Source organism: Clarias gariepinus, chromosome 11, assembly GCF_024256425.1.
Source record: "Clarias gariepinus isolate MV-2021 ecotype Netherlands chromosome 11, CGAR_prim_01v2, whole genome shotgun sequence".
NCBI lineage: Eukaryota > Metazoa > Chordata > Actinopteri > Siluriformes > Clariidae > Clarias > Clarias gariepinus.
The window spans coordinates 21,830,824-22,058,890 of NC_071110.1; the positions used below are offsets into that span (position 1 = coordinate 21,830,824).

Below are 228,067 nucleotides of genomic sequence, written 5' to 3' on the forward strand. Positions count from 1 at the left end.
GATGAGCTGGTGCGCTTCAATGGCCTGCGAAAAAACCTGGAACAGTTCAGTGATGGATGGAAAGAAGTATATGACAGCAAGGTGTGTTTGATTTCCCCCCGCCTATGCCACAGCGATATATAAATAAATGGAAAATGCGAATGATAAAATAAAGGAGGACATGCTGAGATAGTTCATTGTGCTCATAATTTATTTTACTGGGCCTAAAGGAACAGCACACAAGACGGCTGTGTTGGGTTGTTAAAGCATGGCAATGAAAATTATGGTTTAAGTAAGAACTATACAAACATGTCTGTTCGTTACACAGGAACCTCATCATACACCTTTCCCTGAAAAATGGGAAAAGAATCTGGTACAATTTCAAAGAATGTTGGTTGTGCGCTGCCTGAGACCAGACAAGGTAAAGCAATCATATGCAACAATATATCACCTGAGTTTCTACATAGTGCACTTTACTTTATTAGTGCTAATACATGAAACCCTTATATATGTTTCTTATTTCCCTTTTTGTTTTATTTCAGATTATTCCTATGGTGCAGGAGTTTGTGTTAAGCAGCTTGGGACAGCGGTTTATCGAGGTGCCTCCCTTTAACCTGGGGGGCGCATTTTCCGACAGTCACAGCTGCGCTCCCCTCATCTTCATCCTTTCACCAGGCTCCGACCCCATGGCAGCTCTCCTGAAGTTTGGGGAAGAACAGGTTAAACATTCATCTTCCTTTTCACTGTTTCTGAAAGAAAGTATAGCAGGTTACACCGCAGTAAAATACTCCAAGATGTTTGTACAGTATTTACAGCCTTTCCATGTCTCAGTAGTGTCTCTGCTGTGTTTTTTTCACAGGGCTTCAAGGGCAGCAAGCTGACCTCACTGTCACTGGGCCAAGGTCAGGGTCCCATCGCCATGAATATGATTGAAGTGGGAAAGAGGGACGGAACCTGGGTGGTGCTGCAAAACTGCCACCTGGCCACGTCCTGGATGACAACGCTGGAGCGAGTTTGTGAGGTACTGTTGGATAAAATGGTTTATTAAGATAGGAGAAAAAACTGAATGAGGTGAAAGTTGGAAATAGAAGGGTTAGTTTGTAGCATTTAAAATACAGCAGGACAAATTCAGGACAATGACCTGAAACACACCAGGTCCACCTCTGAATGAATGAAGGTTTTGGAGTGGCCTAGTAAAAGTCTGGATATAAATCAGCTTGAGATTATCCTAAACAGGCCATTCATGCTTGACAGCCCTCCAATGTGGCTGAATGAAGAAATTCTGCAAAATTCCTTTATTTTATTTGTGCCAAACTTGATTGCAGTTGTTGTCGCCAAGGACATCACAACCAGTTAGCAGGTATGGGCGGCAATTACTTGTTCACAAAGCACCAGGCCTGTTTGAACATTTTTTTTATTTTGGAAAAAAATTATTATTATTTAAAAACTGCATCTTGTATTTACTCAGGTTAATTTTTGTGTAATATTTGTTTAATGATCTGAATTGTTTAAGTGTGACAAATGTGCAAAAGATAAAACAAAAAAATCAGGAAGGGGCAAAAAATTTTGACAGGACTGTATATCTCAAATATCTCAAATAATACGATTCATGTGTATGTAGAGTGGTGTGATAGCTTTTGAATTATTTAATTTTAAACACTTTTACCTTTTTAGTTTAGTTATTTTCACAAGGTAATAAATCACAAGCTCTTTTGCAATACCAACTAATACATTTTTTTGTTCCTCCAGGAGCTCAACCCAGACAACACTCATCCAGACTTCCGTCTGTGGCTGACAAGTTACCCCTCACCTAACTTCCCAGTGGCCATACTTCAGAACGGTGTCAAGATGACAAACGAGGCCCCCAAGGGCTTGCGTTCCAACATTGTTGGCTCCCTTAATATGGACCCCATCTCTAATCCGGGCTTCTTTAACAGCAGCTCGAAGCCGGTAAGTCAGGTGTTTATATTGTAAACCAAGCCTCAAAAAAAGAAGCTTGGTTTACAATATAGCAAAAATCTTTATTTACCTGGATGTTTTATTATTAATAATTTTTTTATTATATATTTATTATTAATCAAAAATATTTTTTGTTGTGTGAATGTGGTTTAGATGATATTCAAGAAGCTTCTGTATGGTCTGTGTTTCTTTCATGCTCTTATCCAAGAGCGAAGGAAGTTCGGACCCCTGGGCTGGAACATTCCTTATGAGTTCAATGAAACTGACCTGCGGGTCTCAGTCCAGCAATTGCATATGTTTCTTAGCCAATATGAAGTAAGAACACACAAACACACACCTATGCTTTTTTGAATGGAATGAAACAGTAGAGCAAAGGAGGCTGTGAGACACTCCCCAATTGAAAAGCTATGTGAAACTTTACAGCGATGTGTTTAACAGCACTGTTTACCACCATCATTAAAACACCGACATAGAGAGTGTCTTTTGGAAGAATGGTGTTTTAACACACCTTTTTTGAATTTACACCTAGGAACCCGACCTTCAAGACTTTTCCTTAAATGTGTTACCTGTCTGAATGACGTGACTATCAGTCTTATTATAATTAAATTATCCCTATGTATATACAGTAGGCTATAATATAAATATCATAACTTCGTGTTGTCTACTTACAATTATTTGATTCATTTTAAATTCTTACAAACATGAATTATATTGTAGAGAAACCTGTTATTTATGCTTGTTGTCATGGTTACATGCTTTTATAAATAATTTTTTTTTTTTAGAATGTGCCGTTCGATGCTCTCTGCTACATGACAGGAGAGTGTAACTATGGAGGACGTGTGACGGATGACTGGGACCGCCGAACCCTCCGCACCATCCTCTCCATCTTCTACACACACAAGATAATTGAAGAACCGGAGTACAAGTTTGACCCAAGTGGGATTTACTACTCACCACCTGAAGGAGAGGTATGATTTCACACACACACACACACACACACACACACACACACACACACAAAGATCTCTTTTTGGTTATTGCTGCTTTGTAATGATATATATTTAGTAACATTAACAAATTCAAAGTTGAACAAAAATTAACAATTTTCCACGCCCTGTTCTTCAATTTAACTTTACACATGTCAACTGATCACCAGAACTCAATTGACTTAAGGGTCTGACTTATCTATGCATTGCAAAACCGTGGCATGCTGCATGCATCATTTTTAAGTCAATCAGGAAGTATATTGTTTCTTTTGCAGCTTAACAGCTACATAGAGTACACCAAAGCCCTCCCATTGTACCCGTCGCCTGAAATCTTTGGCATGAACGCCAACGCTGACATCTCCAAGGACCAAGTGGAAACGCAACTTCTGTTTGACAGCATCCTGCTAACTCAGGTTTGATCAAATCTCATTGCTTAAATTTTCTTCATATAAATACATTTCAAGCAGGGTAAATAATAAAACACAGCTTAGTATAATTCATATACAGCAAAGTGAAATGTGATAGCCACAGTGTTCCCTTTACCAGTCACAATTTTAAGACATTGTCGACTTTGATGTGTAGTATGTAGATGAAATATGGTATAAATAAAGGCTTGATTGGATGATTTACAGTAATTTCTTTCTCAATCACGTGAAATAATTTACATGCCATTTTTTGCATTCAAATCTACCCTTGTTTTTGTGTAACTAATGAAAAAAGGGGTTCTTTCTGCTACGTGTTGTAATGTGAGTGTGCGGATAATAATCAATGATCCAGGTTATTGTGAAACTGGTCATTGCTTGTGGAAATTTGTGTGACAGAAAGTGCAGGCTCAGGGTAAAATTTAAATCTAGTAAGGTTTTGTGAGCAGAAAGCAATGTCCTGGTGTTTAACTATGGCAATGAATTTCATAACCTTGCTAATCATCTTTTCCCTACAGTCGCGCATGACAGGCGGTGATGCTAAGTCCTCTGACGATACAGTGTTCGGTGTAGCGGCGGACATTTTGAGCAAACTACCACCTGACTTTGACACAGAAGCAGCCATGCGCAAGTATCCCACCAGTTACAAACAGAGCATGAACACGGTGCTGGTGCAGGAGATGGGTCGCTTCAACAAGCTGCTGCGGACAATCCGCGATTCATGTATCAACATTCAGAAGGCCGTCAAGGTCAGAACCATAGAGGAACCTCAGATAAGATGCCTTACGAAACATTTTATATAATTTCAAGGCTTTAAATTACTTTTAGAGGTGCTTTAAATGTGATGAGGAACCCTTAATGTTATAAAAAGTCCTAGAACAGGTGCAACCTTAGATGAGCTTTGGGTACTTTAAGGTATCTAAGAGATAAAGAGCCTGTGTACCGTTGGACAGACGCCTAGTTATTGTCATACTTCTTGCTATTGTGCCTGTCACTGAAGATTGACAGTATTTGACACATCTTTACATACTTTCCTTTCTGTGCCTTAGGGGCTGGTGGTGATGTCAGCCGAGTTAGAGGAAGTAGCAACGAGCATCCTAAGGACCCGTATTCCAGGAATGTGGATGAAAAAGTCATACCCAAGCCTCAAACCTCTCGGAGGATACGTTAATGACTTCCTGCTGAGGCTCAAATTCTTACAGGTAAGCTTGGGCTGTTCTCAGTTACATGCCAGACCTGCAGATAACACAAACCACCGACCTATAAATTTATATCACTATACTTACAACATGCTGTAGGTATGGTATTTTGTTATATCATACTGTAGTGAGTTAATAAAGATTGCTGTTTTAATCCACTAATAGATCTATACGAGATAGATGATCTAACAGATTGTTAACAGTGTGTTTTCTTTGTGTAGGACTGGTATGATATCAGTATGCCAGCTGTGTTCTGGATGTCAGGCTTCTTCTTTACACAAGCTTTTCTAACCGGAGGTCAGCAGAACTATGCTCGCAAACACACTATCCCTATCGACTTGCTCACCTTTGACTTCCAGGTCATGGATGACGTGGACTTCACTGAGCCGCCTGAGGACGGTAAGACCAAAAAAAAAGATACATAGACAGAAACAGAGGGCTGCTTGTGAATGTTTTTTATAACCCATGCCTTCTCTTTTCTTCCCTGGAAGGTGTCTACATCCGGGGTTTGTTCTTGGAAGGAGCACGCTGGGACAGAGAAAAGAAGCTTCTGGGAGAGTCTTACCCTAAGATCCTCCATGACACCATGCCAGTGGTACCTATTTATCATTTCCTTATTTATTATTCATGTCCTTTTCTTTATATGCCTCAGGGTTTGGTTACAAACTATGCATCGACACACTGTATAATAACACCTGATGCATTATGTAAGTTAATCAGCAAGGTAAAATTTTAAACATAAATCACATACAGCACTGTCAAACTGGTCTTTACACATCATCCTGTCAGACTGTACTCGAGATAGGTCAGAGCTCCTTCATGTAGGTGTTTTACACAATATGGATACGAAATTGATCACATATTTGTCAAGAACAAAAACATTTTTTTAAATTCTCACATTACCTGTTAGCAACTTTAGCCTCATCACAGAGATGCAGAGCTAAACAAGGTGCCCTTGGGTAAGATGAACATTTAGAAAACATATTTGGTCAGTCCTATTTACATACCATTTTATAGCAAAAATGTTAATTCATAAAATTAAAGACATTTTTGTGACTTGGATGTGGCTAGCTAGCATTAAGTGGTTATTTATATATTATCAGCTATAGTATTTTATGCTCCATTCATGACAAAGTGGGAAATTTCCTAAAAGGACATTTTTATTTAATGAGCTCTTTGGCATGAATTGGCAGAAATTCTCTGAATTGTGATTTGTGATTGGTTGATAGGGGCTCATGGTGGGTGCTCATAAGTTTCTGGTCTTTTAGGTTTGTGTTCATATTTGGAATGGCTGTATTTTTATGTAAAAATAAATTAAGCACTAAACAACAACAGTTTAACTAGAAGTTAAATTATAGTTTTGCAGACAGCTTACAGGAAGTGCTCATTTTATTTTCCCAAGTTACAGCATTCACACGAACTCAGATGTGTGATATATATAAAATGAGTATAAAATGAGTCCTTCCTTTAAGTATATTCAGTACTTCTTGTATGTGTGTGTTACGCTACATTCATAAAACCTCCCAGATAGGTTTTTTTTTTTCATGGGGAGTTCTCCTTAATATAATTTTTTCTCCCTCCCAGATAGTTTTATATACAGCTGAACCTTGGATTATGAGCATAATTCGTTCCGGAAGCGGGCTCGTACTTTAAAACACTTGTAAATCAAAGTAAATATTTCCATAAGAAATAATGGAAACTGAAATTATTCATTCCACAGCCCCAAAAAATAAATACATAATAATAATTAATACAAAATATAAAGTAAAAATAAAACAAATTAACCTGCACTTTACCTTTAAAAAAAGTAAAAATAAACCCAGACAGTGTTTCCTTTTATGCGCGTACGCGCTGTGTGTGTGTGTGTGTGTGTGAATCTAAAGTATGAGAAGGGGAGAAATCAGCCCCTCCCGTCTCTCCCTTCTCATCTTACACAGTAAAACTTTTTTCTGTCTTATTTGAATTTCACACACACACACACACACATTAACAAAAAGACTGTTTTGTCTGAAAAAATTAGCAAGGAACATTGCTAATGACACTCGCATGAGCGCATACTAACAGAATCGCTGTAAAGTTAAACAAACAAACAAATGAACCTGCACTTTACCTTTGAAAAGAATCGCGACAGAGCAGTGTTTCTGTGCAGAGCAAAGAGTGTGTGTGTGTCTGTGTAAAGCCGAGAGGGGGTGGGGGGTTGTAAAGGCGAGAGTGTGTGTGAAGGGGCACTGTGTCAAATTACGTGCGCACTAGTGATGGGAAGTTTGAATCATTTTAGTGACTCGGTTCTTTGAATCTCATTCATCAAATGAACAAATCTTTTTTTGAGTCATTTAGTTCATTTCATTTTTTTGATCAGAAATAAAATAAAGTTTTGCATTTTCAATAAAAAAGACCTCCAATACATCTACACGCACAAATTTTGGCTATAGTTCCAGTCATGAAAATATTATAATGCAGCTAAGGACACATAATAATAAACAGAATAAGTATCTTTCAGTCTGAGTCGTTCGTTCTTTTGAATCTATTGCACCGCATAGCGTTTATTGGAGTCACGTGACAAAAGAATAAACAACTTGGGACTTGAAGACTCGTTGAGAACCGTTCAATTCTGTTTCCTGTGTACTGCACTTCATAGCGTCTATAGGAGTCACGTGACAAAAGAACAAACGACTCAAAGTAGAAGAGTCATTGAGAGAATCGCTCAATTCTGTTTCCTGTACATAACGTACGGAGGTTTTGCAATGATTTGCGCATGCGCGCCCAGTAGAAAATAAACAAATCCCTCTCTCTTCAAGACTACTCGTTCTTCTGAGTCACGTTAAGATTCATTCAAAAAGAACTTACAAACACAAAATAAAATATGTTTTACACGCACACACACATGGTCAGAGTGTTATAGTAAACGGTACACGCTTGCACAGATGTTGATTATGCCAGTAAGAGTCGCGCACTAAGACCGAGCAGGGGAGATGATTGCCCAAAATTCCGCGGCGCAAGAGAGAGAAAAAACAAGAAGCGCATGCGTGCTACATGATACTCGGTACTCGTAAACGAAGACTTGCTTGTTTGTCAAAATTAATTAAAAGTCTTTGCTTGTCTTGCGGAACACTTGCAAACCGTGTTACTCGCAAAAACCCATGTTCCACTGTAAGTTTTATTTAAATTATATTTTTTTTCTAATTGGAAACAGATTGTCTGACTTGTATGGGTTTGAAATGTTTCTCCTTATTGACTTGTTCTGTTGTAGATCTGGCTCAAACCCATGAAGGAACAGGAGATCCCTAAGCGGCAATGCTACCTTTCCCCCGTGTATAAGACTAGTGAAAGAAGAGGAACGCTGTCCACCACAGGCCACTCCACCAATTATGTAATTTCCATGACCCTCAACACAGACATCCCACCTGAGCACTGGATTCGTCGCGGAGTTGCTCTGCTTTGCCAGCTAGACTCATAAAGAAAGAGTTCGTAATGGTGGAATATTCAGTCAACCACTTACACTGCTAATATTTACACATTTCACAATCACTTTATACAGTTATAGTGTTTACAAAAAGACTCTTTGCTCATGCTGTTAACAGAAACGATTAACTATACTCTTATAGTGTTAACAAAACTACTTACCTTTACTGAGAGACTGTTAACCAAAACTTTTATTTATTTTTTTTTACATTGATTAGCCATCACATGAAATCCACCTGCCTAGTATTTTGTAGCTACTACTTGTGCAATTATAACAAATGGTTAACAACTGTACAAAATACTGTGGTATCTGGCACAAAGATCTTAGCAGCATATTGTTTAAGATCATGTAAGTTGTGAGGTGAGGCCTCCCTAGATTGGACTTGGTCCATTGGTCCATCACATTTCAGGGATCCTTGATTGAATTGAGATCTGGGAAATTTGGAGGTCAAGTCAACACCTTAACCTCTTATCAAGCAACAGTGTTTGCAGTGTGGCAGGGTGCATCATCCTGCTAAAAGAGGCTACTGCTATAAGGGAATAATGACGTTGCCATTAAGGTGTACTTTGTCTGCAGCAATGTTTCTGTAAGTGGAATGTATCAAAATAACAGCCATATGAATGCCAAGACCCAAGATTTCTCGGCAGAACATTGCCAAAAGCATTACAAAGGCTCCAATAGAAAGCCAATAGAGTTTTTGGTGGTCATGACCGCTTGGATCGGCGGGTCAGGCCACAGTCAATGCATGATTTGTCAGCTATGAGGTGCAGAACTTTTGAGAGATTTGCAGTCTGCAGTGCTAATGATGGACACACATTCCACATTGCTTTAGCTTACCGTAGCTATTTGGATTAGATTTTGGTTAGCTTATGACGCTGCTATCTATAATGTTATTTAGCACAAACACTTTGGCTCCAGGTGGCTAAAATACTTGTTTATGTAGCTTACAGATTTTTGTGATATTCAGACTTTTAAAAAAAGTTCAGTTGTTGTATGACATTACAAAAGCTTGTGTTACCTTTATGTGTGGTCATTAGTGATGGATGATGATGATGATGATGATGATGATGATACACATTCGTTTATTTTATTGTGTTATCATGCTTATGTCAACAGTTAGGACAGATCTGTGTATTGTAAAGCAGTGTATGGTAAGGAGCAAAAAACACCATGGAAATGCCAGGTATGCCATGTTCACTTATGTCGGCAGTTGAACAGGAAGTGCTTTTCAAAAGTGGCAAAAAGATGTATGACTGTATACTGACTTACTGTGTATACAACTTAACACCCATTTTTTTTATTGTGCACTGTTCCTGTTTGCATTTTTACCCTGAATGTGAGTTTTTATACAGCCATATTAATGCCATAAATGTGCCGTCTGTATATAATTTCATCTAAGTTCATCTTAGAAAATGTAAATAAATATATTGTTCTCTGTAAATGAGTGAGCAGGATGAATGTCACATCATTTTGAAGCCACAAACAACTTGTACACAAATGTTATGAATGTGGTTTGTGGTTTTATTTCAGTGACTTTTTTTTTCAATTACATTACTTTTTCAAGTACTATGCATAACTGTCATTTTCTCCAAAATATAAACTTGTACATACATGCTGCTCACATATTACTGTAGCCCAGTTTGTGCTAAATACAGTGTAATCAGGCTTTAGCCATTTATATATTTATAACTAACTGAAAAATATACAAATGTCAGGAAATGTCAGAACTTCTTCAGGGCCTCAAACCACCTGCAGACCCCTAAGGGGGTTATTAAATTAGCTAATTTAGCTTTGCACCCAATGATGTAAGATATTTGCACACATTTTTATTTATTTAAAACAATTAATTACCATCCACTGCCCATGATAACCTTTAGCTGGGAACAGCAACAGCTGTGATTTGCAAAGTTGTTGCAGTCGTTTAAGAGTTTTTCAGATATGTATAGTCACTAGGTTTGTGCGCATCTTGTTACTGTGTTTTGAATGCTTTTGATTTCGTTTCTGCTCTAAAAGAATGTTGGATAAATGTAATGGTATTTTGTGAAAAAAGTTTGAAAAATGATATTGTAGATGGAAAACTGTATTTTATATACTGTACAATTTTTGTGTGATTGTATTTTGTGAAAGGTTTTTCAGCTAATTGAAGTGTTTTATTTAGTTTAAATGTTTGTTTATTGTAAACCTGTAAGATGTATTTTTACAGAATATTTTACTGTACCCTAAGGCAGTGTTCAAACATATTTCATATATGTTCATAATAAATTGATTGAATGTCTTATTTAACAGGAAATTACTTTTTTATAGTTTCCAATGGAACACATTAGACACCATTAAGGTACAAAAAGGGCTTTTCACTGGGTTGGTACCTTCAAGCACAAGATTTTTACCTTTGATTAAAGTACAATAATGTACCAGCAAGTTTATAAAACAAAAGTTACATTTTGGTTGCCCATGGTACATATAATGTCCTTGATTGTACAAACAGAATTGGTACAAATTTGTTTTTGCAATTCTGTGTCCTTGAAAGGTACTGCCCCAGTGACAATGGTTTGTACCTTCATTAGTGCAAACTGTACCTTTATTTCCGAGAGTTGTAGAGTCTGTTGGTAGAGCAGCTCTGTGAAAGAAGTCTGCCACTGATCATGCTTCTCTGCTTGGCAAAAGTTCCATACAGAGGGTGACTGGTGTGGGACATGATGAACAGCATTTTGTTCAAGGTCCTCTTTTCCAGCTACAGCGATTCCAGCTTAAAGCCTACCACAGATTCTGCTCTCCTGACCACCTTATTCAGTCAAGTGGCATCTCTGCATTTAAGGTTCCCTCCCCAACACACTGGAGCATAGAAAAGAATACTGGCCACCACTGATTGATAGAACATCTGCAGAAGTTTCGTGCAGATTCTAAAAGAGCCCAGTTTACTTTCCTTTTGTTTGCATCTCAAACATTTAGAGTAGATAGAGTAGCCAGTTTGCTTATACAAGCCCATTCTCCAAAAAGGGCAGTTTAGACAGCAAAGGGGTTCCTTTCATCCCTTTCATCATACTGTTTGCAGTTTTTGTTGGTTCAAAGCCCATGTATGACCCTTGCTCCTGACTCTGAAGTGATTTGACTTTTCAGTCGAAAAAAGATCAGCACTAAAAACTAAAAACACCAAAAGTCACTTCAGTAGTGTACAACACAGAAGAAGGTTCCAAGTATGGATGCAGAACTTCCAAAACAGGGCCACGATGGTCATGCCAAGACCATACACTGCCTACTATTGCTAGTCAATGACCAGATAGTAAGGAGCAACAGAAAGCACTTTTGTACAGCCATACATAACTGTGAACCTGATCCACAGCAATAACTGACTGACCAGCAATAACTGACAGGCCAGTTGGGAAAAGCTAGTGGGAAACATGGGCACTCACAACCACAGTGTCACAGAGGGTCTTCTTGTACAGGAATAGAACAAAGCCATGAATAGCTTGAGCGAGAGTCAAATAGTCTACTCTTTTTTCTAGTTAGATTTCGTTTCCAGTTCTTTTAACAAATTAAATTACACATAATAACAATGTTTGAAATGTAGCAATATCCAATAGTTTTGAGTTATGAATAGTTGTGGTTTTTTTATAAATAGATATTTCAGTCTAGTTAGTTCACTTTTTTCTGATAAACACTGATTTCAAGATTACCCATAGCCAATAAAAAAAATCATAATTAATATTAAGATACATAAAATAATAATAATTTTATATAATAAAATTATAATAAGAATTTTAGCACTAAACTCCTTAATGTCTATTTTTTTTTTTGCCTGTTACACAATTCAGTTTTTTCCCTGAGTTCATTTGACCCTGCTCACTGTTGTATGTTCATTATCACTCAAATGAGGATAGGTTCTCTGTTTACTGGTTCCTCTCAAGGTTTTTTTATCATACTGCAATCACAGGTTTTTTTTCCCTGCCATTGTCTCCCTTGACTTGCTCATCAGGGACAATTTGATCATTATGATCCACACACATTGACATTTCATACAAACTTCCATAATTTTTGACAATAACAACTATTAAATGCGCTATACAAATAAAATTGAATTGAATTAAATATAGCACAATTTTAGGTGTAGATTTATAGTCAGCATCTGATTAGATGAGCAATAAAAGAAGACAATTACTTCATCTCAGTTAGAGTCTTGGAAACAGGGTATGTTATAACTATTGAAGATGAGGAACCTCTTCAGTTCAACTTGTTGAAAAAATGTCCACAATTTAATCACACTGTGTGACTCACACTCACATGACACATGACACATACTATACGTTTTAAGGATGTAAATCAAAGTGAAAACTCCAGAGCAAACAAGACCGGGTGAGATTGTATGTTGTTCTTGCAAAACTTCCCTTTTGTTCAGAAATGGTTATGATTATTTATATTTGCTGTAAGTCCTTTTCACAATCTACACGTTACTGTCCTCAAAGCAGGGCTTTCTTTCTAGTATCTAATTCACTCAGTTTATCTCAGTTTTTCACAGCTTCTGGATTTCAATTCAGCAGGCTTACAGTATATTTTTATTCAATTATATCCTATTAATTGTATTCAATAAACATAATGTCGACATTGCTACGCAAAGTTTAATTTAAAATCTAAGACTTCAGCCAGCTTAATTATGCATCTGGTACCTGTATTACAAGAAAATATGTCATTCATGTATGACTAGACACTTTATATATTTTAAAAAACTGAATTTGTAATTCTGAAATAGCATGTCTTATATGCACTTAGCTTGAAATGTGAATATATCAAAGTGGCATGAAATACTTTAATGAAATGCTTTAAGTGAGATAAGCATTAATCTTTAGCCATATGAGATTTGAGATAGAGTGAATGTGCCTTGTGGTGGTTAGCACTAGTGAAATATATCACCACAAAGGTTATAGATTATGTAAAACTATTTCCTGAAACTGGAAAGGAACCGAAAAAAAAATGATGCAGCATATAATCTTGTCTGATGACAGAAAAATACACACACACACACACACACACACACACAATCAGAGAGAGAGAGAGAGAGAGAGAGCTCTAGGGCAAAGAATTGTTAAGATGGCCATCAAAGTATCAGTTCTACTGTCTTTGTTTATGATTATCTATCTTTCAGCTTCCCTGGTCTTTATTTCAGGTGAGAATGCATAACTTATTTTTGGCAAATCTTTTATTTTGTGTGGTATCTGTTGTTACATAAGTGACAGTAGTTTAGCAGCTGATAAAATTCTTAAATTTGACCAGATCTCTTAGGACATTATACAGTAGGTTAGGTTCATGCACAATTTAGCATGTAATGAAATAATACAAAAAGACTACTACAGTATAACCATCTGCACTCAGTATATGTCAGATGGGGTAGGAATTTGTACTTAATAAACAATGTTAATAAGTTATATACAGTTTGTATGTTATAACAGGAAGGTTACAATTTTAAATATTCCCTCTAAATTTCCTTCTGTTTGCAGATTGCCAGGAGTCCTATCCTATTTCACTACTTGTTTACAACCAGCAAACCAGACCGGTGAATTTGACTTTCAACACTGAGATTGCATTCAGGGGGATTTTACTTGGTGCTATGAGGAAGATACAAGCAGCGAATGAAAGTTTCACGTGAGTTTATATAACAATGTTTGGTTGTAACAAAACCTACTGCTATAGTAAAAAGATCAAAAAGATTGTTCACTGACTTCAATACAGACCTCTTAGATATCAGTGACAAGTCTAGCTTTTATTTTTGTTTAGAATAATAGTATATTCTGTCATGTAATATACCAACTAAAGATTTAAGGCATACTAATTTATATAATGTAAAGAATTCTTTGTGTGGGATAATAAATAAAATATAATTAAGGACACTGAAAGTAGTAGGGATGATATAACTGCTTTGGGAGTAATAATTTTAATTAATACTTACTTTAATTTACTATTGAATTTCCACACAGATTCACCATAGAAGACAATCTAAATTATGGTCCATTCCTTGTAAGTGTGAACGGATGGGCAGGGGACCCTGCTAAACATACATACTGGGAGCTTCTTGTCAAACTGAAGAATGGCACCATAATAAGGCCTGATGTTGGTCAGTACTGATTCAGTATTATATCTCACTTTTTGAGATTCAAAAACAAATTTTATATACATGTATGTGATATGTAAACAAACACTTTACTACTTTCAGGTGTTGGATGTTATATACCCAATCCCTATGACACAGTTATCCTCAAGTTCACCACCTGGTAATCCAAACAAGCTCTGAGTGGTGCCGTAACCTCGCTGTGGTCATGTGATTCCTGTCGGCCTGTCAAACATACAGCGCTGTTCATTGTGGGAAATTTTCTTTAAATGAAATCAAAATTTATATTGGGATGTCTTCTTTTATTATGTTAAATGTAATTAAAAACATGAACATATATAGTTGTCTTTATTGCACAAGGTCTTAGGATCTAAAATAAAAGAACATTCTATATACTGTATCTTTCAATGTTTTTGTAAGGAATCGCCACTAGAGGACACTGTTTTGTCTTTTGTAGTTTTTGTTTTGCAGACTCAGTTTCCCAGAAGGCACCTCGTCAGGTGATGCGGGAGCACACCTGAACCGAGGTAGGTCATTAAATCTTCAATAAAACGCAGATTAGTCTGGGAAACTGGGTCGAGAATTAAACGTGTGTATGTATGAGCTGATTCGGTCTTGTGTTGTGAGTTAGAAAATAGGCAAGTAGTTAGCTCTGTGTGCCCCTTAGCCTAGCCCCTGTGTGCCCCTTAGACTAGCCTCTAGTGTTGTAGCTATTTGGTAAGTGTAGCTAGGTTTGTGTTAGGCTAAAGACATGTTTAGTTAATTACCATGGGTAGCTAATTGCTACGTTTAGCTAATTGCCATGTCTTCAGCCCTAGTCTCGTCTCCCCATGTCACTAGTCATTAGCCCTAGTCTCGTCTCTCGTCCAGTCTCTCCGAGTCTCCCGTCTTGTCTTGTTCCTGTTTCAAATCCATGCTTAGCTTGAGTCTGTTTCCTCCTTAAGCATGTGTCTCAACATAGTGCTTATATTTTGTGTAACGGGTATCAGAGCCTGTGTTTCGTTCTTAGACATGTCTAAACATGGTGCTTATGTTGTGTGTAACGGGTATTAGAGCCTGTTTCGTCCTTAAGCCTGTGTCCCAACATAGTGCTTCTATGTTGGGTAACGGGTATTGGAGCCTGGATTTCGTCCTTAAGCGTGTCTTGTCCTAGAGCCTGGGTATTTAGTTATGGGTAGTATAATTTGAGTGTTCGTTCCTTTGTTTTGTTTCTTGGTGATTTTTGTTTTATGTCCTGATTTAAAGACTTTTTTTTTTTGGTTTCTTTAAAAACACCCCTCTGCCTGCCCTTTTTCTGCCCACAGCAATAACAGCCATTACCACCCATTCCTGACAGTTTTTTTTATGACAAGTTTGGCTCAAATACTTCACATTTAAATGTCTTTACAATTATGACACATTTTTACCAAAACCTCTTTGAATGCCTGCACTTTTAAGACAAATTTTGTGTAAATTCCTTTGTAATTTCACCTTATATTTGGGCTGTAATCACAGTCTTATAAATCAAAGGGAGTAAAAAAAAAAAATTAAATTTCCTGTTTCATTTTGGGACCAGGATAGACTTTCGGAATGACTTTTAATCAATTTTGGCCTTTAATTTTGTGATGTTCACTGGCTCAGCAGTGTCAGTTACATATTCTTTTACCAAGTGTTTTTGAAAACTTGTGTTTATGAACCAAACTGTTGTTGTGGCTCTTCAGAACACACTGACTAAAGTATGGAATGTATATCTGACAATGTAATAAAGGTGGACTGATTTCAAAAGTAGATCTATCATCAGGCATACACTAAACATCTATTTTATTAGGACATATGTTTAGCTGCACTGTGCAGTTACCAGTATATCAGCTGGCAGCTGCACAATACAATAAATCATGCAAATAAAGGTAAAAAATGTTACATGTTCTCACATTACATACTAGACTTAAGAAAATCTGTAGCCTGTGTGACTTTAATTGTGACATGTTTACTGATACCAGATTGCTTGGTTTCAGTATTTCCAAAATTATTGATTTTCGATTTCCTCACACATTCTTTAGAATCCACATGCAATTGTGTGGACAAAACATCCAATGTGCTAAGAGCTTGTAACCTGAAAAACCTAGTTGATAAAGATCAGAGAAGAATAACCAATCAGGTTGGAACTAAAAGGAAGAATGTTTTAACTCAAATAAACACTGTACGACAATGGTGAGCAGAACGGCATCTCAGAATGAATAAATCATCTAACAGTGATGTGGATGGGCTTCAACAGCAGAACAACACATCTGGTTTTATACCGGTCAGACAGGCTGCAGAGCTGTTCTACAAGATCTTGTGGGTCCTTGTGTCTTTAATGGCCTCCTCACAGCCAGAAAACCCTTAAGTCATTACTTATAGTAGTAAACACTTTTAAGGTAAATGCAGTTTTTTGCTGTCCATACAGCACTGATCTGCCCCCATCAACAAGAATAAAGCTGGAAAAAGAAAGTGATAATGGGAAATAAAATTTGATGCAGTAATTTATGCTCTTATTGTTTCCAAAAGATGAAGAAATTATGCATGCCCTTTCTCCTCTTATATTAAAAATCAACCCAAGGTATTAGAGTATCATCAATTCAATCCATGTTTCCAAATTGCCCATAGTGTGTAAATGTGAGTGTGAATGTTGACCAGAAATTGTACAAATGAAATTAAATGCAGTTTTTTGCTGTCCATACAGCACTGAAAGAAAGAAATTATGCATGCCCTTTCTCCTCTTATATTAAAAATCAACCCAAGGTATTAGAGTATCATCAATTCAATCCATATTTAAAGGTAAATACAATTTTATCCCCACGACCTTTGTTTCATTTAAAGCAGTTTTGCACATACGAAAGTCTTATGTTGTTGTAATTCTCCATTTATTATTTTCTATCCCTACCAATAAAAAAAGGTGAATATAAAAAATTATCATTTAATTCACCTTTTAAAACTAGATTTATTTTCACACACAAAGCAGCAGGAGAGATAGGAAGATTTGATCATGAAAAATGTAAGAATATAGCTAAAAGATCTTTTCATGTTAATGTTTGATGACAGAATGGCATTCACCAATTTCACCAACCATTTCTATTAATTTGTTTAATTAAAACAATCATGCTAATTATTACAGTATTTGTTAATGATACAGAGAATTGCTTTAATGAAACTTGCTAAACTATGTTGATATTAACTTCATCATAAAATACCATGCTGGAAAAAACAATCCACACTCAGGTGACCTTGCGAGAGTGCGACTAAGTATTGACATTTCCATGACATAATTTGCTAAAAATAATAAACCAGGAAATGGATAAATAAATGTGTAACCTGCGGTGGTAGAAACAACCCTTAAATTGATCAGAGAGAGATTGTAAGGATTTCTTGAATTATGACCCCTTTTGTCTACTCAGTGCTCAGCCTGTATTCTACTTATCCCGCCTGGATCTAGGGAACCCCTCAATCAAAGACACAAGTCAGTGCTCAGTGAGAGGTTCAAAGTTTATTGTGGAAGACAGAAGTATATATATGCACACACACAAAAAGCACAAAAAAGGGGGGTACAGGAGCGTTTCTCCTGTATCTGTTCTCATGCACACAGAATATCATGAAACACATTAAAAATGAAATATTCCCTACAGAGATTCTATTTGACCAGACATGTGTCTTGTACTTCTTCATGAAGATCTTCACAGTCACCTGTGCAAACTCTGAGATTTCAATACATGCTTATCTTAAGCTAAAAATACTGCCATCTACTGACGAAAAATATACATTTAAGACCAAAAGTGGACAAACCTAGACTGAAAATATTCAATATCCAAACAAATTGTTTTGACAAGTCAAACATCAGATGTATTTATTTTAAACAACTGATTATAGATAGTTTTACATTACTTTTTCATTTTTATTTACCTCAGAGGTAAAGAACATGCACCTCCACAAATTCAGTTCTTCCTTAAGAGCATTTTGCAAAAACTAAAGGTACCACAAGTATCTTTACAAAAAGTTAAATGCAATTATATAAATTACAGACATTGCATGCTCAGGAAAGATGTACAAATAAACTCCCAGTAATAAATGATCTACAGTCCAAAAGGTTTAACCAAAGACAAAAACAAAAGAACTGATGAAAGAGTTGGAAGCATCAAGTACAATGTCTAGCCAAATTGAAATTTGTAGCATTAAAATGGCTTCCTATTTTCTTATGTTTACATGTGCATTTCTGATCTCCATGATTTTTAGTCGGATGCAGCAAGAATGGGTTTGCCCCGAGTAATTAACAATATTTTTACCTTAAAAGTGTAAAGTCAACAAAGTGATGGATTTTTTATTTTTATTTTTTTGGAAGTTTTGGAATGGCTTGGAATAGGCCAGGCTTGGACTTGAAATAGTTACTCCAGGTCTGTCAGGAGAAACAAGTATTCTAAAAACTCTAAGGACTCTATGGAGGTCTGCCCCTATTGTGTGATTTAAGGTAATGCCACTAAATATTAGTGTCATTTAAATTGAGTTAAAAATGCATAAAAGCTTGCATTAAAATTAAATTGACTCTTAGGTATGATTTTTAAATTACCTGCTATAAAAATAATATACTTCTATCTGTCCGACCTCTGTAGTCCAACTAGGGACTGTGGAGGCCAATGGTGACCATTGTATTTAATTTCATTTGTACAATTTCTGGTCAACATTCACACTCACATTTACACACTATGGGCAATTTGAAAACACCAACTTGTCTAACCTGCATGTTTTTGGACTGTGGGAGAAAATCAGAGAACCTGGCACAGAAAGAACATTTAAACTCTACGCAACAGTGCTAACCACTAAGCTATTCTGCCGCCATATAGAAATAACATTAATACCCTAATTGACTAAGCATCAGTTGAAAGATACAAAAGTTGGACACAACATCTAATTTAATAGTCTTTTCTGATTTTTCTTTCTATCTTTCTCATTGCAAAAAACGATGCTGAAGTCATCCAAAATATGCACCAATCTCCACTGAACAGTTGATGTTTGGATGTGTCTATTACAGTATATTATTTGCTCTGTAAGGCCTTCATAAAGGCTATACATATTTACATTTTAATATGGTGGATTGCCATGCCTTGCCCAGTTGAACAACCTCTGAAATAAGCATACACTAAATAACTATTGGCAATTACTTGGTCTATCCTGATAATTTACTAGTCTACACTGTATTAATTATGCAAACTACATTAGTCTGACTTCCTTCGTTTATTATTAAAGACAAAAAAAATTAACTCAAATGAGCCTGAATCAATATAAATCTCGCCAACTCATTTACAAATCCAATTCACATGACTCTAGCCAAAGTTTCAGGCTCATGTGAGCAGCTTGCCTTGATTAAAAGAACAGGAGGTGATGGTTTTTCATTACAAGAAATCTTCTTAATGGAACATCTATTTTAGGTAAGGAATGAGAGCGAAAAATTCTATAAAGGGTAACAGAATGCAGTGTTTGCTTCAACTACAACTACAAATTTTAGCCAGTCATTGTTGGAAACCTCTGTTTACACATGAATAGGCATTAACTTAGTGAGGCTAACCATCATCAAGGTCTTTAAGTATTCCCATGATGCTAGAAGCTCTACATTGTTCAGGGAGCAAAGTAACTTATTAATACTTAAAATAGTGACTGTTGTACAATTGACATTTTCAGGACCACTGTACATCCACTGCTCTCACCTCCCTTACATCTTCTGCTATTAATTTTTTAAACCAATTGCAAATATCCATGTAGTTGTTACTACTGTAGGAACCTGCATTTCAGGTTTTCACACACCAGACTGGCCATTCTTGTTAACCTGCATTTCTTTAAACCAAAAACAACATCAGCCACAAAGTCCTAAATCCTCTTTCCTTACTGTTGGATTCTTCAATGCCTTTATTGCCATCTGTCTCACCCTTTTAGTTAGAGTGTCATAGCTAGACCTCTTGCACTCACTCACAATCCATACGCTTTTCAACTTCTGTACTATAGGGTAGTACCTAATCATTTCTCTTCTCTCTGTCCAGTTGTATGTGTTTTCCCACTGCATGATCTAATGACTGGGCTTGATCCTGAGATCATACTTCTGTGGCTCAACAAATAATTTCTTTCTCCTAAAATTTGCTATATATTCTTCTTTTCAAAGATTTGATCTACCAATACTACTGAACACTTTTTTTTTTGCATTTAGAAGTCATGACACAATTTACAGTAATATTTTAAATAGAAAATTAAACAAAGTGATAACATTACACAACTCAGGAGGCAAATAAATACTTCATGTGTCCACTACATCTGGTTACGGCCACTACATTTGGTTCTCCAATCAGGATTTCTGAACTCTGTTGTAACCTTGCAGCCACAGACATACATGTGGTAGGACAATGCCCAAACAGTGGTTGTGCAGCATATAACTGTACTATAATAAGGTGCTGTCAATGACTAGAGAACTGAAACTTAAACAGGTAGGGTAGGAGACTGATGATGCTGTAAACAGACTTTTTTATTGCTTCAAAGTTTCTCATGATCTTTATATTTAGCTTCTATAATAATAATAATAACAATAATAATAATAATAATAATAATAATAATAATAATAATAATAATAATTGATACTAAATACTGATACTAAAGTGCATATTTACCTTGCCACAAAGACAGTTGGAGGGTGGGTTTTATTATTATTATTATTAATAATAATAATAATAATAATAATAATAGTAATAATAATAACAATAATAATAATAATAATAATAATAATAATAATAATAATAATAATTGATACTAAATACTAATACTAAAGTGCATATTTACCTTGCCACAAAGACAGTTGCAGGGTGGGTATGTTCAGGCTGCAGCGTCTTGCAAAAGCATACAGTATTTATTCAAAGAAAATATTCTCTAACAGCTTGTAATACTTTTTGCTTCCTTAAAAAAAGGAATACCTTGGAATACCTTATTTTGTACTCACACAGTTTACACGTCATGGTCTGGTCAAATATTTTCAATGCGTGCTTAATAAAACACTGTGTTCTGAAGGAGCAAAATGTACTTTCAATTAGCTCAGTAAACTATGTTATCAAGGCTGCTTAGGGAAAAATAACATACTGCAATGAAATCAGAATCTCAAATCTTAAAAATCTCTTTATTGCCAAGAATGTTTGCATGTACAAAGAATTTGTTTGGTAATAGAAGATTCCAGAGAATACAAGACACACAATGCAAAAAAAAGGTATAGTGGGATAGTAAATATCAGTGGTATTGTGAAATATTGCACATATAAAATTTTTATTGCACAGTGGGGAGAACATTTAACTGTTCATGAGGTAGATAGTCTTGGTGTTTGGTGCTCTGTAGCGCAGGCCAGTCGACAAAAGTGTTTTTTGAATGCACTAAATGAGATAAGCATTCATTTCGAATATCATTGTTCTATTAATGAAATCAAATCATTTGAAGCAGTCTGTGTTTTTTAGTGGCTAAATCAGCACTAGTAAAATATATCAGCACCTGGTCATGGAACAAAGCTAAAAAAACATTTATTAATCTGGCTTGGTCCTGATAAGCACAAAAAGTGGGCAGAACCACGCGGTGACATAAAGGAAGTGTTGCAGCATAAAATACTGTCAGATGAGAGCGCACATACTGTACACAGGTCCAGGGCAAGTAAGAAGCAAGATGGCCTTCAAAGTCGCAGTTCTTTTATCCATGTTTATGCTTACATTTCATTTGGCTCCATTGGCCTTTGCGTCAGGTGAGAATGTACACATGTTTCATGGCAAATTGTCTTGTGTATGGTAGCTTATGTGGAACTGATCAAAAGCTAGTTTTGTATAGATGGTATGTTTTTAGGCAGATTGTAACATGTATCATGTAACAACTAAAGCAAAAGCACAAATTAGGACAAAGTATTGATGTTTTTGGTTTGTGATTAGCTTTAAAACCAGGACAATTTTTACAACTAACTGTCATGTTTCTGAATTTATGGTATGTTATTTTAGGTTTTGTTGTTGCAATTTCCGAGTGTTTTAATGCGTTTTTTACTTAAAGTTTACTGTATAACCACATTACCTACAGTATATTACCAGTCAAAAGTTTGGACACACCTTCACACTTAATTCAGTTGTATTTTCAGATTTTTTTTTCTTTATACATTGTAAAACAATACTGAAGGCATCTAAAATATGCAATAATCTTCTTTATTTAGTTACCTAATTCAATGTGTTATTCCATAGTTTTCAAATCTCTAGTATCGTTCTATAATAATGTTGAAAATAAAATATCAAACCAAAAAAACATCGACTTAGAAAGTGTCAAAAGAATTTAACTAGTATTGTACATACAAATTTGTATTTACAGAGATTTTTAAGCTGCATAAAGTCTATATAGCGTGTGTGATTATAATGTGCATTCTTTTAGACATCCAGGGGCCCTACCCTATTTCACTACTTGTATACAACTCACTCACCAACCAGAAGAATTTGACATTCACCACTGAAATTGCATACAGAGGGATCTTACTTGGTGCTATGAGAAAGATCCAAGCAGCAAGTAATGATTTTAAGTAAGTTATATATAAAACAAGGTTGGGCAGTTTATTAGTATATGGGTGTGCCTGCAGGACACATAGTCCCAATATTTATTAATTAATAACTATACTACAATTGAATTCAGACTTATATTAGATATCAGAGATAAAGATCTTTTTTTATTAAATAAATTCACTGTTGTGCATACAGTAGATATATTTTCTTATTGTTCCTGTATTACAGGAACCTCTCGAAGTAATTTGTGTTGTGCTTTTTTTTAAAAAAATCCTTGCTGTGAAAAATTAAATAATCTTCTTCTTCTTCTCCTCCTCATTATTATTGCTATTGTTATTATCTGTGAAGATTTACCATAAAGGAGGATCCAAACTATGGTCCATTCCTTGTCAGTGTAAACGGAGTGGCAGGGAATGACGCCAAACATACTTACTGGGAGCTTCTTGCCAAATTGCAGAATGGCACCATAATAAGGCCTGATGTGGGTCAGTACTAATTTAGTATTATATATCATATCATATCTTTAAGACACTCTACTGGCAAGTTTTTTTTTTTGTTTTTTTGTATTCACGTTTAACACACAACACTCTTTTCAGGTGTTGGATGTTATATACCAAACCCACATGATACAGTTATCCTCAAATTCACCACCTGGTAATCCAAAGAAACGTAGAAGTGTTGCAATCTGCCTGGGACTTCATCCCTGTCAACCACAAAGCACAATAAACTTAAATGGCATTAACAGTTGTATGATTCCTCATTAATACAAATCTCTATTAAAAATCTTCATTTATGTTTTTGTCATGTTAAAAGTAAACTTTACTGCACAAGGAAATAATCTCACTCACTACTGACATTCATAGCCTATTGTATAAGCACTTTTGATGCTTTTTGAGGAAAAAGCTGATTTGAATAAAACATTTCTTAATAAGGGTCTGTAATCTTATGCATGAACATCTTTAGTTTTTAAAGACATGTGCATTGTGAAAAAAAATTGTCCTCCCTTAAAACTTTAGTTAATGGGGAACCAATATATTTTATGTTAAAATGCGAATTATAGTTGCATAACTTATTTCCAATATTCATTATGTATGACTACTGCAAATCTTCTACTTTTCTTTACATATCAGACCAGTATAATGCCAGAGACAATCTTTAGAGCAAATGAACAATTTAAACTCAAATTAAAAGCATATAAATCTAAAAATTGTAATAAAAATGGACACATTTTTTAATGTGGATTACACAATAGGGCTTTCTGATTCAACATATTTTCCAACAGGTACAGTAAATTAGTCTACAGCATCTTATTTCAGCTGCTGGGTCTGTAATAACAATAAACAGTGTGAAGCAATTACGATTAGTAATTACAACAATTGCAATAGTAATAAGTGTTTATGATCTGTCAGACTTTAATGGTTCTGAATGTACACGCTTTACAGTTAAATCTTTGTTTTACCAGGTGCTTAGACAGTAATGGTATTGGTGTTTGCACTTCGCACTTTGTATTCTCTTTTAATTGATGCTTAGAGATATACAGTACAATAGTAATAGAATAAACAAATGCAATAATAAATAATAATGCAATAATAAAAGGTGCTCGGAAAGATCTTATTCTTGAAACAAAACTATAATGTTGTGTTGTGGACAATTTTGAAATAATTTGGGGACTTTTGTGTAAAGTCAAAGTTGTAAAGCAGTACCACATCAGGCCGTCAAAGGTTTCTGGTGATCCTGGTAGTTTTGCCTGTTTTGTGTCATATTTGCCAATCTTTTTTTTTTTTTTTTGTGATGCAGCTTTGTATCTGTCAAATCCTGCAAAATAAAAAAAAAATGGATTTTGGGAAACACACAAATTTAATTAAAAAATTATTATTTTTTAAATGACAGACAAAAATTTTAATTGGTTGTTTCCATCTGGCTTCTTTAAATAAAGCAACATGAAACAGAAAGCAGTGCAAATGCACTAAAGAATCAGTCAGGTGGAGAAGCAAGAGAAAGGGCTCGAAAAACCTTCCAAGCATAAACCCAATTTCCCCGATTTCTTTATTTATTAAGTTAAACCAGATGTGTCTGTAAAACTGCCATTATTAACATAAAATCTAAACATATTTTCATAAAAAATTGCTCTGAAAATCAGTGGCTACTTTTCAAGATTGTTGCTAAGAAATCTCTATTCATTTTAAGTTAATGCAAACTGAAAGTAGTAACATAAGATACATAGACGCTAAAATTTCACCAACTGAATATTATGAAGTATTAGTAGACATCATAGTCTGAACTGTCTGACATAAATCCAGTCTCTGAAAGTAATTAATTTATTGGAATAAGGGGGTCCTGCAAACTTATGCCACTTATGCTCTGTAAAGACTTCATAACGCCTCTAATCTAAGGTGCTGTTAATTGGTCATTTTTCAGGCTGATAACTCTAAATGAACTTCTCTTCTGCGGCAGAGGTAGGTTTTGGTCTCGCCCTCCTGGGATGGCCTTCATGAGCGCCAGTTTCATTATGGTGCTTGACGGATTTTGCAAATGCACTTGACAATACTGTTCTTGTTAGAACTATTACAGAAAGGCTGACCTCTGTGTCTTATAATTACAACTAAATGTTGTTTTTGTTGTTGTTACGTAATTACCTAATCCCATATGTGTTATCTTATCGTTTTAAAATCCCCGGTATTGTTGTAGAATGTAGAAAATAAATCACTAAACAAAAACAAAGAAATTTGCAAGTGACCTCAAACTTTTGAACAGTAGTGTATATATGAACAGGTGAAGTGGCAGGTACCAACAAGAGACTTTTCATTGGCCTCTTTCATGCAGTGGAGCCATTGGAGCGGGCGTGGTTGGAACAGAGAATGGGTGAATGGTGCCCCAGTAAGTATTAAGGATAACCCACTTAACGGCCAGGCACTCTTTCTGGTGTGCTTTGTCTTTCACTGAGAGCTCTCAATTGATGAGCTTTAGTTCAGCTCTTAGCACTCCTCACACTCCACCACCTGTGACAAAATCCCAACCAGCCCTCTGTCTAAAGTGTGGTTTCATAAGACAAAATAAAAAAAATCCTGAGTATGCAACAACAATCCCCAACACAGCCTTGCGCAGCCTCTTCCATTATATCAGATAGGATTTTTGTGAAATCGGTCATCTGGATAGTGACTTATTAAGGATAAAAAAAAACTCACACAGTGGCCAGGCAGCCCCAGGATCTGCAGCACCCCTCTTTGGTCTTGGTTCTAAGACAGTCCACAATCCCTGAGGTCTTCTTAATGTGGGGACACACCTACCCATGACCGAAGTGTGTTGTATGTGCCATTACCAATCACCAAGACCACTCCAGTCACTCAGTTACATTTTTCTTGTGTTTTTGTCATTTTTAAAGGCAGCTATATACAACCATACCTAGAAGATTACGCTCTTCCTTAGTCTGTAGCCAATCATCCAGTATTAATGGTCCCAGTGTGCTCTCAGGTCAAGACGGTCCCTCTCTAATTATCCCAAATGATGCTCCTTGAGATTTAACCATGGAACCAAGAAGTTAACAGATCTGATATTCTAAGGCAAAATAAATGGGAATATAAAGAGATTTACCTAAGAGATGGTACTGTCCACCACCTCTGTAGTTTATTCTCCTCACCTTTTGGCTACATATTACCAGAACGGAATTTAAAACCCTGATTACTGTTGGTTGCCAGCTCCACAAGTCGCAATTGTTTAGTTCTGCCAGTCAAAAAGGGATATGTGATGGTGGACAAGATAACTGGTTAAATAAGGAAATAATTCATAATCTGTTCATAATAAATGTTTTATGCAAAACTTTTGTATAAAAACAATATTACACTTAAGTTTGTGCTGTATTGCTGGATATTGCACGGCTGTCGGCTGGATATAGCTGCTGATCACCGCATCACAGCTGTGCTATATTCAGCAATACAGCACTCCTTCTAGTGTGATATTGCTTTATTGAAATGGCAATGTTGATAATAACAGTTGGTATAATGCAGGTGTTGAAAAACAATTTAGGAAGGAACATTTTAGATACTAATTTCTGAATAACTGGGATATTTCAGTCTTTATTTCTAAGTTTTTAAGTTTTTTACAAAACACCTGTTTTTATACTGACACAAATATTAATTCCCACATTTTTTTTATAACCACACTGTTCTTGGATAGTTAGGAGAAGTTGCTCTAAGAGGATGTGTTTGTACCATTTATTATTTATGGCTGTGTTCTTAGGCAAAATTGTGAGTGAGCCCCCTCCCTTAGCTGAGAAGCACATGAATGGTCTTTGCATGCTTTACTGTTGGCATGACAGGACTGGTGGTAGCACTCATCTTTTTTTTTTTGCAGACAAGCTTTTTTTCCGGATGCCCAAAACAAATCTGAGAGGAGAAAATGACAGAGAAAATGACTTTCCCCAGACCTCAGCAGGCCAATCCCTGTAACTGTTTCAAAATATCAGTCTGTCCCTGATGTTTTTCCTGGAGAGAGGTGTTTTTTTCTTGCTGCCCTTCTTGACACCAGGCAATTCACAGAAAGTCTTCACCTCACTGTGCCTGCAGCTGCACTCACACCTGGCTGCTGCCATTCCTCAGCAAGCTTCAGGGCAAGAACAATGATTTCAAGCACCACTCTCCTTTTAAAGCTTCCAGTCTGTTATTCTAACTCAATCAGCGTGACAGAGTGATCTCCAGGCTTGACCTTTTTTATCGAATTTTTAGTGGCAAAAAAGCAATTAATTGCTCATTAAAAGCAAACTTTAGTATAAAAATTGTCGCCTGTGCTCTCGTATAGTAAATGGTGAGTGTTGGAGAATTATGCCACACAAAATTTCCCCAGGAGGAGCTGTTGGACATTAGTTTGCAGTTCTTGAATATGTCTCATGAAGAGCTTGTTACAGCAATGTTCAAAATGCCCTGTATTATGCAGGTGCCTTAACAAATGTAAACAACAGGACGAGGAAAAAAAATAATAAAACACCAATTTCTTTACACGCTTATATACATAGATGTTTTCAAATATATACATAGACTCAAATATGTGTCAATTCTCTGATAAAGCAACTGTTCAAAAAACTAAAAAAAAAAAAAAACAGGCTCCCATTTAATTCACTGAAACTGAAACACATTAGAGCAGCTGGAGATTTCATTCTCAGCTGAAGCCAATGCCTTAGTTCTACCTGGCTACACATCAGAGCACTGAAAAGCAGATCTGAAACTACTGCTGTCTTATTGCAGTAATGTGAAAAGTTTCATTCAGGTTGGTACAAAAAGTATAGCAACAGCTGGTGCCTTTTTTTGATGACTAACCCCAACCTTAGAGATGACAAGAAAGTCATATAATATAAAATATATATTATATTGCTTACTTTTTTCATTTCACCACAGTTTAAAGTATTTCAAAGTAAATGTCCAATACCTTAAAAATGTCAAATTTATAAGTTTACTTCCACTAGGTATCATACGCATAAATATTGTATCCAGAGGCTGTATAAAACAAATATTTACAATATAACATCCTGTACATGATAGGTATAGTCACTATTTCATCAGCTCACCTGTAAAAGAATAAGAATTGGTTTTGACTTCGAGATAAAATTAATGAGCCATTATATCAGAATGTTAGGTTTTATTTTGTGATATTTACATTTAGGTGTATTAAATAACTTAGAATGTGGTATTTTTATTGGATAAACAGTGAAAAGTAAGTTGCGGCTGCCCAAGAGTGAGATATGGCAATGGTTGCATCAGCAAGTAGTCTCCCCTATAATTGAACCATTACACAGAGAAGAGAATGGAAAGAGAAAAATCCCTAGTTATGGGCTTATCAAGCTACCACATTCTTCACTATGGTAGCAGATAGCAGAGTTAGGGTGTCATCCACACTGGGGATCAAACCCAGGCTGCTGGCCTTCTGATGGAAGTATTGTACTGCTGAACTACATTGCACAATAGACAACCGTCAAAGGAAAATGGGGTAGACTCAATGGTGAGAGACTGTTGCGTAAGGAATTCTGACACACCCCTAGATTGCAATTATATCTTCTGGGAGCTGGCAGACGAGGTTCATTTGCTGATGCATGCACTAGGGATGTAGATGGCTTTGAAGGTGGATTACCTTAGGGGCTGGTACTGGATTGTTGAACTGCTGGATGAGATCCAAGCAGATGTAACACCTGGACAATCTACCCCTGGCATGCTATGGCCTCTTGTGGACTTTTGAATAGATACTGCTGAAAAGAATCAGTCGATGAATAAAAGTTCCTTCTCTGATGCATGACTTAGTAATGTTAAAGCAAATTATTATTTGTTATTTGTAAATTTCATATTGGTCATGACATGGTCAAGCATGGACAGCGGTTTCTATTTGTTTTTTGTTTTTCGGATTGCTCATCAGTTTCCTAGTTATTTTAATTCTGCAACTTTTGTATTATCCGTTACTGTGTTGTTTGCGGAGGCACAGTGGCTTTGTGGCTAGCACTGTGGCCTCATACCTCCAGGGTTAAGGGTTCGAGTCTTGGATCTGTGTGTGGAGTTTTTTATGTTCGTCCTGTGATTGGTGGGTTTCCCATAGAGTGTGTGTTTGTGTGTCCTGGTATGGTTTGGCACCCTGTCCATGGTGTACCCCAACTAGTGCCCCAAGTCCCTTGCGACTGTATGCAGGATATATGGTATAAATAGTGAGTGAGAGAGTTTGTTGTTTGCCCCTGGGAACTCTTTGCTCAGCTGTCATGGGTTTTTACAGTCTGGACATGCCTCATGGTCACAATGTTTTGTTAACAATGGGGACAGGTAGATACACTGGGCTTTCTGCCCTAACTGTGTCCAAACTTTTTCCGTAAACAACTCTTTGCAGTAATGCAGGTGCTTTAGAAGGTACAAAGAGCAGGTCGCAACACCTGAACTGAATTCCTGTATTAGAACTGTCATAAACTGCTGTGACCTATAATTGATTGCCTACTTTGTTGCTTTAACTAACCCAGTCTTACCACTGAAATATGTCTTAACAATATTAACACTCATAATAACAATATTAAGTATTGCATACCACAGCAAATTCCCAGCTCACTGACTGGATCCTATCTGCACTCAGCTTTAATTTTTTACTCAGCCACTGAAATGAAATGTATGACTATATGATTTGTTGCCAATAGTAACATCTCTTGTGACCCATAAAGGTCATTAGCAGGCTGAACATGACAGGGGGGTAGGTGTACCTTCCTCAATTCCTCATTAATAATGTGGGCCTTTGGCATCAATTTCCACTACAATGCATCTATTTCCAATCAAATTCAAAATATGTTTTGGGTATGGCAACATAGCATAACTCATGCAGATGTTCTGTGTTGGAGAGGACTGTATTAACTTCAATACCATCAAAACTGATTTATAGTGCCTTTGGAGATGAGGGGTATTTCTCAGGAAGCATGTCAGTCTGCATAACTCTTTGTCTCGGGCTCTTGACAAAACAGTTTTTTTTTTTTTTTTTAACTGCTTCTATTCTAGGTTTGCAGCCTGATTTACTCTTATCTCAAAACATTTGTTCAGCTGACCTTATTATTAAATAGCTTAAGAGAATAATAACCTAATTGCGCTCTCTCTCTCTCTCTCTCTCTCTCTCTCTCTTTCTCTCTCTCTTTCTCTCTCTCTCTCTCGTACACATTGTTCTGGATGGTCTGACATTGATATCCTAGTGTACACATCATGCATAAAATTATGATATCCTAAAACTGTGCACATACCTCAACAATGAACACCCATGACACAACATTACTTTCATGGTTATTCTTACTTCGATTTCTTCCTTAGTAAGGTTTTGTCATCCTGTTATCTCCTTTCGTACTGTTACCTCTGGCTTTCTCCTTCTAAATTTGGAGAGTCTTAGTCTTAATTTACATCTGAATTTCTTTGACCATAGGAAAATAAAAATATTGCTTCTATTACTGACACCTGGCATAAATATAGAAAGAATTTTCAGCAGCCCAGTCTGATATTAATATTATATTATTTAATTTCAAATGTTTTAGTATTAATGTAGGCATTTGCAATTGCACTGTATCAATCACATTGTCTACTGTAAACAGCTTTATTAAAAATCTTTCACATTTAAAGAGAGCCCAACATAATGACAAACCTAGGGCCAAACAAAAACTGCTCTGAGGTCAGTTGAGAACGAGACATTAATACTAATTGGATCGTTTTTAAATGTAAGTTCTTCCCTAGACTTGCAGGCTATGTGCCCATAACAATATGACAACTGTGTGGGATATAAAAACAATACAAAACAAAAAAACTGCAACCTTCTGAATGTACAAGGGTCTGAACCTAGGTATCATCATAGCTGGTTGCAGGCATGATTCACTCTGCTATTCAAAATGATCATGGTGCTGAACTTTTTTATAACATTATTGACTTAAACTTTCTGAGCTTTTTAGTTTTAAACAACACTGATTTGGAAGCTACAGATTTTGTACTGGATTTGGTCATATCAATTATTTACTTGATTTCTTGCTTAATTCCGTTTATATTTATGAGTTTTCAATGCATATTCTGGACCTATAGAATATGTTGAGCATAATAGTCTCTTGACTTGACATTTTGATTGTTTAAGATTAGATCATTATTGTATGCTATCCTGCCCTAACATATTCTACATCACAACCCACTCCTGGGGTTTTAATACTAAAAGGTCTCAAGACTACAGCTGATGGAGAGCTTGTGACTTTTAAATGAATGTATTTACAAATTAAACAAGGATTACAGATTCTGCATATTCTTTCCCTAATGAATTACTCCAGTCCCCAAACATACAACTTTTCGTGAATAGCATAAAATGTTTTAAAATTAATGTTTCATTTTTTAATTTGGGGTCTACACATTACATATATTGAAACCAGTTTGTTTTTTATTGTACTTTTAAGCTTGGATCTGATACTTGATACAGACGTGCTGTGCAATATTTAAAAAAGGAAAAAAAGTTGTTTACATTTTGTGATCAATGCTCTGCAAGTTTATGACACAACATTGATTGGTTAGAACATGCTTTTATTTTGGACAACAAACAACATACAAGCCATTTTATTTATTTATTAATAATGGTCATTTAACAAGTAATTTAAAAGCAAATTAAAACACACATGTACACATGATGACCATAGTCTGGGCATTTAATTTAAGTGACAGCACATGAAGAAGGTTGAAACACTTATATTATATTATGTTATGGGTTTAATTTTAACTCCTTTGTCAGCATAAAACACTAAAATTAATGACTGCTCTTTTACAGAAGGATCTCCTCAGTTGATCACACATAGAACTATTGTGGAACCTTTTTTTTTTTTTTACAAGTGTGTAGAGACTCTAATTTGCGGTCTGTCTATTCAAAACAAGTGTCGGTATTTTTGAGGAGCGCGATTCCCAGCAAGAACCGACTCTTTAATCTTCGTAACCATCTTCACCCTGAAGCTCCACAGAATCCGGAGTCGACTCGTTTCTCCTCGGTTGACTCCCAGCCGGAGCCGAAAGGCAGCTACAGAGTTTGTCCCTGTGGCCGCCATTAAAGGATACAGACCCATGTAGCTATTCAAACAGAAAAAAACAGCAAGACATTGATGAGAAAGCGGACAATGTTTCGCGTTTTAAATGATTTCGCGTTCCGGCTTTTAATTGATATTTAATGGGCATTTTCTAATGTAAACACCTTCTTGTGAAGACCGTGAAAATAGTAGGGATTTTTTTTTTTTGTAACGGAACACTTTTTTACTGGACTTGACTGCCTGGGCTGCCAATCGGTTAGCCACTAGCTAGCTAACGTTAGCTAGCTTGTTAGCTAACGCTAGGCTAGCCGTCCAGATACTCTGATGCTAAGTGAGGGGGGAGGGGGAATTACCTCGAACAAATTAATTTACGTTGTTTTTATAGAATTTTTTTTTTTTTTTTTTTTACAGATAGAAAACGGAACGGTATTTCGCAGAGCCGGGGGACTCTTTTAGCGCGGCTTAGATTTGTTTTCCATCGCGGCTAAGTAACTAAGCGAATGTTGGCGAGTTCAACAAGAGACTGGAGGATTTGAATAGTTAGCTCGCTAGCAGCTAAACTTGCTCGAGACGCGTCTTGACGGCTGATTTGTTTGCGGAGCTGCTCTGCTGGAGTTTTATTCTCAGCCAGCCCACAAACCACTCGAACACACTCCTAAAGAAAATATCTTCCTTTGCTGTGAAATAATGGCGAGATTGGCTTCACCCTGAAGATGAGTTCTTGTTTTGTACCCAACGGGGCGAGCCTGGAGGACTGCCACTCCAACCTATTTTGTCTGGTAAGAGATTTAACCGAGCTAAAGCTAAACTGCGGCTAAAGCCAATTCCAGCTAGCTGGCCAGCTACTCAAGACTAGCTTCCTCGAAGTAGCGGCCCAGGCCTGTTGAGCTACTCGGTGCTGTCTGAACAAGTCAATAATGTGATTTGGATTAAAAATAAAACACGGATATGTGTGTACAGGTTGCATTCGCATTATATCCTCGTGTTTCTTGCTTTTTTATTTAGAACTTTAAAGATAATCGTTTATATTGCGTGTAAAGTTAGCACAGCTAATCTAGCTGTTGCTAGTATCTCGGTAGTAAACAATGTCACAACTATCTGGAGTTACAAGTTGAAGGTTGTAATTGCTCCTAAATAACGATCTGATAGAGTAATAAGAATAATATATGCATGTTAGAAATTAATATTAAACCAGATGATTATCTAATATATGTTTATATGGGGATTTATACCAACTTGGCTAGTTATCTTTCCTGTTAAAATCTAAATGCACAGCTTTAAAGATATGAATGCCACTATAAAATCTGATTTTACTTCGAATATTGTTAAACATTCACCAAAAATGCATGTAATGAAAGCTTACTATTGGGTTAGAGAAAGTATTTTGATGTTAATCCTCAAATCAACGCTCGTAAGCGAGCTAGCATAACTAGCCATCAATCAAAAATAACACGACCAAGGCCTACATGTGTATTCTTTGCTCTCCTAACCTGATCAGCTGTTTAATACTTTTTTCTTCTTTTTTCACGTTTACGTTGTGATTAAGCAGCATTTGAAACTTGCATCACAGCAAGTTTCTTCTCCGTGTATTGCTCTCGTCTTACAAAGTTAGGTAGTGACCTCTGCACTGCTCAACATAACACCGATATGATCTGATTACTCTGTTGATATTTACATCCCTTCCCAAATAGAAAAGAAATGCACTCTTGCCCAGAGAGCTGAGTATTTCCTGGAGATAATTGAAAACTTTTCCAGTCAGATGTGCTTGTATAACTGGATTTAGGCCTTGGCAGGCAGTGGTATGATGCTATGGGTTTCAGGAAAGTGCAATCATTCTAATCATAGGGCTATTTTTTTTCCTCTGTGCAATCTTCTGCCTATTTTTATATTCCCAAATATTCATGTTCAACTGCCCATGCACAGCGTGCATGTTTGTGAATAGTGCAGCATAAACTGGGAACACGTACTCGTAGCGATCAGGCGCATGTGCATTAAACATGTTTCTGCATAGTACTCTTGAAGGGTTTTCACGATTTGTTATAATGATATTAATACTTGCAGCAAATCTGCTATGTTGACTAACTGTATGCTTTTGTGTCTCTGACCTCAGGCTGACCTCACAGGCATAAAATGGAAATGCTTTGTATGGCAAGGCCCCACATCTTCACCCATCGTCTTCCCCGTGACTGAGGAGGACCCCATCCTGTGCAGCTTCAGCCGGTGCCTAAAGGCAGACGTGTTGAGCGTGTGGCGGCGGCACCAGACCCCTGGACGCCGTGAGCTCTGGCTCTTTTGGTGGGGAGATGATCCCAACTTCGCCGAGCTCATCCACCACGAGCTTTCAAGTACGTTCTCAAACTTTCTTCATATCACTACTTAACTTGCAACATCTTGCATTAAGAAAAGAACATACAGCTCACTATTTGACTGTCCATTATATTCCTGTTGAAATTTAAAAAAAATTATGCCATTATGAATTTTCTTCAGTTCTTTTTTTTTCTTTGTGTGTGTGTAATGATGGCGAATATTGTTTTGATTTAAAAACTGTCAATTATGTATGTAAATATTAAAAGATATTTAAAATTAAATATTTTTTCATCTTTAAATTTAGCCGTAATGAGAACCTCATGAGAAAAATCACGTGATTTGCATTGTGTTCCACGGGAGAGGGTCAGTAATATGCACGTACATACAGTCGACGTTAAAGCAGCAACAACATGTACATGTCTGCATTTGCAATCTGTGAAGTGCTCTGCATCGAGCTTAGCTTGTGGAAATAGCTTGTGGGTGTTTGCACTCGCTTGCTAGCAGGATCATGTTTCTCATTGCAGCTGGGCCCAGTGCACAGTGACACGATGAGAAATGAAGAACCTACAGATGCTGAGAGAAGCTCTTAGTAACTGCTACAGACGCTCTTAAACACTTGTAATTCTGCGTCCACTTATTTGTGAACACATGGGGGCGTTGTACTTGGGCGGATGCATAGGTGTCTGTCTTGCACGTAAATGGAACATGTCCACTAGGGGGCAGGGGGGGAAAAACAGAATCAAGTTTCACATTTCATTACAGAGCACACTGAGAGAAGAATAAAGTGCTGTGAGAGATTGTGCTGTGGATCCCTACTACTTGTGGGTTTTAAATTACTAATGGCCATGCTACTATATATTAAATATGACCACATAGTTGGTTGGGATTTTTCCAAATAATCTTTAAAAAGAAAGATAAGCCTGGATATTATATGTTAATAGAGAATTTGTCACTTAAGCATTGATATTAATAGGAATTATTATTTTATGAAGTAATAGCCAGCTGCAGCCCTGCAGTACCCAAGCACCAGCTTGGCCAAATAAAGCAATACAGGAATGCTTAGTTATGTGTGGGCATGCTTTCTGCCTGACAAACAGAGCACCCCCCACTCTTTTTTGTGTGTGTGTGTGTGTGAGAGCATGTTCTTGGTAGCACTTTCCAGATGCTTGGTGGTCATTATAAAACTTGGTTGCCAGTTAGGTTAAACAACTGGATGAAAAAAAAAAAGTGTTTAATGTTAAGCACATTACAGCTATGCAGAACCATGAGACATGGTGTGCAGTGAGTAAAGGAGAGTTTAGAGATGTTTATGCAGTAAAATCAATCCAATACCACTAAAAAGCACTTGTTAAATTTCACGGTATTGAGATAATCAACCTGAAAAAAGTGGGATAAGTTTATCACACACAAGCTAGTTGACACAGTGTACTGTAGATACTTATAGTGAGCCGTCAGGATTTGGACATTGCACGTGTCAGCCTCTTGGTGCATGTCTTACATGGTATGCTTACTCGTAATCCTTCCCTCTCTGTTCTCACAAATGCGCTTAAATTAGGAAGAATAAACCAACATTAAATGAAGTATTAATGTTTTTAGTGTTCTTTGCATCTCTGAACTCTACTACAGCAAACTGTTTTATTAGAAATAAAATGTTGATTTTTGTTTCCAAATTAGTTAATTTTTCTTCCTGTTTGTCAAGTAAATTTACAAAACCTAAGATCCTTGGGGCTATATGGTGAATATGATGGATAGATTCTGGAACGGCAACAATATTGGCGCACCTGGTGTTTTCGTTCATTCGGATCGTGACAAGTGTACGTGATTGAATGTTTTGGAGGTTTTAAAGTAGCATTCTACTTTTCACACTCCTCGTCTTGATGAGAATTGCAAAGATGTTCACCATGTGTTCACACTAGCAGGTGTTGAAGTGACATATGGCCATACCTTTCCTGTGAGTTTGCTTCACAGCACTGCCATCCCGGGAAACACTCAATATTTAATTACCTAATGCTGTAGAAATTGGATATAATAGGAGAAAATAGTAGTCCAAATAATTATGAGGTTCTCCAGTCATCTACTCGCATAACGTTCCAGGCTAGGCTTTTATTGGAATAATCAAATTCTGCAGTATTTTATTGTCTTAAACCTTATTTTGACCTTTTTTTTTTTCTTTTTTTTTTTTACAGTTCTAAAAGGTACATTAGATAAATTATAATTTCTCAAGGTAAGGTCTTAAACATTATGGCGATTTCGACATTTAAATGCGTCGCACCGGTGTCCCCAGGAATAAAATGACTGTTAGCAGGTACATCTAAATACAAACAGGCTTTCCGTACCGGATGTCTGTTTTCCAAACATTTTTTTTATACACCTTTCCTAAAGCTGGAAAAGAACTTTTTTGAAATTATGTATTACATAATTTTTCAGGTTATTTGTACAAGTAAGATGACGTTTGCATTTTTAAGTGTGGAGATGCATGTTTTGCCTCACAACAGAATCGCTGTACATAACATGGCCCCCAGACAAAAAATTATAATATAGTTATTGCTGGGTGCAGCTGTGTTGACTTGATGTAACTCTGTAATCAGGATAGGAATTTGGACTGAATAAACGCAAACTGAATTAGTTGTGGTGGCATTTTATCTCGAAAGACGTGATCCCTTTTTAGTCTGAGAAGTTCACCAAGTTTTGCAAAAATAGCATCATCTATAGAAAATAGGTCAATGGATGTTTTTTTTAATGTATAAGTATATATTTTATCCGAAAGGGCAATTGTTTTGGACCCTTTGCCATAAATGTGCTGTTTTATTTTTTTAAACTTGCAAAAAAAATTCCCTACTTTTTTTTTCAATTCCAAAATATAAGGACTTAAACCTTTAAACAGTAACCAAGATTTTTTTATAAATTTGGTGGAAAACAAACAAACAAAAATAAAAAAAAAACAGATTTTTTTCCCAGATCCAATATACTTAGACTTATAAGTAAAAAAAAAAAAAAAAAAAAAAGGGTTATCTGTATATAACTATACAGATAAAATGTTAGTGGAACAGTACTAGTCAGTTTGCAAATGATTAGAGAAACAGACATTAACCTTGTGGACTTTTTTCTGTTAGGTAACGAAGACGGCGTGTGGGAAAGCGGTTTGACGTACGAGTGCCGCACGCTGCTCTTCAAAGCCATCCATAACCTGCTGGAGCGCTGCCTCATGAACCGCTGCTTTGTACGCATTGGCAAGTGGTTTGTTAAACCCTATGAGAAAGATGAGAAGCCAATCAACAAGAGGTAACGCATCTCATTATGGATACTTTATTTGTTTTTTTACTTCCTCCCCCCTCCGACACCAACAAACACAGTGATGTAACAGCAGCCATGCCATAGGCTGCTGTATTAAGCATTACGACCACAGAAGTCAAATTGTGTTAAGCTGCTAACACAAAAGGGTGAAGTTTCTCATCTGGAAGCCATATATTTTTCTGTATCACTGCTGTGATCACTTAGTGTGTTTATGTCTTGGGTTTCCACTGGACTTTTTAGCAGAATCATCTGTTTTTGGTATGTGAAGTGCATGGAATCTGTTAAATCCCGGTAAATTAGCTGGAAAGGCATGGTTCAGCGCTAGGTCTAAATCATTGAGAGGTATCACAGTGGCTCTGCCTGCACTGGAAAATTTGACTGATTTTACCTGTTTTGTTTAACAAGTTATTATTTATTTATCTTTTAAAATTAAGCACATAAGCTTAAAAGCTACACACATTTGTTTGTAATATTGGTGCATTTATTTACCCTGGAGTAAGAAGTCGGATGTTTTTAGAATGATCTCCACTAGTACCTCAGGCTGATCATTTGAAGTGGTTTGGTTTTCTCGGATAGACGACAAACAGATGACATAGTGATGTCAGGCTGTGTTAAACACCACAGGGCTATGCGCAGGCTTAGAAGTGCCATCTGTTGGTGTGGAGTTGATGGTGGGTTGGTAGTGTGCCTTAATGACACTCCACTGAGTGCTCAGCAGTCGTATGGGGAATGTGCACACTTTCCCTATTCAGCATAATCTCCCTGCTCTCATTACCTGTGAGATGTGATTCATGGACTTTTTGTCTTTTCTCTGTAAACAAGGTGGCACAAATAAGCCTTTCATCTTTAAACTGTGCGTGTTTTTTTTTTTTTTTTTTTTTTGCATTCAACTTTAAATGTTACGAATCCTTCTCGTGTATAAAATAGGTTGTGACTGAGGGGTAAGAATCATGTAACTCCAGTTGTTGTGCCCCAGGCTATTTAGCCTAATAAGATCAAAGTGATTGCAATACAGTAATACGGGCTGAGGTTTTGAGTCTTCTGGCACAACTTAAATTCATTGTTTTTGTTGTTTTTTTGTCTTTTCATAACATTAAAGCTGTGATTTATCGAAACAGCAACAGAAAACAAGAAGGTCTTTGTGTTCTTGGAAGTCTCCCAGATCACCATAAACAAAATTGTGGTTTGGATAGCACATTTTCATAACGCAGGCTTCTGTGGTGTTACAAAGGTCTGTAATGCAAGATGGATTATCAGTTTGTTGTACAATTTAACCTGATCCAATTCCTCAGTTTAACTTTAGTTGCAACCGTGAAAATCAGGCAAGTCTCTGGGGATTTATGAGAACCTCTTATAAATGCTAAGAAACTATAAAGAGTTTTATTTGTATAATCAGGAGTTTGATAATAAAGACCAATTTGTTAAGGTTGTAATTTATTTTAGTCTTTCAGAGTTTAATTCTACAAGTTGTCTGCATGCATTGACTCCAGTTGTAGCATCTTATATTCTCACTGTGGCTGTAAAAATTTTGGAATTTTCTGAAGACATCGGTTCTAATTCTAATCTTTCTTTATTGTCTGTTTCCTAAAAGTGAGCATCTGTCCTGTTCCTTCACCTTCTTCTTGCATGGAGATAACAATGTGTGTACCAGCGTGGAGATCAACCAGCATCAGCCTGTCTACCTGCTGAGTGAGGAACACCTGACTCAGGCCCAGCACAGCAGCAGCCCAGTGCAAGGTGAGATTATGCATTTCAGCTCAGCAGTGCAATGCCGAACACCACATTTCTGCTCAGCAAGTCAGCTTAAGCTGGGGGCTTTTTTTTGTTTTTCATTTTATTTTTTTGGACAGACCCTTAACAGCGTTGTTAAAAAAAATTTTAGTGTCTGGGCTGTGCATGGGAATCACAGGAAGTAATAGATAAGCTATCTATACCACATTGTTTTATAACGATATACTTAAGTAAAATATAGATATTGCTGGCTTCACTGTTCTAAACTAAGTCCATCCTTGTAGCTTATTGACTTAGTAAAGTTCTATAGCGAAGTAAACTGTTAAATTTTAAACCACTATTTCTTGATTGCCTCACATGTAGGGCATTAAAACACTAGTTGCATATCAAAAATTTATTCTGGTTGGGAACCTTATTTCTGTGTTCAGTTCATACAACGATTAATCACAGCTCCGATTTCATAACAGTTTGTTGTTGGATCACAGTAATGTTTTTTTTTTTTTTTTTTAAGCATATTTTTAGGACTAAATGAATAAATTCAACTCAATTTAGGCTTTAACTGCATTCTCATTTCTAATGACGGCATTTCACTTGCATGTATTTCCCTGCATTCCGATCATGCAGTCACACTCACATAGTATAACACGAAACACTATTAATTCATCAATTAGGCCAGATATTAGCAAATAATTCAGTCATAGAACTCATTCTCTCATCTCTTGTCCTTATTTATGACATTCCACTTTTACACATCCTCAATATCACAATTCCAACTAATCGGACACTAGAAGTAGATATCAGAAAATATGGGTTGGGTAAATTCGGTGACTTTAATTGTCTCCTTTTGTCATTCTCCATGTCCTCTAATGCAAACGTGTCAAACCGTTATTTATTTATTTTTTTTCTGTGCTAACATTTAATATTACTGCTATAGTAAATATTTACCTAGTTGCAGTATCTTTGATAAACTATATTCTCCACTAAACGCATAAACAAAAGAAATACAGTTTTACTATGAAACCTTCTAAATACTAAAATGTCTGGTCTTAATCAACAAGCACTAGGCATTAGCGGTGTGTGCAGATACATTATGTAGACATACGATTATTGAACATTCCAAAAGCGCGGGAAATAATATAATTTGTCATTACTATAACAGCTTCCATTCGTTTGAGACGCTTTTGCTAGATTTTGGTCTGTGACCATCGATGTCAGGTTGCTAGAGAACAAAATATGATGGATACGAAAGTTTGTATTTATTGATGTTCAGTCGGGTTGAGTTATTCCATTCTTACCTAATGGATTGGGCCTTTCAGTTCAGAAGGTGGTAAATTGTAATGTTAAAGCATACAGAGAATTCATATGCAGTTGATTTCTCAGGCGGCAGTAAGGTGTTCACAAAGTGTGCACAGGCAATTTATTGCTGTGTATACTAAATGTAGGTGATGATGCTTCTTGGTTCTTTTTGTTGTCTCGTTAAAGGCCTGCTGCTGACAGTATGTTGGCAAGCATGTTTTTTTTTTTTTTTTTTTTTTCCTTTCTTTCTCCCTGAGCTCAAGGGCATGGTAATGACAGAGTTATAGCATCCTGCTGATTCTTCTGGGACTCTCTTGCCTTCCCTGCTGCTCGTAATTAACTCGGTATAGGCTTGCTAGCACTGATGAAGGCATCTCCAAATATACTCTTACAACTGCACCACATCACTGTTCCCTTTATCTTTTTTTGCTCATTCAACTCACCTGTGGAGTTTATGCTTCAGCTGTGTGAGCATGTTTAAATCATTTTATCAGATATCTTGCAGGGAGACAATGTATCAGAATATTTGGGTATGTTTTTCATATAAATGAGCTCTGCCTTGGTGATAGGGGTGTTTGTTCTGCAGTTCAGTAACTAATTGTACATTAACTCCCTCACAAGGTTTGTCCTTTGTAGTCACACATTTATCATTGGTCTCCCTGGGGCATTCTAGGCAGTTATACAAGCATTTTATACTTATAGGCTTAGCCAAATGCACCTCGCATCGTATCCAATCAAAACAAGGCTCAATCTCTCAGTATTAATTTTCCACCTTACTGCTGCCAAATGCTATTTTAAATGAACATTTATGAAACTGTAAAATATATCAAAATGTATTAAGGTTACCAATACACCGACGTTTTTTTGCAAAAACATCGGCCAACATATGCCTTAGTAAAATATCACCTACTTTTGTGTGTACTTCAACATTATGGAGCAGAAGAGGACGTGTCCAAATGAAGCCTTGCTTTGAGGCGTGTCGGCTCATGCACTCTTCAGTTCATTTTCAAAGATTCAGAGATGTTAATTGTGCATAAACATTTCCTTGAACAGTGCAGCTTCATGTACATATTTGTGCTGCCTGTGATGTTACGATCTAGTTGCTACATACAATTTGTCCACTAGATGGCAGTACAATGAGCCCTTGCGTGAAGCTTTATGAAAATATTATTATTATTTTTTTTTTTACTATTTGCTGTAAAACCTCGACACCTAAATGAGGCGTCATCTGGCCATCGCTACCTGTAGGATTATAGAGCAATGGTAACAATTTTGCTGCCTTAAATGCAAACATGTATCAATAAAATAATTTTTTTTTTATGAAATCATGAAAGAGTCATGATGCGTAATATAATTTATTATTAGTATTTTTTTCCATCTTAAGTGCTATTTGGGCAAAAGATGCAGCAGTATAACAAGGAAATGAATTTTAGAAGTCATCAAGAAGTCCACTTTGTTGAGGTTACCAACTCTTCACTGAGACATGGGTGCAAAGCTGTTCATGGCAATTTTAGACCAAACTGTCAAAGCAAAACTGTTTGTATTAAATGCATTTCAAAGCCATTTTTATGGTTTCTAAGTGGAACCATCCTCAGTAGGCTCACACATCTTTAAGCAGACCATATGGGGCCATGCTTAGCAACAGTTGGTGTTTTCCATTTTATGCGAACTCTAACTAGAAGTTGGGCATCAGGGTGGATTAGTCAAGTCTGGAAAGCAGAAGGGGTCAGGATCACTGATATTGTAGAAGTGTCATGTAGCAAGAAAGAGAAAGAAAAAAACTAACCACATGTAAAAGCATCTCGGTCCATGCCCCCATGTAGCAGATTTAAGCTTCTTTAGATTTTTGGGTCATGTGCCAATTATAGCTACAATCACACTTTTGTTAAGCGCTGCATTTTGAGATGCTATCAGGAATGTTTTTTTCCCCTTTGCATTGCTTCTAGACTGACTGTTGTAATGAAATTCAAGCTTAACAATTAATTTTGAAACCTGACAAGAACTGATCTGCAGGGTTCTTTCCCTTCCTGCACCATCTTTCTAATTATGTGAGGAATGGTGCACACAATTTATATATATATATATATATATATATATATATATATATATATATATATGAGAGACACATCATGTATAAAAATACTGAATACCCATTATATTTTGTAGTTCAGGATAACCTGTGGTATAAGAACTGAGTGTGTGCCATTCCTTTTTTTTTCATGTGAATTCATCAGAAATAAATGTTGAAATAAATCTGTAGCATTTACAGACGTTGCCAATAATGAAATGCAGCATATTTAGCATTTTCAGTTAAACTGAATTTTGTCATACTTTGGATATGACTATAACATTGTTTACACACATTTGTGTGAACAAATTTTTTTATTTTTTTTTATCTTTTTTTAAGTCTGACAAAGTGGACCCATTATGTTATTACCAGTTCCCTCGGTGATTGTCTGCTTGCTGTTTCTGTGGTTTTTCACATGTCTGATCATTATACTTGTTAAATGACTAGCTGGTTCCATGTAACTTGTCATTTAGCCATTGTCAAAGGCTGTTTAGGAGCGAGGGGAGGGAGCATGCATGAGGGTTTTTATTGTTTACTTGCCTAGTTTGACAACTGCATGAGGCATTTTAGTTGCCCAAATTTGGAGCTAGCTTACTTCAGGCAAGTGTTAATGTCAAGAAGTTACCACCATGAAGATGTAAATCTAATTTGACAATGTTTTCATTTTATTTCTAGTGATTCTTAGTCCATATGGTCTGAACGGTACACTCACTGGCCAGTCCTTTAAGCTTTCTGATCCGCCGACACAGAAGTTAATAGAAGAATGGAAGCAATTCTACCCAATTGGCCCCAACACAAAGGAGACCCCAGAAGACAAGTTAGATGATTTGGACTGGGAAGATGACTCTCTGGCTGCTGTGGAGGTTCTTGTTGGTACGGCACAAATATTAGTGATAATCTAGGACTCAGGACATCGCTTTTATTTTAAGTGTACTTGAAATTGTTTGTTGATTTTCCTTCGTGTTTTCTATTTTTAGCTGGAGTGAGGATGGTGTACCCAGCATGCTTGGTGCTTGTAGCACAGTCAGATATTCCGACCCCAGCTGCAGCAAGCTCCTCTGGCACTATGATTACCCCTGGAGGACATCATAGTCACACCATACAGAGAGAATCTGCCCTCTCCTCAATTACACTCACTCCTCCAACTTCACCAGAGGAAGCTCAAAAAGGTGTGTAAAAGCCTTAGAGAACGTCCTTATTTCGCTGTAATGTTTAAGAATGGCTTTCTTTGGTTTTAGACATTTTTTTTTATTTGTAGAGTAATTTTATTTTGCTTTTTTTATTCTTATTCTGTAGTTTGTCAGCCTGCTCCAAGATGGACAAAAATTTCGTCAGCAGCTGATGGCTTCAGCATGGATAGTACGAGTCATCATGGGGGTAAAGTTCCTCGTAAGCTGGCCAGTCATTTGCTGGAGGCAGTGTGGCAGGAATGCAATGTCAACCGTGCTCAGAAGTATGGCTTTAGACTGTTTATTTATTTATTAATTCATTTATGTGTTCTTATTAATACTGATTTTCAGGAATTCAGGTATATGCTTTATCATGTATGTTGTTTAAATTGTACAGGAGGAAGTTCGCAGCTATAGCCAGCGGTTTGTGTGAAGAAGAGGCTGACAAAGCTGGTGTTTGGGATTTTGTTGAACGCTATCAAAGGATGCAGTGCAATTGCCCAAGGTAAATATTGTTGTAAGTGTTTGTAAGGGAAGAAAAGTGCATATTTCATGATTTTCTTTTCACCCCCCTTCCTCCCCCACAGGCACAAAAACCAGAAGCAACGTACAAGTAACACTCCTGGACTTCCCCTCCCTTCTGGCCAAACCTCTCAACTCCCCTCCAAATATAAAGTGGCAGAAAAACCAGAGAAACCAGAGAAACAGCAGAAGAGGCCTCAAACACCATTCCATCACCGTAGCTCTGTGGGTGAGGATTTGACCCTAGAGCCAGATGAGAGAGGCAGCCATTATCGTGCACTTCACCACGGGGATGTTGATTCGAGCAAAACGCAAACCCTGCACACGACATCCAGGGACATGGTTGGCTCGCCTCAGCCTCCACCGCTCAGCCCACATCTCTGTGAGCGAGAGGAAGAGACACCAGCAGAGCTGAAACGCTCTTCCACCCCTCTTCAACAGTTCTACCCTCCCTCTTCCGATACCTGCCTTTTGCCTTCAAAAAGCCCCGATCGTGCTTCCTTTGAACCTGTAGCCTCCGACTATACTCCAGCTTACCCAGAATCTATGGAACCCACAGTGTATGTTGGCTCGGCCATTAGCCCCAATGAGGACACAAGCCACAACCCCTGGAGGTACTTTAAACTTCCTGGCAAAAGAAACATGGACCTACAGCCTCCTCAGCTTCCTGTGGACAAACTGAAGCAGGACAACCTGGATAGTGCTGTTTCTGTTACAGAGTAAGCACTAACTTATTTACAACTGAAGTTTTGATGTTTCTCTCCATGATGTTCTGGCATTCCTTGTTAAAGGCATTACTTTGCATTGCTAACAAGTGGCCAAGTTTTAAGTCATATTATTGACAAATTATGACAAAATATGTGTGCTATTACATATTAATACATTATAACACACACACATTGTCTTTAATGTTATTATAAGTAGCTGTCAACTAGGGCTGGGCGATATGGCTGAAATCACGATATCAATGTTTCATATCGGTCGATATTGATATTTTTATGACCCATTTAAAATAAGAACCAGGAGAAAAATATATTACATTTAAACGTTTCTATTTTCAACTTAACCCTCCTCTGATCATAGTCCCCTTAGTTATTAAGACAGAAATGTCAATAACCATGGAAAACTCAAATAATTAAAATGTAAACATAAAGTCACAATGAACACTTAACAATTATCTCTTAACATTTACGGTGCAAAATGAAAGAAAATGTAAGAAATGCTTAATAAAGTGTAATAAAATAAGTGCATTTTCTGCTTTTGAAGAGGAATCCAGCAAACCAGCATGAGACAACAACATGGGGCATCCAAACGTGATACTGTTACAAGATTGACGTTAGTTTATCACTCCCTACGTTGCTAGGTTACCAGAAAGCAAGTGCCTTTGTTAGTGCAACGGTCACGGGGCAACCGGAAAGTGGACCAGAAGACTAGCAGTTAGCCCTTGTAGCATAGACGGTAAATCCAAACGCGGAAATAGCGCGAACAGACAGGATAACCATGCGAGTCATTGTAAGAACTCTCTCACGCCAAGAGCAAGAGTTTACACAACTATACCCGCTGTTGAGGGAGAGAGGTTGATTTTACGGCAGTTGTTTATGGGAGTGTAGTCCGTGTAGGCAATGCTTTGTGGGTAATGCAGTCCAATGTGCGTGAACGCGGAAATGTGTGATGAGCTGGAATATAGAGCCTGAACCTGTTTTCTTATAGTAGTTTTTGGTTTGATTTAAGTACGGAATTTACCCGGAAGTTTGTTATATCGCCTGACAACGCAGAAATAAAAAAAATGGACATGCATCGACTCGTTTGTCTTTCCCATTACTGCATGGGCATGAATTAACGGGCTGTTGCGCTGCCACGAGAAACGACAAAATAAAGCGGAGACGCTAACATAGCGTTCTAGCAACACGCACTCAATCGGGAATTGGACCAAAAACGATGTGAAGCGCCATCTTGTCTACTTTTATACTTCCTGAATCGCGACCACCGTACTACGTCAGGGTCCTAGTGCCGGTCGCGGAGGGAGTGCGCATGACAGCAACCAAACTAGCTTCGCGACCTCTGTTTTCTTCCGACAAAGAATAAAAATTATCGAACGCTTTATTAAACACTTTTTATTGATATTGATCACGTGTCTATCGCGATACATATCGTTATCGTTTTATCGCCCAGCCCTATTGTCAACCTTATATGGATTTGACGGGTTCTAGAAAAATTACATTTACAGCCTAATTTTCCTGACATGCTTGCTTTGGTTTACAGGATGATGGCTTCCTCTGCAACTCTGAAGGTGGCTGAAGATAGGGTGAAGATGTACATTCAAAAGAAGAACCAGTATCTGTTAGTATCTGTGTGTGATGGAGAACAGGAGCTGGATGCAGATCCCTATGCTTTTGTGGAGGGAGACGAGGAATTCTCTTTTACGGATAAAGAGAAGAGGCCGGGAGCAGAACCTGCGAAGAGAAACAAAGTCAGTCACACAACTCTGTAGATACTAGATACTTTTTATTCAGTACCACACATCAAATATCTTTGTTTACACATACAGCCTAGTCATGATAAAAAAAAAAAAAACTGATCTGTCCTGGCATTCAGGGACTTTCTTTTAATTCTTTATTTGACTTTACATGGTTTCCTTACATGGTGCCATTACAACATGTTTGTCTTTAAATTATATTTAGAATTTGTCTCAGATCATTAATCTCAGATTTGTAGTCAAAACTGAATGTTTATATTATTTGGTGTATGTTAATTAATTAATCTTAAGCCTTTTAATCTTGCTACAGATTAAATAAAGGTTGATATTTTCAAATTCAAAGGATAGCATAGGATCAAGAATGAGTTCATCAAATGAACAACCCATGTTAGATGTTTTGGAGATAAAGTCAGAGAGGCCAGATTGAGGTGGTTTGGACATGTTCAGAGGAGAGATTGTGAATATATCGGTAGAAGGATGCTGAGGTTGGAACTGCCAGGCAGGAGGTCTAGAGGAAGACCAAAGAGGTGATTTATGGATGCAGTGAGAGAGGGCATAAAGTTAGTTGGTGTGAGAGAAGAGGATACAGAGGATAGGGTTAGATTGAGGCAGATGATTCGCTGTGGCGACCCCTGAAAGGGAACAGCCGAAAGACAAAGAAGAAGATATTTTTAAATTCATATACCCGCGGGTCTGGGGGATATTACAATTCTTATCCAAGTTACAAGAATCAAACAATGTCTATAAGCTTTTTTTTTTTTTTTTTTTACACAATGGAGAGCGATCTTACCTAAGCTTCACACCTGATTTGTCACTTGTTAACTCACAGCTAGCCCAACATCCCTCATGATCCACAGGTGTTTACAAAACAGGCCACTAAAACATTACATAAGGCAGTGCAAGAGTAGTTACTACACAGGGTTATATTTAACTTTTCCATTTAATTTAATGTACAACTTCTTTGTAAGATGGTAACTGTCTTGTAAAGTTAACTAGTTATTTGTCTCCCACCACACTGCCACACAGTTGAACGATACAGTAGTTTTTCTTTGTGGGGAGAGAGGGAGAGCAGTCGCACTTTATAGTTAAACTAAACTTAAATATGACCCCCACTGGCTTTTTACTTTTCAAAGCTCAACCACTAACCAGACAAACCTCAGTCTGAGATGTGGTAATAAGTGTCTTCATTTGGGCAGGCATGGAGGAAAGATTGCAGCACTGAATCATTTACTCTGTGCTAAAAATATTGCATGGCAATGTGTTAGCAGTGAGACCAATATGGCATGATGCACTGAGGAAGGTGACAAGTGGCAGTGTGATGTTTGAGTGCATTTAAATGTATTTAAATACATTGTAAAACAGATGCAACAGGGCCACATGTGTTGTTGATTTATGCCAACTTAACATTTGATCATTATAAAGTGATTACTGACTATATTAACATCAAGTGATGTATGAAAAAACAAACTATAACAGGTATGTTTTTTTGGACATGAACATTAATTGCACAAATCAAAGCTGTTCAACAATGTACTGTAATTGGCAAATGAGACAGGAAATATCCAGTTATAGAAATGAAGTAATGAGTAGATCACAGGTGGAGGTGACAGATGAAGGTTTTCCAATTTTACATCTTTGTCCATTTTGCATTTTTGCCCAATGCTTTTCCTGTGAGTAAAAGGAACAAACACATGGGACAAAATGCAATATGTCCTGTTCCAACTTCCCTTACATCATAAAATTAAAGAAAGCAAAATTTTGGAACAATTGGAAAATGGAACAATTGATTGACACTGCCTGACAGTGTCATACCTAATGCGTTTATTCCAATGCACAGCTTTAATCAGGCTGTAACCCAAGATTTCAAAAACACCCGAACAAATTGTTTACAGTGACTATATTGTTGATTGATTTTAATTTTACTCTTTTAGAGGGATGATGGTAGTACATCTTCGACTGATGGTGCGTATGCTTTTCTTTTTTTGTAATTAGAAATTTTAACGTTTTTTTAATTAAAATTATGATTTTATTTATTTTGAATCTTCCAATATTTGTAAGCTTTGGCTATATTTGATTGCTTTTGTTCGTCACCACAGACGCTCACGGCTCAGCCTGCAGTAAACCTCTTCCATCCACCAGCCTAATACATGAGACCGACCTGGCTGTGTCAATAAACGATCTGGATAATCTCTTCAACTCTGATGAAGATGAGCTTACGGTAAGTAGGTCCCCTCACATGTCTCTTGTGAACCAAAGCTTGCTTCACCCACTTTGGCTTGTTAAATCTGTTCTTTTATTAAACATTCGGATTGCCCTTGCTTTGATAATCGACTCTTCTTATAAGTATCTGCAATAGTGTAAGTTCTATTATGCACCACTATGTTACAAACCCTACATGGTGTCATGGCAGTGTCACACAGTTGAGCAGTTGTTTTCTTTGCTTTTGTTATTTCCAGCAGCCTGGAGCCAGGAAAACTGGTAGTGGAGCTGAGGAGAAATTTGGTGGCAAAGAGCCCAAACCAGCAGCGGCAGACACTCTGTCATGTTTAAGTAGGTCTATTAGATGATTGTTGTATTCATGGTCTGCTTTTAAAAAAAATGTTTATATGAATTTAATTTTGGCGGGGGGGGTGTTGTCTGTTTAGGTGCTGCAGATTTACACCAGATGTTTCCCACGCCTCCGTCTCTTGAGCAACACATCATGGGATACTCCCCAATGAACGTGGGTAGCAAGGAGTGTGGTTCTGTGGAAACTGGTCCAGGTTTCACTCTGGTAGATGGGCCGTTGCTCAGTGGTCCTTTTAAGGTGGAGGTTGAGGAAAGCCTCTGTAGCCCCAAGCCTTCGGAAATCAAGGTGAGGACAACTGGTAGCAAAGTGAAAACATTGTTTATTGATAACTATTATAACAAATCATTCTGATTTTTTTTTTTTTTTTTCTTCTTCAGGATTTCTCTTTTGTGTTTAAGCCAGAGCCTAGTCAGGTTTTTGTGGGCAACTCTCTGTATGCTCCTCTAAAGACACTTCCTAGTCAATGCCTAATCTCCCTCAAGCTGCCGGAAGAGTGTGTGTACCGGCCCAGCTGGACTGTAGGCAAGCTGGAAATGCTGCAGCCAGTGCCTGCCATGTCTTTCCTCGGCAAGGACAGGTAAAGTATTGTTCAGAAAACGTGAGAACAGTTCATTTATGCCTCGTCAAAGTTGTTGTTGGATTTAAAAGTGGTAAGTGGTTGCATCTTCCTTGTCTTAGAGAAGCCTCAAGTTAGCTCTTCTGTTGCGCTAGTGGGAGGAAATGACCTAGAATAAATTGGGGTAGTAATTAAAAAAATGCAACCACCCAGCAGCCTTGCCAACAGGTTTTTTTTTTTTTTTTTTAACTTGTCAATAAACATGTGGATGTGAATTGTTGGCTTGTGTCTGTTTTCACAGTAACATCCCTAGTGTGGGCAGTGCCATGGAGCTGCAGGACTACACACAAACGTACACCCCACAGACCCACACCCCCTTCCAGTCCAACAGTGCCCCTCCTAGCAACAGCGGTGCAGGTATCCTGCCATCACCTGCCACCCCTCGCTTTTCAGCACCCACACCAAGGACACCACGTACCCCCCGCACCCCACGTGGTCCTGCTAGTGCCCAGGGTTCGATGAAATACGACAACTCTGACCTGTATTCTCCTGCCTCCACCCCCTCCACCCTCAGGCCTCTCAGCTCGGTGGAACCGGCTACAGCGCCTTCGGTGCCTGAGGCCCACAGCCTCTATGTCACTCTCATCCTTTCCGACTCAACCATGAACTTGTTTAAAGACTGTAATTTTGACAGTTGCTGTGTGTGTGTTTGCAACATGAACATCAAGGGTGCTGACGCAGGTGTTTACATTAGTGATGCAGGCCTGGATTCACAATATTCCAGTACAGAAACCTGCTCCTGTGGCTTTAGTGCCGTCGTCAATCGCCGCTATGCAAACGGTGCTGGCCTCTTTCTTGAGGATGAGCTAGATGTTGTGGGCAGGGGCACAGATGCTGGCCGAGAAGCAGAAAAGCACCTGGAAGCACAACGTCGTGCTTCCTCTGTGCACCTCCAAGACGAGCTGCTCCTTCTGCTGCAGGAGCAGTGCTCCAATCCTTTTCCTGCTCTGTGCATGCCAGAACCCAGGGTTGGCTTAGTACCACGGCCGCCTCGGCGTCTGGAGGAGAGGGACTACTGTAGCGACTGCTACCTGGCTCTAGAGCATGGCCGTCAATTTATGGACAACATGTCTGGAGGGAAAGTAGATGAAACGCTTGTAAAGAACTCGTGTTTGCACCCCTGGGCCAATCGCAACGGTAAGGCAAATAATAAAACAGTTTGCAGATAAAACCGTATAGGACTTTAACTTAAAAAAAGAACAACAAAATGTCTTGGACAGTAGTAGCTTATTCCAAATACTAAAAATTTGGTTTATTATGAAGTGGTCTAAACTATTTTCTTTCCTTTCTCTTTCAGCTATGGATGTAAGCCTACTGTTCTCTCAGGATGTGCTAAGGATGTTACTGTCTCTGCAGCCTGTGCTGCAGGACGCCATCCAAAAGAAGCGATCCGTTCGCTCCTGGGGCGTCCAGGGTCCACTTACTTGGCAGCAGTTCCACAAAATGGCTGGCAGGGGATCCTATGGTATGCTTAGTGGATATCACCACTTGTGCTTTTGTGACCGAAATCTGTAAGCTTAATTGACTCATTTCTCTATCTTTCCATTCAGGTACTGACGAATCTCCTGAGCCATTACCCATTCCGACTTTCCTAGTTGGTTATGAGTATGACTTTGTGGTTCTGTCACCTTTTGTCTTGCCCTACTGGGAGAAGCTGTTGCTGGACCCCTTCGGTTCTCAGAGAGATGTTGCCTATGTGGTGGTGTGTCCTGACAACGAGACTCTGCTGTCTGGTGCTAAAACTTTCTTTAGGGACTTGACTGCCGTCTATGAGGTAAATGCAGTGTAACATGCTTGGATAACAATCAGTTGCAGTTAACATTTGTGGACCTGTTTTTAAAACATCATTATATGTTTCTTATCATGCAGGCATGTCGGCTTGGTCAGCACAAGCCCATCTGCAAGGCCCATGCTGATGGGATAGTAACAGTGAGTACTGCTGGCTTAAGGCCTCAGGCAGAGCAACCACTTAGTGACTGGTTCTTCAAAATGTGCAACAGCATCAACAGTGACTTCGTAACAAAACTTAAGCTCTACGCACAAGTGTGCCGGCATGACTTGGGTACAATTTCTTTATTTTTTTCCTCACTTTGTATAGTTTCATATAGTAGGTGAATGAGGATCAAAATTAATATTGTATCTATTGCTTTTTTCCCTTCAGCCCCATACCTGGCAGCCCAGTCTTTAGACAGCTCCTTGCTCTCTCAGCGGAATCCTTCATCCACCTTATCCTCCTCAATATCTTCACAACCTGCCAACTCCAGCAGCACCTCCACAGGCCCACAGAACACCTCCACTGCCACCAGCACCTCCACAGCCAGCAGTAACAGTAGCACCCCAGCACCCACCTCTACCACCTCCTCTAACTCTCAGGGTTTGGGAGGCTTAGGATCTAATAAGGCCAGTTCTCTTCCTCCCTTTGGAGCTCAAGGAATTCAGCATGCTGGAACCCAGAGCACGGGCACCATAGGCGACAACACATCAGCCACAAGCCAGCCACAGGCCCATCCTGAGCCCCCCGAGAGGTAGACTATTTTTAAACTTATAAACTTTGCTGCTTAGAGTACATCTATCTATAGCCCTCCAATTTATGTGAGCATTTTTTTCCTAGCACTATGGAGAGGGACAAAGTGGGTGTACCAACAGATGGAGACTCCCATGCTGTCAGCTATCCCCCTGCCATAGTGGTTTACATAGTGGACCCTTTTAGCTATGAGGAGACAAACAGAGGCTGCAACTCTAGTGTGTGGAGTCTGGGACTTCTCTACTGCTATATGGAAATGCTGCAGTTTTTGCCTCCACATATAAGGAATGCCGTGTCTGTGCAGGTAAGGTCAATTTGTTTGTCTTTGTTTGGTTTGTTTTTAAGTTTCTATGTTTTTTATTTTGTAACCACCTACCATTTAATGGCATGCTGCTTTGTTACGCAGGTGGTTCCCTGCCAGTATCTGCTGCAGCCGGTACGAAGTGAAGAGAGGCATATGTATTCCCAGCATTTGAAGTCCCTGGCTTTTTCTGTGTACACACAATGCAGGAGGCCTCTACCAAACTCCACTAATGTCAAAACACTAACAGGTTTTGGCCCTGGACTTGCCATAGACACTGCATTACAGAGCTCTAAGGTACAATGTTGTTTTAATATTGATTACATTTGTCTTGGTCCTAACAGGGTCTTTATATTCGTCTCCTGTAGTTGCTGTTATTAGGTGTGCATTATTAATCACATTTGTATCAGACTCAAGATGTCTAACTTCATCAATTATGTATTAAACATAATTAGTTAGTCTCTCTCACTGTCACTTTCTCAGCTACATGTAACTCTGTCTATTTTATTCTTTACTGTTCTGTCAATTTGTTTAACATTTATTTAGAGATTAATTGTCTTTATAATAACTATATAGCTAATCTTAGATAACGTTTTTTTTTATATATAGGATTATTAGCAGCAATGTTTTAGATAAGCTTTCAATTTACAATATCTAATAAAAAAAGTTGTGTGTCCATTTCAAATGTGTTAAATCCATTCAGGTCCTAACTGCTTTAGTGATAGGTGCGAAATGATCTTAATTAGTAAAACTGCAACTGAATTGGAGCAAGCATAAAACAAACTATTGTGTTGTTTAATCCTTTTTGCTGTCATCCAGAGGGCAGAGTTTGTGCGTCTCTACACCCCCCCATTTGTACTGGCCCCAGTGAAGGACAAGCAGACGGAGCTGGGTGAGACCTTTGGTGAAGCTGCACAAAAACACAACGTCCTCTTTGTAGCCTACTGTTTGTCTCATGATCAACGCTGGCTGCTGGCCAGCTGCACCGACCAGTACGGAGAGCTGCTGGAGACTTGCATCATCAGCATAGATGTGCCCAACAGGTCAGTTGTTGAGCAACAGAATTTTTCTAGATTGGGATTTTCTTATAGATCATTTTATTTGAGAGAACTTTTCCTTCTCCCACAGAGCTCGGAGGAAAAAAGGTTCAGCTCGTCGACTTGGCCTTCAGAAGCTCTGGGAGTGGTGTGTGAGCCTGGTGCAGGTGACCTCGCTGCCTTGGCGAGTTGTGATCGGTCGCCTTGGTAGAATGGGTCATGGGGAGTTGCAAGGTGGGCGACATTTAATATTGCATATCTTATTTCTGTTCCAAATGCCATTATTGTTCATTTTTTAATTTGTGGGGTGCTTATTTTCTAACAGATTGGAGCATCTTGCTAAGTCGGCGTAACCTGCAATCTCTGAGCCGTCGCTTGAAGGAGCTATGCAGGATGTGTGGCATCTCATCAGCAGACAGTCCCAGCATCCTTAGTGCCTGCTTAGTTGCCCTAGAGCCACAGGCAACATTTGTCATTATGCCAGGTGGGGAAATAAGTGCTTTATATCTTGTAAGCTTTCACAGTCGGACCGATTAAGACAAGCATAAATATCTCTTTGCAAATCCAGGTCAGGGACAACAACAATTTCTAATGTTTATGTAAGAAAATCCTACAAAACTTTTATTCTTCTTAGTTGTTTGTCTTTTATAATCAGCTAATTAATTATATATTACCATTAATGCTATTTCCAGGAATCTACAACCTAAGGGCCTACATGAAAGCAAAGTGAAACTTTGCTTTAAAAAAAAATTTACTTTACTACTTCTAAAAATTATCTAAATATTAATTATTCATGACATTTCACCGACTCTCCGTTATCTCGTTTGTAGACTCTGTATCTACTGGTTCCGTGTTTGGCCGCAGCACTGCTCTGAACATGCAGACATCACAGCTGAACACCCCTCAGGACACGTCTTGCACCCACATATTGGTGTTCCCCACTTCTGCTGTGGTCCAGGTCATCGACACACCCTTCAATCCAATTCATGGTCAGTCTCGTACGCCCTAATAGGCCTCAAGCCTCAACTGCCATTGTTGTTGTTCTATTATTTAATTAATTTCTCCATCTCTTCCCAGATGCATCAGATGCCATGGGCGGTATGGATGGAATCCTGGACCTGCTTGTTTCAGAGAATGACGTGGACCCTGATCTCATTAATATATTACCCAATTCTCCCACCACCTCCCCAGTGCACTCACCTGGCTCACACTACCCCCACGGAGGAGACGGCAGCAAGGTTAAATTCTTAACTTTGTTATGAACAGTGTTGTTAACTTAAGCTCTAAGTTTGTACACAATCAAAAGCTGTTATTTCATCAGTAATTAAAAATTAATACACTTCTAACAAAACAAGTCATCTTTCTTCACCAAATTAAGGAAAAAAAATTTGATTTGAAGCAGTACTGACAATGATGCATGCCTAAATTTCCATTTTTATTGAGTATTAGGGCATCACCAATTTTAAGTAAGTTGTGTGTAAATAAATTTATTATGAGGAGGTATCTAATACTCCGGCGTGTTTTGATAACCGATTAAAGAAACCGGGTCCAGAAGTGTACTCACTATAACCTTTGCAACAAAAACAAAATGAATGCGCTGTAAACACCTTTTTTGCTCATGGATTTGTGTCTCTCTCGCAGGGCCAGAGCACGGACCGCATGGAGTCTCACGATGAAACTCCCAACATCCTGCAGCAGCCAATGGCACTGGGTTATTTTGTATCTACAGCCAAAGCAGGGCCGTTGCCTGACTGGTTTTGGTCCTCCTGCCCTCAGGCCAAGAACCAATGCCCACTGTTTTTAAAGGTTTGATATTATAAATCTGTCTCCTCTAGTGTATGATTTAAGAGTAGTATAATAATGAAGTGTTAGCATAAAGATGTTTACAAACGGAAAAGAGGCTTTACATTATTCAATATCAAATGTGGTAACCCTTAGACGCCGCTTTATGGTGAGGCTTTCAAGGTGCTACCGTCTTTCTTGTTTGCTAATATGTTAAGGGACACTGGTAGATAGGTGTGTGAGACTTGTGATTTTCCCCTTTCAGGCATCCTTGCACCTGCACGTGTCCTCGGTGCAGTCCGACGAGCTGCTGCACAGTAAACACTCCCACCCTCTTGATTCCAACCACACCTCAGATGTGCTCAGGTAAATTATATTATTAATGTCATCAAATCACTTAAATGGCACTTAATTATCTGTCTTAATCTTGCTTGTTTATTTCGTACATGAAATTAAATTGGAAGTATCTCTGATAATACTAGTTTTCTATTATAACATGTTGTCTTTGTCAGAATAAAATGTCAATGTGGAAATTTAGGAATTGTTTTTGTCAATATCAGAAAATGACTTTCTTAACCATCATTATGGGTTTTTTGGTGCAAGTTGTGATTAAAGTATCCAGAGAAGGTTTCTGGTCTCATGCTCCCCTCTGCTAAGAGGATAAGGATATTGATAGATTAATTTGTAATTTTATAATGAATCTTTGTGCATCATTGATATGCTTCATATTAGGGATCTGAAGTTAATGTTTAATTGAAGTTTTTTTTTTCTTTTGAATGTATAGGTTTGTGCTGGAGCAGTATAATGCCCTCTCCTGGCTGACCTGTGACCCTGCCACGCAGGACCGCCGCTCTTGTCTCCCTGTGCACTTTGTTGTGCTTAACCAGATGTACAACTTCATCATGAACGTGCTGTAAACTCAAGAGTTTCTGTGCTGCACTGCTACTGCAGATCATAGCACATAGGACACAGTCTGGACACGTGGGACGTGCAGGGAAACATTAGCATTGCCAAGAGTCCATCTCAAAAACAACTGGAGCTAAAGGGACTAGTCTACTGAAATGTTCTTTTTAACGACCTGATATTTTGGTCTGGGTAAGGTTTTTTGCAAATGAAATGCCTGCATATATCTTATTTATTGTACGTTTTTAAATGTGTAATTTCTTAATCTTTTATATATATAATATCTGAAGGTACACATTGCCTTCCTATAAAATTAAAAATGCTCTAACATGTATGTAATTGTCTTAATTGCAAGGCAAGAACTGACAAGTGTATTTGCAGTAGGTTGCTTTTAGAGAAGTATTTTCTGAGAGTGGACAGACAATTTTTATTGCCATGATGTACAAATGAAGTATGCTGAAGCTGTTCTTAGCCTTGTGTGGTTGGAAACTGCAGGATAGGCTGTAGTTGCAGAATACCTGTACAGCGATTTAATGTGTTCAAATAAGAGAACAAGAGATACATTGTCAAATTATATATTTTATATCAGATTTAGAGAATTGTGTGTGTAAATATCTATATAAAATGTGTACATACAATCTTGTGCCGCTATGAATGGTGCAGCCAATTTTAGGAATAAAGTGCGTCAACCTGAAATGATTGTGGGCTTCATATTATAATTTTCTTCCTTATCGATCTTTTTTTTTTTTTTTTTTTTTAAATGATGTTGCAGAATGACTGTTCTTTAGCATCAGACTTTTGTTGCAACTTGTAATGTACGTGAAATTTCTCTTCTCATCCCTCCTGTAAATTGTTCTGTCATATTATTGGTAACAAGCGCTGGTTGAGGGGTAAGAGCTAGGAAAGAGATCCTTCATGTTCAGTGTTCTGCAGAAGGCGTCACAGTAGGTAATGCTTTAAGAGTGATTATGAGTAAGCGTGTTGGGAAATCTGCACTTAACTTGTTCACACCCCTGTAAAATGATATGCTGGGTGTTGAAGCTTTTATTATTAAGCAGCTGTTATCACCATCATGTGGTTCCTCGTTCTCTAATGGCAAGAGCTGCAGCAAGTCCATAACTGAAGTAATGTGACTTTGCCTGGAGCTCCATTATTGCTCTCCATTACGATGCCTGTACCAATGAATCTTTTGATGGATTTTCTTTTACTGATATACTGCATATGGCCCTTTATGGCCCTCTGTGGGTTACTACCAGCATAAACTCACCAAGCCCTGCTTTTTGTGTCTTGCTTATGTAGCAAGTATAGTAATTTGATGTTTAACTATGTAGTACTACAGACCTTTGTGTCTAGTATGAAGTCTTTATAAAGTAAAATACTGCACCTACATCCAAATTATGATGTGGGCCTCCTAGAAGAGGTGGTTATAGGGATTTTAGTGAAACATCCTGTTGAGCCTCCTATTCCAATTGTGGTCCAGATTATTTTGCTAAAATATCTACCACTCTTCGGGGAAGGTTTTTCACTAGATTTTACAATGTGGCTTTTGGAATTTTCCATCTTTGGAAACGGCAATGTGTGAACGTAATCATTTACACCAATTATGTGAATGTTGATTTATGTTAATTGGTGTGAGAGAAGAGGATGCAAAGGATAGGGTTAGATGGAGGCAGATGATTCGCTGTGGCGACCCCTGAAAGGGAACAGCCGAAAGACGAAGAACATGATGTGAATATGTTGATTTGCATGGTGTCAGTGTTTACATTTATGCCCAATTATGCTCAATTGGACATTATGCCAAGGGATTGTGCCCAAAGTTGCACTAATTTATTGAGTCCCTGGTTAAAGACTTTGAATCGGCTATTATTGGGATTATTTAATGTACACTCGCATTACACTTGATGTAATGTAGCATCCTGTGCAGTAGCCTTGATCCACCCCTCATTTCTTGATGTATTAATTTATGTAGATTTAATTAATGAAACAAATGTTTTACTGTAGCAGGCTGCAAAGTGAGACGTAGATACAATTAAAAAATCGGTTGCAGCAGCAATCTCATTTCCCCTCTCATATAATCCGCAGTCAGCAGCACCAGTATATTATTCATAAGCCTGATCATCTGTCATAAACTGCACCTGTTTCTCACAGGTTCATGCCTTAAGTTAGATGCTTGAATGATTCATAAGTCACTACATAATTTAACCAAATCTGGTCAAAGAAAAGCTGGTGAGATACAGGGATAACTGAAAATCAGTACCAAAAAGGTCCTTCAGGAAGGCTGAAGAGCTACTCAAGACTACATTCCACATACTGACTCTATATACAGTTGTGTTCAAAATAATAGTAGTGTGTTGGAAAAAAGTGAGTAAAGCTTCATATCCATATAATAACTTTTCATTTAAATCACACAAATACATTGGACACCCTGCATGTTCTATTCTGAATCACTACATGAAGAAAAATGTGCTAAATGTAATAAGAAAAACAAATAATAATAGAAAACAATAACAGTGTCATCAATCATTTGTATAAAGTGATAAATTTACAGTTAAAACAAAAATGCTTGAAGTTTAATCTTTTTGTGCATCTCTGAACTAATATTTAATTGTATAACCATGGTTTCTAAGAACTACTTCACACCTGTGCTGCATGGAGTCAACCAACTTCTGGCACCTTTGAACAGGTATTCCAGCCCAAGAAACAGCATTTTTTTTGTCTCAGAAACAGCATTTTTAATGTCAGGCCACAAGTTTTCTATTGGATTAAGGTCTGGGGATTGGGCTGGCCACTCCATAACGTTAATCTTGTTGGTCTGGAACCAAGATGCTGCTTGCTTACTGCTGTGTTTGAGATCGTTATCTTGTTGAAACACCCATTTCAAGGGCATTTCCTCTTCAGCATAAGGCAATGTGATCTCTTTCAGTATTCTGATGTACACAAATTGATCCATGATCCCTGAAATGTGATAAATAGGCCCAACACCATAGTACAAGAAGCATCCCCATATCATGATGCTTGTCCCTCCATGGACAAGCTCCCTTCAGTGTCTTCACAGTGTACTGTGGCTTGAATTCGGTGTTTGGGGGTCGCCTAACAAACTGTCTGCGGCCTCTAGATCTAAAAACAATCTTGCTTTCATCAGTCCACAGAAATATTGCGCCATTTCTCTTTAGGCCAGTCAATGTGTTCTTTGGGGAACTGTAACCTCTTCAGCATGTCTTTTTTTCAACAATGGGACTTTGCAGAGGCTTCTTGCTAATAGCTTTCTGGTTTTGGTCTCCATTTTAAAGCATTTGATATAATTTTAGCAGAGCAGCCTATCATTTTCTGCACTTCTTTGTCTGTTTTCCCATCTCTAATCAACTTTTGAATCAAAGTACGCTGTTCTTCTGAATAATGTCTAGAACAACCCATTTTATTTTTTATTTTTTTTAGAGAAATGCACAGGACCTTTTCTGCATTTATCCTTGAATTTTTTTATCCTTGAATTTGTTTGACACCTGTTTTTCACAGAATAATGTACCTCTCCAATTAAACCCCACACTGCTATTATTTTGAACACACCCCTTTTCAATTAACAATTCAATTACACACAATCGAGTGCAATGCAAGTCATGACTGTTGGGTCTGTTGGTTTTTCATTACTCCACTACACCTACATGTAAAATATTTACCATGAAGAAATATAATTTCTCCCAAAAACAATTATTGATCTATTTACTGATGTTGGACTGCTATTATTTTGAACACTACTGTACAAACACATACATCTGCATCGTAATAAATTAGAATATCATTTAAATGCTAATTTATTGCATTAATTCAATTAAAAAAGTGAAACAGATTCATTATACACAGACTGACATATCAGTCCTTTTGCATGAATTACTGCAGCTATGCAGCCTGGCATTGAGGTGTTCAGTCTGTGGTACTGCTGAAGTATTATGGAAGCCCAGGTTGCTCTGATGGCGGCTTTCAGCTGTTCTGCATTGTTGGGTCTGGTGTCTCACATCTTTCTTTTCACAATACCTCATAGATTCTTTATAATATTTAGGTCAGGAGAGTTTGCTGGCCAATCATGCAAAAGGATACCATGGTTTAAACCAGGTATTAGTACTTTTAAAATATACTGAATTTTAGGTTCTCATCAAAATGTAATAAAATAAACACATCTTTAAAAGTATATATTACTCTGTGTGTAATGAATCTATACAGTGTTTCACATTTTTTATTGAATTACTGAAATAAATTAACTTCTTAATTATATTCTAATTTATTGAGATGCACAGATACAATATACATACTTCAGGAAAATAAATACTTTCTATATAAATACTATACTTTCTTGTATAAATATTTTAATACATTATATATCGATATGATAATATGTTATTAATATATAGAACATATTAAAAGAAACAACAAATCCAGGATGATATAGATATTATCCTATACAGACATCCTACAGTTTTAGCCAAAATAATTTATACACACTTCGGGGAAAAAAAATCTTGTATAGCTAGATATAAAAAAAAATAATAATAATTATCATAGGGATTTGCAGCGATTGACAATTTGACATCATCCTGGATTTCTTGTTTTTTTGAAGCTGTTGTTGGACTATGACAAGAGGTCTGTAAGCTCTTACCTGCTCAGGAGCGGGTTTATTCAACATAGGCAAAATTTGATTGACCATTTTGGAGCATAATTGGGTTTGGGATCCAGGTGGAGGGGTTTTAATCATTTATGTACTCTACCTTAGTTTTCTAACTTTAAAACAGCCTTGGTCTGTCCAAAATCCTAACTCATGGGTTTCCATCCTTGGTCCAGGTGTGCGGCTCAGTGTTTCCTGCTTTAACAGACAATTCATCTCAGGAAGGGCTGTTTATTATGTTATTTATTGAATGAGCTCATTAGAGAACTAAAAACATTAATTAAAAATCTGTGCACTGGGTAAGGGACTATTAGAGAGTCAGCTGTGGTTGGTGACAGCAGATGGCGCTCTTGTGCCTGCTTTAAATGTCAGTATGACTTACCAGTAGTCACCTTGTTAAAAGGAAAATGTATCCGTTTTTAAGAAATAAAACACATTTTTGTTCATGAATTAATTAGTTAATTAATTAATTAATTTAACTTTTACAAAATGCCATCGAATCAATAGAATTTAACGGTGCACTTCCGTGTGTCATGTGCATGTAACGATGAATGAGGGAAATTATGCATTTGTTTGGTTATTGATTACATAATTGAATTCTTAATTCCTCTTTCTATTCATAGTGTCAGTGTGTTTTTCGATACTCGGGTGGTTTTAGTAGGTGAGAGCAGCATTTTCAGACCTCAGCCCTCTGACAGCTGAGCAGACCCGAGAGAGCGCAGTCCATCGACCGCATGTCACTCAAACCTCCGGCCTGCTGTTCGCACAGAAACTCGTTAGGCCTTTAATAGGCGGGTTCATGGCCTTGGCTCCGACCCCGGGGGAATATTACCTTTGGCTTCTCGCCGTGCCGTGGGCTTGGAGAATGGACTGATAGAGGGGAAGGAGTAATCCGACTCCTATAATTGCCTGTCTGGGCTGACATTTGTAGTTAGGGGAGAAGGGAGGGCCTCCCGGACCGCAGGGATAACAAAATCATTATCTGCGCGTAATGCTACTCTGCTACAGGGATATGTCTCGTAATTTAACGTTGAAAAAGGAGAAAAGAACATGTGACGCTAATGGATTATGTCGCACAGAAGCATCTGGCTCCCTGCAGTCCATAGCCTGTAGTCTATTCAACCTCTTTATGAGCCTGTTATGAATGTATCTGATTGAGGGACTAATTTATCTCAGCCGAACAGATTCTTTCTAAAGAAACATTTTCGCTGCCCTGCGAAATGTAACCCGCTCTCTTTTCCCGATTATCTGGAGAGGGAAGATGAGGAGGAGAAGAAGAAGAAGGGAAAAAAAAGCTTTTTCTTCACCCTTAAGCCATTGACTTAACATCTGGGTCGGTATTCATCGCGCATAAGCGACCTATGAATGGCCATGGCCTCTCTCTCTCACTCTCTCTCTCTCATGTTACAAGCCCCCGCGCGACCTGGCGTTAAGTGGCTCAGGAAATTGCTCTGACTCCCCCACATCAGTCAGCCTATAATGGCGGCATCGTGTTGCCGGCGGAAAAAAAATGAATGGCAATAAAAAGGGGAGATGATAGCTGTCGAGGGTTTTATTGAGCTTGGCTGCCTCTGGGTGGATGTGACCTGGCACGCTTCAGGCAGAAATGTGCTTTGAGCTGATAGATTAGGACAAAATGGCCGCAAAGCAGAGGCGCGGGAATTTAATGAATCGCCTACAAATTTTGTTCGCAGTGGGGGAGAAGCGGACTCGACAGTCACGGCTGTTTACGGGAGAGGATTAGACAACGTTTTTAATCACGTCTGGTTTCAGTGGCTTGTCCTGAATGTCGACAAGAATTTCCCTGAAAGAAAATAACCTACTTTCAAGACAGAATTGATTTCAGGTCGATTCTTGTTACAGACTAAAAAGCCTGAACCTTTAGACAGATCCCTTCTTAATCTTGGCTCCATGTTCGAGTTCTGTCCTTAAAAGGAAAAAAAAAAAGAAATGACTTGCATAAGTTTGATTATGAGTAAGTGATCCGATTAAATCTGATTTATCATAGTTTTTCCTTAAACACAGGTCTGTTTTTACTTGAGTTGACAGTTTCCTACAGTAAATGGCGCGTCAGTGGCATTTAGCCATTGCTTGATGTCAACACAGAGTGGCCAATGCAGCAGTGCTTAAGTCCCATCATTTTCAAATTGGAGTTCAGCCAAAGGGTTCATATTTTCTTTATTTTTTGTAGTTTGAAATCACCTCATCAAAGTGATTAGGGTATATATGTTAAATAAATTATCATCATAAATCTATTAGATTGATGACTCCAATTGAAATGGTTTAATCATACTCATAATAAGTCAAATAACTAATTAGGACAATAAATGATGTCAACTTGAATTTAATGACAAATTTACATAGAGAAGATTGTTTAATTACATATGTTTAACATTACAAATGTACTATTTCTATGTTGGATTTTTTTCTCAGAATATTACTTTTGGTTTGTTTGTTTCCTTGTTTTGTTTTTTAAAATAACAACGAAAGCTTACATTATTATTAATTAATCATATAATGATATAAGAAATTTCCACCTGTGACATCACACAACTACTAAAATTTTAGTATGAGACAAAATACAGCACCAACGAACAAATTCCATCACTACGAAAAACACAAGTATGTAAATATATACCTAAAAGAGTTTCATGGTGGAGTTTTCCTTTAATGTATAGCTTGGCATTCAAACTGCAGAGCTCTACATACTTATAGAATGCTGCAGTATTTTTTTTTGCAACATCAATCTATATGTTTCTGGAAGGCATTAGCATCCTGTTGAAGAGGTAGCAAAGTACATTCACCTCAGCCTCATAGTTCATCATGATCCATAATGTAGCTATCTGTCAGACTTAATTCAAGTAGAAATGTTGGATATTTCTTGCAATGTTGCAATGTATAATTAACTAAAAACATTTATTAATCATAGTAGGTTGAGGTAATTGGTGAAGTGGGCAATAAAAGAACTGAGATTCATTATCTGGTTTTAAAAAGGAACTGCAATAATAATGTTGACAGATCATGTTTTATAAGCTATTTCCTGGGGGAGAGGGGGAAAACACAACCTTCCGGTAAATTGGAACTATTACAGTCAGAGTAACGATTTTTATCGGGAGCAGCGTTATCTGATATTCCTTTGCATCAGCAGAACCTTTGAAAATGTCTCTCATATTCACTTGTGGTTGAGTACACAAGCCTTAATTGGGTTATCAATAGGTCAAGTTTGGATGTTTGTAATATGCCTCTGTGTCATTTGTAAGCTAGGTTGCACAGTGCCTGTACTGTGTGTGTGTGCGTGTGTACTTGTGTACCACGTGCTGGTTGTTTGGTGACCCAGGAATGGTGGGTGTGCATAGGACCCCATTAACCCAGCATGAACCGGGCTCAGTTTTGCAGATTAAGCAGGTCAGAAAGAGTGGAATTAGCTTCTCCTGGAGAACATCTGATCACAAAGCCTCATCCAATTACAGACTTATGTCCTAGCAAATAAGATCCATGAGTAAATGGATACCGAGTGCTCTCAGCCAAAAGGAGCCATTGGATAAGGGGCTGGTAATAAAATTTTCATGCCAATTAACAGGCAATAATAATGCATAGTTAATCAAAGCCGATAATGTGTCATTTTAATTCTGACAAGGCTGCTCATCATTGATGCACAATGCCAGGTATGAAAAAGCAAAATAGACAGGACTAGTAGGTCTGTATTATGGGTAAAACAAATAAGCTTTTCGGTATGATTATTGTTAATTAGTCCTAAGCTCATAATACAGATGACTATATAGGCTATAGAACCATTATGGGTTATACTCTGATGCGCTTGTTTGGTTTCAATGCCGCTCAGCTAATAAATGGATGATGTGCCATATTTTAATGAGCACCATCTGGACTTGAATTGAGCACTAGAGAAGTGTTGACCCCAGTTATGGCTCCTTATTGTCCATGGTAAACAGTTGTATTTTTTTGTATATATATATATATATATATATATATTTTTTTTTTTTTTTTTTTTTTTTCAAAAAAAGAGGTAAAATAAATGTAAAAAAAAAAGAAACTAATTGAAAAGGCAATTTCTCAGGGGTTCTTTAAACAGGTAAGGGTTCTAGTTTTCTAAATAGGTTGGACAAAACCCTCTATTTTCAGGTTATAAAAAGAACCCATAAGGATTGCCCATAAGGTGAAGTACACATCAATGTTAGCTATTTAAGTGTGTACTTATTAGTTTTAACCAATTTCAATTGTAATTTTGATGCATCTGTTAAGCTCATATGAAATTTGGCAGTTCAGTATTATTTATACAGTAAAATTGTCGTGTGCATAAGGATTGGTCAGTAACTCAAATATGTGTAATCAAATTACACGATTAAAAGAACGAATAAATTTCAATAACAGAAACAGATTATCTGAATGTAGAATTAACATGGTATGAGCTTGCATGTGAATAAACACTTCCAGATCTCACTATCTAAAAAAAAAAAAGAAGAAAAAACCTCTCCCTGTGTTATAAACAGTGATAGTGAGGGTATGGGTGCTGGCTGTGGTTACCTCAGCTGCACTTGTGTGGCATCACCAGGTTGTTTGTTCTGAAAGTTGGTTTTGTTTGGATAGTTTGCTTCTCCTCCCTGGTAATTTGATTAATTGATTATAATTTTCCACAAGAAGCCACATTTTGGCGTGTGTCACAGGCAAAGCAAAGGCATGTCCAACCCAACTCTGCCTATAAACATAAACGAATCAAACAACACTGGCAGAAAAAATAGCGTGTGCGCACCACATGACTGTACCAGTTTGTCGAGGTGGAAGTACTGTATAAGTGGGTATATATAGACTGGAAAAATAAGTAGGTATTTGCCATATACCTATCCCTATCTGCTTACAGAACACTGTATTTAAGTGTTTGATATGTTGATATAGGCCCCCCCCCCATTTTCTCCCTAATTTAGTCGTGTTTCCTCCCCAGCACTAGGGGGCCCCCACATTAAGGCTACTACTACCACTCAGTCGGAAGGGCCGAAGACTATCACATATTTTCCCGGAACTACGTGACGCCAGCCGACCGCATCTTTTCGAACTGCTCACTCGCTGGGGGCGGCGTGACACAGTAGGAGGACAGCGCTATCCACTCCTTCTGCTTGTGCGAGCTCACAGACGCCCCTGATTGGCTGTAGAGCCTTGATGAATCTGGGAGCACGAAGTACCTCTCATCCCTCCCCTGTGAGAGAGCTCAGCCAATCAGCTCTCTCTAGACCTCCGGCTGCGAGAGGTTACAGCATCACCCGGAAATCGAACTTGCAATCTCCGGATAATAGGGCGAGCACTTTACCACTGCGATATGTTGATATAGTCTTTGAAGTAATGTTTAACATTTATGGAAGGAATCTCTAGTGTCAGTGGTTCACATTGGGCACGTTAATCTTTGGCATTCTTGATTAATTTCCTATCACAGGACCCCACATGCCTTTTTTAACATATCATAAACTGGCAAATTTTTGATTTTACAGTTTAGATAAGTTCAACCAGACCCATGCATGATGCTAATTTAAAACTGGGTGTTTACTTAACACTGGAAATCATGCTGTTTAGTAGTTAGCATAGATCTAACAGAACAATATCCAGAGATTACGTTCAGTAGTCACTGTTTAAACCTGAAGTTAAAAATTTCCTTTACTGCAATCAGAAAAGTTAAACATTTCAGATTACTCATTGCAAGTTTAACTGTGTCAGATCCTCAAAGAGTCTAAGTGACATTGAGATGTTTAAAAATGTATAGTAATCAAGTCCTCATTTTGTATAAAACTGACAATCAAACTGGTCTGCTGCTTTTCTGTAATTGGACTGAATGTTTTTTAGTTGCATGTGACACAGCTTGTGTGGGCCTAATTTGTCCTCTCTCATCTCTGAACAGCTTGAGCATCAGTGTTATCTTAGACATTTCCCTCCTCCGCTTCTATCCTCCCACCACGTTCCTTCAAATTCAGCTGACAGGCTAACCAGAGCAACCTCAGTGATCTCCTTTGATGTCGACTCCTTGGAGAGATGTGAAATGGGGGAAAAAGGCGCTCGCTCCAAAGCACCCCTGATAAGGACCTAATCAGCTGCCGTGGCGCCTTCCATTTAGCGTACCATGTGAAAAAAAAAAAATCATCTGTCACTAGAGCTAGCATGCCGCTCATGTCAGACTCCATATTCTCCTGTTGAACGGCTAATTTCTCACGTGGCGTAGAATTTATCTTCCCGCCGAAGCTGTCCTGACAGGTTTGTTATCGGTTGGCCTGCTCGCCGAACCCTGGGGAGATGAGGCGTCGCTATTAGCCGACGGGAATCGGAGTGCGTAAATGTCAAGTAAGCTGTCATTGCTATGAAGGAAGCCAAGAGACTGTGTTAAAGGCTGACATATTCAGTGTGGTAAACACCATGGCGAATTTCACCTGTCACAAGCCATTTGTAATATTCCATTTTGGTTGTTGGTGAAAGCAAGAGGAGAGAGAGATAATAGCTTGTTATGGACCATTCCTCATGAAGGATGTGCACTGTTTTTATGAAATCTCACTATCGTAAGTTAAATATAAAAATTAATGATTTGCAAGTCATTTTTTTTATGGTTAAGCCTTTTATTATTATGTTACTTCAGGATCACAATGTTGCTGAGTGCATAAAGCCACAACATCTGCCTGTCTTTGAATATATTCTGCTTTTCCCATATGCTGGTACCCCTAATGTTTTAGACCTGACCTCATCACTTGCTCTCTTGGTGAGTTCATAAACCTTTTGTTTCCACATCAGTGAGTAGAAGTAGCTTGTGCCATCTGCCTCGGAGCTAATGGATGACCCTTCAGGGTTTCTTGACTTGGCCTCTGCTGGACTGCTGGTCTCTGATGGACAAACAGTGAGACCAGGGTTAATTGGTTTTTCGTGACGCAGGATCATCAGAATGATTCCAAGCAATGTCCTGTTGGAGCATCTGACCATCACAGTCAACAAGAGCATTGAGAGTGATTAGAGGCTTTAGTGAAGTGACCAACACAAATTTAGTTATCTTGCCATTCGGGAACTGATTTCGGTAATTGAGAGAGAGAGAGAGAGAGAGAGCGATACATACATGTTGTCCCAAGGGGAAAGTGCACATTTCTTTGTTCCTAATTGCTTGACAAAGCATACAATAGACATACATTGTCACTGTGGTTTAAATGAAAAAAAAAAAAAAAGACTAAGAGATTTACAATTATGTAAATGTCAGTGTTTTTATTCTCTGCAGTGTTGTGCAGAGCTGGATGTTAGAAGCATCAGGTATGGAAGGAGGTATGGAACGGAAAACTGACTAATCAAGGTCCCTGGGGAGGACACTTGAAAAGCCTGAACTCAAGTCTTTGTTTTGAGCTTTGGTTTAAGGTTTCTAAATCTTTATAATTACAACTAAACTAATATTACAAGAGGAAATTGATGAGACTGAACTTTTCATCAATAAAATATATTGGAGGTCCTCTGGGGTCCTGTCTTCCCTATCAAATATACAAACGGTTAAGTCTACACCACACATACAGCATAGCACTCATTTAAAGACAGATAATTATGGCTGTCTCAAGACGCAATTATGCCTTTCTATACGAAAGTGCAGTTGAAAAGACATAATGAAACACAAGGGGGGAAAACAACTTGTAAATAGTTTCTTTCTGAAACCACCGTATCCTTGTTTTTTTTTTTTTTTTTTGTGGGAAGGCAGCCCTCAGAGTTGCTCCATATGCAGGCCCTGAGTTTTGTGCTATACTGTTGCTGAGTGCTGCGAGTCTTCTTCAATGCAACGTGTCTGAGTGCAACTATAGAGCTGACAGATGGTAAGCATCCCAAGGACGTTGGCAACGCCAAGCCTCCCACAGAGCTATCACAGAACACAATTTGTTTCGCCGCGACTGTGTGCCAAGGTGTCCTCAGCGGTGGGCCAGCTCTGCTCTGTTCTCTCTCATAAGCATGCAGGAGCAGAGCAGAGAGAGGTGCAATCTCACCAGGCAAAGAGCCTCTTCGGCGAGAAGCTCCAGGCTAGCAATCAAGGCGTAAGCCAACACACATATTGACAGCATTTCTAATGCATTCCTGATTATGCAGCTTCTTCCTTCACAGTTTGATGGAAAAAGTATTTTGGCTGAGACAGTTTTTGGCATCTTTATAGGCTCCAACTAAAAAAGAAATGAGGCCAGTGCCAAGTTGACTATCTTTTCTATGCTACACACTGAGAGCTCTTGCCCAGATTTTCAGCGAAAATTACCACTCCACATGCTGACAAGGAGAGTTACAGTTCCACGTTACAGAAAGCTGCTCCATATTGGCATACCAAGCTGCTCTGCTTCTTTCCGGTCAGAATGGCAGAGGGCGTTGGTGGCCACGTACCGATCTGTCTCCATAATGTATGAGCTGCTGGAGAGGCTCATCATTAGGCTCCGGCGGTGTGTCTCGGCCAGGCTGGAGACGGCTCCTGGACAGAGCTGTAAATTGGATGGGCTGCCCCTGCTGAGCCGAGCGGCAGAGTCAGTGCTGTGCGAATTAGGGAGCTGTGCGAATTGGCGCTGCTGTCAATTATAGTGCTGGCACGGCACTGCCACGGCAAACGCACCCGCTCCACCGTGGCTGTCATTACCAGCACTGGCAGACTCCCAGCCCTCTGTCATATGCGCACAGTCAGGGCGCCTCCGTCTGCTCACCACGCCGGGCATTGGGGAAGGTGGGGGTAAATGGACCTTGAAATTGATATTGGGCGGGAGGACTCACAAGCTCTTTTATTCCCCCCATCCACCCACCTACCCCAAAATCCACAGGCGAAACGCAGAACTAATTTTCAAAGGAGTTTTTGTTATTTCACATATATCAGACTGTTATTACCGTAAGTGGCATGCTAAAATGGATGCCCAGGCTTTTGTACTAGCAGAATTTGTCATTGAGAAGCATTAAATATAGCATTTAGGTTTATATAATTCATTGAATAAAAAGAGATTGAATAGAGTTGAAGGTTAAGGTCATTCCTCAGAACTGGTTGAAGCTGATCATTTCTTGTGTATTAACCGCACCTAAACAGGCCAAAACTGGGAACACCTTCAAGATCAATATGAGAAACCTGCTGAGATATACAGTGATATATGGTGATGTCTGTTCCTATCTGGAAAAATACATTGTGTGTATGTGTGAGTGTCACAGGTATCGGTTCACAGAGTATGTGTGCTGCCAACTGACAGAGGGTAAGAAAGAGCTTTCCTGGTCTGTCAGTTCATGATTTCCCCCCTGTGTTTTCATCGACAGTACACCAGAGGCCATTGTCACAGATGACATATCACCATTTGCATGATTTTGTTTTTTTTCTAGGGCTATTTGAATGTACTTGGACCATAATTTGTTCTTGGCTGATAATATGACCCTTAGCGAAGCAAGATCATGGGGCGACTGAAGTGATATTTTCTGTTAATGACGGTCATAGATCATTTTTGACGGCAAGGGTTTAGAGGCTAGCACATCGCCGTGGCCTCCTCAGGGACTCAGCTGCCATAAAGCAGCAAGACATAAGGACCCTGCGGAGAGCAGAGCAATTTCACAAGCTTATCCGGAGACCTCAGTGGCTTGAGGCTGCGCCTCTCACTGTCCTGGTGATTAATACCTCCCAAGTCCCATCATCTTTCTTCATGCTCTCCCTGGGCTGGTGCACTGCATTAGCGTTGGTCTAGATGTCCTCAAGGTGGAATGCTGCAATCATTTTCAGCATATAGGGCTACTAGCAGGGGAGTGTGCTAGGATGTGAAATATGGAGAGATCAAGTCATAGCACTTTAACTCCGGTGGGTGGAGGGGAAAAAAAGGGTGGACCACCTCTATATGTGAAAGAGCAAGGGTACATAGCATCCCAGATTGAAAAGCTTAGGATGCAAAGGTGAGGGTTAACTAAAAGGCTTTATCACAGCCCGGAGCAACAGTTGCTCAATCTGCAGTTTATGGCCTTCTGCTGATTGATGATCAAGCCCAGACTAGAATTTGTGTGTGTGTGTGTGTGTATGTGTGTGTGTCAATCCAAGGGAGGGTAGCTTGCAATAGAAAGGTGAAGATGTACCTTCCAACTAAAATGACTTGCAAATATGACATAGTTGATAGACTGTCTCTTTTCTACGCTTAAAATCTCTTAATCTGTATATTTCCCTAACTACATTTTTATTGTGTTTTTTTCCCCTTGAAACCTTGCTATCTGAGGGGGAAAAATGCTGAAGAATTTCATCTCTTTGCTGTCTCTCCTCTTCTATCTGCACTCATGACTGCAATGGGAGCTGCGTGATTATGATGGAAATCTCACAAGCCATTACCATGAAGAGGCCGGGCCCGATGCAGACAGCTTAATGGGCTCATTTGTAATTGGTAGGGGGCAATGACTAAGCTACCATGCTCTTTGTCTGATGGAGTATAGAGGCATGCATGCAAATGTGACAAATGAATAGGGATGGAGCCTCTCAGGTTTTTTTTCCCTTCTTCATCTTTCCAAGCCGGCAGAATGACCTTGAGAGACTATGCAATAGGTGTTAAGAATCAGCATAAAGGGCTGTTAACACTGGGGGTAATGAATGGAAAGGAGCAATTCAGGACATCTAAAGAGCCATATTCATTAGCTGTCACATGTATTACCTCCGAGAAGGAGCGTGATGTGCAGAGCAGCCAGTAAAACATGATGGCAGTACATTAAAGTTTATACCGTATGTGCCATCACATACACCTAGTGGAAAATGTTAATTGCTAATAAGTTTAAGCATATTCAACACTTAATGTGCAATTAAAATTGTCAGCTTCCACTGATGGATATAGCAAATGAGTGAGTTCTTCACAAAAGTCAGAAATATTTCACCCGTCAAAGGTGCACTCAGCAGAATGATTGAATGTAGACCTGCATTATTTTTTATTATGTTCCAAGAACTTATGTGAGATTATTTTTTTTTTTTTTTTTTTTTTTACTTCGTAATGAATAATCTTGTTAATGTCGTTCATCAGCCTGGCAAGCAGGAAAAATACGCTCCTTTGTGAGAGGTGCTTTTTTTATGTGTGGCATTGGAAGAGAGCCTGTTCATCACAGATGTCCAGGGAAAATTACACAAGTGGCTCGTTAATGAACGGCTGAGCGGTCTCGGGAGGAGGCCACTGAGGCAGCTCTTTAATGAGCTGGGAACCTAAACACTGCCAAAGTTTACCCTGACCCTGCCTCTTAGTCCCGGGTCAGTCGGAAGAGCGATTCAATTCAGGGCCACTGAAGCAGAGGGGAATGGCATCACGCTGATTTTCCCCTTTCAGCTCCCAAGGCAGGAATAATGCACTTTTGTGCCACGCATCCTTGGGAATTATGGCTCCTAATTTGATTAGGCGAGATTTGATTAACTGGAAAATGGGGATTTCACTAAAACTTTCACATGCTTAATTTATCCCAAGCGAAGCAGACGCAACATTGTATCATCCAAACCAAAGGGCATATGGGAAGCCTTTTCAGTTGTTAGATGGGCTTTGAAATCCAAGAGGACTGGCGTTTCGCTATGGTTTTCAAAGAAGTCCAAATTCCTTTGATTTACTTAGGCTGGCGTTGATAATCATTTGGCAGTGCCATTTTCTGTAGGCCCAGAGTTGCCTCTGCAGTCATTTATAATGCATAAAAGAACCTTTGCTGACCAGGGTCTTAGCATACATTCAGTCCTCATGATGGATTGGGTCAAGAATTTTAATTTGTACGAGGTTAGAAATGCAGGTCGTTTGATTCTTGACCTGCGTTTAGCCCACGCCTTACAATACACAAAGCTGATATACTTCTTATCAAGGCTGACTGGCCATTAATAATAGTCAATAAGAGTCACAGGCCATTACAGCCGAGCGTTTATGGAGGACATGTGCTACTCCAGAGGGCCACTATGTCCATTAACAGTTATCTACTTTAATCAGCTCTCCCTCTCTTTGGGCCATCAAGCCAGACCTGTGTGCTGAAATTAATAGCCAGGCTCGAGCTGAAGGCTAAGACATCAGTTTACTCCTCCTCCAGACAGAAAATCAGTGAAAACAATCAGGCCAAGCTGCACTAATGACTTTGCCTTTGAGGCAGGTCTATAAGCTTTGCCTCATATTTTTTTCATAGAGATGAGTATGTTATGCTTTTTCGGTGAGTTTGAGGGCGTACTAAACTGTATGCGACATTGTTATGAGACCATTCTGGTTCATTATCATAAAAACATGATTTAGAAAGGATTCATGCAAATGGGCACTAGGCTCATCGAGAGACTTGTGCACTCTCTCCGCAGCTCAATTTCCGTGATTATGTGTGCCTCAGGTTTGCAGCCTTTGAGAATAATTACACATTTATTAGAAACTGACAGTTTTGAGACATGCAGTTGTTTCCTAGAGGTATTAAAACAAATGTTGAAGAAATAAAGCTATTGGAAAGTTTGGTTCTTATGCCTCTGAGTGTGATGAATAAACTTTAATTTATTTAAGGTCTAATAGCCAGTCTAAAAAAAAGAAGATGATGCTGGCTTACAACTGGCTGATTTGGGGAGCAATTAAGTGTCTTCTCTGCTTAACTGATATGATAAATTAAAAGTCACTGAGTTTATGACCTGGCCAGAGTTAGGCTGCAAGACTAATGTAAAGCACTTACTGTTTTAGTTGCTGAATACACAAACTGTATTTATTCATACAGTTCAAGGTTGCTTGGTATTTAATTAATTACTCATTTGCATGTCTTTTGTTGACAATCAACATCCAGCGCCAACAACTTATTAAAACATTTTGCTTTTAATTACTGACTAACTTTAATGTTCATTTTCAAGTGTTTTTATACAAGCACTCTCCAGCACAGAATCTGGCTGATGAACATAATGATCATCAGACAGATTCTGTGCTGGAGAGTGCTTGTATAAGAACGCTTAAAAACGAACGTTAAAGTTACTATCCCATTATTATACATTTATTATCCAAATCACACACAAAGGTCAGGATTACAGTTCAGCACATAATATAATACAACTGGATAACAGAATGTGGTGTACTGACATATTAACACTTGCATGTAAACATGGATTTGCCATGATAGATGTAAATAAGTAATCTATCAGAATATATTTGTTTAATAGATGTTTTCTTTTCCAAAGACAATATTGTAAATGACCACAACCAAGGTATTGTTGGTAACTGACAGTTTTATAATATTCAAACACCAAACAAAAACAAGGAATTGTTTGTATGTTCAGTTGATGTTTTCATTTTGTATTTCTGATTAAACTCTGATTTTAGCAGACCTGATGATGTTGGACAGACTGGTTTCAAATCCCTTGTTGTCACTCTGATCTTTTCCACTCTAAAAGCTGAACAGCAAATCAACTATACCATCAGTCAAGCCTCCAGCAAATAAAATTGGAACCATTTTCTTTGGTGATGGAAGGAAATGGCAGCCGCCTGCCGTTCTCTATCCTTTTTTCCCCTCCCTTCTTGATCAGCCTCCCGGTGTGCGCCATCAGCCGAAGGAAGTGGAGGCCATTTTTCCTCGGGCCTGCCGACTCGCCGAGGCTCTGCGTCCCGCTGAGGAGTCGCGAATAACAGCCCCCGTCTCAGCGGGAGAGACCACAGCGCCTCCAACAAGGCCTCGCTCTGTTCAGGGCCTTGGCGAGATGCAATTAGACACCCCCACAGGGCCTGAAAGAGAGAGAGGGAGGGACCTCCCTGCTGGCCTGGACAGCCTGAGGGCTTTGAAGTCCTCCGTCATCTCTCTTCTGCTCTGAGAGGGGCGCCGTTAGGGACGAGAAGCCGTGGGCAAACTGCTGTGCATGCAGCTTGCCTTTAATCTTCACCTACGGCCTTTTTTTGGTTGGGTGTTATTTGACCACAGGCTCATTTCTCTGTGGAGAAACTAGGGGGGATATTGTGTGATCATGGCCTACTTTATGTTTTTATATGCAAAGTCTAGTAGGAATATACCCAGAATTTTTGGACTGACATTGAAGACATTTTTGGCCACTCATCCGAAGAATTTCATCACTTCTGCATGAGTGGTTTTGCGTCTTCAAGGTTACACCCCAAGTCCAGTAGGAATATTAAAATATCTTTAGGATAACTATAGCCTTTATTAACATATACTACTCAAATGCCCTTTCAGTCAGTAGCCACCGTTACAAGCCGTATTGTGATGGAAAGAAAGAGCAATTACTGTGTGTGCAGACTATATAAATAAGTAGTTAGGATATATAGGCGTTCTATAGGGATTTATATAGGCTACACAGCATGCTTAAACGCCTTGCCAGTGGACATAGCATGTTAGCTTTTTTGGTGCCAGCTCAGCACACCACTATTAATTATAGTGTGACGCTGTGTCACTTGACTGAGAGGTCTCTTTTCTGTGTGAACCAGGACATCCCCATCACCATACCCAGCCTGTGCACACTCCCCTCAGGCCATCACCTACATCTAATTAAAGCGGACAGAGGGTACAGACTTGGCTGTGTACGTGTGTGGCCATGTTTTTATATATTGGCTGGAACTGAATGTTCCTACAAGCATGGGAATATTCAACAGTTTTGACCTTGTGGGGACTTCTGCCTGTCCTCACAAAGAAAACTGCGGGTTGTTACTGAGTGTGGATTCAGGTGCAGACGTTCAGTGCATGTCAGTGAAAGGTCCTTGTAAGGATAGTAAGACTAATGTGTGTGTGAGTGTGTGTTTTATGAGAGGGATAAAGGGCATGACTCGGAGCAGGTGTCTGCTGTGCTGGTCGGTATAGTGCGCTGCGTGCACCCTGCTGGGCGGAGGGACGGAGTGGAAGAGGGAGGGAGAGGAAAGAGGAAGGGAGGGAAGAACACTACTGAGGGAGACGGAAGTGCAGAACAGCACTCGTTTTTTACCAACCCGTCGTCCGTCCGCGTGTAGCCTGTCTGGCGGAGACGCGCTTCGGCGGGAAAAAAAAAGCGCTTCCTCGAGAGCCGGACGCACGCGCACGCGCGCGCTCGCGTTAGAGAAGGGCGGCCTCACGCGCTGCCTCTGCTGCTACCGCTTCTTCTTCTTGTTGTTCTTCTTCAGCGCACCCGGATTTAACCCGTTTCTCTTGTGAGCAGGCAGCGAGCGAGCCGACTCTCCTCACACACACTATTGGGATATTTTTTTTTTGTTTTTAATGGATACGAGCTTTTTTTTCCACGATGGACGTGGTGATAAATATCGTTTTCCGGTCACATTGTCCTCGTAAATCCGAGGAATAAACCAAGGGGGAAAAGTCGTTTAACGGAAACTCTTCGGCTTCTTTTGTCCTTCTCACCGCACCAACTTTCTCTCTCCACTCGTGGTTACGTGGGCTAGCTAGAGTCAATACGCCTGGAAAACACACACACACACACACTCTCTCTCGCGCACACACACATATGTACAGACATACGGGAAGACACAGCGACGGATTAAGAATAAACATATAGCCTACTTTGTTGGAATTTGTAGTGTGTTTGTGGATTATAACGCTGAGGAGGACCGACCGGAACGTCATGTTCCTCTTTGTACTGTTTTGTCTGTGTGTTGGGTAAGTAAACATCAAAATGGCTTCAGTCAAGTCTCATAAAGTCTCATGAACGGTAATTTAATATCGAAAGAATCCTAGTTCTGTTCATTTAATTTTCGAGCAGTGTTGAAACTAAATGAATATAACGAGGTTTAATAGCGAGTATCTGACCTGCAGATCTACTTCATAGTTTACTTGACAGTTCAAACCGCTGGATAACTCCTCACCAATACAGACTCCTATAGACATGTAATAACAATAATACTTATACTACTGATAATAATAATAATAATAATAATAATAATAATACAGAGTAGAACAACCTATAGACATCTGCTTTGACTCTTAACCCACGTGTATTTAATACACTTTTATTGTTTTTATCCAATAATATGCTCTTAGTACATACTATATATATTGTGTGTAAATGATGTTTTTTTGTGTGTATGGTGTGTTTTAACATCAATGAAAACCTATCTTACTTAGCACCTTACACAATGTCCTTTTGTGCGCTCAATACATACAGCAGTGTATAATCTAATGTGTTACTGATTTAACTGAGACATGCAGCTCATGACTTGAGTTTTCTTATATAAAATAAATCCATGTTAACATTTCCTTCCTATTCTAAAAAAAAAAAAAAGAGAAAAATGCTACACCACTACAAAACAACCTGTGTATTTCCCAAATACAAATACCAAAGGACATGCTTTGGATTCCCCTCTATATGACATTCATTATATTACAATACCATGAAAACTCACTGATCTGTTTATTAGAGTTTACCCTGACATTCTCAACATACAATTTAATGACATGTTAAGAAGATAAAAACCCTCACTTTGCATGTGTGAGTAAAGAAATCCACACAGGCTGTCAAATTAGCTTAAAATACCATGTAAACCAAATTACCTGGAATTGCCATGATCTTTTCGGTCAATATTTGACATAGCACACAAGAGCCCTGTTATAACCTTAACGTCCATTAACGGCAAGGTTATTTTTAGTAATTCCTCATCGTGGTAAAATTACCACAATTTATTTTGATTCTTCTTAACAAGGATAGAGCTTAACTGAAATATAACTGTAACTAAACAGTTAGACTAGTAGACTAAGCACAATCATTTACCTTATTTATATTAGGATTTTTCTTCCAGTATAATTTATGAGACCCTGAGTTCCTCACTAAAAAGCTGCTTAGGATATGAGATGTGTTTTATAGTGACATTTAATATTCCTGCAGATTGTGGATCAAGGTCTGGTGGTTTGACATTGCTGTAATAGTGTTTCCACTAGATTATTCACATGACAGCTTATTCAAGACAGTCTCTTAAAGTAAAAAGAAAACAAACAAAAAAGTGGGTTCTTTCTCTGATAGAAAAATAAAAACAAACAAACGAAAAAACTGAGACACCAGACTTTACTCTGCTATTTGACTAAAAATATCTCAGATCCTTAATGTTATTGTGTGTCTGAGTGCTGCTGAAATACAGAAATATTATATCTCCTGTTAGCTCTGAGCAGATGGCATGGTGAGAAATCCCCAAGGACCAAGGAGAAGACTGCAAAATGCAATATCTTGTTAACCAATTAGTGTCCTGATAACTTAAGGAAGTGTATGTGGTGAGCCAAATGTGTACTAGTAATCGCTAAAATAATTGGATTGGAAGACAGCGCCATTACCATGAATCATGTCAACATTATTGAAGGTTACAGAGACTGTGTTACTCATGACATTTTGATAAATGCAGTTACTAAAATGCATTTAATAGACAGTCATAAGAGGTAAAGTACGACCGCTGATGTAATACATTAACATTCGCCTTGTGTTGCCTTTGCCCTTTAAGACTGTGAAAACTGAAGCACTTAAGAACATAAAAAGATTATGGTTATACGGTCTCCAGTGTTAGTTAATGGTATTTAGGTCTTTAAATTAGAGACGGCGCTTTAGAAAAGGTGCTGCCTAGCACATATTTCAGCAGGAACCAAAGCCTGGCGTGTGACCTCAAACACCGATGGCAAGACCTGCTGGGATTCCAGGGTCAGGGGTGAGTTTCAACCTGCTGAGCCAGGGCTACAAACGAAATGCTAGTAGATGTGAATGCCTTCCTTTAGCAGATGACGCCTCTAAGGCAAAAGGCATTAAAGCCCTTCCTTGTGACTAAATGCCACTGTGCACATTCTAAAATTGGAGGCAGATCTCAGACTGACTGGAAAGCGTTTTCTTTTTCATAGATATATCCAGTTGCATCATCGGTGTCTCTCACAGCCTATGGGCTATTTGAGTTAAAGGGCACTTACTACAGCTACAGGCATTTTTTTTTCTTTTTAATTTAATAGGGCAGCTGTGACAATTAGCACATTTAAAGCATCAAGTAGTTTTAAAATATAATCTTGCATGATGTGACATTTACTGCCAAAGATGTATACCTTCACTTTGATTATCCCCCTTTTTTATGGCATCTAATATCACATGGCACAGCCACTGTAACAGCGTAGCTGAGCTGATGTTAGTCGTGTGTGACTGATAGCACTGATCTCTAAAGCATGTAAGCTTTAAAAGGTTTAAAAGTCATGCCTTGGTTGGGGATGGCCTAGTTACATTAGCCTGTTGTTGATATGGGATATGTGTCTGTGCTGTTGGTATGGTGCTACTGCTGAGGTACCATTTAAAGTAAGATAAGGTCCCAGCGGAGCCAAACTGCAGCTCATCCACTTGGCCGAATCCCAGCTGTCAAATGCTGACAGCTTCCCTCAGCGCAGAAGTCTTACCTTGTCACTGCTTGGAATAACTGGAGCGGCTATTTGCGGAACTGTTTTTGGCCCCAGTCTCGGTATTGCTCACACTGTGTGGCAGCCGGCTGCTGCCGAAGGTTTTTGCACCTTTGTAACTCCTGTGATCTATGTTTGTTAAAAGCGCATCCCAGAATGTACACATTTATGTATACACAAGAGGTTCCTACACAAGCTTATGGGGGTTATCCTGACGTGGACACCATCAACATTATCGCAGCCTGATAGTAATGCTTGTGTATTTTATTTTTATTTTATTACATTGTCAACAGAAAGTCTTTGCATTGGATTTTTAGAAAAGCCTGTTAAAAATATGCCTGAAAGCTTTTGATATAAAATCCATTTCCTGCACGTTCAAACTTCTAAATTTTCCAAGAATTATTGTGAGGCATTCCAAGAAAGTGAGACATTTGGCCTCTGCAGATTCATAGCTAGAGCTCTTAATGCGGAAAAACCAACATGCAAAGGAATGTCAAACCTCATTTAAAAGCCATGAATGGTCTACACATACTGGAATTGGTGCAAATATGTACAGCAGGAGAACTGGTATGTTTAAATATGTCACCTAAAAAAATATATTTATATATAAAATATCCACGTATCTCATGTTTTCAATGTGACATGGTGGGTACTGTAGCCATTGTTAGCACAAAACATTATGGCACGCAGAATAACATAACAAATACATATTATATATATTTTTCCCATTAAAAAAAACACATCTTTAGATTGGCATCTGTTTTTAAATCATATTTCAGGCCTTGCTCACAAAAGTGCTCTGTTGCCAGGCCAGGAAGGCAGAACTTTAAGTGTAGACTTAATTGCAACTGGCTCATGGATGATGCCTAGGAAATAACCCATCCAAGGCCACTGCATGATATATTAATTCGCAGTCCAGCACAGACATAGGTATGAATGTTAGTACAGACGGATCCTGAGAGCTTGGAGAGCCTGCACAGGGTTCACATTGTTCTCGTGGTAACCTGAGCTGAGCTAGGCATGAGTGGAGCGGAGGGAGGGATGGTGTGCAGCCAAGGTGGACTCTGTTGAGAGATCAGCAAGACAGCTGCCCATTCGGGAGCTTTCAACGCTGCTCAAATAAATACGTCGATACTACCTTACTTAGGAGCGTTAAGATCCCACACGCAGGTTAAAGCCGCAACTGCAGCAGCTCTCCGTGTTGGCCCTGTGGAGGCGGCCCAGCCCTTTCTCATTTGTAAGGTCATTCTTTAAAGCCATCCATTATAAGGAAGGAGTGGAGGGAGTCCCTGGGGTCCTCCGGGCTGCAGATTGTTATACTAGCGTGCTAGGGGGGATTGGTTTCTAGGAAGCAGGCGGCACGACACATCCCAGAGGCATTGACAGCTATTGTGTGCATGCCCGCCCTACATCACTGCCGCTAATCTCTAACTGAGAGAAACCTGACCGCTAAATAATGGAAGAGCTCAATGCCAGCGCACTCACCTATTTCCTGGCATGGACCGATTTGCTTGCCGCAATTCATGTGTTCTTTTCAGTAAGTCTTCTGTCTTACACGGTACATTGAGAAAGGGATTATCACCGATGCCAGGGCTGTCTTGCTCAAATAACACAGTATGTTTAATTGAATGCAGCCAGAGTTATCTCGGTCTACACGTAAGGTTTGAGACTATAATAACATGTTAGTCTCTTAATAACGACAGTACCAGCTTGTTGAAAATTCTGTTTGGAGTGTTCTTATTTAAAAAAACAAAAACAATTATTTAGTGTTTAAGAACTCGCTGCCTTTTATATAGTGATTGATGTTAATAATGTTGTGTGGTGCTTTCACTATCAAACAGACTTAGCGTTAGGGGTGTTTGCTCGCCAAAGAGAGATATAAGGGAAATCTTCGCTTAGACTGCGTGTTACCCTACACCACAGACGGTGAACTTTCAGACAGAAGTAGAGTATACAGAAAGCGCTCCCTGGTGCCTTATTTGAGAGCCATAGAAATTCACTGGAGGAAAATTTCATTAACTCAGCTCATTACACTCTAGCTGGACTGCAGACTTTCCGCACTTAAAGCGGCAGATCTGCAAAGATGTAAAGGTTGCATTGCACTGGATATTTGTGGAGGGCTAAAAGATGTTGATTTAACAAATTATTATTATAATAATAATTATTATACACTTTAGATTTTTTTCCTGATGATCTTTAAATATTTTGAAGTAAAGCTTAAATTTATTGTATTATTTAAAAAAAATGAAATTAAGTTATTATATTGAAGTGTCAGTTTCACTGGAATGTAGTAACGTCTTGTAACACTCAAATGCTGGACAAATGTTGCTGTATATGGAAGCACAGTTCATGGACCACATGCCTCTTTAGCTGACTGAGCCTCATTCACAGCCAAACTAAAAGCAACGTGAGAAACTATCAGCGTGCAAGAACAACTGTTTCTCTGTTTCGGTCATTTGCCAGTTGCACTCAGGCAGCGCTGTCCACAAACCCGCCATGTTGCGGGAGAATTTACAGGCTGTCCCTTGTCCGCTGTTGCCAGCGTAAACACTTTCTGACTTTCCTCTCTGTCTTTTCTCAAGCTTACTTCAAGCCATTCATTGGTCCTCCATCTTTTCTTTTGTGTACACACAGACCTCTTCCAGTGGCTCCTTCACAAGCTTTTCCTGTCACTCTGAGCAGGACAAAAATGCACAGAACAAGAGTATTTAACCTTCAGCTAATCTCACCTTTGTGTGATTGGAAGGATTAGGCCATTAGACTCAGCATGCCTGGGAGGTTTAGCTCAGTAATGGGGTTGATGAATGACAAAAACTGCTTGGACAAGAGAGGTGCCGATTGAAATAGGAAGACACATTTGCTGGTGGGCTGACAGCTTGAGAAGCTTAACCCTAATACCTAACCTGCATCAAAGGAGCATTAATGTACCATGACTCAAACTGGAAATAAGCACTTAGAGTCACAATCAGGAATTTCAGTAAGGGAAAGTGGCAGTTTTGAGTTTTTGAAATTACTAAAATGGCTGTCATAGTATTTCAGTCAAATTGCATGGTGATGGAATTAATGCATAGAACTGATTTTAAAAGGTTTAAATGGTTTGTAAATGAAGAAAAAAACTACATGATGTTAGTTCACAATTTATGTATAGTAAATGTCATGCATATTAAAAAAAATATACATATTTATAAAAACTTGATTAGGTGTAATTACACAAGCATATTTATTAAAAAAAAAGTAGAACAATTTATAATAATTTATTTTCTTGTACAGCCATATTGTTCTTTCATTAAACATGCCACAAATCAACAAACTCGACAATTACACATGCATTAAAAAATCCACAATCCCCACACCTACACAAGCGCCACAATTACACAAGCGCCCCAAATCCGCCAGCTCTGCAATCACACAAAGGTGCACTGAAAATTATTTTGTGGTCTATATCTCAAGTGCTTTGCAGCACAAAGGCATGTTCCTTGAGGCAGCAGTGCTCTTGTCTGCTGTTCTTCCTGGCGTTACCATGCTCACCCCCCTGTGGTTGCATCACCCCGCTCAATACAAACTGTTCACCAGGGGAGAAGCGACGCTCCGTAGAGGAGAAATAAGCTGTTCCTACTACTCCCTCCTCCATGGACCCCTGGTGCTTCCCAAAAGGAGCTTTACTCTAAGAGAGCCTAACCATCCATTATGGACCTCTCAAAAGACCTTTCACTCTAGATACAACAGGCTCCAGGGGGGAAAAAGGCCCGAATTGACAGCCCTACACAAAAGAGATTTACTGCTTATCTTCATGTGCATGAGTGGCATTCAAAAAGAGGTAATTGCAGGTTGTATACATCGGCAATCCTCCTGGGATTTCAGGCCTCCGCCCCATTTGCATTCACTATTGCCGCTCCCCTGGGAAGGTCCAGTAAATGTCAAAGTGACACCAACATTAGCCATTAAATGCTAGGTTTACTTTGAGTGCAGCAGAATTAAAAGAGCACGGCAGCATAATGTCATGGAAAAGGTGCTGCAATAAAAGCAAAAAGGCTCGCTTTTATTTTCCTTAACCCCTGCTTTATTAGCTCTTTCAAATGACACGGCCCTCCCTGCCATACCCTCGTCTCTGTTGCTTTTGTCCTGGCTGCATTACTGCAATGTGCTCTGCCCTGTTTAACAACATTAAACAGATAGCATTATACTAACATCCTTTCTTGGAACAACATGCTATCAAATGAAATTAGTGGATTATTAGTGGCCTCTTCCTAAATTAGGTTATTGTCCATAATACAGTCTGACTTACACTGGATGTATTTTCGTTCCAAAACTAGTTCGCGGTCATGGGCGGTAAACACTAGGCAGGGCGAGATATACTCTGATACTTCGGAAAAGTTGCATCACAAGATGTTGAGTGTTTGCACTAATTAAACTTTATGTCGTCTCTTGCAGATATCAGTGATGTTAACGATACTACAACGATACTACAAAGTCCAGACGAAATCGGGTTTGGAGATTTTACAAGAGGACGACTAAAGTTCCGTCCTGTTTCCTGGTAGCGAAAGAAGGCACGGGAACATATAAAGCATCTCTGCACATTAACTGTGCACGAGAACCTTCCAAGTAAAAGCTGTCATATAACAGTGTTTGCGCTTCTGGGATCAGCAGGATTGCACCATGTTTTCTCCAACTGCAGCCCTGGCTCCTCCTCCACTCCTAACAGGAAACGCTCTAGCTGTGCCCGGTTCTTCTCCTGTGGGGCCCTACTCAGGTACGTCACTGCATTCAAAACAAAACACTGTTTTGCTCTAGACAAAAAAAAAAATTATGCATTAGTTAAAAAATAAATAAATGTTGTAAGCTAAGCATAGATTATTGTTAAAATTACAGAGCAGGACCTGCTGCGCCAAGAGCTGAACTCGAGGTTCCTGGCCTCCCAGACTGTGGATAGAGGAACTCCGTCATATCTTCGCACCGAGTTCCATCAGCACCAGCACCAGCACACACACCAACACACACACCAGCACACCTTTACCCCTTTCCCTCATCCGGCCATCCTGCCAGGCCCTGTAGCACCCCTGGTGCGTACCACCACCAGACATGTGAGGATGAGTTAACAAGGCTGCTTTTTATTCTCGTAATGGTCACATTTATAAATGTACTTTGTGATTGTGCTGGAAGACTGCAGTGTGTGACCGCAGTTCTGTAATAGTGACACACTAGTGTTGCATATTAAGACCAAATGGATTGAATTGGATGGAATGCATTTAGATTATACGTGTCTGTGAGATAAACATTTTCTTTCTTTCTCTCCAGTTTGACAAATACCCACCAAAGGTCGACTCCTTTCACAGGCACAACGTACGTCCTTACACTTTACATTCTACACATAGTGGCTTTTTCATTCATTTGTTTTTACGTTCTCTGAATCTTTTTAAACAGTAAGAAATTTTAAAAATTGCATCACGCACCTCATGGCCTAATGATCCACTGTCCTGTCGTCATTTACAGTTACTTCAGTCGTATCCTTCAGTAATGCCAGGAATGTCTCCCATGGTGCCCCCAACAGGGATATTCAGCTCTCTGCAGGGAGCCTTCCAGCCCAAGGTACTGCTCCTCCATATACACACACCAATCAAGTGATCTTCTTTTTAAAATATTAATAGTTTTTTTTTCTTTATTGATCAAAATTAAGTTTAGGTATTATTTAACTGTGGTAGTGTTTATTAAATAGAATAAAAGAATAAAGTTTGCCTAATTAATTTAAAACCATTTTACCAGCTTGTCTATAGAATAAAAAATACTTCATACAGAATTTTAAATATTTCATAGTACTTTATTATACAGTGTGCTTTGTGTTATTTGTTACAAAAGGCTTCCAACCCACTCGATGTAGTTCCTGGACCAGGAGCAATGCCTCGCCCACTCATACAGAAGGAATCCAGAGTAAGCTTTCGAATTAATATTTTCATCATCTATTAATTTTATAGTTTAATATGCAGTTATTAAACATGGCTGTGAAACCTGACTTGTCGCCCAACTTAACACAGTGTAATACTTTACTTCCTAAGAACACATTTGAATGAATAAACATACTATTTGCATAATGCAATGTGTATGGCAAGGAAGATTTTGTTATGTTAATGTTGATTTAAGGTACACCGTGGACACTAAATAAATATTATTTATCCTCATTATTTTGCAGTTGTTGGACTCTGCGTGTCCTACACCAAAGGTAAGAGCTACACCATCCCTGCAGATAAAGCCATCATTCAGCCATCTATCTATACAAAACAGAAATACAGTAATTTCCGTGTGTTGTTTTTTGCAGAAGCCAGGAAAGTGGTGTGCGATGCATGTGCACATTGCATGGCAGGTGTACCACCATCAGCAGAAAATAAAGGTATGTTAGCAGATCAAACACTGGCACTGTAGCACGGCTCCTATTATGTTTGTTTTGGAAGCTATTGTTCCTTTCACCTTTCCCCATCTGTGTTTACCAGATCACTGATCTTGGGCTTCTGTCATTGCTACTAGAACACTAAGCTCCTTTCTTGTCTGTGTGCATTTCAGAAGCAGATGCAAAATGAGCCACACAAGCTAGACTTTGGGGTGAAGCCAGAGTTCCTGAGTCGACCTTCTGGTTCAGGCCTCTTAGGAATGATCCAGCAGCCACGTGACTTACCCCGCCCTTCCACCATCTTTTCCAGTGCTGGTAAGTCATGGGGCTTGGGTGTATACAGTGACACAAAAGCAGACAAGCAATAATGGACATTTCCTGTATAACAGTATTTAGCGTGTATATAATAAGTCTATTACATCAACTTCACATTAGCTGTGCAAGATATCTAGCTGAGCTAAATCAATCAAAATATTAGTATTAAAATATAATATTTGAAGTAAGTTTTTAGAAATAATACAATAATCGTAGAACAAATAGATTTTATCCCATATTGATGATTGTTTCTATTATCAGGTCCCACACACCCCTCAGTCTCTCCTTATGGATACTTGCCACATCCTCACACCAATCTCCACACACCCCCCTCTCATCATGGTAAGACTGGGTTCCCATGTGATTAGTGTGTAATTCTCAGGTATTACCGTAAACGCACATTAAAACATTATTATTTTGAATATGTAGACCCTCTGAGTAAACCACCAGCGTTCGGAGGTTTGGGAATACTGAGCTCCACAGCATTCGGAGGGCTTGGAAACCCCACAATAAGTACGTAATCAAACACTGCTTTTTAATCCTTATTTATAATTGGTGTTAGATTTAAAATATGAGCGTCTAATCTAAAACCAGTTTAATCTTCATTTCAAACAGCACCAAGCTCTGCACATGGCAGTAAAGACAGTAAAGCAGCTTCATCTTCAGCAGGACCTCAGGAGCCCTGGAACAGGCTGCAGCAGACACCTTCCTCTTTCCCTACACCTCCTGCTTGGCCCCAGCCCCCTGAACTCGAAAGAGTAATGGACAAGAGGGACTTTGTACTTAACAAAGAAGAGCATGAAAGGTATAAAATTATTTTCTTGCTAATTATCTGTTAAAGTTTAATAGAAAATGGACAACAAACCAAATCTGGGTCTCATGTGCTTATTGAACATCCCAGTTCATATTTAGTTCCTCTTTGCTGTTACAGTAATCTCCAATCTAACCAAAAGATTTGGAGTGACTTTGGGGATTTGCCTATTAAGACTATATGTCATATATGTCAAAGTATTGTGACTTTGAACTGAAATCTTGCACAATATTCTGCACATCTGCCCATTATCTTGCCCATAACTGGACACAGTTCTACACATTACATACATCTCAATTCTTCTATATTTCATTTTATTATTTTCTTTAAATTTTATATTTAATTATTTCTTATATCTATTTTAAATTCTATTTTTCATAGTTTTTTTTATTGTGTAAATTTAAAAAGCCATTAACATCTAGTTTATTTACATATTTCTTAAATTTCTGATTAGTAATTTCTCTTATTTTTCACACTGAAACTTTCCTTTTGAATCTTGAGGTCATCAGCAGCCGTATGAGCATTTCATTTTATATCATATTGTGTATGACTGTGTTTGTGACGAATAAAATTTTAATCTAAATATCAGGTACTGTTAGTCGGAAGACATCATCCACTGAACATCTTTGAGACGAACTGTAATGCTGACTGCATGTCAGTTTAGTTCAAAGGTGTTCAGAGGGATTGAGATCAGAGTCCTGTACAGGCCATATAATTTCTTTACCTCAAAGCCATGTCTTCATTGGCTTTGAGCACTGGCACACTGTCATGCTGGAACAGGTTTGGGCCTCTTAGTTTCACTGTAATGGCGAAGCTTACAAAGACATCCTATATATTTATGTGCTTCCCAAAATTGTTTATGACAACAATTTTGGGAAGATGTGCATATATACTGTAGGTGAAAGTCTGGTGTCCACCTCCTTATTGGTATTCATTTGTTTCCTTTTTGCACTAAATCCAATACTGAAGTATCTAATACTGAAAAAACTGGTTTATATATATGCATAGAAACTGTTTTAAGTAAAACAAACAAACTTTAACCCACACTTATTTTACTATTTGTGCAGGGACACAAAAGAGAAGTTGAATGTAAGACACCTGTCACCTGCTAACACAAGCCCACAGAGTCACAAGCAAACAGTACTGTCTTCTCGAGACACTCCCGAGCCAAAAGACAAGGACAAAGCCAGTGAACGAGTACAATCACAAGAACCTCCCACTCAAAGTGCAGAGACGGAGGATCAGCGGCATAAGGATAGTCAGCAAGAGAAGAAGGAGAAAACTGCTAAGGGGGACCAGCGTCCTATAGAGAAGGCTACTTCCGAGGACACTTTGTCTCCACAGCAACAAAGGGTTCGTGTTGAAAGGCGCAGCAGTGACGGACCGCAGTGGGAGCCAGATGCAAAGAGGAGTAGACTGGACGCTGATCACACAAAGAGTGTCCAAGTTAAAGTAAAAGAGGAAAGGAGAGAGATTCAGGACTCTCCCGAAATCAAACCACCTTCTAAAGTCTTTGAGAAACCAGTGCAGGGACGAAGAACCCCAGGCATGCAGCCTTTGCCCATGTCATCCATTCCCATGCCCTTAGGAATGCCAGGATTTCCACATGGCCTGGAAAGGACTCGGTTAATGACCCCCCTTGTTGGGATGAGCCCATTGTCTGGTGCTGAGCGATTTCAGTACTCTCCCCAGCACTGGGATCCAATTCGGAGTATGAGCCGTGGTCTGGACATATCTCAAAAAGACCCTGTTGCCAAGGAGCTGCTGCTGAGGGGCGACCCACTGCAGCGTGTTTACCCACGCGAGCCGCTCCTCCACCCGCTGGCGCTGGAACAGCAGCAGAGGTGCCAGCTGGAGGAGCGCCATCGCCTGGCACTGCTGCGTGAAGAGAGCGAGAGGAGCCGTCTGCTGGCACTGCATCACCATGCCACCCTCGAGACCCAGCTGGCACATCCCGGCCTCCTGCCCGCACCCTACGCCAGCCCGCTGTTCCCGCGCCTGGCACTGCCTCATGCCGCACCCTATGGCACTCTGGGCAAGGCTCTGCATCCTGCAGGCTACATCCATGCCCCACCGCCCCCTCTGCTACATGGAATGCCCATGCGGCCCCCTTCACCCAGACGGACTACGCCACTGGCGGACAGAAATGTCGAGGCGCCATGAGTGGGTCAAAATGAGGGCCTTGCTGAGGCCAAGCCAAGCACTTCATGTCAAATACGTGATAAATATGGAAATGTACAGGGGCAAAAGCATCTGGGCTGTTGCCTGGATCTAGATTAAGTCTAGATTTTCGTTTAATTGCAGTGTCAGTGGTGATTCAGAGGTTTTTTTTTCTCCCCCCCCCAACTTCTGCTATTCAATTCATTACCAGGAAACTGGCTCATCAATTTTTTTTTTGTGAAAAAAATTAAAAATAATTTTAAGAAAGTCTTGTTTATTTTTTGTTTGACTAATATTGACAAAAGTAAACAGACAATTGTAACATTTACAACAAAACTAAAGAAAAATAAATAATATTATCGTCAGTGAATGTGAACTGACTGCATATTCAATTTCTCTAAAACAGAAACATTGTTTTCAAGTAAAATAAACATTACGTAAAACCTGTAAAAACAACGAATTAGTTAAAACGATGACTAAAATGGTCAAATGGCTTAAAATATTTACATCTGTAGTATAAACAGGAAAATCTACAATCAGCAATAAAGCCAGGGATTTCCAAACTAAATCACATCATAAAATCAAATTTAACAAAGAGACTTGACAGAAGAATTTTTTAACCTGCTAAAAAATCTGAACTTCTTTGCACATCCAAGTTTTGCATGTTTGATCCAATTCAGATGTAGTACAACAGTAAAGGTGACTTGCAGTGTTTTATGTAAACACTTGGTCCTCACACTACATCCATCCCCAGCCCTCGAGCCACTGCCGCCAGCGCTCTCACTGCCCCAGACTCCATCCCCGAGTCTTCTGTGTCGTCTTGATCCCCGTTCATTTCGGTCACAGTGTTCAGTATACAGTACACTGGTGCTCCGTCCTTAACTGCACCATCATCGTCATTCATGAGCACTGCCATGGAAGAGGAGGCAGATGAGGATGAAGAGGTGGGGTCAGGAGATGGTGTGGGAACATCATTTATGCTCTCCGTCTGTAGTGCTGATCTTTTAGTCTGAGCGCTCGGGCCTGAGAGCTTGCGAGGCGTGCGTTTTTCTGCCATGTTCTTGATCAGCTCTTCGGTTACCTCAACAGTCTCGAAGCGAACCATGTTCAGGCGGAGGTAGCCGTCTTCATCTTCTTTATACCTGTTTACCATGAAGAGATTAGAGTCAGCTAGAGGCTAGAATGGCAACGTGATTCATAAATACATAAAGATATATATCATATCAATACACACCACAATTTTTTTCAATGAAAGACAATATGAATGTGGTTAAGTCCCCGCACCCTCATGATTGATGAATTCTGAAACCAGCCACATGCCCAATCACATTCAAACACATCAACTAGATGTCAGGTAGGTAACCAGAGATAAACTTCTGCTGTTCCAGTAAGATTTTCCAGACACTTCCCTAAACAATATCACATAAGAGGAAATGCTGTTGTGCTTAAATATCAGCATGGCTGTGATGCAGTTGTTGGTACAAGGGAATAAGTGTGATATCGTCTTTATTCAAGAGTTCCACAAATATCATTCATCCCCAACAGATTAAGAACTGTTTTTATGCAGGTACTTTGCTCCGCTACATTACCTCATGTTGCAACCCATAGTTAGTATAATTAACAACTGTTACAACACTTGTGATGTAGAGTGATGCATATACTTAAATGTTCCAATGTGGTTAGCGTTTACCATCAGTACTCACAAAATACCTCGTCTAATCAGAATACTTGGTCTGCAAAAGGCTCACAATAGATCTCACTGTTGAAAAGGTTATTAGCTAGGAGAAGGGTATAAAAGAATTTCACATGACCAAGAATATGGCATTGCTTCAAAACTGATCAAAAAGAAGGATAAAACTGGTCAGGGATGCTGCAAAAAGGACTAAAGAAACGTTAGGGTGGTGGTAGGAATTTCTGACAGGTCCTGCTGGTGTACTACATGTGACAATTTTCCATATTCTTGTATTATTTGTGCGACAGGGAGGTGTGGCTAGATGGAAGCATTTTCTTACAAAGGCAAAAACATCCATGCATGGCTAAATTTAGCAAAATCACACATCAAGTCTCCCAAACCAACATGAGACAAAGGTTTAAGTTTTTGGGCATAATTTTCAAAAAGTAGTGACAAAGCACATCACCCAGAGAACACCATACCTATGGTGAAGCATGGTGGTGGCAGCATCATTTCTTCAGTGAATTTTGGCACGACACTGACTTAAAGCATACATCCAAAACAAAACAATGGCTTCACCAGAGGAAAGTTAAAGATTTGGAATGCCTAGTCCTAGACCTGAATCCCGATCTAAAGAGGGTTGTGCACTCTGGGCAAAAATTGCCAAATCAAGATGTACCATGCTGATACTGAAAGACTGATTGCTGTAATAAAATCAATAGGTGCTTCAACAAAAGCATTATTTTAAGGGTGTGCATATTTACTCAACCAGGTTATTTCTATACAAGTGTTTTGTTTTCAAAACTTTTTCAGTTCATTTTTTAAGGTTAAATTGTACACAATTTAGGTTAAAATGTAGATAAAAGTAGAAAATGATCTGAAATTATTTATTATGGTATGTTTTTTTTATTTCATATAATCTAGACATCTGTTCACTTGCTCATTTATGCACTTATCTAATCAACTAGCAGGAGCACAATGCATGAAATCATGAAGGTCCTTGGCTTCTGTTAATGTTTACACTAAACACATCAGAATGGGGGGGGGGGGGGAGTTTGATCTCTGTGATTTGATCCAAGGAGTAATTATTGGGTGACAGAATTTGGGATTTTCAAATATAACATATATAACTCTAGAGACAAAAACATCTTGTATGTAGAGGGCCTACAGGCTAAAACAGCTTGCTGACAAGACATGAGATGAGAATGATCAGACACGTCTGAGCTGACTGGAAGTCAACAGTTTCTCAAATCTTTATAACCATGAATTTAAAAAAAAAGCATGTCAGAACACACAACACATTAAATCTTGATATAACAGCAAAAGTCTGCTTTACGTTCGACTCCTGTCTGCCAAGAACAAGAAACTAAAGCTTTCACTAATTCCTCCAGACTTTGGACACGGGATAGCACTCTCGCCTGTGCGCAGGTATTCTCCAACACAGCCTGAAGCTCTTGGCATTACTGTGCCAAAGTTCTGCTGTAAACCACTGCAACAGACCCTTAGTGACAGGTTTTTTTTTGCCATTTTTCATTTTGATGTCTAAGCTAAATCACTGAACTGATATTATACCTGGCAAGTCAACATGTGAGAATGAAGTGATGACCTTATCTCACGCTTGGTAAGGTTAGCCTCTCGCTCTTTATAAACACGCTTCACTGACAGAGCATGCTGAGCGTAAAAGAGCACTTCATTTTCAAACACCTATGGAAGTTTATCCATGTGAATAAAGGTGACTAGATGAAGATCATGGAGAGCAGCAGGTTGTTGTTATTATTATTTGTATGAAATTTTTTTGAGGTTGTGTTGGGGGTAACCACATTTAGTGAAGTTCAGCCATGACTCAAAGCTAACTTTTACAAAATGTGTTAATGTGTAAAATCTTTTTAGCATTTTACATAAATAGCAAAACCGTTATTTGGATGTGAGCGTGTTTGTGTGTATTTCCAGAATGAAAAGATAACCAATATGGGTGACGGATGGACAAACCTGCTTATGCTTTGGATCCAACTTTGACCAAACTGTGCTAAAATTAGTCAAAATGCCGGCTTTAAATACAAGCAAATTTAGGCTGCGAGATTGCACAAAGGGAATCAGTGGACCTACAGTATATAGAGTCAGTATAATGTAGTCAGTATAGATTCAGAACCAGTGGTTCAGAATCCTTGTCCTCTAGGACCCCCTGTCCTGCCACATTTTTACTGTTGTCCCTGCATGGTCACATCCAATTCTATTCAAAAAGCCTGTAAATGATCTAATTATGTAAATCAGATGTGCTGGGAACAAAAAAACAACAGGGTTGAGAACCACTGGGCAAGATAGGGAAGCATACATAATATATAGCCACCACAAAAGGCTATATAGTGAAAAATTCACTATTAAAAGATGACTAATAAACCAGGGAAGTTACTTGCCTGGACAATTGCAAGTAAATAACTTGAAGCACTTCACAGATTTTTGTTGAACACCCAGCAAACATGTTCAGCGTACCTGAAGCGTGAATGGCCCGATGGCCATTTGAGCTGATGTTTCTTTCTCAGGTGAAGAGTCAGCGTGTAACACCAAGAAAAGTTCTTGTCACAAAGATGACATTTATACCTAGACACCACGTTCCCCTGCTGCAACAGTAATAAATCACACTGATTAAAAGGACTAAACTGCTAGCAAATTGAATAGTAAAAAACTTTGGCATCTGAGCCTATGGCACCCCCTGCTGGCTGACCTCGTGTACTCTCTTGTAGTGTTGTTTCATGGTGTGAGCCATGCGGGAAGAGTAACCGCAGCCATCCACAGTGCAGTGATAAGCCGCTCCTTCGTTGTGAGTCTCCATGTGCTTCCGCAGATCATGCTGATTCTTAAAGCTGAAAAACAGAAACAGATTCTCATCCTAGTGCCATTTGTTTTATATAAAAAAAAATAATAGAAGAAATTTAAGGTGTGGGAGGTAATTTGCTAACCTGCTCTCGCAGAAGTCACAGGGGAACGGGCGCTCATCGCAGTGGCGGAATTTGATGTGGATCTTCAGGGTGGAGAGTGATGTACAGGTCATGTCACAGAGCGGGCATTTTATGTGATTGACTGAAAAATTAACACACAGGTGTATAAAACATACACCCATATAAATGTATTTACAATTGCATTGAAATGGTTTAATACAGTGGTTCTTATTTCTGGCCCTGGTCCATCCCTGCTCTGGAAAAATTAGGCATTTCCACCTAGTATTACCCAAACATAACACTTACATATGATTACACAACAACTCTGCAATACCAGGCACGCTATAATAACAGCAGGAGATAACTACTTCCCTCAGTTTTGTACATCGGAGCACTTACTAAGCCTGTACTGACTTGCCATGTTTAATCTCCAGGCTAATCTGTGTGTTTGGAAGCATTAAAGTTTATTCCTCAGCACTGCAATGCCCCGAGTGTACCAAAACCCTCATCTTGAAAACCCTTTAAGCCTGCATATAGTTACTTTAATCACTGAGAAAGAGTACAAAACTTGATTATAAAGCAAAGGTTAACATGCACTGGGAACACACCGTGCTGTCGAACGTGGTCTCTCAGCAGTCGCACATTAGCAAAGCCTTTGTCACAATGCGCACATATGAAAGAATCTGAAACAGATCAAGATGTGGAAATATCACAAATACTTGCATAACATCTTAGGAACTTTAATAAACTAGTACCATTCATAGGATACAATCTGCTCCAGCCCATATCACCTTAGACCATCATTACATTTTATAGTATTATTTCATTTTACACATGCCCTAAAACATCATTTTGCATAAAGTATCCATTACAGATACTTTATAAGTATGTTTAAGTCCACATTTTTACCCAAATTAAATATTTGTAACATTCCACACAAGTCATATGTTCAACATTCTTCAAAATTACTTATTTTTAATTTTCTTTATTTTTTTTTAAGTGATACAAGGATACTGACTGAGAAGCTCAAACTGAAAGCAAAGGATTGTTACTCACTGCTGGCACTTTTAAACCTATTACTTTTGAGAAATTAGATAGTGGTGCCCGAGACGTCATAACTTAATTAAATGCATGGTATTCTTTACCTTTGGTGAAATTTGTTATTTAAAAATGTTAAACAACTTTAAGTGGCGAAATATAACCTAATTAAGGAATCGCCTGTATATTTGTACTAACTGACCTTCCGGCTCTGCCTGTCTCTGAATGTGATCAAAGAACTTGGTGTTGCTGGAGAACATGCAGCCACAAGTCGGACAGGCCACCAGACGCTCCTGTGTGTGACTGCGCAGGTGCTCGCGCAGCCGGTATTTAATCTTAAAAAATGCATCACAGCCTGGAACGTACCAAACCTCAGTTAACTTCGAACAAAGCAAATATAATAAAACAACGTTATCCATGTTTGCCTCTCAGATATGCCTGTATTACCTTTCCAGCTGCAGAAGAGCGCCTGCTGTTGATCAGGGAGCGGCTGTAACTCTGTGCAGTGTGCATGCATGTCCACGTGCCGATAAAACCATTCCGGATTATTAAAAGAACTCTGCTGAAAAACAAAATGAGCTTGAGTATAAAACAGCTGTTTATTCCATTTCAGCAGTCTTAATGAGTAAGTGTACATGTGTTAAAGCTAGCTCATACTAACATCACAGTGTTCCCACTGACACACAAATCCTTCCGAGATGTCTGTGACCAGGTTGTTGCTGTGCAGCTCCTGAGTGCAGCTGGGAAGCTCAGGATGAGACTCGAGCAACTGAGTCCCGATAAACTTCAGTTTACTGTGGAAGTTATGGAAGTGTGCATGGGCAATGAGTTCATTAGGACTCCCCATAGCCAGGAACTCACAGCCCTGCCACAGACACTGATAATCATCTGATGGAGAGGAAAAGATTATAAAAGACCATTACAATTCATGAAAAAGGAGGAATGAAATCTGTGTTCTAGTAGACATCTTGAAACGGAAAAGCAGAACACCATGGAACTAAGGAGTATAAAATTACATAGCTTTTTATTTATGATATTAAAATAGAAGGTATAAATTACTCTAGCAACAGCAAATCCAGCACTTTAGAATAGTTAGTTTTGCACCTGCAGACATAAAGGGAATGTCATTTTATAACAAAAATTTTACAAAAAATAATGGTGACTGTCAAATTTATACAAGTACAGTAAACTCGTCGCAGGTTCACGGTGCCCAAGGCTCATCTATGATTCTGTTCATTTCAGGTCAGTTTTATTTATATAGCGCTTTTAAAGTGGTCACAAAGCATCTTTACATCATAAAATATCTAAATCTGACTAAATCATAACTATCAGACCGAAGAAACCTTGAGAGGAACCAGACTCAAAAGGGAATCCATCCATATTTGGGTGATATATACCCAGTCCAATTCCACAGAAAACATGCTGCCATACCCACCCGCTGCCAACATCCAGGTGCCACCGCACCACAGCACACCCCTAGAGGCCCTGTGAAGCCACACCATGAGGAGCCATAGCTGCCCAGGCAGCACATGTTAACCTAAAAACCTAGGTAGGTTCAATCTTAAGGGTTGAGGGTCTAAGTGCTAGATATTTGGATTTTTTTCTTTCCAGCCATCTCATATATACCAAATCATGGTAAGTAATCAGGTCTGGACAAAATATTACTGGACATAATATTAAATAATGATGGTGCCATATGTACATCTCCCATGGCGATATCTATGGGGACATACTAATTGTCTCATTTATAATTGTCCTGTCACTGCTGTCATTGTTATCTCTTTTTCCTTCTGTGTTATACGGTAAAATTGTACTTTTTTTATACTGTGGTTATTGCTGTAGTGCTGTATTAACAAAACAAAAATAATTTGTTAAAAAAATTTAAATCTACTCCTTTACTAAAGTTAAAAAAGAACAATGTACAATCAACTAATTTAAATGATTTCTGCTTATGTGCTCATGACTTCTGCCCCGAGGGCCCCCTGGTCTGTAGAGTGTGTATAAAATGACTAATAGAAACAAGCATGTCCACTTTTCCCCCCCCTTTTCTTGCCCCGCCATGACTTTCTCTAACACTACAGTTTAATAAATTTTTAATCATGTTCTACAAGATGTCTTACAGATTATTTGTACAAATAAGGAATAAATATAAACTATTGAACCTATAAAGTCCTTTTAGGGTGTCTTAAGCTGTTGAAAGTGGTGAAACCTGAGACAGAAGAGATGTTCAGCCACTTATACTCGTCTCGTAAAAATGTACTGCAGCAGACGGTGAGTTCATAAAGACATTACCCTTAATACTACACTATAGGAGCTGATTGATCTCATCTAAAATGTTAAACATCATGATATAACATTTTATTATAAGATATTTCATTATTACATCGTACAGGGATGTGTGATGAGCCATCAATTAAGTTGTCACACACACAAACACACCTAATTATGATGCTGTGGTCAGATGTTCTACACATGTTGTAGATGGCATGACGTCTGAATGATAAATTGCACTGACAAACTGATGGGATAAAATTACTGATTGTAGTCGATGACAGTGCGTCTAGAGTTGGATAAACTTTTGTACTTTTGTCACCACAATGGATTTGAAATAAAGCAATGAAGATAAGTAGACTTTAAAATTTAACTCAAGGGGTTTAACAAAAATATTGCATTATATGTTTAGAAATTACATCCATTTTTTATAAGGTCCCTCGAATGTCACAGGCTCAAAAGTAAATGAACAACTGACTGATAAGCAGGACAAATTAGGGACATGCAGTTGATTTCAAGCCTTGAATTTGCATTTGGTAGCTGTTCAAGGGAACTCTCCACATGTGGTCCAAAGAGTAGCCAAATCGTCAACTTGATACAGTTAAACCTTGGGTTGCGAATATAACTCGTTAAGCAAGTGTGTACATTTGTATATTAAAGCAAATTTTCACCATAAGAAATAATAGAACCTTTGATTGTTGAACCGAAAAATATTCATAAAAATATTTAATATAAAATGTAAATTAAAAAGTTTTTTTTAAAGCATTTTACCTTTGAAAATTATCCAGACAGAGCTGTGTTTTCATGCACACACACTGTGTCTGTGTATATGTGTGACGCTGTCAAGTGTAAGACGAAAGGATGGAGGGGGCAACTGTGTAGAACGACTCCCTCCCTCCTTTCATCTTACACTTGAAACTCGGCAGACAAAGCGCATGCTTACTACTCGTATATCAAGACCTCGCTCATTTATTAAGTTAAAATTTATCTGAACAATTTTGCTCGTCTTGCAAAACGCTTGCAGAAGAAGTTACTCCCAATCCAAGGTTCCAGTGTGCATTTTGAAAAAAAAAAAAGAAAAAAAAAGAAGAAGTTCACTGAGATGCTCAGCAAAACTGAAAGGGTCTTGAAGGCCACAAAAGTCAACTATAAAAAGTGATTGCAGAATTTGTTCAAGATCGTCACAGGAACAGAAAAGTCAGGAACACAATAGAAGAGGTAGGTGTATCATCGGCAAATGACTTGGATAATGGGATCACAAATGTAAATAGAGAGGATTTGCATCAAGAAAACCTCTGGTAGTGCTCAAGAATGAAAGGGTCAAATTATACTATGATGGAGAAAACCTACTAATGCCTACCCAGTTCTGTTACAAGATTCTTTGGACAGATGTATCCAAAATTATCTTGTGATGTGAAGCATTATCTGTTAAATATAGTAGATGCTGTGCGGTGGTATGGAAGGGCATGTATGGCTAATGGAACAAACAAAAAAAAGTTCTAAAATGATTGAGTCAACAATCTGACATCAACTAATTTGACCTCTAACAATTGAGCTGCTTTTCTCTTATTAGAGACAAAACTAAAGGCAGAAAGATTCACAAATAAGCAGCAAGTAAGCAGTTGAAAGTAAAGGCCTGGCAAAGCAGTTACAGAGGGATACCAAAGCTTCTGGTGATTTCTTCAAGCAATCATTGCCTTGCAAATGATTTGAATCCAAGTACTAAAATGTATGATTAAGTTATTTTATCCAATTACTTACAAATACAGGGTTTTTTTTTTCAAGGAAAACGCAAGATTTTGTGAAACTCCTAAAATTAAAGCTGAAACTCTACACATCAATCACATCTTGATTACCTACAATAATTTCCCATCCACTGTAGTGGTGTACAGAAACAAAATTCTACATAGTGTCACTGCTCAGAGTTATGGGCTGTATATGGTAGGTTTATCTGCTAAGATGTACTTTCTGTGTGAAGACTTACCAAGCTCCTCCATGGTGTCTCCATCGCCAAGATGTTCCTTCAAATGTAAAGACATGTGATCATTCAGTTCCTCCATACTCCGTCCCTTAAAAGTACACGAGGCCCATTCGCACGCAATCACCATGTTGGAGAGATTTCTGTTTTTCGCCATGTTCCTACAGAAGCAGGAGGTAACTTAATAATCAGGCAACAACTCCGAGATTTGCTAGGCATTGTACATTATATGGAGTTTGCATGTTCTCCCCAAGCTTGGTGGGTTAGCAGTATAGAAAATGAGTGAGAGTAAGTGGGTGTACATTATTTATGACCAAATATTTGTGGATACCTAGCAATCATAGCTCATTCGAGATGTAATATCTCTTGTTCTGTGCTCATTCAGCCACAATAATGTGAGTAACGATGCCTGGGTGAAAATGGTGGTTCAATTCACTCAAAAGTGTAGGAATCTAGAAAATGCCTCCACATGCGGTCGCGAGCCATCTGTCAAATATTGGCCTATGGTTTTATCCATTTGCTACAAATAAGGCAAATATTAAGAAATTAAAACAGACATGATTGGAATGCCAGGCTATACCATGGTACCAAGCACACATTCTCATTTAGGAATATTATTTTACGGTACTCCATCCGAGTTGGTGGTGTGTTTTACAAAGGAACCCCGAGAAACCCTAGAAAAAATTCACAAGGACATTGGAAAAATGTGCACAGAAGCCTCACAATTCAGGGATCCCAGAGCTATGAGGTGACAACACTTAAAATTTGGATGATGGATACTCTTCACCCTGGTACTGTATATCTGTTGTTTCTGTGGCAGAGGGATCAGGTCGCCAGCTCGACACCCATTTGTCATTCATACACTACTGGCAGTTTGAAAATTGCCTAATCTGCATGTCCTTGGACTGTGGAAGGAAACCAGTGTATGCGGAAGAAACCCACCAAGGTGAGAGGTGAGAACATGCAAACTACATGCACGCAGAGGGACTCGAACCCCAACCCTGGAGGTGCATCGTGACAATGCTAACCACCAAGTACTTCTTCATGAGTAGAAATTTAAGGTGCTAATTTTACTTGTAGTGGAATGAAAGATAAGCAAATACTTGTACTTTTACTTGAGTATTGAATTTGTGTACTTCTAACCCTTTCTAACTTTCACCATGAATACTTGTGCCTGATCCTAAACCACATTCTGATCTGCTTGGAGCATTCTGCACTTCTGACTGCCATTTCTGACCCACTTGGATACTAAGAAGATCTTTACTTAAAAAAAAAGGAAAGGGAAGAATGAAAGAAAGGAAAGGTTTATGCTCCAAGAGTTTATGCTCAAGAAATTGCTTTAGTGAATAATCTCAGCTGGATACAAGACCTTTAGCACTGCAGCTGTAATTTAGAATCTGATTACACTAAACATCCAGTTGCAACTGCTTGACTTGATATAGATGTGTTAGAGTAATGCTTTACACATCACACCCATCTGATGTCCTCTTACTTCTTAAAGCTTCATCTTTATGTCTGCTTGCTTAAATATAAATCTACATCCGGGTCTACATGTCCATCTGAGCTAACGCAGCCTGCTAGCAGTATTGAGCAAGCTAGAGTTTTGCTTAGTGTATTATGAGCGTTAATATGAGCTCAAACCATCTGCTCTTGACATAATAAAGCATTTTTTTTTTAAAGATAAATCCACTAACGTCACTCCAGTGTTCATCAGTTCACTACTGTTGTTGTTATTGCTTATTTTACTACCAAAAGTCAACTCAGTAAACAAGAGAGATTAAATACTTACCTTTGCCGCTATGCTCTAAGAAATAAAGAAGTAAAAATACATAAGAACAATTATTAAAAGTGTGTTCTTTGCCTCAACCCTAGTCTTGTGTACACACTGACATGTCCCTTAAAACTGAACTCGGGCGCGGAATAAGGGTTGTATTTTAATACCTCTACATGTGGATAAGTAGTGCACTATGTAGAGTGTTTATTGTCCATATAGTCTACGTCATAATAATCACTTGTACAGAAAGCTGCGAGCAATTTCGGAAACGAGTTAAGCTTCCAGTCGCAGGATGATCGTGTCATCGGGCCAGAAAACAAAATAAGAGTCCTTCCTCCACCCACCTGCCTTAGATTATGCAATATCAACAGAAAAATGTCGAGTGACAATGCATTTAACTAGTATGGTTTTGTTATTTAGTGTTTAGCTTCAATGTCGCCATCTTGTGAGGTGATGCTTGATGCTTAGCTTTGCCGTGCGACCTTTGACAAATTAGTGAACATAAACGAATATACAGTATATAAACTTTAAAATAATAATAATAATAATAATAATAATAATAAATTGTACAAAAAATAATAGAATGAATATAAAGGAAAGTCGGTCATCCAAAAAAAACTAAAACAAACATGCATGAGAAATATCACAATTCACAGTGCATGAATGAACAGTAATTCAAGCACTAATTTGTCATCTAACTTTGCAAAGCCTTTGACTGAGAAGTTGTTGCTGTATTTGTTGCAGATCCTGGTTGGGAGTTTCCTTTACATAAATTGCATGATGAAATAAAAAAAAAAAATTTAAGGTTGTATTTAGAGATTAAACTATATATTTTGTTTGCACAAACACTTTTTTTGTGGACACTGCTTTTATTTTTGTAATGGGCTTACTTTCAGTTGGGACTTTTTTCTTTTTTTTACAGTACTCTTTGGACATAGTTATTTGTTTTGTCACTTTTTTAATTCAGATTTTTTTTTTTTTACCTCCTGTACATCTCTGACTTTGTTAGCTATGTGTCTGAAATGCTATGTAGTTAAGTGCATATCTCTGAGTCATGCTAACATCTCCACAAGCAGGACACAGTTATATGCGCTTGTTATCATATGGAGTATCAGTTCTATTATCCATGGTCGTGCAGCAATTCATGTTATACTTTTTATTGTTATTGTGAGCATCATTTTTTTCACCTATATGAAAATAATGATTGCAGCCAAAGCTGCTTTTTCTAATAAAACGAAATCAACCAACAAGAGCCTTAACTGTGCTGCTTCATGGTGCTCAATTGTTTCTGTGGATAATGCAGTTCTTTAACCCATGCGTTACTATGGACTGCTATGATGCACTCACCCTGAAGTCTCCTAAAAGTAGGCCTACTTAAAAAATGACACATTTTTAATATCCCAGGATTCTCGTTTCTCTATCCTGACACATTTTTAATGCTATTTAACCTGGAGCATCCTCCATACAAATCCCGGTGTAAAAATGATATATGTTAGGATGAACACACCAATATAAACTTTTAGCTAGCAGGTTTGTTAGCAGCATTAACAAAAAAAAAAAAAACATCTTCTGTCAGATCAGAATCAAACATTGTAAACAGCACTGTACTATATAAAAAAAGAATAAATTTTAAACAACTATTAAAAATTGAAATAAAAAAAATCATTATTTGACTAGATTTTTACACCCATTATTTATTCATTTATGACAACTCAAATGCAGCACTTTAGTATCTTTTTTACTAATGTGAAATTTTCATAATTAATAATCTATATATAAAAACAAATCAATAAAAATAAATATTTTAAAATAAAGGTGCAATACTTAAAATAGCCACTAGATGACCTTGTTGCAACATCTGACGAGGGAGGGGGGTTATGGGGTGCATATTTTAACAAAATAATGTTGTATTTATTTAATATTTTTTTATTTTTGGACGTCAGAGGATTAAATAACTCAGCAAGAATTTTATGTCCTGATTAGTGAAAAATTATGCTATACTAAACCATGACAGTGGACTTGCTTGATCGATTAGCGTGATTAACTTATGTGACATCATATAATCGGGTGTGGTCAGCATCACTCTAGAAGTTGACCTGAAGAGTACTTAAGAAAACCTACAAAGCACAAGACAAACTCCATTCAGGTCTGGTCACAGTCATATTATGTATAATGTAAATTTATATTTACTGTAGAGTGCAAGCAGAGACTCCGTCAGGACTAACTATGACAGCATAACTAAAGGAAGAGCCAGAAGGAAACACAAACATGAGGGCTCCCTGAGATGTAAAGCAAACAATCACCTCACCGTCAGCAAACCTGAGTGATCAATGAGAGTGGGGAGGACAGCATCTAAACATACCGGTTCACCATAATACTCTACGTTCATGAGTCCCCCAGATCTGCTCCTTTACCTATGGCAAATCTATTTATAAAAATGTTTGATTAACTAAATAGGTTTTTAGCCTGGACTTAAACACTGAGACTGTGTCTGAGTCCCGAACACTATTTGGAAGACTATTCCATAACTTTGGGGCTTTGTAAGAAAAAGCTCTGCCACCAGCTGTAGTTTTCATAATACCCAGTACTAATAAGCAGCCTGCACCCTTTGATCGAAGTAGGTGTGGCAGTTCATAAGACACTAGCAGTTCACTTAGATACTGCGGTGCGAGACCATTTAATGCTTTATATGTCAAGAGTAGTATTTTAAAATCAATGCGAAATTTCACAGGGAGCCAATGCAGTGAAGATAAGATAGGTGTGATGTGCTCGTATCTTCTGGTTCTAATTCTAGTGAGGACTCTCGCTGCTGCATTCTGGAGTAGCAGAAGCTTGTTGCACCTAGTTGAACAACCAGACAGTAAGGCATTACAATAGTCCAACCAAGAGGTGATAAAAGCATGAACTAGTTTTTCTGCATCGTTTAGCGACAATATATTTCTTATCTTGGCCATATTTCTGAGGTGAAAGAATGCTATCCTGGTAATATTATCTACATGAGCTTCAAATTAAAGGCTGGAGTCTATAATCACACCGAGGTCTTTTACTGTTGCACTTGATGGAACAGAAAGGCCATCTAAAGTTACAGAGTGATCTAGAATCTTACTTCTAGCTGTATGCGGTCCTATGACTAGAACTTCTGTCTTATCTGGATTAAGCAAAAGGAAGTTAATTAGCATGAAATTTCTTATGTCCTGCACACATTGCTCAACTATAGTAAGCTGGTTTTTCTCATCTGGTTTTGCTGAGACATATAACTGTGTGTCGTCAGCATAACAGTGAAAACTAATACCATGCTTACGGATTATGTTGCCCAGAGGAAGCATGTAAAGGGAAAAAAGCAGTGGGTCTAAAACCTGAACCCTGTGGAACACCAAACTCCACTAGGGAACATGCAGAATAATCACCATATAAGTCTACATACTGATAACAATCGGTCAAATAGGATCTGAGCCAGGAGAGGGCTGTACCCTTAATTCCTGCTACATTTTCTAATCTGTGAAGAAGAATAACGTGATCAATGGTATCAAAAGCTGCACTGAGGTCGAGTAATACAAGCATACAGTAGTTACACAACCTTGATCAGAGGCCAGTAGTAGGTCATTTACTACTTTAACGAGTGCTGTTTCTGTACTGTGATGAGGCCTAAATCCTGACTGATACAGTTCATGTATGCCATTTCTATGTGGATATGAGCATAGCTGCTCTGCTACTATCTTTTCCAGAATCTTAGAGATAAAGGGGAGGTTTGATATTGACCTGTAATTGGACAGCTGACAGGGGTCGAGGTCAGGTTTCTTAATAATCGGTTTAATAACTGCTAATTTAAAAGAGTTTGGAACATACCCAATGCTGAGTGAAGAATTAATTATTCTCAACAGGGGTTCTGTTATTGCTGGTACTATCTGTTTAAGAAAATGTGTCGGTACAGGATCTTATATACAGGTTGATGAATTTGAAGAAGAGATGAGTGAAATTAGTTCATTCTCTTCATAGGGAGTAAAGTATTCTAGGTTCTGATCTGACATGGCTAGTTTAACATCTGCATAACTTGCATTGTTTGGTTTCAAAGCCTTAATTTTATGCCTAATATTTACAATTTTATTATTAAAAAAGTTCATAAAGTTCTCACTATTACACGATGCTGTTGTGGAGATTTCTGAAGTGGTCTTATTTCTAGTTGATTTGGCTATGGTATTTAATAAAAATCTAGGATTATTTTTGCTATTTTCTATAAGAGTGGAGAGATACGTTGATCTAGCTACACTACACTAAGAGCTTTTCTATAGTTCAGGATGCTCTCCTTCCATGCTATTTGAGATATTAACAATTTAGTTTGACACCATTTACGTTCTAATTTCCGAGCGGTCTGTTTTAAAGAGCATGTATGATCGTTATACCGTTCCCTGGTCCCCCAGTTTCTTATCTCTAATAATTTTCCTTTTAACTGGAGCTACATTATCTAAGGTATAACGGAATGTCGACTCTAAATATTCAGTTGCCTGATCGAGTTCTGTGGGGTCAGACAGTGATCTAATCAAAGTTGGTAACTCTGGGAGATTACTGATAAAACTCTGTGTGGTAGTTGATGTGAATGCCCTTTATTCTTCAAAACCTTGTGGGTCCAGTTGAAGATCGCTTCCTGAAGAAATACTAGAATACGTTAATGATGAATTGACATTAATAAGTATGCTATAAACAAGTTAAAAAAGTAAAAATAAAAAAGTATGCAGTGCTGTGCTTCATTTTTTATCTCTTTTATTTGTATATTTGTGTAGTATTATGCAGTTTTTTAATTATGATTTTATTCAGACCTTCACACTACCACCACCATGTTTCACTGTTGGTATGATGTTCTTTTTATGAACCGCTGTGTTAGTTTCATGCTTGATGTAATGGGACTTTTGTCTCTTTGATCCACAGAATATTTCCCCAAAAGTCTTGGTGATAATCCAGATATTTTTTGGTAAAGGTGAGACAAGCCTTTGAGGTATTTTTGGTCATGGTCAGTGGCTTCGCCCTTGGAACACTCCTATGGATGCCATTTTTACTCAGGCTCTTTTTTAATTGTTGAATCATGAACACTGACCTTGACAGAGGAAAGTGAAGCCTCCAGCTTAGATGTTGTTCTGGGTTCTTTTATGAGCTCCTGGATGAGTTGTTGTTGTGCTCTTGGAGTAATTTTGGTGGACCGGCCACTTCTGGGAAGGTTCACCACTGTTCCAAGTTTTCTCTATTAGTAGATAATGGCTCTCACCATGGATCACTTGAGTTCCAAAGCATTAGAAATGACATTGTAACTTGTTGTACCCAGACTGCATGTCAATACTGTTCTTGAATTACTTTAGATTGTGGCATGATGTGTTGCTTTTTGAGATCTTCTAGCATGCTTCACTTAGTCAGACAAACTGGGAGGGGGAGAGGGTAAAAAAAAGAAAAGAATAATTGAAATCAACATTTAAAAGGTGCATTGTGTGCTCAGGTTATCTTTGTGTGATATTAAAATTTGATTGATGATCTGAATCATTTAAGTGTGACAAATGTGCAAAAGAAAAATAAACATCAGGAAGGGGCAAATACTTTTTCACTGTTTACAAGTTAAATTTACATTTAAAGGCTGTATTTATTTCCTGGTAATGTTCAGTACCTGGTCAAAAAACGTCACACATTCCAATACTGACCGCCTTTATCTTTGTTTACGGCATTGAATGTTGGGGCCATTTCATGCGTGAAAATTATTCCTCATTATTCCTCATTTGGGTCCATTAGTGAAAAATGCATTGAATTATAATCTGGTACATTCTGTAGATTCAGATAGTCAGATGACTACATATTTTGCTACATAATGTTGCTGAGTCTAGATCTGACCAACTGAAGCAACCCCAGATCATAACACTGTCTCCAGAGGCTTGTACGGTGGCAACTATGCATGATGGGTCCGTCAATTTCATGAGCTTTTGACATTTTATTAGAAAGACTGCACAACATTCCATGCTTACAGTGAAGTGTATAATCAGGGGATTATTCAATGGATTATGTAATTTGAGGCTGACAGTCAAGCACTTAGTAGTTTATGTTGCTATTGTGCTAGCTATGCTACTGACCGCTACTGAATGTTGTGATTTAATACAGTGAGATCAATAAGTATTTGATCACCCATCATGCTCTGAGGGTGTTTTTCTGCACAGGGGACAGGACGACTGCACTGTATTAAGAAGAGGATGAATGGGGCCATGTATTGACATATTGGGCAAAAACCTCCTTCTCTCAGGCAGAGCATTAAAGATGGGTCGTGGCTGGGTCTTCCAACATGACAATGACCCAAAGCACACAGCCAGGAAAACCAAGGAGTGGCTCCGTAAGAAGCATATGGACTATTTAAAAGCAAAATAACAGGTCTTTGAGGGTCAGAAATCTGGCTGATAAGCAAGTGATCAAATACTTATTTGACACAGTAATTCACTGTCATACAATGTGATTTTCAGATTTTTCTTATTAGATTCTGTCTCTCACAGTGGAAATGTACCTATGCTGAAAATTGTAGACCCCTCCATGATTTCTAAATAAGAGAACTTGCAAAATCATAGGGTGATCAAATACTTACAGTAATGACCTCGCTGTATATATATTAAATAATATTAATTAACAATGACTAAAATAAAGAGTTGTACATTTTAACTCATCAGTGGTTTTTAAGCATGTAAAGGTTTAAAATCAAATAAATAAATCAACAACACTGCTTTATGTGATTTTATTCAAGGCAAGCGAACACCACAAGAACATCACACGTACAAATACATAGCGGTTGCAGTGGCATCATGTAGTGTGTTCAGGCACCATATTCTCAAATGGACAGCACAGCTTTAAGATAGCACCCAGTGAAGTATACACAGCATGTTTGAAGTACAGTCCAGCAAAAGTGATGTGCCAAGAAGCCTGCGGGTTCTCCCAACTTTGACTTACATGGCTGTATTAATTATGACAAAACAATGATTGTCAAAAAATGAAGACTTGCACCGGAGCCATGCGTCCACCTGCAAAAGTCTTTCCGACATTTTAATGACAATCTTAAAAGAAGTGTCTTCATATCATATTCCTTAAAAGACCAAACAGTAGTGAGGTTAGCAGCATTCTTCCGTAGCGCTTAACTAAGTATAGCAGGCAGCTTTAAGCCTAAAACAGTTGCTTACTTCTCATTACATACACGTAGCATAATACACAGCGGATCACACTCGCATCTCCACCCTCTGAAAAATTCATCGTGAAGGGATTAAATGTTCAACACTACGAGGACACAAATACACAGCGAGGCTGTAGTATATAACACTCATTGTTTTGTTTTCATGTGTATCCTGAAAGACTAGGGGCCTGATTTGTTAATGTTTCAGCAGCAGTTTTTGATGACTTGATGATATAGCAGTGCACTGGGCAATGAATTATGATTGTAGAAGTGCACGCACTAAACATTTTATCATATCCTAAAAGCTATAATAAATCTGACTTAGTGTTAGTGTTTGTTGATGCACTCGCTGTATGAAATATGAAGCATTTTAAGAATTATTAAGTTAGATGCTGGAAGGAAACTACTAGGAGCCAGATATATGTGCAATTCAATTAATATCTCTAATCAGTACATATTACATGTGATTTAAATCCAGCAGGGGTGTGTAATAAGTGATTGTAAAAATGTTATGTGATTAAAGCCCAATGATAATAACTACAGATTTCTAATAGTACACTTCTAATCACATATTTATGGTAAGGGCTGAGCAGTGTTTGCTCACAAATCTCATGCAATAAAGCTTAAGACTTATGTAAAAAAAAAAACAAAACAAGAAGATCATTATGGGTTATGCAGTGATAGGACATTCAAGGCAAAGCAAGCTGTCAAATTCATATCCACAATCCGTACATGAATGCCTAATAGATTGAAATTGGGCTTAAATAAAAGTGAGTCTTCTAGCAGCGGACCACAGACCCCTTTCACCCAAATCCCCACCACACGGAATTGCATCTAATCTTTTCCTTCAGCCAGTCTGTTAATCATTTCTTTACTTTTCTTGGTGACTCCTCCATCAGGCTTTAACTCCAACTTACTCACGGAGCTTTTCTTCTTGGCAGGTTGGGTTCCAGTGTTTGGCTTTGCTTTAGCTTTGCTTGCTGTTTTACTATGGCTTGTCGTCTTTTTGGGTTTGGAGTGGGACACACTGGGCTTCTCTGGCTATAGGCACAAAAATAAGATTTATTATATTTTGCACATCAGCTTTAAACATAAAGACATCTGGATCAAATGAATATCTAAATTAATAAGCTCATTCTGCATGTAATATACACTGATCAGCCACACTTTCAGTTGAATTATACGAGTAAACTGGTGACAGGATCGCCTGTGGGGATCAAAGGCCAACCCGATCCCACAAAAAAGCCAATGTGGCGCAAAGTTGCTACTGTATAATCGAAAGTTATCAGACAACCTAGCACATGACAGTCTTCTGTGTTTGGTTCTTAGCAGGCAAAGATTTCAAGGCTGTTGATCTGGCCTCTAAATTCCCCAGATCTCAGTCCAACTGAGCATCTATGAAGTATACCAGATAAACAAGTCGGATCCATGGAGGCCCCGTTCCACAACCCACAGCACCCACAAGATCTGCCGCTTATATCTCGGTTGCCAGACAACACAGCAGATTTCTTGAGGAGGAGTCATGCCCTGAGGGGCCAAAGCTGCCCTGGCAGCACAAAGGGGAACCCAACACAATCCTTAGGCTTATTTTGCATTTTAATTTTATGGCTGATCGGTATAAATATATTACATGCATTACATTACTTACAAATTAACTTTTATCCTTCTATAAATATCTTTGTTATTGTATTGATATACGTATAAGATTGTACCTCAAACATAAATATCCATCCACCCTTGGTAAAGATAAAAGAGTTATAAAATATGTCTTTACGTTAGGGGTGTGTAACCACTGTGACTGGAGTGCTGTGTGACCAAAAACAATCATTAGGGAAACCAGCTTTTACTCTCAAGCAGGCAGGTGCAGATCTATGGGAAGATATAATGCTAATGGAACCAAGAATGGTCACGATTATTAACATGACTGCAAATTTGGACAAGAGTGTCACAGTTACCTTTTCCGAAATAGAATCAACTACATTCTTCCTTTGACAGAAAATATCACAGCCAGGTACAAACAGCAATGGGTGGGATTCGGAATTGAATATCAACCCAGCACACACCTCTGCCTTGTGTTTAATTAAGTGAAATGCATTCTAATAAATAACAGAAAAATTTCTAATGTTTGTTTGACACTTTCAGAACCCACCTGAGTTCAACTGGACTAACACTATGTGGTGTTGATTTGACAATCTGAGTGTTACTTCCACACTAGGAATTTTGGTGTGTACCATCATAATCACCCATTTCAATCCCTGTGTCTTCTTATTTTTTTTTATTATGAAGTATATAGTTGCAAATATCTTAACATGGATCTTTAAGCCTCTGGAGCAAAATCAGCCCCATATCACAGATCCTCTACCATACTTAATGGTAGGAATTAGTTTATGATCTGTATAACATCCTCCTTTTCACACTAAATCTATCCAGAGTGCTTGCAAATAAACTTCATTTTTGTCTAAGCTGTAGGTCAGCTGCAGGTTTATAGGACACAGACCACTGGAATGCTTTAATTGCAGCAAGAGTACAATGAAGTGACAAAATTCAGCGATTAGGTGGGAGTCCTTGGGAGACACACAGATGGTCACCAGTACTGATGTTAATGTTAAACAAGGACAAGTGTATACTGAGGAACACTCCATTAGACATCCCTTCCCTTCAGGAGGCACTAGGCCATCTAGGCTGACTTTTTCATATTGCATGAAAAGGATGTGTCCAAGTATATGAGAGACACACCCCTCAGCCTCCCCAGATAAGTGAATCCTAGGGTTATAAAAAGATTTTAAATGAATAAAGGACGTCCTACTCAGGCTCTGGAAAAATAGAGCGATCCTTAGGACTACCAACAATGAGGGTGATTAATAACACATGCTTCCTCCAAGAAATGAAGTCAGCTAACTGCAACTTTTCCACTAGCTGCTCATCCCAGTGTAGTGTAACACACTCGGAGAAAAGGATATCTGTCCTCTTTTGCACACCTGAGCTCAAAGATACCCATGAGTCACTGTGATTGACAAATGAGAGAGAGTATACTACCCTTCTCAACCACTGAGCCTTGACTATAACCACACATAGCCGTGGCATAGACGGGACTTCCATCTTGGATCCCCAAAGACTTTTCAGTTGTGTATAACAAAATTTTACCTTTTGTCAATAGTATGTCTATATCCCTAGCCCAATGCATGGTCATAAAAATAGTCGCTGAAAGATGCAACTACAGGCAATTCCTTGGTTGCTGGGTTTACTCTCCAGGAGTGGGGTGAGGCGCTCAGAAATTCAGGACAGCCAAAGAACAGAGCTGCTCTTCCTTCAAATCAAGAAAAAAAATAGTTGAGTAGGTTCAGGCACCCTGCAAGAATCAGATATGTCCCACTGGATGAAGACAGTAAGGCAGACCAAGGATCTTACAGATGGTTTTTAAATGTCTGATGTCAAATGGCTGATCTCCAGGTGAAGCTGGAATCTGTAACTATGGCTAAAAAAGGTAGGAAAAGTGGAGGGAAATGAATAAATATACAGTATGAATGAGTCAGTGGTTTAACTTGAGTGTTGTTACCAATCTTTACCAAGGGTGTCAATAATCCTAACACTTTAAATGTCAAATAAACACAAAAATCCACACAGACACATTTTACAAATTACATTTTAACTCATTATTCATTTGTTAGTGTAGATATGGCAGTTATTTGAATCAGGATATGGTGCCCTATTTCAACATGCATTTGCAGATGACATTTTATTATTTTTTTTCATCACAAGAGAGACTGGCTGTGCTGCATGTGAAATGTAAAAACTGAAATGAAAAACGTCTCAAAATAAAACTGCAGGATAAACTCTGTTAGACTTACTATTACAGAAGATCAATACTGACAAATAGTAGTAAAACCATAAATAATATCACATTCTTAAATGTGAATTTAAGCTGCGTGAATGTGCTTATTTCATTCTTGCACTAGTCATTTGCATTAAAAGGAGAAAAATAGGGCCCATTCGTAGTGAATGTTGCTTTTGTGACGTGCAAATAAAGGAGTGGTCTTTTGACTGTAAAGCTGATCATTCATAAAGTGTGCATTCAATCCTCCCGCATGAGTGCTGATATCAATTTCTATCGAATTTAACCGCACACGTTAGAACTTGCACAGTCATATAAGTCAGCCAGCCATTATACTGCATTCAGTACCATAAAGACTACTGCTAATCCTATCCACCCATCTCTACATATCACCACTCATCCACCACACCTAGTAGTAAAATGTTCTAATCTAATCTAATCTAATCTAATCAATCTAACTACCCATCCGCCAAAAGAGAATCTGATTTATCCATCCCTTATATTAGTTTAATGTATAATCTAGTGTTTATACACTAAAAGCATAAACAGTGTATTTAGTCACTAGAACCAGTTTTGGGTTGTCACTTTTGCGGAGGGATTGAATTTGACCCACAGTGAAAGGTCTAATCATCTCAGCCATGATGTTGGTGTGCTGTGCTGAGATGGTTTACGTCCTCCATGCTTTGTGCATGAAACATTGAAAAGAAATCCCACACCTGACTAGAACAGACTTACAACAGAACGTCTGTCACTGTCCAAACCCTATGAGGATGAAAAGATGGGCTGAATAAACAGATTTTACACAGAAATACTGTATATCAGATCTACTTACTGTACAGTATGTGTATACACAATTCCACACCTAGTTAGGAGTAATCAAATAAAGTGGATATAAAAACTTATACACACCTGGTAAAATGACAGGGTTGAGTGGTGTAAAACAAATCAAGATAAATTATGCAATCATGTCAAATCCTATTTTTAGCTTCAATAAGTGGCGGCCGGTCAATAAGGGACACTGGGGCGCGCCCCCTTAAAGTTAGGCAGAGAAGAATGCTACTTTAACATGTAATTATTTATTTTAATAATCAAATAATGTCATTTAGTCACAATATTCCTCGGTATTTCTAAATATAATTTATTTACAATAAGAAAAATCTGAACTGTATTACGTTCATTTCATTCGTGTACGTGGGGCGCCGAACAAACGAGTGTCTATGTAGGCACGTAGATTTTTAAAAAGAATGTGATTTGAGGCTGAGCTCTAATTGGACTTTTTTTTAAATAATCCTTGGGGCGAAGCACTGTGCGCCCGGAACCCGTCCACTTTTGTTCTTAACGAATCAATATTGTTTTTAAATATTTGGGCTCATGTGATTGGACCATTCTCAACAAGTCTTTTTTTTTAATGGTCAGCAGATTTTTTGTTAATTTATTATTATTTATTTTTAGTTCATTTTAATTTAAGCCAGCTAAATATGAAAAAAAATTCTGTAATTTTCGTTGCTAAAATACCCCTTCGCAAGGCGATGGGACGAAGAAAGAAAAAAGTTTAAGAGCTTGGACCAGATTGACCTGATCTTCTAATTAAGCAGCAGTCAAGTGATCGCGGCCGACCTTACACTCTGTGCTTTTCCAGCACTTTTCATAGCTATTTAAAGGCGATTATTAAAAGTTTAATTTAATTTTGTAGGCGCCCACCAACCCCACAAAAAATTTGCACCAGCCGCCACTGGCTTCAATGTAATGTCACAATCAACAAAATTCCATACAAAATTAAATGCAAACATTTTAGGAAAATAAGCAAGTGTAGTGTGCACATCCTTTAATACTTTTTGAGAATATTGTGTATCAACTTGGCAAATATTTTCCTCATTCTTTAGTTATCTAACATAGATATGCAGGTTCTGTTAAAAAAATACAATGGTATTTAGGAAGAATCAGTTGAATTTGAATCAGCTGAATTAGATTTTCAGTTGAAAAGAAGCATCTTCATAGCATGATTCTATCACCACCATGCTTCACCAAGAGTATGGTTATAAGGTAGGCTTTGATGTATTTTGTGAGAATGGGTTTCCACCCTACTCCATAGCCCAGACATGAAGTGAAAAATACTAGAGACCTCTCCTGTCCTTAGTTAGCTACTCACATAGGTGGGCAACACACACATATCTTGTACTTGAGTAAAAGTAGAGATTTCCTAGGGTGAATATTTCTCAAGTAAAAGTAGAGGTCTTTCATTTACAATCAAAAAACAGAAGAACTTACCTTTAAATTTACGTAAGTATCAAAAGTACAGCACTCATATTAGCTCACAGTAGCTTTTTTCATAGTAAGAAATTCATAAGTCACACAATTATGTAAGTCACACAATTACACATAATAATCAGCAGGTAGCAAAATTCCTGCTCGAATATTACACACCACTGTTAAGTAAAATTACAGATATGTGTTGTAATTTTGAACAGAGTAATAGCAAAAATTATCCTTTAATAAAACTTGATAGATTGGAATCTCTTTTGCTTTTTCAATTTAATTCAATTTTATTTGTATAGCGCTTTTAATAATGGTCATTGTCGCAAAACAGATTTACAACATAAAAAAGAATACATATAAATTAGAAAAAAAAATTAAGAAAAGTTAATAGTGATTCCTGTGTATAATAAAATATAAACATAAAAACACACCTTGCTTATTCAGCCTAAAACAACACCAAATGATGCAACAATCAGTCAAAACAGTCACCAAGATTATCAGCAATATTAGTTCATAAAAATTTTAAATGTACCATAGGAATGTGTTATTCTACTTCAAGGGCATTGCAAGTCATACCAATAGTGAGAAGAATAGTTCAGAATTGGAACCTTTAAAGCCAGGCTCTCCTTTGATCTGATGTTATGGTTATGATTCCTAAACTCGACTGAAGATGTTACATATCTTGCATCTTTGTAAGAAGAGCCTTATACATAAGGTTATGTCTTCAAGATAGCAATGATGACCATATAAATTTATTTTACTGTGACCCTTTAATATCCTTTCACACATTGTGCATTTGTACCTTGCTTGTATAATTGATTAACTGGCTGCTGTAACATTACAGTTTCCCTTTGGGATTAATAAACTACTCTCTCTATCTTCTGTGAGCAATTGAATAGCATACAAGATAGTTCAGTAATCCAATGTGGATAACATTATGGACTGTATAAAAGTTTTTCCTGTTGCTGAAACAGAAACAAACTCGGTTTTGTTATAAGAAACCAATTAGAATGTTTAATTCTTGAACAAGATGTTCAAAATAAGATGAAGAACAATCAACAGTCTAACTTCTAAATACAACCCAAATTCTGGAAAAGTTGGGACTTTTTTTTTTAATGTAAATAAAATAAAGAACTAGACTTTTAAGTCACATGAGCCAATATATTTTTTTTACAATTCCGTGCACAAAATGAGCTCATTTCAAATTTGATGCCTGCTACAGGTCTCAAAAAAGTTGGGACTGGGGTATGTTTACCATGGTGTAGCACCTTCTCTTCTTTTCAAAACAGTTAAGAGACGTCTGGGCATTGAGGTTATGAATATTTTAGTTTTGGCGTTGGAATTTGGCGCCATTCTTGCCTGATATAGGCTTCCAGTTGCTGAAGAGTTTGTGGTCGTCTTTGACGTATTTTTTGTTTAATGATGCACCAACTGTGCTTTGCCGCAGCTCTGGACTGCAGGCAGGCTAATTCAGCACCCGGACAAAGTCATGGTATTGTAAAACCTGCAGTATGTGGTTTTACATTTTCCTGCTGAAATACACCTTCCCTAAAATAGATGTCGTCTAAAAACTATGCAAGCGCCCATACTGTATGCAGTTATGCTCCCCCAGATGGCATGGTGGCTTGTCTTTACGAACAGAGGTTTCTGGAAGTATTCCTGGGCCCATTTAGCAATGTCAGTGACATGCTGATAAAACATGCTGATGAGTCATGCATAGTCGTCTGAGGCCACGGGCATCCAACAAAGATAATGGATAATGTTATTAAAAAAAGTGTCAAATTTCTCTGCTTAAACATTTGTTATGTTCTTTATGTTCTTTAGTGAATAAAATACTGGCTCATTATTTTAAATATTACAATTTTTAAAAAAAATTCCAATTTTCAGATTGTATTTACTATATTCGCTATACAGCTATAGAATTTAAAGTTAAATTATTAAATTGCATCTTGATTTAATGCATGGAGAAAATTGGGAACGTTGGTGATTCGAGCAGAGAGGTCTGGAAACTGTCAAAGCAGCATTACTGTGAGTGGCAATAGAGCCAATAGCATACAAAATAGTATCATCAGTATAAAAAAATGTGCATTACAGTTTTGACTTGTAATAAAAGTATTATTTATGTACAAGCTAAAAATTAATGGGCCTAATTTTGATCCCTGAGTATCACTAACCAGAGACTTTATTTCAAACAACCTGCAAATCTTTCAGAGGAGTACGCTTTAAATCAGTTAACCAAAGAAACATCAAATACCATAGAAAGCAGCTTTCTCAACAAAATGGTATGATCAACTGTATTAAAAGTCAGTTGACAGATTAATAAAAAGTGCAGCACAATGCTTTTTTTTTCCTTAAGTGAATTTGCATTCAATGCTGCAACAGTTCTTGTGTTGTGTGCAGTTCTAAATTCTGACTGTTGTAGCTAAAGGACTACTAATTTCCATGAAACTATGTATTTGTGACCTAACTAGTAAGAATCTGAAACAGACAAAACATCTTAGATGTGCGATTATAGTTGTTAAGGTCACAAGTTTCACCACCTTTTCGCAGTAGAAGTACCTGAGTAATCTTTCATATTAAGGATACTTACCAGTAATAATAGATACAAAGGTGCACAAAGGGAGCACTGAGGCAAAGGATCCATAGATTACAATTTTCCTCATTGAGAGACTTTATTGCATTTAAATTTATCAACGCGTAACAAAGCATGACTCCTTAAGGACTCTAAGGGTATGTTACAAGTATGTTACATGTGGTGTCTGGTACAAGGACTTTGGCAGTAGATCCTTGGGTGCTGTGGGATGTGTGGTGGGTACTTCATGGATTGGACTTGTTTGTCTGGCGCATCCCAAGCTGCATTGACTATTTTTAGTGACTTGTACCCATGATCCAGCAAAGAGTTAGTGGAGAGTTAGCAATCAATGTTGTTCAGGTCACCTGGTGTTAATGGTATTAAAGTTAATCGACGTATGCATGCTGCTGTAAAACCAGGAAACTGTAGTTCTAAACTGATTCAGGCATTCTCTGTGACCTGTAGCCTTTCAGGATCTCCCCAAAAAGTGGAAAAGGAAATGGTGTGCTAGTACTCATGAATGTTTTTAGGACCATATCCCTACAAGTCTATGTTTGGAGAGACTGATTCTCCAAACCATAAGCTCTAAGGAGGATGCTGATTTTTCCACTGACACTTTCAACTTGGCCATAAGGTTTGTGAGTGAGAACCTTAAGTTCTGTCACCCTTAGCTTTTCCATGAGGTTGGGAAAGATCGGTCAGGTGTCTCAGTCACTGACTACATTTTCTGGTATGCTACTCTAAAATAACAGAAGACATAGTTGAAAAGGAGCTTGGCCATTTCCAAAGCTGTGGGGATAAACAGACTATTGATCCACTTTAACCATTATTATGGTATAGCCTTGGGACTAAGGGACTTTCTTGATTACGTCAAGTACAGTGGAACCTTGGATTGCGAGTAACATGGTCTGCAAGCGTTTTGCAAAATTGTAACTTCATAAACAAGCGAGGTCTTAATGTATGAGAAGTTTGCATATGCTTTGTCTGCCAAGCGTCACATGATCACAACTAAGCCAATTGTTTTTTTTCTCTCATGCGCTACGGGATTATGGGTAATTGTCACCCATGCTCAGTCTCAGTGCAAATGTGTGTGTGTCTCTGTGTGTGTATGTGTAAAAGTCATCCTATACAATAGCCCCCTCCCTCCTCCTTTCGCCTTCACACAAACACGCACACACACACACACACACACACTAACAGAAACACTGCTCTGTCAGGATTATTTTTAAAGCTAAAGTGCAGGTTAATTTGTTTTATTTTTACTTTACAGCAGTGACAAGTGTGTGTCTTAAGATGAAAAGAGGAGGGGAGGCTGTGTGTGTGCGTGCGCATGCAGACTGTGTGTGAGGCAGAGAGAGAATTTATGGATGTCTGGTTAGATGGATTAAACAAATATAGTTATCGTGCCCTGTGTAAGGGAGAGAGTCATTCTACACAGCAGTCTTACTTTAGCTTCAAACACACACACATACATACATACACATGCGTGTATGTGCACAAACACCCATTAACAGAAACACTGCTCTGTCGGGATTCTTTTCAAAGGTAAAGTGCAGGTTAATTTGTTTTATTTTTACTTTATATTTAGTATTTTTTGGGGGAAATTCGCTTTGATATACAAGTGTTTTAATATAGAAGCATGCTTCTGGAACAAATTATACTCACAATCCAAGGTTTGACTGTGCTATGTGGGACTGTGGACATTTTTAGCAAAGGCAAAAGCTTTAGCTGGTCTGAGGGAAGTGTACAGGGTACCTTACTCTGGATGTGCATGGAACATGAAAAAATGCACTTGTGAATGTCTGAATATTTAGGAGTCTAAGTGTATGCTTGAAAAGATGAAAGGTAAAGTGCAGGTTAATTTGTTTTATTTTTACTTTATATTTAGTATTTTGGGGGGGAAATTCGCTTTGATATACAAGTGTTTTAATATAGAAGCATGCTTCTGGAACAAATTATACTCACAATCCAAGGTTTAACTGTGCTATGTGGGACTGTGGACATTTTTAGCAAAGGCAAAAGCTTTAGCTGGTCTGAGGGAAGTGTACAGGGTACCTCACTCTGGATGTGCATGGAACATGAAAAAATGCACTTGTGAATGTCTGAATATTTAGGAGTCTAAGTGTATGCTTGAAAAGATGAAAGGTAAAGTGCAGGTTAATTTGTTTTATTTTTACTTTATATTTAGTATTTTGGGGGGGAAATTCGCTTTGATATACAAGTGTTTTAATATAGAAGCATGCTTCTGGAACAAATTATACTCACAATCCAAGGTTTGACTGTGCTATGTGGGACTGTGGACATTTTTAGCAAAGGCAAAAGCTTTAGCTGGTCTGAGGGAAGTGTACAGGGTACCTCACTCTGGATGTGCATGGAACATGAAAAAATGCACTTGTGAATGTCTGAATATTTAGGAGTCTGAGTGTATGCTTGAGCCCCAGTATATTACCTTTAGGAGCATTGTCTTTTGAGTGCCAGGATGTCCAGAAGCAAATGCAGTGAGAACCCAAATGATGAGCCTGTCTAAAGGCATGAAAGTGTGATTGTAAAGGCATTCTGGAAGTATTCATTGATCTTGGGAACCCAAGACTTCTTTTTTTGTGCCCCAAGTTATGCAAAATTGTTTTTGAACTAAATTCCTTAATCTTTGAAGTGAAAAGAGGAGAGTAAATCAACCTTTCCGGGCACTTCATCAGAGTTAAAACTAGGCAAAAAAAAGGTCCGCCATGTCTGTCATAGGTTTAGTCTCTTAGATGTTTACATAGGTCAGTATAGGTGGTAAATAGATTGTCTGCACAGTAGTTTTGGTCAGGATAACTTTCTTGGAAAAGAATGCCACTGGATGAAGCTTAGACCTTTCCATGAACCTTTGTGACAGGACTACACCAACTCCAGTTTCTGATGTATCTGTTTCATCACAAATGGCTTGGTTGGGCCTGAGTGTTTTAGAATAGGTGCTGAAGTGAGTGCTACTGTTTTTTAGATCCCTAATGTAACAGTGAGGTAATGGGCTGACAACTGTGCAAAATCCTCAAATTGATGACCTGTGGAATCTGGTGAATGCTAGAAAATGTTGTTAAACACTAGGGGATGTGGAATATTCTGATATGATGGTCATCCTGACTTAATCCATGGTGGCCCCTTGTGATTCAATGATGATTCCCAGAAAGGAAATCACTTAAACATGAAAATTACATTTTTCTAGCTTGACAAAAAGTTAGTTGGTCCTCCAGTAGCTTGAATAGGATCTGTTTCAAATGGCAGGCATGGGTTTCCAAGAATGGTGAACAGATAAGTGTATCATTAAAGATTACAAATTTACCTAATACATCTATTTTGGCATAAAGCTTTATCTACAGGGATCCAATAATCAGGAGATGCTTTTTCTTTCCTTAGTGTTTCTAAAGGATGTAGTCATTGAAATAGTCATTAAAATCCAGAGCAAGAATCCCAGAGGCAAAGTATGTTGAGTAATAGTTTATTACTCAGCATAACATTAATTACTTTAGATTTAGCAGGATGGTTTAGGTCTAATAAGGATGCTTTGGATATTAAATGGGACAAATTTAATATAAGGCAGATATCCTTTAGTTAGCTCTACATGAGCCAGAGTAAGGTCATCTAAGGTAAGTAGATCATTTAGTGCACAGGATGACCATACGTTTTTTAATTCGTTTAGAGTTTCACTATCTGAAAAGAGAGGGCAGTAAATATTGAAATCAGGAAATTGAGCATCACCACTGGCACGTCCAAAGCAAGATAATCAAATTTCCTGGGTACTGAGAGGGCAATAAGCAGCTGTACTGATTTCCTTTACTTGTTAATGATGACCTTTGTGGTGTTCCATGGTCGATTTAATGTTTTGAAATTTCTGTTGTATAAACTTATGCATAAATTACTCTTGATATTTAGGATTAATCAGACTCACTTCATTGTTGACAAGTGAATAGTAAGTATGTTCAATTACGTTGTACAGTTACATGCTACATTATAAAAAGGGTGTGCCTCATTAAAAAAGGGATACCCCATTCAAAAAAAAACTTTTCATTTTGTAAGTTGCTATTTTTCATCAAAAGTGGAAAAAGATCTTACGTGAACCATCTATAGGCTAGATAATTACTCAATAGCAATAATGGAAACTTTGTAACTTTTTTTTTTTTTTTTTTTGCAAAAATCCTAACAGATATTAACTTTAAAATAAACTTAAATGAGGTTTTTGACACAGAGCAGCTCTTCATTTGGACTTAAAATACTTTCAATGCAATATGCATATTATTTTACATTTTCTACAAATAGGTTAGAAGGGCTAAGACCTCCCTCGCATTCAGGGAAGAATACATTAAATGTTCAACGCATCTGTAAGCCTTATCCAAACTGTTGTAAAGTTCTAAGTACACAATGTTAAATGATGTCTTGAAATAGTTTTAGGACCGAAATTGCCAGAAACAGATTTGCACTCAAGTCTCACTAAGTGCACAGTTGTTGACCTTAACAAAATGGACTTTGCTAACCAAAATGTCTTTCCTGTCTCACTACTTGCACTTTTGACCTTATAATGCAGATAAAGAAGTGATTTATTTAGGGTCAAACTATCCAGTATCACCCAAATGAGGACAGGTTCCCTTTTGAGTATGGTTCTCCTCAAGGTTTCTACCTCATGTCAACTCATCTTGGGGAGTTGTCCTTGCCACTCTCATCTCAGGCATGCTCATTACACATAAGGTGATGAAGCTAAAAAATGTATAAGTTTTTAAAAATATATGTCCAGAATGTTTTATTTCTGTTTGCTTTGCGACAATGTCCATTGATAAAAGTCCCCTCCCCCCACACACACACATTTTGTGTCTAAAAGTTAATATTGTGACATATTAGTGCTATGTTATTAAATGTATTAAACACTCTGTTGCTGTGGCTAGCGTGACTGTTAGACTCCCTTTACTACTTGCATACCTTGCTGGGTTCTTTAATGCTGGGCTCGTTATACAGGCTGCGTATCCTGCGTCGCTCCAGCTGTTTGTTATCTGTGGCCTCTGGTTTCCCTTGCTCTCCTTTAAAAGTGGCACTGTAGCTCGTCTCCAAATTAGCCTTCTCCTCCGTCGTCAGTTTGTACTGTGACTTAGCTTTAATGGGTTTCACCGGCTTTACATCTGTGTATGCTTTGAACTCCATTCTGGAAAATAGAGTATCATAATCAACGTTTGTTTTCTAACTTGGACTTTTTTAGCATGAGAAACATGGCAGTAAGACCAAGAGCAACTGTAGCAGGCTGTTTAAGGCTGTTCATTTTAGCTTGCCAAATGCGCCTGTACAGTACAGTACATGGGACAGCTTGACACAAAAATAACATAAAATTTTATTTTGCTAGCATTTATTACCCCATGTACATTTTATATCTGACATATGCCATTTCTTTTATTAGAATGTCCTTTCTCATCACACAACAAGACCTTTTTGATATATATAAGTGACATCAGATTTTCCAACATGCAAGTACATTTATTATTATTATTATTATTTTTTTTCCTGGGACTATAGTTGCTAGGATGTCATAATATCATTAGTGATTCTGGCTCTGTGACCATAGCTAAGCTGGAATTAAGCAAACCCTGTTAGATAATAAAATAAAATAAAAAACATTTTTTGTGATATTCTGATAATTTTTGTTAAACAGTACAACAAAACCAGACCATTAATGGCATTTAAAGTACAGATGGTGGGGAACAGATTAAAAAAAGATTATTATTTTAGTCTCAGGTTTTTAGGATTCACTGACTAACAAAATGCTCGTCAAAGTACATGAGAGTAGTGAAATAATAATAATAATAATAATAATAAAAATAACAATAATAATAGTATAGTAAATGGTTCAAATAGTTTTTACAGTTTAATACATTTTTAAGTAAAAACTAAATTAATATTAAAGGCCCTCTGTTGTTCTCCCTATATGCTTCCTCTGGGTAACATAATTCGTAAGCATGGTATTAGTTTTCACTGTTATGCTGATGATACACAATTATATGTCTCAGCAAAGCCAGATGAGAGACACCAGTTTAATACAGTTGATGAATGTGTAAAAGACATTAGACACTGGATGATTTTAACCTCCTTTTCCATACTTCTGCCACATCCAGCTAGAGGTAAGCTTTCTGATGACACAGTAAAAGACCTTGGCGTGATTATTGATTCCAGTGTTTCATTTGAGGCTCATGTGGATAATACTGATAGTTATGGTATATACTGGTACATGTTCCAATTCATTTTTTCTTGATTCTTTAAATCTATAAAACTGCATTGTGACAATGACCAATGTTGAACTGAAATGCAATATTTTATGTTTTTGTATTTTAAAACAAATAGGCCAACTTGGGTCTTCTAAAATAAAAAAAAATATTTTAGTTTTGCTATCCTTACATTACTTTATACACTAGTTACCTTGCTTGTTTTTACTATATCTTTAATATAGACAGTCACAGGCTTGTGCACAGTGCAGCCATGTGTAAGGTGCAGGTCCTGAGAAGGCGTGTATTACAAACAGTCAATAAATGTATAATTTTAACCAAATGACACCAAAACATTGGTGAGGTCATGCCAAATTTGAGAGTTTGTGTCACTTTTTACCTGTATGAGCTTCCTGCGGTTCTCTCCTGCTTGATCTGCCTGTTTAGAGCATCAGCTTCGGACCTTCCTTTGGAGCTTGCTCTCTGCTCCTTCTTCTTCTCTCCAGTCTCAGCATCCTCCTCTTTCTTCACCGGTCTCTTCTTCTTCTCCTCACTGACATCTTTTTCTTTTACTCTCTCCTCGATCTCGCACTTCTCCACGCCCGTGTCCGGCTCTAAGGTCACGTGCTCCTGCTTCTGGCTCTTGATCTCGGCTTTGGGGATCCACGGGTGATCTCCGCGTTTCTGAATAGGCCACGGTTTATAATCTTTGCGGTACTGCGTCTCGTTATCGAACGGTGTTTGGCACGGGCGGTACTCGTTTTTGGGTTTGCAGCTCGGTTCCGGTTTGACTCTCCAGGGTTTGAAGTCCTGGCGCGTGACGGACGACCCGCGCGCCGCCGAGGATGCTGATGCTGCAGCCGCGTCCTGTGGCGCGGTGTGGGCGGGCTCTGTTCCTATGGCGACCGCGCTGGGATGATGCGATTGCGCTAACGGCCCCGGTTGCGGATGGAGGTGCCGCACCTCGGCCACGTCCGAGTACTTGGTAAAGACAAGCGGCACGGCGATGTCCGCTTTATCTAGCTCGCTCCAGAAGCGGTTGATGCAGCAGGCGCGGGTGATGCAGGGCCACGCCATGCCGAAGACCTGCAGCAGCGATTTCTCCTCAGGAAAAATCAGGCATTGGGTTTCTCCGTCCTCTTCTTTCCACGGATAGAGCGCGACTTGTTCTGTTCGGATGGATTTCTGTTAGAAGGCGACGTCAGTCAAATCTTGCCGTATTGTTCCAACAACCCACGAAAGGATTTTTTTATTTTTCGAATTTCCACCCAAAACAGTTGTTGTAAAGGCCTGATGAGTGTGAGCGCAGCCCCGCCTGGTTGTGGAAGATTGCTGCGTAAAATCGGCCGTCACCTGCAGACGGCTGCGGCTGGACAGCGGCACCCACAAGCCACGCCCCCAATTTAACCACTTCCTGTCCGAGACTTCGAACAATTTCACGTTTAGGCTTTTGTCTACTCATTCTAACCTTCAGTTAGGCCGCATGTCACAATCCGAAGTGATCTCTTTATTACAGGGATTGGGATGCATCAGGGTGATTAATGTAATGCTTCGTACTAAGATAATGCTGGCTAGTAATTAATCTTTATTTTTTTGATATACTGTATATTTAGATTAAACTAAATAGTTTGCTGGGAAAGGCTTGAAAATCAAACAGACATCTGTGCAAGTAAAGTGCTTTTTAATATTACCCTTCTCTTATATGATTATACACATTACGTATAACATTAAAACTAATATAACATTAAGTAATGCGGTGGAGAACTTATACACATGTTACATGTTTAGTCCTATAGGGTGAGCCAAACAAAATGTATACACACTTCAGAAAAAGAAAAACTGAAACAATGTATAATATTAATTTATGATATTTATAGACTCTGTATATCAATCACTTGTCCTGTCATGCATGTTTCAGTGTTTTCCCTGCTCTTACACACCCACTTCAACTCAATTAGTTAAATGGAGCCTGTTAGAGGAGGGAAAGTGTGCTAGTCCCCTCTCACTCCTCTGCTTAAACCATTGGCTAATATCATAAAAATAGCAGTTCTCTGTGATGCATGTTTATTTTTATGGTACTTGTTTTTGCTAGAAAAAGTGTGAAAAGGGTCAAGCTCAATTAGACACTGAAAGTTTGATTAGGCAGTATGTCAGATTGTTAAATAAAATACTGACACAACCCGCATAACCCTCAGTGCATGTCTGGGTTGTGTGCTTCCTATTTTAAACTATTTTTTCCCACTCATCCATAATTAAGGTCGTGCTTTAAAGTGAAGCAAGGTTTTACTGTTTAGGGATTTTGCAGCTCTTATACTTATTAAAACCTAGAAATCGTCAGATTAGAATAATGAGATGCAACGTTACCAATTTGTTCTGCTTTAGAACTGGAATTGTGAAACTGCATCTTTTAGAAAGATTGGGTAAGTTAAAGGAGTTGGAGGCTGATGAGTCACACCCATGTTCCTTTGTTTCAATCTTTTAAGAGAAACACTAACGATACCCTCTAGTGGCAAGATCAGAGCAAGAGACTGGAAACTGGAGGCAAAAAGATAAAAAAAATAAAATTCAGTTCAGTCTATTAAACAAAATAATACACGAGGTGGACCTTCACATTAAATAAATTATAAAATTTACTGTTGTTCTTGATTCAGTTTCTGAGTCTTTACATGTTGTTTCAGGGACTTCTTCTGGGTTGCTCATTACTATTCCAAATATGTATTTAGAATTCATATAAAGATGCTTACTGGCAATGTCTTTTGTTAAAAGTTACATACAACTGACTAAATGGATTTTAAAAAACAATATAAGAAATATGGGAGAAGTCGGAATTTTATATTAAAACCAATTCATTTATTTCATTTTGTAAATAAAGTAGAGAATTAAAAACAATGCAATATGTTTTATGATTTTTTAGACTGTTTACCCTTTTCCACTTCCACATGTTAGTCCAGTTTTACACAGGTGGAAATTATACACACCGATTTATTATGAATTTGATTAATCACATTTAGGCTGATAAAGTATATAAAACAATAGAAATACATTTTAACATTTTAATGACTACTGGACACAGAAAAATAATACAATCCTGCAAAATATAAAAATTAAATACACTATTTATAAAAATATAAATAATTTAATCCACCCTATGCTCATAAGCACAGCGTGTTTCAGAGATGATTTCCACTGTTGAGTCTCTGAAAAGGCATTTAAACACTCTCTTCTCCTGGGTAACTTTTTATATAACATTCAACCATTTCATCTAGATCTGTTTTAACATGGTAATTAATATTCAGCACAGCTAAACTCTTCGACCTGTGCCTCACTGGCGTGTCTGAAAGGTAAGCCTGTAGGCGGTTCTGTCCGGTGCCTCCCTGACCCCCTAACGTTAATACAGGTAAGGATGCCAAAATCCTCAGGAACGCGTTGACATTTGGGAAGAACTTGACATCCGAGTGCTGCAGCGTTTCATGAATGGTGCACGGCAGGTTGACTTCCTTTCCCCTGTGTTTCCATTTGATCCTCCAGCAGTGAAGCTCTGCAGGCAGTGTGTCCGGCTGAGGGAGATCGCTTCTGAATATGTCTGCATGGGCTTCTTCCGAGGTGTTAAATTTCATCTGGCCCATGACTGCTGGAACAAGAGACAGGCACTTAAGAGCCCTGATAAGGTTATCTGAGAACATGTCCTTTACTTCCTGAGTGATGTGCTCCATGACCGGAAGTGTTAGATATTCTTTGTAAAAGGACTCGGCCTGTATTTCAACTTGTTCAATTGCTCGTTGCTTTCTGAGAAACAATCTGGGCACTTTTACTGGGATCTCCATGGCTGTGGCCAGATTTACAGCTTCCTCGAACCAGAACTCATGATAAACTTCAATGTTGTCAAGAACCTCATGCAAAGAATGCAAAACAGCTGTAAGACTGCTGGCTGCAAAATACACATCAAGAGTCTCTCCTTGCAAGTTTTTACCAAAAGCTCTTGTAAACGAGAGCGCGTTCTTCATCACAACCAGGGTAACCACAAACTCGAAGTCTGCCAAAGCCTCAGAGATGGCATAAGCATCGCTGGTGAACTGGTCGTTCCATTTCCAGTCTTCGTTGTCATGTATGCTGTCCATGCAGAGCAGTAGCGGCTCTAACAAATCGACAGCCATCTCAAACACATTATGCAGCTCTGTCCAGTTGGCACGACAGTTCTCCTTGAGATCTTCTCCTTTCTCTACATTGCCCTGAGAGAGAATGGTGATTGCGCTGTCTAGTTCAACCTGCAGAAGTGGAGAAGCCTTAAAGAAGGCATCTGTCTTTTTAAGAACCGACATTACAACTTGAACACCAGTTAGTGGAATACTGTTAGCTAGGTGAACATTAAGTGCATAAGTTGCACATGGTGTGTTCATGGCCATTGGGTACTTCTCCATCAGCTGGTTGGCTACAGTTTTCATCTTACTGCCAAAGACACCAGAACCTGCATGTGCCTGACCTCTGCAGTGTTCCATGCTCAGATCCCATTCCTTTATGATGTGAGACTCCAATTTGTCCGCCATAGGTTGCTCCTCTCCTTCAAATAAGAGAAACTCTACAAACTCCTCCCTGAGAGTGTTGCTTTGGTCCACAAAACGCAGGAAAACTGGGATGTGCTGACCTTCTGGAAATTCAACCAGCTCCCCGGTCACTAGTGAAAAGAAACGGCTTTCCCTGACTTCCTGCAGAAGCTCGTCTCGGACGCATTTCTCGCAAACATCCATAAGTTGCTTTTGCTGTACTTTGGGCCAAAATTCCTCATTAACAGCTGCTCCTTCAAACCGTGCTCTGAGAACATCATCACCAGCATTAATGCGGTTTTCCAGCAAAGCCTGAAATGTGCTCCTGATAAACGGCTCTTCTTTTGATTGGTAACTCAATTGGATGTTTTGTTTTCCTATTAAAACAATCACCTCAAGTAAAGACCTTAAGAACTCTCTTAGTTCTTTTTGATGAGCAGTCAGCTGGGGTACATCATCAGCCTCTGTCTCATCCTCGCCAGCACCTTTATCCTTTTTTGAGAGCATGTGCTCTAATGAAGACTCCACTAAAAAATGTGAAGGAAAAACTAATATTTACAAAATGTTTTAATCCTGACATTCAACAGATATTTTTAATAGATCTAATGAATACTCACATCTTCGCTCTTTGATTTTTTGTACCTCTTCATCTGTCTAGAAACAAACACATAAATGAAACAAGATAAATGAGGAATCCAAAAAATTATATATATATATATATAATTATCTCTCTCTCTCTCTCTCTCTCTCTCTCTCTATATATATATATATATATATATATATATATATATATATATATATATATATATATATATATATATATATATATATATAAATATATAAAATGGTATCATTAATGCATCATAACACCACAAGAGACAAATAAAAGGCATTTTGTTGTTAAATAACGATTAACCCGTTTGGGGTTATTATTATTTATGTTCTATTAACAGCCATTACGCCGCTATATGTTGCTATACTCTTTCTTCGTTAAAAGTTTAATACAGAGTTAAAAAGAGCAGTGTACCAAAATTTTGATGCGTTTCCGATGTCTGCTGTGTGGATTACTGAGGTGGCTGGTTAAATCAAAAATGGTAGGTATAGCAGTATCTCTCAGCACCGTCCTATAAGGGCTCTGTATTAACAGAGAGAAATCAACATTCAGCTACACAAGACACTGACCAACAACAACCATCAAAACATGTTTGTCAGTGTTAGTCTTATAATCAGAAAATCTGTTTTACTGTCACGCAGTGAGACCCACAGTCCACATGCGGATTGAGTGAGACCCACAGTCCACGCGCGGAGTGAGTGAGACCCACAGTCCATGCGCGGAGTGAGTGAGACCCACAGTCCATGCGCGGAGTGAGTGAGACCCACAGTCCACGCGCGGAGAGAGTGAGACCCACAGTCCACGCGCGGAGAGAGTGAGACCCACAGTCCACGCGCGGAGTGAGTGAGACCCGCAGTCCACGCGCGGAGTGAGTGAGACCCGCAGTCCACGCGCGGAGTGAGTGAGACCCGCAGTCCACGCGCGGAGTGAGTGAGACCCGCAGTCCACGCGCGGAGTGAGTGAGACCCGCAGTCCACGCGCGGAGTGAGTGAGACCCGCAGTCCACGCGCGGAGTGAGTACTATAATCAAGGTCAGGCTCAGGCCTTGATTATCTTAGCATCACACAAAAATCTTAGCATCACACAAAGTCCTAATAATTATTTAAAACAATTTATCCTAAAGAATAAAAAAGTAAAGCGCTGAAGTCATTGACAGTAACAGAGTCGCTCCCACAGTCTGTCTTAAAGTTGTACAGAGTAATTACCTCAAGTAAGAACACTCACCGTTTTACAAATCATCGCTGGTTCGAAGTGCTTTGCACATAGTCTGTAATGTTTATTGAGCTGATCAGGAGTCTTCTCTTCAAGATCTGCACGGCGACAATTCTCCACCCAAAGCCTACATCTGTCCACAAGAACAAGACATTACAGAGGTGTTACATTTTCATTCAGTTCCAGCTACTGGCCGTTTGACTGAAAGATTTGTCTTCATACACACACAATGTAATGAGAACTCACAGGATTGGGACTACACTGCTGTGAGGCCATAAGGTAACCACTGGATAGTGAAACTGATGACAAAAATGCTTCAATTTGCTAGAGAGCATAAAGTTTAGATTTTGGTGCAATGGAAACGTGTCATGTTGTCTGATGAGTCCAGGATAAGTTATGTGCAGATCATGGTAAGAAGTGAAGCACTAAGAAGTGATGCACCCATCATGCATAATGTCCACTGTACAAGCCTCTGGAGGCAGTGTTGTGATCTGGGTTTGCTTCATTTGGTCAGGTCTAGATAATGTGGCAATAAAATGTACTAAATGACCAGGTTATCACATTTATGGAGTTTTTCTTTCCTGATGACATGGCCAAATTCCACAACTTAAATGTTAAAGAGTGGTTCTGGAAGCACAACAAATAATTTTCACACATGAACTGGCCACAGCACCTAGTGTTCTGTAAAAAGCTAAAGGTGACTGAATGAGTGTTTTTGAGTCTGGTTTCTTTGAAGGTTCCTTCCTTATGGTGTCTCGGGGAGATGGTATTTGTAATATGTTTCATATTAAAAGCATTAAACAAATAAAAATTATTTGCCAGAATCACTCAATCCTCATGAATCAACCCCTTCTATCCACCCGTATTCTAACACATCCGGGCTTCTGCACAATGATTGGCTGAAAATGTTCACAAAGCAAAACACAGACCAATGGAGAGACGGCATGAGAGCGTGATCCGGAAGTAAAGCTGTAGGAGTATAGGTGGAAAAACAAACAAGCGCACTAGCTCTTCTAACTTAGCTTTTTCTAGTTAGCTCTTACTTGTTTTTTCGTCTCTTTCAAGCTAATCTGCTAGCCCGATGGTGCGCTTGTTCATTTCCTCTTTAGCACCTTAGTGGACCTAGGTTTATTGTGTAAAACGTGGCCGTTTGCTAGCAGCACACTTACCTCTCAGGGTCTCTTGGAAACCTGAAGAAAGCCAGATCAGACTGCGTGCTTTTCCGGGTGCAGTTTGGAGCCGCGCAGAAATTGGGCATTGTTTATGATAATGGTGTAAATATAACCCCTTAAGGTTTATAATCCAAGCATTATTTAGATGTATTCAAATGAAACAGTGTTGTACGCACAGCTACTACACAGCTAGCTAAACAGCTAACAATGCACAGAGCTGCTATCCCAGAATGCATCGCGACAGACGTCCCATAATGCTTCTGTGACGAGGAACGTCTGTTAAATAGAATGAAACAAATAAAAAACAATAGATAATACAGTATGAAGGTAGTTTAAAGGGTTATTATAAATACACAACACAATACAGGATGTTAGATAATAAATGCCGCTCAGCTTTTCCCAATTTAGGTTTGTTGTTAGAGGTGAGACGGTGTTAGCAGGGCAGCTGGTGTTAAATTAGCATTTGCGCTGATAAATGGCTATAATGTGAATTTAATTTACAACAGAGTTACACAGTTTGATTCGTCCTTTTACCTTAAATTTATAAAGGAAACCTTAAAAATTATGGGCTCGTCCGGGATTTGAACCCGGGACCTCTCGCACCCGAAGCGAGAATCATACCCCTAGACCAACGAGCCGCATGCTTCACAGAGCGCTTCTATTTCTTTAAATAACTACAAGTTCCGTTGTTCGTTCTATTTTTGACGTATCATATGACCAACTGTTTGCGATCATCATGCTCATATGAACATTTCTCTTCAGATTTAGTTTTCTGCTTTTATAACATCATTCAATCTTGTGAGAAGGTTTTCCATAAGAAATTTTGCAGCAAGACTGTAGAGAGATTTGTGATAATTCAGCAGTGATGTGTAAGACGTCCTGGGACTCACTCAGCGTTCCAGTTCATCTCACATGTGTTCACTGGGTTGAGTGTTCACAAGAATTTAGTTCTTGCCAAAACACTTGTGCATGAAACATGCTTTGTGCACAGTGGCCTTGTCATGCTGGAGCAGGTTCGGGCCTCCAGTGAAGAGAAAGTGTTGTTCCAGTGAATAAAAATTGCAACGCTAAAGCATACAAAGACATCCTAAGCAACTGTTTTCAATTTCTGTGACAACAGTTTGTGGAACAACCACATTCAGCTTTGATAGTCACTTGTCCACTATTTTTGGCCATGACGTGGAGATAATGCAAGTTGAAACGACTTAATTTTCCAGTTAAATGATTTATAACATATACTCCCAGTTATCATTATCAGGAACACCTGTACACCTGCTCATAGGCAGTCGTATGACAGCAGTACAAGGCATAAAATTATACAGGTAGAGGTGTAGAACTGCTGATCTCGAGGTATTTTTTTTACAAATGATAGCCCATACAGTTTACAGTATGGTGTAAAAGCAAAAAACAGCCAGTGAGTGGTAGTTCTGTATGAAGGGAGGTCAAAACAAGAATGGCTGACAGAACTTAAATGCAGGAGTGGTGAGCAGGGAAGCACATTGGAACACATAGCACACCAAATCTACAAGATTTGTAGGGTAAAGCTAAGCTGAAGACCATATCAGTGTCCACACCTGTCAGCTAAGGAACAAAAATCAATTATGGACAACAACTGGACACTGGAGTGCTTAAAAAAAAGACCAGGTCATGTTTTTTTTCCTTCAGTCTTCCACTGAGTGGTCATTGAAGCTTAAACCAGAACTGCTGTTCACTGGATGTTCCCCCCCAAAAAAATATTTTATTTGGCTAACTGTAAAAATCCCAGAAGGTAAACAGTCTAGTCACACCACCATACTGTGGCCTAAATCACTGATCCCTCCATTACATCTCAATTTTAATAACATTTTTTTTCATTCTCATATTTGATCTGTATGTGCATGATATGAATTGCACTGCTGCGGTATACCATAATTTACTAATTAAATAAGTGCATGAATTAGCAAGTGTAAAGATATTCCTATAATAGTGGGAGTGTATAAATTTGTGCTTCTCTTCATTTGTTACACCAACTTTACACTTGAACGACCATTAACTAGAAATTGTTTCCCTTGGCTAAAGTTACACCCCATTTTAAGTGGAAAACATTTTTACCTTGTGAATGCATATGTGAAACAATACTACTGACCAAACTCTGGCAAATGGCAGTACAACATTCAGAGCCAAGTTTCCAAAAAAGCATTGTACACATGAACATCATTAAACAGTTAAGAGTAATATGCTACAGTGGGTTTGCGATCACAGCACAGCTATGTCTTCACAAAACATTAACAGAGTAAGATTATAGTTCCAAGATAATATTTATATCAATTTAGAGGCAGATCAGAGCATTATTACTTTTAGCTCAGTTAAATCTTTACAAAATGGACAACGGTGTGAGAAAAAAATTTTCCCCTATCTACACTAAAAAAAAAAATCTATAAAAACATTTTATACCTGTGACCCAAAGGAAAACTTAAATTATAGCCAAAACAGCCATAATTATATACCAGGAGAAATGTAGCGAATTCTGTATTTCCTTTATTAAAAAATATAAATATATATACATCAAGTCTATTTCAACTATTAAAAAGGGGCTGCATTTCAGGAAACGACACTAAATCAGAGCTAAAACAGGTAGACACTTAACTGTTCAGTTTTTTCCAGGTTTATTTTGGAATGTTTTGAGCTCAGCAAACTGCTGTGTTCCCCACTCAAATGGGGCCATTTATAAAAACTATTTTTTTAAAAGCCATTTAACATTTATATGAACCATTTTTCATCCCCATTACTCTTTTCAGAATATGTAAATATATCAAACATCATTTGTTTTGTAAGAGGGTAAAGATGCCGTCTGCAAAATAAACACCACTTTCAGGTACAACAGCGTCCTGTTACCTGACTTGGCAGCAGGACACTAAAGATTCATTGGTAATATGCATGGAATTGGTCTTGGTTAATACCCAGTGCAGCAAGTAAGTGTGAGCATGGGTGGAGAACACTTCACAACCTGTTCTACTAGAAATCGTGGATGAGATTGCTTATGCAATTAATTAACAATTGCCAATTGCTTCTTTAACTGCAAAGTGATTTTGAAAACATTGAATCTCTCAGAAACATGCATATGCCCATGTGCCCTCAATGCCATATTTAGACTCTGGTCAAACAAGTGTATGGGGAAACAAGCACCAAACAAAATGTTTGACAAACTCAACTTGTATTCATAGTAGCTACAGTAGACTGCCTGAATATTTTAGCTGAAGTATAGTACTTTGATAAAAATCATCATATCATCCAAAGTAAGTAGAAAAACGTAGCATCACCCACCAACAGACAATTTAAACTCCCCCCCCCATCCTTGTAATCTTTTACAGCTACTCCGTAGCCTGCAGAGCAGCAGTGTTGTGCCAAGTTATGTCCCAACTGCTTGATGTTTAGAAACCAAAATGAAAAGAAAAGAACAGGATTTTGATGTGTAACCAAACAACAATTCAACCAAGCTCTGCACAATTTCTATTTCTTTTTTTTTTCTTCTCTCTTTTTTTTTTTTTTTTTTTTACAAAAGTAGTTGATAGACTTTTGGTATGGACAAAACTGATCATTTAATAAAACACTGTGTTGGAGTGGTGAACTGCTACATTATTGGTTACAGAACCATAAAAAAACCCAATTACTTTGGTATTTAAAAAAATGTGTAAAGTTCACAGCATAATTCAAGAGGGGAGAAAGGCAGTCACAAATTTCAGTGAAGATTTCTGTACTAAAATGTGAATATGCTAATTTAAGTAAACAGTGTTCAATGGAAAGTGTACAATCAAAAGGAAAAGGAACAAATAAATAAAAATCAAGCATCTCTTATAGGGTAGACAAATTTTTGTGAAATTTTTGATAAAAAGAAAAATTATAGGAAGTCACGATTAAAACACTTGACCCTGTAATTATGAGTCCCTTAAGTCCCTTTGTTAAATAAAGGCCTCTTAATAACCTCTTGATTACTTTTTACTCTACTCAGCATTCCTCCAAATAATGATCATTTATGTTAAAATAAGAGGAAAGGTGTCTTTATCTGAACAGTATTGTCTATGTACTTTTCGATCAAATGTTCAAAAATCGTAAGGCCAACAGGGTTCTGAACAACACAACCCTTAATCTGTATCTGACCCCATTCAGTGCATCTTCTCCATAACTGGAACACATGGTGAGACATGGCTCAGCCTGAACATTACTGCAGCTCATTCTGCTTCCACAGTCTGAGCACACGCTTCTCACAGTTACACAATACAGACAACACCAAAGACCACTGAGAGTACTTCTTCCTGCACACACTACAGGTTTTTAAACACACAGCTCCTTTGAGAACTCCTTTCAAATAATGGGTAAATAAATTATCAAGAAAACAAAATGCTAAATGTTTCACTGTTGGAACTTAAAAGGATGCGTTTTTTTGCATTGCTTTACATGTAGATAGCTGTGTGGCAGTTCTTGGCTGTGAAATACTAAAAACCGATTTAAAAAAAATTAACGAACCACGAGTGGGACATGCGTACTATGTGTAGTGAGTGAACTGGCAGATGCAATTTTATGATGGTCATTTTGCAGTATTACGAATGTGTCTGTTAAGTGGAAAAGAGAGATCTGAAATACATATACTTTAAATATTCTTCAGTTGTAGCGTTTCAGTGATATCTCCCCTAAAAAGTGAGCAGCTTTTTGTTCTCTATGCACCATTTAAAAATAGGAGAAAAGGAAAATATCACCTAGAAAAAAAAATTTCATAATAACCACAAACAGAAAAAAACAAAACATTTCCAGATTAGTCACGAACTAGCCATGGAGCTCGGCTGAACGCAGACTCCAGTCATCGGAGACTCATCTCTATCAATGCCTTGTCTCATTCCCAAATGTCCCTCTGTTATGAATTGCCCGGGTCCCGTGTTGGAGGGAACCGAGTACGTTGGATGTCCAGCGATGCCAGTTTCTTGACGGGGATTTGAGAAGGCACCCAAACCCATGCTTCCGATTCGGCTGAAGTCCAGGGCCGTGGTGGGCCCCTGGCGGAACTGGTACACCTGGTGGCCATGGTTTCCTGTGGAAGAGGAAGAGGTGGAGGAAGAGGAGGCAGAGGAAGACAGAGATGTCATGGACAAATGGCCATGCCCAACCTCCATGGAGTCCTGTGTGAAGGTGCTGTTGGTGGGCGAGTTGTAGAGCCGTGACCGGGGAAATGCTGTTATGACCTGTCCGTGTTGGTGGTGGTGGTGGTGATGATGATGATGAGGATGTAATGCTTTAGGATGCTGAGGAGGCACATGAAAGGTGGTCTCCTGCACTGGATGCGTCTCTACCGTGACAACCTCTGGGCCAACACCATCAGTCCATAGTACAGGGGGATGGTAAGGCTGTCTTTTCTGTAAGACAAAGGAAAACAGGCATGACTATTTATATACACAACACAAAGTAAAAAACTTTATTTAAAAAAGAAAAGAAAAAGGTAATAGATCAAGTTACAGATAAAAAATACAAAACCCTCCTTTGCCATGTTGGAAAAACCTTTGATAGTAAATATTTTTTTTTCTTCATTAAAGCCACAGTATATAAATGTAGTGTTTTTCTTTTGCATAAATATCACCTAAAAATACATATTATTGTGGAGAGGTACTATCAAAGGCATAGTCTTGTTCTAGATTTTTTTATTGAACCTCATCCTTCTAAACAAATCATTAAGCGAACATGCTTCAGTTTTACTGCTCTCTTTCCAACAAGGAGTGTTACCGAACTTGACGGTTTTTCATCCAACGACTACTTCAACATCTTGGGCTGGATATGCATATTTTTTTTTTTATAAACAATAAAAAAAAAAACACTATTTTTTATAATAAACAGTATGCACGTATATAACTAAGCTACAGTACTGTAGATAATGACTCTCAGTAAATATCTATATGCCCAATTCAGTAACACAATCACTGGCTTCGTTTATACACAGCAAAATGCAGTAATAATTTAAAAGTGATTTCATAGTTTTTACAGTTTAATTCTTCTACCCATTAAAGTTTTTGTATTTAGCCTTTTGAAAAGCTAATTGATTAAAAATAAATAAATAAATAAATCGACTGACCTGAGGGCGGAGGTTATCACAGTCTATGCTTGGCATTGCTGTGCTAAAGTGCCCCCCACTGTGCCGATGATGGTGAGTGGGATCAGACCTCGCTCTGCCACTGGTGCTTGTTCCAGATGATCCTCCTAAAATCATGGAAAATTTGCTGTTTTTTTTAAACTGCTTTTTCACATTAATCAGCCATTTCAAATAAATTGTCAAATATAAAATTAAATAGTGTTTAACCCTGGAACCATACATTAATGATAAGTATTTAAACAGAAATGGAAAACATTTTGACAAAAACCTTATGATAGTTTATGACATGCTGCTAGAGAGGTCAATTATATGTTAAAATGTTTTAGAATGAAATGACAATTTTCCAGGCAAAATGTCTATAATTAAATGCGTAAAATTTTGTATTTAAATCTATATAACAAAAAATTATTGATAAGCTGGATTTTGAGATGGTTGCTCAATAAGGTGTATACTATTGCTTCATTGAATTTTAAGAAAAAAGGACTAGTGAGTTATGACTATTTTTGAACAGTTATGTTTCTTTGCCACTTTTTCATACAGTTAATGGGACATGGGGTTGAGCTGACGAGATGAACAACTGCATATTCGTTCGCAGGTCAAGTGGACTAAATTACAGATGATATGCCTTCGCTTTAACTATTAAAGCAATTTAGCATTGTGCTGTTGTAAATATTACATAATGTACCATTAAAAAAGAAAAAAAAAAACAAAAAAAAACTCAACATAGAAAAATGTAATTTGGCTAAAATCAATCTAGATCCTGACCTAAACACGCACACTTGATAAAGTGAGCCTTAGTGCAACTTATTTTAATGCACAAATACCCTCCTTTTCTATGAAAAAAAGCTGAAAGAAGATGAATTCTGATTTTCTCATTCACAGATTGAGGTGAAACCTCTTAATAGCACTCATTGAGTCACTTGTTTGCTATCAGTAGGGATTACTGAGTTGTCAAAATGGATGGCTATTTGCAGAGCACCTGAGCTTGAGGATGTACTAGAAGTGGTCCCTGAGGACTGCGAATGCTCAAGTGCAGGACTTGTTGAAACACTGCTGCTTGTGTTCGTTCCCTCATCAGCAGTCTTCTTAAAGAAGCTGTGCTGAAGCGCATAGTAGGGCTGGATTCGAGTCTTGGGGTCGTAGTCCAGCATTCTCAGCACAAGGTCCTTGAACTTCAAGTAGTCAGCCACTGCGTGGCCAGATTCGCCAGACCTTCGACCTCCGGGACCACCAGCTTCCACCCCCAAAATGGTGTGCAGTTTCCGAGAAGCTGGGGGTTTGTACTGTTGGCACAGAAACAAACATCTTAGTATTAAACATGTGGTTTAAGCTCTGTAAACTGCAGAGTAATATATTCCATATTTCCATAGAAATATATTTGGTAATATAAAGACACACCCTTTTCCCATCTTTGGTCTTCTTGATGCTCCACGTCCCATCTGACAACTTTTCAAAAAACTTTCTGGCTTTTGGTGCTAGGTCCATAATGTGACTGGGTGGGATGCCAAGAACTTCAACTATTTTGTTCATTTGGTCCACCTGTATTTAAAAGAAAAAACAATGTATTCATACACATATGTTATGTTGACAGTTATATAAATAGAAACGACAACACTAAACTGAATATCCTGTACACCTCTTTTAAAAGACTGGCTATTTAGAAAGAACTCCTCAGTGTGCCATGGGCATTTACTTAAGAATACCCCAGACCAAACAAAACAAGTAGTGCATTGTAGCCATACTTATTGTAGTTAAAAAAATAAATAAAAAGATCTATTATAAATTCTTACCTCATTGGCACCACTGAACAGAGGCTCTCCTGTATGCATCTCTACCAGTATGCACCCCAAAGACCACATGTCTATTGCCAGATCATATGGCATTCCTAATAGAACTTCAGGGGAGCGGTAGAACCGACTCTGGATATACTGATATATCTGAAAAGCATACGCAATTATACATAAATAATAAGGAAAACACCACCACACAAGATTTATTCACCAAGTATGTTGACACATTCCGGCTGTTTGGGAGACATAAACAAGATGAGAAAAATATTCTAACTGTACCCTTTGTCCTAGCTGGCAAGAGCTTCCAAAGTCCACTATTTTAATAGCGCTTCTCTTGGGGTTACATAGGAGGATGTTTTCTGGCTTGAGGTCACAGTGGATGATGCCGAGTTCAGGAGTGGCAAGAAACAGCAGTGCTGTGCAAAGCTGCTGAGCAAATTTCCGTGTCAGGTTTAAAGAAACTCCTCTAAAGTTTGTGTTTCGCAACAAATCATACAGATTGTATGACAACATTTCAAACACTAAGCAAAGGTGATTCCGGAACATGAAGTGCCTCTTCAGATGAACTAAAAAAAAGAGAGAAAAAATAGCAAATTAATAAAATACTGAAAATTCCTTATTTTGCTGGAAACAAAGTAAAAAATACATGAACAGAAACATAGACAGAAGTAAAAATTTATGCTTGTTAAGTAATACATTATGAAGCATGTACACCAAGATGTAAGATGCTGTCTGAATTTTTGAATACCTATGTAATATTTCATTTCTGTATCATGTTTGTTCATGAGCTCCAGCAGCCGCACTTCAATCTGAGCTTGGTTCAGAAACGCCTTCTTGTTCTTGATAATCTTGATTGCTACCCATTCCTGCTCGGCACGGTCATAAGCTTTAACAACCTGCAAGAATACAATTAACACACATCATTTAAGTTTCAGAAATGACACTGCAAAGAAGTCGTTTAAACATTAAAATAAAATATTATTTGGTGTCAGGCCCTACACTACACAAACACACGTCCCATTGAAACTATACGTGGGCCTTCCCCAAACTCTTGCCATGAAGGCTGATGCACAGTTAGAAAGTCACTGTATGCTGTAGCTTTAAGAAACCATAAGCCAAAACCTGACAATGGCCCTGTGCAGCCCGCAAAGAACCCTGACCTGAACATCTTTGGGGATAAACTGGAACATCTCATCACCTGACATCAGCACCATAGTTTACTAAAGCCTCAATGCCATGCTCCGAAAAAGCCGTTTCAAAAGACTGGAGGATATTATAGTATTAATTATGAAATGTGCATTCAGACAATAGAACAGGGGCATCAGACATTTAGTTTGCAAAGAAATGTGTGCTGATAAGATGTCTGTTGCCCCTGTTCTAGTTGCCTAATTCAGTAACACAATCACTGGCTTTGTTTATACACAGCGAGATGCAGAAATAATTTAAAAGTGATTTCATAGTTTTTACAATTTAATTCTTGTACTTATTAAAGTTTTTGTATTTAGCCTTTTAAAGAGCTAATTGATAAAAAAAAAAATATATATATATATATATATATTTCTCTCATTATAGTGTGATTTTCTTACACAGTAAATCTCGCATTGATCTTGTTTATTAGATAGATCAATGCGAGATTTACTGTGTAAGAAAATCACACTTAGCTAGCAAAGACTGAGGCATCTTTAGCCAGATCTGTTAAACTGGCTCCTAATCTGTTGAGATCTTTATGAGATTAACAACAAACAGAAACAAACTGAAATGCTAAATCCCAAATCCATGGTTAAGGTTTTAGGGGAATTTACATGTAAATATCAGCAATTAAAAGGTGGTACAGTGGTACCTTTACCCGAACTGAACCGAACTTTCGAAAGAAATTCGGCTTACCATGCAAAGCATTTTTGGCATGCGGGCTACAGAACCGAGCCAAACCAAACAAGTTTGTATGTCCGGCAGCTACTTAAAAGCCAAGCTATTTTACATTTTGCATTTTGTGCAAGATTTAGTGAAGACATAACATTTTTGGGACCCATGGTCCTATGATGTTATCAAGCACTTTCGTTTTTATTAAAGCAGCTGGTGCCAAGAGGAATCATAAATTAAGGTTACATCAGGTTTAATGTTTATTTATTTCCTATTTTACTTCATTTACATGTTTCTACATGTTTTGACTGTTTTTATATGAAATATAATATAATCATAGTGCTGGAAATTGGTGATATTGGTAATACCATTGGATGGCTGGAACGGATTATCTGCATTTACATTATTTGTTATGGAAAAATGCATTTTGCAATATTAAATTTCATCTAGAGAACTCGCCTCCAAACTGGATTAAATTCCTATGCCGAGGTAGCGCTGTATTAGTATACGGTTTATATAGTACATTGTCCAGTTGGACGTGGCTAGTCTTGTTTGCGCAGTAAGGAAGTCAATAAAAACAGTGGATTTGACATGGCTATCTGCATATACATATAACATGACTGTGTGATAGACCGTACCTGCCCAAATGAACCCTTTCCTATTAAAGAGTCGATTTCATAACGATCCATCCACTTCTCTCCATTCTTGACAATGTAGTCAAAATTGTCATCATCATAGCCATCATTGAAGACTTTCTTCTCTTTCTTATGGCTGGAGTCTTCACAATGACCCTGTTGATGCCGTCGCTTCTTTTTTGCATAATACACCTACACAGAATGAAAGATAAAAAAAAAAGCTTTCATGTTTGTGTAAAAAAAAAAAAAAAAAATTTCTATACACACATATATATATATATATATATATACACTCACACACATCCTTTTAAAAGAATTAGCATATTGTGATAAAGTTCATTATTTTCTGTAATGTACTGATAAACATTAGACTTTCATATATTTCAGAATCATTACACACAACTGAAGTAGTTCAAGACTTTTATTGTTTTAATATTGATGATTTTGGCATACAGCTCATGAAAACCCAAAATTCCTATCTAAAAAAATTTGCATATTTCATTCGGCCAATAAAAGAAATGTGTTTTTGATACAAAAAAAGTCAACCTTCAAATAATTATGTTCAGTTATGCACTCAATACTTGGTCGGGAATCCTTTTGCAGAAATGACTGCTTCAATGCGGCGTGGCATGGAGGCAATCAGCTTGTGGCACTGCTGAGGTGTTATGGAGGCCCAGGATGCTTCGATAGCGGCTTTAAGCTCATCCAGAGTGTTGGGTCTTGCGTCTCTCAACTTTCTCTTCACAATATCCCACAGATTCTCTATGGGGTTCAGGTCAGGAGAGTTGGCAGGCCAATTGAACACAGTAATACCATGGTCAGTAAACCATTTACCAGTGGTTTTGGCACTGTGAGCAGGTGCCAGGTCGTGCTGAAAAATGAAATCTTCATCTCCATAAAGCTTTTCAGCAGATGGAAGCATGAAGTGCTCCAAAATCTCCTGATAGCTAGCTGCATTGACCCTGCTCTTGATAAAACACAGTGGACCAACACCAGCAGCTGACATGGCACCCCAGACCATCACTGACTGTGGGTACTTGACACTGGACTTCAGGCATTTTGGCATTTCCCTCTCCCCAGTCTTCCTCCAGACTCTGGCACCTTGATTTCTGAATGACATGCAAAATTTGCTTTTATCCGAAAGCTTCTTCTCTGTAGCCCAGGTCAGGCGCTTCTGCCTCTGTTTCAGGTTCAAAAGTGGCTTGACCTGGGGAATGCGGCACCTGTAGCCCATTTCCTGCACACGCCTGTACACGGTGTCTCTGGATGTTTCTACACCAGACTTAGTCCACTGCTTCCGCAGGTCCCTCAAGGTCTGGAATCGGTCCTTCTCCACAATCTTCCTCAGGGTCCCGTCACCTCTTCTCGTTCTGCAGCGTTTTCTGCCACACTTTTTCCTTCCCACAGACTTCCCCGCTGAGGTGCCTTGATACAGCACTCTTGGAACAGCCTATTCGTTCAGAAATTTCTTTCTGTGTCTTACCCTCTTGCTTGAGGGTGTCAATGATGGCCTTCTGAACAGCAGTCAGGTCGGCAGTCTTACCCATGATTGCGGTTTTGAGTAATGAACCAGGCTATGAGATTTTAAAAGCCTCAGGAATCTTTTGCAGGTGTTAACAGTTAATTAGTTGATTCAGATGATTAGGTTAATAGCTCGTTTAGAGAACCTTTTCATGATATGCTAATTTTTTGAGATAGGAATTTTGGGTTTTCATGAGCTGTATGCCAAAATATAAAAAAAAAAAAAATAGCTTGAACCACTTCAGTTGTGTGTAATGAATCTAAAATATATGAAAGTCTAATGTTTATCAATAAATTACAGAAAATAATGAACTTTATCACAATATACTAATTTTGTAAGGACCTGTATATATAAAATGATAAAATACAGGGTGACTTTTTAAACCCAGCCCAAGCGATTAGACCCTAGGCATTTTCTCAACTGCTGAATCATGTTTTTTTTGTGGATTGCGATTAACATATTTCAAGATATCAAGATATTCTCACTGGTTCCAGACTTTTCAGACACCCTATATAATTTATTGTGCACCGTACTCATCTGTGACAATCAGAAGTTCCAACATTATCACACAACACCTTTATTACTATTATTATTTCTAAGTATGAGATCTTGGATTAATATACACCTGCAATTATGGCTAGAGGCTGTCAGAGCTGCTGTTACAGTAAATTAATCAACACCATCCCATCAAACCAACTGTTCACTTATGCACACATTGATCTAAACCTGCACTTCACTCATACTGTACTGGCTACAACAAGTAATTTTTAAACTTAAAAAGTAATTTTCAGTCTATTGGCTCGTTACCGGTTGCTGCAACTTTACTAATTACACTGCTTTTTGTAAGATTATAATAGTCAAAATAAAGCTTATTTTATTATTAGTATAACGGACTCCTTGGTTAAAGTTAAATCTATAAATAATTATATTAAGAGTATGACAAATGCTTTTTAGTGTTTACGGCCCTTAAGTGTTGTTAAACATTACTGAGTTTTGACAGCGGATCTTACCTCATTAATGTGTTTGTAAGTTTTGATTAAGTCAACAGAGAGCTTCCTCAAGGGAGCTGAAGCTGGCTCACGAAAACACTGGGGCATGTGCCTCTGTAAGGAAACACAGACATACAGGCCGTTAGGTTGAGGCATACAGCAGTTTACTCTACAAGAAAAAAACTTGTAGTCTGGAGGCAAGGTCCATATGTGATTATAGGGTTAATACAGTGTCATGATTAGGCATGGAGAACAATATGCGTCACTGTGAGTACAGAAGGGTGCAATACTATCAGCTGTGAGGTTTGGAGACTTTGACGATAGATAGATGGATAGACATATTGATCCCATAAGGGAAATTATCGCGTTACAGCAGCAGCAGGTTACACAAACAGTAGTATGGTAGAGGGGGAAAAAACATGTATATTAATAAAGTATTGAAGGTGCTATGTAGAGGGGAAAACAAAAAAAAAAAACTGAAAAAAAAAGGTACGAAACTGGCAATTCAAAAAAGAAAAACAGGTGAAATGTGCAAATTGTCAGTAAATAATCGGATATACTGTATACAAGTGGCTATTGTCTTCTGTTACATAGAGGTGAGTCGTTGTACAGTGTGATGGCGAACGGTAGGAATGTTTTCCTGAACAGTTCTGTGTGACAGCGAAGCTGAATCAGTTTGTTAGAGAATGAACTCCGCTTCCTCAGAATAGGATAATGCAGAGGGTGGGATGGAGTTTCCATGATTGACAGGAGTTTAGTGGTCTGTTGTCCCTCACTGTCTCCAACCTGTCAAGTTTGTGTCCAATAATAATAAGTGCTCAGATGGATTTTTAGGCGATTTTGATTTCATTCATTCATTTATTTATTTATTTTTTTACCTTTTCAAAACAAACATTTGTAGTTGTTTTTAAAATTGTTAAATTTGACCACCACAACCATATGCGCCTATTCACGAACTACGAGCATTAGCATTAGTCTGATGTTTGGTTTATTTTCCACATTCTAGAATTTTTCAACTATAAAAATAACACATATGGCATTAAGTAATTAAGTAACAACAATACCAGTAAGTTGTTATTTTACGACACAAAGGTCAGCTCTTATTAGATTCTAGTAAGAACAGTATTGTAAATTGCATTTGGAAAACTCATCAGGCACAATGATGAAACTGGCTCTCATGAAGACCGTCCTTGCAAAAAAAAAAACAACAAAAAAAAAACAACCAAGTGTACCCCTACTGCAGAGGATTAATTTAAAAGTTACTAGCCTCAAAAATGACCAATTAACAGTATCTTCGATTAGGGCCGTTATGAACGCTTTACAGGGCACAAGTAGCAGACGCATCACAAAATAAAAGAAAATTAAAATCAGACAAGATCATGGAATTAGAAGGGGTGTTCAAACTTTTGACTGGCAGTATATTTCACTTTAATGACAACACATTCTCCACTAACTGAGATCTAGGGGGCACCAAGTCAAGTGCATGTGAGATGGGGAAAGAGATCATGGCTTTTAGGAAATGTCAGACAATACTGGAGTTCAAAACACTAATTATTCTAATTAATATGTACATATTTTATTAATTTATTACATTTACTTTTGTCCTATCACTGCCAAAACCTCTGTAGATTGACTTTGAGCACAGGGCACAGTAAGGGCACTTGGCCTTGTTCGCCATAACAATAGTTGGACTCTCTCTGTGATTTCTGATACTATTGTTAGTCTACAACATGTATTATAGTGTATTTTTATTTGCTCAGTACTGCAATTGCTCTGAAAAATACTGACCATCAAAGAAATTTTATAGCATTCATAAAATTAATTAGAAAGAACTATATATATATATATATATATATATATATATATATATATATATATATATATATATATTATATTAGTTATGAAGAGATTTCTTTTCAAAATGTACCACTGATATGTGGGCTCTTTCAATGCTAGATAAGGCTATTGCCAAACTGTGGCCCAGTTTAAAATCTGAAAATCTTCTGCCCACTCACTGTCCCTTAATCATAACTCTGATAAACAAACCAGACAAGGTAAATGAAGTGTATCACGTTGTTTAAAACCTCATAGCTTTGTTTTATTAGTCCTATTAGTTCTTTTATAATATTAATACTTAATCAGCAGAATATAAGCCAACCACAAAACTGAAAATTAAAAACGTCCAGTGTGTGCCCCACCTCGTGCCCTGGGTCTCCAAGTGCCCTGCGACCCGGTTTACAGGATACTGTAAAGTGGTATAGGCGATGTGTGAGTAAAAGTAATTTATTTGTTATAAATGACCTCTTGTGGTTCACCTACAATACACCTAGCGCCCACTAGGGGGCTGTGGGGAAACACTTTGGAAAACACTGGTATAATTAGTTTAGACTAAGCTGTAAGGCTCCCAGCACATTAAAATATGTTTCGTACGTGTGCGCATGATTAGTACCTGATTGGCAGTGAGCGCTTGCGTCTGGTCACTGTATGGTAGTACAGTGCCAGACTGCTCTGTACTCTGCTGGTGACAGTCACTGTGCTGCGGGTGTGAATGAGGCATCGGAGCAGCCATGTGAAACCCAGCAGCATTGAAAGAAAAAGAGCGTGCAAGCCGGCCAGACCAGGGTTGGCATGCTGAGGTCTCTCCCCCTGGAAGAAAAGTTCAAACATATATACACATTAGAGCTTATCGCACAGCGATGATTTTTTAAATAAGGAAAGCATCACAAATATCCATACTGCTTTTATTTTAGAAAAATAACTTATTACATGCCTGACAACTTTTCATATATTTTTCTGTACAGAGACGCCCATATGAAGAAAAGGGGGACAAAAAAACAAAAAACAACAACAACAAAAAAACAAAAACAGGAGAACAAAATATGTTAAATATAGACGTAAATGTCAGTGTGCACTAAACTGAAGACTAAATAAAAGAGCACTTAACATTTCATGTTTGTGCAACGCAAAGGTGATTGTCGAACAGAAACATAATAAATACACCACTACTGATTTCCACCCCCCCTGACAAATTCACCCTCCTTTAAGAGTAAATTCTGATAATTATTAGGAGAATGCTGGTTTATGAGCATCCCTCAGCAGGCAGCACAATGCACCACAGCCACACTGAACCACACCACTATTCAGAATCCCAGCAACAGCACCCAATTAGCATAGCCTATCACCACCAAGATACAGTGTGATTTGGCAAGCCCATCAATGTTCAACCCAATCACGGCAGAGTATGCAAATAGACTACTTTTGTTGCCAGGGCAGAGCTTCTGCCACTTGCCAATAAGAAAACAAGAAATAAACAAGAAATTAAATTGAACTTTGGTACACTTTGAGGTAACATCCAGCACATGGGAGGCTGAGACCAAAAAACTACAAATCTCAGGGAGGGAGAGAGCGGTTTATCTGAACGAATTGGGTAAAGAATTCCCTCTACCAGAAACAGAAGGTGCAATCCCTGCGTTATCGCACCATCGTTTCGAATCATGCCTAGAACTCGGAGGAATATGACCAAAAAAGGGAAAGCAAGCTTCCTTTTTATTTATTTATTTAGTTTTCGCCGACTGATTTACAGAGCAGGCTTGTGCTAAGAAAAAAAAATAAATAAATAAAAAAAATTGCTAAAAGCTACGTAACGGTTTGATCCATCACACCACTCACAAAAGATTCTTCACTAATAACATGGGCACTTTTTTATTACTTGTAGAACAAAACAAACGCAGTTCTTTTCTTTAAGAATTAAATAGATACAAGACAACAACTAGGTCTACTAATTATTTAAAAACACAAATACACACCCTTGAGCCGTATTCAGTTTGTATTAGTTTAACAGGGAAACACCTGTAATATTTATGTATTATTGCACTGAACCCAGAAAACCGTAATCAGAAGAACTGACTGTTTAGTAGATTATCTTTAAACCTGTATGATTACATCACATGGTCACATGATCCTGCTCTATTTACAACACCTTTTGCAAATAGTTTAAGAGGTATTTAAGTAGGAAAGAAAAATCTAGTAGGACAAACTAAAGCTACAGCAACAATTTGAAAATGCAAGTTAAACCATAAAGTACATGAGTGGCATCTGTTGTTGTTTGTTTTTTATCGGAATTCCGTTCAGTATCTGAGAGATGGTCGCTGAGCGGTGTACTACAAAACTAAATACAGGAAATAGCAGCAGTCACAGATCTTTTCCCCAATACAAGGTGGCATGAACGGTAAACAAACTGGCCTGTGATTCTTTTAATTCTGAAAAGGGTGAGAAAATATAAAATAAAAAAAAAGCATAAACATGACTGAAAGTTACAGAGCAGTTACAGAAAGTTACAGAGCAGCACTGTAAATAAAAAATAATTACCAAAAGACCTAAAAGTACACTAAGGCTACATTTACACTGCAGGTCTCGGTGCCCAATTCGATTTGTTGCCTATATCTGATTTTTTTTTGACTGTCTGCTTACACGTTCTTTCAACTATGACTCATATCCAATTCACGTGTTTACACTTGCCATGCCATCTGAAACGTTGCGCATACTTAAAGGGAGGTTCTTGCGCTACACACTAGCCAAGATAGACGAAGGTGAAGTGTGCTTAATGCTCTGCGATATATGCAAAGTTCGCTAAACGTCACCATGGTTTTAAAACGGACGAGGAGAAAAAAAACGGCATAATTGCAGCCTGCGCATATGCTTCATTTACCAAATACTGATTTCATATGCGACACGTATTCATATCGGATACGTGTCACATATGAGCAAAAAATCGGAAATTGGGTCACATTTACCTGACAGTGTAAACGTAGCCCTAGTCCTGTCTTGATAGGATTTTAGACCCTTTCTAATATTTGCATAAGTATATGATAAGAAAATCAGCTCTGCTTATATTCTGTACGTCTGTTCATTACTACAGATTCAAACCATTCTACATTGCAAAATTAAAAACTTAAATCTAAAATGTATTCCAAGGTTTGTGTGGGAAAAAAAAATTATTTAGAGCTGGGTTACATGGACACCCAAGCTGAGTTTCTTAATGCACTTTTCAGATTATGTAAATATTAGAAATCAAAGTAAATTCGGAATTTGCCAAATTTCTGTTGAACAAGCATCTGAGATGGGGTTTAACAGCAGCAACTAGAACACAACCTTCAACACAAGCACCTGCTTTTAAAGTTGGAAGTTTTTTAAGTTGGTCATATAATAATATTGATCTGCCCATATGTATGCAAGAAGTTGCTGTAACTTTTCCTACTCTGCACACAGGACCCAAATTTTTTCACACAGAATGTGACTAAACTGGCAAAAAAATAAAAAATAAAATAATAATAATACATGGCCCCTTATTCTGTGCACTACAAAGTTTGTTTAAAGCTCAAAAAGAGTGTGAACTACCCCATTCAGTCAGTTTCTAAACCAAGTTGTTGTCTATTTAGGACAAATTTCCCACTTTTTGATTCGAAAGAAAAGGTTATTTACTGATTGCAGTGGAGAGGGATGCGTTATAGTAGTCGTGTGTGGGTTTGTGCTCAGTGGGAATTTTAATACGAGTTTGTACCTTGCAAATTAATGGAATTTAAGCTATTAAAATACACAACTTTGAATAAATTGTGTTTGTTCACCTATAACTAAATTTGAAAGTTGACCGAGCACCCATCTGCCTGGCCTACAACTTTATTTTAGTAATTAAATCGTAACTAACCTAAAGTTTAAAAACTACAAACAAATAAACAATTGATCAGCCACAACAATAACATTACTGTTGGATGAATTGAATAACAATGATTATCAATTATATACCTATAATAAAAATATAATCTAATGACTTACCGGTGCCCAAGACTCAACACCCGTTGGCAACTCAATACTTTTGGCCGCAACTGTACATTCAATTTTAAATGAATTTTATTAGTATAGGGCTTTTAATACTGGAAGCTGTCACAAAGAAGCATTATGGAAATGTTAAAATAAACAAATGAATCAATACAAAAAAAAAGAAAAAAAGATAAATATATAAATGTTTTCCATTGCATATTGTACAGTCGTGGCCAAAAGTTTTAAGAATGACACAAATATTAGTTTTCACAAAGTTTGCTGCTAAACTGCTTTTAAATCTTTGTTTCAGTTGTTTCTGTAATGTACTGAAATATAATTACAAGCACTTCATGGTTTCAAAGGCTTTTATCGACAATTACATGACATTTATTCAAATTTATGAGTCAGTATTTGCAGCGTTGGCCCTTCTTTTTCAGGACCTCTGCAATTCGACTGGGCATGCTCTCAATCAACTTCTGGGCCAAATCCTGACTGATAGCAACCCATTCTTTCATAATAACTTCTTGGGGTTTGTTAGAATTAGTGGATTTTTGTTTGTCCACCCGCCTCTTGAGGATTGACCAAAAGTTCTCAATGGGATTAAGATCTGGGGAGTTTCCAGGCCATGGACCCAAAATTTCAACGTTTTGGTCCCCGAGCCACTTAGTTATCACTTTTGCCTTATGGCACGGTGCTCCATCGTGCTGTAAAATGCATTGTTCTTCACCAAACTGTTGTTGGATTGTTGGAAGAAGTTGCTGTTGGAGGGTGTTTTGGTACCATTCTTTATTCATGGCTGTGTTTTTGGGCAAAATTGTGAGTAAGCCCACTCCCTTGGATGAGAAGCAACCCCACACATGAATGGTCTCAGGATGCTTTACTGTTGGCATGACACAGGACTGATGGTAGTGCTCACCTTTTCTTCTCCAGACAAGCCTTTTTCCAGATGCCCCAAACAATCGGAAAGAGGCTTTATCAGAGAATATGACTTTGCCCAGTCCTCAGCAGTCCATTCACCATACTTTCTGCAGAAGATCTATCTGTCCCTGATGTTTTTTTTAAAAGAAAATTGGCTTCTTTGCTGCCCTTCTTGACACCAGGCCATCTTCCAAAAGTCTTCGCCTCACTGTGCGTGCAGATGCGCTCACACCTGCCTGCTGCCATTCCTGAGCAAGTTCTGCACTGGTGGCACTCCGATCCCGCAGCTGAATCCTCTTTAGGAGACGATCCTGGCGCTTGCTGGACTTTCTTGGACGCCCTGACACCTTTTTAACAAGAATTGAACCTCTCTCCTTGAAGTTCTTGATGATCCTATAAATTGTTGATTTAGATGCAATCTTAGTAGCCATAATATCCTTGCCTGTGAAGCCATTTTTATGCAACGCAATGATGGCTGCACAAGTTTCTTTGCAGGTCACCATGGTTAACAATGGAAGAACAATGATTTCAAGCATTACCCTCCTTTTAACATGTCAAATCTGCCATTCTAACTCAATCAGCTTAGTTAGCTTAGCAGAGTTAACAAGACGATTACTGAAATGATCTCATCAGGTTCTTAATGACAGCAATGAAATGCAGTGAAAAGGTTTTTTGGGATTAAGTTAATTTTCATGGCAAAGAAGGACTACGCAATTTATCTGATCACTCTTCATAACATTCTCGAATATATGAAAATTGCTATTATAAAAACTTAAGCCGCAACTTTTTTAATTTCCAATATTTATGTAATTCTCAAAACGTTTGGCCATGACTGTGCACTGCAGAGGGTGCAGTCATCTTTACAGACATTTTCACATTGGGGCCTGGGATCATTTCCAAGAACATTTGATCCCAAAGTCTGGTTCATTTTGATCAGTAAGAACTAGAGATGCTCCGATCAGCATTTTTGGGGCCGATCACTGATCACCAAGATCATGATCTGCCGATTGCCGATCACAAAATGGCAGGGGAATGGAAAACTTTTATCTATAATCTAGCAGAGTTTGCACTATTTATAGAAATGAAACTAACTCTAAATTAACTATATTAAAAAAGAATTTAGAAATAGGCTACAGTCAAGATCTTGAAGAACCACCAAGTGTTTATTTTAGAAAATGAGAACTTAAGGATACTGTAGGCCATCTTTCCCAAATAAGGCAGAGTAACTTAAAATTAGTTTAGTTTTATACTCTTTTAATTTTATACTAAAATTAGTTTCATACTCGGCATATTCAGTTGTATAGCGTGTTCTAAGAGGCCTAATCACAAGATGGCGCCGGTGAGGTCAGCTGCCGTCACGACTGCTTCGACCACCTTTTCTTTGTTTTTGTTCTTTAAGTTAGTTTTTAGCATTTGACTTAAAACCAGTCAAATTACTACCATGGAGTACATTAGTTATGATGGAGACACTCTTGTTTCTATTGGTATACAATGTACTCACAATTCGACGTTTTTAACCCCGGATCCGAGCTGGCTGAGTGAGATCCTGAGGGAGAACAAAGGACGCAACGCGAAGCGGCGGCCCCGAGGGAAACGAGCCGGCGTCAGGAACAGGCTGAGAGCCCGTACACACCACACACCTCTGCCTAGCATCCTGCTCGCCAACGTCCAGTCACTGGAAAACAAACTCGATGACCTTAGGGCCAGGATAAAGTTCCAGAGAGACATTCGGGACCGGAAACTCTTCTGCTTCTCCGAGACATGGCTGAACTCAGCGGTCCATCATGTGTCGTCCTTTTTATCTACCTCGGGAGTTTACATCGGTCATAATCAGCGCCGTTTATATTCCACCACAAGCGGACACGGACACTGCCTTATGCGAGCTGCATGAGGCACTCACACAGCACCAGACACAGCACCGGGACGCTGCGCTTATTGTGGCGGGGGACTTTAACAGTGCCAACCTCAAACGCGCAGTGCCGAACTTTTATCAGCATATCACTTGCCCCACCAGGGGCGAAGGGCACTGGACCACTGCTATACAACTGTCAAGGACGGCTACAAGGCACAATCTCGTCCACCGTTTGGTAAATCCAACCACGCCGCCATCTTCCTCATGCCAAAATACAAACAAAGGCTGCGCAGACCAGCTCACTGAGATATTCAACATCTCTTTATCTCAGTCGGTGATCCCCACATGCTTCAAAGAGTCCATTATTGTTCCTGTCCCAAAGAAACCACATCCTGCTTCTCTTAATGACTATCGCCCTGTAGCTCTTACCTCAGTAGTGATGAAGTGCTTTAAACGCCTGGTCATAGACTTCATCATTTCTTCACTACCAGACACACTGGACCCACTACAGTTTGCATACCGTCCAAACCGTTCCACGGACGATGCAATCTCACATCTCCTCCACACATCCCTCACTCACCTGGACACATTAGGAGGGGGAATTATGTGAAAATGGTCTTCATCGACTACAGCTCTGCATTTAATACCATAATTCCCTCCACACTCACCACCAAGCTGGAGCACCTGGGACTCAGCTCAGCCATGTGTCAGTGGATCTCCAATTTTCTGACTGGCAGACCACAGGCAGTAAGGATGGGCGGACATGTCTCAGCCTCCATCACTCTCAGTACTGGAGCCCCCCAGGGTTGTGTACTTTCTGGACACCTATGACTGCGTGGCCACTACCAACTCCACCACCGTCATCAAGTTTGCTGACGACACTGTCGTGGTGGGCCTGATCCCCAACAACGATGAGATGGCCTACCTGGAGGAGGTTGGAAATCTGGAGAACTGGTGCCAGAGAAACAATCTCCTCCTGAACGTCAGCAAGACAAAGGAGCTGATAGTGGACTTCAGTACAAAGCAGGTGAGGAACTACCAGACCCCCATCATCAACAGGAGCCCAGTGGAGAGAGTGGACAGCTTCAGATACCTTGGTGTTGACATCACGCAGGACCTGGCATGGTCCTGTCACATCAACACCGTGGTAAAAAAGGCCCGGCAGCGTCTGTACCACCTCAGACGCTTGAGAGACTTTAGACTGCCCTCCAAGGTGCTCAGGAATTTCTACTCCTGCACCATAGAGAGCATCCTGACGGGAAACATCACGACATGGTTCGGGAACAGCACCATGCAGGACAGACGAGCTCTACAGAGGGTGGTGCGATCAGCTGAGCGCATCATCCGCACCGAGCTCCCTGACCTGCACTCAATCTACACCAAGCAGTGCTGGACCAAGGCCAGGAAGGTCGTAAAGGACCTCAGCCACCCCAACAATGGACTGTTCAGTCTGTTGCGGTCTGGGAAGCGATTCCGATTTCACTACATTTCGTACTGTGTGTGACTGTGTATGTGACAAATGAAATTTGAATTTGAATTATGTTAGTGGTGTTAAAATGCCGTTGCTTGCTTCCACCTTGAGGGATGCCATCACGATATAAATTGCAAACGGCTAACTTTACATCTTTATCGGACACTTTGAAAATCTTCCAGACGGGAGAACTCATGTTGCCACTTTTAAGCTCCACTCTGCTGTTGTTTACCTGTGCGCCGTGCATGCACGTGTGAAAAAGTCACGCAAGCAATTTCCATCAAGGATCAGCTTTTTTAATCTGCGCTTTTGGGGTTCGCCGATCAAGCTATTTTTAGCCAATATCGGCCGATCATGATCGGTGGCCGATCAATCGGAGCATCACTAGTAAGAACACAATCATTCCATACCACTCAGGAACCGTCCCACTGAAGAAGTGGTCTTGAGATTGAAATTGTGTACTCGGTCGCACCGCGAACCAGATTTGGAAGGAATTGTACCGGAGAACGGTAGTAGATCGCCGTTTAAATATGATGTCACCAGTGCCGTCTATCTACCCGGAAATTTCTGTGTGCACAACCGTTTCTGGGCACGGTATAAATCAATCACGCCGAATATATAAATGGACCTTTATTATACAAAATTATGTCTTAGGGTCTGAATTTCTACAGATAGCAACATTAAGAGGCAAAGCAGATGGGTGTGGCAGTATTTTGACTTTCCAATAAAATGTGGAAAAAGTAACAAAAGATGCAACAACAAGACAAAGCTCTTTAAAAGCTGTCAAAAACATTAACACCTGCATGAGTTTATACAGCGTGGGTGAAAAGTAACTAGGTATTAAAAATTGATAATTAAGTCTATATTTCTAATACAATTTGTTCATCCTGCAACATGCTGGTCTAACCACATATGCACAATAAGAGCAAAATGGGGTGGTGCACTAGCCTGCATGTTATTATTGCCTTGTTAATGTTCACCCACTCTGTATGTATATACTGTAATATACAGTTAGGCCCAAAAATATTTGGACAGTGACAAGTTTAGTTATTATTAGTTATGATTTAGTTATTTTAGCTGTTTACGAAAACATATTCAGGATACAATTATATAATCAATATGGGCTTAAAGTGCAGACTTTCAGCTGTAATTTGAGAGTATTCACATCTAAATTGGAGCAAGGGTGTAGGAATTACAGCTCTTTATACCGTAGCTGCCTCTTTTTCAAGCGACCAAAAGTAATTGGACAATTGACTCAGAAGGCTAAAAAAAAAAAAAAAGGCTGAATGAGCTCTTCTCTCATCAACCGGTCATCAATTAAGCAGTTAAAAGACTTGGAGTTAATTCCAGGTGGGGCATTTGGAAGCGGTTGCTGTGAACACACAACATGCGGTCAAAGGACCTCTCAAAAGAGGTGAAACAGACTATCCTGAGGCTAAAAAAAAGAAAAAAAATCAATCAGAGAGATAGCAGAAATGTGGCAAATTTCTGGAGTGGCCAAATCAACAGTTTGGTACATTCTGAGAAAAATAGAATGCACTGGTGAGCTTGGGAACTCAAAAAGGCCTGGACATCCACGGAAGACAAACAGTGGTGGATGATCGCAGAATCCTTTCCACGGTGAAGAAAGACCCCATCATAACATCCACTCAAGTGAAGAACACTCTCCACGAAGTTGGTGTATCACTATTTAAGTCTACCATAAAGAGAAGACTTCATGAGAGTAAATACAAAGGATTCACCACAAGGTGCAAACCTTTAATCAGCCTCAAAAACAAAAAAGCCAGAATTGACTTTGCCAAGAGACACCTGAAGAAGCCAGCCCAGTTCTGCAACAGCATTCTTTGGACAGATGAGACTAAGATCAACCTGTATCAGAATGATGGGAAGAAAAAAAGTTTGGAGAAGACTTGGAATAGCTCATGATCCAAAGCACACCACATCTTCTGTAAAACATGGTGGAGGAAGAGTAATGGCATGGGCATGCATGGCTTCCAATGGCACTGAGTCACTTGTGTTTATTGATGATGTGACAAAAGACAGAAGCAGCCAGATGAATTCTGAAGTGTATAGGGATATACTTTCTGCTCAGATTCAGGCAAATGCAGCAAAGTTGATTGGACATAGTTTCACAGTACAGATGGACATTGATCCAAAACATACTGCAAAAGCAACCCAGGAATTTTTTAAAGCAAAGAAGTGGAATATTCCGCAATTGCCGAGTCAATCACCAGATCTCAACCCAATCAAGCATGCATTTCACTTGCTCAAGACAGGACTTAAGGCAGAAAGACCCACAAACAAGCAACAACTGAAGACAGTTGCAGTAAAGGCCTGGCAAAGCATCACAAAGGAGGAAACCCAGCGTTTGGTGATCTCCATGGGTTCCAGATTTCAGGCAGTCATTGCCTGCAAAGGATTCTCAACCAAATATTGAAAAGTAACATTTTATGTTTGTCCAATTACTTTTGAGCCCCTGAAATGAGGAGTTTGTATAAAAAAAGCTACAATTCCTACACGTTTAATTGTATATTTTTTGTTAAACCCCTTGACTTAAACCTTAAAGTCTGCACTTCAATTCTGTTGTAGTTGTTTCATTTCAAATCCAATGTGGTGGCATGCAGAGCGCAAATCATGTCCATTGTGTCACTTTCCAATTATTTTTGGGCCTAACTGTATGTGTATATAAACACACACACGCACATACATACATACATACATACATACATACATACACATACACAGTATTACCTAGCAGCTATTTTAGACTATTTTTTGTTTTTATACTTTTACCTTTTACGCAAATTTTGTTTTATCACACATCCTACTTTGAGGACATAGTTTCTTCTAATCTAAGCAGCACCATATAGGGAAAAAAGGGAATTAATACAAAAATATTCTGCAGTCATACACTGCCATCACTGAACTATTAATTGAATCATTAAGTAATTTAATTGTAAGCACATCATGCATTAGATCGTATCATGAGAAACCAACAAACAACAAAAAAATCTTACATCATTCCTTCCCTACAATTTTACCATCCGAGTAGCCAAGCATCACTTAACTGCTACTTTTTCAAATAAGCGGACAATAATAAAGACAAAATAAAATACATATAATACAAAATATACAAATAACAGTTGTAATAGGGCTGCAACAACTAATCGATAAAATCGATAATTATCGATAATGAAATTTGTTGTCAACGAATGCCGTTATCGATTAGTTGGGCTGCTCACATCACTGAGGCGCGCGACCACAAGATGCACAAATACACACAGATACACAGCCGCTCGCGCAATAAAGGTTACAGAAGCGTCTGCTGGAGTCCTCCAAGGTATGGGAGTTATTTACATTAAACGCCTCTAAGAAGACGGTACCTGCACGCTATGCAAGACCGAGCTTTCATGGCATGTCATGCACGAATACTTAAAAAAAAAAAAAACATGTTGGTGTTACGGATGGCGAAACGTCAGCAGGGTCAGTAAAAACTGTATCCCTTCATCGTGTAAAAGTTGAAGTGCTTTTATTTAAACTGTTTGCTAACTTCGGGACAGTCGCGCTAGATCTGTTCACGTGCTACTCACTAGCATCACATTACACGGTGTGAATAACAGTAGAATATTACATTTAGTGATTGTTGTGATTTTCAGCGAATGCAAATAACAGTACATTTGTGACTATTAGCTTTTTGCATTTCTACAGTTTTTTTTTTTATAGTCCACTACAAAGTTAACTTGTAATTAACTGTGGTTTTACTTATGCATACATCATTTTATTATACAAAATTACATTATTTTAGCTGTTTATATCTTATCAACTGAATATATCAGTGTATTTTTTTAACTTTAAATTAAATTTAAAATTAAAGATTATTAAACTCTATGTGGCTTTTGCATTTTTTAAAGTTTGTTTTTATACATAAATAATACCCAGATTTTTATTTATTTATATATATATAAGCGAAATATCAAATTAAAGAAGTGGTAAGTTTTTATCCGATTAATCGAAAACATAATCGCCCAACTAATCGATTAACAAAATAATCGTTAGTTGCAGCCCTATGGATTAGATCCTGTTATTTCTTGGCTGAAAGCAGAACTGACTAAATTACCACTGCTAACGAGTCAAATGTAATTTTTAGCCAATTTTTAATGGAGTTCAAACTCTCCACAACACTGTGCAACCAATTCAACCTCTTATCTCTTAAGCATTCTTGATAGTATGGGCTAAAACACTGCAGAACATAATACAAGAAGCCAGCACAGTACTGCATGGTTAATTCATGATCATTCAAATCCACTACATTTTATTTTATCGCATAGTGCGTTTAAGAGAAAGTGTCAAAAACAGCTTTTTTAAAGCTCTATTTTAAAGCTGTGGAGGAACCTTGTGCAGAATTAGACTTGTACTATCCTGGGTAACACTGGAGAGCAGAGTAGCAATCGTTACAGTATCCAGCTCTGTGGAAATTGACAAGTAATTCTGTGTGATGATCAGTGTGATCACATGATAAAAATTAGCTCTGGTATGAATACAAGACAGTCTTTATGATGACAGCAGGAATTCAAACATGTCTACTGTATCCATGTGAGGTTATTTATTAGTAAAGAAAACGAAGAGATAAACTGTATCTGGGAAATGCTAAACTTTAGGACACTTCAGGAAGTATCAATAGATCTGAGCCAAAAGTCTAAAAACAGAACTAATGCATTAGAACAAATACATATAGCTACAGTACCTGAAGTCGTCTTCTTTTGGAGCTTATGTAATATAAAATTTACTATTAATTATTTTTTATTTGCCAAAATATTATAGTATTTTTTAGGGAATAAGCATTATGTAGCCTTAGCCTTCCTGGGTTACATTACTTTATATTGTATCTTTGTATTATATAACTTTTAATTCCTTTAACCTCAGCACTTTGAGTGTTAAATGTTTTTGCTAATTGAGCCAAAGTTGCTCTATTGAAAAAAAATGAAACGTCAAGCAATATTTTCTACAGTCTCTACAGTGTATGGGCTCATCTGTCTTTTTTTTTATTAAAGAAAATAGAAGCTTGCTCTTTGGCATATTTTTCCTTTATGTTGTTAAAATGTGTTAAGAAAACGTTGGCAGGTCTGAAATGGTCAGTTAAATATAAAACTTTCTTTCACCAGCACCCTGTGACACCCGCAAACCTTACTGTCAGTTCACAAATGGTGCTGGAAATCCCACCACTGCAAAATAGCCAATTCAAGCAACTTAAGTTTGTAGTACAAGGGATGTTAATGATTTCTCAAGTTAATTAGTTGCCCGTAAGAATTTAAACAATTAAAAAAATATTAACAGTAATTACTGTTTTGGGTAATAATTTTCTCTATTAAGTATTACATTTGCACACAAGGGGGTGAGTTGAATTCAAGCAATGTACAATTTACTGTGTATTACTATATATTGTGACTTATTTCAGATATAAAAAAAAAAAAAACTTTTTTTTCCATGTGCTGGTATTGTATTTCAGTCGGTAAAACAACAGTCAGTCTTTTATCTACACCATTTTATCTATACTCATGTCATCTCAACTCATGACATGTTAACAAACTAACCAAAAAGAGGAATGGAAGTAGCTGATTGTGACTGGCTGCTTTGGATACGAGCATGAACCTCGGCATGCGCATCAGCAATAACATTAAAATGTGACATTCATGTTTTTGAGAAATATATTATTTGCACTTTGCTACATACAATATATGGTTGTTGTTACATGTTTAATCAAAGCAATGCCAGAAAAGGGAAAAAGAGCAACAAATTTAACTATTCTGCACATTGTTGTCACAGAAATTTTAATTCCATCATATTGTGACTATCATGTTGTATTTGTGACACTACATGTGCACATTGATACAGTACAGGTATTTGTCCCAGACCATTCGATGAAGGACGTTCAGTTTGGCGTGCGTTGTGATTCGAGCAAATATGGTCTAGCTTTAACCACGCAACAATGTGCCTTCACTTATTTTATTTTAATTCAAAATCCAACTTTCTGACTGTTTACACAAAAGAGTTGTAACTTAGCAACAGAATTAGCACATTTTCAGTGATGAAGCCTAATACGCATAGGTGTAGTGCTCCTACAGTCCACTAAAAGAACTTTTTTCTTCAGGTGAAGAAAAGAAACATCCGTAGAATTCACTTTAAATTTATAAACATTTTTGTAAGTGCTTGAAATATCCTTTCACTTTTTGGGAACAGCTAAATAAGGAAAAGTTTATGCAGGAAATGAAAGCCTGCTCATCGCTTAGCCGGTTAGCTGAGCAACACCGCTGCTTGCACTGCAACGTACAGCTCCGCACATGTAAGAAAATAAATCATTCATAACACAAATTACTCGTGTTTATCCTTCACCTATATTTGTTTATTGTCAGGTCATGTCTTCTGTTTGTGTGTGAAAGCTGACTGGTAAAAGTATTGAGAAGCAGCGGACATGCCAAGCAATTCATTTGTCAATTTTAAATTTAACAGTAGTTAAATAAAACAAATAAAATAAATAAAAAATATATTTTCACTTTACTGTACCAAAAATACACAAATACAGTATAAAGTTTAGAAGTGTGATTGTGTGTGAAATCTATCCTACACACATACAAAAAAAATAAAAGATGCTTTATGCGGACACATGTGGTCAGTGTTATAGTAAACAGTAGACACGCACACGAATGTTGATATATATAAGTATATAAGTAAGGCACGCGCACCGAGACCGAGCATGGGAGATGATTACCCACAATTCCACAGCGCGAGAGAAAGAAGAACCATTGGCTCAGATGTAATCACGTGACGCTTGGCTAATGCAGCCACATGATACTCTGTACTCGTATATCAAGACTCGCTTGTTTATCATAACTAATATAATTTATATATAATATAATAATATAATAACTATTTATAATGTAATAAAATTTATTAAAAGTTTTGTTCATCCGTCTGAACGCTCGCAAACTGGGTTACTCGTGAAATATATATAATCTTTTTTTTTATTTTTTATTAGGGAAACTTGTTTAACTTCGCCTAAAGCTTTATTCCAATTCCTCAAGAAAGCGCATATCGGCTAACACAGGCACAGCGTTTAGATTGATGAGCTGAGCGCAAAATGCACTTGGACTACATGGATGGCGTATTTTCCCGCCCACTATGCAATACTGAAATACAGAAAGCTGAAATCAACCTCATCTACATACTTCTTACAGATTATTACTATTTTTAGTTTAATAATAGTTTGGTTACACAGAAATAGCTATAACTCCTAAAATTATTTTGTAGGGCTGTGCAATGATTGAATCTTTACATTCCATTCTATGTTTGGCTTCTAATAAGATAAATCTGGCATGTTTGTCCCTCGCTAAAAGCTAGCGATGACAGACTGTAGTTGATCTGTGATCAGTACAGATCTCTCTTCATGATCAGCATGCACATGAATTAAGTTATTTTAGGCATCATAGTGCAATGTAAAGATGTAGGGCTCACTCCTGATATGTTTACTGTTTAAACCCCCAAAATTGTCATTTAATAAATGCATGACGTTTCCAAAGTCAAAGTATCTGTGCTAATCAATAAAATCAATATTGACCAAAATCATTACTATTATTTTTGCCAAAATGAATTACAAACTACTTCCATCTTGCTCAAATACCCGCATTTTGCGAGAGCATTGCTTCTTCATGTGTTGAGTTTACGTGCAGGTGGACCCATGACACCACCTCCAGGACTGGCGTGTGGAAGAGGAAGCAAGCTTGGCAGGATCACTATGTATGAGTTTAAATAAAATAAGAAACATAAGTTTTTTAATTATTCAAAAGTTGAAAGAAATATAGCAGCTTGAGACAAATTAGACAAACATTAGATATGAACATTAAATGTCAACGCCCAAACAACAAATCGAATTGAATCAACTGTTTATTTATGACCCTCAGCTCTAATAGTTATCATATAATTTTAAATCATACTCTTGTGTTTTGTTGCACTAATTTGTGTTTATGTACGAAACTGATATAACGTCTAAACAGAACTCATACCATCATTTTTATGAAATCATAAAGGGACATTGGGAAGGTCTTAAGCTGCTTAATCACACTGTATGAGATGATCTCAATATTAATTCTAAACAAATTTCCCTACTTGTGTGCAAACATCGCAAATATTGCTTTGGTAGCTATCCCGCGGGTTTTGTTTGCTCCCATGCCTTCCTTCAATTTGTGGATTTTAAATAAGTGCTTTCTCAGAGGTTATTTTCTGATACTGCCAGAACGTGCTTGTAGGTTATCATTGTCGCAGAGGGTCCAAATTGGTTATACGTCACCCTATGAGTCCTAAGACCGCAGGTCTTAACTCCTCTATGATGCAAGATCATTTCTCTAACAACGCCATATCCTAACCACGATTACATTTACATGGGGTCGCTGGGTAATTTCCTATTTTACAGGTGCTCTTTTGTGACTTACTTCCTGTCCAGACTGATCATACTGTTTTTTTTTTTTTTTTTTTGGGGTACACATTTTTTTCTGTCTGGATGAAATTCTTTTTTTAACACTTGTATTACATGTGACTTGATAAACTAATCCAGTTTGAATAGGCCTGATGGTGCAGAATTAACCATTTCCACAATGATTTATTTGGGAGGAACACTCATGACTATTCTCCAAGTTGTCCCATACGATGATTTAAACTTGAATAGTCAAAACAGTACTTGGCTGCTCCTGATCTCTACAGATTCTGTGCTGAAGAGCTTAGTGCAGCTCCAACTGATCAGCCTGTAAAACATATTTAATAACTGAAGATTAAAGATAAACAGTGCCTCATTTTATTTCTTTGCAGAGTAGATGAAGGTGAGCCAAATGTTATTCGCTCCACCTCCTCAGCAGGTGTGAACGTGTTGCATCAGTTTATTTGCAACTGAGGTACGAGCAAAAACGGTTGCCCACTTGTGATTTGCATGGAAGAAGAGCAGCATGCAGTTATTTTTTTATTTATTTTATTTTTGTGTGCGTGGTGTGTGATCTGGGGGTGTACTTGGTACCGTAATTTATCGAAGACTTTGTGTATTATTAGGGCTGCAACTAATGATTATTTTAATAATCGATTATTCTGTCGAATTCATCCCCGATTCATCGATTTAAAAAAAAAAACAAGAAAAAGCATTCATTTCCAACCCTTTATTTAAAAACAGAACTAAAATGTTTAGAAAGTGCACAAACATGTTGCTCCTTGAGCTGGTAATAATAATAAAATAAAAATGGACTAACACAAAAAACAGACATGTATGCTTTACATCTGCCAAATATATAAAGTGGAACCTTAGATTACAAGCATAATTCATTCCGAAGCAGGGTCGTATTCCAAAACATTCGTAAACAAAATTGAATAAAAAAAACCCAAAAACAAACAAACAAAAAAAACCCTAACTGAATCACTGCTGTAAAGTAAAAATAAAACAAATTTACTTGCACTTTACCTTTGAAAAGAATCATGACAGAGCAGCATTTCTTTGTAAAGCAGAGAGTAAAGGTGTGTGTGTGAGGGTTAAAGTAGGAGGGGTTTGTGTGTGTGTGGCACCCAGACACACAGCAGGCAAAGAGCAGGCTAAGCCTTAAGCAGAGAGAGAAAATGGATTTTTAATGTCTCTAGTGAGACTTGCTTTTGTTTTACATGCGCACTGTACACACACGCATAGAAACACAAAATAAAATATGGTTTACGCGCACACATGTGGTCATAGTGTCATGTTAAACAGTACACACGTGCATGCAGTTGATTATACCAGTAAGAGACGCGCACTAAGACCCAGCAGGGGATACGATTACCCGATTACGGATTTCCCAGCCTCTGTCATGTATCTTTCCTCTACCTCCGCTCGTTTATTTATTTTTTTCCTCCGCCCTGTCTATGCTAACTTTGCTGCCATCAGTGCACAACACCGAGTGTGTTCACTTTGCTTTCGATTTAATCAATTCGTTGTTGCAGCCCTCTGTATTATTAAATGTTTTTAGTCACAAAGAAATGTGTACGAATGGAGAAAGAAGTTCCAAGAAGGAATTCAATGTTTTGGATTAAAAAAAAATCAATCATTTCAGTGTTCTGGATAAAGAAATTCAATGTTCTGCCCATGAAACAGTCCACGACAGCCTTCTGCCCACACTGTCGACACTCACAAGATCATCTTTTTGACATTCTAAAGCTTGATCTTGATTATGTAGTCCTGATCTTGCATCATTGGACTTTAGCAAGTTTGGTCCTCTGAAAGCAGCCCTACAAGGATAAAGATTCACTTCTGGCTTGCAGTTCGGCCTAAAACATTTTTTTTTTTTAAAGGGAATACGAAAGCTCATTGAGAGATAGACAATAAAATATTATGTCAAAAAAATATATGTACTTGTCTTTTCAAAAAGTTAATTAAAATAAATTATACAGCCAGAGTGTGGATGATTTTTGACTCACCCACAATGAGGTAGGTTTCATAAATGCTTTGAAATGATTTTATTCTCATCCTTGAAAACAGATTTACTACGACAAAAACTTTGTGAGAAGTGTGTTGTGAGAAAGACAGGAAGTGAGACTTGCCGTCAGAGCTGTCACTGATTCCTGTCCTCTGTTCATTCACATGGTTCTGCTGACTAATCACGATGCTAATCACGATGAAGGTGGGCAGGCAGTCTGGACTGCACTCTAGTTTGTTCAAAAATCCTTTCTGACACTCTGACGTCATGGGGTGCTTATTTGGGTGCATGGATAAGTGGGTTTTCTCCCAATTACAGGAAAAAAAGCTGTCCTAAAGCAAGAGTCCTGCTTTATATTTTCCCTATGGTCTGAATTGTCTTGTGATTCAATTATTATTATTATTTTATAAAAAGTTGGGAGAAAAATCAATGAATTCGTTAAAAAACAAGGAAAAGAAAGAAAGTGCACACTGAGTGTGTTTATGTCAAATATCACATGGATAGCAACTTTTTATATCACTCTATTCTGGTTAATACTAGGTGTTTCTATCTTTAGTTTTTGCAATGGTTTCACTCTTTTCACACAGAAATCATGCTATAAAGGCGATAATGAGACCCCTCAATACTGTTTTCACACACGTTTTGGATCTCACACAGACCCACAAGTCAAACTATTGCTTTCAAAAATACACGTGTGGGTGAATCGAGTGTTGGGTTTCAAGCGACGCACAGTGTGATCACTAACCAAACACAGCGCTCTGCTTGGACCTCACTGTCTTGCATTTTCTTACCCAGTAGTTGCTGAGTCCTGGATTGGCTCTGGCGACCTAACTGATGGTAGACAAAGCTGAATTATGAAGTTCAGATTTGTTGGGAAAAGGTTGTTGCAAATATTTTTAATCGCTCCAAAATAAAACCTTGGCAGTTCAGACCTCAATTTTAGCTGATCCTGCACAAGTTCTTTACGCTCTATTGCGTTAGCACTTATAAACTAAACTGTTTACTGTTGTTTAAACTTCCCAACAGTGTGTCGCACATCATACATCTGGGTTCCATGACAGGAATCTCCCTTTTAACACAGATCTCCTCCCAATCATGTCACCACCTCTGCTCCCGGATTAAATGTGCATCTACAGCCACCTGGGATACATAAAGAACGGCAAGTCACAATGATGAAACAATATTTCCACGGTGAACTGCCTCTGTGAGCTCAAGTCACACTGACTGGCTGAATAAATACGTACACAAAGAAACAGATAAGCAATGTTTCATAGTTAAGGGTAAAAATATAAACATCTCTCATTGCTACTGTAGTTGCCAACTAAACTGCAGGAAGAAGCTGATCTTGACTCAAATTCACTTATTTCGGACGGTTTTCATTGCTAAAAATCACTAGCCTAAGCCACTTTGAAGGGCTATTGTAAAGGAGCAAGCATGTTGTATTAGGACTGCTCGATTATGGAAAAAATCATAATGACGATTATTTTGGTCATGATTGAAATCACGATTACTTATTGACTTTGGAAATATGTTGCATTTATTTAACAGAACAGTGAATTCTTCTTAAAACAGATTAAGACATAAAACAGATAAAGGCCAACAAGATCAACAATGTAGTACACTTCCACAATCTTTTGAAAACAAGTAATAAATAGAATATAAATATTAAATGAAATAATTAATAAATTATAAATAATAAATTATTATTAATAGTGTCGAGATGGCAAAGCATAACGCTTGTCCAGAGTATTTATCATTTTCCTGCATCCTTCAGTCTCAACTGTGCTAATAGGCCACATGTCTTTGGCTAAAAAGTTTGCAACGGCATCTGTTTTTTATCCCTATCTGAACTGGATGGATACGGAGTTGCACTGAAGAGCGTGTCTTTAATGGATGACTGTGATGCGGAGGATGTTGTGGGGGTTGTTCGTCGTTCTTTCTGTTTCTTAATTAGTTGGTCATACAGTATGTCGGTCTGTGTTTTTTTTTTAATGGTTAAAAAGATTTGTGATGTTACCAACCGGTGCCAACACAACCGCGTAGCAAATCTTGCACCTAATGTTTTTGATCCACTACCGCTTCTTCAAATCCAAACTGTTTCCAAACAACAGAATTGCTTCTACCTCTTTTGTTGACCAAAGACTTCTGTGGCTGCTCTTTTTCTGCCATCTTCACTCGCGCTGATTTTTAAATGCGACCAGATACCACATACGCAACTTCTTCGCTGACAGTATAGAGTGAGAGAGTTCGGGCTTCTGGAAGGGCGAAAGTGCGGATGCACACGCGCGTCAGAACGCAGGTCAAAATTTTATTTATTTATTTTTTTAAGGTGAATAATCGTTTTTTTTTCGATTACACCATTTTTGTGATCGTTGAGACCCGAAATCGATATTGAAATCGAAATTCGATTAATTGCAAAGCCCTATGTTGTATATTATGTATTCAGATTTCTTAAATTTAATTTAAGTGTGGTTAAATGCTAAAATATGATTGGTCAGAAAGTTTTGGACAGTAATGTAACATTAATAAAAGGTTAATATTTAATATGTTATCAATCATTGTAATCTGTTTTTGAATGTAATAGAAGAAAAAAAGATGATTCTTTTTACTCTCTGCAAAAAAAAAAAAAAAAAACTTAATTCTTAGCTTGTCCATGACTTACAAGATGGACACATATTAAGTCACAAGAACAATAATTGCATTTCTAATGTTATTTCTAATTGAGCAGAAATTTCAGAAACATGTGTGATGATTTCACTTAGTTGCATTAGCAAGCCCACAAAACACACCGGGTGAAGACACTAGATTAAACTAGAGGGTTAAAGTGATTTTCCAGCATCTTTGAACTTAATGCTCGTAATGAGTAAACTATGGTCTGTATTCCAAACTATGTTCATTAATTTTATAAATTTAAACATAAGCAATTTTACTTTAGATTTTTTTTACAGTACTTAGAAAAAAGTATTTTACATCATGCTCTAGGGATGGGTATCACCAGGGACCACCCGGTATCACAATACCTTGGTGCTGATTCGATTTGTATTGAGAGTTTGTACGTAGCATGACTTTATACATTTTCTGATTGAATAATATTTTTTTCCAGATTTTGTTACAATTCTAAACAAACAAGATGCTGTGCTGTCTGACAATGTGTGAACAGTTAAGACCACCTGTAGGATTAAAGAGGAACTGCAACATTTCCCCAACTCTAAAGCAATCACATATTAATGCAAAAATATATTTAAAACAAAATTGATTTCGGTGGCAGCTAGGTGTGGCGATACATGAATGGCCACATGAAAAAAAATTGCAATATCTCACTGTACCGATTTTTCCCCCTCACCTTTAATATGCACACATTTCCTCCACTGATGAAACAAATCTACATACCTACTTGTTAGCATATTTACCATGTGCCTATAAAATTTAACTTCCTTTTAAAATGTCAAAAAGAGCTGATTAAATAAAGCCAGATATGTTACGAAAGGTTATCCGAGGTCATCTCTACACTCCTTCCTCTCACTCCTCAGTGAAGGGAGATGATCACATTATACAGCAAGAGCTTTTGAAATGATGAGTCTTAAGAAAAGTAAATAATGTAGGAGCACAAAGAACTAATATCTTAAGAATAACCACTAGCATTTCCAGTTCTTACTGGATAACAAGTAGTAACCGGAAGTCTCGCTCATGCCAGTAAGCAGGAATGCACAGGAGAGGAGATTGAAAACGTTTTATGTCTGGCTCTGGCTCTTAAATGACGGATCTCTCGCTCTCCCTTTACTGAATGAATGACTTCCGGGTGCTCCGACATGCACTGGGATTATACCCTAATCCAAGTGCATTAGGTTTGACAAAACCATTCAGGCTTCATTGACATGCACATGTCCTAAGCATTCAGAAAAATGACATCATTCAATTCTCATCTCTAATAATCTCCCCTGCATCATGCAGAAACATCGCTCATGTTAGGGCCTTAAACTAGTGTCTAATACACTAAACTCATCAGCTTCAGTAGCCAGTCAGTGCTGTAGATGTTCTGTCTGATCGAAACCATTCATGAGCCCTTGACTGGCTGACTGAGTGTCAGATAACAGTTGATCATCTCATGTGTTTGCCTGGCAGGTCCAGTCAGACAGACTGCATGAGCTCATACTGGATACTCAGATTAATGCAATTAACCGTGTCTCGTGGTCTATCGCTCTGCTTTTTCCCCCAAAACAACGACAGCTTGGATTAGAAAATCGTAAAAACGATTAATGCTCGTAATGAGTAAACTAATTTAAGATAAAGCATCTTGTCGATTTGACCCTGTGCACGACTATCCAGGATGACTCAATAATGATGGATAACCGACAGCTTGGAATAATAGGGCTGAGTAAAATCCTGATTTGTGTTAGTTAGCGCCTTATGATGAACACTATGATGTGTTAGATAATGTGATTAGAATTCAGCCGCCTAAGAGCTAATCTCCCGCCCACAACAACACTGGGCGAGCAGCTAGCTGTCTGTGCAGCCTAGTAATGACATAGCCTAGCTTAGTGATCCAGTTAGCATAATAGACTGAGCTAGCTGACTAGTTTTACCGAATAGTCACTTTCAGAGTGTAGAATGAGGACACGACGTAAACCCAGACGATAAGAACTTTTATATCTATAAAGCTAGGCAGTGGTGTTAGCCAGTAGGCCAGTGCTGTACAGGAGTTAGAGACAGAGCAGCTAATCGGCTGCCTAACTAACTAGCTGGCTACACTTTACATTAATATATAAATATACACACATACGCGTTAACCATGTCCACTTACCTTTAATGATTTGATCTTCATTTAAAGGCCCAGATCCGAAAAGGTAAAGCCAATGATCCAGCTTCTGTAACGTTTGTTACGACGCGTTCACTGACTGAGGCACCCCGATACACACACACACACACAGAGCGAGGCTAACAAGCTAACTGACAGGCGGCAGACTGCAAACTCAAACGAATGTCCTCAAACGCTGCTTGTTAAAAAAAAAAAAAAAAAACAGGCCTGACAGACGAATGCTGTATACAGTATATAGTACACTAATTAATGCTATCCAGGTATCGTTACCTAGCAATGACTAGCTAACCCGCTAAAGGCTAGTTGCTCCTGCTTCCGCTCAAAAGTGAGAAATGTTTCCCTGGCTTATGATGGAGCACAGGTTATAACACTTTTTTTTTTAAGAAAAAAAAACATGACTTATATAAACGACATAAATACTACGCGTGTACATACATCATGTATCATCGACACGTCTTTATATATTAAAAAAAAGACTTTTCCACCAAGATTATATGTCAATTTTCACAAAATGGCGCGCGCTCCAAACCTGCGCAGCGGACCGGCCCGGTAGACCCCCAGACACGGGTACTAACGTTAGCCAGCAGAGCTCCGTGCTGCATAATCTACCCCGAACATGTCCAAACGTTTGTACTGAAAATGACTCCCTACGGAACAGTCAAAAAATCCCTTCACACCGAGCTGTCACTCTAAATTATACACCTGCATTATTCCGGCGGGAAGCGAAAACATTTGAAAGGTTCAAAAAAAAAAAAAAAACCTGCCGACAAAATGGCGACTGCCTGTGACGTTCCTATGGAAACTGTCAATCAAGGTGCAAGGTCCCGGATGTAGCAATGACGACCAGACAACGCAAGCCTTTGTCATAATCTGTCAATCAGCAACATGGGGTCTAAACCTGTCAGTCCTCTATTCATTGATCTATCATATTATATATATATATATATATATATATATATATATATAACATTTATATATATTTAACATCTATAACATGATAGATCAATGACCTATATAGATCAATATACACTCACCTAAAGGATTATTAGGAACCCCATACTAATACGATGTTTGACCCCCTTTCGCCTTCAGAACTGCCTTAATTCTATGTGGCATTGATTTAACAAGGTGCTGAAAGCATTTTTTTTTTTTTTTTTTAGAAATGTTGGCCCATATTGATAGGATATCATCTTGCAGTTGATGGAGATTTGTGGGATGCACATCCAGGGCACGAAGCTCCCATTCCACCACATCCCAAAGATGCTCTATTGGGTTGAGATCTGGTGACTGTGGGGGCCATTTTAGTACAGTGAACTCATTGTCATGTTCAAGAAACCAATTTGAAATTATTCGAGCCTTGTGACATGGTGCATTATCCTGCTGGAAGTAGCCATCAGAGGATGGGTACATGATGGTCATAAAGGGATGGACATGGTCAGAAACAATGCTCAGGTAGCCAATGGCATTTAAACGATGCCAAATTGGCACTAAGGGGCCCAAAGTGTGCCAAGAAAACATCCCCCACACCATTACACCACCACCAGCAGCCTGCACAGTGGTAACAAGGCATGATGGATCCAAGTTCTCATTCTATTTATGCCAAATTCTGACTCTACCATTTGAATGTCTAATGTATGTAATTTTTTTTAAATCTGTTAAATTATTAGTTGCAATATGACTTATTATGACAGCAAAGTGTTGTAGTGGTTAGCACTGTCACCTTGCACCTTCAGGGTCCGTGTTTGATTCCCAGTATGTGTTCATGGAGTTTGCATGTTCTCCCCATGCTTGGTGGGTTTCCTCTAGGTACAGTCCAAAGAAATGCATTATAGGCTGATTTGGTGTTCTCCAATTGGTCATAGTGTGTAATGCAATGGGTTGGCACAGTATGGAGGGTGTCTCCTGCCTAGGACCCTAATGTCACTTTGAAAAGCTCCAGGCCCCAATAACACTAAACAGGATAAGTGGAATAGAAAATTAAAAATTTTTGAAAATGCTTTTTAAAAAAAGATAAAAGATTTCATTTTATTGGAACTGAAGGGCCTACCTATGTTCCAGCATGACAACGAGCTCCAAGGAAAGATATTGTTTGCCAAGGTTATTGTGGAAATAGTCAAGTGAATTGCACAATGCCATGACCCCACCTGCATGAAACACCCTAGAGTGACTGATTCTCAGGCATTTTCTACCAATCACAGTAATGCTCCATGGCTTAATTTTAAATGTCCACAGCCACATTCCAAACTCTATTGGAAAGCCTTTTTTAAGAAATGCAGGGGAATACTGCAGTAAAGAAGGGGAAGAACTTTTAAATTGAAAGTTCAGTAAGCACCCATAAGAATATGACAGTCAGGTGGCCATATACTTTGGTCATGTGTATGAAACTGCAAATGTAAGAAGTTTTTATGTAATACTAAAATTAATAAAGACAAAGCCATTTAATCATTAACAATAAACATGTACACCTTAATCTCAAATTATGAAAGTGTAAAGTTGACATAAAAGGTCAATTCTATATATAATTAAAATCAAATGTAGAAATTATTTAGAACTGTACTCTTCAAAAAGATTTATGGATTTATACATTTACAAATATTTGTTTTAATATTACAATTTTTGAGCTCATTATATTTTTATTCTTCTTAAAATACATTTGATCAGTGTTATGGTGTGTAAAAGTAAAACTTGTACTATGGACAGCAACATCCAGCTGTACAGAGGGAGCAAAATTGTGGCTGTCTGAATTAGCATTATATTTTATAGATTTTATAGATTATATTTAATTAAGCAATGGTAATTACTGCCGTATTTTTCATTGGATCAATGTTTTATTTTCCTGTTATATTGTACATCTGTAGGCAAGAGGTCATCATTTATGTCACCATAAAATGTATTTGAGTTCTGAACGTTTTTCTCAAAATTGTGACTGTTATGGCAGAATACAAACTTTAAACTTCAATTTTACTGAAAACTTCTGAAAAATCAGAACTCAAATATATTTTTATGGTGGCCCTAATCGTCCTCTGTACAAGTTAACTCTTCAATAGAACCTTGTAAACCAGGGTTTGTAACTCACAGGTTCAGAAAGGTGAATATTCTCCACAAGGGGGAGTCATTAACACGCAAGATATTTTTCCCCTTTGGCTCATCACAAGGGGCAAAACTCCATCTCCAACCAATGACTCTGTGGCCAGTTTTATTTTATGCTATGCTAGGAACCATCTACTGCTAGCTTCTCAGTCAGATCAGGAAACTCTCTGAGTCCAACATTACGATCGAGTAAAAAAAACAGAAGGAATCAAGCTTTTTTGTTTGTTTCTTTCTTTCCAAAATTCACATAAAACCAGATTAGGATCTCCAGAATTCTGTCACAATGCATTTGCTTGTCTTCTCCCCAAAGTGGTGTAATGTTTTCCCTGTTTAAGCACTATACATGTCTCTGCAGATAGCTTGGCATGTAGCCAGTGAAGTCTTGGTAGATATTAGAGGTCTGCAATATGGCCAGATTAATTTGCACTACCAGCAAAAAACACATTTAGAGAAAGTAAGCAAAAAAATCATGAAGTGATTGAAAAAGTATGAAGAAAACATTGACCTTCGGGTAGATGTTCACAACATAAGAAGACCACATTGGATTTCACTTTTTCAAGTCAAGAACAGGAATCTGATGCTCTCTTGGGCACATACTCACCTAAACTGGACAGCTGAAGACTTATTAATAATGAGATTATTTATAAGTATGAAACAAATTTAAAATGTTTTAAGTTTTTTCACTAAGAACATATACAACACTAATACATAGGATCTTTTTTTGTGAATATCAAATGTCTGTTTATGTTTTATCTCATTTTTTGTAGGGGCAATAAGTGCATAGTATAAACCATTCGTAATCTCGTCACACCCTTGATCTAATACTAACCTTGGGATTAAACCTCATTTTCACAGTCTAGATATTTATCAGATCATTATTTAAATCCCTTAGATCATTATCTCATCTCATTTAAGATGTCTCTTAGTAATATCATATGCATCCTGCTATGCTGCCAAGTTATACATTTATGTCATCTAATGCACAGAATTATTAAGTGACCCAAATTTATTAAGTGTGATTGTGTCACTGTCTGCCCCAAAGAGCTTGATCCGGCGACAACATTCTCAATTTTAAACATACTGAGGAGTAAAAAAAAAAACTACCACTAGCCTTGTCTAACAATCACATAAGCATTTTAGAACAGACTTTGTAAGTAAACATTTAAATACTGTCAAACTACAGGGAGGCTGAAAAGTTAGTAGACATTAAACATCGGTAATAAGTTCATATTTCTAATACAAATTAATTGAAATTTATTGAATTTGTACATATACTTTATTACATAGTGGGTATGTACTCCCCTTCAAGAGATCTCTCAAAAAAGTAATTTCATTACTTTCTTAATCAAAAACCATCAAATTTTGTACTACATGTTGTATTCACATCTTAAAAAATAGTATTGCCAGAAATACTCAACTTTTCCCTCACCACTGGCTATGTACCTAAGTCTTAAACTAGCAGTTATTAAACCCCGATTAAGAAACCTGACCCTATAAGTCAATATCAAATCCCCTCTTTATCGCCAAGATCGTAGAAAAGGTTGTAGCACAGCAGTTATGCTTATACCTATACATAAGTGTAAGCAGTCAGAACTTGGACCCAAAAACAACCACAACAAGCCATTAAAAGATAAGGGTTTTATTTTCAGCCTAGTAGGGTTTTATTAATAAATGTCTCTAGGATAATTCACGTTGATTGTACATTTTTAACCACAGTCTCTTCTCTGCAAAAATCATTAAATCACCAGACTTCACAGTCTTCCAGGAGCATGGGCAAGACGACAATCTGGCAAGAAGTGGGGGTGTGGTCAGGAAAAAGAGAGGGAAAATCGAACAAAGGGAAAGGGTGGAGACAGATCGCAGGCGGGGTGGTGATTTCAAAATAAACAAAGAAAGCAAGGTAAGAGCATTGAATTCACGAATAACAGAAAAGTAAGGTTAAGAAAATAGAGAATCATGACAGGCATACAATTCATGAAACAAATCAGTCAGGATTTAGTGATAATTATGACAGAGAAAGGGCCCTAGTTAAAGTGGTAAATGACTTACTACTGGCCTCTGGTCAGGGTTGTGTTTTCTTGATTATATTGTTTGACCTTAATGCAACTTTTGACAGCACTGATCATACTATTACTTTGTTATCAGTCTGTAGATGTCAATTGTGATTTCTATACACATACTGAAATAAATGTTGGTGTTGCACAAGGTTCCATTTTAAGCCCACTGTTTTTTTCCTTTCATTTATTAGTTCTTGTCCTTATTTAATGTAAAGCTTTTGAGTGGTCTTGATCTTTAGGATGTTATGCACTGTTTTTGATTGGCTAATTTTGAACAGGTATAAAGATGTTTACATGATTTAATTGATTGTGTGTGTGACTATATATATGCAAGAAATGTGTTTAATAAAAAATTATGAATGGACATCATTTAGACACTTGGTGACATTTCTGAGTAAAAAAATTACAGTAAAAACATTTGCAATGTTTAATAGCAAAAGGCTTTAGTTTGGGAACATGGACTTTAGTTTAGACTGGACAGTAGAAAAAGGTCATGTGGTCTGATGAGTTCAGACTGCCCAGTTCATGTGTTAAAATAATTTCTCTTGCTTCCAAAAACACTTTTACTTTTTTTTAATTTGAAGGATGAAACATGCACATTGCATTAAGGAAGAAAAACCCTGTTGATGTAATAACCTGGTCATTCAATACATTCAGGTCATCAGCTGACTCAATTTTATTGCCACATGTTTCTGAGATTATAAAGTTGCCAGTATCAGTGCCTCGCTTTATGGGCTTCCCTTTTTACCCTAATGTGTGCAATGCTCTAGAATTGGATTAATCTGGACTTATTAGACCACATGACCTTTTTTCCATTGTTCATAAGTACACTCTTCATGATCCCTAGCAAAATCAAGCCTTTTTTCTGATTAGTCTCACTAAAAAGTGGTTTTCTTATGCCCACACTGTTGTTTGGTCCCATTTCACTATCAAACTTCACTGTTTGTTTTTTTTATTACAATGCAACTTAACCAAGTGTTTAAATGATTTCTGTTCATGTTTTTTTTCCCCGACAACAGTTCTTTCATAAAGTTGACAGTTTAGTATTTCATTATTCCAAGTTAAAGGGGTTTCAACCCAGTTCCAGTATTTTCCAATATCCTTAATGTTTTCTTTGCTTGATGAAGCCCAATAATTTGATTCATGTAAAAAGATTATTTTTTCCAGACAGTGTATAAAATAAATAGAGGAGCTGGGATGTGGAGTGAGACATATATTTAAACTTCCCAGTAGTATTACCATGCACTACATATTTATATTTTCATTTATACTTTCATTTCTGAACCATTGCACAAGACACTTTAACAATTCGCTTTTTATGCATATTTGCACAATTTGTCACTTTCAAATTTTATATATATACTTTTTTTCTTCTATATTTTGTAATATTTTTTATTATGCCCTATTTGTACAGTTTATTTAGTTATTTTCTTTTTTAGTATTTCTTTTTATTAATATTTATTTCTTACATATAAGTTATTTTTTTCTAAGGTCACTGGCGGTCATATAAGCATTTTACTGCATAACGTACAGTATATGACGGTGTATGTGACAAATAAAATTTGATTATGATTTTATAACCTCTCATGGAAGGCCTCTTGTCTAATCACATTGCTCAGCCAAAATTTACTGTTGTGTAATTAAGCAACTACCAGCCACTCATTTCAGTTTAAGAAATGCAATGTTTTCCTAAAATGTACATTTTATTTCAGCAAATGCCAAAAATTGACAAAGTATTTACAATACTTAAACAGTACCCTCTTTGGTTTTAACCATGACTTAAATGAAAAACAAGGGGGAGAAAAAGTTGCAGAATCAGGGATACAAAGCATATACAATATACACAGCCGAAAAATAGCAAAATGAAGTGGCAACAGATTTTACCACTTGACATCTGCTAAACATTTTAAACATATTGTAAAAAAACACACTGAAAACAAAGTATAAGGCCGTAATTCACCCCTTAGTACTATGATAAGGTGTCAGAGTTTTGCAAACCTGATGTATATCCATTAACCAACTAAACATGTCAAGTAATTAACATTTTGTGCTCATACATCAAATTATATGTATGAATGATCAAAGCTGCAAACTAAAGCCCAAGTAAATTACGTGTAGTTTACAAGGTATTTGGCATCGGGTGTTTTTAGGGACCTCTAGTTTCATATTCAAACACTAGCAGAGTTGTGATATCAAGCAATTAGGATTATATTTCAAGGTAAAACACACAGCTGTACACTGATTGGTTAAATCCTGTCACACAAATGAATAACATGTTAATGTAAATTAGTATGTGTAACTAACAAAAATAGGTGCTGAATTCAAATAAAACTATTAGGTGTACATCAATGTTTTTTTTTTTTTATTACAAGCAACATATCAGTACTGTAGATATGGTTAATCTAGTATTTGCAGTCAGGGACTCTTATAAAACAATTCAAAAATCTAAACATGAAGCATTTAGCACCGTGTCATTTATGAGCTTTTTAATTATTTAATTATTATTTTGCCAAACAATTGAAATTTGAAAAGATTTTAAATGTAATGTTTAATATTTAAATAGAGATTATGATTCTTATGCCAAAAAAAAAAAAAAAAAAAAGGACACTGAAAATGTACATGCATGCGTATTTTAACTTCTGAACTGGTTTATTTCTGAATTATCATTGCATCTTGATAAAAAAATAACCAAGTGCTTAATGAATTTAAAAAACAAACAAACAAACTGAAGTTCCAGATCAGGTACTATACATGGCCGCAGAGATGTAAAAAATAATAATAATAATAAAAAAAAAAATCGAATAATAATAATAAAAAACTTAAAATCAAACAGCACGATGCATCTCTTATTCCAAAACACAAACAGAGTCACAGTTTACAGGCTTGTGTTGAGGTAAATTGACCTGAACAAATGAAATCTATGTTTAATAAACAATAAACAACAACAACAAAAAGGCAACAATTTTTTCAATGCAGCAAATATTAAACAGCAAAGTAAAATTAAGTTTTACAGTTATGTTTTCAACATGTTCATTCCACGGTTAATCCTCAGTGAAGGAGATTCACAATTATACAACACAAACCTTTTATTAAATCGCTCACTTGTAAGGATGGTGATATACATTATACACACTGGATCAGATAATGGTTCATCAACCAAATAACAGGGTCTCCCATCAGCTTCCCAAACCTTTCTGTAGTTTGCAATACAGTCTGCTACAATACTGCCTCCTCTCCTGAAAAACAAAGAAGCTATTTAAACACTGACTACTCACAGGCATTCACTGGAATACACTGAAACAAAATCAGCAAAATCAAATAACAAAGAAGTTTATACACTTAAATCAGGTACCTAAAAGCTCCCCTAGTGCATCAGGAAACACTCACCTTCTTACTTACAATGTATCCTTTGGTTTTACGCATCTGCTTTTTGACTCTGAGTTTCCTCCAGTTTTTTGCTTTCCTCCAGTGTGCCGTTCTCTTTTTCTCCTGTTTTCCAGGAGCCCTCCCTAAGTAACGCAAACAAATCCATATTTTAAAACGTAACACTGATCAACATGGGATGTGTCTGCTGGACAAAATTATGTTATTCTCATGGAATTACAAAAAACATTTAAAGTTCTAATAAAATAATTTTTGATACTTATAGAGTACAATGCTGGCAACAGTATATTCATTTATTTAGTTTTAGTGTCCACTATGGACTGTGCTTGTGGATCATCGTTTTTCGCTCAGTGGGACCTGCTTCCCGTTATTCCGCTTCCCCCTTACGGGCATAGGGTTAAGGGCCATGCCTATGGGCTTTACCCAAGGGACCAACACCGAAAACATGGCAGCGACAGGGCTTAAATCCCTGACCATCCGATCAGCAGCCCACAGTCTCAACCGCCTGACCCATCACTGCCCCCTGGAGGGTCAATGCCCTGCATATTGTACTGTTTTTTATCTCACACACTTCAATTAAGAAAAGGCAGTTCTTTAGTTGGACAGTTATAAGGGAAGGCGCTGGACACATATCTAGACAAGTAGACAGTAATCTGGACAGGACAAGTTAGAAGAGAAGCCTAGTATAATATCTTTCAGCCTTTTTTTATTTTATTTTATAAAATATGTTTTAGTAGAGAGTTTAAAAGTATAATACTAAGCATAATTTGGGTCAAACCCAGCTTCTGGTCCTCATAACATCTCAAAATACGTAAAGATTATTCGCCTCACTCCATTTGTCTTATTCGCCTCACTCCAATGGTTAGCAATACAAACAATATGAATTTAAATTTTCACGCAGAAACTTTACATGCTTGAGTATTTTCTTCAATCACAATACACTACATAGTAACATGTTGTTATTAAAGATGTGGTAAAAATCCTCCAATAAGTATTGTTAATCTTTCATATGGCGGTTTTGTTTAGAATTGTAACGAAATCTGAAATACACTAATACAGAATTAGGATATTTAGAAAATCACAACACCTACAAAATCTCAATACAAATCAAATTGGCACCTACAGTAGGTATAGTGATGTCATATCGGGTATTCCCTGGTGATTACCATCCCTAGTGGTTATAATAACCCATGTATCTTACTATGATTATACCCAAAATTATTTCTATAAATTTTCCACTGGGTTATTTGATAGCTATGGTGTTACCTGGTTCTCTTCATGTAGATCCAGTAGGCAAGAGCGACAGCAACAGCAGCCACAATCAGGCCTAAGACAACCCCTACTACTACTTGTGTCTGATTGTTTGAGTCTTCTTCCTCTTCTGCTGAGCAAAAAAGGTACAAATCACATTAAACCATTTTAAGTGATTTAGTAATCACTTATAAATTTAGTAATCCTGTACAAATATTAAGGTGATTTTGCAAGCTTATATTAAAGCTTTGATTGACTAACATAATGATGGTTTTGTGGTTTTGCTAATTACTAAAATTCTGGCTAAAGGTCAGTTTGCACACAAAACATCCAATTTCCTGACGGGCGAGTATTTATAAAACTTTTTGAACTCACCCCTTTTGTCTGTTATCTCTGTTGTATCATCAGGCACTGTAAATAAAAAAAAATGATTTGGGTGGAGTTTTAAAATGTTTGAGGACAGTAAATTGTATGTGTAAGGATAATATTCATATTAGCAAATAGCCTTCTATAAATATAAATATAGTCTAGGAGAAAATGTGTTTCTCATATGTTTGAACTGTTAACAGCTGAGCAATGTGAAAACCTAATATTAATACACCATAAACTACATTTATAGACAAAGAATTTCAGATGTGACTATTTATAGAACAAATTTAGATCGGACACAGCACACTGAATATAAATGTGTCAAACTGGGAACTGTGGCGGCTTCAATGCTACCCACTACATCACCTGCTGTTGAATTTGTCTTTGTATACAGTATTGTGCTAAAGTCTTAGGCAGATGCAAGTAAAACTTTCTGCAGAGTCTTTTGCATGGAGCAAGGATGATAAAAAAAAGTACCAAATAAATAACTAACTATAAATCCCAGTAAAAAGTAATTAATAAAACAAAGTAAATATTTGTCATGACGCCGCTTTGGGAACACTATTACAATTTGTGCAGTTTTATAAGGAAATTAGCTTTTAATGTTTTTACTGTGCATCCTGCAGAACCACCCAAGGTTTGTTTGAGGGCTGTTGTAGCTGTTTTGCATGCAAAATATTTATCTGGAATTTTTCATTTTGTGGTAAAATACTGATGTTTGATAATCTGATTTTTTTTTAACTGACCCAATGATAAAGCCATAAAATAATAAAAATAATAATAATAATATTTTCTGAGGGTTATAATAATAAAAACTATAATAAAGTTTGTATTAAAAACAGAAGGCGCCTAAGATTTTTGCACAGTACTATATGTTACAAAACATTATTATTGGACTAGTTTTTACACAAGGAATCAAGGATGTATCACTGTTTATCCATTACTATAATACTTTCCCATATGTATCCAATCTGACAGTTGTTTTAGAAGTAAATAGGGATTTGAAAAAAGTAAAACATCCATAATGCAACAGAACAAGACCATACTTACATGTGGATATGTCGATGCTCTTTGTTGCGTATCCCAGCTCACTGTAAACTGTGCAGCTGACTGTGACATTGCCTGTTGGAGCCACCGTGAGATTGTATGTGATGGTTCCATCCGCTGAGATACCCTCAGAAGCCTAAATTTACAAACACAGAGACACACAAACCCATCATTTAGCACTAGGATTAAACTAGATTAGGCTAGTCATATATAATACAGCGCACTGTTCGGTTGTGGCACAATGGAAAGTGATATGGCTTCAGTTTGTTAATGCCCAGCTGTGATTTCACTTAACACCACTTAAGGGCAGTATAGTACAATGTCCTACTCTACTGCCACTCAGTCCATCAATACCTTCTGCTCTCTAAAGCACAGTGCATGTTCTAGGGCTAAGCTCAGTGACCATGAGTTTTTACACTAAATCTGATTAACTGCATAACACAAAGACATTTTTTCATATTTTACTTTTAAAGAGCCAGACCTTCTTTTTATTTTTATTCATCTTGAGAAATAGTTCTTTAAGCTTCTTTAAGGACTCTTTTGGCAAGTTTTTGGCTCAGATTTTTAGTCCAGGCCTTGTCCCTGACCAGATTCAGAGAAATGTTTTTTGTTTGTTAAATCACACAATAAATCATTCAAACATAAAACATCAAACTTATAAGAAACAGATGCATATGATGACAGATTTGTGTTTTGGGAACAGACGAGAGGGGAAATAAGGTTCCTGCTGAGGTCGTTACACAAACAACCAATTTTAAGATTGTATCCATGGGCACTTTGCAGTCAGTCGCAGTACAATGCATTCCAATTTCTTTAGTTTAATCTACATGATTTAATTTTATTTAATATAAAGAAGTGAAGTGTGTCTCAATACTTTTTTACAGTACTGTACACGATGTCCTTAATTTGTTTGGTCATACATCATTTCTGCTACAGTCTTACTGAATCTAAGATCCGAATCACATACTGGATGGGGCAGCAGATGGCTGGGAGTTTCCTGGTTTCATACTCACTTTAGTGCCGTTGATGCTCCACTGCACAGTGGGTTTGGGTGAACCTTCAGCCTTGCAGCTCAGAAGCTTGCCTTCGTTTATGGGCCACTTACTCAGCTTAGTGATAACTGGAGCACCTACAAGAAAACAGAGATTATCAGAGGTTTCAGCTTTATTAGTTAAGCTCAGTAACACACCGGACACAGTGTAAACAGTAAATACAGGGGCTTTCAAAAGTATCCAGCCCCCTTGAAAGGCATAACTGTTTTTTGTAATAAAAATATTTTATTCTTTTCCCCTAAAACAATATTAATACTGAGACGCCAGTATCTTTACAGTACAAAGTCAAAATAGTATATTTGTCTATTAACATTAAACAAAATTTAATAAAGGCTTTGAAAGCTCCATGTTTAGGGGAATAATGGCGGGTCCAACGAATGAAAACCAGATTTAGGTAACAATATATAGGGATTAAATGTTTAAGTTAAGTTTAGCCTTTATTTATCACATATACATTACTGCTTTTTTTTTATTAAAGGGCTGGTGTCAGAGTGCAGGGTCTTTCCCCAGCAACCTGGAGCAGATAGGGTTAAAAGCCTCGCTCAAGGGCCCAACAGCTGCAACCTGATGGAGCTGGGGCTCAAACCGCTGACCTTCTCATCAGTAAGTCAGAGCCTTAACACACAGAGCCAACACCACCTCAGGAAAATTTAATGTATTATTTTTTTTAAAGCAGTTATACTTCTTTCATTAGTTAAATATCTGTTAAATTAAAAAACTTCTGAATGGAAAATGTGTACTAATCTTTTATAATTTAGATAATAATGGCAAGTTTCTTTTTCCTTATACTTTTTACTTAAAACCTATGCTTTTTTTCTGACATTATTTATAACTTATTTTACTATTTTTCTAAATTCCGTTAAGTTGCTTTATGACAATAACCATTATTAAACATTTTATATAAATAAAACTGATTTGAATTAACTGAATTCCTAAAAAGGTTCAATATATCTGCAAGCTGTTATAAGAAATCAATAATTAATACTTGATAAACCTGAGAATTATTAAGCTACTGCCAAACTTAATGAAGATCCTAAATTTATGCACATCTGACATTTTGTAGATGACTGAAGCAACAGCTTACTAAATTCTAAAAAAACAAACAAGAATGCCTTTAATTTTTTTCTGACATAATTTTGACCATGTAAATTAAAATTATTTATCGTTGAATGTTGCACAGAGAAAGTCTACCAAGAGTGGCAGAAGTCCACGGGCCTGAATATTCTGTAGAACTTGACCGTATTAATTGAACAGCTTTGCCCCGTCCTGTAAGAGTTGCAATTACTGTAAATGATGCCACAGAGTATCAGGCTGAAATAAGTAAAGGTGAAAGGGAAGTTCCTGCATGGTGAGCGACTGAGAATACAACTAGGCTAATGGTAACCTTTGCAAAGCCACAGTGAAGCTCTGTGAGGAAGGTGAGGCGTCAGGGGCAGCTCAGGACCAACAACACTAAAAAAACACCCAACTCTAAACACAACACAACAATGCAAATGTTAACATTTACACATGAGTCAATGACCATGCTATCATTACAGGTCTCAAGTCAGTCCATTACCTTTTGGTTGACTCAGGTGCATCAGAATCTCTGATAAAAGGTATTTAAATCCAACCCTAAAGCTGAGTGGCTGATTTGTGTACACTGTGCGAGCTACAGGTACAAGAAGTTTTTAGATTTCTTTTTACTTTTCTTCCTGCTGCCCAGTAAATTAGCTGGGATAAGAGCTGATCTGTAGCCTTGGCATAGTTCTGACACATGGCAAAGCAGGGGTACCAATTAATAGGCAGGAAAATCTGATGGCCACTGTATATATATATATATATATATATATATATATATATATATATATAAATGGCAACTCGAACAGATCCATACTTTACTTCAAAACCTTCCTTGGATCTAGCACGCATACATTAAGCTAACAACCTATATGTATATATATATATATATATATATATATATATATATATATATATATATATATATATATATATATTTTTTTTTTTTTTTTTTTTTTTTCTTTACAGCCCTCTGGTGAAAGGTGGCAGTCAATTAAGACTAAAACCATGTGGCAAAAAAAAGTTTCTTCCAAAAATCAATTTCTCTAATGAACAACGCCCAAGACCAGCGCTGACAAGCCTACTTATGGGGACCAAATTCCTAACAATATGCTCACCAGAGTGTACCCAAGAAACTAAGGGACATTTATCTTGAGCTAAGGTACAAGGGATGAGGATATAATAAACACAAAAGAAAGCATCCCAAAGTCTGATTACTCCCCTTTTAGAGAATAATATTCACTTAAACCTAAAACTAAGGCAAGTGTTTAAATTATTAATAAAATTAGTAAGTTAATACTCGTCCTTTGGTTTTTAACAACAATGTGCATGCCACCTAGTCCACTGTAAGGCAATTATGTAAAAAAGTGGTGCCATTATTTGAGAAACCATTAGGCACAGAGACTGGGCCCCAGAGAAACCTCTTATGTTATTGTGTTAATCTTTTATGTTATTGTGTTAATCTTTTCATTTTTCTTAACGATAACCACAAGCGGGCAAGACTCCCACAAAATGCCCCAACTCTAAAATAAAAAAAGCCAACCAATGTTACTGACATAGTAGTATTCCAAGCCAACTTAAAGCACAAGATCTTTGGGATCATCTAAACTGGTTACGTTTCTTTAAAATTTTAACAAATCAGTAAAAAAAAAAAAAAAAAAAGTACTAATTCAGCATATCATGATATTTGCAAAATCGTAATACAAAATAAATCGGCAACTAGGAAACGTGATAATATATCAGATTGTCCCTGGTAAGTCCCATCCCTAGTACCAGGGCACCGAGGAACATTCTACAGCACAATCCAAGAAAAGTCCAGAGTAAACAGAGACAATCTAGCATCACCGGAGACACTTGTGGGTGTGATTTCTGGGGAAGTCTCCTAAAAAATGGATAGATAAATAATATCTGTCCGCGCACTTGAATCAGGCTGAGGCCAAGACGTAGTGCTCTTGGTCTGACTGACACACACAAGAGCAGCATCTCTCTGAGATGCCCCACTCTGAGATGAGACTGTTGTTTGTCACACATTCTCATTAACTTTCTTAAATATGTTCCTTTACAGCTGTGCAATTACTATATAATGCTCCTATGGAGTTAAGGAGAGCTTACAAGAAGTTAATTATTTATGTTAGATTTACTTCAGGAAATGGTCTTGTACTGTACGTACCGAGGTCATATGTTATAATGATGCAATTTTACTTAATCTACTTAATGCGTGTCACATAAAATGCAGCTGCTTTTAAACTTGCTAAACAGTCAATGTGCAACAGAGGCTGATTTTGATAGAAACTTACTGCATGAAGCTATATTATGATCAGCTAATTTTATCTGCTGTTAGCATTTTTATATGCGCTCACACCTGACTAGCATTTTAGTTTTAACCAAACCAGACCCATTGTAAGAGTTAACTACCCAGAGGGGAAATTTTAGTTTTTTTTTGTCCACCAGTTGGATAGGTTATGAAACTCAGACTGGTGAGACTATGACTTCCTTTGGTTAAGCTATTTATCTTTCACCCAGAGGAAACCTAGGGCTTTGTGTCAAACATACTGTTTAGTCTTCTTCTTTGTCTTTCGGCTGTTCCCTTTCAGGGGTCGCCACAGCGAATCATCTGCCTCCATCTAACCCTATGCTCTGCATCCTCTTCTCTCACACCAACTAACTTCATGTCCTCTCTCACTGCATCCATAAATCTCCTCTTTGGTCAAACATACTGTTTAGTATTGAGCAAATAACTCAAAATACAAAGACTCAAAATACTTCTTTCCGTTTGATTTTTAACAGATTTTACTTTGATTACAGCATGGTGGCCAATTCATGTGTGAAAATTATTTTTTTATTTAAGTTCCCACTAGGAAAATAACTTTGTTGCCTTTGCCTTTTTTTTGCCTCTAATTAGTCTCACTAACAGGTGGTTTTCTTATGGCTAAAATTGGTCAAAAGCAATGAGGTTCATAAAAACTTTATGCACTCTCTGTACCTTTTGTATCAATATCACAAATGCACTTGCAATATCCTGAATATTGAATAATCCAGATGCTGCACACCTGCAGAGATTTTTTGCAAACTTTCGGGCCTCCCTGTATCTTGGTTAACAGTAATAAGCACACTTACCTTGGACACTCAGCTCAAATGATGCTTTTTTGACAAGTCCAGCCAATGAAACCACACACTCGTACATTCCAGAGTCTGAGTACCTCAGCCTGTCGAACTTGGGCTTGCTAATCAGTTTGACGTTGTTCTGCAACAGCGTCAGATATTTGAAAATTAAAAATCTGATTTAAATTTATTAAATGCAAATCTGTTTTTATTATTCTTATTATTTTTACCTTTGTCCATGATATGTTGACAATTCCGGAGGCGTTCACCACCAATGCTGCCTCAAAGCTCTCGGTTAGGTTTTTAACAATCTTTCCCTTGGTGCTATTGGTGATATCGAGGTCTACAAAACAAAACGGAGAAAAAATATCAACCCTTCTGCATTTCATTATCCATGTCGATATGTATGCAGCAATCCTGTATTCACATTACAACAACATATCTGAATCCTTATTTAAATTTTTTGGTGTAACTTTCAATATTCATGTTTGCCAAGGACTCAAAGTCCGAAGCAGTCCATCCCTTTAATTAAGCAATATTAAATGAGTGGGGGTTGTGCTCAAATATCAGCCCGGTTGTAGGCACGAGACTGCAGATTGTGTGCCAAAGGTATCACAACTGTGCTGATATTCAGTACAATAGCAATTATAATTGGTTTGTTTATTTAACTAGTTGTTTTGCTCCGCCAATTTAGGGTAGGGTTAAGGTTTCCAGTTCTGCAGACCACACTGACCTATTTTTATCCATGCTGAAAATTGTTAGAACATGGTGTGATGCATACAGTTAAATGCCTTTCATCCAATCAGATTACTCAGTCAGATAAAAAAAAAATCTATTTGTCACTGAAGTGACTGCATGGCTGTGTATTATACTAAAATCTAGATCTAAGATACACATGACTTACACATTACGGTAAAACTGGCAGAGCCTGTCTTTGCTTCGTTGTCCACCAGGGAGCACTTATAATCCCCGCTGTCGGCCCGACTGACGCCGATGAGTGTGTAAGTGTCCGAATTCTCAGTGGTCACCTTCTTTTCCTGCACATTTGAATTGAAGCACATTTAGTGAGTTTCAGAACAGAGCTCAGCTTCCCTATGCTTTTCACAATGTGGGGTTCTGTCTCATATTTCTTGGGAAAAAGAAAAACTAGTTCTTGTTATAAATATGTTAATTATATGTGACTGAATATATATAGGTTTTACGTTCAAAAATGAAAAGTATCTGCTTTAACCTTACTGAATCTTTTATTTGAATATAATACAAATTGCATTCAGTCTTTTTCCCCTTAAGTACTTATGCTTTTACTTAGAAATAAAGACTTAAAACTTATTTCTGCTAATAAGTAAATCATCATTCTTAAAAACAGCACAGATTCCCATCCACGATGCGTCTCTGCCTTGTGACCCAACCTGGAAAATCCAGCTATTGTAGATAAATAAATAAATAAAAGTGGACATATGGGCAACCACTTCTCTCTTTTTCCAGTGCTAACGGAAGCAGCATGCTTGATAAAGGGTAATACTGTAGTGTATATATATAAATTATGCAAGATCCCACACCACCCTTAAAAGCAGCTTGACATTAAGAGTGCTCAGAATGAAAAGAGCCAGACGTGCTTTGCTTACCTTGATATGAAAATTGTAGCTGGTCGGAGGGGGGTTCCCATCAGCCGCACATTTCAGGGTCACGTTGTCTCCCTCCTTTATTGGGAGTGCAGACAAGACCTGGAGGCTGACCTTTTCACTGGGGTCTGTGCAGGGGAGAGGTGTGAAACTGACGGATTAGCTCATATGGAAGGCTACAGAAGGGGCAAACAGATAAAGCCACTAAGCAGATGGTCATAATGAGCCATTGAGAGCTTCTCGGTCTCAAGAGCAGAGGTTTTTCCCGAGTGAGGAGAGCTTTTGAGAGTAGCAGCAGGGCTAGGCTGGCTGTAATCATGCCCTGAGGCACCCAACAAAGCCCTATTCAAGCTTCAATGTTCCAGCTCCGTGTATTTTTAAAAGCAATTAGTGCTATCAGTAAACTCTATTATTCCAATTTGTCCCAAATATTAAAACAATCCGAGTAATATGTTTATTAACATTGAAAGTGATTTAAAAGACGAGGATAGAGACTTACAGTGGACGACAAAAGTCATAGGAGAAGACACAAGGTCTGAGGCAAGGTTCTTATGATGGACGGCACAAGTGAACTTGGCATTCATATCTGCTTTTGTTGCTGCGTACTCGAGCTTGGAGGTTGCAGTCGAGAGGCCGGTGTTTTTGTCTGTCTCCAGGATTGGTGTGATTTTCACCACTGAAATGATATGGGACAATATGATTAGATACATTTTTAAGCCTTATCTGTCAAGTAAAAAACTCGGACTTGAGGTGCTTCGTACCGTTCTCAGCAGGTACGAGTGTAACATTGTCCTTCAGCCAGGTGATGGTAGCTGGGGGATTGGCATCTTTAGCAGAACAAGCTGCCAGCTGGAAAAAAAAAATCCAAAAATAGACATTATTTTGCAAAATTCAGGTTCGTCTCAAAAGCAGCTAATGCACTGTCCTTACTTTTAAAGACTATCCAATCTATCTGTATTATCTATCTACGATTATAGGACGCTACCCTCTGTCACACACGAAGAATTGCTCTGGTTTCAGAAAGATGCCAAATATCAATTGAAAAAACAGAAGCTATTCGAATTCTGCTCTAGGCTTCTGGATGGATGCTTCTGGTTTTTAGTTTGTTCGAGTATATCTGTGTGAACTCTGAAAACAACTCATAATCAATACAGTTTAACATGACTTCGTTGACTGACCGTCGTTAGTTTGCCGAGCTCTATGACTTTGGATTGATTTGTGATTGTAGGTGGAGAAGGGACCTCTGCAGGAGAAAAGCAGATCATAGCATTTAATGAACATATGATTACTTCAGCATGTTGTGTAATCTTTAGTGTTATTTGAGAATATACTTACTCTCAATTATCACTTCAACTGGATACTCGAATACGTCTCCGTCTGTCACCACCATACAGGTGAATGTCTTCTGATCAGCCATTTTTGCCTTGAAAATTTGCAGGGCGAGGGTGTTTGTGAGATTGATTCTGCCATTGTACTCCTCGATTTGCAAGAACGTGATGTTTTGATGAGATTTTCTCAGAAGATCGACGACAGTGCCGTCCACTTTGGTCTGGGGAATAGAATTGGACATTTCTTAGAAGGGCTTCAACCGTGCATGTGCTTATGATCTAGTCCCACAGAGGACACAAGCTCACGTGCATGTCTTGATTTTAGCACCTAGGTGCAGATTGTACTATTACGATCTGATATTAGTGCTACTAATGACACTCTTTCAGGTTCCTGCCACATTGATTTTCTGTTGTGAGCCTAAAAACAGTAGTTGATATTACATAATCTTTTTTCAATCAGTTACAAAGACCAAAGTTTAAGCTTTTCTTTATTTTTTATTTTATGGATTGACAGTATTAATTGTATAAATTTAATGTTATATGCCCATTGTTTAATTGATTAGCATGACAATGCTAATCATGATAGAAAGGCCTAAGACTGCTGAACCAACCTACAATCTTCTTAGATCCACTCTAATGGAGCGTGTGTAGGATGCACTGGAAATATCACCATATATATAACCATATCACACCCGCTGAGGCCAGAGCTGCTCAGTCGGCTGCCCAGGAGGAGAACCACAACCCAGGTGGTTTTAACATGAATGGTTTTAATGTTATGGCGGATCTTTGTATATCTGTGGTCTTATTACCTATTTCTTGGTTTGTATTTAATAACTAATTTCTCACTTCAGTACACTTGAATATGTCCCCCACATACAAACCTGTACAATTTTCCAAATTAAAAATCTTACACTTCTGGTTTCTGTTTCACTCTAATGTTTTCAAAGAAATTTACATCTAGGATAGACTTACAATTCAAATTACACGTAATTAAATAACTGGAGCATGACCCTATTTTCTGACTCACCAAAGGCCATAAAGATTGGACAAGACTAAATAAGCAGGGGATGTACTTACATATTTCCATTTAGTTATTCTGATGTCCTCTAGTTTGATGTCTCCTTTTTTGTTGCAAGGCACCTCAACAGTTTCGCCATATTTGCCCACTAGGTTTGCGTACACACTCACTGGAAGAGAAAAAAAGAAGAATATCATGCAAGATGGTTCCAGACATTGGTCGGCAAGTTTATTTCAGCTAACAGAAAACATACGACTTTTATTAATAAGTGTATAAGTGATGTTTAATGTAATCGGTATTGGATATTTAAAGAGCAGCAATCATGGAGGAATAATTTCTCCTATCAAATTTGAATCCTGCTGGATCAGACTGAATGTCCTCATCTGCTTGTCAGGCAAAGCAGTCAGAGAGTTTGAATATTCAAATAAAGCCAAATGCCACCATGGCTTTAAAATAAATGCATCACTCATTTTCTCCACCTAAATCACGCCCGGTTCTCATTGGATTTATCAAAGCAAGAAGGGTTCAGTGTATATATGGATGCTGTATATACTCAGCTATACAGCATACTTAGGTTGGATACTATACACACTTGCAGGAGATACTGGTTTTAATCAGAATCTGCAAAAAGCCTGTTAATTTGTTATTTATTAATATTGGAAAACAAAAAAAAAATCCATTTGAGCTGTTTGTAAAATGAAATTAAACGTCATGGATAAAACTGCAGCCAACCTCTTTCAGCAAAACACTAAAAACATCTTTGTTCTATATTATTATGAATAAATGAATCATCACAAATAATCATAAATTATCATCAATATATAATAAAAAAAGGAGTTTTTAAATGCTTCTTCCCAAGGAAAATAAATCAAATCCAAAATTGTTTTTTCCTTTCTTCTATTCTATCTCGACATTTCAGGGGAATACGTTCCCATGTGTGTTTATGATAGTACTGTCCCCTTAAAACATACTACAGCATGTCCTGTCAGTGACATGGAAGGAACATGGAGGAAACCTCTTTTTTAATAGTTGAACATATTTACAGTACAAATTGTGTCAGAGGACTGTGAGGGGAAAAAGTGATTGTTTATTAGGCATAATCGAGAAAGATTTTCAAATAATCGAGATCCTGATTTGAGACCATCTCGTCTAGCACTAGGCATTCCACTTCATGCTTATGTAATGGTTACACTGGATCCCTCTGGATGGTGCCTGATCATGACTCTAGGCACATTTGAATAAAGACAAAACATCACTGCATGCTTCACTTTTCAATGGACAAAAATTTTTCCCCTCTCTACGCTGTTGTCGAAACATTAACTCTTATGGATATTAGACTCCTGTAATTATCCAGTAGGCTTATCCTTATAACTGTCTGGTGGAAAGCCGATTAAGCTCATGTAAGTGTAAACACCTACTTAAAGCATGGATTAAAATGTACATATGATGTGATTATGGATAAACCATGCTTTGGTATGTCACTGCCTACACTTCAACTATCCATGACAATCACCTGATGCCACATCGACCGATTCCATTTACATTCCTTTACAAACTTTAACTGCTTTACTAATTTTAAGTCAGCATGCCTTTGTCTAAATTCATCAAGGACCCTCTGTCCTGTAAACACAGATGCAACCATCTGTCACTCCTGTCAACAATGGCCTCTGCTGTAGATTTATGACCTGAACAGACTTGCCGCAAAGCAGATCTTTGTCTCTACATGTGCATTTTTTGAAGAATGCAAACAAAAAAATGGGAGTTATAAAATATTTTGCTCGTCTTAAATATTTTTATTAGTTAAATCTGCTGGCAAGTCATCGCTTCAAAAGGGTCAGAAATGGTTTTTAAATTTAAAGCCATGGGGATGTTACAGGCTTTTTTGTCCAGCCATGGGGATGTTACAGGGGTTTTTGTCCAGATTGGATCTTGATGGTTCATATTCATAACAGTAAGTGACTCATATTTTTCTTTAATGTGAACACGTATGAAACGGCCGGCAAGCACATATCATTGTATGGTTCACACAAATGCCAGACAACAAAAAGTGAAAACACTGAATAAATCTGCTAGTATCACATCACAGTTTGTTCTGGAGTCATTAAACAACTCATCAGTTCTATATGATCAGGGTGTGGGGATGAAAAAATGGCCAGCTGAATAGCTTTTGCTATTTGTGAAAAAATTCAGCCTAGTCCCACACTAATTAAAGGGGACCTCACTCTCGCTCATTCTCTGTACTGCTTATCCTGTATAGGGTCGAGAGGGGCCTGGAGCCTTTCCCAGGGGACTCGGGCACAAGGTGGATGAGCTGTCAAAACATCACGGGGTACAAGCACTCACACTCTCACACTCACATTACAGGCAATTTGGAAACGCCAATCACCCTGGAGGAAACCCTGCAATCATAGGGAGAACATGCAAACTATAGGGGGCACCTGTTATGAAAAAAAATATTGGATGAGTCTTAAACAAGCCACTTCGATTTTCCTCATAATGTGACCTCATATAGAAAGATACCCCTCCCCTAACTTGTTTCTGAGCGCCGCTGTTCTATGGCAGGGCGTGGATCGGTAGTAGCTCGGACAAGATGTGAAAAAAAAGTGAGTTTGACTTATGTGAAAAGTGCAGACACACTTCTGGAAGTGTTACCTTGTAAATCAACTAGTAAAATATGGGACCTTTAAGTTATCCCTTTAACCTGGCAATCTAAATGTGGCCTAGGATTTGGAAACTACATTAGTGAGAACAGAAACATCTACATGAAAGATGTATCTTCATTGAGATCAATGAAAATTTTCAATAAGAAATACTATGTTCTTTTTAAACTGATCTTTAAAGCACCGCTCTGTTTTCCTTTCTTTTCCCCACCATGGCTTGAATGATTCAGCATTGCATAAAAAGGCGAAATGGCTAAAACACAATTCTCCTGACCTCAATTGCCACTCAACAGCTGTCTGTTTTACACAATTATTTATAATAGCCTTTGTGTTCTTTGGATGCCACATGCAGTCATGCCCTAAAAAAAAAAAAAAAGCACTCCTCTGCATCTAATCTTACTAAACAAACAGAAGACGCAATAACACCTACATTAGAGGACTGAACACCAGATGAGCACACAAAGAGAGAGCAGCAAGTGTGTTGTGCTGATTGCGCTGCGGGACAGGTGAAGTAAACAAATCCACCCCATCCCCCACGTTTCCAATCATCTTTAGCGAGCACGTCCTTTCTTTAAACATTTCCCTCACTGATAAGTCATCTGTTGCCAAAGTATCACTCAATGCTTAATTACCTCTGCCAACTGCACAAACAACACAAAACCCTGCTAAATATTAATACACTTAACCCATAGTTGTGTTTCACACACTGAATTATTTAGGAAAGTTTACGGTTGTAACATAATAACAAAGTATAACTGTTTGTCTTTGCACTCCAGGCTTTCTTACCACACAAAGGTACTTTTAATGAATTGTTAAAGAGATAGAATTTGTCATGAAGAAGTGAGTGAGAACACCACTTTATCCACTATAAAGGGTTAATCTCAGAAGATTAATTGCATGTGGCAGGGTACACCTGGCCAATCCATTGCAGGGCGCACACACACACACACACACACACACTATGGACAATTTGGAAACGGTTAACATTAAAATAACCTGCATGTCTTTGGACTCGGGGAGGAAAACCTGGAGGAAACCCAACAAGACTCGAGCCAGGAATCAAACCCGGAACCTGAAGGTGCAAGGCGACAGTGCTAACCATTAAGCCACTGTGCCGCCTGCCCAATACTATAATTCTATCTAATACATTATAGTAAAATAATCAGCTAACAGCTGGCATAAATATAAATTCCTGTCATTAAATTACGCTTTTGTCATGTTATAAATGAATGGCTTAACATGAATTAATTATTTATAAGAAAAATACACAAGGGCATGAAGAAGCAAGGCTAGGGCTGGCAGCCAAGTAATACAGTCCATCAGTGACAGTCTCAGGTGTTTGCTTTAAGCTGGTATTTTGTATTCATGAGAATGCACCAATATAATATAATGGCTGTTAATTAACTGTTTATTATCATTTTCTTCCAAATTGCATGTGGAAAAAAATGGACAGACTGTACAAATGTACGGTCAAAGTATAAATGAAATAAAGTTACAGATGGCAGAACCTAAAGTTACATTTTTAAAAAATCTGCTTACTAGAAAACAGCATAAAGTCAGAAATTGTGAACATAGCTGGTAATTTATCCTGTAATGTGTGTTCATTTATGATATTTTATTACTTTGCTATAATGTACAGCTCATCCGTAAATTTTTCATGGCTCAGCTATTTATAGTCCTCTCATCTCGTGTGATGAACAACCACTACTGTATATTAACCCACAATTCAATAACGTTTTCTTCTAGGCTTCTGCTAAAAGGAAAAAACAGCTTTTAAGAAGAGACTTTAGCAGGCACTAACCATTGAGACTATTAACCTTCAGGATAAGGAAGCTCAGTAAGGCTGTGTCGCTTTTTTAAAAAAGCCAACAGGCTGAAATTGATTTCCAGCACATATTACTTTCCCAAACGTTGGCTCGTCAATCTCGCGAGCAAGTGCCATTAAAGCATCTTGAAACTGCCGTAAATTAAGTCAGGGGTCGTCTGTGTTAGACTGATGCTTCATAAAAAACAAAAGTCATTTTTGCAGGATAAGATGTAAGTGCACTCCGGAATCACATCCATTAAGTGCTAAATTATGAATTTGATGGGAGACGCCCCCCGAGGGGCTGGAATGCATTAAAAATCCAGCGATGTCTCCCATTAACGAGCAGTCATTAAAAAAAACAAGTGACAGAACATACTCTCTTTCTGGTGAAGCAAGATGTTGAGTTTTCAACACTGTGCCTTTATCCGCAGTACAAATTCATTCAGACAAGAGCGCATTTGAATCTCCAAGGCCGGCAGAGCAGCACGTGTTCGTACTATCACTATTTGCATGTGGGACACAGGGAGATCTGAACTGATGCCAAAACATGAAGGTCAGCTAACTTGTTTTAAAAGGCACTTTCTCTAGATTTGCAAACACCTCTGAAGAAAGTGAAAGCCGGTAAAAAGTTAAAGCTGTGTAAATGCGACGACACACATAGATTTCCCGCGCAGAACGGAAAGGAAATAAGAATAATAATACTGTCCACAGAACCTGGTTCATGGTATTCCATCATGTCTTTTGTTCTTACTTTGATTGTTCCACGTGCTTCAATTGTTACGCGTAACAAATCCTTCTTCATGACTCACGTGTGTCAACTGAGCATGCCTTGCTTTGCATGCTCCAGCTTCATTTCACATTCCTACATGTTTAGGGGCCTGTCCGGAACAGGAAGTTACAGGGTCATGCAGGTCCTAACCTGCCTACTACACCTTGATCTGCCCTGCCTCGAGGATTCACCCTGCAGCATAAAAACCTAGCTGGAATATTATATGAACCAGCCTATTCTTAGCCCTTCACTTAAAATCTGGTCTAAAAAGGTGCATTATGCATTTTATTTCTTAGTGATTCGGTGAAAAAGTTTCATTATCCGGACATGATTCGACATGAGCTAACCTAGATTACAATGCTGTAAATAAATACCTTTTTCCTTTTTTATAGCTGACTCTTCACCCCATATAAGGGAAACAGTCAGGAAATACACTGCTTAAACAGTGCTCTTAGGCCTTATACAAAAGATATCAGACAATTGAAATGCTGGAAAAGGAGACTTTCAATCACCCTAAGTTAATGCACAATACACCTGGAACAGGTGTGTCTGCTCCGGATTGCACAGGCAATCTGTGGTGGCTTGTATACTCAAAGCAAAGCGACATCAAAGTTTGCTCCACTGAAAGATCGCCCCACCTGCATCCTATTCTCTTCTTTCATGGCCAACCACAAACAACCCGTGGCCCATATTTAGGCTCTTGCCAACAGTTCAGTGTTGATCCTCTATAGAAACATGCAATATAACAATTTACAGTACCATTTACAGCATGTGTGAGATGCTCTAACATGTGCACTGGGAATATGGCTGCAATACCAAGAGACCTAAAGAATTATCAATATTGATATTGTGAACTGAGCCGTTTTGATGAGTGGTGTGAGTTATATATTTGCTTTTAACTAAAGCAAAGTGTTTTTCCCTACAAACCAGTTGAACAGGAAGTCGCTTCCTTTAGTTAAACACTCCGATGGGTCAGTTTTTTTTTTCAATGGCTGGAGTTTCTAGCCTGAGAGCTCAAGTCGATTGAAGTATAAATCTACAGGATATTTTGCTCCCAATTTAATCGCAAATCTCGTTTAATTCCAGTTCCAAATCATCACACAGAATTGAATTCTGACTGCTTATAGGATAAAAAAAAAATTAATAAAGGAATAACATCTCACTATGTGTAACACTGAAATTACATAAAACACATTATATGCCGATATCAAATTTGAATAAAGTGTTCCTTTCCTCCACAATGGAAATTTTATCAGAAAATTTCAATAGCCAGAAGAAGGAGTTTTCTGAAAATTACTTTGGGATAAGTAACACATTTTCTGTCTTACAACTGCTTTAAGAACTGGCTTTATTTCCTAAACCCAGACACGCCCTAAGCGGGATTAGAAGGTCTTGAAATCGCAGTGAAGCTCCTTTGTGTTCAGCAGCAGACAATGCCTCTAAATAAAGTTGTTTTAGGATGATAACATGACAGACAATGAGCAAAGTCTGCACTTTTTTTCTTCACATAATTAAAATAAAGTGCTGTGAGCCTTGTGGAGTAGGTAGTACATTAACAACACCTAATTACTGTAAATTTCTTTTTTTTTAAAGGCCCAGGGCACTTTACTCCCACAAAATGTAAATGGACCTGATGGCGTATTTTAGACTAACAGACTGCAGCTGCGTAAGGTGTAGTTATTCGTATGTGACCTGGGATCCTGAAATAAAGGAAAATAAAGCATACGAGAATAGAGAAGACCCTCTCCGCGGGGGTGTTATGCACTTGTGTTAAATTCAAGAGAAGCACTCCTCACTCGGAGATACATGCAGCGATTAAGAAAAACCCGTCGCATAATGCCGCCCGCAGGGGTAAAGTGCATAACAAAAGGACTGGAGCTACTTGTCTCATTGTCCAAAGCAGGATGGACCTCCAGGAGCACTGGAGCTTCTAGAAAGCACCTTACGCGCATTTCAATAGGAGCCGTTCCTGCACCGCAAGAGCGGCAGAGCTGTCCTTCTGCCGGCCATAAAAAGCGATGCATCCCCTGCTTTTAGAATACTGGAACAATTGTTCTCTTGTTTTGCCTGATAACAGATATAGTAGCTCATATAAATGGGTGCACTCCCAGGAAAAAAAATCCTCTGAGAGATTGCTGTTAGGGGGCTGGGAAGATAAAAGAAAATATTTTCCTTATATAATATCTCCCTCCGTTTAATTTAATAGTTTACTTAAGTTGGCTTAATGCCGAATTTTTTACAATGCATAAAAAGGACAAATTTAAACTAAACTTAAAGATCTTCCTGCCTATCATTAAGAGACAGTGATTTCTTTTCACGCACCATATATGTGTTTTTGTGCTGTGGGCCACAATTGTTTAAAGAAATGAAATCGATTGAAGCAAGCCTTGCATAAGACTTAAGGGGATGTTTAAATGAAAACAAAAAAGGAGAATCCCACCAGCTAAACAAGTTAGACCAGGTGTGACTCTGCCAGCACTATGTACGTGTGTGTGCCTGCACATTTGTTTTTGTGCGTGTGTGTGTGTGACCTGAGGGGGTGGGGAGAACAGAAGTGCAACAAGAACAAAAAACAGATGCCTCACTAAGACTACTTTTCTATGACTCCTTCAATTGCCATTAAGCTCTATTTGGTCAGGCAAAAGTGTTGCATTGTTAAAAGAGGAATTACCCCGGGCTACTAAATTTTTTCAAAATAAAAATAAACATCTTATCTCCTTTACTTTATCCTGGAATGTGAATGAACTGATAAGGAGATTATTTGGCAAACTACAAATTGATAAGAATAGTTTGTATTTGCCAGATACTAGAAGCTGCTTATCAGATTAAATTCAACTAATTGCTTCCTTCGATGTTCCTCGGTCGCAGTCAAGTAACATGTTCACGCCATGCACTTGCAGGACAGGCTGTCAATCTTTCAGCACAAGTTTCACCGTTATCAAACAGACATCTTCCTGTGCCTGGATCTGGACATGAAACAGCAATAACCGAATAACAGACCTGGTCTTAAAAATGTATCGCAGGTACTGTACTTGATATGACACCATCGTTCCTGCCAAGGAACACCGATGATGAAGATTTCTCACTGAATATTCAGAACATGTGCTATTCTCAGCATGAACCGTTTCATCACCTGGTGAGGGCTGCATTCACATGCAAGCCTGAGGGAAAGAAACCAACGCCTCTCGCCCCCAACCCCCTCTTCAAACTATCTCACTGTCTTACTCGCATACACTCGCAACCCACACACACACACACTAAAATAAATAAAAAGAAATAAACTTATCAGTGTTACAAAATAGCAATATGTTGAACAAAGTAAACACAATTCTGCAACAGGTGCAAACGTTTCCTAAGATTCTTGTGTGTGTGTGTGTGTCTACACTTATTCCCCCACACCCAAACTCCACATGAGGACGGTTTTCAGTTAAGCAGTTTCACCTCCTAACTTTATCTCTTATCAGATAGAGGAAAGCTGTAATCAGCCTGGAAGCCTCAGGACACAAAGCACATCTTTACATTTCTGGGATTTTAACATATAACTCAAACTCTCGTGTAGATCAATTTGCCTAAATCAGCACTGTAAAGTAATAATTCAGTACTATAGGTGTTATTTCAGCTCTGCAAAAACTAATTGTTCAGTTCATTCAGAATTCTAAGAGCTAAATGAGAACTGCAGAAACTAATGCATATTGTTTAAGTTAATTTCTAATTGTATGAGTTAATCCAGTAATGTAGAAACTGAAAGTTCAGTCACAACCCTGAGTTTATTCAGTACTTGATTATTCCTAGAAGTTTATTCAGGTTTGTGCGAGCACTTTAGGAATTGATTTACCCCAACGTTTGTTATTAATAAACTAAAGCACTAAAACGTGATAAATCTTTTTGTTTAATCTGATAACTCAATGTTTCAGCATTAGGCTGTTAATTACACTCTGAGCACGGCTTTTAAAAAGACGTGTATGTTTTTGCTGGTAATAAATGCTGCAGTAATGGACATTACCTTGGTCCAGGAGGGACACGATGAGGACGCAGGCAGAAAAAGCAGCAGTCGCGCGCATTCTTGTTTTTTTTGGTTTTCTCCCGCGCGAAAAAAGAGGGGAAAAAAAATCTGGTGTAAGTCCTATGTTTATGAAGTGTTTGTACTCTACACGAGCAGTGTGACGCACACCGAGCGCTGAATTCAAACTGGTTACAGTGATACCGCGTGCGCCTCCAGTTCAAAACCTCAGCAATCCGTAGCGCACGCGACGCAATGACGCCATTGGTCGGTTTATAAAACCCCGCCCTCCTCCTACTTTTTGGTCCTCCTCCTACTTTCTGGTCACAAATTACCAGCTGGTTGTTGGTCATTTAAGTATGGCTGCTGTTGAAGTGTTTTTTTTAAAGGCTTTAAGCTATTGTGACTAAAAACACTTAAAACACTATAGGCTAAATCATAATACTGTGCTCTGCATAAAATGAAATAAAAATTCACTACATAGTTAGTCTCACAGACTGAAGTACTTTCATACCATTATAATTGATGTATCACTCCTGCAAACAATTTTTATATTTATAATGTTGAGACATTATTTAGATATAATCTATACCCAATATAAACAACTTCACAGCTGTACCTAAGTCATTAACAACACATTACTTTAATATTGATTATCCATTATATAGAATATGCAATGCATTGACACCCAGTCCAGGGTATACCCGCCTTATGGCCCAAAATTCCTGGGATAGGCTCCGGGCCACCCGTAACCCTCTGCACATGATAAGCAGTGTAGAAGATGAATTAATGGTTAAATTCATTTAATTTATATACAGTACATTGGTGACAGGATCAAGGGCATCCAACGCTCGATTATGCCTGTAGGAAGCAAGGCTCGTCTAGCTCGATCCCACAGAAAAGCCAATACAGCACAAATTGCTGAAAAATGTTAATGCTGGCAGTGATAGAAAAGTGGCATCAGAACGCCCATCAGGCAAAGTTTTGTTGATCCGGATTTTAAATTCCCAGGATCTCAATCAGATCAAGCATCCATGTGTTGTGCTGGACAAATAAGTCTGATCCATGAAGCACATAAAGGATCTGCTGCTAGTGTCCTGATGCCAAATACCACAGCACACCTTCAGGTTTTGTGGTGTCCATGCCACAAAGGGTCAAAGCTGTTTTGGTGACACAAAGGGAACCTGTACAATATTGGGGTTAGGGTGTTACTGTTATCACTGATCAGTGTATATTAGTATAAGACATTATAACAAATTACAAATAACATCAACAATGTATTTATGTTTACATTATTTGTACTGGTGTAATATACTATAATTATGTTGACATAAGATCAAAGTATTTTAATATCTCACCAGGGAATACATCCCTTCTCTCTTGTTCACTCTCTCCTTTGAATTTACATTTTATAGCCGTTATTGCCCAAAAGTGCCCCTGCTGCTTCACTATTCTCTCACCTCATTCACATTTGCATTGTTCTTCCGAACACCTCCTACTGCCCTGGTGGAAGTGTTAAAACCCTCCCGCTTAAAAAGAACAAGAAGCCACAGCAGTGCTGCAAGATTTTAAACTTTTTACTTGTTGTCAAAGCATTAATATAAGATAAATCTTACATTTAGAAATCCAACATCCAAAACAGACACCTTCATACATTCACTTGGCAAGTTTGGATAGATATTTTACTCCCAGTCAGAGTAATCCAGTCAGAAAATCTAACCAGCTAATGTCTTCAAAACTTTAGAAATTGGACATGACCTGTAACAAGTTTTAAGAAGAAGCAGAAACTAAATTAACTTAAAATGTTAACAGTATCTGCTGTAATACTTTAATCCCGTAATACTTTAATACTTAAACTATGATATTTATGCTATTTATTTTTAAACATTGTAGAATATTCTAATATTTTCCAATATATTAAGGACATTCATCACTATTTTCTGTCCCAAAACTGAACCAATACATGCAAAAGAAAAGTTGTACTACAGAAAAAATTCTTCAACAATTTGTATAGTGGAAAATAAATAAATAATTTTGTTTGTTTAGTTACAATCAGAACACAATTAAAATTACCCATATGCTCAGAAGAGTGTTACTTTATCATGGGCTACCTCACTTACATCTTCTTAAGTACTGCCATGCACATGCAGAAAATTTGCCATGTAATTATGTCCAGCTGACATTTCTTGGTCTCAGAATAAGGAAAACATTCTGATTGCGAATTATGTCATCACGCTGTCATGCCCCATTTAGATAACGCTAGCAGAGAGAGGGTCATCAGCATGCTTCACCTTGATATGACGCAAGCAGATGTTACCAAAAGGTTTGGAGTTGCCATTTTCAATTCTGAGCAACTAGTTCCACTACTGATCGCTCTAGATCTGGAAGGCCAAAAGTGACAAGACCAAGACAAGACAGACAAGTTCGATGACATAATTTGAGAAATCATACAGAAAATGCTGCAACTACTGCAGCCATAGTTCCAGGGTTATGTACTATAGTATAGTCGGAGTATTCAACTACATTTGATTGCAGCTGGACTTGCTGACCATCACTGTCAATGTCATCTGAATTTAGAATTTCTGGTGCTGTTGGACACATAGATTTTTGTATCACATCGAACTTTCTTATTTACGTGATAGAAATACATTTTGTAAGTAATTTATATGTGCAATGTTTCTTTTGTCCATGCATAAAATATATAATTTATGTTTGGTTAATAATCGTGGACCACATTGGGCATTACTGACAAATGAATACACAAGTTTTTGCTTTTGTTTTAGTTTTTCAAATCAGACTCATTAGTTATGTATTATAGCATCAAATCAATGTTTTAAAATCATCTGTTCCCAGACACAATGCAATTATTGCAATTACACCAAAAATTAAGAAACATAATTATTCTGTAAAATATTAAATTTTCTTAAGAAATATACATTACGACTTAAATATACAATCAAGCATGCTCTGGAGGACATGAAATGATTCATTCCACTGAGAATGTATGCTTAGTTTTGGCAATACAGAAGTCAGCAGAGACCTCATTATGTTCAATGCAGAACAGAAAAGGGCAAAGAGCAGAGGAGGAATCTAACATTCTGTCATGCCCTGGACTGGCTGGAGGTGCAAATTCCTTTAATGGCCTGCCCAATGTCAGTCAATAGACAAATTTCCAATGTGGCAATGCTTCATTAGTTCATGTAACCCTGGACTGATAACTTTAAGACCACTAAGACTGGGGGTTGAAATTTTTACACAAGTTATGGTGGAGTGTGAGAAAGTTTCTAATGTTATTCATCTATTTTATGTAACACTGAATTACATAAAAGAGAATCTTTCTCCATGTACTCATATTTACATTATGTTTACCTAATTTGCCTCATCTCATTATCTAAAACAGTTCACAATTGAGGCAGTATAGAACTCAGGCAGTTTCGGCTTACGGTGGTGCTTGTTGGTTCTGTGTTGTAAACTTTATGATCCGTAGATCAGTGGTTTAGGCAACTGATTGGAAGGCTGGCTTGTGTAAACTTTGTATTTTTTCCTGGTGTTCATGTATGTTCCAAGGCAGTGGTGGCTCAGGCAGCTAGAGCTCTTGGTTGTCGATTTGAGGATTTGGGTTCGAGCCCTGGTGTCAGTGGGTTGCTACACCCCCTGGATAGAAAAATCGGAGGGTTGCGTCAGAAAGGGAATCCGATGTAAAACCTGTGCCAAGTTGCATGCAGATCAGATGGTCCGCTGTGATGAACTCTTGACCGAAGCAGCCAAAAGGAAGAAAAGTTATGTAGGTTTACTTATGGTTGTCCCTTTTCTCCCACTGGTGATACAACATGCACGACTGGCTAAGCTAAACTGCCTAGAGATGTGAATGAGTGCATGACTGTGTGCATAATATCCTGCAATGGCCTGGCCTTACAATAATAAGTTTTTGTTTTGGCTAATGCCTAGTTTTTTTTTTTTTCCTTGGGCTTTGTTGCATTTATCCTAGGGTCACCACATCAGACTATTTGATCCGTAAGATTTGCCACAGGTTTTCTGCTGGATGCCTTTACTCTTGCAGCCCTCACATTTTCTAACCAACTACATGCAGTTGCTGGGTTGTTTTGTACGGTGGCTGAGAAGTGCAAAACAAAATAACAAAACCAAAACCAAAATAACAAATTCAAAAACAAAATAACAAAATGAAAACAAAAATAACAAATTCAAAAACAAAATAACAAAATGAAAACAAAGCAACAAAACTGAACACAAAATAACAAATTCAAAAACAAAATAACAAAACCGAATACAATATAACAAATCAGAAAACACAACGACATATCTAGAAACAAAATACCAACTGAAAAAACACAACAACTATTTACTCAAACCAGAAAGGGTAGGTATAGTTACGCAAATTAAATCCTTAACACTGATTGGATGAGACATCTGTCACTCAAGACATACAAGAAGTACTATCAAGTGAAGTCAGAATCATTTTAAAAGCACATTTAACTCAACTTAGTTGACAAAGTGCTTTATAATCCTAAAATAGCCTACTGAAATGAATCATTAAATAAAAATACATCTAAATATCCGTGTGGCTGTAGTACTTTCTGTATATTTTGAGTGACAGATGTCTTGTCCAATCAGCGATAAGAATTTCATTCGCAAACTATACCTACCTTTTCCGGTTTGACTGAATTGTCGTGTTTTCTCATTTGGTATTTTGTATCTGAATATTTTGTTGTGTGTTCTGATTTGTTATATTGTTTTCGGTTTAGTTGTTTTTTTGGTTATGTTATTTTATTTCTAAATTTGTTATTTTGTTTCTAAATTTGTTATTTTGTTTTCATTTTGTTATTTTGTTTTTTAAAAATGTGTTATTGTTTTCAGTTTGGTTATTTTGTTGTTTTTCACTTCTCGGCCACCGTAGTTTTGTGATTAAGGTTAAGGTACTTGCTCAAGGACCTGACAGTGGAGACTCAGCTTTTTTTTTTTTTTTTTTTACATTAAGCTTTCATGTTAAACTTTTATAATATTTTTTTTAACCAAAGCTGTTATCTGTGGTACATACAGTATGTTTTGTTATTTAATTTAAGTGGACACTTAATCAAGAACTTATCTGACACCTTTTTAAAAATATTTAAAAAAGAATTAAGGCTATGTTTCATTCTCTCATCTGTCTTCATTAAATATAAACTCAACAGCTGATGGTATTTATAGTTTTGGATAAGAATATGTCAGTCAGACAGGATGTGATGAAATATCTTTCTGGGATCTTATTTCAGTATAGCGAAACTGCAATCCAAGCCTGCTCTCTGCCTACACTCTTGTAAAATATCTCTCAGTCTTTTGACTGTATTCCTGAACTTGAAAATTCTTTGGGTTCTTGTGTCTCCACTGATTCTTATATCATTATATTGTAGATAACTTAGTCATCTTATATCACTACAAATGACTGAGGTGACTATAATTGCATACAGTACTGATATAAAGTCCTGTTTTATTTGTACAGTTGAAAACGACCTCATCTGCTTTTATTTTTATTCTGTTCTGATGGGGTCGGTTAAGATTTGTGCAGTATTATTAGCAGACCTTTTCTTTCCAACGGTGATGTATGAAAACGGACTTGACCTGGCTGATTATCCATGTATGTGCCCAAGGATCTGAGAAGAGAAATCACTTATTCATGCAATGTTCATCTGTGGATGTGTTCTGTTCTTTGTATGCTAATTCATATTAGCATTTTAATATGCAATGTGTTCAGTGAGACAGACGTGGCAGGTTTCAAATGACTGTTGGCACCAATGATGAGTTCGCTAATTAAAAATTGATCACATAAATTATTAATCACACATTTTTTTTGTTATAGTGACTAATTTGGATCACCATAGGGTAAGCAGGCTAATGATGGTTTCATGCTGGCTTTTTTTGCCATTATACATCTACACTGGTATAATACGTATATTAAAATGATGGACAGTGGGGTCACACAGCCTGAGCAAATAAAGAGCATTAAGTATAATATTAAGTGAGTATAATTAAGTATTATAGAAAATATTTGGCAGACAATTAGTACAAAAAGTGTAACGATTTATTGCAATGATATGGATTTAAAGTGGATGGATATATACCGTTAGTGTAATTTATATAACTTAAACCTTGATATGAGATGACACTGTAATAAGCATTCTATGTCTAACTTAGCCCTTTATTTGAAATTTCATATATTTGCTATAATTGGTGTAATAAAATTTAAGCAGATTATGGTTAACAAAGGGTGGTAGGGTAGGTAGTGTTGCCACCTTACAGCTCGAAAGTTCTCCTGCTTTCATTTCCTTATATCCACCCTGGTTTCCTTCCAAAGACATGTGCATAAGTGGACTGATTACAGTCATTTGTACACTTTGATGGACTGATGTTTCACCAGTGTTCACCCAGTGTTCCCAGGATAGGCTGGGCTCCAGATACATCAAAACCCTGACCAGGATGATCCGGCCCTGAAGATAAATCTATTTTTTTGAATGTAGATACCATTTTTTGTTAAACCATGCTGTTAAACTTATTCGATTTTACTTGTTTTAAAGACTTTTTAATGACTTTTGAATGAATGTATAAGGTACACTTTGTTTAAATGAAGCAATGCATTCATAGAATAATGTCAGTGCTCAATTTTATTAATATATCTGAATATAATCCTCCATCCATTGTCTATACCTCTTATCCTGTGTAGGGTTGACGAGATGTGGAGCCTATCAGAAGAAACACAAGGCACAAAGTGGGGTACACAGTAAACACAAGAATGGAGTGCTAACCAATTGCAAGGAACAATCGCACACACAATAGGCAGTTCTGCAGAAAATGGGGAGAATGGGGAGCCCATGCAAATTCCATGCACACATTCCAGAGACATGATGTGAGCCCCCAACCCTGGAGCTGCGAGGTGGCAGAATCTACCACTAAGCTGTCGTGTAACAGTAACATACCACAAGCTCTTTATAAATGTCAGTAATATACAGTCATATCAGGCCCCAGGTGATATGACTGTCTACTTTTCATGAACAAGATTTGTCTTTAGATCTATGCGTGTATCTCGCAGCTCAGATGTAGATATTTTCCATCAATTTGACACTTTGCACCTTGTTGCAACTTGCTCTTGCCTTCAAGCAATGGTGGATCACCTACAATGAAAATCAGTGGAGAAAAAAGAAAGGTGCTATATATTTAGAGAAAAAAAAAAAGACTACTGCCTTAAGTTTTATATTCTTTGAAATTCAATATACCATAAGTCAACTAAAATAAAGAGAAAATATGATTGAATTACCATTTAAAGCAAAAATAGCCTACAGGAAAGGTTAGGTTCCCATTTTGTTTAGCAGGCCAAGTTGTGGTTTAAAACTTCATAATACTTAATATATTTCTATGCATTATAGGGGGTTGAACTTTTTTTGCTACGAGTCCTAATGTGTACAAGTGGTGACCACATAGGATAAAGTAGAGTGGCCTCTAAAAAGGCCAAAGTTTTCATACACCTAGGCTAAAGACATTTAACCACAGTCCTTATTTATCCACATATAGCATGTTTCCATGCTTTGTTTACATCGGAGATCATTGGCAGAAAGATTTATTGACAGTTTCTTAAACAGTCTGGAAATGTTCCAGTAATTGAAAGCTTTTGTTTTCCTGCTTGTCATTATTAGGAATTAATGGAAACCCACATGTGGCTGTAAAAAAGCCTGGCTTTAGACATGATTCTTTTTTGGATGAAAATCTAATCAACATAATCGCAAGTTTTTCAAGTTTGGTTCCTTTATAAGACTACGACTACGACTAAAGGAAGCGTGAGCATTGTAAAAAATAAAAATAAAAAAATAACACAAATATAACAATTTTTGGACTACACAGAGCATTTCCTGCATCACTTAGTAAAGAGGTGCAAATAAGCTCACAGAGTTTAATGTTGGTCTGAAATGTTCAACTGGTGAAGGAATGGAAGGCATCAGTCAAAAGAATGCATGTACAGCGGCATCCAAAGGATTACAGTATTTGTATCATATCGATTAGCAGAATGTAGAGGAAAAGGAGTGAGGCTTTTAATCTGAGGACCACCCTTCCAACCGAGAAGGTAACATGCCAAAAAAAAAGGGATTGGTGCATTAAAAAAAAAAAAAAATCAACAAAATCTCAGTACAAACCTTTGATTTCCAGCAGAACAATGATCTTAAGCATAATTCCAAATTAATAAAAAAATAAATTCTTCTAAGTGAAAGTAGTGGAGTGGCCATAGCAAAGAGAACCCTGCAAAAAATCGGTGGACTTAACTGATAAAGCATGTCTGAGAAAAAAAGGAAGAAGGATTATATAAAAATACTGATAGAAAGCCTTAAGACATCAGCTAAACCGATAAAACCTGGTGACAGCTGGGTCGTCATGCTGAATTATTATTTTAAGTCCAAATAACTCTTATATTGGTGACAATATGTCTTAAAAACATCGAAGTGAGAGTGGCCTTTTCAATATCTCTATATAAAAATGGTGGACTGAGCTCAGAAAGCTTGACGGAGCAGGAAGGCCCATAGACCTGATGGGGTTACACCAGTTCTATCAGGAGGAATAAGCAAAAAATCACGGGCAAAGTGTTGTAAGAGGCTTGTGGGAAAGTTTGACCCACTGACAGAGGAAGCAAAAGCTGAAATAAATCAATCACCTAGAACTTTGCAATCAGTGTTTCTGTGTAATAAATTCTGAAAATCTACTAAATGAAATTTAGTGAAATCATGAAATTTAGTTTGAATAGCTTTAGCCTTAAACTGTTGTCCACAACTGTACATTTCATCTTTTTAATTGATCTATATAGGCCCAGTTATTTTATTTCAGGTGCAATATACGAGCAGGACATTTGACAATAACTCAAATAGGGTTAGCATTCTTATTTCATGCTATTGAAATGTTTTACATATTTTGCATTTTTTTAACATGGCTGAAGTATGTCAAGGGCCATCAAAAGGTTTGACAGCATACCAGCGGAATGTTCTACCGTTCAAATGGTATAAAGGTATATAAAAAGGATATAAATTGTTATACCATATAAAAAAATTAAAGGAAAATTATATAATATATTTTAATAAAATCATATATAAATAATAAAATAATATAAAGTTCTGGATCTTATTCACTTAGTCATTTAGGCTCTTATTCAGTCATTCCTTTCTTTTGTAACTACATACTGCACTTTTAAGGTTTAATATATCTCCAGAGTAAATGGCGGGAACCTTACAAGGTTTAGAGAATTCTCGAAAACGAGACAAAACAGGCCACTTGTGGCTCAAGTGGTGGAGACTCTGAGTTAAAGAATGAATGAAGGAATAGGGTTTTGAGCCAGGAAAAGGATACTGCAATAAACTTGTGCCATTAACAAGTGGATTAAATTATCAGATGAGAAAGAAAATGGCAGAGGAGGAAAAACCTCTTTTAATTCATATAATTTATAACATTTAGTCAGAAACTGAAAGCAGAACTTCTACTAAAGAGGCACAAAAGACAAAAGCAAAGTTCAGCCATAAAATTGACCCCACCTATAGTGCTGTAATAGAGCGTATGCATTAGAATGGTGAAAGCCCTAATAAAATCAAGGGGTGGATGATTCTCTAATGACACTGATACTACTACTTAGAGGGAGACATTAGCACTGTGCAGTGAAAGACTTAAGGAATTAAGTGCAAATATAACAAAAAACAAACTTTAAACTGTTTGGAAATTTAAATCATGGGCAGAAAATGACTTCATGATTTGATTTTAAATTCAAACGAAATTTTAAAAATTTGAATTTTGAATGACATTCACATTATTTGATTTGATTCTATGTTTAATTATGTTATCGAGTATGCAGGACCAGAACAGAAAGTAATAAGTTAAATACAATGTGTATATTTTGTCTGGATGCTTCTGAACTGTTTATTCATTTATGTTCGGTATCTGCTTTATCCTTTTCAAAGGATCTGAGGCCTATCCTGTGAACAGCAAATGTGAAACTGGACCACACCCTACCACATACATTCCCATCCAGAGCCAATTTAGCAGTTTGCATTGGTTAGTGTAAAACTGGAGAACACAGAGGAAATAAAAAAAAAATAAAAATAGGGAAAAGAGCCACAAATGTATTGTTTTATAAATAACATAATCCTATGTGTACCTCAATTGTTTCTACAGATCTAATCGATAAGGCAATATTAATTAGACACCTTGTTTATTATTATTTTTTGTTTTTATTTAAATAATACAAATTTTATTGTATTATTGTACTCCTTGTATTAAAGGAGTGATTTGAATTTGGGTCATTTTCTTAGCACTGCATCCATGAATGTAAATCTTTCAAAGCTCTGCTCTAGAACAACGAAGGACTATTTATGAGTATTAATAAGCCCTGGGCAGTTTCTTACAGATAAAACTGTGTCATTGCCCTTTCGACTGACGCTAACATTCCAAACCAAGGTCAAAACCTAACCTCGCCAAATGTCTAAGTTCTCATCTAGACCCCCCAGCACCATCACCACCCCCCACTATCACTAAAAGAAGACACACACACACACATTCTTCTGATCGTTTCTCTGCCTACAGGCCCCCAACCCCCTTCCCACAACATTTCTAGCATTGCACTGGCCTAAAGATATGGACTTTTGTGATCAGTGCATGTAAATGGAACATGAACTCATGACAAAGAACAAAGAACTCATAGCATCTGATTTTCTAAATGTTGTCATGAGACTAAAAATAAACATAGTCAAGCAAGTTTATAACTATGAGAAATCAAATTTATTTATATTTATAATTTTAAAAAAAATTCACATTTAATAGCTTTGATAATGGTTATTGTGTTTTTAACCTTTCCGTGCTTCACGGCATGGTGAGAACATATGTGGACATATAATATTAAAACAAAAAAACAATACAATTTACTAGTCACTTGTAACTAGTGTAACTAGTTTAATGAATTGTATGACCATGGGAAAATCTTGGTTTATTTATTAATTTTTTTCTTGCTACATTCTAATTAGGCTTAGATGTCTCATGATATCTGGGAAATATCACCTCATTCGCTCTCTCACTCACTTGTTCTCTATATACCACTTATCTTGTTCAGGGCCATGGGAGGCCTGGAGCCTATCGAGGGACTTGGGGCATGAGGCAGGGTACACCCCGAATGGAGGGCCAATCAATGGGGGTGGGTGGGGGGGGGGGGGTATGGTCACACAAGCACACACTCCCATACTCACTCACACACTTGAGTGGAATTTGGAAAGACAAATTATCCTAATCTGCATGCGAGGAAACTGGAGTACTGGAGTACCTGGAGGAAACCACCCCAGCATGGGAAGAACATGCAGACTCCACACACACACGGGAACCAAGGCCACAGCGCTAACCACTACGTCACCGTGCTGCCTATCACCTCATTCATTGTTAGGCAAAATAGTGGCAAAAGCTTGATGAAGTTCTTTTCAGATGGTGTCACTAGATATCACACCTACATGTGCTTATCAAATTAGTTTCCTACAATTCAGGTGTCAAATCTGGCATCCTAGCTCAGTGATAAATAGTTCTCGCCTTACAAACTTCTTTTATGAATAATGCTGGCTACCCATCCTCTCACCTTTTGTGCAATTCGAAAAACAGCAGCAACTTTGCAATAAATAGAAATTTCACCCTATTGCAAAACAGGTGGAGTTTTTTTGTGTTCAATCTTTTAAAGGGCAAACCTTTGCGCTCCTGGAACACAACCTGCCCCATGCATAATTCAACACTTCGGTTTTTACTCTTAGAAGAACCTGAAGGGAGTCTACATTGTGTTTTGGGATGTCTGATTCCTGTTATGAATTATAAAAGGGAGTGTTCTCCCCAGGCTCCGGGCAAGCAGAGAGGGTCAAGCACTCTAGACCCACTGAGAGCAGTAACAGCTGCAGGGCTGGAAAAAGCTCTACAAGCCCTCTACTGCCATTAACAGGGCCAATGGGCCACACATTTTTAGGAAGCCCTCCTGTTCATTTCCTGTTTTCCTAACCACTGCCCTTAATCCCTTTATTAGTCTCACATGCGCCTAGTTTATTTTAGCTTCTTGGTGTTTCTTGCCGTTTTGTTTACAATTTCTGCACCTGCATAATCTTTTCTTGGGTCATCTTCCATGTATTTGTGCTTTCTTTTTTTTGTTTGTTTATTCTGCTATTTTTTGTGGAGCATGAGTATGAATTTAGAAATTTAAACACATTTTATATTTAAATAATTACATACTTTACATGAAACATGAAATTTCCACCTGGAATTAAGATACATTTTTAACATGCAGACTTTTACATGTTAAAAAGAAAAAAATACATGATTGATTTATTTAAGGATTAGATTGTTATTTTACACATAAAATATATTTTTAGGTTATTTTTTGTGATCAACAAATGTTTAAATATGCCATTTTTCATGAATGGTTTGATAGCAAATTAAGATAAAAGCCAGTTTCAGGCTACGCTGTCTTTGCAAACTATTGTCCTGAGATGGTCCATACATGACTGTAACAAAATATTTGTGATGAAAATCTCCATATATTGTTTTTATAGAATATTTGAATTGTCATTATTACTGCATTTGAGAGCCATGATGGATCTATGATAGTAATATTTATGGGAGAAACTGAGTAGAGAGATAACAATACAACCTTCAGGAGATGCGTACACGAGGACGTACACGAGACACAAGATACATGTGTTGGGTATGTGAAGCTACTGCGTTTGATATACTGTGTTATGTCGTTTCTCCGATCAAGATTTTTAACATTCTGTTATCACCTTATTTACAGATATACGTACTGTATATGTGGTTGGTTGATGCCTAATCAGACTTTATACGGTGCCGTCCTGTACTTTGATACAGTGCTGACGTCAAAAATCTAAGTGAAACAAGCGCTACTAGAATTTAAGACTTATGATAAACTGCAGACGTGACATTTTTGTATCATTTTAAATGTTTTTCTCGATTTTCAACAAATTTTGTTATTAAAAATGTTTCATGTGCAACAGACCTCAAAACCCTTTGGCCTGACTACAAAATCATCAAAAATTCACATTGATGGAACCCGAACAATTATGGCATTTGGGTTTTTTAACACCTTTGTGACTCAAAGAAACAATGCACAATACGTTTTCTAAGAGCAAGTAATACATTTTGCTTCTTAAAAAAAACAAGAACAAAAACTCCTTTTCCTTAAAATTGCAAAAATGAAGAAATCATTTTGCAGTCAAACTTTTCATATGTACAAGTAATTATAAATAAATACTGTATATGTGATTCTTCAATAACGGTAGTTTATTATATTCCATACTATGCTGTCTGCTTACAACTGTTAATTGGTGAAATAATTTTATAATACTTTTATTAGACATATCAATACAAGATGGCCCAACGTGAGTCTGTGAAACCAGACTAAGAGGATAGAATGTGAGACAACATTCTTCCTGCTTATTGCTCTGGAATTTCTTCTGAAATATTTCCCTGATGGATGCTGTATTACTGCATTACTGATGTAGTGCTCAGCCTATCTTAAATGAACTCAAATACATGCGGTGAATTATTAATGGGAATGCTGTCTTCCTGAGTTGTACATAATGAGAGGCGTGTGTATTTTCATTGCTCACAGCATTAACAATCCATCATTTCCGCTCATCACACAAATATCAGCTAATTTAAATTATGCAACAGATCTAATAAGTGACGGAATTAACTACCAAACAAGATACTTAAGCGTTTAGTAACAGCTTGGACTCAAAGACCTTTTTTGTGAGTATAGAGTTTCTTGGTACTGTCAGATAAAATGATGATTCGTTAGACTTAATTTGAGAGTAAGTATTCCAGTAGAAGTATAATAAGGTGCTTCTTCTGCATTGACTTGGACATATCTAGTTAATGAAAGATAAAGGTTGTTCGGGTTGTACCTGTAGACGGTTGGGATTTTCTTCTTCTCATGCTGAAAGTAAAATGTAGATTTTTTTAGAAGCTATTGGGTTACAGTTCCACCATACACATACACTGATCAATTTAACAGGAACAACTGTCCATGCTACATGTTCACGCTTATTCATGCAATTATGCAATAAGTGGATGGGACCTGCTTTCTGAGCTGGAGATATTCTGTGAATGGAGTGAGTACACCTGCTGTCAGAGCTTACAGACATCTGGGCAGACAGATGGGACATGGTTTTGGAGCTTGAGGAAACACTTTGTGTGGACCCTGAAGAATATTTAGACACACTCTGGGAGGAGAGAGAACTGCCGTTCCGAAGCTTAAAAAGCTTAGGTCTTTATTTTAATGGGTTTTTGACCAAGGGGTTGTTTCTTATAAAATATCAAAGGCATTTGTCTTGGCTTTTATTTCTAATCCTACATGAGTCACCTGTAAATCTTGCACTTCTGCTGGAGTGGTATACAGTTAGATATGATAAGGCACCATTTAAATATAATTGATGTTATCTCCATGAGGTGTACACTTATTACTAATGTTAAGTTCCTATTCATAAGTGGTCAGTGAAAATGAATCTGTCTACAATAAACTTATGTCTATTTACAGATTTCCAACAGAATGATCTGACTATTTAGACTATATACTCACATATAATCCAACATATTCAAAATGATCTCATCTGATTTGTAGCTTCCCATTCCATGTTGTGGGTCTTTTAATGGTTATGACTTCAGGGCTTTATATGTGCTTTCCATCTTGCCTTCGCTTTTATTGACGTTTAGATGGAGGAAGTGGTCTTTGCAACGAAGAACAAAGCTGTCGATTGTAGACTAGAGCTCACCCCTGACACAGACGTGTCTACAAAAAGCACATCATCTGAATATTTGAAAAAAGCATCTGGCCTATGGGCATGGGATTTTTTTGCCCTTTCTTTAAATTTGACACAGAAGCGAGGAAAATCAATAAAAAGTGTTTTTTTATTGCTAAAACTGATAGGTCCAGTCGGACAAGATTCCTCATCTAAATAAGCTGTTTTAGAACGAACACATTACCCATTCTGTGCTAATGGTCAAGCACCAAATGCTCTCTAAGGAACTGGGTGAGTGATCATCACCTTGAAGTTGATTTCATTTATTTTTTGTCTGTAAAGTATTTTACACAACAGTTAGTTCTGACAGAGTAATCTGATCATAAGTGCTGATATACAGCATAATAGCCCTGGGATTGAACTATACTGTACAGTATGTATTACTTCACATCACAGGTGTTCTAACAGTCATTAATGACACTCAGTCACCAGCATGAGTGAAAGTAGGTCAGTGTGGTTTATATCCTAAAGCGAGAACAGCTGCCTGACAAAAACCACAAATTAAAGCACTTTCAGCAAGAAACCATATCTAATAATGTTATGTCAGCATTAACAACACTTTGTCTTCTTAGTATCTTCTTCTTAATAATTATGAAATACCTCAGAATTATTTTTTTCACTGATAACGCAAGCTACAATGCTAACTAGCTTCTAACACAAGGCTGAATCCTAAATCCCTCTCTGACCTCTGATCAAGGGCACTACTTGATGTGTGGAACGAGGAATTGTTTACCCTACATAGCACATTAGCTTTATAGTAATAATCTGCATGGAATCACAGGGGGAAAAAATAAAGTAATTTGAATTGTAGTAAAATACTTCACGCTAAGTTATGAACCTTGCCACTTAACAACTCCAAAATGTTTATAAAGGTGTTGGTTCCTGTAGTATGATTTATGGGCTTAATTTTACTCATTCATGGTGTAAACATGGCTTAATGCAGAATCTAATTCTGATTGTTTGTCTTATTTTGTTGATTCTAAAAGCATCAGCTTATGCTATGGTTATTTATTCATTTTGTTTTCAATGATAAAAGATTTGTTAATCTAAAATAGGTGGCACTGTGGCGTAGTGGTGAGAAGTGTCTAGCCGTGCCCCGAGTACTACTGTTTCCTCCCACAGTCCGAAGACATGCAGGTTAGGTTAACTGGCATTTCCGAAGTGCTTGTAGTATGAATCTGTGTGTGAATGTTGACCGGAGGTCCAACCACATGGGAATAAATGCAATGGGTATCATCAGTGGTCTCCACGGTACCTAGTTGGACTACAAAGGTTCCTGAGTTCCTGAGGATGGATGTATAATCTAAAATGAATTCATTTGAGTGAATTTAGGAATTATAGCAATATTCTATTTTATTATAGATGTAAAACCTTCAGGAATATATTACAACTAATTCGCATTTAAAATCGAATAAAAAGGAAATGTTCCATATAGTTCTGATATCTTTTACTGTATTTCTTAAGCTGTTCCCTTCTTTTGTGAGGGTTTAAAAATATCTTGTAAACCCCAATCTAGAATTTCCTTGCTTTACGTTCAATCCACTAACTTGCTCCCTAATCATCACATAATTTGCAGTCAATCGCCTTTAAGACATATTTTTATGTTCCTCATAAAAAAGCTTTTTTGACTCTGTTAAATAATAAGCTTATAACAGCAGTGTGGGCTTCAAATTACCCTTTATAATCAATATTGTGTGTTTCATGAACTGGTTGGTCAATGCTATGTTAGTGCAACCAGTTCATTCGCAGAGTGTTTGATGGTTGGATGGTTGGCAGGAGGAAACCCACACAGAGCAGTAACGTGGCTAATAGATGCTTTTTATTAAACAAATAAATAAATTAACTCTCTGTATATAGTTATGAAAAAAGGCTTGAATATCCATGGAAAGTAACATTTACAGTGTCTTGTCTAATTATAAAAATTCATGTAATTCATCAGAATAAAATGAGCTTTAGGTTCATTCATTTTGTCTCGGCCTTCATTAATACACTTTAAATATTTAATCAGCCATGCCTCAAATATGATAGTAGATGTTACTGTAGAGTTTATAGTCAATGATAATGAAGATAATCATGAACATCATTACTATAGTGATATATAGACCTCACATTATAGTCCTCTCTTTATGTGCATGTTGATAAGAAATTCATGTAATGTATGTAAAGTCGGCATACAAGCCACATCAGTACACGAGTAGTTTCTTTTGTTGTTATGTTATTAATTAAACAAATAAATAAAACATAGTACTGTACAAGAACGTATTTATGTAAACAAAAATTCAATTACTGTCAATTTTTGATGTGATAAGTATTGAAAATAAGTATGTCTTTTATTATAAATAACTGAATAGTCTACGCTTTCTTTATAGTCCCAATTGCTATACTGTATCTTTAGTTATGACTAAAAAGTCTTGCACATACAGTATGTGATGAAAATTCTGAAGCTCTATTCATCACTCCAGAATTTCCAGAAAATTAGCCTGACATAATTAAATCCAGCTTAGAATTATAGATCAAATTAAGAGAATTATGCATCCGCAGCTAAATAGATGAAGCAGTGTCATTATATCTTTATAATTATGTTTTAATAGGCACAATACATACAAATATGAGAATAATTCAAATGAACATTTAAATTCTTAATAACATGTTTTCCAAATCATTTGTCTCAAGCAAAAAATAGCATTCACAAATTCCTACCTGCAATTTTTAAATATTTTGTACAGTATGCACAATCCAGTTTCCAGGTGCACACACAAAACAAAAACATGCCAAACATTTTAATGTTACAAGGGGAATTCGAGTCAAAGCGGGTACAAAGCGGATGTTGTGATGAAATTTATCATGAATGAAGGCATAAACTGATAAGATTTACAGAAGACTTTAAGCGCAGTACGCTGATGAGACTCTAAGCCACACTAAAACATTTAAATGGTGCAAACATTTTAAGTATGCTGTATGACCGTGAGAGACGATTATTAGCCTGTTTGCTCTCTCCTCTGCTGGGAGTTATTGCATTTCCACATGTTTGGGCCATTAAAGGAGTTCCTGGGAGGCCAGCCAGATGTGAAGCAGGCAGTCCAATCACAGATTTGCTGTAATGGGAAAACTTTCTATCTTGATGGTACTCAAACACTATGGTGAAATGGTGGGATAAGTACATTAGTGTAGGAGGGGGTTATATAGAGAAATAAATGTATATTGCAACTGTTTTGTTATTCTAAATAATCAAAAATCCCAGTTCGACTTGAACGCCTCTCATATATTTTGAACAACCAAATCTTCATTTGGTATGGAAACGCTTTCATGGTTTCATACTTTTCTTTGTATTATCTAAATAAGTCCACTATTGCCACGCACCCTGTCTAAATATTAAAAGTGAAACCTTATTCACTATCTTACACTGGCAGGATTTTGCCCTCAAATGGGTGACAGGCTTGAAACACACTAATGTCATGAAAGATTAAAGACATTCTTTTCACAATGGACAGTGTTGCAAGCTATCATTGTGGTAACTGGGTTGGACATTCAAAGTAACCACATCAGTCAAAAATATCTTTTTTCTTTCCATGAGCTGTAGGAAATACAAATAATAACCTTCTGCTGAACATGTGACTTGTGGAATATTGCAAAATATTGAGTATAGAATGTGCTCAGCTAACATGATTTAGTAAAACTACAATTTCTATAAATTGCAATTGAATCACCCGTACAAAAGAAGGATTTTAATTATTATAGTCCAAGGTAAACCCTAGTTACAATTGCTTGGGCAGATGTATACAATAAAATATATAATAAAATAATAATTATATATACCGTATAATCGTAAAGTAGTTTATTGGAAACCTTCGACTAAAACTTAAAATGAATTAAAGCTCTCTCTGAGAAAGCTACTCTGTTTGGTTTCATTCAGTAAAAACACTCCTCAGATCCCCAGATTTGACATGCAAATGATCATAGAACTTCATGAATACTCAAAAAGGCATCCATTAGGCTTTAGGTGCGGTTCAAACGTGCGAGTTCGAAGTGAATGCAGTAAAAAAGACAGCTGTAGAAATTAAAGCTACAAGGCCATAGCTCCATCTCCTGGTGTATGATAAGTATAGTTTTTTGATTTTATTTATTTAAATAATTTTAAACTTTATGTTATTACATGATTATTATAGTAGGATTTTAAAAATGATCTACCACTACATTAGTGTGAAAAGAGACATATCTGCAAACTACTATGGACAACAGGACACAGTGATTGAAGTCAGGAATTGATATACTCTTTGATATGCTCCCAAGTCTTCAGGCTCTAGTTAGTACCCAGTTTAACAGGCTTAAATAACAGAAAAACACATGGTGTTAATTTGTGTCAATGCTGATGTTACTAAGTCCTTGCAGTCTAACAGTATGGTCGAAGTGACACTATATAACTGGTCACGATCAACGTTAAACATTAGAAGTTAACCCTGTATGTCATCCTGCTGTTCTAAAATATGATGTGTAATATATTGAAAAATATTATGATAATATATACACTGATATGATCATCTACTTTCATTCCTCCTTTTTATTAATATTACAACTTGCTGGTGCAATGTTATGTACAGTATATACAATCATCATGAACATGTACATTCAAACAGAATATACTTAATATTTTGCAACGTTTTACCTAATGGCGTTAATGTGCAGTTTTCAGATTCTCACATGACTGCACTATTGCAAACAATATATCATTAAATATTTTTATATAACCTTACCTTCTTTTCATGTGATTTTGTTTTGATTTTAATTTTAACCTAGCCTTAAGATTCTTCTAAACCTTGTTGCTTGTATGTTGTTGTATAATCTGTGAAATGGCTGACAAAAAAGTAAACCTGTAAGTGGATCAGATAAATTGTACCTATGTGTGAAGGAGTGAATTAGTGTTTGTGCGTGGTGATAAATGCGACACTGATGGATTTGAACAGTATATATTTTTTTGCATGCAGAGGCATAAGGGAGGCTCTCAAATACTTAATTTGCAGATTTTTTACTTAATGTACTTTGTGCTTGTAATGTATTTTTTTAAACTAATATTATTTTGCTACTCAAAGAAAGAAATGATTATTGTTATTAATATGTTATTTTTGCAGGGCTGCATTAGTAATTTGTTGTATATAGCAGATTAAAGGATTTGTGATGTTTTTTGATGTAACGTATGTTATAGAAAGGAAACTATGGTAAATAATGCCATATCCTTTTTCCACTAATATTATTTAGATGATGCAACCAAAAAATTAAAATGCCAAACAAAAAGAATTATTTATAAATAATGGGTGCACAATTGTGCATGCCCAGTGAGTAATATATTGTTAAAACATATTTTGGTTGCACATCTTTGGTTTTTGACTGGACCACTCAGCATCATTCGCCATTTTTAAAGCCATTATATTTTCTACTTGGTTTCATTATTTTGGTTATTGTGGTGCAGGAAATGTGAAATAGTTTTTTCATGTTCAGCTGCCTAAAAAAGGCCTGTATATTTTTGCTCATTAAGTGCTTCAGCCACTTCGACTAGCGACAGCTTCATGCTGCCATTGTTGAAAAGCTGTCTTGTTTGGAACAATATGTTAAAGAATTATGCTCACTAGTCCTAGCTTGGTCTCATCAGGCCATATAGTACCATGCTTGCTGCATGATTTGGAGTGATATACAGTATCCCTGCAGTTGCTGAAGCCATGGTCTTTATTGGGGGTGATCTTATTTAGAATTCATCACTCTACTGATGACAGATATAATTATTACTTCTGAACATGAGTAATGAATGTGACTGGTTTTGAGTACAGTTCCATGAAGCATTTATAAAAGCTTCTATACAATTGTGCAGCCATTTTCATTTTCTTCCCCTGAAAAAAATGTTTCTTTTTTCACATCAGTTTTTGTTGGTCGGATTATTATAATTGTAATTGTACGTTGCCCGTAGTGTGTGAATGAGTGTGTGAGTGTGTGTATGTGTGTGCCCTGCCATGAATTTGCACCCTGTCCAGGATGTACCCTGCCTGCTACTCATGCCCTAAATCTCCTGGAATAGGCGCCAGGCTTCTCTTGACCCTGTATAGAGGATTAAGCGGTATAGATGATGAGTGAGTGAGAGTCAGTGGGTATAGTATAGTTTTATATGGACTGTCCTGTATATGCTTCACTTGTACTGTATATATTTCACCACTAGGTGTCAGTGAGACCACTTAGGGGAGTATGGGAGTAGGAGAAATAAAGTAATGTACAAGTAGGTTTTGTTGCTGCCATGCACAAACTGAATTTGAATTATGCTTTCGAAAATAAAATGTCTAGGGAGCAGGTAATTGAAAGAGAAACGTCTATGCACATACGAGAGATGATTTTCTTATAGCCCACTCACACAGAAAGATGCAGTACTTAATTGTTTTGTGTGTCTTTATCTTATAAACTTATACAGCTATGCAACATGCATGAACCTTTGCCACGGCAGCATCAGTGATGCAACAGATCACTGCAGTTAATATCATACATGAACAAATCAAATTTTATTTCATTTTTCACATTCACAGCCATATACAGTATGATATGCAGTGAAATGCTTACACACCCTAAATAAAAATGTGATTACAGATCAGATTCATTTATACAAAATGCTGCAACAAGTCAAATGCAAGAACTGATGTGGCTTGTGGCTGATGCGGCTTGCCACTCATACGGTAAAAGTAAAAGCACTAGAAGTGAAAATACCCCTTGCTTGAGTTAAGTGCTTGAGTTAACAGTGAATTTATAAAGAATATGGTTGATGCATGTTCGTCTGTATCTCTATAGCTGTAGATCTACTCTACTCCCCTCTCCCCCTTCTCGTCTAACACAGTTACCCTTCCTCCACTTTAATCACACACGCACACACACAACATAAACACTGTTTTATTGAGAAATGAACAAGAAATCTCTTAAATGACACTCGCTTGAGCGACACACTAACGGAATCACTGCTGTAAAGTAATAATAAAACAAATGAACCTGCACTTTACCTTTAAAAGAATCGCGACAGAGCAGTGTTTCTGTGTAGAGCAGAGAGAAAGAGTGTGTGTGTGTGTGTGTCTGCATGTCTGTGAAGGCGAAAGTAGGAGGGGTCTGTGTGTGTGTGGGGGGGGGGGGTCAGAGTGTCCAATGACGCGTGCGTGCACAGACACAAAGAGCAGCCTTGAGCAGAGAAATGGATCTTTAATCTCTCTAATAAGACTTGCTTTCGCTTTACACACACACTGTACACACATGCATACAGACACAAAATAAAACATGTTTTACACGCACACACGTGGTCACAGTGTTGATTATACCAGTAAGAGACGCGCACTAAGACCCAGCGGGGGGGGACGATTACCCACAATTCCGCAGGACAAGAGAGAGAAAAAACGTTGGCTTAGTTGTGATCACGTGACGCTCGGCGTCAAAACAAGAAGCGCTGCGTGATACATGATACTCGGACTTGTTCTTCAAGTCTTGTCTCGTAAACCAAGACTTGTTCTTCAAGTCTTGTCTCGTAAACCGCGTTACTCGCAATCCGAGGTTTCACTGTACTTTATTTATTTAAACTGACATAAATGAGAATATATATATATGTGTGTGTGGTCGGAACTATGCACTACGTTTGTAGATGACTTATTGACAATGAAGAGACCAGAACTACAGGCAGTGAAAACGCATTTGACACATGATAAAACCTAAATCAATGCTGGACTGTCTGCATTAAAGGTACTGTAGAAGAAATGAAACGCTTGCCCTCGGACTGTGCTGAAGATATCACTTCCATGGACAATTGGATTGAACTAAATTTGTAATTCAGTTAAATTGGAGGAAATGTGTGAAGACTTGGGAGACAGATCATGCCTTAATAAAATTAGGTGAATCAAAATTCATGAGAGCCCAAATAGCTGCACCATTTACCACTGCTGCATTGCTTATGGAAGCATTTTGCCCGGAAAAGGAGCTGATTTTGGACAGATCTTATCGCATCCTTCAGTCCAAGCCAAAGCCCGTTGAATTACCACAAGGCGATTTCACTACTTCTGTGACTGTGTTGATGTTTTATGGCATGGGACAGAATTAAAGCAGATTAAATTGTATGAAATGTATATGTTGGATCTTAATCAAACCATTTCAAGTCTTCTATCACTGATGTCACACAATACTGTTTTATTTAGCATGGCTGCGCATAATGTACAATGGCATGTAAAAAGACTTGAAGGATGAAGCCAAAGACCGAATTAAAATGATTAAAACTGGGTAAAGTACAGCTGTAGTGATAAGTTAGATGAGAAGAAAATGAGATGTGTAGTACATAGCAGATGAGTTTTGTGCTAACTGCCCTGAATTTTGTGCTTTTTGTCAGCAGCTGGAATCTGGTCAGTCCAAAGAAAGACAAAGTGTTTGATCAAGGCTGGCTATATACTTATTATTAGAAACAGCTGGCAGGGACAAATCAACACTTCTGAAGTCATTGCAAAAGTCACCATCTGGTCACCCAACTTACTGTACCACTTTCTTCTGCAGTAGCATAGAAACTAGGTTTGGACATTGTGGGGTCTGTTGAGTCTTTAAGCTGAGACTGCAGCCATTCACTTTCTCTGGTGAACCTTTACAGCAAGTAGACTGAAATTGTTTTCTTGTATAATGATAACGCCACTGTTTTCACTCTTTCACTTTTTGTCAGTACTTTGCTAGTTGTTGTGTTTATCCCTTTTGGAACCCTGGAAACTTGGCGATTGATACTGGGTGCAGTGGAGGACATTGATCATATTTTCAAGCACTGTGTCTAATCCTTAAAAGTAAACTGAGAAAAGCCTACTGTATTTGTAAGCCTACTGCCTCACTGACTTTCTCCTCCAATATTTCATCACAGCTCCTTCAGGTACTGCACTAAGTGAAATTCTGCTCAATTGCAAGGTGAGAGGAAAATTACATATAGCATTGGGGATTGTGCAACTTGGTGGAAGTTAAGGTGCAAGAATACACTGACAACAAATGAGAAGAAAAATAATCTAATCTGGATGATGGTGAGAAAAAAAAGGAGCCCAAATACTGTTCGGGAAAGAAAGGACAAGACAGTTACATCTTGGATGATGCCATGTCTCCCACCTAGCACACTGTGCTGGAAGTTTCAATCCAGGTCCATTGCAAACTCAAAATTCTTCAATTACTCTAAAATCATTATTATAATTAGTGTGTCATAAGAATTTGTGCATAATATCCTGGAAACAACATTGAAAATTATACTGACAGGAAATCTAAATAACGTCAACTCTTATTAGCTGCGAGACTTTGTAGATAAAAGGTTTGGCACGGTCAAGAAGAAGACCAATCCCTCTATATACAGAAGAAAAGAGCAGAGACAATCGCACTTAAGTTAGGGATACTAATGAGAAGGAGAGGCATTGCAAGAACTTTGTAGTCCCCTTAGAAAGTAGTATGGCTCTCCACAGTGCAGAACCTTGATAAAACCACCTACAATCTTAGCAGCAAGCAGCCAGGTGGGGGAAATCCAAGAGGGCGTTAATGAATTCCAAACCCAGTTGAACCCCTGGACATAGTGGAGTGACCTACAAAGTTCTCCTGGGTTCCTGTAGACACCTGTAGAAGAGTCCGAAGTATGTGTGTTCAGGACAGGTATAGTTTAACAAGAAGCAGAACTTAAAGACAACATACCAGTTCAGGACAATCTCTGTATTTTTGGAAAGATTTTTTTCAGTATCATTGTTTAATGGTAAACTGAATAACTTCTAAAGAATACATTGACACCTCTGTCTGTGACTTGAACATAACAGTGTTCTGATACAGCTAATCAGATGGGCATGAGCAGTAATACTTGACCTGACAGTGTTGTTGCTGTGGTTTTGAGAGGCTCATTATGGAGCCTCAAAAGGCAATCCTTAATCCACATGTCCTTTGTGCTGTAGAGGGGAAGATGACCACTTCTACTTCTTCATGGGAGGCACCAAATACCACAAGGCACAGAAAAGCCTATATGAAGAGCTTTGGAAAGACCACTGACAGCACTCTGTAGGATGTTATAGTGAGGACAGTGCCATGTAGCTGAGCAGGGCAAGGACAGGTGCAACTGGTCCAATAGCAGGTGAATAGCTGGGGCGAAGAGCTGCATGCAAGACAGATGGAGAAATGTGTCATCAAGATGCATGGACAAGATGGAAAATGTGTGATATAGGAAGATCTTGAGGTTTGAGTTATAGAAGCATAAATCTTTTTTTTGTCAAGTCCTTAATCCAGTCTATCTATGACATCCTATCAAGTCATACCAACCTCTTCAGACTAAGAAAGGGTAAATTATTTCATGTCTCAGACGAAGAACACAGGGTGAAGGTTCAACTTACAATACAATTGTACATGACCAGTTGCTGAAGGCAGTTACAGAAATCACCGGCAGACCAATGCAAGCAGTATGCAATTGCCTTTGTCAGGGCAGAGGAGAGAGCCCAATCTCAGCCAAAGGCAGCAGCAATGCTCTTTGTTAGAGTACATAACTGACAAATGAGGGTGGGCATTGGGAAACTGCACTGTTTCCCAGAAAGAATAAGACATAATGCTGTTTTTTGAAAACACCAAAGAACATGGTCATTGGGGAGAGAGAATGGGAGAGACCAATAAAGGAAAGTGAGAAAAATATGCAGACCTAGTGAAAGAATGATGCAACATGGTGACAGCAGGTTTTCAGTGCAGACCATTGTTTTGGCCTAGAAGATCCTGGGCATCAGCGGTGTGTATACAAATGGAAGGATATCAGAACAACCAGAGAGGCAACAGAGAAGGCCTTTAGATGGCTGCAGATAAAATAATAAAAAATAGTTCTTGTTTTCATGCTGCTTAGATGTGGGCTGGTGATGGTGCATGTATGGTTCAAGTTGTGTTAGGCACTCGGTATATACATATACCGAGTGCAAACTCATTAGCATTAAGGATGGCTTTTGAGGCTATGCTTACTCCTGGGCAATGATGCTACAGAGTACAGTAAGTAGACCTTGCTGTTCAGAACAAGTGTTTGTACTTTTACTTACAGAGAACATAATAGTGTGTGAATAGAACAATAGAACAAGTGCTAAGTGTTCACACGTGAAGTGTAAAGATCTTGTTTATTGTAGTTTGTTTAATATCTTCAGGACGGCAAAATAATTATTAGTGCACTATACACTGAAATTGTCAGTTTGATTCAATACTAATGCATCACTGCAGACAGAAAGACTTGCAAAAGTAACCAACTTTACAATGCAGAAAACCTTTTTTTTCCCACAAAATCAGTAAACAACCAAACAAACAAAACTCAACCAGGTTATAATGACATATGGCAATTAAACAATGTCTACTGACTAAGGACATGAATTACTTCTAATTAAGTTTCTTTCAGGTACATACAGTGCATTTTCACATCACAGAAATATTACTGTTAATACACAATAACATAATAACATATGCAAACAGATGTAGAATTATTACCCCCCCCCCTTTATAAACAAATAAGCAAAAATTTTGGTATAAACACTTACTGTAAATATATATTGAAAAATACATAAGAAATTGACACTTTTCATATATTATGAGAAATATATATATATATATATATATATATATATATATATATATATCTTAATGTATGTAATTTTATATTTTCAACAATATACTTCATAATACATTGAATGTGATTTAATATATTTATTTCTTTATAATACTCTTATGCAATATGCTTATGGCTCATTTGCTTATGCATGAAACACAAGAGACACATGAAAAATATTATAGTTTTATTAAACATATCAAAAATTCTCAATTAAGAGCATACAGTGATGAGCCACAACAAACACCACCTGAGACCAGTCAGTGTCCATATTGACCTCTGACCTCATATTGACCACCACAACATTAAAACCAGCAGGTTAACAATATTCAAAATATTACAGTTTACTATTACCACTCATTTGTAAATCGAGCCCATGTGTAAAAATAAATACATAAATTAAATAAACTTAAATGTGCAAACTACATTATACAGTTTTTATTGTGTAATAAATTTTCAATTTACACAATATAACAGACAACAGCAAAATCTGGCAAATCAAGACACTAAATGATACAAAATGTTACACAACCTGACAAACATATTAAGTTTCACACTGCTCAACTCAAAGTATGATTTATACAGGAGTTACACAAAGGCCACAGCATTGTGACAATCTTCCGGCGAAAAGAATCAGTCAAAAAAAAAAAAAGGTAAACTTGATTGCTTGCTGTATGCAAGGGCTACAAGAACAGGGCTGGAAAAGTTCTTTTTCACCAGTCTTCTCTTGTGGTGGATGTCCAACAAGTTTGTCCAAAGTCTGCAATATCTGAAGCTGCTTAGTATCTAATGGAACAAAATGTATTAAAACATTTGAGATTTACCTAAACACCATTCCCAGCTGTCTGAAGGTTGAGAGGTGGGCTTGAGCTTGCTCGTCAGCCGCTGCTTACCTGACTGATGTGGTGCTGATGGAGACTCTGGAACATTCTCCTGAAGTTTCTTCATTTAAATTCTTGGTCTCCTCGAATGCTTCTAAAAAGAATCCATTTAAAGCAAAGTGTATATAATTACCAAGATAACCATTCAACAAACAAACATATCTTTATTTATAGAATATAATTAACTGATGTCTGTAAAGTGACATGTTCTGGTAACTACTGTTAAACACTGAACACCCCATAAAAAAAATACTTGTTTGCAAAAACTGATCATGCAGTAACATTAACTTACTATTTTTTTTTTTATGAAAAGGTAAAAAGTAACTTATGTCATATGTTGTATATGTTATATGTAATATGTCAAACCACACTGATTAACTTAGGACCAGCCTAAAATAGTACTGTAATTGGCTGACAAATTTTTACCATTAAAAACAAACAAATAAAGCAAAACAAGTTCCAACCTCACTAGTGTTAGCTACCTAGACATGCTAATCCACATGCTAAACCACAGGTAGCATTTGAATTACTTTTGCAATTTAACAACAAACATAAGCTATGCAATTTTCAGCTAAAATATACTACACGTTTTTGACCACAGGCTCTGCACGTTCCTTACATTCTGACTCCTTGTCAATAATAACTACGCTCGTAATTTTAAATTCGGTGCAAAAGGTAAACCCACCTTCACTGGCCGCTTTGTCTTCTTCTTCATCTGATCTGCGGCAGGCAAAGTAGGCGGTGCGCTACCGCCCCCTAAAGGTCTGATATGAATGATACTTGGTAAAGTGTTTTTGCTGATTTAACACCGAGGCCTGACGATGTCCTGCACGTTTCTCCAACACACTGGCCACTTAAACATTTACAGGCTTAGAAAATGCGTGGGAAATTATGTCTTTATTAGAATTTACATGTACTGTAGGATTAATTGGATTGGCCATGAGAAAATGTTGAATATTTAGGCATAAATGTATAATCAAAAATAGGTTTGGCCTTAAATGATAAGTGTATACAGAAATCACTGAACACAAACATTATCTCATTGCTCCATTTCTTGATAAAAAAAAAAATTCTGTATATTGTATTTTAGTTCTTTATTGGTAATGACATTTGTATGGAATGTAAAGTAAGTTTGCAATTTGCCAGTTTATTTTTCATAAATTCAATATTATTTAATAAATAAGTTTCAATAATGTTTCCATAAAACAATTATAAGTATAAATATAATGGTTTTTGTCTCATTGCAATATATGCAGACAAAAAACATTATTTTTATACTTAGAATTGTCTTATCGAAACATTATTGAAACTTATTTATCCATACATAATCCATTCATATATTGCAATATATTAATAAATATAAGCACTAGTTTCCTATATCTGGAAATGTATTATTTAATATATTGCATTATATTTTACAATATATTATTGCCATATATTTTTTTTCCATAAGGGCCACCATTAAACAATGTAGTATCTTTTCTTAAACATAATACTGAAATTATTGATATACTTAAGAAATATTTTTAAATGCATAACTTTATTATTATTATTTTGTTTTTCATTATTCCCAAACCTTGTTGCCTCTGTTAGATTTAAGGGTAGCCTTAATGATAGTAAGAGATGATAAGTCAACACATTAACACATGACTAAATGAACTCAAGTGCTTAAAGAAAAAAATTAAATCAATGTTTTTTTAATGATTATCTCAGTCTTTAAGGCCAAAATCCATCCATCTAAAGGTGTCTCAAAAATTGCAGACAGAAAGTCAGTACTGTTCTCTCCAGGATAGAATGCAATACGAGGGGCGTCCAAATCTAGCTGTGATTTTTTTATGAATGAAGGCGTAAATCTGATTGACATTTACAGGAGACTTGAAGCACAGCACAGTGATTTAGCTGCAGTAAAATATTTGAAATGACTGTCCATTAATCGTGAATCAGCCCACTATAGCCGTTCTCGTTTAGCGAGTGGAAAGCATGATCTTTGATCGACAGAAAACTTGTGGAAGAGACACGTGTATGTGGGAAGTGTGCACACAATCAATCACCAACACTACTTGCACATTATAGGAACTTGTCACATCTGCCATACAGTCCTGACCTCACTCCAAGCGATTTCCACTGGTTTGGGGCATGACAGGAGTTCCTGGGAGGCCAGCGTTTTATATGTG

General features: G+C 37.7%; 8 protein-coding genes, 1 non-coding gene and 1 pseudogene across 14 annotated transcripts in view; 4 read left to right on the forward strand and 6 right to left on the reverse strand.

Moving 5' to 3' along the window:
* LOC128533255 (dynein axonemal heavy chain 7-like) overlaps positions 1-9,027 on the forward strand; it is a 45,758-nt gene extending 36,731 nt beyond the window's left edge. The window contains exons 51-63 of the mRNA XM_053507509.1: positions 1-81; positions 308-400; positions 522-698; positions 839-1,000; positions 1,729-1,929; positions 2,092-2,253; positions 2,721-2,906; positions 3,200-3,337; positions 3,865-4,095; positions 4,396-4,548; positions 4,767-4,944; positions 5,037-5,140; positions 7,796-9,027. The exon at positions 1-81 is cut by the window's left edge and continues 114 nt beyond it. Coding sequence (XP_053363484.1) covers positions 1-81; positions 308-400; positions 522-698; positions 839-1,000; positions 1,729-1,929; positions 2,092-2,253; positions 2,721-2,906; positions 3,200-3,337; positions 3,865-4,095; positions 4,396-4,548; positions 4,767-4,944; positions 5,037-5,140; positions 7,796-8,002 — 2,073 coding nt within the window. The 3' untranslated portion in view covers positions 8,003-9,027. The remainder of the gene's footprint in view (positions 82-307; positions 401-521; positions 699-838; positions 1,001-1,728; positions 1,930-2,091; positions 2,254-2,720; positions 2,907-3,199; positions 3,338-3,864; positions 4,096-4,395; positions 4,549-4,766; positions 4,945-5,036; positions 5,141-7,795) is intronic.
* Positions 9,028-31,798: 22,771 nt separating this feature from the next.
* med13b (mediator complex subunit 13b) lies at positions 31,799-57,486 on the forward strand. Of its 2 annotated transcripts, none has more exons than XM_053507121.1 (30): positions 31,799-32,974; positions 34,306-34,540; positions 37,616-37,784; positions 39,388-39,533; positions 43,567-43,764; positions 43,869-44,060; positions 44,188-44,344; positions 44,458-44,565; positions 44,648-45,301; positions 46,845-47,052; positions 48,990-49,020; positions 49,155-49,276; positions 49,515-49,608; positions 49,704-49,912; positions 50,005-50,204; positions 50,485-51,380; positions 51,541-51,708; positions 51,794-52,017; positions 52,113-52,305; positions 52,405-52,768; positions 52,855-53,071; positions 53,174-53,365; positions 53,888-54,111; positions 54,197-54,339; positions 54,431-54,589; positions 54,936-55,094; positions 55,183-55,343; positions 55,747-55,911; positions 56,153-56,253; positions 56,672-57,486. In XM_053507121.1, the coding sequence occupies exons 1-30, from the start codon at positions 32,909-32,911 to the stop codon at positions 56,802-56,804; spliced, it is 6,288 nt and encodes a 2,095-aa protein (XP_053363096.1). In that variant the 5' UTR covers positions 31,799-32,908; the 3' UTR covers positions 56,805-57,486. The 2 variants fall into 2 exon arrangements, with proteins under 2 accessions (XP_053363096.1, XP_053363097.1); XM_053507122.1 differs by having other exon boundaries at positions 49,518-49,608.
* Positions 57,487-76,287: 18,801 nt separating this feature from the next.
* Positions 76,288-89,776, forward strand: auts2b (activator of transcription and developmental regulator AUTS2 b). Of its 2 annotated transcripts, none has more exons than XM_053507320.1 (13): positions 76,288-76,990; positions 84,173-84,491; positions 84,611-84,822; positions 85,037-85,081; positions 85,232-85,327; positions 85,595-85,666; positions 85,926-85,955; positions 86,052-86,123; positions 86,294-86,435; positions 86,697-86,777; positions 86,865-86,948; positions 87,051-87,240; positions 88,314-89,776. In XM_053507320.1, exons 2-13 carry the CDS (start codon positions 84,398-84,400, stop codon positions 89,407-89,409), a joined length of 2,214 nt encoding a protein of 737 aa, XP_053363295.1. In that variant the 5' UTR covers positions 76,288-76,990; positions 84,173-84,397; the 3' UTR covers positions 89,410-89,776. The 2 variants fall into 2 exon arrangements, with proteins under 2 accessions (XP_053363295.1, XP_053363296.1); XM_053507321.1 differs by having other exon boundaries at positions 84,611-84,801.
* A 12-nt stretch (positions 89,777-89,788) lies between these two features.
* zgc:112083 (uncharacterized protein LOC550461 homolog) lies at positions 89,789-101,359 on the reverse strand. Of its 2 annotated transcripts, none has more exons than XM_053507323.1 (10): positions 101,091-101,359; positions 99,308-99,462; positions 95,714-95,940; positions 95,500-95,611; positions 95,255-95,407; positions 94,623-94,697; positions 94,036-94,156; positions 93,801-93,939; positions 93,569-93,696; positions 89,789-90,548 (listed from the first exon to the last, which is right to left on the reverse strand). In XM_053507323.1, the coding sequence occupies exons 2-10, from the start codon at positions 99,456-99,458 to the stop codon at positions 90,140-90,142; spliced, it is 1,515 nt and encodes a 504-aa protein (XP_053363298.1). In that variant the 5' UTR covers positions 99,459-99,462; positions 101,091-101,359; the 3' UTR covers positions 89,789-90,139. The 2 variants fall into 2 exon arrangements, with proteins under 2 accessions (XP_053363298.1, XP_053363297.1); XM_053507322.1 differs by having other exon boundaries at positions 95,500-95,614.
* Positions 101,360-101,738: 379 nt separating this feature from the next.
* Positions 101,739-102,453, forward strand: LOC128532799 (odorant receptor 131-2-like; annotated as a pseudogene).
* Positions 102,454-108,897: 6,444 nt separating this feature from the next.
* Positions 108,898-124,994, reverse strand: map6b (microtubule-associated protein 6b). The gene is made up of 3 exons (XM_053507641.1): positions 123,534-124,994; positions 121,866-122,085; positions 108,898-109,296 (listed from the first exon to the last, which is right to left on the reverse strand). The coding sequence occupies exons 1-3, from the start codon at positions 124,208-124,210 to the stop codon at positions 109,090-109,092; spliced, it is 1,104 nt and encodes a 367-aa protein (XP_053363616.1). The 5' UTR covers positions 124,211-124,994; the 3' UTR covers positions 108,898-109,089.
* A 967-nt stretch (positions 124,995-125,961) lies between these two features.
* On the reverse strand, positions 125,962-130,878 carry thap12b (THAP domain containing 12b). The gene is made up of 5 exons (XM_053506878.1): positions 130,669-130,878; positions 129,512-129,632; positions 128,702-128,809; positions 128,292-128,328; positions 125,962-128,201 (listed from the first exon to the last, which is right to left on the reverse strand). The coding sequence occupies exons 1-5, from the start codon at positions 130,755-130,757 to the stop codon at positions 126,343-126,345; spliced, it is 2,214 nt and encodes a 737-aa protein (XP_053362853.1). The 5' UTR covers positions 130,758-130,878; the 3' UTR covers positions 125,962-126,342.
* Positions 130,879-131,237: 359 nt separating this feature from the next.
* trnap-cgg (transfer RNA proline (anticodon CGG)) lies at positions 131,238-131,309 on the reverse strand. Its single transcript has one exon. It is a non-coding gene; the product is annotated as a tRNA-Pro (tRNA).
* A 1,990-nt stretch (positions 131,310-133,299) lies between these two features.
* On the reverse strand, positions 133,300-169,672 carry dyrk1ab (dual-specificity tyrosine-(Y)-phosphorylation regulated kinase 1A, b). Its single transcript, XM_053507464.1, has 11 exons — positions 168,914-169,672; positions 146,029-146,225; positions 143,601-143,693; positions 141,072-141,260; positions 139,322-139,469; positions 138,853-139,139; positions 138,574-138,720; positions 138,182-138,322; positions 137,763-138,066; positions 136,766-136,890; positions 133,300-136,055 (listed from the first exon to the last, which is right to left on the reverse strand). The coding sequence occupies exons 2-11, from the start codon at positions 146,146-146,148 to the stop codon at positions 135,465-135,467; spliced, it is 2,145 nt and encodes a 714-aa protein (XP_053363439.1). The 5' UTR covers positions 146,149-146,225; positions 168,914-169,672; the 3' UTR covers positions 133,300-135,464.
* A 6,595-nt stretch (positions 169,673-176,267) lies between these two features.
* On the reverse strand, positions 176,268-198,747 carry alcamb (activated leukocyte cell adhesion molecule b). 3 transcript variants are annotated; one of them, XM_053506801.1, is made up of 16 exons: positions 198,547-198,747; positions 189,367-189,476; positions 188,297-188,510; positions 188,140-188,204; positions 187,723-187,810; positions 187,461-187,637; positions 186,965-187,089; positions 186,244-186,376; positions 185,570-185,682; positions 185,355-185,481; positions 181,140-181,255; positions 180,130-180,262; positions 179,086-179,121; positions 178,726-178,840; positions 177,463-177,584; positions 176,268-177,311 (listed from the first exon to the last, which is right to left on the reverse strand). In XM_053506801.1, exons 1-15 carry the CDS (start codon positions 198,602-198,604, stop codon positions 177,491-177,493), a joined length of 1,704 nt encoding a protein of 567 aa, XP_053362776.1. In that variant the 5' UTR covers positions 198,605-198,747; the 3' UTR covers positions 176,268-177,311; positions 177,463-177,490. The 3 variants fall into 3 exon arrangements, with proteins under 3 accessions (XP_053362776.1, XP_053362775.1, XP_053362774.1); XM_053506800.1 differs by having other exon boundaries at positions 177,475-177,584; positions 178,726-178,843; XM_053506799.1 differs by having other exon boundaries at positions 178,726-178,843.
* Positions 198,748-228,067: the final 29,320 nt, after the last annotated feature.

What these genes read in the sequence shown, in the direction of transcription:
- map6b (XM_053507641.1), bottom strand. Translation starts at nt 124,210, where the DNA reads ATGGCGTGGCCCTGCATCACCCGCGCCTGCTGCATCAACCGCTTCTGG. An exon ending in ACCGCAGGAAGCTCATACAG is followed by an intron (nt 122,086 to 123,533) that starts GTAAAAAGTGAC and finishes TCTATTTTCCAG; the next exon opens with AATGGAGTTCAAAGCATACA. An exon ending in GCATTAAAGAACCCAGCAAG is followed by an intron (nt 109,297 to 121,865) that starts GTATGCAAGTAG and finishes TTGTGCCTATAG; the next exon opens with CCAGAGAAGCCCAGTGTGTC.
- dyrk1ab (XM_053507464.1), bottom strand. Translation starts at nt 146,148, where the DNA reads ATGGCTGCTCCGATGCCTCATTCACACCCGCAGCACAGTGACTGTCAC. An exon ending in AAGCGCTCACTGCCAATCAG is followed by an intron (nt 143,694 to 146,028) that starts GTACTAATCATG and finishes GTTTCCTTACAG; the next exon opens with AGGCACATGCCCCAGTGTTT. An exon ending in GAAAGGGTTCATTTGGGCAG is followed by an intron (nt 139,470 to 141,071) that starts GTACGGTCTATC and finishes GTATTCTTGCAG; the next exon opens with GTTGTTAAAGCTTATGACCG.
- zgc:112083 (XM_053507322.1), bottom strand. Translation starts at nt 99,458, where the DNA reads ATGGCGAAAAACAGAAATCTCTCCAACATGGTGATTGCGTGCGAATGG. An exon ending in GCTCTTCTGCAGCTGGAAAG is followed by an intron (nt 95,408 to 95,499) that starts GTAATACAGGCA and finishes GGTACGTTCCAG; the next exon opens with GCTGTGATGCATTTTTTAAG. An exon ending in TGTGACTTCTGCGAGAGCAG is followed by an intron (nt 93,940 to 94,035) that starts GTTAGCAAATTA and finishes TCTGTTTTTCAG; the next exon opens with CTTTAAGAATCAGCATGATC.
- auts2b (XM_053507320.1), top strand. Translation starts at nt 84,398, where the DNA reads ATGTTTTCTCCAACTGCAGCCCTGGCTCCTCCTCCACTCCTAACAGGA. An exon ending in TGCGTACCACCACCAGACAT is followed by an intron (nt 84,823 to 85,036) that starts GTGAGGATGAGT and finishes CTTTCTCTCCAG; the next exon opens with TTTGACAAATACCCACCAAA. An exon ending in CACCATCTTTTCCAGTGCTG is followed by an intron (nt 86,436 to 86,696) that starts GTAAGTCATGGG and finishes TTCTATTATCAG; the next exon opens with GTCCCACACACCCCTCAGTC.
- alcamb (XM_053506800.1), bottom strand. Translation starts at nt 198,604, where the DNA reads ATGCGCGCGACTGCTGCTTTTTCTGCCTGCGTCCTCATCGTGTCCCTC. An exon ending in ACTCGTACCTGCTGAGAACG is followed by an intron (nt 187,638 to 187,722) that starts GTACGAAGCACC and finishes ATATCATTTCAG; the next exon opens with TGGTGAAAATCACACCAATC. An exon ending in GGAGCATCAACGGCACTAAA is followed by an intron (nt 180,263 to 181,139) that starts GTGAGTATGAAA and finishes TTGTAAATTTAG; the next exon opens with GCTTCTGAGGGTATCTCAGC.
- med13b (XM_053507121.1), top strand. Translation starts at nt 32,909, where the DNA reads ATGAGTTCTTGTTTTGTACCCAACGGGGCGAGCCTGGAGGACTGCCAC. An exon ending in AACCTGCGAAGAGAAACAAA is followed by an intron (nt 47,053 to 48,989) that starts GTCAGTCACACA and finishes TTACTCTTTTAG; the next exon opens with AGGGATGATGGTAGTACATC. An exon ending in TCTTTCCTCGGCAAGGACAG is followed by an intron (nt 50,205 to 50,484) that starts GTAAAGTATTGT and finishes CTGTTTTCACAG; the next exon opens with TAACATCCCTAGTGTGGGCA.
- thap12b (XM_053506878.1), bottom strand. Translation starts at nt 130,757, where the DNA reads ATGCCCAATTTCTGCGCGGCTCCAAACTGCACCCGGAAAAGCACGCAG. An exon ending in TTTCCAAGAGACCCTGAGAG is followed by an intron (nt 129,633 to 130,668) that starts GTAAGTGTGCTG and finishes TCTTGTGGACAG; the next exon opens with ATGTAGGCTTTGGGTGGAGA. An exon ending in CAGCGATGATTTGTAAAACG is followed by an intron (nt 128,810 to 129,511) that starts GTGAGTGTTCTT and finishes CTGTTAATACAG; the next exon opens with AGCCCTTATAGGACGGTGCT.